Genomic DNA, 235,699 nt, shown 5'->3' with positions numbered 1-235,699 from the left:
ACCTCTGCTCTGAACTATGCACCCATGTCTGCATAGTCCGCTTGACAACTCAACGTGAATATCTAACAGGCATCTCAAACTTGCTATGGCCAAAACCAACTTCTTGATATTCTGCCCTGGCCTAGCTTCTCCAGCAGGAGACCCCATCTTAATTCATAACAGCTCCATTCTTCAATTTTCCTGGGCTATACACATTGGTGTTATCTTCATCTCCTTGTATTTTTTCACACCCCATCTCCTAACAGCAGATCCTGTGAGTGCTATCTTCAGAATATTCTGGAACCATTGCCCACCCGTTCTTCTTCCCCAACCTCTCTAGGCCATCATTATCTCTCCCCTAGACTTCAGTTTTTGGCCACGCTTACAAGCATGAGGGATCATAGTTCCTCAACTAGGGATTGAACCCCACACCCCCTGCAATGAAAGCAAGGAGTCTTAACCACCAGAGAAGTTCCTCCCCTAAGCTAAGGCAATCCCCATCTAAGTGGTTTTGTCACTCCTCTATTAAAACTCTCCCATGGGGATTTCCCTAGTGGCTCAGTGGTAAAGAATCCACCTGCCAATCCAAGGGACACAGGTTTGACTCCTGATCTGGGAAGACCCACATACCTTGGAGCAACTAAGTTCGTGTACCACAACTATTGAGCCTGTGCTCTAGAACCTGGGAGCCGCAACTACCGAAGCTCGTGCACCCCAGAGCCTGTGCTCCGAAACAAGAGAAGCTACAGCAGCTAGACAGCAGCTCCTGCTCACCACAATGAGTAAAGCCTGAGCAGCAATGAAGACCCAGCGCAGCCAAAAATACATAAATAAAATTATTAAACAACTCTCCTGTGGTTTTCCATATCAGTTGTTATACTAAGTTGCTTCAGTTGTGTCCGACTCTGCAACCCTATCGACTGTAGCCCACCAGGCTCCTCTGTCCATGGGATTCTCCAAGGCAAGAAAACTGGAGTGGGTTGCCATTTCCTTCTCCAGGGGATCTTCCCGACCTAGGGATTGAATCTGCATCTCTTATGTCTCCTGCATTGGCAGGCAGTTTCTTTACCCCTAGTGCCACCTGGGAAGCCCTCCCATATAAAAGTGACAACCAAAGTCCATACCACCACTCACAGGTTGGCTCCTTCTACCTCTCTGACTTCAGCTCCTATGCTTCTCTGCTTCTCACTCCACTGCAGTCACCTTGGCCTTTCCCGCATTGGCCAAATAGTCAGGCCCACTTCCACTTCCCAGCCCTCACACCTGCTGCTCCCTCTGCCTAGAACGCTCTTGTCCCGAACTGATCACTCCATTGCCTCTGTCCATTCTTTACTTAAAACTTCCTTTTGCAGCAAAGACTTCGCCAGACCCCTTGATGACCGTTTCATGCTTCCCATCACACTCAACATTTCGTATCTGCTTTCCCAGCTTTGTTTTCTCCGCTTAGCATTTATCACTATCTTACATGCCATAAGTTTTTATACGTTTTATCTTGTTTATCAGCTGTCCCTGCCAGCGGATCATACATAATTGCCATGAGGACATCGATTTTAAAAAAACAAAAAAAAACATTTTGTATTGGAGTATACTCAATTAAGGGGTTCCTTGGGGTCTCAGACAGTAAAGGATCTGCCTGCAGTGCAGGAGACCCGGTTCAAACCCTCGGTCGAGAAGATCCCCTGGAGAAGGGAATGGCAACCCACTGCAGTATTCTTACCTGGAGAATTCTGCGGACAGAGGAGTCTGGCGGGCTACAGTCCATGGGGTCGTAAAGAGTCAGAAATGACTGTGTGACTAACACACAAAAACATAGTGAACTAACAAACAACATTGTGATAGTTTCAGGTAAACAGTGAAGGGCCTCAGCCATACATATACATGTATCCATTCTCCCCAGACCCCCTCGCATCCAGGCTGCCGTGTAATATTGATCAGAGTTCCATGTGCTATACAGTAGGTCCTTGTTGGTTATTTTAAATACAGCAGTATATACAAAGACAGTGCTTTTTATGTTTTGTTTACCTCCATAGTCTGGCATCTAGAATAAGTCTTGGGTCACAGTAGGTAGGGGCTTCCCTGGTGGCTCAGTGGTTCAGAATCCGCCTGCCAATGCAGGAGACGTGGGTTCAATCCCTGTGTTGGGAAAATCCCCTGGAGAAGGAAATGACAATCCACTCCAGTATTCTCGCCTGGGAAATCCCATGGACAGAGAAGCCTGGCAGGCTACAGTCCACGGAGCCTCAAAAGAATCAGACCAGACTTGGCAACTAAACAACAATCAACAGCATAGTAGGTGCTCAATAAAGATTTTTTGTTGGAGGGAATGAAAGTGAAAGTTGATTAGTCGTGTGTGATTCTTTGCCACCCCATGAACTATACAGTTCATGGAATTCTCCAGGCCTGAATACTGGAGTGGGTAGCTGTTCCCTTCTCCACAGGATCTTCCCAACCCAGGAATCGAACCCAGCTCTCCTGCATTGTGGGTGGATTCTTTACCAGCTGAGCCACCAGGGAAGCCCAAGAATACTGGAGTAGATAGCCTATCCCTTCTACAGGTGATCTTCCCAACCCAGGAATTGAACCAGGGTCTCTGGTATTGCAGGCAGATTCTTTACCAGCTGAGCTACCACGGAAACCCCAGTCGGAGGGAATGGATGGATGGAAATGATCCTTGCCCCAGGTCCTTTCTTGACTACCATGTGCCTGCGAGGCTGATAACAAACCAGAGGTGGTTCTAAGCATCTCCATTGAGTTGGAGTCACCTATAGAAACACGTTCCTTCTCTATCTACTCTCCCTTCCTGGCGTGCAGGGACCTGGGAAAAGCGGAGATGCTGATCGATATCTCTGACTGGGAAGGAAGATGGGATTAGGTACTAGAAATCAGAGGAAGGATGTCTCCGCCCGTCTGCTCCCAGCAGCAGAGGCTGCGATCTGCCTGGCAAGTCGCCTGCTCTCAGAAACAGGATGTGTCCAGAGAGGAAGTGACTGCAGACGTGGTTGGGGTGGGGGGAGGGAAATGCCCTGTGCCTGAGACACAACACTTGAGGCTAGTCATTCTGGAGCCTTCCAAGGGTCCATTCCTGGGGGGTGAGTAAATTCCGCTCCATGGTCCTGCGGTGACTCACTCTGTGTCTTGGGGAATGCGCAGCCCATCCCTAAGAAGGGAGAACAGGTGTTTCCTTCTTCAGGGTTCTCAGCTTGAGTGACTGGTGGCTGAAGGGGGATCAGGATGCTGATGCCAAGCCCCCAGCCAGCTCCAGTGGGCTGTGCGGTGAACCCGCTTCTGTGCCAGTGTCTTCCTGGGGACGATATGAGTGAGGAAGTGAGCACTTGATGAGGCAGCAAGTCTTGGTACTGTGTTTGCCGCCTGGAGGGAGGAATAACTCAGTGGCAGAGAGAGGAGAGGATGTCTGGGTTAAGGCTCTGTAGGAACTGTCGAAAGGAGTAGCTTTTTTTTTTTAAACACACCACATGGCATGCAGGATCTTAGTTCCCTGACCAGGGATTGAACCCATGCCCCCTGCAGTGGAAGTATGGAGTCTTAACTACTGGACTGCCAGGGAAGTCCCAAGAGTAGCTTTCTAGCAAGTGGTTTTACTAATCTTGGTTTGAGGTAGGAGATAAGACCATCTAGAAGCCCACCGCCCGAGGATCTCTAGGAAACCTGCTTTCTGTACCTCCCCCCGGAGTGGTCAAGGAAGCTGACTTGGCCTGAATGAGTCCTGGGCCCTCATGCTCAGGCGCCCCAGCAGAGGAGTCTCCCAGCTTTACGGAGGTGTTCCAGCCTCAAGACCATGGAAGCTGTGGCCTGATGTCTTGTTTGGCAGCCAGAAGAGAGAGAAACAGTTCCTGCAGACTCCTCACCTCAGTTCTGCCCTGGTGGGCTCCAAAATTTGGACTCTGCATTTTGGCCAAAGGGCATTAATGTCATAAAACCCGTACCAGGAAACTTCTGATGAAAACCAGCTTGGCTGTTTAAGAATCACAAACAAAGTGCTCAGCATAGGAAAGGGCAAATGCATCAATTTAAGTTTCCAGAAGAACAGAAAAAGCAAGAAAACTTGGCGTGACCACAGATATCTCCAGACAAGCTCTGGGACTTGTGTTTATGGTGAAATGCAGTGAGCAGCTCAAAGCTTGGAATGTTATTATGAGCATTATGATTATTATAATAAAAGCTGCGATATTTTTTTTCTTCTACTCTGAATATCAAAGCAAGCATCTTTAAGCTTGTCTTTGATATGAGGTTAAAGACAGCAGGAGGTATCATCCTGGCAGGCTGCTTCTAATGCATTTATTTATAGCAAAGAGCTCATATGGTGCAAAACATTCTGCAACCTGCTTTTTTACTTAAGCAATTTGTCATGAGCATCTTTTCACGTCAATATATATACATCCACATTTTTCTAGGTGCTTCCTGTAAACTGAGAAAGAAAGGGGTCCTCCTTGATGGAAGACATGGAGTCATCTTGGGAGTAGCCTAGAGGTGGGCCCCAAAGTGGGGCCTTCCCAGGTGGTGTCATGTTAAAGAAACTGCCTGCCAGTATAGAAGCAAGAGACGCGGATTTGATCCCTGGGTCAGGAAGATCCCCTGGAGGAAGGCATGGCAACCCACTCCAGTATTCTTGCCTGGAGAATCCCGTGGGCAGAGGAGCCTGGCATGCTATAGTCTATAGGGTCACGAAGAGTTGAACAAGACTGAATCGACTTAGCACGCATGCATGGGCCCCAAAGCAGGCATCCATTCTGCTAAATTCTCTGCTAAACGTTCACATAGGAGCGCACCATCCCAGCTTTCAGTCACATGTAGTAGAAACTGGTCCATCTTTTGTCTGAGCTCTGTGTGACAGCCAGAAAGGTGGGAAAACACCTTGAGTCTGTCTTGAGTTTTCCCTTCCTGTAATTTCCCCTCACCTTATTCCAACCTCACTTTTTCCTTTCTAGAAGCTGGAGAGGGAAAGCAAAGTAACGATCTTCCTGGTAGAGTGAACAGCCCCACTGGTTTGAGAATGAGGGTTTTTCCCAGGACATGAGACTTTGAATTTTAAAGCCAGAAGAGTCCCAAGAAAACCAGGGAGGGTTAGTCACCCTATTCCCAGAATCAGGAGGGGTGCGGGGAGACATGGTCCAGTTTGACCGAGTTGCTAGAGATCCCCTTTTCACAGTTCCACAAAGGTCAGTTTGGAAGTTTCTGGAAGGCACATTCTCCGAGTTTCGACCAGGCCTCCTTAGGTCCCATGTCCACCCTGCAAACAATCTCCAGGACAGGAGATCGATGCCTTGGAGGCAGAGGAGAACTAGCCACCCGGAAGGCGACCCTCTGAGGACACTGACTGTTCCCTGCTCTGCAGAGGCGTCATAAATCTGAAGCCAGCCGCGACCTCTCCCCAGACTCTCCGATTTGTCCTCTCATGAAATGGCTTCATCTCGCTGAGCCTCAGTTTCCCCATCTGAAAGTGGGAAGAGGATTAGAAAGCAGTGACCTATGTCAGGTCCTTAGCAATTAGCTAGGCTGGAGACATCCCTGGTGACATCTGGAGGGAGCTCCGAGGTGCAGAGCAGAGGGCAGGGGACAGTGTCGCAGACAGTCATGGTGTCACCCCACCCCCCCAACCCCCTGCCAGTCAGTTGCCCTCATCCCCCCAGAGCCAGCTTACCATTCGCTCATCCACCCATGAAAGGCAGCAAGGTCAAGGGCCTTCCAGACCCTCTGGGTCAGTTTGGTTAGGGGGTGGCTTGCACAAAGCTTTGCTTGTTAACTTGAGGGCCCAGAAGTCACACTTTGTAGAAACACAATGTTCATGCCAGTGTCTCTGACCACAAACCCCAAGAGTCTAAATGTTGAGACACTCAGGAAGTCGAAAGGGTCCTCTCGTCTTCAGAGGCCCGGCCCAGCTCACAGGAATGGCATGCATCAAAAGGCAGGAAGTCCCTGCAAGTCTGTCCCGTCAAGCCACCAGACACTGGTCACCTTTATGTGGCTGCGCAAAAGTCAAGTTCTCAGGGAGAGGAGAGGTGATCTGGGACCTCCAGAGGGCTGGGGTGGAACCTGTGCCTGAGAATCGAGGCCACCACAGGAAGCCGGGCTCCCCTCTGTCAATAGAGGGACTCAGAGCTGAGCCTTGGCTCCCTCATGGGATAAGTGACATTTTGGTCCCTGTTCCCTTTTCTCTCTGTTCTTTCTTTTTCTCTTTCTTTTTTTAAAAAAGAAACTTATTTATTTATTTGGTTGCACTGGGCCTTAGTTGTGGCATGTGGGATCTGGTTCCCTGACCAGGGATCGAACCCGAGGCCCCTGCATTGGGAGCAAGGAATTCTAGCCACTGGACCACAGGGGATTCTGTCCTCCCTTATTTATTTCCTTTTTGGCATACATTCTCCAAGGAAGTATCAAACATGTACTGCAACTCCCAGGAACAAGCCCCCCAGAGAAACACAGAGAAGACTGGGTGGCCTTCCTTCAAAATCTGATGTATTGAAGGTCTAAGACAGCCCTGGCGCATCAGGCTCCCCTTCCACGTGTGCTCTACTGACTGACTTGGTGGCCCAGGTTGCCAGTTCCCTGTCCTGGGCTTCCTCAGGGGACAGAGGGAAGAGAAAGTAAGAGAAAGGGGCTGGCTACACCGAAGGGATGGCCTGGCAGGTCACAGAGTCAGGCTTGGTCACGGTCGCCCACAGGGATTTCTCTGCAGCGCATGATCCTGTGAAGAGAGCAAGAGAGAGAATCTCTTAGTGAGCTGAAGCAGTATCATTGCAGAAGAAGGGAGAATAAATAGCAGGTTGGCCAGGAAGAATTCCTGGCCTTCTGAAGGCAATAGTAGGTAAAACACGCCAGCTGGTCATAGGAATCCTGCTTCAGGCAGAAGCAACCCAGAAAGTGAAAGTAAGCAACGCACAGGAGGGATCTTTTCCTGGTGGTCCTGGTGGCTAAGACTCCATGCAAGGGGCCTGGGTTCGATCCCTGCTCTGGGAACTAGATGCCATGTGCCGCAACTAAGAGTTCAAATGCCACAACTGAATATCCCACCTGCCACAACTAAGACCTGGCATGACCAAATAAATAAGTAAAAGCAAGTACAGGAGAGTGAGAACAGCATGGGAGGAAGGAAAAGCAAAGAGCAAGGCAAATTCCTAGGGACAGAGGCCAGAGGCAAGCAGCTCCTGTTTGCTAAAGCCCTGTTCTAGGCCACTGAATACTGCCAGAAGACTTAGTTATCACAGCATTTTACAGATAAGAAGACCGAGGGAATTCCCTGGTGGCCCAGTGGTTAGGACTCCTTGCTTTTATTGCCAGGCTCCAGGTTCAATCCCTGGTCAGGGAACTGAGACCCTGCAAGCCATGCAGTATGGCCAAAAAAAGAAAAAAAAAGAACAAAACCCAGAAAACAAAACACACAAATGCAGAAACAGCACCGAGACCCATGAAGTTAAAGTCTTCACCCCAGGACCACAGGCAGGAATTAGCTAAATCTGAATTTGAACCCAGGGCTGTCTTGACTCTAGTGTCCAGGCTTTTAATACAGCTCTACATTTCATCAGTCACTGCCTGGGAGCGGTCTGCTTTGACCGCTTGACCCATGGCTGCTTCTTGTTGCTTATAACTGTTAAAAATAATCACCATGTGAAATAAAACTTTAAATCATAAGATTAAGTCAATATATACTGAATGGTATATTAAATAGGAAATGAATGTGGCTGCTGTGACGGAGAACCAAAAGAACAGTGATTTAAAGAAGCTAGCAGAGAAATTTCTGTTAGCAGCCCTTAGCTGTCAGGAATTCACACTCTTTCTGTCTTTGTTACTCCGCCCAGTGCCCCACCAGGATGCCAAATCAAAACCATCAAAAACCTGAAAGATGCAAGGACAGCCCCTGTAACGTACTCGTTTGAATAGTGGAAAACCCCAAGTGGTCATGGAGAATGTCAGGAGATTGACCCAGATATAATCAGGTACCAGCTATGGCACAATTCTAGACACTTTAATACATAGGCTTCCCAGGCGGTGCTAGTGGTAAAAAATCTGCCTGACAATGCAGGAGATGCAGGAGACGTGGGTTTGATCTCTGGGCAGGAAGATCCCCTTTAGGAGGAAATGGCAACCCACTCCAGTATTCTTGCCTGGAGAATCCCATGAACAGAAGAGCCTGCTGGGCTGCAGTCCATGGGGTTGCAAAGAGTCAGATACAACTTAAGCAACTTAGCACGTACACAGACAATACATAGCTGCTCAACAGAAAAACACTTTTCCCCTATCCCCAAAAGGAAAGAAAATTGGAGGCAGGGGCCAGTAGAGATGATCTTGACTGTTCTGCCTTAGGGTTCCCTTAGCTCTCCTTTCTCTCATCATAATCTAGTCCAGAAAGCTGTGATAATCTTGATAACCTAAAAAACATCACATTGGTTCATGACGTGGATGAGTTACAAGTACTAATCATCTTAGATACCTAAGTAAACCAACGCGTTGCAGAGGGTGGACGATAAACACCATGGCCTTTCAAAACCTACCATATTGTGAAATTCTCACAGTCTAGGGTATGTGAGAAGATCCCTTCTAAAGTAAGAGATGCACTTTGCGTTGCCCACCATGAAGAAAAAGATGCAACCCTGGTGGACCTCTGAATTTCAGAGATGGCATGTATCACATGTGGGCATGCTGCTCTGGGTGACCTGAAGTCTGCCTGCTTTGGTGGGGCTTAGAATAAGAAAGCTCTCCCACAGTCCAGGCCACACTGTAGATTGCTCTGCCTTTGGGTCTTATGACTCAGCACACCTAATGGGATCAGAAATGCCTCTGGCCCACAGAGATATTCTCTGGGGCACCAACAAGCCCCAACAGGAGAAGGGGCAGACTGGAGAAAAGTCTTGCCTTCTTCTGCCAGTCACTATTCTCCATTTGAAAAGCAGCCTCTGGTTTGCTTCTGGGCCAGGTTGAGAGTCAACACCTGAACACAGGCCACCGAGTCACACGCACGGCCGCACTCCAATATTCCATCAGCAGTGGTGCCGGTGTACCTGGATCCAGGTCCGAGGATCTGGAAAGCACGTGACTGTACGAGCAGGTGACAAGGAGCTCCTGCTGTTTCACCATCTTTCCCTCAACCCTACACCTATGGGCTTGCAGCAATTTCCTTATGACAAGTTAGCAGAGGAGGAGGAAGAACCAGTAGATCAACTGGTTTCTGGCTGAGTTCATACTGCAGGCAGGCATTATGTGAGGTCAATGACAACCGCATCCCACTCAGGCATGGCCCTGAATGACAGTGGTGAAGGAAAACCTTCCCAACGGGCCGAACTTCAGACCAAACAACTGGTTTGTCCACTTTGTGTGGAATGAAAGGTGACCTGTGATATGGATCCACACTGACTCATGGGCAGTGGCTAATGGGTTGGCTGACTGGTCAGGGGCTTAGTAAGTACAAGACTGGAAAACTGGTGACCAGAGGTTTGTGGGGGAATAAACCCACATACCTATGGTCAATTAACCTATGACAAAGAAGGCAAGAATATACAGTGGAGAAAAGACAGTTTCTTCAGCAAGTGGTGTTGAGCAAGTTGGACAGCTGCATGTAAACCAATGAAGTTAGAACACTCCCTCACATTGTACACAAATTTAGACTCAAAATGGCTTAAAGACTTATGACATGACACCATAAAACTCCTAGAAGAGAACATAAGCAAAACATTCTCTGACACAAGTCGTACCAATGTTTTTCTAAGTCAGTCTCCCAAGGCAATAGAAATAATAGGAAAAATAAACAAATGGGACCTAATCAAACTTATAAGCTTTTGCACAACAGAAAAAAACCATAAATGAAATCAAAAGACAACCTACAGAATTGGAGAAAATATTTATAAGTGATGCAACTGACCAGGGCTTAATTTCCAAAATATACGAATAGCTCATACAACTCAGTAACAAAACAACAAAGAACTATGTCCAATCTCCTGGGATAAGCCATAATGGAAAAGAATATAAAAGAAAGAATATATATATATATATATATATATATATATATATACAGACACACACACACACACACATACAGTAGAGATGGATACAAGATTATAAATCAACTACACTTCAATAAAAAAAGTTTAAAAGACCAAAAAAAAGTGCAGCCCAATCAAAAAATGGGCAGAAGACCTATTAGACGTTTCTACAAACACGACATACAGATGACCAATAGACACGTGAAAAGTCGCTGAACGTTACTAATTATTAGAGAAATGCAAATCAAAACTACAATGAGATATCACCTCACACTGGTCAGGATGGCCATCATTAAAAAGCCTACAACTATCAAATGCTGGAGAGGGTGTGGAGAAAAAGGAACCCTCCTACCCTGTTGATGGGAATGTAAATTGGTGTGGCCACTATGAAGAACGGTATGTGTGTGCTTAGTCACTCAGGCGTATCCAACTCCTAGTGACCCCATGGACTGTAGCCCACCAGGCTCCTCTGTGCATGGGATTCTCCAGACAAGAATACTGGAGTCGGTTGCCATGCCCTCCTCCAGGGGATCTTCCCAACCCAAGAATCAAACCCAGGTCTTCCGAAATGCAGGCAGATTCTTTACTGTCTGAGCCACCAGGGAAGCCCTGGAGAACAGTATGGAGGTTCCTTAAAAAACTAAAACTTTGTTGGTAATCCAGTGGTTAAGACTCCACACTGCCACCAGAGGGGCACAGGTTTCATCCCTGGTTGGGAAACTGAGATCCTACATGCCGTGCAGCCACTACCAAAAAGAAAAAACCATCAAGAGTTGGAGAGAAAGGGATAAACTGGAAGATTCGGATTGACATATACACACTGCTATATATAAAATAGATAACTAATAAGGACATGAATTTGAGCAACCTCTGGGAGATAGTGAAGGACAAGGGAGCCTGGCATGCTGCAGTCCATTGGATCACAAAGAGTCAGACACAATTTAGCAACCGAACAACAACAACAACAAATAAGAACCTACTTTATAGCACAGGGAACTCCACTCAATGCTCTGTGATGACCTATATGGGAAAAGAATCTAAAGATGAGTGGATATATGTATATGTAAAACAGAATCACTATGCTGTACTCCTGAAATTAATAGAACATTATAAACCAACTCAGATCAGTTCAGTTCAGTTCAGTCTCTCAGTCGTGTCCGACTCTTTGCGACCCCATGAATCATACTCATGTCCATCCAGTCGGGGATGCCATCCAGCCATCTCATCCTCTGTCATCCCCCTCTCCTCCTGCCCCCAATCTCTCCAGCATCAGGGTCTTTTCCAATGAATCAACCCTTCGCATGAGGTGGCCAAATTATTGGAGTTTCAGCTTCAGCATCAGCCCTTCCAATGAACTCCCAGGACTGATCTCCTTTAGGATGGACTGGTTGGATCTCCTTGCAGTCCAAGGGACTCTCAAGAGTCTTCTCCAACACCACAGTTCAAAAGCATCAATTCTTCGGCACTCAGCTTTCTTCACAGTCCAACTCTCACATCCATACATGACCACTGGAAAAACCATAGCCTTGACTAGACGGACCTTTGTTGGCAAAGTAATGTCTCTGCTTTTGAGTATGCTATCTAGGTTGGTCATAACTTTCCTTCGGAGGAGTAAGCATCTTTTAATTTCATGGCTGCAATCACCATCTGCAGTGATTTTGGAGCCCCCAAAAATAAAGTCTGACACTGTTTCCACTGTTTCCCCATCTATTTCCCATGATGGGACCAAATGCCATGATCTTAGTTTTCTGAATGCTGAGCTTTAAGCCAACTTTTTCACTCTCCTCTTTCACTTTCATCAAGAGGCTTTTTAGTTCCTCTTCATTTTCTGCCATAAGGGTGGTGTCATCTGCATATCTGAGGTTATTGATATTTCTCCCGGCAATCTGGATTCCAGCTTGTGCTTCTTCCAGCCCAGCGTTTCTCATGATGTACTCTGCATAGAAGTTAAATAAGCACGGTGACAATATACAGCCTTGACATACTCCTTTTCCTATTTGGAACCAGTCTGTTGTTCCATGTCCAGTTCTAACTGTTGCTTCCTGACCTGCATATAGGTTTCTCAAGAGGCAGGTCAGGTGGTCTGGTATTCCCATCTCTTGAAGAATTTTCCAGTTTATTGTGATCCACACAGTCAAAGGCTTTGGCATAGTCAGTAAAACAGAAGTAGATATTTTTCTGGAACTCTCTTGCTTTTTTGATGATCCAGCGGATGTTGGCAATTTGATCTCTGGTTCCTCTGCCTTTTCTAAAACCAGCTTGAACATCTGGAAGTTCGCAGTTCACATATTGCTGAAGCCTGGCTTGGAGAATTTTGAGCATTACTTTACTAGCGTGTGAGATGAGTGCAATTGTGCGGTAGTTTGAGCATTCTTTGGCATTGCCTTTCTTTGGGATTGGAATGAAAACTGACCTTTTCCAGTCCTGTGGTCACTGCAGAGTTTTCCAAATTTGCTGGCATATTGAGTGCAGCACTTTCACAGCATCATCTTTCAGGACTTGAAAGAGCTCAACTGGAATTCCATGACCTCCACTAGCTTTGTTTGTAGTGATGCTTTCTAAGGCCCACTTGACTTCACATTCCAGGATGTCTGGCTCAAGGTCAGTGATCACACCATCGTGATTATCTTGGTCATGAAGATCTTTTTTGTACAGTTCCTCTGTGTATTCTTGCCACATCTTCTTAATATCTTCTGCTTCTGTTAGGTCCATACCATTTCTGTCCTTTATCAAGCCCATCTTTGCATGAAATGTTCCCTTGGTATCTCTAATTTTCTTGAAGAGATCTCTAGTCTTTCCCATTCTTTTGTTTTCCTCTTTTTCCTCGCATTGATCGCTGAGGAAGGCTTTCTTATCTCTCTTTGCTATTCTTTAGAACTCTGCATTCAGATGCTTATATCTTTTCTTTTCTCCTTTGCTTTTCACTTCTCTTCTTTTCACAGCTATTTGTAAGGCCTCCTCAGACAGCCATTTTGCTTTTTTGCATTTCTTTTCCATGGGGATGGTCTTGATCCCTGTCTCCTTTACAATGTCACGAACCTCAGTCCATAGTTCATCAGGCACTCTGTCTATCAGATCTAGTCCCTTAAATCTATTTCTCACTTCCACTGTATAATCATAAGGGATTTGATTTAGGTCATACCTGAATGGTCTAGTGGTTTTCCCTACTTTCTTCAATTTAAGTCTGAATTTGGCAATAAGGAGTTCATGATCTGAGCCACAGTCAGCTCCCGGTCTTGTTTTTGCTGACTGTATAGAGCTTCTCCATCTTTGGCTGCAAAGAATATAATCAATCTGATTTCGGTGTTGACCATCTGGTGATGTCCATGTGTAGAGTCTTCTCTTGTGTTGTTGGAAGAGGATGTTTGCTATGACCAGTGCGTTCTCTTGGCAAAACTCTATTAGTCTTTGCCCTGCTTCATTCCGTATTCCAAGGCCAAATTTGCCTGTTACTCCAGGTATTTCTTGACTTCCTACTTTTGCATTCCAGTCCCCTATAATGAAAAGGACATCTTTTTTGGGTGTTAGTTCTAGAAGGTCTTGTAGGTCTTCATTGAACCATTCATCTTCAGCTTCTTCAGCATTGCTGGTTGGGGCATAGGCTTGGATTACCATGATATTGAATGGTTTGCCTTGGAAATGAACAGAGATCATTCTGTCATTTTTGAGATTGCATCCAAGTACTGCATTTTGGACTCTTTTATTGACCATATTAGCTACTCCATTTCTTCTAAGAGATTCCTGACCACAGTAGTAGATATAACGGTCATCTGAGTCAAATTCACCCATTAAAACTTTTTAAAAAAAGAGTGGTATCCAGACAAAGAAAAACAAAGAGACCAATGGAACAGAGCAGAGAGGCCAGAAATGAACCAAAATCACATGAAAACAATATTTGGCAAAAGGAACATTACAAATCAGTGAAAAGGAGATGGCTGGATTACTTAAATGTGGTGCTGGTTAATTGGCTATACCCCAGTACAAAATGAAAAGTTGAAAGTTGAAAAAAAGTAGTGTATCTGGAAGAATTAGTTTTATAAATGGGAGGAAAATAGTTAGATCCTTACTTCACAGAATATGCAAAAATAAACTCAAGATGCATTAGAGACCTAAATGCAAAACTTTAATACTTTCAGAAAAAAAAATACAGAATTATCTTATAGTACTAGGTAGAAAAAGACTTCTCAAATAAGACACAACTAGGATAAAGTTAGGAAAAAAACCCAGTTCAATTCAGTTCAGTTCAGTCACTCAGTCATGTCCGACTCTCTGCGACGCCATGAATCGCAGCACGCCAGGCCTCCCTGTCCATCACCAACTCCCGGAGTTCACTCAGACTCACGTCCATCAAGTCAGTGATGCCATCCAGCCATCTCATCCTCTGTCGTCCCCTTCTCCTTCTGCCCCCAATCCCTCCCAGCATCAGAGTCTTTTCCAATGAGTCAACTCTTCACATGAGGTGGCCAAAGTACTGGAGTTTCAGCTTTAGCATCATTACTTCCAAAGAAATCCCAGGGCTGATCTCCTTCAGAATGGACAGGTTGGATCTCCTTGCAGTCTAAGGGACTCTCAAGAGTCTTCTCCAACACCACAGTTCAAAAGCATCAGTTCTTCGGCGCTCAGCCTTCTTCACAGTCCAACTCTCACATCCATACAACCAACTGCTGTACAAAAGGAAGAAAACAAGAGATAAAGGAGAGCTTCCCTGGTGGCTCAGTGGTAAAGAATCCACTTGCCAGTGCAGGGAACATGGATTGGTTCCCTGATCCAGGAATATCTCACAGGCCATGGGACAGCTAAGCCCGTGTGCCGAAACCACCGAGCCCACACACTGCAACTACAGAAGCCTGCGCCATACACCTAGAGCTCGTGCTCCGAAACAAGAGAAAGCACCGCAGCGGGAAGCCTGCCCTCCGCAACTAGAGAGTAGCCCCCGCTTACCACAGCCATGAATAAAAAAGTATTTTTAAAAAAGAGAGATAAAGGAAAATAAAAGGTTATAATCACAGTGAAAATAAAGCCACAGACTTTCAGATTTTTTTTCAGAATATTTAAAGAATTCCTAATAAAGCAAGAGGAAAATGACTAACAACCCAAAGGAAACAGAAAATAGTCAAGGGTGTGAGGAAAGAGTTCCTAAACTCATCAACAGGAAAAAGCAAATTAAAATCACCCTGAAAGACCACTGTACATCCTTCAGATTGGCAAGAATTTAAAAGACTGTCAACGGTGGGCAAAGATGTGCACAAATAAGAACTCACTTGCACTATTGGTGAGAGTGTAAACTGAATAAAACGTTGGCCGCAGCTAGTAAATCCAATGGTGAACAAATTCTCTCTGGGTACACACCATAAGCATTCTCTCACTCACCCAAAATGGTAGAAACAGCAATGTCCATTGCAACTCCATAACTGCAAAACAATAAAAACAAAAACAACTAAATTAATTATGTATCAATAAAATATTGGATAAATAAATTGCAGTAGAATTATACAATGAAATACCATGCAGAAACTTAAAAAAGAACAACAGCTTCCCATATCATCATGAATAAATTTCAAAAACACAAGTTTGAGAGCAGCTGAAGTATAACAGATACCTAATGTAATTTAACTAAAGTTAATAAATAGCTCAAACAACAATTTTATATTTGCAGATGCTATATATGTTGTAGAAATATGAAGACCATTATAGAAATTCAGAAGAGTAGTTACCTCTGGAGAAGGGAGGCAAGGTAACAAGATTGGTGAGAGATACAATGCAGGAGTAATAGTAGCAGACTGATGCCTCATTGCCTTAAAAATAAATAAAAATTTGAAAGCAAATTTAGCAAAATGTTAAAAGTCACTTAGATAGCAGGTGCAGAGAATACTATAATAAATTCTGAACTTTGCTTGAAATGTTTAACAATTTTTTTAAAATGGAGCCCTTTTTTGCAGAAATTGACAAGCTGTCTGGAAGATTCATAGAGAAATAGAAGGGACACAGAGTAGCCAAAATAATCCTAAAAAAAGAACAAAGACCTCCCAGTTCCGAAACTTACTACAAAGCTACAGTAATCAAGGCAGTGTCCTACTGGCATAAGGATAGACATACAGATCAACGGAACAGAATCGAGAGTCCAGAAATAAGCCTTACACTTATAGTCAATTGACTTTCAACAAGAGTGCCCAGACAGGGACTTCCCAGGGGGTCCAGCTGTTAAGACTCCAGGCTTCCACTGCAGGGGGCACAGGTTCATCCTGAGTAGGGGAACTAAGATCCCACATGCTGTGTGCTGTGGCCAAAAAAAAAAAAAGAGTGTCCATGAAGGAAAGATTAATCTTTTCTATAAATGGATATCCACATGTGAAAAAATGAAACTGAATCTCCTCATTTCAGTTCAGTTGAGTCCCTCAGTGGTGTCTGACTCTTTTCAACCCCATGGACTGCAGCACACCAGGCTTCCCTGTCCATCACCAACTCACAGAGCTTGCTCAAACTCCTGTCCATTGAGTCAGTGAGGCCATCAACCATCTCATCCTCTGTCGTCCCCTTCTCCTCCTGCCTTCAATCTTTCCCAGCATCAGGGTCTTTTCCAATGAATCTCCTACCACACATCATATATAAAATTTTTTTAAATGGATCAAAGAGTTGACTGTAAGAGCTAAAGCTATAACACTCCTAGACATAGACATAAATCTTTTTGACTTTGGATTAGACAGTGATTTCTGAGATATGACATCAAAAGCATAGCAATAATGTTAAAAATAGGTAAACTGGACTTTTTTTAATTTAAAATTTTTGTCCTTCTAAGGATATTGTCAAGAAAGTGAAAAGAAAACCCACAGAATGAGAGAAAATATTTGCAAATTATGTATCAGATAAGGGCCTGGAATGCAAAATACACAAAGAACTCTTACAATTCAACAATAAAATGACAAAAAAATATCTAACTAGAATGTGTGTGAAGGACCTGAACGGACATTTCTCCAAAGAAGAGATACCAGTGGCCAATAAGCACACGAAAAAATACACTCAGCATCAATAGTCATTAGGAAAATGCAGATCAAAACCACAATGAGATACCACGTCACACCCGCTAGATGGCTACAGTCAAATAGAGGGATAATAAGAGGTGTTGGTGAGGATATGGAAAGGCTGGAACGCTCACACATTGCTAGGGAGGATGTAAAATAGTGCAGCCACTTCGGAAAACATTTCAGAGTTCTTCAAGTTTTAATTAATCTACTTTCAAATTTTTATTATTTTTAAAGTTTTAAATCAAATTTTATTGGAGTAGAGTTGCTTTACAATGCTGTATTAGTTTCTGCTGTATGGCAAAGTGGATCTGCTATAGACACACACACACACACGCACGCACACACACATGTACATATCCCCTCTTTTTTGGCTTTTCTTCTCATTTAAGCTACCACAAAGCGCTGAGTAGAGCTCCCTGTCCTGAGATAATAAAAGAAAGTTCTGGAAATGGATAAGTGGTAATGGTTGTACATGTTGTGAATGCAGTTAATGCCAATGAATTGAACACTTAAAAGTGGTGAAGATGGTCTAAGTGTCATGTTATGCACATTCTACTGCAATTTAAAAAATCTGGGGCTCCCTGGTGGCTCAGTGGTAAAGAATCTGCCTGCCAGTGCAGGAGACATGGGTTTAATCCCTAATCCAGGAAGATCCCACAGGCCACAGAGTAATTGAGCCCATGAACAGCTATTAAGCCCTGTGCTCTCAGAGCCCGGGAGCCACAACTACTGAGCCCAGGGGTGCAAGTATGGAAGCCTGCACTCCCTAGAGCCCGTGCTCCTCAATGGAAGAAGCCGGTGTACTACAGCTAGAGAGCAGCCCTCGCTCTCCACCATGAGAGAAAAGCCTACACAGCAGCAAAGATCCTGCACAGCCAAAAATAAATACATTTTAAAAATACAAAATCTGAACCCAAAGAAAGAGGATAACCATTCAGGAGCGGTTTGGAGACAAACCCCCTTCCCCCCACATTTATCAAAGACGAGTGACCTTCAAGACGGTGAGGAAAAATCTTCATAAATGCTGTCCAGAAAGCAGACACTGGGGATGAATACGCTTTTACAAGATAATGACATCATATGTCTAAAACTCTCCTCTATTAAGAAAAAATGCCTGTGATGTGGTCTAGAGCAGCACTGTCCAGTAGAAGTACAATGTGAGACATGTGTAATCTTACATTTCTAACAATCATGTTAAAAAAAAAAAACTGGGGGGAGGACTTATTTTTTACAAAATATCTGTGTAACCCAGCATATACAAAATACCATCTCAGCTTGTAAATAATATAAAAAATCAGTAATTACATATTGTACTTTCATTACTTTTTCACACTAAGTCAAGAGCTGATGTGTATTTTGCTCTTGCCACGCATCTCAGTGAGAACAAGCCACATTTCAAGGTTCAAGGGCCATGTGTAGAGCTCCAGGCTTCAGTGTGAGGGGCACAATTCTGAACCAGCCCTGAGTCCCTGGTTTCTTGCTCCACCACTAACAATGGGACTTATGGAAAGAGCCTTGTGTGCTAAGTTGCTTCAGTCGTGTATGACTCTTTTCGACCCCATGGACTGTAGCCCGCCAGGCTCCTCTGTCCACAGAATTCTCCAGGCAAGAATACTGGAGTGGGTTGCCATACCCTGCTCCAGGGGATCTTCCTGACCCAGGGACTGAACTTGCATCTCTTATGTCTCCTGCATTGGCAGGTAGGTTCTTTATCACTAGCGCTACCTAGAAACCCCAAGTGCCTGAATAGCTGTGAATCTCAGTCCTGAAAAGTGGAAAGTGTCAGTCGCTCAGTTGTGTCCATCTTTTTTCAACCCCATGAACTTGTAGCCCTCCTGGTTCCTCTGTCCATGGAATTTTCCTGGCTAGAATACTGGAATGGGTTGCCATGCCTTCCTCTAGGGGATCTTCCTGACCCAGGGATGGAACCCCAGGTCTCCTGCACTGGGAACAGATTCTTTACCATCTGAACCACCAGGGAAGCCAGAATCGCAGTCCTAGTCTTGAGAAATTCCTAATAAAATGGAGTTGAGTTGACCTGTCTAGGCCATATGGTTATTGGAAGCCTCCATCAAGACAATACATGACTATAAAGGTTCATACAGCTGTGATGTCTGATTGAATGTATCAATACCAAAATGCAATATCTTAAAATTATAGCCTAAGACTATCATAAGCACATGCAAGAGAAATACCTCTGGACAAAAATTCCCTGATGGTCCAGTGGTTGGGACTCTGCTTCCACTGCAGGGGGCACAGGTTCAATTCCTGGTCAGGGAACTAGGATCCCACATGCTGCAGGGTGCAGCCAAAAATAAATAAATAAAATAAAATACTTCTGGACAAATGAACTCAGGGGGAGGCATGCAGGGAGGGTAGCAGGGAGAAGTTCATGGTACCAAGCGTCCGTAGACAACTCCAGACTAGTCTTCTCCAGGAAAAGAAGCCCCAAAGCCACAGTCACTGATTTGTGAATGTATGGAGCCTGAGAGACACATGGTCATAGCTGTTCTGCAAGTGGATTTTCTTCCCGGCTATAAGATGCTATTTCTCAAAGGAAGGAGCTCAGCGCTTCCTTGTTTATGAATTTATTTTTCAGGGGTGGAGTGATTTAAAGAGCTGGGGCTGTTTCCTGACAGTGTACACTGAGCCGGCCTGGAAGCCTCAGGCCCCAGCCAGGCTGACCACGAGCCAGACCCAGAGTAAGCTTCGTCCCACGCTTCCTGTCGGGTCCGGCAGCCTGAGTTTCCTGGTGACCCTTTCCTGCACCCAGCTGATTCAAAGGCCTGGCAAGACCTGGTGCCAGCCAAGAAAATCTGAGGCAGCCAGGTTTGTTATTTCAAATCTCTAACCCAGCAGACCTCTGTGCTTGGCTAGTAAACAGAAAGTTTAAAACAAGGATGCATGTGATAGCTGCGATGTATAAGACAAGTGGGCAAAAATCCTTGCGTGGCCAGCCTTCAAAATGTCAGCCCATTTCAAACTGAACGAATTTAACTAGTGTCATAAAATAATAAAAATGATGAACAGGGGGAAGGTAAAAATGGCAAGGCCATTCTAGGAAATGCTTTGGCAGTTTCTTATAAAGTTAAATATACACTTACCATGAGATTCGGCAATAGCACTCCTGGGAATTTATCCCCGAGAAAGGAAAATGTGTGCTCATACAAAGTCCTCTATACCAATGTTTACAGCAGTTTTATTTGTAATAGTCCTGTATTAGTCAGAATTCTTCAGAGAACCAGAACCAGTAGAGAGAGAGGTTGAGAGAGAGGTTAAGGGAGAGGGAGATTTCTCATAAGGAATTGGCTCACATGATCATGGAGGCTGACAAGGTCAAAGTTTCGGAGTCGGCGACCTGGAGATGGAAGAAAACCAATGATGTAGTTCCTCTGAGTCCGAAGGCCTGAAACCCAGAAAGAGCCTATGTTTCAATTTGAGTGTAAAGGGAAGAAAAACCGATATCTCAGCTCAAGGCAGTCAGGCAGGAGGATTCCCTTTATTTGGGGGAAAATCAGTCTTTTTGTTCTGTTCAGGCCTTCAGCTGATTGAATGAGGACCACCCACACTAAGAAGAGCAATCTGCTTCATTGAGTCTACCAATTTAATTGTTAAACTCATCTAAAACACCCTCCCGAAACAATCAGAATCAAATTTGACCAAATAGCTGAGCACCATGTGATCCAGTCAAGTTGATACATAAAATTAACCATCACATACACACACAAAATTAACCATCACAAATCAAAAACTGGATACAAGCAAATGTCCTTCAACAGGTGAATGGATAAACAAGTTGTGGGCCAGTTATACGATGGAATACTGCTCAGCAATCAAAAGGAATGAGCTACTGATACATGAAACCACTTGAGGGCATCTTAGGGCTTTGTGCTGACTGAAAAACAGCCCATCTCCAAAGTGTACATACTGGAGATGTACAATGCTAGAGATGGCCGTTACGGTTGTCTTGATTGCAGTACTCATCTCATAGCGCCTACATATATCACATCATCACAGGCACACCTTAAATACACACAATTGTAATTTGTCGATAATACTTCAATAAAGTTGGAAAAAGAAAAAAGATTAAGCCCTGCCCTTAAGGCTGGCTTTGCTCCTTTTTGCCTATTATAGATTTATATTCTAAAATAGCTCTTTTCAGGAATTCCCTGGCGGTCCAGTGGTCAGGACTCCACACTTCCACTCCAGGAAGGCACAGGTTTGATCCCTGGTTGGGGAACTAAGATCCTGCGAGCCGTGCAGCATGGCCCCCCACCCCAAAAAAAAAAAAAGTAAGATTGCTGTTTTTAAAGTGTTCATTTCAAAAAAGTTACATATTCTTTGATTCTTGAAGTGGCAAAATTATCGTGACAGGGAGTAAATAGATCAGTGGTTGCCAGGGGTTAGGGCTGGGGGGAGGTGTGACTACTAAGGAATAACATGAAAAAGTTTCTTATTAGTGATGGAATAGCTCTGTATTCAGATCTTGATGATAGTTACTTGAATCTGCACAGAAAATGTCATAGAATTATACACTCTCCAAAAAAGGAACCTATTTTTTTTCTAAAGATGATGAGTACCCATTCAGCATCATATTCACAGCACTGCTCTTGCAACTTTACATACACTCTGTGCGTGTATGCCTGCGTGTGCGTGCTCAGTCATGCACAGCTCTTTGAGACCCTATAGACTGTAGCCCACCAGGATCCATTGTCCATGAGATTTCCCAGGCAAGAATACTGGAGTGGGTTGCCATTTCCTTCTCCAGAGGATCTTCCCAACCCAGAGTTCGAAGTCACGTCTCCTGTATTGGCAGGAGGATTCTTTACCGCTGAGCAACTTGGGAATCCCTTCCATACATTGAAATGATATTGACAGTAACTTTATGAATAAACACTATTGGTCCATTTTAGACAGGAAGAAACAGATGCTCAGAGAGTGTCAGTAACCACACATAATCACACAGTAGGGAAGTGGCAAAACCAGGGCTTAAACCAAATCTGTCTGACTCCAAGACTTTTGCCCTTTTCCCTGCCTGCCTCAAGTAACCTCCTAATCCATAAAAAACTCCAAAGAAAAGAGCCTCTGTCATTCACACAATAGATCATCCCAGCTCTGATGTCATCTCACACCACAGCTGAGCATTCTACACGTCCTTCTCACGTGCTCGGAACCCCGCTGAGCTGCAGCCGGGTTCCTAAGGTAAATGCAGAAAATCCTACTCTATAAAGAGGTGATGAGATTGGGAATTCCCTGGTGGTCCAGTGATTAGGATGTGGTACTCTCACTGCTGGGGCCCAGGTTCAATCCCTGGTTGGGGTACTAAGAGCTCACAAGCCATGGGGTGTGACCAAAAAAGAGAGAAAGAACTAGCAGAGAGATGAAGCCATTGAAGAGTAAGCTACATGACAAGTCCAGATAGGCAGGTGGCTCAGACTAGCTTCAGGGGTCCCAGAGTAAAAGGGGCAGCTTTCCTCCATAAACCTCACTTAGAAAGTGACTGGCTCTTTAAAGGTATGTGTGTCTCCTGCAGTATGCCTCATCAGTTCCCTCCGGGCTGAGTAGGAGCCCCCGCTTCAAAGCTCTCATCAGCAGGGTTTATTGGGGAAGACTAACCATAGCGTTCCAGAATCATTAGTGTGTGTGCTGACGATCCGGGAGCCTCCAACAGAACTTGGCCTGAGTAGGAGTAGGAGCTCAGGGAGTATTTGTTGAGTGAATAATTGAACTGTAAGGGGTTGTGGGCTCAAATGTCTTCAGAAGTCAGGCAGGATGGACCTAGAGATTGTCGTACTGAGTGAAGTAAGTCAGACAGAGAAAGACAAATATAGTATGATGTCGCTTATATGTGGAATTTTAAAAAACGATACATGGGTTTCCCTAGTGCTCCAGTGGTCTGCTTCCATGGCAGGGGGCACAGGTGTGATCCCCGGTTGGGGATGTTCACATGTCAGGAGGTACAACCAAAATAAAAGTATAAAAACAGTACAAATGAACCTATTTACAAATCAGAAATAGTCACAGATGTAGAAGACAAACTTATGGTTGCCAAGGGGAAACCAGGGTAGGAGAATAAACTGGGAGACTGGTATTGACATATACGTGAAAGTGAAAGCCGATCAGTTGTGTCTGACTCTTTGTGATACCATCGACTATACAGCCTATGGAATTCTCCAGACCAGAATACTGGAGTGGGTAGCCTTTCCCTTCTCCAGGGGATCTTCCCAACCCAGGGATCAAACCAGGGTCTCCTGCATTGCAGGTGGATTCTTTACCAACTGAGCTATTATATATATAACAGGTAATTAATAAGGACCTACTGTATTTCACAAGGAACTCTATTCAACACTCTGCAATGACCTATATGGGAACAGAAGCTAAAACACATATATGTATATGTATAAGTGATTCACGTTGCTGTAGAGTAGAAACTAGAGCAACAGTGTAAACCAACTATAAAATCCAGGCAAATACAAGTACTGAGGTTGAGGGTTGTGAGCAGCAGGGAGTGGTGAGGAGTAGAGTGAAATGGAGTGCGTGCACCACGCTCAGCTCCAGCCACTTGCTGCCAGGGAAGAATGTAGACCGTTTATTGCCTCATCTGATTTTTCAGGAGAAGCCAAAATCCAGACTTTTATGATGAACTCCTGATTTTTTTCATGTTGTGAACTAATTTTAAACTTCTTAAATTAAGTGAGGACCAAACAAAACACATATGCTGGTTGACCACTGCCCAGCAGACATGTTTAGAGCTTCTACTCTGAAACTTCAGATGTTCTGGAGTTTCTGATGCAGTGATAGTGACTTTGGTGATAACTGATAGGCAAAGAGGTCAAGAGTGGGCAAAGGAGAGCCTCCTCTGTAGGCATCCCACAGGGAAAGGCCCAGAGTGCAGGCAGGAAATTTGAAGGGGAACAGAGAGCCTTGTGACTATTAGCTGGTTCGGTTATAGGATTCTTGCATCACTTGAATCCTCGTGGAAAATGCATCTTTCTTGAATTATCAGATTATCTGTGCTTCTAGTGCCAGGATGAAAAGACCAGACAGCCTCATTTAATGGGCATGCGACGATCTTGCCATATCTATTTAAAGAGGAGCCCTCATTGCCTCTTGCACCGGACACAGGAAATTTAAGACAAGACTGGACAGGGCTGTGAGGCAGAGACCATGGGTGGTGAATCACCCTGGCTGACGGACCTAATATGGACATGAGGTCTCCCCACATCCCACCCTTCACTTCAACGCTAGAGGCCTCTTTTTATCTCTCTCACTGGCCAGTTCTTCCTCCCCAACAAAGGAAGTGGCACAAAGTTCAGAATGGCTCAGTTTCAAATCCTCCCTCCACCATTTGTTGGCTGTGTGACTTTAGGCAAGAGACAGCTTTGGAATCTCCATCTTTAAAATGATAACTAAAGGGACTTCCCTGGCAGTCCAGTGGTTAAGACCGCTTTCCAATGCAGGGGGTGTGGGTTCAATCTCTGATTGGCAAGCTAAGATCCTATGCCTTGTGGCCAAAGAGCCAAAACATAAAACTGAAGCAATATCGTAACAAATTCAATAAAGACTTAAAAAATAGTCCATATTAAAAAAAAAAAAAACTTCAAAAAAATGTAACTAGTACAGGTGGATATCACACATCCCAGGATAAGCTATAATCAGAAGGGCACACCACCTCGTAGGTGTTCTTTCCCAAAATCTACATCGCCAATCTTAATCATGAGAAAACATCTAATGAGCCCAAATTGAAGGCAGGAGGATATGGGGATGACAGAGGATGAGATGGCATCACCGACTCGATGGACATGAGTCTGAGCCAGCTCCAGGAGTTGGTGATGGACAGGGAAGCCTGGCATGCTGCAGTCCATGGAGCTTCAAAGAGTCAGACACAACTGAGTGACTGAACTGAACTGATACAAAATGTCTGAGTGGACTCTTTGAAAGTGTCGAAGACAAAGGAAAAGGATAAACTGAGAAACCATCACAAATTGGAGGAGACCAAAATCACGGCAGATGGTGATTGCAGCCATGAAATTAAAAGACGCTTACTCCTTGGAAGGAAAGTTATGACCAACCTAGATAGCATATTCAAAAGCAGAGACATTGCTTTGCCAACAAAGGTCCGCCTAGTCAAGGCTATGGTTTTTCCAATGGTCATGTATGGATGTGAGAGTTGGACTGTGAAGAAAGCTGAGCACCGAAGAATTGATGCTTTTGAACTGTGGTGTTGGAGAAGACTCTTGAGAGTCCCTTGGACTGCAAGGAGATCCAACCAGTCCATCCTAAAGGAGATGAGTCCTGGGTGTTCTTTGGAAGGAATGATGCTAAAGCTGAAACTCCAGTACTTTGGCCACCTCATGCAAAGAGTTGACTCTTTGGAAAAGACTCTGATGCTGGGAGGGATTGGGGGCAGGAGGAGAAGGGGACGACAGAGGATGAGATGGCTGGATGGCATCACTGACTCGATGGACGTGAGTCTGGGTGAACTCCGGGAGTTGGTGATGGACAGGGAGGCCTGGCGTGCTGTGATTCATGGGGTCGCAAAGAGTCAGACATGACTGAGCGACTGAACTGACCTGAACGAAAGGAGACTTGACAACTCAGGGCAACGTGGTACCTGGTTAGATGCTGGGATGAAAAAAGGCTGTGAGTAGAACTCACAAGACCTGAATAAAGTCTGTAGGTTTGTTTTTAAATCATGGGACTAATAATTCTTCCTCTTCAAATCCCTTTTTCCTTCCTCTTCCTTTCCCAAACAATTCAGTTCTAAAACTTAGTTGGGACAGAGCAAGGTGGGCATCCACCCTGGAAAGAGGTAGGGAGTCATGGTGACTCAGAGTGCATGCCCACATAGGAGGGAATGTGACATATGGAATCAGAGCCCAAGCAGGGTGGGAAGAGTGTCCACCCCAAGTGGCCTGGAATGAGGGGTCAGAGGTCAACAGTGAGAGGAAAGTATGGCTGTTGAAGACAGCGACAACATGGAAGGGAGAAGGCTAGGATGAACTCTGTGATGGTGAATGAGAATCAGACACATCAGGGTGAGCTCATGGCTTTTAGTATATACAGACAGATACACAAATCATTATAGAGATGAGTATTTAATAGGTCGAGTTTCAGTTTTGCAAGATGTGGATGTACGATGGTGATGGTTGGACAACAATGTGAACATACTTTCTTGTTGGTGTTCAGTCACTACGTCGTGTCCAGCTCTTTTGCGACCCCATGGGCTGTAGTCTGCCAGGCTCCTCTGTCCATGAGATTTCCTGGGCAAGAATACTAGAGTGGGTTGCCATTTCCTTCTCCAAGGGCTCTTTCCCACCCAGAGGTCAAACCCAACTCTCCTGCTTGGCAGGCAAATTCTTTACCACTGAGCCACCTGGAAATCCCATGAACGTACTTAAGGCTGCCAAACGGCACCCTTAAAAATGGCTAAGATGGGGACTTCCCTGATGGCCCAGTGTTAGGAGTTCACCCTCCATTGCAGGATAGGATTCAATCCCTGGCTGGGAAACTAAGATCCCACTGCCTCATGGCCAAAAAACCAACGCATAAAACAGAAACTATTCTAACAAACTCAATAAAGACTTTTAAAAAAATAAAATTTATGGAAAAATGGGTAAGATGATAAATGTTATGTTACACGGACTTTACCGGTTTTTTAAAATAATAAATAAATAAAGATACAAATGATTCTCTGTGTATCACATTGTATGTGTGTTCGTACCTACATTCCCTCCCTCTCTCTGCTGAGAGGGACTGGGAGGTCTTGCCCTGGTAGCAGTGAGCACACTCGGCATCCAGATCTTGACTTCTAAATACCATTTCCACTAAAATCAACCACCTTCCTTGGAGAAATAGCTGATTCCAGTGTTGAGACAGGAAAATACAAGATGAGCCTAGTACATCTTGTGCTAGAAAGCTCAAATAACAGGTCATGGCCAAAAGGACATGGTGACTAGCTTGAAAGGGCTCCCACCAGTCAAATCAGGAATGACTTGATTGTCAAAATAATTAATGAGAGTCACAAACTGTAACACACTGAATCCACAAGTCCATGTAGACATAAATAAATTACTTTCCCAAGACCATGAGCCGGTAAGGAAGCTCTCAGGCTAGAAGGACACTCAGTTTCTTTTCCTGTTTCATTTTTCCTATTAAAAAAAAAAAATAGCTTTGAGTGGAAAGGATATGACACATAGAGCAAACTAGAGGCCCAGAAAATTCCTAGAGAGACGGTCCAGGACATATGGACTTCTGAGATCTGTCCAATGTCATTTCCTGTTGGTGGGGAGGGAAGATGCAGGGGGTGCCAGGGTAAGGCCTGGGATGTGTGAGTGAGGGGAGCTGGGGAGAGGGGCCGGGGCTGGGTGGCCAGCTGCTCCTTCTGATATGCCCCCTCCCCAGGTGCTGAGGGGTCCCTGGAGTGGCTTCTGCCCTTCAGTGTGAGGAACTCCACATCTGGTTCACATTGAAGGGGAAAAGCAAATGGGTTTCTGAGCTGGAGGAAGCCCAGCGGACTTGGCCGAACCTGGAGCTTGGACACGAGGGCACAGCATCACCTCTTCCACGGGGCACCGGGCCTGGCCAGCTCCCCAGGGCCTGCTGAGGGGCCGTGGTTGGAATGAGGCTGTCTTCTTCACTTAGAACCCCATTATCCAGGTCCAGCTTTGCCTAATGTACAAAACAGCCTCGTTGTGTGTCCAGAGGGGCTGGTTCTATGACTTGCCGATGACTCATTTCGGGCCCGGAGTGAGGCTGGAGCTGCGCACACACCAAATGTAATCACCTCCACCCACAGGGCTTGTCTCTGCTTCCCAAGGTGCCTCCCTTGGCTGGGAAGGCACAACTGCTTGCCCTGGAATCTTGAGCCCCAGTTAACCTCTCTGAGCCCCAGTTTCCCCATCTGGAAAATGGGAACAATTTTCCTCCTCACCAGGTCACAGTAAGCCTACTAGAGTCTCTGGTTATAAGGCACAGTCAGCCCCAGGAAGCTCTGCATCAGTGTCTACCATTCCTATTGGTCATCTGGTTACCAGTCTTCTCTATTGGATAATAAAATTCTTAGTGGTGGGTGGGGGAGTGGGGAAAGGACTTTCTGTCTCTGGCTTCGTACCCCAGCAATCAGTACCATTCCTGAGAGTATGAGGAGTAGGAAATGGCAACCCGCTCCAGTATTCTTGCCTGGAAAACTCTATGGACAGAGGAGCCTGGCAGGCTACAGTCCATGGGGTCGTAAAGAGTTGGACACGACTGAGCACATGTACACGCACACACCATACGGGACAGAGGACAAAGGACACTTCACTTTCCAGTTTTACTATTCGTTAGCTGCGTGACTCTATGAAGCTTCCCTAACCTTTCTGAGCTTCAGTTTCTTCCTCTGTAAAGGGGGAATCCTTGTCCCTGTGACCCACGTGGTTGCGAGAATTGAGAGAGACCACGCCTGTCAGGGTATAGGTGCTATTTTCCCTCCTAGACTTCTGTTAAAGACTCAAAGAATAGCTGTTGAGCTGAAGAAACGCACATCAGGAGAACATCTCTTAAAACATCCAGTTTTGGCCCTTTCTCTGCCCAGCATTAGTTCTTTCCTCTTCAAAAATTGGCAGCTGCCAGAAGAGAGCTGATTCATTCTGAGGCCCGCATCCCGGCCAGTGCTCTGCGGAGGTCTCAGCTTCCGAGCCTGGTCTCGCCTCCCACGCTGTTGACCTCAGACATATAGAAAGGACATCACCTCTTTTCTGGATGCAATCAGCTTCTCTGGTTGCCCTCCTGGGTGTTCCCTGGGAGCCACTTAGCCTCGATGGGACCCTCATCTGTGGCTAAGAGCTCCGGCCAGGAACCAGGTCTGCAGAGCAAAAGGGTTTCAGTTCTGGGATACCACCTTCCTTGGTCCTCTGGAGAAGAAGGTGAAGCCAGAGAAGCTGCTTACACCTTCACAAACAATTTGCCCACCTTGTGCCTCAGTTCTCGTTCTTGTTGAAAGGGCTCATAGACACTCCCCACCTTACAGAGTGCGGTGAGGCTCCCCGAGAGGTTCCAGCATGTAAAGGGTGTACTTAGTATAGTACCTGGCCCATGGTTGAAGTGCTCACTCAGTGCTTTGATGAGTGTTAGCGCTCATGGAAACCTCTCCAGCCCTAAATAATTCCTCCTGCAGCTCAGAAATTGCAGGGTTCAAGCTCAGCTCTGCTTTACCAAGGAGACTAGGGGAGAGAGAGGCAGTCACTCACTTGGTTTCTCTCTCCCTTTCACAGGTGAGGAATACAGGGGATTCCCTGGTGCTCCAGCGGTTAGGACTCTATGTTTCCACTTCAGGGGGCACAGGTTCAATCCTTGGTTGGGGAACTAAGACCCCATATGCTGAGAGGCATGGCCAACCCCCCTGCCCCGTCCCCCACATACACAGGCACAGAAACGAAACAAACAAGTGAGGAATCTGATATTCCATCAGCAACTAATCCACTCCTATATATAATCCACTCCAGCCAGACAATCTACAGATGAAACCATAATTCAATCAGGTGATTAAATCTAAATTCAATATACCCACTTAACCCCTCTCCTTCAAAAACTGTACAAGTCTCTCAAACCATCACCCACTTAACGACCAGCCATGATTTAATCACTCCCCTGAAACTTGGACACAGCTCAGTGTCATTAACACACAACATTGAAATCTTTTCCTTTGAGCACTTTCTTCGAAACCTTGAAACAAGAAAAAGAGCAGAAGAAAGCAGCCTTCCCCCTCTCTGTGAAACCCTAAATTTTAAAAAAAGTTAATAATAAAAACCAAAGATACATTTTACACATAATTTCTAAATATAATAATATACTCCATTCCATAATACAATTGTTATATACTAAGAAAGTAATTCTAGAATATGTATCATTTCGGTGTGTGTGTGTATACACTCAACCAAAGGCTAAGGGAAAGCCTGTCACACTCAAAAGTGAAATGGAACCAATTACACAGCCTCTGCATGATAAGAAAGAGCTAGAAGAATAACACTTGGAGGGCCAAGGTTTCTTTGAAGAAGCTGTTGAAATTTGCCTCATGATTAAAACGGGATGTTATTGTAGGTGAGGATGGGACTAGGCCTTTGAGAAACTGTTTAGATGATTCTGGGGGGGGGGGTTTCCTTGGTGGCTCAGATGATAATGAATCCACCTGCAATGCAGGAGACCTGGGTTCAATCCCTAGGTTGGAAAGATTCCCCTGGAGAAGGGAATGGCTACCCACCCCAATATTCTTGCGGGGAGAATTCCATGGACAGAGGAGCCTGGTGGGCTACAGTCCATGGGGTCACAAAGAGTCAGACAGACTGAGTGACTAACACTTTCATTTTAGACCATTTTGCACAGCCTTAAATATATTGTGCTCTCAAAAAAAAAAAAAAAAAAAAAAAACCTACCTATTCATTTATCTATTTGAAGCTTGCCTCCCTCAACTCCTGTATTTTTAAACAGTAATCAAGAGCTTACTTATTGAGCTGTTTGTCTATTCACTCTTAAAACATCCCTAGGAGTTTGATAGTAGCTTCACCCCCGTTTGGCTGAGTTGGACAGTGAGGCACAGAGCAGGTGAGGAACTCTCTGGAGGTCACACAGCTGCGGCGTCTGCCTGACTTCCGGAGCCCACACTCTTAACCACCAGGCTCTACTGCCTCCCTGTGGTGGCTTCTCCAGTTGGGAGGAAACGACCAGCTTCCATCCCTACCTGGTAACACACAGGACTCAGTGTCTCCCGTGTTGCTTTTCAAAACAAACCCCACACCTTGTGTTTACATTTTCAACATGCATAAAATATTAATCCACCAGGAGAAAAAAATACGTTGGTTTGAGGGATTTTTTTTAACCAATAACTTCCACTCTCTCTGACTCTAGACCATCATAAGGAAAGCATTTTTTTCTCACCTTCCTACATCAAACCAAAAGAATCTGTCAGCTCTAGATCTGGGGTAGGTTCCACCTCCAGAGTTTTAGGAACGTTTTGTTCTTCACATCGGTGATTCAGATACCTTTGCCTGGTGGAGAGGCAGGTTTATTTTCTTCCTGTTAAAACTTTAAAAATTTACAGTAAAAGTTGTCAGCCACAGAGGCTGGTTTCGTGCTGCCATGGGTGAGGCATGGGGTGACTGGGGAGGAGGGTCCTGGTGGGTGGGGCAGTTTTGATGTATCTGGTGGGATAAGCAGCCCCTTTAATTAGAAGATTAGAACAGAACTGATGGGGTCTGGGTGGGATGGATTGAATTAAAGCTTGACTAGGCATTTGATTCCTTGTTGTTGTTCAGTTGCCAAGTCGTGTCTGACTCTGCGACTCAATGGACCGCAGCCCACTAGGCCTCCTGTCCCTCACCATCTTCCAGAGTTTGCCCAAGTTCTTGTCCATTGAATTGGCAATGCTGTTTGGTTCCTTACTATTTACCAGGTATGTGGAGGGTGACAAAAAAGGAACCCAAGGGCAAATATTAGCCCTGGGGGTCCAGTGGCTAAGACTCCGTGCTCCCAATGCAGGGGGCTCAGATTCAGTCCCTGGTTGGGTAGCTAGATCCCTTATTTCACAACTAAAAAATGATCCTGCATGCCAAAACAAGGATCGAAGACCCTGTAGCACCAGAACTAAGACCCAGCACAAACAAATAGGTCAAATTTTTTTTTTTTTAAGAACAGGGCAAAGAAACGACCCACTGTGGGAGAAATGATCCACTGATGGTCTGATGTGTGAGGCCAAGGGGACGTGAACTTGCAAATAAGTGAAATAAAATATTTAAAAGAATGGAGGTGCTGTGTTTCCTTTGTCTTTTCCAAACCTTCCTGCCTCAGTTAAAGCTCTCAGTGTGAAGTTGGCTGAGAACACGTGGCTGCCCTGGATGGCCAAGGCCACGTCCACTGATGATCACAGCTGAGTCTACTGAGCCCTTAACAATGTGTCACCCCAGTCACTTTACCTGCATTAGGCGATTTAACCTTCACAACAACCCCAAAAGGTGGGGACTATTTTCCACATTAATAGATAAGGAGGGTGAGTTACAAAGAGGTTAAGTAATTTACTCAAGATCACAGTAAGGGACTTCCCTGGTGGTCCAGTGGCTAAGACTCTGTTCTCTCAATGCAGGGGGCTGGGGTGCCATCCCTGGTCAGGGAATTAGATCCCACATGCTGCTAAGAGTTCTCATGCCACAGTGAAGATGCAAGATCCTGCATGCCACAAGTAAGACCCAGCACAGACAGATAAGTAAAAATAAACATTAGGCTCCAAAATCACTGCAGATGGTGACTGCAGCCATGAAATTAAAAGACGCTTACTCCCTGGAAGGAAAGTTATGACCAACCTAGATAGCATATTCAAAAGCAGAGACATTGCTTTGCCAACAAAGGTCCGTCTAGTCAAGGCTATGGTTTTTCCAGTGGTCATGTATGGATGTGAGAGTTGGACTGTGAAGAAGGCTGAGCGCCGAAGAATTGATGCTTTTGAACTGTGGTGTTGGAGAAGACTCTTGAGAGTCCCTTGGACTGCAAGGAGATCCAACCAGTCCATTCTGAAGGAGATCAGCCCTGGGATTTCTTTGGAAGTAATGATGCTAAAGCTGAAACTCCAGTACTTTAGCCACCTCATGTGAAGAGCTGACTCATTGGAAAAGACTCTGATGCTGGGAGGGATTGGGGGCAGGAGAAGGGGACGACACAGGATGAGATGGCTGGATGGCATCACCGACTCGATGGACGTGAGTTTGAGTGAACTCCAGGAGATGGTGATGGACAGGGAGGCCCAGCGTGCTGCGATTCATGGGGTCGCAAAGAGTCAGACACGACTGAGCAACTGGACTGAACTGAACTGAAACACTAAAAAAAAAAAGTAAAAGGATAGTGATTCAGGAAATGGGTGATGTCAGGAAGGCTTTAGGAAGAGGTACCATCTGAGGCAAAACCTAAGATTCCATGCTCCCAATGCAGGGGGCTCAGATTCAATCCCTGGTTGGATAGCTATATATGTGGGGAGATTACCACAGAAAGAGGGAACAGCACCAGCAAAGGTCCTGCGGCAGCTACAGGGTTAGAGTCTGAGGACTAGAGGGAAGGCCAGGCTAGCTGGCACACAGTGAGCTCAGGAAAGCATAAGAGGCAGACACCGGGGGACCCAGTTCACAGGCCTTGCAGGCTATAGTGAGTTTCATTCTAAGTGTGACGTGAAGCCACTGGAGACCATGAAGCAGAGGACTGATAGACTGTGATTTGTGTTTTCAAAAGACCCCTCTGTGGTCGAAGTCACACTAGTGGTTGTCTCTGGCAGCTGGGGAGTGGGGATGGCAGCTAAGGTTGCAGAGCAGGTGGAGGCGGGGGGGAGATTAGTAGGTGATTGACTAGAGAGGGACCTTAAGGAAACTTCTGGGGTCCTGGAAATGTCCCATACCTTGATCCAGCAATCTTGTGTCCATAGGTAAAAATGCATTGAGTAATATGCTTAAGATTAGAGCATTTACACACATCACTGTGGGTATACTTACCTCAATAAAATCAAATAGGGACAAATGAAGCAACATAAGTGTCCATCGACAGATGAATGGATAAAGAAGATATAGTATGTATATATATACATACTATATACTAGTGTATATATATATATACACAATGGAATACTACATGGCCATAAAAAAAGAATGAAATAATGCTATTTGCAGCAACATCAACCCTGAATATTCATTGAAAGGACTGATGAAGCTGAAGCTCCAATACTTTGAGTACCTGATGCAAAGAGCCGACTCATTGGAAAAGACCCTGATGCTGGGAAAGATTGAAGGCAGGAAGAGAAGGGACGAGATGGTTGGATGGCATCACCGACTCAGTGGACATGAGTCTGAGCCAGCTCCAGGAGATGGTGAAGGACAGGGAAGCCTAGCGTGCTGCAGTCCACGGGGTCACAAAGAGTCGGACACGACTGAGTGACTCAACAACAAGCAGCAACATGGATGAACCCAGAGATTGTTGGACTAAGTGAACGAGGTCAGACAAAGACAAATATGATATCACTTATATGTGGAATCTAAAAAAATGATACAAGGACTTCCCTGGCAGTCCCCAGTGGTTAAGACTTCACACTTCAACTGCAAAGGGTACAAATTTAATCTCTGGTCAGAAAGCTAAAATCCCACATGCCACATGTACAGCCAAAAAAAAAAAATCTTTTAAAATTATACAAATGAACTTATTTATAAAACAGAATCACAGACTCAAGGACAAACTTGCAGTTACCAAAGGGAAAAGTCAGTGAGGGGAGGGATAAATTAAGATGTTGGGATTAACATACACACTACCACATATAAAACAGATAATCAACAAGGACCTACTGTATAGGGAACTCTACTCAATATTCTATAATCACCTACATGAAAGGAGAATCTGAGAAAGAATGGATGTGCGTGTAACTGTGCATCTGAAACTAATGCACCATCTCAAATCAACTACACTCCAATATGAAATAGAAGTCAAAGTTAAAAAAGACAAACGAAAAGGAGCAATCTTGGGGAAACCGTTTTAAGAAGGAGCAAGGTTCACCAAAAAATAAACCCCTCTGGCTTCGGCATAGACTGGAGGGGGACTTGCTGCCCTAGTGTTACTCTCTGTTAGGGGGACGGCGGAGAAGGCGATGGCACCCCACTCCAGTACTCTTGCCTGGAGAATCCCATGGACGGGGGATCCTGGTGGGCTGCAGTCCATGGGGTCGCAAAGAGTCGGACACGACTGAAGCGACTTAGCAGCAGCAGCAGGGGGACGGGGAAAAGAAAGGGAGGCATGTTCTTTTTATTGGCACCGGCTTGAGTTTTATCCTTTAAAGACAAATTGGTTTCATGTTTTTCTGTTTCCCAGATTCATCCTCTACTTTCTGCATCCTGGTCCATTGCCTCCCGGCACTACCACCGCCTGCCTCTGTCTAGCAACACAGCATCATCCAACCAGGAGGCCAGATTCAAATGTTTCCAATGGCCTCAATAATCCCTTTAATGTAAATTTCCCCCAGTTAAGGATCCAATCCCAGATGAGGGACAGCATTTAGTTTTGTTATGGGTTGACTTATTTCACACCCCCCAAAAAATGATGTGTTGAAGTTCTAACCCCCAGGACCTCAAAATGTGATTTTATTTGGAAATATGGTCTTATACATAATGCTTCATGGACCATGGCTTTGTCGTGGCAAAGGGGCTTACATAACTCAATGAAGCTATGAGCCAAGTCATGCAGGGCCACCCAAGACGGATGGGTCATAGTCAAGAGTTCTAACAAAACATGGTTCACTGGAGGAGGGAATGGCAAGCCACTCAAGTATGCTTGCCACGAGAACCACATGAAGAGTATAAAAAGGCAAAAAGATATGACACCGGAAGATGAGCCCCGCAGGACAGAAGGTGTCCAGTATGCTACTGGGAAAGAGTGGAGGGCAATTACTAATAGCTCCAGAAAGAATGAAGAGGCAGGGACATAGTGGAAATGATGTTCAGTTGTGAATGTGTCTGATGGTGAAAGTAAAGTCCAATACTGTAAAGAACAATATTGCACAGGAACCTGGAATGTTAGGTCATGAATCAAGGTAACCTGGACATGGTCAAACAGGAGATGGCAAGAGTAAACATCGACATCTCAGAATTAGTGAACTAAAATGGGCAGGAATGGGTGAATTTAATTCAGATGACCATCACATCTACTACTGTGGGCAAGAATCCCTTAGAAGAAATGGAGTAGCCCTTTTAGTCAATAAAAGAATCCGAAATGCAGTACTTGGGTGCAATCTCAAACACAACAATGATCTCAGTTTGTTTCCAAGGCAAACCATTCAATATCACAGTAATCCAAGTCTATGCCTCAACCACTAATGCTAAAAGAAGCTGAAGTTGACCAGTTTTATGAAGACCTACAAGATCTTCTAGAACAAACACCAAGAAAGGATATCCTTTTGATCATAGGGAATTGAAATGCAAAAGTAGGAAGTCAAGAGACACCTGGAGAGACAGGCAAGTTTGGCCTTGGAGTACAAAATGAAGCAGGGCAAAGGCTAACAGAGTTTTGTCAAGAGAACACACTGGTCATAGCAAACACCCTCTTCCAACAACACAAGAGAAGACTCTAACATGTGAATATCAACAGATGGTCAATATACAAAATCAGATTGATTGTATTCTTTGCAGTCAAAATGAAGAAACACAATACAGTCAGCAAAAACAAGACCTGGGGCTGACTGTGGTTCAGATTATGAGCTCCTTATTGCAAAATTCAGGCATAAATGAAAGAAAACAGGAAAACCACTAGGCCATTCAGGTATAACCTAAATCAAATCCTTTATACTTACACAGTAGAGATGATGAATAGATTCAAGAGATTAGATATGGTAGACAGGGTGCCTGAAGAACTATGGATGGACATTCACAGTATTATACAGGATGCAGTTACCAAAATCATCCCAAACAAAAAGAAATGGAAGAAGGCAAAGTGGTTGTCTGAGGAGGCTTTACAAATAGCTGAGAAAAGAAGAGAAGCAAAAGGCAAGGTAGAAATAGAAAGATATACCAACTAACCGCAAAGTTCCAGAGGATAACAAGGAGAGATAAAACCTTCTTAAGTGAACAATGCAGAGAAATAGAGGAAAGCAATAGAATAGGAAAGACTAGAAATCTCTTCAAGAAAATTGGAGATATCAAGGGAATATTTCATGCAAGGATGGGCACGATAAAGGACAAAAATGGCCAGAGACCTAACAGAAGCAGAAGAGATTAAAAAGAGATGGCAAGAATACACAGAAAAACTATACAAGAAAGGTCTCAATGACCTGGATAACCACAATAGTGTGGTCACTCACCTGGAGCCAGACATCCTGGAGGGTGAAGCCAAGTATGCGTTAGGAAGCATTACTACAAACAAAGCTAATGGTGATGATGGAATTCCAGCTGAACTATTTCAAATCCCAAAAGATGATGCTGTGAAAGTGCTGCACTCAATATGCCAGCAAATTTGGAAAACTCAGCAGTGGCCACAGGACTGGAAAAGGTGTTTTCATTCCAATCCCAAAGAAGGGCAATGCCAAAGAATGTTCAAACTACCACACAGTTGCACTCAGTTCACATGGTAGCAAGTTTATACTCAAAATCTTTCAAGCTAGGCTTCAGCAGTACACTAACCGAGAACTTCCAGATGTAAAAGCTGGATTTAGAAAAGGCAGAGGAACCAAAGATTAAATTTTCAACATTCGTTGGATCATAGAGAAAGCAAAGGAATTCCAGAGAAGCATCTACTTCTGCTTCATTGGCTATGTTAATGCCTTTGACTGTGTGGATAACAACAAACTGGAAAATTCTTAAAGAGATGGGAATACTAGAGCATCTTATCTGTCTCCTGAGAAACCTGTATGTAAGCGAAGAAGTAAAAATTAGAACCAGACATGGAACAATGAACTGGTTGAATTGGGAGAGGAGTATGACAAGGCTGTATACTGTTACCCTACTTATTTAACTTATATGCAAAGTACATCAAGGGAAATGTTGGGCTGGATAAATCACAAGCTGGAATGAAGATTGCTGGGAGAAATATCAACAACCTCAGATATGCAGATGATACTACTCTAATGGCAGAATGTAAAGAGGAAAGAAAAAGCTTCTTGATGAGGGTAAAAGAGGAGAGTGAAAAAGCTGACTTAAAACTCAACATTCAAAAAACTAAGATCGTGGCATCCAGTCCCATCATAACATGGCGAATAGAAGGGGAACAAGTGGAAACAGTGACAGATTTTATTTCCTTGGGCTCCAAAATCACTGTGGATGGTGACTGCAGCCATGAAATTAAAAGACACCTTGGAAGGAAAGCAATGACAAAACTAGACAGCGTATTGAAAAGCCGAGATATCGCTTTGCCAACAAAGATCTGTATGTGCTGTGTGCTAAGTCACCTCAGTCGTGTCCAACTCTTGCGACCCTATGGACTATAGCCCTCAAGGCTCCTCTGTTCATCGGATTCTCCATGCAAGAATACTGGAGGGGTTGCCAGGCCCTCCTCTAGGGGATCTTCCCAACCCAGGGATTGAACCCATGTCTCATTATGTCTCCTGCATTGGCAGGTGGGTTCTTTCCACTAGCGCCACCTGGGAAGCCTGATGATTTTTCCAGTAGTCATATTTGGATATGAGAGTTGGACCATAAAGAAGGCTGAGCACAGAAAATTGGTGCTTTTGAATTGTGGTGCTGGAGAAGACTCTTGAGAGTTCTTTGGACTACAGGGAGATCAAACCAGTCAGTTCTAAAGGAAATCTATCTTAAATATTCATTGGAAGGACTGATGCTGAAACTGAAGCTCCTTGGCCACCTGATGCAAAGAGCCTACTCATTGGAAAAGACCCTGATACTGGGAAAGATTGAAGGCAAAAGGAGAAAAGGATGGCAGAGGATGAGATGGTTGGATGGCATCACAACTCAATGGACATGAATCTGAGCAAACTCTGGGAGATGGTGAAGGACAGGGAAGCCTGGCATTCTGCAGTCCATGGGGCCACAAAGATTCAGACACAACTTAGCAACTGGAACAACAACAACAATGGTCTTTACAGAGATAATCAGGTTAAACTGAGGTCATTAAAGTGGGAACTAATCCAATATGAATAGAGTCCTTTTGTTTTTATTGTTATTGTTTATTTATTTTGATCGTACCACGAAGCTTGTGGGACCTTAGTTCCCTAGCCAGGAATTGAACCCAGGCCCTTAGCAGTGAAAGCACAGAAACCTAACCACAGGACTACTGGGGGATTCCTGAATGGAGTCCTTTAAAATGGGAAAGTTTGGACCCAGAGACAGACATGCATGGAGGGATGATGACGTGAAGTGACGCAGGCAGAAGATGACCATCCATCTATAGTCGAAGGACAGAGGTTTGGTACAGCTCCTTCCCTCACAGTCCTCAGAAGTAACCAACCCACTGACACCTTGACCTCAGACTTGTGGCCATCAGAACTTAAGACAATAAATCTCTGTTCTTTAAGTCCCCCAGTTTGTGGTATTTCTTAACCACAGTCCTAGGAAACAGGAAATTAAGACAATTATCAGGTCAGTTCAGTCAGTTCAGTTGCTCAGTCATATCTGACTATTTGCGACCCCATGGACTGCAGCACGCCAGGCCTCCCTGTCCATCACCAACACTTGGAGTTTACTCAAACTCATGTCCATTGAGTCAGTGATGCCATCCAAACATCTCATCCTCTGTCATCCCCTTCTCTTCCCACCTTCAGTCTTTCCCAGCATCAGGGTCTTTCCCAATAAGTCAGTTCTTCCAATCAGGTGGCCAAAGTATTGGAGTTTCAGCTTCAGCATCAGTCCTTCCAATGAATATTCAAGACTAATTTCCTTTAGGATGGACTGGTTGGATCTCCTTGCAGTCCAAGCGACTCTCAAGAGTCTTCCACACCACCACAGTTCAAAAGCATCAATTCTTTGGTGCTCAGCTTTCTATATAGTCCAACCCTCACATCCATACATGACTACTGGAAAAACCATAGCTTTGACTAGATGGACCTTTGTTGACAAAGTAATGTCTCTGCTTTTTAATATGCTGTCTAGGTTGGTCATAACTTTTCTTCCAAGGAGCAAGCGTCTTTTAATTTCACAGCTGCAGTCACCATCTGCAGTGATTTTGGAGCCCCCCAGAATTAAGTCTGTCACTGTTTCCATTGTTTCCCCATCTATTTTCTATGAAGTGAATGGCAATGGGTGAATTTACCTCAGATGACCATCATTTCTACTGCTGTGGGCAAGAATCCCTTAGAAGAAATCGAGTAGCCATCATAGTCATCAAAAGAGTCCAAAATGCAGTACTTGGATGCAATCTCAAAAATGACAGAATGATCTCTGTTTGTTTCCAAGGCAAACCATTCAATATCATGGAAATGCAAGTCTATGCCCCGACCAGTAATGCTGAAGAAGCTGAACGGTTCTATGAAGACCTACAAGACCTTCTAGACACCCAAAAAAGATGTCCTTTTCATTATAGAGGACTGGAAGGCAAAAGTAGGAAGTCAAGAAATACTGGAGTAACAGGCAAATTTGGCCTTGGAGTATAGAATGAAGCAGGGCAAAGGCTAATAGAGTTTTGCCAAGATAACACATTGGTCATAGCAAACACCCTCCTCCAACAACACAAGAGAAGACTCTACATGGACATCACCAGATGGTCAATATCAAAATCAAATTGATTATATTCTTGGCAGCCAAAGATGGAGAAGCTTTATACAGTCAGCAAAAACAAGACTGGGAGCTGACTGTGGCTCAGATCATGAACTCCTTATTGCCAAATTCAGACTTAAATTGAAGAAAGTAGAGAAAACCACTAGACCATTCAGGTTATCAGGTCAGGTCACTTTTAAAAGCCCTTCTGACCCACCTGACAAAGAGCAGGGCTCACCACGGCCCCTGAAGCCATAGGCTGCCTGGCTTTTGGAGCAAGTGTTCGGACATCCATAGCATCTGATGCTGGGAAAGATCCAAGGCAGGAGGAGAAGGTGGTGACAGAGGATGAAAAGGCTGTATGGCATCACCCACTCAATGGATGTGAGTTTGGGCAAACTTTGGGAGACAGTGGAGGACAGGGAACCCTGGCGTGCTGCAGCCCATGGGGTCAAAAAGACTCGGATGTGACAGCCTCTGAACAACAACATAGCCCCTATTGTGAGATCTGAGCTGAATCATTAAATGTCTACCTGGAGCTTGGGTGGGCCAGTGTCCAGGACTGGGCCCTAGGGGAACCCAGGGGGCACCACAACTTGGATGCTGCCCTTGGGCTGCCCATGGTAGCAGGATGGAGGACATCTATTCCCCAAGCAATGAGGGAGACACAGCTTGGTGAAGGTATCATCAGGAGGAGGCCAAAGGGGGTGGCAGAGAGGAGGAAGGGATCCCGTGGGGATGTCTAGGGGGGCTCCCTGGGTGAGAGGAACATTTCCAAGGTTTTCTCCATGAAGGAGAGTTTTTAAGTTCTTATTATTGTTTTTAGTTGCCTGACCAGGAATCGAACCCATGCCCTCAGCAGTGAAAATGCAGAGTCCTTACCACTGGACTGCCAGGGAATTCCCAGTTCTTAAGTTTGCAAAAAGAAAGACTGAGGTAAAATTCCCCTTGTCTCTGGCTATTGGCCGAACTTCCCTGTGGTTGTCTCTTGCAGGCCAGACAAACAGCGACAGCCTGGGGCTCCCTGGCAGCTGGGCCTTGAGGAAAGAGAAAAGAAATAGCTGCTTGCTGAATAGGCCCTGTCGGAGAAACAGAATGGCTTATTCACTGCAAGAAAAACAGGACCTCGAAGCCCTGGGGCCCAATCAGAAGTGCAAAAAAAAAAAAAAAAGGGGGGGTCCCTTTTCCACAAGGATCGCTTACAAGATTCACAAGGTACCTGATTCCCAGGGTGTGTCTTCAACACCCTATGTTTGGGAGATTGTCATCACTGGCAGGACCAGCCCAGGAATCCAGGATGCTCCCAGAAGCTTAGATCCTAGATCTGAATGGGCTGAAAGGTCCCCACCGTTAAGATGTGGGACTTAACAGAGGACACAAGCCAACACTGAGTCACTTTGAACCTTTAGACTAGGCTTTTAAAACCTCAGCACTACTGACATTTTGGGCAAGATCATTCTTTATTGTGGGAGTCTATTCTGTGAGTTACATACAGTATGTTCAGTCGGATCCTAGACCTCTACCTACTTAGTTGCCCATAGCATCCCTCTCCCCAAGAAGTGACACCCCAAATGTTCCCTTGGGGTTTGCAAAATCACCTTCGATCCAGCACCATTGCTTTAGATAAAAATTCAACTGGTTAAAAAAATTTTTTTCTCAGTTACCTGAAATCACATTCAAAAGTCTAAATGACACAATTTCAACACCAATACCTGAACCCCACTGAATGCAGCAGAAAGCAAATCAAAGCGGCAATTCATTATGTGTTGCCTCACTCGCTGCTTCCTTGCAGTTTCAGTTGCGTTAGGCGGTTGGCTTTCCGCCCTCTCCACTGTTTGAATTGTTGCTGTGCAGGGCAAACACAGCGGCAGCTCCACCTCAGACAGAGCTGGCCGCATTTCAACAACGGCTGGGAGGACTCTCGTGGGGGCTTTCCAAGCTTAATTAGTTCATATTTGTCAAGTTCCTTAGGAAGCACAGGCCAGGATGCTATGGGAAGTCCAAGTTACTAGGATTCTCGCCACACTCTTTTAAAAAAGAACATTCCCGCATAAAAAGACCAGGGAAGCCAGAAAAGAGCTCCTAGGAGCATGTGTGTGTGAATAGTGAAGGAGTCCCTGGGAAGTGCCTTTGTGACCGTAAAGAAAGAGAGTAATACTTTCCAACTTTCTGGCTCTCCTCCTAGTCTCTAGAGCAGGAAATTATTTAAAGTATTTCCTGAACAGCTGAAGTATGTTAGAAACCTGCTAGCATTCTCTGCGTTATCTCCAGGAAATAGACGCCGAAGAATTTTTCTTCGCCACCAGAAACTATTTGGGCTCTGTTGCTCATTTCCACCTGAATGGGATGAATACTCTCATTCTGGGAATTGGAAATGACAATCTTGTTAGATCATTTTGATGTCATACGAAGTGTCCGAAAGAACGTGCCCTCAAAGAGAACTCTCTTAGCGTGTGTGTGTGTGTGTGTGTGTGTATGTGGAGAGAGAGACAGAGAGAACAACTTTCTTTGCCAGGTAATTTAGCATTGTCAGTAATAACTTGCTAGTTATCTAGTTCTCCCCACTTAATCTTCGGGTGGGATAAGAATGAGGTCAGCCTCTTCTGTGTTGGGCAGAATTCTAGAACACGCAACAAAAGGCAACTGAGTGGCCCCAGCCCACCTCTAGAGATTTGCTCCCTCCAAGGCCTGAGCCCATAAATCTCTCAGGGTGGGGGTCCGCAGGCATCCTGCCCCGCTCGCTGAGTTTAAGCCTCCTGAGCAAATCAATGTTGGGATGTTCATGGGGTCATGGGATGGAGAGCCATCTGGGAGCCAGCTGTCTGACTTTGGCTAGCAAATTGCCCCAACCTCCTAGGAGAAGGGCAGGCATGATGACCACAGCAGAAATACCAGGGGGAAATGGCAGTTGTTAGCTCCAAAGCAAAGCACAAGGCCTAGAAACAATGCCAATTTCTAAAGAGAATGACAGTTCTGATGAAGCTGGTGAAGGCCAGGCGAATTCCCTGCTTCCTTGAAAACAGTTAGGAGCCATCCCTGGCGGTCGAGCCCGGGGATCCAACACTGGGAAGTGTCTGATTTGCCTCTCAGAGACCTGGCTGTCAGCAAGAGGATGGGGAGCCAAACAGTACTTTGTTACCGCCCACCCTCTGGGGCCTGCAGAGAAGCCGAACTTGGGGCCAAAGAGAGAAATGCAAACCCCTGCCATCTTGTCTTTCAGGGGACAAAGGCACCACATTCTTCCTGTGCTTCATCACACTTTTGGAATGAATGTCCTCCAAATGCCATCTTTCAGGGACAGCAGTTAAAACTCCCATTCAACTTGAGTTCTTTAGTCAAATTACAGCTGAATTCTTGGCCTGAGGTCTTAAACAACTGCGAGAAGCTGGCTCCAATGACATTAAAAAAATAAAGTGCACCTCAGCTGTGTAGAAAATAAATTGGAGAGAACTACACCTGAAGTGTGTAATGTTTTGAGGGTGGCTACGCCTTTAAGAACCCAGTTTTCATCAACAGATGAGCCCCTTTCTCAGAAAAGCTCATATTCCTGTATTTAACAGTAAATTTTGCATACAATTTCAGGGGTTCATGGGCCTCTAAAGGCCTATCCTGTATCTCAGGTTATTCCGATTAAAACTTTCTATCTCTACAAAGTATTAATACTATGTATAAAATAAAGAAGTAACAAGATTATGTTGTACAGTACAGGGAATATAGCCAATATTTTATAATAACTATAAATGGAGTATAATCTATAAAAATCTTCAATCACTACTGTACCATTAGTTGTAGAGCTGAAACTAATTTCATAAATCAAAAAAAAATCCAAACTGTTCCTGTGTTTAATCATGCACATGTTACTACTAAGTAAACATCTTGTGGTCATATTTTTCCATATATTCTTTTCTAATAAAATTAAAACTAACTTGAAAAAGAATTCCTATCTATGAAAAAATATACAATCTAATGGTGAGATTTTAGGCTATTTTAATCTTTGTGGTGGTGGGTTTTTAAAATTTTCCAAAATTAGGATTACCTCTGTAATAAGAAAAGGTTATTTTACAAAGTTACCAAGAAGAAACAAGTTTCACATTCACTAAGTTAATGTTTCCTCGATGTGACAGAGAAACTGTTTGAAAAGATGTACAAAAATTGAGAGTGGGGATAGTCACTGGTCATCTAAAAATTTGATTTAAGCCAGTTTTTTATTTTTTTTTTAATTTTATTTTTAAACTTTACAAATTGTATTAGTTTTGCCAAATACCAAAATGACTCCGCCACAGGTATACATACACGTGTTCCCCATCCTGAACCCTCCTCCCCCTCCCTCCCTAAGCCAGTTTTTAAAGGTCTTCTCATTTCTATGTTTTTCCACATTTCTCCTGTAATCCAACAGTTTTGCTAAAAAATCATGTCTTTCATAACTACAGTTGGAACAGCCTACTAATATTTATGTATTTATATTATCCTTTTTCATTCATTTTGAATGAATTCAAAGTTTTCTGAGTCATCCAATTCTTTCTCAAATTCCTTTGTTTTTATGACTAAGCTTCCAATATCTCTCCCTGAGGGCTTCCCTGGTGACTCAGATGGTAAAGAATCTGCCTGCAATGCAAAAGACCTGGGTTCAATCCCTGGGTTGGGAAGATCCCCTGCAGAAGGGAATGGCAACCTACTCCAGTACTCTTGCCTGGAGAATTCCATGGACAGAGGAGCCCGATGGGCTATAGTCCACCGGGTTGCAAGAGTCGGACATGACTGGGAAACTCACACACATACATCCCTACCTGAATCTGTTCAACTTCTAAACATTCAACCTCATTCAGAGTAGAAAACACAGCTTTGTTTGATTGTTTCTTGGTAAAATGTTTGCTCACTTAAGCAGCTTCATATCACAAGTAAAGGCCTATATGTTGTCAGATTTTATTTTCTTGGGCTCCAAAATCACTGCAGATGGTGACTGAAGCCATGAAATTAAAAGACGCTTGCTCCTTGGAAGAAAAGCTACAACCAACCTAGACAGCATATTAAAAAGCTGAGATACCACTTTGTCAGCAAAGGTCCATACAGTTAAAGTCATGGATTTTCCAGTAGTCATGTACAGATGTGAGTTGGACCATAAAGAAGGCTGAATGCCAAAGAACTGATGCTTTTCATCTACTGTGCTGAAGAAGACTCTTGAGAGTCCCTGGACGGCAAGGAAATCAACCCTTAAAATTCATTAGACGGATTGATGCTGAAGCTGAAGCTCCACTGGTTGGCCACTTGATATGAAGAGCCAACTCACTAGCAAAGACCCTTGATGCTTGGAAAGACTGAAGGCAGGAGAAGGGGATGACAGAGGATGAGATGGTAGGATGACATCACCAACTCAGTGGACATGAGTTTGAGCAAACTCTGGGAGACAGTGAAGCCTAGTGTGCTGCTGTCCATGGGGTTGCAAACAGTCAGACACAACTTAGCAACTGAACAACAGTGGGTTGGCTATACTGACAAGCTTCCAAGCAAACCATCACCAGGTTGGCTTGGGTGGGGCTGTTCTCAGGGCCAGTGAGACGTTAGATGAGAAAGGTGCCCTAAGTAAACTTTCCAATAGAATGAAGAGAAAGGAGAATAAGGGCAGGGTACAGGAACTCGAAGCCCTAACAGGTTTAACTGCAAAGGCCATCCCTGGAAAAACTGGTGGTCCTTGGGCCAGTTTCACTGTTTGGAAAGCTCTGGTAAGCCTGTAACAGGCCTAAAGACCAAGAGAACATCCAACTTTGGAATAGAATCCTACCACTGAGAACAGAAACAAGCCATGTGATATCTTATGATGATGTATAATGGAGACTGATAAGAAAAAAAAAAGTGAGAGTAATAATAAACTTAGCTAGGAGGCGGAAAGTGAAGAGGAACTAAAAAGCCTTTTGATGAAAGTGAAAGAGGAGAGTGAAAAAATTGGCTTAAAGCTCAACATTCAGAAAACTAAGATCATGGCATCTGGTCCCATCACTTCATGGCAAATAGATGGGGAAATAGTGGACTTGGGCTCCAAAATCACTGCAGATGGTGACTGCAGCCATGAAATTAAAAGACGCTTACTCCTTGGAAGCAAAGTTATGACCAACCTAGAAAGCATATTCAAAAGCAGAGACATTACTTTGCCAACAAAGGTCCATCTAGTCAAGGCTATGGTTTTTCCAGTGGTCATGTATGGATGTGAAAGTTGGACTGTGAAGAAAGCTGAGTGCCAAAGAATTGATGCTTTTGAACTGTGGTGTTGGAGAAGACTCTTGAGAGTCCCTTGGACTGCAAGGAGATCCAATCAGTCCATTCTGAAGGAGATGAGTCCTGGGTGTTCTTTGGAAGGAATGATGCTAAAGCTGAAACTCCAGTACTTTGGCCACCTCATGTGAAGAGCTGACTCATTGGAAAAGACCCTGATGCTGGGATGGATTGGGGGCAGGAGGAGAAGGGGACGACAGAGGATGAGATGGCTGGATGGCATCACCGACTTGATGGACATGAGTCTGAGTGAACTCCGGTAGTTGGTGAAGGACAGGGAGGCCTGGCGTGCTGCGATTCATGGGGTTGCAAAGAGTCAGACACGACTGAGACTGAACTGAACTGAGGAGGTAAATATCAAAATAGAGGTCTGTGGAAGAACAGCAAAGAAACCTTTGTTGTTAAAGGTTAGGAATAGGGACTTCGCTGGTAATCCAGTGGTTAAGACTCCATGCTTCTAATGCAGGCGGTGTGGGTTCCATCCCTGGTGAAGGAACCAAGAACCCACACGCTGTGTGGTGCAGCCAAAACAGAAAATTATTACATAAAAAAAAAAGTGGGGAATAGCTGTTCTATGACTACAATATTTACCTAGCATACTGATATTATATGGTAATCAGATATTATATGGTAACCTATTGCAGGGTACAGCCCACCAGGGATTGTGGGCTACACAGACAACCCAAAGGACACTCACTAAAATACAGTAGAGACAGATTTTAACTTAGGCTGATCTGGCTCCTAATTAATAGTCCATTCCATTGCACCACTCTAGGAACTAGGATAGGGAAAGACATTTTTTATTGTGAAAAGCCTGAGAGGAATGCACAAACTGATCAATTTAAGAGGGTTTGCTGTGTGCAACTCCTACACAGTGTTATGAAACTGTCCCAAATATTTAGGAGGAACTGGGCGTTTATAGACACCAGAATTCTGCTTTCAAACGATGCCAACAACATGCCATTTAACATACAAATGCTCAAAATTAAATTGCTCTTCTGTCCTCAAAAAATCCTACTTGATAGCTGGAGTGTTTTCTATCATCTTTATTAGCTGAGGTTATTTAAATCGGTGATGTTGCTAAACACTTTTCACGAACACTTTCCCTGCGGGGAGGGGAGCACGGCGTGATTTGGCCAGGTTTTGTTCATCACAAATTAGGTCAACAGCCCAATCTCAAAAGCAAGCACCATTAATGACATATTTCAAGGGCTTTGCAAAATCAGCCAGCTGGGTCTTGGCAAGCTTCAGCAAGGGTGGAGGGAGGGAAGGAGCAGCCAGCTACACTTCCCTCAATGGCCTTCTGAACTTGGGGTCCTGTGGCTCACAAGGTTCCCAACTGCCCATACTAACAAAAACTGCTAGTTAGAATGGAAAGGAACATGCCACTTTGATGAGCACAATTTTGGTTTTAATTGACTTGGTTCTGCAAAGTGCAAAATAAGTAAGAGCTACTGAAGACGCCTAATGCCGAAGCAAAAATCCTATTTAACAAGGATGTACTGTAACAAGAAATTATCCAGAATTTCTTTTCAGGGATGAGGCAGTCACAGAAAGGTTGAGGATGAGGAGAAGAAAAAAACAGCCTTGAGAAAACAAATGTTTATTTCCTCAGTTCAGTTGCTCAGTTGTGTCCAACTGTTTGCAACTCCATGGACTGGGGCACGCCAGGCCTCCCTGTCAATCACGAACCCCCCGAGTTTACGCAAACTCACGTGCATTGAGTTGATGATGTCATCCAACCATCTCATCCTCTGTCATCCCCTTCTCCTCCTGCCTTCAATCTTTCCCAGCATCAGGGTTTTTACAAATGAGTCAGCTCTTTGCATCAGGTGGCCAAAGTTTGTTTCAGCTTCAACATCAGTCCTTCCAGTGAATACTCAGGACTGATTTCCTTTAGGATGGACTGGCTGGATCTCCTTGCAGTCCAAGGGACTCTCAAGAGTCTTCTCCAACACCACAGTTCAAAAGCATCAATTCTTTGTACTCAGCTTTCTTTATAGTCCAAGTCTCACATCCATACGTGACTACTGAAAAAACCATAGCTTTGACTAGACGGACCTTTGTCGGCAAAGTAATGTCTCTGTTTTTTAATATGCTGTCTAGGTTGGTTGTAGCTTTTCTTCCAAGGAGCAAGCGTCTTCTAATTTCATGGCTCCAGTCACCATCTGCGGTGATTCTGGAGCCCCTAAAGTCCATCAGTTTCCACTGTTTCCCCATCTATTTGCCATGAAGTGATAGGACCAGATGCCATGATCTTCGTTTTCTGAATGTTGAATTTTAAGCCAACTTTTTTACTCTCCTCTTTCACTTTCATTAAGAGGCTCTTTAGTTCTTCTTTGCTTTCAGCCGTAAGGATGGTGTCATGTGCATATCTGAGGTTATTGATATTCCTCCCTGCAATCTTGATTCCAGTTTGTGCTTCATCCAGCCTAGTGTTTCTTATTATGTACTCTGCATATAAGATAAATAAGCAGGGTCACAATATACAGCCTTGATGTACTCCTTTCCCTATTTGGAACCAGTCTGTTGTTCCATGTCCAGTTCTAACTGTTGCTTCCTGACCTGCATACAGATTTCTTAGGAGGCAGGTCAGGTGGTCTAGTATTTTCCACAGTTTGTGGTGATCCACACAATCAAAGGCTTTGGCATAGCCAATAAAGCAGAAATCACATGTTTTTCTGGAACTCTTGCTTTTTCGATGATCCAGAGGATGTTGGCAATTTGATCTCTGGTTCCTCTGCCTTTTCTAAAACCAGCTTGAACATCTGGAAGTTCACGGTTCACGTATTGTTGAAGCCTGGCTTGGAGAATTCTGAGCATTATTTTACTCGCGTGTGAGATAAGAGCAATTTTGTGGTAGTTGAGCATTCTTTGGCATTGCCTTTCTTTGGGATTGGAATGAAAACTGACCTTTTCCAGTCCTGTGGCCACTGTTCAGTTTTCCAAATTTGCTGGCATATTGAGCGCAGCACTTTCACAGCATCATCTCTTAGGATTTGAAATAGCTCAACTGCAGTTCCACCACCTCCACTAGCTTTGCTCGTAGTTTATTTCCTAACTTATTCTAAAAATAGTCAAGTTGCTTGATAGGATTTTAAAGCCAAGATACATTGGCAATTTAAAGAATCAATACCCCAGGAAGTATAGCAGAAACGAACACAACATTGTAAAGCAGCTATACTACAATAAAAAACTAATTTAAAAAACACTCAGGAAATACTTAGCACCGATGTTCAATCTTTTCCTCATGTTAACTTTTTAAAGATTTTCCAACAAGCAAAGTAAGTATCAGCAGTTTACTTTGATATTTGAAATTTTGCTTTCCCATCTTCCTTATGACAATACAAAAATGAAGTCATCATAGGCAGTGATGGTTTATTAAAATCTTAGATGAGATTTAAAACTGCTAGCAGCTTAAAAATGCAGTGTATTAATGCAATTTATACATGCATGCTCACTCAGGTGTGTCCAACCCTGCGACCCCATGGACTGTAGTCCATCAAACACGTCTGCCCATACAGTTTCCCAGGCAAGAATACTGGAGTTGGTTGCCATTTCCCACTCCAGGGTATCTTCCTGACCCAGGGATTGAATGGAGTCTCCTTCATTGGCAGGTGGATTCTTTACCACGGAGCCACCTGGGAAGCCCATAATTTAGAAATTATCATTTAATGCAGGAGGGAAAATTTGGGGGCTGTTTTGTCACTTCTTAAAATCAAGCTGAATATAAAAACTCAAAAGGCGTTCGATTTTATTTAGTTAAGTTCAATAAAAACATACAAATGCCTCTCTGGATTTTCAAGGAAACTAGTATGTTAGGAATTTTATCTAAAACATGAAAATGTATTTTTGGAAAGCAGCTGTCTCCTGTCCAGTACTTCACCAAGTCATGCCTTCACGCTAACAAATCCGGGCCTTAGGCTCCTATCCAAGGGTGTTACACTAGCGCCTTTAAAACCGTAAAGCTCCACCTACCTTCCAGTGAAAGCCTTGGCTGTGCAGGCTCACTTCCACATTTTCTCAGGCTAAAGACTTTCGGATGCAGCAACTAAGAAGGGATTCACGTTGGGGGAAGGGGAGGGAAAAGGGGAGTGGAGCAAGACTTAGGCAGGGAAGGGAGGACAGAGCTCCAGTCTGGTTACTTCTGTCCTCCTGCCTGGAAGACTGCACAGAGAAAGCTGAGAAAACACCAGGGCTCCAAACAAGGTGCCCTGCACTTAAGAGGAACACCTGTAACAGGTTTCATGTTCCATGTTAAGAATTCGGCTGTTGGAGGTGCTTTAAATACACATCAGCAGAAGCATTTCTGCTCCCCAACAAGATGACCACCTTTGAGAAGAGAACTTTAAAAAACCCTGTTATCTACAAAAGGCAAAACGTATTAATGTGTATGTCGAACAGGGGAAGGGCTTGGACCCACTGAGAAGTAAATGGCAATTCCTTGCATTATACGACCGACTCGAAGAACTATCTTGTCTTACTGAATACGGTAGCCCTTACTGAACACAGTAGGTCATAAATTGTGCTCAACTTGAGTCTTCCGCTCCATGCCCGCCATCATAGCTTTTATCTTCATGAAGCATTTGCTCATTGTTCCAATAATCCAAAAAGTGGAAACTGACAGTAGTATATTAAAGATGCCTTTTGTTTTCCTAAGACTTCTGGGATATTATAGTTAAAACTCTACCGGACCCCTTCCTTTTCTGCTAACGTAGTGGCTTTCACAACCCAGACTGCACCTGGGAATTAAAAGGACAAGACTCAATACGTGGACCCCACCCCTTACCAATCAAATTTTCCCAGGTGCAGCCTTGAAATCACTTTCAGCCTTGAATGTTGGGAGGAATGAATTCCACTTGTGACTCCGGGAGAAATTTAAGATTAAATTTAAGATTTTTATCCCAGTGGCCAGTATGACTTAAGAAGACACTGGCTGAGGGATTCTGGGAAATTTTATTTGTTCTTTGGTGAAAAACTTGTCCAGTGAAAAATGTCCCGTGACATTCCAAGAGCCATTTCTCACCAACCAAGTGGGGAAGCAGCCTAGAGCAAAGCCAGAATTCAGAAGCAGACAGGAAGCTATCAATTCTGTATCCTTGATGACATGACAGACCTTACATCAAGTGCTGCCTGTCACCAGATACACCCCAGTGCAGTCACATGGGTTCAGTTCAACTCCCTTTCGTTCGCAGCCTGTGAGAAAGTAACACATTGGCATGGTGAAGTAAAGAAAAGGGTGGAATTTAATCTTTATTTACAGGACACTGCAAGATATGAAATTCCACATAGAAACAAGAAACCCATTGAGAGGAGAAGCTTCATACAGTATGTACAGTTTGGAACTGTTCAAGTATAGTTTTGTTGTAAAAAGTGCTACAATAACAAACCACATTTAAAAAGAGTTCTTAGTAGAGAAACAGTGAGACAAACTTATACCAAACATAGTGCACAACGAACAGTGTTAACCTCGGATGCGCATCTAAAAGCTGAAGGTCCCAGCAGAGCCGTCCTGCACTTGGAATGTGTAGCCTTCAGAGGTAGTTTCTGGCACAACGTTTTGATCTTCCTCTTCCTGCAAGTATTTAAAAACAAAACAATATAATCCCATAAATTTGGCACATTTCTAAGAGGTAGCTGCCTAACAATCTATATTTACACTTTACTCTTTTATCTCAATGTATTTAAGCTGAAAACAAAAACAAAAAAACAGTTTACTCATTTCTCCCACCCTCAACCTCTGGCAACCACCCATCTGTTCTATGAGCTGACGTGTTGTTTTCCCCCCCTCAAACATCCCACATACAGGAGAAATCTTATGGTATGTGTCTTACTCTGTCTGACTCATTTCACTTAGCACAACACCTGTAAGAATTCACTCTTAAGGTCTTCATTTGCATACTTCACTTTTAATCTTGAACCATATTTTAATAACTCAAATAGTGGAGGGAGGCCTACTGAAGTTTGCCTGAGAGGGGAAGGTTCTGATTCGGTTAAGAAATGCTACTGTAACAGGGATGCAACTCGAGGTTATCAAACTAAGTGAAAGAAGTCAGAGCGACATATCACTTATATGTGGAATCTAAAATATAACACAATTGAACCTATCTACCAAACAGAAACATAGTCATGGACATAGAAAACAGACGGGTGGTTGCCAAGTGGGAGGAGATTGGGGGAAGAGATGGCGTAGCAGCTCGAGGTTAGCAATTGTAAATTTTTATATATAGAATGGATTAACAACAAGGTCCTACTGTATAGCAGAGAATTATATTCAATATCCTATGATAAACCATAATGGAAAAGAATATATGTATGTGTAACTGAATCACTTCACTGTATAGCAGTAATTAAACACATTATAAATCAACTATCTTCAATAAAAAATTATGGGACTTCCCTGGTGGTCCAGTGGTTAAGAATCTGCCTGCTAATGCAAGGGACATGGGTTCGATCCCTGGTCGGAGAAGACCCCACGTGCTGTGGGGCAACTAAGCCCATGAGCCACAACTACTGAAGCCCTCAAGGCCTGGAGCCTGTGCTCCGCAACAGGAGGCCACCGCAATGAGAAGCCCGCACACCGCAACTAGAGAGTAGCTTCCTCTCGCTACAACTAGAGAAAGCTCTTGCATAGCAACAAAGACCCATCACAGACAAAAATAAGTTACTTTTTTAAATGCTACTACAATAACAGAAAAAGAGATTTCCTTAACCTGTCACTTTTCAGTAGTCAAGAGGAAAACAGCCTATTATTAGGCCAGAGGATGGCTGTGGGTTTGGCCCACTTCTCCAACTCCTACACAAACTGACTCTCAAGATATTCTAAGATTCGTGAGGCTATTCATTCCAAAGTAAACTGGTGACTTTTTAATATTTCAAGTTAAAAGATGGTATTATTATCAAGCAAAACATTAGAGGAACAAATATGTATGTTATATGCAATAGCATACTTATGCTGATATTTTACTATGTTTATCAAGACTCATTAAGAAAGTATGAGGAAAAAATATCTTAGAGGCTTAACCTTCCCAGCTATTAATATCACCAGTTTACTCACCTCTACAGAGAAATACTTCTCAATCAAGTTTAATGACGCTTTGTACACAGACTCGTTTTCATGGTTTTGCAGAGCTTCGATTTTGTCCAAACCTCCACATTCTTCAATCATTATACCAAGTTTCTCAGTCTCACCTAGTTTCTCAGCAGCCTGAAAAAAAGTCCATGTTTAGAAGACTCAACTTTGAATGAACTCTTTTAATGAAGAAAACAATGTCTATGTTTGACTATCAATATGTATCAGACAGAAATAAACACTTAGCAGTTCCTTCACAACCCTATGAGATAAAACTCAACTTCACATTTTTTAACAATTCAAAGGAATCAGATCTGTACTCGCTCTTCGCAGCTACTTCTGTAGCTTTCAGCCATGAAGATATTACTATAGTTCTCAACCTTTCCTGTGTATCAAAATCACTCGGGTAACTTAAAAAATAACACTATATCCAGGCCCTCTGGTCTGTGATGGGAATAGAAAATTACTGGTATAAAAGCACCCCAGATAATCCCAAGGTGTATGGAAATCAAGCAAGAGAACCACTGTTCAAGGGTAATAACCTAAGGTATATAAAAAGAAATTCCCCTAACTGGATTATTTGTTGATATCAAGAATCTATTAGGTAGATACACCAATGATTATCATGGCTAGCTATGTTTTAAAGTCCTCAGCTTTCAGGAGAGACATAAATATTTAAAAATGAAATAACTGACTTGCTTCAAAATAAAATAAAAGGGTGAGGAGAAAGAGAGGCCAAATGTTGACAAATTATTTAAGCTAGGTGATATATACATTAGGGATCATTACTATAAACTCAACTTTGATATGTAAAAATTTCCATACTCAGAAGTTTAAAGTTGTTCAGCGGGACCTACCAACCATTAAACATTACGTTCAAGTGCCATGTGCTATCACACTTTGATAACTGGGAATGGAACCAAAAGAAAAATATAATTAACCAGGTCATTCAAATTTAATTTCACCAAAGTTTAGTATGAAATTAGGGGAATTAATGCTTGACAAAATAAATGTGTATGAACAGCGTTCATCTATGTACCTGGCCTCAATTCAGGTCACATCATGCATCTGTCATCTCCTTTCTCTCATAATCCTTTGCCACATCTTTTATCAAGAGTGTGGCCTAAATAAACAGGTTTTCTGATTCTGTGGTGAACTGAGTTCACTCCACTCCATCATCTAAATGGTAAACCAATTATCGAGTCCAAATTCAAACAAATGCCGTCTCGTTAAGCCTTACCCGAAAGATATTTGAAACGGCATCCAGAATAACCAGAACAATTTTGGTATCTTTTGCAGTGAGGAGGTTCATCAACGGCTCTATTATGCCGCAATGAACAAGGTACACGATCTGCTCAACAGTTCCGCCACTTGTATAGTTGTTCACAGCCCATGCGGCTTCCTTTTGTGTCTTAAAGTCTGCCTAATTAACATAAAGAAACAGGTTTATTTCAGAATGGCCATAAAAATAAGATTCCAAAACCACTGTTTTTGAAGAAAGTGATTAAGACTTCCAATTGGTTCTATCCACGCTAAAGTAAAAAGATTACTATTATCTAGCAAAGGACTGTTAAATAGAACCTAGCATTAGTACATTAAGAATCTTAAGAAGTACCACTCTACCAAGTGCCTGCCCATTAAGTCCTAAGGCTATAGTACCTTTGAGAGAAGGCCAACAAGGAATGGGACTAATCCATGATTCACAACTTGTTGTATCTGGTCCTGGCGGCCAGCTGTGATGTTTGACATTGTCCACGTAGCTTCCTTCTGAATATTAGTTTTGGAGTTTGTCAGCAGGCTGGGAAACACGGCAAGCGCTCCTGCATCTATTACAACCTGTGTTTGTTCATCTGTCCCAGTGACAATATTTCCTATGGCTCTGAGCGCAGGAGTCTGAAAGGAAAAAAAAGTTGACGCTGGCAGTTATCTTTTATCTATTCCAGCATTACTCAACATCTCTACACCCTAAAAGTTTTGACAGGTAAGAGGCTCATTATGGCCTAAAATATACAATATGTCAATATTGATATCAACTGATTGTGCTCCTTATACTTTATATTCTCATTTGAAAATCAACTTACCACAATTGGCAATTCAGTAGCTCCTAACAGCTTCACAAGTTGGGGTACAACACCAGTTTTCACAACCATTTCAATCCGTTCATTTGGACCATCAGTAAGGTAGGAAATAGCCCAGCAGGTATCAGCTAATACTTCTGGATCATCGTGATGCAGGAGACGAACTAAAGTAGGAAGAATCTGCTCAATAGCCTCTAAGGGGGGTGCAGGATTCTTGTTGCGACAAAGATTTGAAAGCGTCCAGGTAAGATTACGTAAGTAACCACACTGGGGGGAAAGAAAAACGCAATGAAGTGCTGTTTTTTAAGGGGGGTAGAAAAATGAGAATCAATGAGAAACGCTGACTTATGGTAAGTAACTTACTGCTAGAGATGACATATCAGGGACAGCCAGAAGTGCCAGTAGCGGATCAACTGCACCATACTTGATAACCAAGTCTCGGAAAACTGAACCATCACCTTAAAAAAAAAAGAAGCCGGCTAAGTTAACCATGACTACCTGTCTAGCGCCATTAATTTCAGTTACTGAGTATACCAGTGTCTTGACGCAACAAATACACTAAGACACTTCTGCCAACCCCAGTATGATTGGAGACATTCAGTCAATTTCAAATCCAAGTACCTGCAATGTTTCCTAGAGCCCATACAGCTTGTTCACTGATGTGAGCATGGGGAGATGCCAACAGAGAAATGAATGCTGGGATAGCGCCTCCGTCTACCACAGCCTTGGTCTGTTCTGACGTCCCAGAAGCAATGTTAGTGAGGGCCCAAGCAGATTCGAACTGAATGGGACTACAATCAGTTCTTCCCAAGAAGGACACAAATTTTGGAATCAAACCAGCCCGGATTATGTTGTCAATAGGGGGCTGCTTTTCCCTAGAAAGCAGTTTCCTATGGGTAAGCAAAAAGAGAAACAAAAGTTGAAGGTGATTAACCAAACAAGTTCATATGGGGGAAAAAAAAAAACAAACACAACAATTTAAAATGCCAACTCGAGACCAAACAAGTTCATATAAAAAACACAATTTAAAATGCATCTTAATCCAAGAGCTTAGAACTTTAAGTAACCTTTTACAGTGAAGACTAAATGCTGAGATATCCTGGAATTTAAGAGAAACCGAGCAGGCTGTTTGCACGGTGCTACCATAGGTAGTGTCTTAAACTACTTTTTCCAAAACTGAAATATTACCAATGATGCAGAACCCTTCTCTCTGCAGAAATCTATTTTAGATCTTGCCACTTCTTAAACACTTGGCCAGTACGACAGCATCACAGTCCATTAACCTGCATTACTCTGGCCAGCAGTGGGGACACACGTTTCCCTCATCTTCTGCCAATGGGACCTGCTTCTCCCCGCTGTGAGGCTGCAGAGATCATCAACCCTTATATTATGGATGTCACAGATAGTTATGTATGGCGGGTGGGAAGAGTCTAATAAATAGAAGATATTTATTTCCTAAATGGATGAACCATTCTAAATGAGTGTGCTAATCCCACTTTCCTGACACTGACTTGAAATGCCAGTGACAAAAAAACATTTCTTAAGTACGTCAAAAAGTTATCACTGGAGGTCGATGTAATTTTAGGCAACTACAGAAAATTTTAGATTAGGAAAGATTATAATGAAAACTGGCCTGCTGCTGCTGCTAAGTCGCTTCAGTCATGTCCGACTCTGTGTGACCCCATAGACGGCAGCCCACCAGGCTCCCCCGTCTCTGGGATTCTCCAGGCAAGAACACTGGAGTGGGTTGCCATTTCCTTCTCCGATGCATGAAAGTGAAAAGTGAAAGTGAAGTCGCTCCATCCTGTCCGACTCTTTGCGACCCCATGGACTGCAGCCTACAAGGCTCCTCCATCCATGGGACTTTCCAGGCAAAAGTATTGGAGGGGGGTGCCATTGCCTTCTCCGGAAAATTCGCCTAGGCCTGACTTAACCTTTACTCTATGCACCACCTGCCATTGCTTTCCCATCAAAAAATGTAAAAAGGCTGATTTCTTAGTTTACTCGTGCTACAGAAGACAAGACTTACCTAGCAGCTTGAGTAGCTTGGAGCTGGCTTTCCAAATTGTTGCTATTTATGCCTTTGACAATATCATCAACAGACCAATTTACAGTGCCCTACAAGAACAGGGAAATTAATTTTCAAATTATCATTTTTAAGATTAAATACAATGCAATCCAAACATGAAGACATTTCTATGTTTATAATCAGTTACTAAAAGTTTAGTCCCACATTTAAATTCGACTGTTAAATATTCATTATTTAATATATAGAACAATCCTCAAATTTGGTGTCATGACTAAATGATGTCTTAAGCGATAAAGTATCCCAGCATCTAGTCACTAAAAAAAGTAGCTGTGAATAGGTTAAAAAAAATGGACTAGAGCACTGTGAAGGTTATTCCTACATTAGTCTCAATCACTTGTATTCAGGTATGCTTTTAGGGGAAAAGGGATCGAGTCAGAGGCAATGTGCGGGGAATCTGCGGAGCTAAGGCTGTTATCCGTGCATCTCCCCGGTGGTGTAGCACACATAAACATAACAGGCAGTGACTACAGGTTGGAGGTAACTGTCGCGTTTGTCTGAGAACCAAGCTACAGTTAACTCAAAAAGACAGTATCACATTCTCCCTAAAACCTTACAACAAGGAAAATGTAAAATCTAAACAACCATAGAACAAATGATTATATATATAAAACACTGTATACAGCATTATACAGAATTTACTCTCCATTTGTGGTGCAGAACGGGGTGCTACAGGAATTCTGGGAAGGGAGCATTTTTCCTGTTAGGATGACCTAGAAGTGCTATAAAGACAAGATGGAATTTGAGTATAAAACTTGAAAAACAGAACACAGGTGGAATTCAGTGAGGGGAAAAAAAGAACACTGATAAAATGAGGAGAACTGAAGGAAAACATAATGTGGGGGAAAAAAAGCAGGAAATTGCCCAATATTTTTAAAAGATGAAAGATAAATTTAAACATCTAGGATGGGGTTTCCCTGGTGGCTCAGCTGGTAAAGAATCCACCTGCAACGTGGGAGACCTGGGTTCAAACCCTGGGTTGGGAAGATCCCGGGAGAAGAGCATGACTACCGACTTGAGTATTCTGGCTTCCATGGACTGTATAGTCCATGGGGTCGCAAAGAGTTGGACGCGACTGAGTGACTTTCACTCAATCATTCACTCTGATAAAATCATGAAGTCTCCATGAGTAGAACTCTAGGATGGGTCTAATTTCCAAAAAAACCTTTAAAAAAGGATTTAAAATCATAAAGTTTCTAAGATGTTTTAAGCAGTATTTTAAGAAAACTTTTAGGTAAACAGTATGTAGCACAGAAAGAAAATCAAGAGGCAGCTGAGGAAAAAGACCTGAAAAAGGCTGATGACAAGTACAAAAAGAGAGGGAGGGAGGAAGGGAAAGGGAGAAAAAAAAGACAGGGAAAAAAAAAAAGTTGGTTCTGGACATACTAACTTTCACTGAACACTTGAATGGCCAACTCAAAGTAAAAGCTGGCAACTGGAAAAGCAGGGACACTTGAAGGGTAGATCAGAGCTAAAGACAACCTTGGAATCAGCTTCCATAGATTACAGAGGATGGCGGGGGAAAGATAACCCATCAGAATTACTGACCAGGAGCACACAAAAACAGATCTTCACATTTGACACTTAAAACCCACAAAGCTAAGACATGTTATTTACATATCTCAGAAAGGCCTCATTTTGATTTTCTGGGTTTACCATAATTTATAAGCTAAAATTTCCTCACCTGGTTGTTGCGGTTTTCCTGCAGTGGAGAAGTAGCATCATCAGGAAAAGAGCTGACATTTCTCCTTTTCAGCATCTGGTCATCCTTCTTAGCTTTCCTTAGCTCCACATTAACTTCTATTCGGCGCCGCCTCATTTCCTTGAGAAAAGATCACGTATCATCTCACCTATTACATCAGTGTTAAGTTGCCAAGCGAAGACAATTTTTCAAATTCACTCAAAGTTTTGACGCCCTTCCCATTTAAAAAATACTAGGAAAACAACAGAAGTTACTCACTGTACTGTCTTTCCCCTTGTTCTTGAATCTGTTAAGGCGGGGAGCTGGTGAATTAGCATTCTCATTGGTGGACATGATTATGAGACAAAGGGAGAAAGCTGCAAGATGAGGGAGAGAAAAAAATTTCCTTGTTATCACTTTGTTTGGCAATAACATAAGCATTAAGGGAATTACCAAATACACGTTCAACTCGTATTTCCATACTCGAGGAGGAGCTTCCTTTTTCAGCACTATGGAAAAGGAGTTTTGGCCAAACTATATTTGGCCCCTCCCCTCTGAAGGGCTGAGGCTTCCAGGAGCAGTACTGTCCACCAGAAATATAATGCAAACTGTATAAATTTAAGCTTCCTAGTAGCCACGATTGTTAAAAGCAAAAAGGAACAAATGAAATTAACTTCAATAATATATTTTATTTACTCCAATATCTATTTCTCATTTCAACACATTACATCAAAAAATTACTGAACTATTTTGCATTCTTTTTTCATACTAATTCTTTGAGATCTTGCAGGTACTTTAAGCTTACAGCATTAACTCAGTTTAGACCAGCCACATGCGTTTGGTGACTACCACACTGCACAGCGTGGCTCTAGACTCTATATAGGTTCCATGAATAGTTAACTGAAGACAACGTAGGGGAAATAAGGTTACAGTTAAAATCTATGTCGTACGGGCCACAAATTCAGATCTTCTGGAGCCTCTGCTGCTGCTGCTGCTAATCACTTCAGTGGTGTCCTACTCTATGCGACACCACAGACGGCAGCCCACCAGGCTCCCCCGATCCCTGGGATTCTCCAGGCAAGAACACTGGAGTGGGTTGCCATTTCCTTTTTCAATGCATAAAAGTGAAAGTGAAGTCGCCCAGTCCTGTCCGACTCTTAGCGACCCCATGGACTGCAGCCCACCAGGCTCCTCGGTCCATGGGATTTTCCAGGCAGGAGTACTGGAGTGGGGTGCCATTGCCTTCTCCGAGGCTCTACTGGCTTTAAATGGCCAAAACAGATACATTCTGCACGTTTGAAAATTTTTAAAAATCTGATTCGTCGTTAACATTGTATAAACTTACATAAAATTTCCTGCCCACCCTGAACACCTGCGATGCAGTTCAGCATCTCGCACATTTTCATTTCCAGAAATTCTGAGTGAATGCACTAAATTAGGCTGTATCAGCTGCGTTCCACTCAAACTCACCTACTTAAGAGCAATCTCCCAAAATATCACAAAAGTCCTCCTTCAAAGTGGCTATCTTTAATTCCATTCTGTTCTTTTACGAAATTGTGACACAGCCAACCCAGGGCTTACAAATTAAGAGACTGCACTTCCAACTGCCACCTCCATCTCCAGTCCCCTCCCCTACCCCATTCCCCACCCCCATTTCGGGGAAGCAGCAGCGGGAACCCGCGGAGGAGGAGCCAGAGGCGCCAGGCCCCCTACCGAGGCTTTCGTCCTCGGGCCTGACTCTAATTCTTTCTCAAAGGCGATTGCAGCGGTTCGCAAGGCCTCGGGCACTGAAGCCCATGCACTCGCATCCACAGTGAAACACCCGTTTTGTCAACGAACTACGCCTCCGAAGCCTCATCGACCAGAGAGGCCAAAGCGTGGCCGGGCGTCTACCCCGAGACTCCCCTCCCGCCTCCAGCAATCCGAGAGCGGCCTACAGACAAGCCTTTGCAGCTCCAGCTGCACTGCGACCTCAGTTCGTACCTACACAGCAGGCTCAAGCGTCCACCGGAGGCGGTGCGCGGCGCACAAGCTGCGGGATCTGCTGCCTCTAAACGTCCACCACGGTCAGCCCGAGGACGGTGTGGCTCGTGCAGCCGGCCGGCGCGATTTAAATTTCCCGGTGGCTCCGCATTCCGATTGGCTGGTTCGAGCTTACGCTATACGCCCATTGGTGGATTTGAAAAACACGTTAGCTGGGGAGGGGGTCAGAGGACCCAGAAGAAGATAGGATAGCATCGCGAGATAAGGGAGCGGCCGCGCGATCCCCGAGAGCCTTGCAGTGCGGAGAAGAAAAACTCCAGATCCCGGCATGCAGCGCGCAGGGCCGGTTCCCTGTCCATCTTGGTCGGAGGGTTAGCTCTTTGCATGGGTTTACCGCTGTGTGGTGGCTGGTCGTTTTCCTGAGTGTTTGCCTTAACTGAGTACCACAAATGATTCCCAAAATAATTTTCTTCAAAAATCTTAATAAAGAAATATATTGCTATGCATTTTTCCCGATAGGACTCAGAACTTGGCCGGGGTCTCTGGCCATCATGGAGGGGAGGGGTAAGGCAGATATGTGTTGCATTTTTTAGTTGTTACTGTTATTAACTTGTGTCATAAAAGACTGCATAGAAGGCAGAACTATGTTAACAAAAGATTAATGCCTGCTTCTCCAGTCTTATTTTTAATCATTTCAAATACAAAAGAACTGCAAATCTTTATCCATATTTGTTAAATGTTAATTTATTATTTTGATGTGTATACACATATATGTATATGTATACACACGCGCGCGTGTACCTCTATTTATATATACATGGCTTTTACATATTACTTTTTGAACCATTTGAGAGTAAGTTTGAGAAATCATGTCCGTTTACCCCTAAATATTTCAGCTTGTATTTTAAGAATAAGGACATTCTGTTATATTACCACACCATAATCATCAAATTCAAGACAATTGAGCTTATATGCGATTATTTATTTATAGTCTGTGTTCAAATCATCAATTGTTATAGTTATGATGTATGCTATATTTTATATATTTCAAATAAAATGTTTGCATTTTCTTGTAATTTAAAAAAAGCATCAGTGATAGTTATCAGAACCTCAGGATTATGGTACTTTCTTTTAGCAGCTTTTCTGTATTCTGAGAAGGGTATTTTTAAGAAAAGCTGTATTGGCTTTTTCTTTTTTACTATGAATTCAAACAATGAACTTTGTCCCTCCTGCAGGCATTTTTGCCAGCCTCACTCATTGTGTAGCAGTAATGGCAGTCATGGAGGTTCATTCTACGCCCACATAACCAATCAGCATAATCTTACCCCACTAAATGCACAAGGTGGTAGGATTTCACCTCTAAACCAGTCTCTACAGGGCATTCTCTGGGCTACTGTGAATGGCTCAGGGGCAGTCATGTGACCTAAATTCATCCAGTTGGGAAGCCTATGCCTTTTGTTTAATGATGAGAGGTAGGAAAGCAGGCTCTGTTCTCAACTGAGAGATGCGAATCCTAGAAATCCAGTAAGGCAATTGGAGAGAAATCATGAAAACTTTGATCAATACCCTGCCTTACCGCAAAAGGCTGCAATTATATGACTTTGCAAATACATCATCCAGTACACTTCCTTTGTTGTTTAAGCTAGTTATAGTGGGTCTTCTTTTGCTTACAAATAAATATTGGGTACCATGTGCCCAGAAGTGTTCTAAGTTTTTTATCTTTATGACTACATTTAATCTTCACAACTCTGTGAGGTAGCATTAGTATCTGTTCCATTTCACAGAAGAGAAGAGTGGGTGGTTAAGTAACTTGTCCACATTCACACAGGAAGAAATGGCAGAGACAGGACTCAAACTCAGGCCCTGTCCTTCCAGGATCCATGCTCTCTGACCACTATTCTGTACTTGAACTTGAAAACAACCTGAAAGAGAAGTAAAATGTCAAGTTGCCTTTGACAGATACCTTGCCCTGGGAAAGCATAGACCCCACCCCCTCAAATCTTCCTATTGTAGTTGGGATGGAGATTCAGGAGAGGGCCTAGTGTGGCCTAAACCAATCCCATTCCATCCCCCAGACACAGGAATTGGTTTGCTGATGAAGATGTAACAGAATACAGTAAAATATTTACTGAGACTTTTGTGAGATATCCCCTCTCTTCCAATGGACTGTGTGCTATAATGATGTGAGCCTGAGAATGACGCTGAACCAGAGAAGCAAACTCAAGTGTGGCCAAGTCTGAATAATCATAGTCCGTCAGTCATTCTTTCAAGTAAGAACTGTGTTCCATCGAAAAGGCAACTAGTTTAGCCCGCAACTCAAACACCGCACAAAACGTTTCCTCAAGAGACACTCACTGAATTTTGGTTATCTGGTAGAAGAGATTTATGCATAATTCTCATTTTGTCACATAAAATATTAAAAACATGTATTCAAGGGTTGGGATTTAAATTAATAATTCTTATAGTGTCACCTCTTCCAACAACACAAGAGAAGACTCTACACATGGACATCACCAGATGGTCAACACCAAAATCAGACTGATTATATTCTTTGCAGACAAAGATGGAGAAGCTCTATACAGTCAGCAAAAACAAGACCAGGAGCTGACTGTGGCTCAGATCATGAACTCCTTATTGCCAACTGCTACTACTAAGTCACTTCAGTCATGTCTGACTTTGCGCAACCCTATAGACAGAAGCCCACCAGGCTCCCCCGTCCCTGGGATTCTCCAGGCAAGAACACTGGAGTGGGTTGCCATTTCCTTCTCCAATGCATGAAAGTGAAAAGTGAAAGGGAAGTCGTTCAGTCGTGTCCGACTCTTAGTGACCCCATGGACTACAGCCCACCAGGCTCCTCCGTCCATGGGATTTTCCAGGCAAGAGTACTGGAGTGGGGTGCCATTGCCTTCTCCGCCTTATTGCCAAATTCAGACTTAAATTGAAGAAAGTAGGGAAAACCACTAGACCATTCAGGTATGACCTAAATCAAATCCCTTACAATTGTACAGTGGAAGTGAGAAATAGATTCAGGGGATTAGATCTGATAGGGGATTAAATTAGATCTTCAGAGATTAGCCTGAAGAACTATGGACGAAGGTTCGTGACATTGTACAGAAGGCAGGGATAAAGACCATCCCTAAGAAAAAGAAATGCAAAAAGGCAAAATGGTTGTTTGAGGAGGCCTTACAAATAGCTGTGAAAAGAAGAGAAGCTAAAGGCAAAGGAGAAAAGGAGAGATATACCCATTCGAATACAGAGTTCCAAAGAATAGCAAGGAGAGATAAGAAAGCCTTCCTCAATGATCAGTGTAAAGAAATAGAGGAAAACAATAGAATGGGAAAGACTAGAGATCTGTTCAAGAAAATCAGAGATACCAAGGGAACATTACATGCAAAGATGGGCACAATAAAGGACAGAAATAGTATGGACCTAACAGAAGCAGAAGATATTAAGAAGAGGTGGCAAGAATACACAGAAGAACTATACAAAAAAGATCTTCATGACCCAGATAACCACAATGGTGTGATCACTCACCTAAAGCCAGATACCCTGGAATGTGAAGTCAAGTGGGCCTTAGGAAGCATCACTACGAACAAAGCTAGTGGAGGTGGTGGAACTCCAGTTGAGCTATTTCAAATCCTGAAAGATGATGCTGTGAAAGTGCTGCAAATTTGGAAAACTCAGCAGTGACCACAGGACTGGAAAAGGTCAGTTTTCATTCCAATACAAAAGAATGATCAAATTACCACACAACTGTACTCATCTCACATGCTAGTAAAGTAATGCTCAGAATTCTCCAAGCCAGGCTTCAACAGTACGTGAACCGTGAACTTCCAGATGTTCAAGCTGGATTTAGAAAAGGCAGAGGAACCAGAGATTAAATTGCCAACATCCGTTGGATCATCACAAAAGCAAGAGTTCCAGAAAAACATCTACTTCTGTTTTACTGACTATGCCAAAGCCTTTGACTGTGTGGATCACCACAAATTGTGGAAAATTCTTAAAGAGATGGCAATACCAGACCACCTGACCTGCCTCTTGAGAAATCTGTATGCAGGTCAGGAAGCAACAGTTAGAACTGGACATGGAACAACAGACTGGTACAAAATAGGGAAAGGAGTACAACAAGGCTGTATATTGTCACCATGCTTATTTAACTTACATGCAGAGTACATCATGAGAAACACTGGGCTGGATGAAGCACAAGCTGGAATCAACATTGGTGGGAGAAATATCAAAAACCTCAGGTATCAGATGACACCACTCTTAAGGCAGAAAGCAAGGAAGAACTAAAGAGTCTCTTGATGAAAGTGAAAGAGGAGAGTGAAAAAGTTGGTTTAAAACTCAACATTCAGAAAACTAAGATCATGGCATCTGGTCCCATCACTTCATGGCTGATAGATGGGGAAACAGTAGAAACAGTGACAGACTTTATTTTCTTGGACTTCAAATCACCGCAGATGGTGACTGCAGCCATGAAACTAAAAGACCCTTGCTCCTTGCAAGAAAAGTTATAACCAACCTAGACAACATATTAAAAAGCAGAGACATTACTTTGCCAACAAAGGTCTGTCTAGTCAAAGCTGTTTTTTTCAGTGGTCATGTATGGGTGTGAGAGTTGTGGACTATAAAGAAAGCTGAGCGCAGAAGAATTGATTGTTTTGAACTGTGGTGTTGGAGAAGACTCTTGAGAGTCCCTTGGACTGCAAGGAGATCCAACCAGTCCATTCTAAAGGAAATCAGTCCTGAATGTTCATTGGAAGTACTGATGTTGAAGCTGAAACTCCAATACTTTGGCCACCTGATGAGAAGAACTGACTCATTATAAAAGACCCTGATGCTGGGAAAGATTGAAGGCAGGAGAGGGGGACAACAGAGGAGGAGAAGGTTGGATGGCATCACCGACTCAATGGACATGAGTTTGAGTGATGGACAGGGAGGCTTGGCATTTTGCAGTCCATGGGGTCGCAAAAAGTCGCACATGATTGAGCGACTGAACTAAACTGAACTGTCGAGGATGTTCTTAAGTGAAGCTGGCCAACAACCACGCCCCCTCCACTGCACAAAGGTGAAGCATAACTTTATTACTAGCTTAGTCTGACTGCCTGGACTCAATAATGTGGCAGTTCTACTTAGCATCGCGTCTGCACCATCGTTGCTGTGTGATTAGTTATTATTCACAGATAATGTCCTAGTGTCTGTGAAAAGTATTTCCTGGAAGACTCAGGATCCACAGGTAGTAAAACTGACATGATACACAGACACATAAAATTGGAAAAAAACACACCAAAATGTTAACAGTGGTTGACTCTGAACACTAGAATTATAGTCAGTTTAAATTTTCTTTGTTTGGCTCACCCCTATTTAAACAATTTTACAGTGAACAGGTATTATGTATCTAAAAAGAAAAAAGTGTATAAAAAAAAGAAAAGCACATTTACGTGCAACAAGCAAAAAGGTATTATGCATGGAACCATAAAATCTCTAAATCTTTATCCAAGATCTAGTTTTAAGATAAAAACAAAATTCGCATTATTTTGTATGTAAGAACCTTGTTGTTTATTTCCTCTTTAATCTGGAGGGATAGAAGAGATGGGGAGAAATATGGATGTAGGTGAGTAGGGGAGCGGGGCAGATTTAAAGAAAAGCCTGTTCACCTTGGAAACCCCCGACAGTTCCCAGCACATAAAAAGTTATCCAATTAACATATATAGAATAAACGCGGCAAAGGAGAAGGGGGAGACTGTTAGGGACGGGAAGGCTGTGGGGACCTCACGCTAGAGGAAGGCAGCAGACATGCCGAAATGCAGAGGCCTGGGCCTGCCCGGGTAAACAGTTAGAACGGGGGTGTGGGAGGCCATGCATTGGAATTTTCTTTAAAGTTCCCCCCAAGGGCGTCTAGTATGCAGTCAAGACTGAGACCCTTCCCGAAAAGAACCTAACGAAAAGTACGCCCCTCCCACAGATACCCAGACCCGCCTGCGTGCCTGCCGAGCAGTACCAGGACAGCGCGGCGAGCCGAGGTAGCTCACGCGCATGCGCCTAGAGGCTAGGGCGGCGGGCCAGGCAGAAGGCGCAGGCGCGTGCTGCAGCCACTGGCGGCTATTCCCAAATCGCATGCAGCCTGACGTGAGGCCACAAAGCGCGGGGGCGGGGCACGATGATGGCATCACGTAAGAGGACGGTGTGAGAACCCGGATCCTGTGGTGACCCAGTGGCCTAATGGATAAGGCATCAGCCTCCGGAGCTGGGGATTGTGGGTTCGAGTCCCATCTGGGTCGCACCAAGATTAGTTTTGGTGGAGAGAAAAGCAATGATGGGCACAAAAGTAGATTTTGAAACGTCGTGATTTCGCTTTCTCTGCCGCGATCTCCACGGCTGTTGTATTTACAAATCGGAAATGCATTCTCCGCTGTAGTGCAATTGAGACCTTGCAAGAGAAAACTAAGATGTGACCCAAAAGAGAAGCATTTACTCTTGCCTAGTTTATATTTATCTTTTAAAGAAAAAAGCCTTAGGAAACACCAAATGCTAGCTGGATAGATGGCATCATCTCTTTTTCTGTCTTTTAAAAATGCATTTCATCATGGGCAGGCACACATGGAAAACTGCCTCCCCATCCTTATCCCAAGGGGTGTGTGAGCAGATCCAATTGTGCTGGCTGCAAACATTTCTAGAACTAAGGAGAATTTATCAGAAATTGTTAAAACATACAAATATAATAAATATAATTTATGGTTTTTGTCCTTAAAGTACAATGAACAGCAACCTGTGGTTGAAACGTAAGGTTTGTGTGTATGTGTATTTGATTTGCAAATTAGTGTAATAAAAGAAATGCAATCAGAGTTTAAGCTTTCCAGACTGGTTCAGCTGACGAACTTGAAAAGTTCAAACTCTTCTTGTAAAACTTGTACAAGAGAAATAGCACAGAGTTAAGTCCTACTTTTGAAAAAACAAATACTAAATGCTATGTGGGGATCCTGGGTTTGAGCCTGAGACAGATAAAGGACGGTAGGGGGAAAACCAGTGGAATCTGAGTACATTCTGCAATTTAGCTACACACAATTATCAGTTCAGTTCAGTCATGTCTGACTCTTTTCGACCCCATGGACTGCAGCACACCAGGCTTCCCTGTCCATCACCAACTCCTGGAGTTTGCTCAAACTCATGTCCATTGAGACAGTAATGCCATCCAACCATCTCATCTTCTGTCGTCCCCTTTTCCTCCTGCCTTCTGTCTTGCCCAGCATCAGGGTCTTTTCTAATGAGTCAGTTCTTCTCATCAGGTGGCCAAAGTATTGGCGCTCCAGCCTCAGCATCAGTCCTTCCAATGAATATTCAGAGTTGATTTCCTTTAGGATGGACTGGTTTGATCTCCTTGCAGTCTAAGGGACTCTCAAGAGTCTTCTCCAACACCACAGTTCAAAAGCATCAATTCTTCAGTGCTCAGCTTTCTTTATAGTCCAACTCTCACATCCATATGTGACTACTGAAAAACCATAGCTTTGACTAGATGGACCTTTGTTTGCAAAGTAATGTCTCTGCTTTTTAATGTGCTGTCTAGGTTTGTCATAGCTTTTCTTCCAAGGAGCAAGTGTCTTAATTTCATGGCTGTAGTCACCATCTGCAGTGATTTATACCAATGTTGATTTCTTAATTGTGACAAAGGTACATGGTAATATAAAATGGTAGCATTAGGGGAAACTGACTGAAGGGTATATGGGAGCCCTCTTTGCAAGCTTTATGAAATTATTAACATTAAATCTGAAATTATTCCAAAATTAAACATTTATTCAAGAAAAAAAGCTAAACAATCAATGGGAAAATTTAGCTGATACCTTTACCACCACCACCCCCCCACCCCCTTTTAAGATTAGCAAGATGGTGCTAAATTTAAAAGCCAGAACAGACTAACAAATGAATAAGCCCGGGGCATGATTTCCAGCTCCATTCCTGGTGCCTCAGAGTTGGTGGCCACATTAGGTCCTTGCTACAGTAGGTGCTTAAAAAATTAGAATTGCCTTGTCTCCACTTTCCACTTGTGGGCAGCATCTGGGGACAACGGACAGCGACATTGTCTCCCTGGTCCCAAGGCAAGATTGCTCTGATACACAACCCTCAGCCTGAGGGCTGGGCAAGACTAACTCCTCACAGGCTCTCCATGCTTTGGGCTTCTGACTGGCCTGCTCAGGCCTCCAGCGAGCTCACCCGACTCCCCCACCTCCTCCAACCTCTCGTCTCAGCCCCGGGCCTTCTCTCTGGCAGGTGTTTTTGTGACTCACTCATCATAGTTCATCCCAGCTAAAGTCAATGCCTACTGAACACCCCGGATTCAAGTCATTCAATGCAAGTTCCACATTTTTGCCTTCCCTCACCTCCACCATCTACCCCATTTCTTCCCTTTTTTGTCTCACATGGAGAGTATGTTCCTCCTCCAGTCCCAAGCCATTCCTTCCCTCTGATTTTGCTTTGAACCCCTCTCTCCTCAGGAAACTTGTCTGATACTAGAGTGAAAAAAACAAAGCGTGAGTGGGGTCCAAGTCTTTGCGACCCCCATGGACTGTATAGCCCGCCAGGCTCCTCTGTCCACGGAATTCTCCAGGCAAGAGTATTGGTGATGTGAAAATGAAAGTCGCTCAGTTGTGTCCGACTCTTTGCAACCCCATGGACTATACAGTCCATGGAATTCTCCAGGCCAGAGTACTGGAGTGGGTAGCCGTTCCCTTCTCCAGGGGATCTTCCCAACCCAGGTTCAATCCCTGGGTCCCCTGCATGACAAGCAGATTCTTTACCGTCTGAACCACCACACTTAGTAAACATTTAAAAGGTGTAAGCCCATTAAGTTCCACCACCCCCCACCTTGTCTATAACTTTAGTTTCCTTCTTCTGGCTTTCCTTTGAGCCCCCGAACATTCTACAGTTTCTCTATTCCTTAAAAGCTCACCCTTGGTCCTGGGCACCTGGCAGACAGGTGGCACCATGGCACCTCCCTCCACGCAGCCAAGCTGCCTCAGGGCAGCTCCTGCACACCCAGGGTTTCCTTCCTTCCACCTGGCAGGTACTCCTTGCTCCCCTGTCGCTGGACACACTCCTCCCAGATACTGACCTCCGAATTGGCAAGTTTAAGAGATACCTTTCACTCCTTCTCTTGCTTGACTTTGCCCTGAGGTTTGAAACTCTTGGCCAGTTCCTTCCTGAAACAAACCGTTTTTTCACAGGCTTCCAGAAAAATCTTTTCCTCAGTTGTCCAATCAGCTTCTCAGTCTCCTTTGCTAATTCCCTCTTGTTTCTAACAATGAAAACAAACCAGCCCAACGTGAGCAAAGCAAAAGAGAACTCATTGGAAAGCCATGGGGAAGGGGGGTGCTTACTAAACGGGGGTGGGAAAAACTGGAGGACCAGTTGTGGGGGCCAGCAAGAATCAAAGGACACACCAAAGGCCCCCCAAAAGAAGAAGCTGGAAGCACAGTGACTCCCAGGGCCAGCCACCTGCCAAGAGGCCACCACTGCTGCCATCTTGCCACTTGCCATGCAGCTAGACTTGCAAAAGGTGCCTCTGATGGCTTTCATCATCCCAGGGTCACTTGCTCCAGAATCAAGCTTCCCGGGAAAAGCTTACAAGTGGCCCAACTTTCTCCTGTTGATTCATGGGGCCACAGAGGAATCACCCTCCCACCAATTCTTCCCATTAAGGGGAAGAGGTAATTTCTTAAAAAGAGGCTTGCATACCAACTAGCCACACAAAACATCGGCACCTTTCCTCAGCACAAACAATGTACATTTTATTTTGAGTTTTCCATAGTCCATGGTCACTGTTGATTTTAGGTGATGAAGACTGTTGGTGGTTGTTTTTTTTTTTTTTTTTTCCTCTCATTGAATTTGGTTTTAATGAGTCTCAAAATTCTCTGACAGATTTTTGGTCCAGTTGTTGCCATTTAAAAGATTTTAAGAACTAATAACTTAAAACTGCCACACACAGATACCCAAAAACAAATGGTCCACAAAACACTCTCCTTTCTACCTGAAAGTTTTACGATGCATTGCTTATCATCAACCAGTCTCATTCTATCAAACATAAATGGCCAATTGAGACAGTTCTGAGATGGTTTTTCCATCACTGACTAAGACTGGGGTGGCAGGTATTAGAGCTAATACTCACCTAGCCTTCTGAGGTTCCTTGGCAGACATGGTGACCTTGCCATCTTACAGCACACAGGACAGCCCCATAACAAAGAATGAGCTGGCTCCTCATCTAGGAATTGCCTTAGAGGCTTGACAAAGAGGGACGGTATGACTATATTATTGATATACCTCATGAAAAACATATTAGGGCCTTTGTAATTGTCCCCATTTTAATCATTTTTTTCTTTGTCCCCAAGCAATCTCAGGGGCAAGGGCTTCCCAGGTGGCTCAATGGTAAAGAATCCACCTGTCAATGCAGTAGACACAAGAGATGCAGGTTTGATCCCTGGGTAGGGAAGATTCCCTGGAGTAGGAAATGGCAACCCACTCCGGTAGTCTTGCCTGGAAAACTCTATGGACAGAGGAGCCTGGCGGGCTGCAGTCCATGGGGTCCCAAAGAGTTGGACACAGCTGAGCATTCATGCACACAATTTCAGGCAAAGTGAGGAGTGGGTCAAGCGGTAAATATTAGTATTATATCCAGCCAAATTTTCCAAACTCATATAAGAATGTCAGAAGGTACACCAGGATTAATATTAAAATACAATCCAATAATATTAACATTCGGAATTGTCATATTTTAAAATTTTACCAGATTACAGTGCGGTTGCCACTTTTCTCCACTTCTCTCAGAAATCCTACAAAAGCACAAGGGGGATGAGAAACGGAACCACAAACACCTCCATCAGTGAAACCAGGAAGCATCTCAACTCCTCAAATAAAAGGAGAAAGGTTCCTCAAATAAAAGCGTAAGGAACCAAGACTGATAGATGCCAATTACAAGAGGATGCCCGTGGCCGCAGATCTTAGGAAAGACCAGCAGAGGGCGCTTCTTCAAGGGGAGGGTCGCATCCTGAGAGGCAAAACAATAATCTCTTGTTTGCAGTGAGTCTGGGATGTGCGGACAGCAGCCGGTCCTCACAGGGACAGACACGTGTTCTGGGTCTGGATTTGCCTTCCTTGCCTGCAGGGCTTCTGCTAGCACCACCATTCCTGGACTTAGACATTGCCAGAATGCGCCGGTCCAGGAACTAAGGAGAGGAGGTAGGGGTGGCTTCTCCCACTATGACCGCTAATGATTCACTGGAAGATTTATTTCATTTTTTTTTGCTTTCCTTGCCAGAGGCTCAGTGGGTCCAGAGGTCCTAGTGACCAGTGGAGAGACGTTTAGGCCAGGAGACACTATTATGGCTCCATTCAACTGGAGATGAGGCTGCCCCTTGACCATCTGGGACCCCCAGGCTGCTGAATCAACAGGCGGAGAAGGGGAGGGGGTGTCACTTTTATGAACTGAATATTTATGTTACCCCCAAATCAACTGGTGAAAGTCACAGTGTTACCCTATGGGGAGGTGAGGCTTTCAGATGAGGTCATGAGGGTGGAGCCCCGTGATGGATTAGTGTCCTTATGAGAAGGAGAAGTGTCTGGCGCCCTTTCTACGTCTCTGTTGCGCGCTCTGTCTCGTGTGAGAATACAGCAAGAAGGCAGCCATCTGTGAGCCAGGAAGAGAGCTCTCACCAGAATCCAGCCACACTGACACCCTGATCTCAGAGTTCCAGCCCCAGGACTGTGAGAAACAAATGTTTGTTGTGTAAGCCACTCGGGCTGTGGTACTTGGTTACAGCAGCCCCAGCTTTGACAGTCCCGTGAATGATGTGATTACCAAGGGGCAAATGGCTCTGCTACTTAGTGGAGGAAAGACGAATCCAAGGACTCACGGGAGGTACATCTTAGTGTGCTCTTGTCCCAAAGACTCAGTTAATGGAAAAGTACAGCAATCCAATAATGACAGGACTGCCGAGAACGCAAGTCTTACAGGAATAAAGTTTTGAGTCTCCCTACCAAGCACTGAGCCCTGCCCAACAGAGGGTAGAAGAAGCAGAGAATAAATGATGGAAGAAGGCAGTTATGATGATCCACTTAGACCTCATGGTCATTTGCAGAGGAGGCCTCTAACAGCTGCGTTTATGTTAATTGTATCTTTCCCCTTCTTTTTAATTTCTATGGACTGATAGTAGCTAATGGTTTTGGTATCCATTGATTATTAGCTGTATAACCCCGGGCAGGGTACTTAACTTTTCTCTTATCCCTAATCTGGGATAATAAAAGTAAAAGCTCATATGTTTGTACAAAGACTTATAAAAAATATTTTATACAAAGATTTAATATTTGGAACAGTGTTCAGTAGGTGCAAGCTATTATTAACAATAGATTTTCTTTTACTTTTCATTATAACATTAGACTAGGCAATTCCCACATTAAAAAAGGAAAAGTTCCCCAACTTTATTATCATTCATTTCAGAGATCATTTATTGAACTGCTGCTGCTGCTGCTAAGTCGCTTCAGTCATGTCCAACTCTGTGCGATCCCATAGATGGCAGCCCACCAGGCTCCCCCATCCCTGGGATTCTCCAGGCAAGAACACTGGAGTAGGTTGCCATTTTCTTCTCCAATGCATGAAAGTGAAAAAATAAAGTAAAGTCATTCAGTCGTGTCCGACTCCTAGCGAGTTCATGGACTGCAGCCCACCAGGCTCCTCCATCCATGGGATTTTCCAGGCAAGAGTACTGGAGTGGGTTGCCATTGCCTTCTCCGTTATTGAACTATAAGTGCGTATTTTATGGAATGTAGCAAAACTTAGAATTATAATTTTTTAAACTCCTCAACATTAATTGATGATATCTTTTTACAGTGGCAGCTAACACAGTCATAATAGGAAAAACATTCAGGAGAATGGTAGACACCCCCAGTTCAGCATAAAGATTATCTCTGGAAAGGAAAAGAAATTGGATTAGGGAGGAGCCTAAGGGGCCTTCAACCCTGTATTAGTTACCTACTACTGCAAAATGAATTACCCCAGAATTTAGCAGCTTAAAACAATTAACACTTATTACTCATACTTCCTCTGCCCCAGGAATCTGGGACTGGTTTACCAGATGGTTCAGGTCCCTCAGGAGGAGACCAGTCAAGCTCTGGGCTGGGGCTGCAGTCTTATCTGGAGGCTCAACTGGGAGAGGATCTGACTTCATGTTCACTTACCAGCTGTTGGCAGACCTCAGCTTCTCACTGGCTGTTGGCTGAGGACTTCAGTGGCTTCCTGGCCACGGGCCTCTTTGGACTGTCTGATGACATTACAGCAGCTGGCTTCCCTCAGGGGAAATGATCTAAAAGAAGGGATGAGATTTTGAGAGCGAAGAAGGAGGGGCATGCTAAGAAGAAATAAAATTATGTAATGAAAACAGAAAGAGGTGAGAGTTCAGTCTTTTTGTAACCTAGACTTGGAAGTGTTTATTATCACTTCTTCCATATGCTATGGGCCACTCAGACCAGTCCCAGTACATCTACAGGGGACGTGCAGTGCAGGGGGACTACACAAGGTGTGAACACAGAGAAGCAGGGATCACTAGAGGCCAGTCATCCAGGACACTGGCCACCACCAACGATATCTGTAATTTTTAAGCATTGAAAAAGAAGCAAATATGGAAAAATTATTAAGGTTTGATAAAACTGGGCCATGCTTATGCAGGTATTCATTATATTATTCTCAATAGCTTTCTTTTGGACTTCCCTGGTGGCACAGAGGATGGGAATCTGCTTGCCAATGCAGGGAACACCGCTTCTATCGATGGTCCAAAAGGATTCCACGTGCCGCCTGTGGAGCAACTAACCCTCAGCACTACAACCACAGAGCCCCTACCCTAGAGTCCACAAGCCGCAACTACTGAAGCCCACCTGCCTACAGCCCGTGCGCCCCAGTAAGCGAGGCTTCTGCAATGAGAAGCCTGCACACTGTCATCGAGTAGCACCCGCTTGTCACAACTAGAGAAAGGCTATGTAAAGCAATGAAGACCCAGTGTAGCCAAGAACAAATAAATATATTAAAATTATATATATATAAAAAGAATGGAATGCATTTATTTTTAAAAAATAGCTTTCTTTTTTCTTTCTTTTTTTGGCTGTGCTGCATGGCTTGCAGGATCCTAGTTCCTTAATCAGGGATTAAACCTGGGTCCTGGCAGTGAAAGTGCTGGAATCTGTGGACCAGCAGGGAACTAACTCCTTCTATTAAATTCCCCCTTAAAAATGCTCAGAGGAAGATATACCTCAAATAATGATGACAAAGAATCCCAAAGACAATTTCAAGGAACAGATATTTTTCAAAAAAGTACAAGAAGCAATTGTTCTTGTGAATCAGGAAATTACAAGCAGGGAGTAGACTGGGCTGAAAGAACAACAGGGTGAACAACAGAAAAAGAACCAACTAGGGGACTTCCCTGGCAGTCCAGTATGTAAGACTCTGTGCTTCCACAGCAGGGGGCATGGGTTCGATCCCTAGTCAGAGAACTAAGAAATCATACATTCGAGGCACAGCCAAACATATAGTTGATGTTACTGAAAATGAAATCAGAATGAAAAGGAAAAAGATAAAGAGATAAGGTAAAGTACGTGGAAGACACAATCAGATCAGTAGTATTAAGACAGCAATAAAAGAAGAGGGGTGTCTGTCAGATTTCCAAGCTGAAATGGTGTGGACATCCCTGAACTAACATGAAATTTTATTCATTCGAAAGTGAAATACTTGAGGTGTTCCCTGAAAATGAGAACTACTTATAATGCAAAGATGATGACTATGATTGAGATTATTTAATAGCTTGTGAAGTTCTCATCACTGGTCCCATCACTTCATGGGAAATAGATGGGGAAACAGTGGAAACAGTGTCAGACTTTATTTTTCTGGGCTCCAAAATCACTGCAGATGGTGACTGCAGCCATGAAAATAAAAGATGCTTACTCCTTGGAAGGAAAGTTATGACCAACCTAGAGAGCATGTTCAAAAGCAGAGACATTACTTTGCCAACTAAGGTCCATCTAGTCGAGGCTATGGTTTTTCCAGTGGTCATGTATGGATGTGAGAGTTGGACTGTGAAGAAGGCTGAGCGCCGAAGAATTGGTGCTTTTGAACTGTGGTGCTGGAGAAGACTCTTGAGAGTCCCTTGGACTGCAAGGAGATCCAACCAGTCCATTCTGAAGGAGATCAGCCCTGGGATTTCTTTGGAAGGAATGATGTTAAAGCTGAAACTCCAGTACTTTGGCCACCTCATGCGAAGAGTTGACTCATTGGAAAAGACTCTGATGCTGGGAGGGATTGGGAGCAGGAGGAGAAGGGGACGATAGAGGATGAGATGGCTGGATGGCATCACTGACTCAATGGACATGAGTCTGAGTGAACTCCGGGAGTTGGTGATGGACAGGGAGGCCTGGCATGCTGCGATTCATGGGGTCGCAAAGAGTCAGACATGACTGAGCGACTGAACTGAACTGAACTGAAGTTCTCATCAATGCAATATTAAAGTTTTACAAATATTTGTGAGGAAGAGGCAAAATACCACTACTTCAAAATTTTACAGTTTTCTCCTGAGAAAACCCAAGGGAATCTATGGCAAACAGTTTGAAATATTTTTGTATATATACAAATTGGGACATATGCAATAAATATCAATATATATCAATATATATCAATATATATATATGATCAGGTATAATCAGTACCCTTTCTATACACCTACCAAAACCAAATTAGAAAATATAAAAAAATATAAAAAACCAAGTTAGAAAATATAAAAGAAAAAAGATCTTTTTATATTACCCAGGAGATGGTTAGCGCTTAGGTGAAGAAAATGATAATATTCTAACAGAGGGAAGAGGTTAAAAAATGAGGAGATATTCGATTTTCATGGCTACAAAGATAATACATAACAGTTGCCAATTCCTTTACAAATCTATGTATTTAGTGGAATTTTAATTTAATGCAAATTGTGTTGGTTATTTTTTTTTTTTGGCCACACTGTGAGTCATGTAGAATCTTAGTTCCCAGATTAGGGATCAAACCTGTGACCTCTGCAGTAGAAACATGGGGTCTTAACTGTTGGATTGCCAGAGAAATCCCAGGGTCATTTTTTTTTTTTCAATTTAGCAGAATAACCTTGAAGTTCACTTGGGAAAAAGAAAAACTATAATAGTCAAAACAATTTTTGAAAATAGAGCTATATTATAAGATCATTATAATAATGTCCCATTGTAGGCACCAAAATAAACAGATGAAATAACAGAGAAGAAAGTCCAGAAAGAGACCTACATTGATTAGAAGGTAATGATCTTTATATGCTGCACTCAATATACCAGCAAATTTGGAAAACTCAGCAGTGACCACAGGACTGGAAAAGGTCAGTTTTCATTCCAACCCCAAAGAAAGGCAAGGCCAAAGAATGTTCAAACCACCACACAATTGCACTCATTTCACACTCTAACAAAGTAATACTCGAAATTCTCCAAGCCAGGCTTCGACAGTATGTGAACCGTGAACTTCCAGATGTTCAAGCTGGTTTTAGAAAAGGCAGAGGAACCAGAAGTCAAATGCCAACATCCATTGGATCATCAAAAAAGCAAGAGAGTTCCAGAAAAACTTTTTCTTTATTGACTATGTCAAAGCCTTTGACTGTGTGGGTCACAACAAGCTGTTAAAAAATTCTTAAAGAGATGGGAATACCAGAGCACCTTACCTGCCTCTTGAGAAATCTATATTCAGGTCAAGAAGCAATGGTTAGAACCTCAATGGACTGGTTTCAAGTCGGGAAAGGAGTACGTCAAAGCTGTATATTGTCACTCTGTTTATTTAACTTTTATGCAGAGTATATCATGCGAAATGCCGGGCTGGATGAAGCACAAGCTGGAATCAAGATTGCCGGGAGAAATATCAATAACCTCAGATATGCAGATGACACCACCCTTATGGCATAAAGCAAAGAACTAAAGAGCCTCTTGGTGAAAGTGAAAGAGAGTGAAAAAGTTGGCTTAAAGTTCAACATTCAGAAAACAAAGATCATGGCATCCAGTCCTATCATTTCATGGCAAATAGATGGGGAAACAATGGAAACAGTGACAGGCTTTATTTTCTTAGGCTCCAAAAATCACTGCAGATGGGGACTGCAGCCATGAAATTAAAAGACACTTGCTCCTTGGAAGAAAAGCTATGACCAACCTAGACCTTATATTAAAAAGCAGAGACATTACTTTGCCGACAAAGGTCCATCTAGAAAAGATCTTCATGACCCAAATACTCACAATGGTGTGATCACTCACCTAGAACCAGACATCCTGGAATGCGAAGTCAAGTCGGCCTTAGGAAGCATCATGATGAACAAAGCTAGTGGACGTGATGGAGTTCCAGTTGAGTTATTTCAAATCCTAAAAGACAATGCTGTGAAAGTGCTGCACTCAATATGCCAGCAAATTTGGAAAACTCAGCAGTGACCATGGGACTGGAAAAGGTCAGTTTTCATTCCAACCCCAAAGAAAGGCAATGCCAAATAATGCTCAAACTACCACACAATCGCACTCATCTCACACACTAGCAAAGTAATGCTCAAAATTCTCCAAGCCAGGCTTCAACAATACGTGAACTGTGAACTTCCAGATGCTCAAGCTGGTTTTAGAAAAGGCAGAGGAACCAGAGATCAAATTGCCAACATCTGCTGGATCACTGGAAAAGCAAGAGAGTTACAGAAAAACATCTACTTTTTCTTTATTGACTATGTCAAAGCCTTTGACTGTGTGGATCACAACAGACTGTGGAAAATTCCTCAAGAGATGGGAATACCAGACCACCTGACCTGCCTCCTGAGAAATCTGTTTGCAGGTCAAGAAGCAACAGTTAGAACTGGACATGGAAAGACAGACTGGTACAAAATAGGGAAAGGAGTATGTCAAGACTGTATACTGTCACCGTGCTTATTTAACTTATATGCAGAGTACATCATGAGAAACGCTGCGCTGGTTGAAGCACAAGCTGGAATCAAGATTGCTGGGAGTAATATCAATAACCTCAGATATGCAGATGACACTTTCAGCCTTATGGCAGAAAGTGAAGAAGAACTAAAGAGTCTCTTGATGAAAGTGAAAGAGAGTGAAGTTGGCTTGAAACTCAACATGCACAAAAGGAAGATCATGGCATCTGGTCCCAATCACTTCATGGCAAATAGATGGGGAAACAGTGGAAACAGTGACAGACTTTATATTTTGGGGCTCCAAAATCACTGCAGATGGTGACTGCAGCCATGAAAGTAAAAGACGCTTACTCCTTGGAAGGAAAGTTGTAACCAACCTAGACAGCATATTAAAAAGCAGAGATATTACTTTGCCGACAAAGTTCCATCTAGTCAAAGCTATGGTTTTTCCAGTAGTCAGGTATGGATGTGAGAGTTGGACTATAAAGAAAGCTGAGTGCCGAAGAATTGATAGTTTTGAACTGTGGTGTTGGAGAAGACTCTTGAGAGCCCCTTGGACTGCAAGGAGATCCAACCAGTCCATCCTAAAGGAAATCAGTCCTATTGGAAGGACTGATGTTGAAGCTGAAACTCCAATACTTTGACCACGTGATGCGAAGAGCTGACTCATTTGTAAAAACCCTGATGCTGGGAAAGATTGAAGGCAGGAGGAGAAGGGGATGACAAAGGATGAGATGGTTGGATGGCATCACTGACTCAATGAACATCAGTTTGAGTAAACTCCAGGGGTTAGTGATCGACACGGAAGCCTGGTGTGCTGCAGTCCATGGGGTCGCAAAGCGTTGGACACGGCTGAGTGACTGAACTGAACTGAACTGAACTAAAATATATATATAATTTTGATTTAAAGAAAGCCTTTCTGAGCAAGATCCAAAAAGACACCAGGGAAATTTAAACAAAAGATTGATGGATTTTACTACAGAAAATTTAAAAGTTCTATGGTAAAAAAAATCAGTGAAAAGCTTAAAATCAAACAAAATTGTGTGAGGAGATATTTACAATATATATAATGAACAAAGGGTTAAAATTCTGAAGCTATGAACAGTTCTTTAAATCATAAATAAAAGTCTGATCATTCCAATACATAGACAAAGAATATGAACAGGTCATTAACAAAAGAAATCCAAATAGCGAATAAATCTATGAAAAAAAATATGCAATATCACTAACAAAAAAAATTGTAAACTTTTTTAAAAAGAGAAATCTTAACAAACTGTTCAGAACAGCAAAGATATCAAATAATGATGATTTGGTAAAAAATAATGATAACTGGATATCTCCAATGTGGAGAAATATTATTACAGAGCTACACTGTGGATGGTGAGTGTAAACTGATACATATCTGGGGAATAATTCAGCAATATGTAGCAAAAATATTGAAATTATCATAATTTTTGACTCAGCAATATAATAGTCTAGGAATTCAGTCATTAAAAATGATCATGGAGGGACAGCTCAGGTCATCCAATAAATAAGACCCTGAGCTTCCAATTTAGGAGGTTCGGGTTTGATCCTTGATTGGGGAACAAGATCCCACATGCCTTGGGGCATGGCTAAGGAAAAATAAAATAAATGATTATGGAATCTTATATTTATTGAAATGAAAAGACCTTACCATATCATTAAAAAATTTTAAATCATGTCATAAAATATATACATACCATGACCCCATTTTTATAGAAAGAAATCTTTACATGTGCACATATATGTAGGAAAAACATCTGGAAATTGACCCATAAAAATATTTAAAAGAAAAAATATATATATTTAGAGTAGTTTTTTCTAGGCAACAGGACTATAGTTGATTTTTTCTCTTTTTATCTGTTATAGCTATTCTGCTATGAATATGTACTAATCATATACAATAACCTCAGACATGCAGATGACATAATCCTTATGGCAGAAAGCGAAGAGGAACTAAAGAGCTTCTTGATGAAAGTGAAAGAGGAGAGTGAAAAAGCTGGCTTAAAACTCAACATGCACAAAACGAAGATCATGGCATCTGGTCCCATCACTTCATGGCAAATAGATGGGGAAACAATAGAAACAGTGATAGGCTTTATTTTCTTGGGCTCCAAAATCACTAGAGATGATGACAGCAGCCATGAAACTAAAAGACGCTTGCTCCTTGGAAGAAAAGCTATGACCTACCTAGACAGCATATTTAAAGCAGAGACATTACTTAGCCAACAAATGTCCGTCTAGTCAAGGCTATGGTTTTTCCAGTAGTCATGTATGGATGTGATAGCTGGACTATAAAGAAAGCTGAGTGCCTGAGTGCCGAAGAATTGATGCTTTTGAACTGTGGTGCTGGAGAAGACTCTTGAGAGTCCCTTGGACTGCAAGGAGATCCAACCAGTCCATCCTAAAGGAAATCAGTCCCGAATATTCATTGGAAGGACTGATGCTGAAGCTGAACCCCCAATACTTTGGCCACGTGATGCAAAAAGCCAACTCATTGGAAAAGACCCTGATTTCTGGGAAACATTGAAGGCAGGAGGAGAAGGGAATGACAGAGGATAAGAAGGTTGGATGGCATCACCAACTCGATAGACATGAGTCTGAGCAAGCTCTGGGAGATGGTGAAGGACAGGGAAGCCTGACATGCTGCAGTCCATGGGATCGCAAAGAGTTGGACACGACTGAGTGACTGAACAGCAATAATATAGATTTTAAAGACTTTTATAAAGGGATGGAAGGCATAACAAAAAAATAACCAATAGATTCTACTATACAAACAGTAATATTTGTCATTTAAGATATGAGAAATTAATAGATAAAACTTCAACACCAAAGAATTCATCCCCTCACCCACTCAGATATTCTTTCTAGTCATTACCTATCCCCAGGATAAGCACAGCCTGACTTTTAACACCATAAATGAACTTTGTCTATTTGTGAGTGTAGAGAAATTAAATGAAATTACACCATAAAGAGGTTTTTTTTTGGCCATGCATCTTGGCATGTAGCATCTCAGTTCCCCAATCAGAGATGAAACCCAAGCCCCCTGCACTGGAAGCATAGAGTCTCCACCACTGGGCCACCAGGGAAGTCCTTAGCATATAGCCTTTTGTGTCAGACTCCTTTTATATGATACCACGTTTATGAGATTCATCTATATTTTGCTTTTGTAGTTGTAGCTCATTTATTTTCATTGCTGTCTAGCACTGAATATGGTTTACAATTCTGTCTCCAAGAGACATCTGGCAATGTCTGGAGACAGTTTAGGTTGTCACAACTGGAGGTTGGGGGGCACTATTGATATTCAGTAGATAAAGCCAGAGATATTGGCGAAGAATGTACAACAAAGAATTATCTTGCTCAATATGTCAAAAGTGGCAGGTGGAGAAATGCTGCTCTACAGTATTTCAGTGGAGAAGGCAATGGCACCCCACTCCAGTACTTTTGCCTAGAAAATCCCATGGACGGAGGAGCCTGGTGGGCTGCTGTCTATGGGGTCCCACAGAGTCGGACATGCCTGAAGTGACTTAGCAGCAGCAGTAGCAGCAGCAGTATTTCAGTATGTCTCAATACATTCATTCCTTTGTTAATGGGGCATGGAACGTTTTACAACAGCAAAAATTAAAAACAGTCTAAAATGTACAAGTGATGATTTGCCTAAGTGAGAACATATTATGCATTGAGGAGATTTCAAATCTACAAAGAGTGTGTAATATATTTTAATTTGTAAAAAAAACATATCTGGTTATGCTGTGCATGTGAGATCTTAGTACCCCAACCTGGGATCAAACTTACAGCCTCCGTCTTGGAAGGGCCAGTCTTAACCACTGGACCACCAGGGAAGTTCCAATAATATTTTAATTTTCATCAGATAAAAGCTAAATACAAAGTTGTATACACAACAGGTGAAATAGGAACGTGCCCTTGTCATGGTGTCATGTGAACAACATAGGATCCAAAATAGTGTTCGTCCACTGAAGGCATCTGTGTGAAAACGGTATCTGAGAAAGAGCCTGGAAGGAAAACATGGGATTATTGCAATGGTTGTTGAGGGTGATGGTAGTAATTCTTGTGTCTACTCTTTATTTTCCAAATTTTTCATTACAATAATGGACAGTGATAGGAAAACAAAATAAAGATTTAAAAGCAGCTATTTAGGGAATTCCCTGGCGGTCCAGTGGATAGGACTGGGTGCTTTCACTGCCATAGCCCAGGTTCGATCCCTGGTCAGGGAACTAAGATCCCACGTGCACAGCAGCAGCCAAAAACTAAAATTAAATACATAAAGCAGCTAGTTACCATTGTCTGAGGAATGTTCATCTATAGTCATCAAGATTCTCAACAACGTCCCCCATCAGGGCTCCCTCCTAAGAAGCTGCCATGCTTTGGGGCCTGGGTAGACTCACATGCCGGAGAAGGTAATGGCAACCCACTCCAGTACTCTTGCCTGGAAAATCCCATGGGCAGAGGAGCCTGGTAGGCTGCAGTCCATGGGCTCGCTAAGAGTTGGACACGACTGAGTGACTTCACTTTCACTTTTCACTTTCATGCATTGGAGAAGGAAATGGCAGCCCACTCCAGTGTTCTTGCCTGGAGAATCCCAGGGACGGCAGAGCCTGGTGGGCTGCCGTCTATGGGGTCACACAGAGTCGGACACGACTGAAGTGACTTAGCAGCAGCAGCAGCAGACTCACATGCTCTCTTGTACCCCCATGCCTTTACTTGTGCTGTGGTTTCAGCCTGCAATGCCTGCCCTCCTGGATCTATCTGGTGAAAAGTGTTAGGTGCTCATTATGTCTCTTTTTGACCACATGGCTCCTTTGTCCATGAGGATTCTCCAGGAAGGAATACTGGAGTGGGTTGCCATTCCCTTCTCCAGGGGATCTTCCCAACCCAGGGATCAAATCCAGGTCACCGGCATTGCAGGCAGATTCTGAGCCACCAGGGAAGCCCTTACCAAATGGGAACCAAAGCAATAGTACTATATTCTTTTTGAAAAATGATGATGGTGGTGGGTATTTCTGGCTTCTAAAACGCCTGGAACATAGTGGGTTTTTTTTTCTTGGCCGTGCCATAAGGCTTGGGGGTTCTCAGCTCCCCAACCAGGGATTGAACCTGGCTCCCAGCAGTGAAAGCACCAAATCCTAACCAATGGATGGCCAGGGAATTCCCGTGGCACACGGTGTTTGAAAACCAAGTGGTGGGCTGCCATTCAGGTCTGACAGAAACCATCCAGAGTTAGTGCAGACCTCATTAGTTAAAGGGCAGATGATCCAGAACAAAACTGCCCTTATTTCAGACAGATGGGTACAAACCTAGGGGGTTCCCATGATTCCTCTCAGATTTGATAATTCTCTATAATAACTCAGGAAAGTGCTATAACTTATGATCAGTTTCATTAGAGAGAATACAGAGCAGTACCAATCAAATGAAGAGACACATAGGGCAAGATCTAGGAGGGTCCCAAATGCATAGCTTTGGGGTTGCCTCTCCATGGTGCAGACTGTGCCGCTCCCTAGCACGTCAGCGTGGTCATTGACCAAGAAGCCCCACTGAGTTGTCACTGCATTCAGCAGGCATGATGGATTAAAACACTGACCATCCGATTGAACCCAATCTCCAGCCTCTGCTCCCTGGAGGTCAGGCTGGCTTAAAGTCCCAACCCTCTAATTGCATGGTTGGTGTTTCTGATGGCCAGATTCCAGCCCTAAGTTATCAAGGGGCCCTTCAAGAGTCCACTCATTAGCATAAACTCAGGTGTGATCCAGGAAGCTCATGGATAAAGACGTTTCCTTCACTTGGGAAATTCCAAGAGTTAGAAGTCCCATACCAGGAACCTGGCACAAATTCTTTATTATTCAACACACAGTAGATGCTCAACAAATATTTGCAAAGTGGAAAGATACACTCAAAATGCCAGAGATTGGCAGGGGAGAGGAAGGCAATTAGGGTTTTAGATTCTTTCATCTGACACATGGAAGATGGGCATGGAGAGATGGACATTATACACTGTGAGAAACCAATACCTTTAAACATTCCAATCATATAACGAAATCCTTGTACCCTGGTTTATATTACCAACCACCCTGATGATAATTGGGCTTCCCAGGTGACTTGTTTATAGAAAGAGAATGCTAGCCAGGCTGACACGAGACTGCAGGTCTGCCTGAGTCATCTTAATAAAGTGGCATTCTGGCTTACATAGTTCGGTCTCTTGGAGCTCTTTGCGCTTTCCACCATGAATATGGCTTCTGTGCCTGCAAGTGGTATGCTGCCCAAGACCCAGCTTTGGACCCTGGCAAGTTCTTCCAGGCTGGTGCCACCCCAGGAGCCTCCAGGAGACTTCTGGTCAGCTCTCTGCCTCTACATTTCAGGGTGTGGGCTTCAGGGCATTCATTCACAACATTCCTGAAACAGAAGAGTTTCGGGAACACCCCAAATTGGATCTGGGTGACTTGAACATAATCTCAGGCAACTATGTCTGAGATGTGGTTGTAACTGAGAAAGCTTAAGCCTAATTAATTTTATTCCACTTAACTTAAAGAAAGAGTGTGTGGAAGAAAGAAATCTAATGACATCTATAAATTATAACCCCCAGGAACTTCTCTGGTGGTCCAGTGGCTAAGACTCCAAGCTCCAAATTCAGGGGACTCGGGTTCAATCCCTGATTGGGAACTAGAGCCCAGATGCTGCAACTAGATATCACACATGCAACTAAAAGATTCCAGATGCCACAATGAAGATGGGAGATTCCGCACGCTACAACTAAGACCTGGGGCACCTGCCCCCTCCCCACCCCCAAAATTGCAAACCCAAAGCACAAAGTTCACAGTGTTTTTTTGATCTTGGCCAGAATCTGGAGACACTGACTCTGATGTACATAAGACTTGTAGTAATTGAAGAGATATACTCTTTTGGAGGAAACAGAGAATTTGCTCCTCTAAAAACTTGAATGAGGAAAGATGAGCCCATCTTCAACTGCAGTTTGATTTAGTTCTCAACAGGGAAACTTCTGATTAATAATTAGACCTCTGACTCACCTTTGCTATATCCTCCCTATTACAAAACAATAAGCGATATTCTGGTTTATACATCTGCTTTTTATGAGTTTGGTTAACATGAGTTGGTTCCACAAATCTGATCTGTTGACAAAAGTGAGTTTCAAACTGAGGAAATTTGAGGACCAGTCTTCAGATACAGTGACCCCCTCCAACACATTGTCAGCCTGTGACCAGACAGGCAACTCCTCCCTAGAGCTCATTTATCTACTCTACCCCTCAATCCACAACACACCTAATCTAGGAACCTGTTCTACAGTATCCCTGAATCATGTTCTCTTTGGACATCCCCAGTGGCCAGGACCTCATTGTTAAAACCCTTGAAAGCAGCCCTTTATTGGAGATCTCAGTTGTTAGAATATTCTTTCTTAAACTGAAATTAAACCTGTCACTTCATAACTTCTACCTACTAGTTCTTTCCCCAAATATAAAAAGCGTTTTTGTTTGCCTACCCCGCCTATCCTCAGTTCTTCCCAAAGAACTTGACCATGATGGAGTCCAGCCCTCTTAGCACCCTACTGTTTCCCTTGTAGCTGTCCATGTCTTTCTTGAAAACATGATATCCACCCCACCCTGCACCAGTGAATCTGACATTCATTAGCACTATTATTTTTGAGACATAAGATATTAATGCAGCAAAACTTTTTAAGCAGCTGCATCTCACTGTTGGCTCACGTGCTTAAGATAAAAATGCCTTCATCTCAACATACTTCCCCTTCCTCTTGGATGTGAAGCTGTTGAAATGAGATACACATCGGGAAAGTTGTGGGTTTACTACAGTGAGCTTACTTCCCTCTTTAGTGAATGCTGTTTCAGTTCAATCTGAGGGATAGGGTTCTTAGCTCAGGATGAATTTACAGAGCCATTCAAGAATTCAGACCCAATGGGACTTCCCTGGTGGTCCAGTAGCTAGGAGTCTGAGCTCCCAATACAGGGGGCCCAGGTTCCATTCCTGGTCGGGAAACTAGATCCCACATGCCTCAACTCAAAGAGAACCCGCATGTCACAACGAAGATCAAAAGATCCTGTATGCTGCAACTAGATTCAGTGTAGCTAAATAAATATTAAAAAAAAAAAAAAAAAAGAATTCAGACCAAGTAGTGAGTGAGTTTTTCTTAGAAAGAAAAAAGCACAAAACCCACCTTTCTTGAGGAGGTGAGCCATCATCAGAGAGCTGGGGAGGATTTTTCACTGTCCCTGGTGGCTGAGAGGTAAAGACTCCACCTGCAATGCAGGAGACATGGATTTGAGATGCGGGTTCCATCCCTGGGTTGGGAACACCCCCTGAAGAAGGAAATGGCAACCCACTCCAACCCACTCCAGTATTCTTGCCTGGGAAATCCCATGGACACAGGAGCCTGGTGGGCTATATAGTCCATGGGGTTGCAAGAGTCAGGCACGACTTAGTGACTAAACCACTACCAACACCATCCTCTAGCACCTGGTGGCTAAAAGACTCGATGAATCTAGCCAACTAGATACCAATTTCAATTAGGGGAAGGAGGAGAGAGAGAGAAGAAAAGCTATTAATATTTTATGAGGACGTTTGGGCCTTTCTGATTCTAGAATATAAATATTACATATATAATGTAATCAAACCCAGGATGTAGTGACTTAGTTCATCTCAGAATCCATGACACATTCTGGGATGAATTTTCTGTCACCTGGAATCTCCTCCCTTCCACAAGTCCAAACTGTCTTAGGCTCCAATTTGCCTATTTGTTGTTGGCTTAATCTAGAAAAATCTCCTTATCACTCATTCTCCCACACCCAGTCCCTCAGCCCCTCAACACCCTTTTTTGGTGTTGCCGCCCTACACGCTCCTCCACCCAGCCCCAGCCCGCAAGCCCACACGGGTTTAAAGTGTCGGATTTGATGTTCTCATTGCCCGCAGATCGCAGGACAGACGTTCCCAGGGACAACTTTGAGAGGCCACGTGCTCTTCCCCCTTAGGAGGTGGGAGAAATCCTTGCAGCTCGGTTTTGTTCCAATGGTCTGTTCAGTGAGTGATTCCCGTTTCCCCAAAGGCTGCCCCTCATTAGCATGAACGGGGGTGGGGGTGTGGAGAAGGGGTGGGGGGAGAGAAAGAGCAAAAGCCCAGGCTCAGTTTTAGAGCCTGGGAACCGTGTCTACAAACATGACAGCTAGAGCTTTCTGGCTCCTCTGTTTGATCGTTGGATCTTCTCCCGAAGCCCCAGTGGCGGAGAGAAAAGGTAAGATCGATGAAACGCTGAGCCCTGGGAGAGGGGCTGGAATCCGGGGGCGAGGTGCGGAGAGCGCGCGACGAAGGGAGGGACGAGAAAGGGGTCAGGGCTGACCAGAGACTCCAGGTCCGTGTTCGTGTTTGAAAGGAGCAAAATGTGTCCCCAAGATTGTGTGTGTCTTGGCAGCCTTTTCGGAATGAAGCCAGTTGTTCAGCTACTGAAATGATCTCGAGCGAGCCTGGCAGGCTGGAGAAAACTTTGCATGTTAAGTAGTTGCTCCATCACAGAGGAGAGAAAGTGTCAAAAGGGGTCGTGGCGCGCCTTTCGGAAGCCTTGCGGGCCGGGCTCGCGGGACGCGGCGGGCGGCGGGCGCCCCAGGAGCTCGGGGTCCGCCCTGCGCCCGGGTCCGCGTCCTGCCGGCGATCGCAGGCGCTGGGTGCGCCCCGCCGCGGCTGGGGGCGGAGGGAGCCGAAATCGGACCTCTCTTCCCTCTCCTTGCAGCCCCAACCAATTGCCTTGGGACACCTGAGTCTTTAAAACACACAAAACATATACACACAGTTTCATGCATGAGATGGAAAATACTGAGAATGAAGAAACAAGAGGTTCTCTGCGGAGAGGTGTTTTTGTTTGGCTTTTATTTAGATGTTCTGTTCCATTCACTATCTCCGGGAAAAATAGCTTCCGCACCTCGCAGGGCAATTTACTTTGGGTTATTTTTCCACATGGAAATTGAATTACTTCAGTGGCATTTAACCCAAATATCAGACAATCTTTCCCATGACAACAGATGGTGATATCAATGGGGAAGCAGTTGTGAGGTCAACAGTTGACAGTCAGGAATTGGATATCCACCAGAACTTTATTCAGCTGTGTATGGGCAACGTTGAACATAATGAGTCAGAATCAACCTCTCTGCAAAAACATGAACTGTAACCGGCGATTATTGCTGGCTGAAAGCTGATTTTAAGGGAGATTGTCAATTTGGCAAGATAAATCACTTGAAATGAAGATTGTCAATTTGGCAAGATAAATCACTTTAAATCAAGTGTTGCAAGAACTGCAAAGGGGGCAGGCCAAGCATTTCGATGCCAGAGGAGAGAAATACTGAAAACCAGCCGTTAAAACAATAGAAAAAATAAAGACAGGCTCTTGTGCCCGCTTGGAGGGCACTGGGACCCAGGCAAAAGGGGGAGGTGATATTGTGTAACTGGGCATGGAAAGTTGCCCAGCTTCTAAGCTGGCTGAAGTTTGCTCACCAACCTGCCTGCAGAGCTGGGGAAAAATCACTAATAATTTCAAAAATTTGTTTTCATGCCATGCCATTTAGGAGCTTTTTCTCTACCACGAAAATGATGCGGGGCGGGGGGAGGGGGGCATGTAAGGGATGTGTGTCACACTTAACCGGGGGCTTCTGCCTCCCAGCCACGCTTTAAACGTCTTTCTAAGCTGTGGTTTACTAATAAGTGGTGTCCAAGAAGCCAGATAAAAATCCACTCACAAATGCTCGATTCTGCGGAGACCAAGATGACAGTGTAAACACGGATGGGAAAACCAAATAGTTCTGTTGTCAGGGGCGCTTAAACAATTAGGAGAACCTGTAATATGAGACCTTTCCCCCTGGGGTTTGCTCTCGGTACTTTCTCAACAAACTGTACATAGCAGAAAGGCGGATGTTTATATATATATTAAAGAAAGGGCAAAAAGAGTTTGTTATTTAACCAGAGTTGTCAGTTGTGTTTAGTCCTAGAACAAATAGGTTGTTGTAATTTTAAAAGCTATTGATTTAGACAGGGTCCTTAACAAAATGAAATTTTCCCATGTGGTGAAAAAAATGTTCTTAGTTGTCCTCGTTCTCACAGGGCGAGACCCTCATCTGGGTCTTCCTGTGAGGCCTAGGAAACCCGTGCTCATCAGAAGCTGGGGCGTCTTTCCTCTCCTAATTGGGGGCGCCTTCCTCTCCCCCTCCGGTTCTCTTCGCTTCATTTCCAGGTCCCCGCTCGCAGGTGTATGGCTCTGTTAACACTGTCCATCTCCTCCCTCCCCCGCCCCACGTCAGCCTCTCCTCCGCAGCCTCATCTCCTTCCTCAGTCTCCCCGGCCTCACCTCGCTTCCCCTCCTCTCGGCCTCTCTCCCTTCTTCTCGGCCTCTCCCCTTCCCTCCTCCCCTTCCCTCCTCTCACAGTCTCCTCTTTGCCCCCCTCCTCTCGACCAGCCCCCTCCACTGCCCTCTCCTCTCAGCCTCCCCGGCCTCTCCTCCCTAATGGCCTCCCCGGCCTCTCCTCTTCTCTCCCTACAGCCTCGCCGCCACACAGCCGGAAGCCCGACCCCGGCGGAGGCCCGAGTGCGGAGATGCCTGGGCCCCGGGCGCTGCCAGTCCCCGAGGCCCCGCGGCGGCCGCGCACGGCCGAAGCCGCTCCCCGTGCCTGGTCAGACCTGAGGCGCCGGAAGCCCCCGCCGCCCGCGGAGAACCGGGCGGGCTTCCGGGAAGCCGCGCGCGCACCCGCCGGCCCGCCGAGCCCGCGCCTGGCGCAAGCGGAGAACCGCGCGTCACCGCGCCGCCAGCCGGCACTGGGGGATTCCCCGCGGCGCGCGCGCGCCCGGGCCCCGCGCCTCCCGGCAGTGCGGCCTTCCGCGCGCGCCGCCGAGATCCCCGCCGGCCCCGCCCACCCCAACCGGCCGCGCGCCGCCGCGCCGCCCCCGGAACCCGCGCCCGCGCCGCCGCCGCACCTCGGCGCGCTGCAGGGGGAGGACGCCGAGCCCGGCGCCGAGCCCTGTGCGCGCGCCTGCAGGGCGGACTTGGACGAGCGCGAGTCCTACTGCGCCAGCGAGTTCGGTGAGTCCCGCTCGCAGCTCCTCCCGGGCCCGGGCGACCGAGCTCAGGCCACGGGGCGAGCCTTTCCGAGCCGAGAGCGCCGGGCTGTGGCCCGGGGCCCCTAAACCAAACCCTAGAGAAACCCACCCACTCGGTCTTTCAAGACCCAGAGATTTGTAAGAAACGCACTGGGGGGAGAGAAGAGGATGTGAGCGCTATGCATTTCTCCAAACTCTTTGTTTTTTGAAAGCAGCATTGAACGGAATCGTGCATGATGTAGACGTCCTCGGCACAGGGATCCGGCTGGTGACTCTCCTGGTGGACCGAGACGGGCTGTACAAGATGAACCGCCTGTACATCACTCCGGACGGGTTTTTCTTCCGAGTCCACATACTAGCCCTAGACTCCTCTAGTTGCAATAAGCCATGTCCAGAGTTTAAGCCAGGTATTGAAACTGACCGAAGGGACCATTTTGAATATGCACTTTATGCCACTTTGTAACTTGTATATGCCACAGTTCGGTCCCTATCGGTCATCTCAGTACCATTTTTTTTGGGGGGGGGGGGAAGGGTATTCTAAAATGAATAGAATTTAGACAAGTATCACTTCGGCCACTCTGTGATTTAAATTCCATCAGCGAACACCCCCTCCCGGCTCCTCTGGTTAAGGATGGGAACTGCGCGCGTTGGCACAAAGCAAGTCACTATTTGTTGACAAGTGGAGTGAATGATCGAACACAGTTGCCAGAAGGCATGCCTAAGGGGCTGTTTAAACTGTTTATAGTCGTCTTTGCGGGGGCGGGGGGCGAGTAATGCCTACTCCTACGTCTTTCTAGAAACGTGCTCTGTAAAATCTTGCTGGTACTGTTGTGATTAGAACCTTTGTTCCTAGTGTTGGCTACTAACAGCCTGAGAATCTGATTGTAAAGGTCACTCAGCTGTTTCCACCTGTTGTCTGAGATCTGAATGTCTGAGATTCAGCAAGTGCAGCAAGATCGTAGATTCAAGCTATAGGCATGTCTTAAAGGTGTTACGTTTTCTTATTGTTACATGGCACTTGAAAGATAACTATACCTTTATATTTTGGCTTTTTTTTTTTTTTTTTCCCTTCAGGCAGCAGATATATTGTGATGGGCCACATCTACCATAAGAGAAGGCAGCTTCCTACAGCTCTGCTTCAGATCCTGAGAGGGCGCCTTCGCCCAGGAGATGGACTACTCAGGAGCAGCAGCAGCTACGTGAAAAGATTTAACCGAAAAAGGGATGGGCAAGTGCAAGGGGCAATTCACGCCCAGTGCATCTGAAACACACCAGCTGGGCATTTCTGGATCTGAAATTTAAATTCTGCAACAAGACAGGAAAGGCCTTATCATCATATAATGGGATTTTCCTTTAGAAAGGGCACATAGTCCCTTTAGGAACTATTTGAAAGTCCCAACTCTCATCTTGAAGTCACTGTCTTATTTACAAAAGGCTTCTTAAATGGTTATGCTTCTGAGCTCCATGGCGGGGTTATTCAACGGGTGTGCCAGTTCTTCACACAAGCTCAGCTCACTGACCTGTCCAGTTAACAGATCACTGCTTCATGTTGTTTATTTTTAATTATTTTAATTTAAATACATTCTTCAGTAGAAATAGTTCACAAAAACATTTGCTTGATCTTAAATATACAATTCCAAGTAGTTTATATCATGTATCAAACCAGATTTTATACTAAAACCGTCACATTTTAAATTCTGTACATAACAGTAAGTGCACTAGTCAGACGTATGAAATGTCATTTAGATCACATTTAGATCAAACACTAAAGTTGGAGCCCAAGACAAGTATTGAAGTTTTCCACTTAAGAGTACCGAAGGTCTTATGTCAAGCAAACAGGTGTTCCTGATGTACCAAAATACAAGATACAGTTTATTTTCACGCCTCCCAGGTTCTAAAATCCTGTGTTTTGTGCCATACTGGCAGCTATCCCAATGCCAAACATATTCTGGGTGTATCTGATGTCATTTTTCTATTAAGACCAAGTATCATGTTTGTGTTTGTAAAGCAGTAAATCTTGCTGTGAAATCAGATCTTGGATGCACCTGGTTTTTTTAGCCTCACTGAGCCCCAGAAGGTTTGGGAAAAAAGCATTTCTCAAACTCACTCTTACTCCCCAAACCCTGGAACCAGTATTTAATGATGGCTTGCAAGCATGTGAATCTTAAACGTTTTCCAGCTAGCTTGAAAAATAATCACGAACTGAATTTATTATTGATTTTATATCTGAGCCCACAAAGACATTAACTGTTTGTTTTTTCCCCCAGAAGACCAAGCTGTGCTTTAGTTAATCTGAAATTGTGAACAGAGACACTGATAATCCTTGAAGGTGACTGCCTAAAGAAAAGTAACTGCACTGAAGAGAAAAACAGCACATTTGGTTTCCAAGGAGATGCACTGGAGTTCAAGCTCTGTCAGTTTGTAATGGCCTCAAAGCAGCATCATGTACACACAGGATGTCAGGACAGCACAGTGACTATACAGCCTAAAACATCTCTGCCTGTGATAAGATACTGTTACCTTATTTGTCCCAAATGAGGCAAAAAGTCAAGAGGCTCTGACTATTCTGTGGTAAAGCATTAACTAAAGGATTTTTAGAGAGTTTGCTGAGAATGAGTTTTGCCCAAGCTTATTAAAAATTATCCTAGAATTGCCTCTTGGGAATCCACTGCATTATTACATGAACCATTGACAGATTATAGTATGCAGTGAATGAAGAGCTTCTGGATTAGTTTTCTTTAGGACAGAAATTAAGACAGAAGTAGCACCAGTCACAAAAACCAAAGCTAAACTTGTAAATGTCAAATGGCTAAGTGGTGATCCCAAGTAACATGGTGGGGAAGATTACAATGTGACCAAATAAATGATTAGTTGGATGGTCAGATGTTAGAGTATAAAGGGAAGTATTATAAATAGCTCTGGTTTAAAAGAGAGGTGGAAAAAATCACTTTTATGTAAGACTGAGGGTTAGGGTTTGATTAGATTGTTAATAGTTTGAGACGTTTTGAAATCACACACCAGTCACTTAGAGGTCACATGGTTAATGTGGCAAACACAAGCATGTCAACTTTTTAGAAACTGCCTTGTTAAAACTAAGGCAATCATTCAAGACCAAGTTTGCAGTGAAAGACAAGTGAGGCTCAGGTGAGGTCAAAAAGTGGTCTGTGTGGGGATATGAACGGGAGGCAGTGAAGAACAGACTGGTAATTCCAGGTTAGGCAAAAAAGTTTACAAAGAATCTCAATATGTCAGTACTTTGGACACAATCTTTGAATTTTATGGAAAATTTTAACTTGCAAATTTACTGTAGTTCTGAACCCTTCTGTCCTGTTGATAAGATTTTTCTTAGTATATTGGTTTGTGCTCCAGAGACTAAAGGATCTTGGGCACCATACTCTGTTGCCTTCAAGAGGAACTCAAAACATTCCTCCTTCAATTAAACTGTTGGAGCTCAAGCAGAAAAAAAGTGTTTTGATAGCGAAAGGTTCATAAAACATAACACACTTTAGTACTAGCTTTTAACTCTTAAAGACATCACTTGGTACTATTTATGTTTTTCTCAAAATAATTTTTAAGGTTCATCAAACACAGGTATTTGCAAACACCTAAAAACTGACCTGGCCCTTCCCAGGTGGCTCAGTGGTAAAGAATCCACCTGCCAAGCAGACGTGGGTTCAATCCCTGGGTTGGGAAGATTCCCTGGAGAAGGAAATGACAACCCCTCCTAGGATTCTTGCCTAAGATATCCCATGGACAGGGGAGCATGGGCAGGCACGGGTTCCATGGGGTTGCAAAGTGGTGGACAACCACCACTACCAAAACCTGACTCACTGCCTACAATGGTAACTTCAATTTCAGGTGGACTTTATCATTTTAAAACTATAGCCCTTATTTCTTTAGTTGAATCTGGTCCAAATCGGATCAAGAGGGGTGTGATCTAAGAAATGTCTTGTGGTCTCTTATTCCAAGTATCCAAAAGTACTTTGTGTTCATTTCACTAAAAACCTTTCCCCAAGTACTTGTAAGACGTTACTTTGTTCCTGAGAGGCCACCATTTTCATTTTAAGGATGAAATCTGACCCTCATGGGTAATGGCCTCAGTCATGAGGCTAAGTGTGTAGATTTAAGAGGTCATCACACTGGCTCTGTAGTATCAGAAACACAAAGATGTAGGGAGTTTGCCTAACAAATGAACAGAAACAGGGAAAGAACTTTTTATTTGCAGATTCCAGGAAGGTAGATTACAAACAGCAGCAAATTTCAGCATCTCTTTAATAACACTCTAGGCCACTTGAAATATAAAAAATTGTTTTACTTTAGAAAATATCTCTGCAAGTTCACTTTTTAACTACCACAGGACATTAACTAAAATACAAATCCTGCAGAGTTTGGGTAGGAGAAAAAAAAACCTTACCAATATTATGAAAATACTTTTTATGAAATGGTTTCAAGGATTGTGAACTTGGCAGATGAAATATAACAAGCATTGAAAATACTTCTAGCCAAGGAAATTGTTGATGCAAAGTAAACATATGTCTATATGTATATACACACACAAGTCCAAAGGCTGGGTAGAAAAACCCTAACAGTATAACAAATGTGCATTCTAGCACTTGGATTATTGAAAGCAAAACAGTTGTATTATGTATACTTTATTGAGTAGCAGAAGCTTATCAAATACTCATAGAAAAGCAGCTTTTGAAACTCATTTATGTGTATATAAGAAGGCGTGTTTTCCCAAAAATTACTTTTCAAAGACTAAAGCTCTGTAGTTGATAAAACTATAAAATGTCTATGTATTTATATGGTGATAGAAATCACAAGAGGCTTTATACTATTAAATACACTTATGAAATTAACATCTTCCTGGTCCAAGGATTCCCACAAAATTTACCATTTTTGTACAATTTGGCAATGTCAACATCTACAGAAAATATATTAACCAACCAACCAACCACTGTTTCATTAGGAACTGCACCAAATCCAACGTCAAAAACATTACTTTATTTTTCTAGGATGAAATGTCCTATTACGTACAAAAAGAATTGCCGTTTAAATTTGCCACAATCTGTTAAAAACATAGCAATCTATTGCCTACAGATAGGAAAGTTCTTGCCGCAACGTTTTAAGTGATTAAGCCCATATATATCTATATATATATGAATAAATAGTACAGAAATACTGTGACGTGATGAGATGCAAAATAATTTCATAATTCATTAAAATGTAGGATTCTTCCATCAGCACAGTGCATCCAATATGTAACATTTTTTTGAAAAGCAAAAGGACAAAATAACCTATGTTTGACTACTTCCATGTTAATATTTTAAGCAAAAACTTTGTTTCCATGTTTTCAATGTTGAACAATTAGTCTCTTTAGTTTGTAAGTAAAAGTGACATTTTTATGTACAAAAAGGAATGGGCTTCATTAGATAACATTAACCCAGAATAACTTGTACACCTGAGCCTGTAATAAGAAATAATTGGGAACTGTAGTAACGTCTTTCTTTTAAGAAACTAAGGTCTGGGAAGGTTTTGCATAGCAGGGTGATATTAAACAGAGGAAACTTAAAAAACAACAATTAGATAAAATTCCAGAACCTGGTAGGACAAAGCTAATATGAATTAGTGCAAAATCTAGTAAAATTTTTGCAAAGCTGCATAAACCAACTATGGCAGATCTCACAGAAGCGATTTTGACAATGTAGAAATACGACATGTAAGATTAAAACACAAAGGAAAAACATGCAAACTACACCTTCCTCTGAGGTTTCCCTTTTCCCCCTACTGCTTACACTACTTTTTCTTACGTGGGAAAAAACCCCAAACAACTCAACCAACCAACAAATACAGAGAGGATGAAGTCATTAAAAAAAAAAATGCCCTTCATAAAGTATCAGTAGCAGTCTGTAAAGGGTAATCTGCCTGGTATCGTAAAACGTACAGACGAAGGCAACATGTATTTTGTCACATTATCTTTTTTTTTTAATCAGTCTGATCAATTGATGCAACAGGATTAGCACCGTTGAATATTTTTCTTTGACATGATGACAGTGGGCTGGGAATTGTAAAATTTAGGAGCACTACTGCCCTGGAGAAATCCAGGTACAATCAGATCCTTCGGCCTTTTTATTTTTCTACCTTGTAGCCCTCCCTTTCCCCTCAAAAGGCTTACGGAGAATCATTAGCGCACATTCAAAGACACCATCTGTGGGAGAAAAATGATCTCCATTTATTTTGTTTCATATACATCCATAGTTGAATTTTAATACAAAAAGAAAAAAAATTAGAATCTGACAAATGTTTACAAACAAGATACCTTCAAATAGATTTTACTCATTTTAGCCTGGTGCAGAGTAAATGACAAATTGTTCTGTTATATTCAAGGCAACAGAGTCTGTAGTCCAGGACCACTTAGCCCAACCTTTATGCAAGCTTAATTTTTATCTACTATGAACAATAAACTCATTGTTGATTCCCAGTTGTGTGTGTGTGTGTGTGTGCACATGTGTACATAGCAGCTCCTTTCATAGAAAGAAAAGACATCTAGAGGTCGTCTTGTACTTTTACCTACAGGAATCATGATAAGATACAGAATGGATTACATGTAACCGGGGCTGGATTTTATAAGAAAAAATAATTAGCTGACAAATGAGGGCAGCAATAAAAAAGCGTCTTTTTTGCAACAATAAATAAATACAGTTGAAAGTTTTCTGCGAGACTCTAAACCAGCTTCTTCACTGAAGAGCAGACGTGGCATTTCCATGGAGTTACACTTGACCCCATATTATCTTTTTTTTTTTCTTGCTTTCTTTTTTTTCAATAAACAAAGTTTTCCCGCTTCTGCCACAATAGTAAAACCATTTGATCTTGACAAGATAATGGTGTCGTTGACTTTGCTTTTCCCTTGTCCGTTGGACAAAATTGGCCAAGAATATAATTGGACTGTTATGACCAATAAAAACGAAGTTTAGGTCAAGTCTTGTCAGGATAACCTGACTAAAAACATCTGGCTCCTTAATTTTAAAATAGTTCAGACAACCAGATTCTTGCTGTGTTTTATGTTAGGTTAACACGCTGAACTTTAAGAAGCTGTAGACTGCAGTTTGTTGTTATGAGACCTACAGAATACAGAAAAAAGGGAACAATTAAGCACCCTTCATTTTTTAAAACAATGATGCTTTATGTGGATGCCAAGGTCAGTCTGTCTGGGGAAAGCAGCCATGTTCTTTCATTCACCCTTGGCAAGCAAATATATGAAAACAAGTAAGAAATTAAACAAGTAACCTATAATATTAAAATTTTTCATGGTACACTAAACATGATAATTCACTGGAAAAAGCCAATATTTTTGAAAAAGGAATATATATATAATATATGTATATATTTGTCCAATACAACATTTTTAGCCAAAGGGACAAATAGAAACATTTACAAAAGCATTACCATTGTGGTAAAAGATGTGGATACCTATGTGTGTGTGTGCTTATTTACATTGAGTTGGGAAGTATGAAGGAAAATAATACTAAAAGGAGAGAAATAACAGTATTAAAATCACAGGTTTTTCTATTAAAGTTCAGAAAGTCTCCTTTCTAGTTTCACAGTTTTATTAACAACTTCTGTTAGTAAACCAAATTACTGCACAGTTATCAAGTATGTACTACTGCGATAGTGTATATAAATACAGTCTTCCAGGAGTTTACAATTCTTAAATACATTGTTCAACATGGCTGCTAGAATAAAGTGTTTACTACTATACATCTTTTTTTTTTTTAAACATTAAAAAATTATATTAACTAATCTGAACTCTGGGGGGCAATTTTGAATTAGGTAATCACGTGGTACAATAAAAGAAAGAGTGACCCCAACATCCAGTTCTGATTCCAGTTAAAAATTCAGACTAAAGATATCACAATCTGTAAGAAAAGAAAGAACACGGATGATAAAAATGATGAATTGTAACAGAGAACAGTTACGAAAATAATGCTGGAGATTGCAAATTAAAAATGGGGAAAATATGGCAAAGGAAACACTGGAAATCCATAAATATATAAAATTTCAAAGATTGGCTACATATATGTTTCATTCTGCCCTAAACTCAACAAAAGTTCCCTAATATCACTTCACATTTTTTTTTTTAACATAAGCAAGACTTGGGCAGAGTCCTCAGTTGACTTCTGTGTTCTTCAATAAAGATCATATAAGCTAGAATATAATTAAATAGCTATAGAAAGTACTCGGGGGCAAGCTCTCCTGAGTGGTCCCTTCACTGTGAAGACCCAGCCTTTATGTCTCCTTTCCTTCCCCCAATTCTCTACTTTTGTAGCAGGCCCACCTCATCAGCAGCTGCTGCCACCCCTACTCGGCTGGGATTCAAATCCCCCAGCTTCCACCAAAGGGTAAACTAAAGCCTTTTCAATTAAAAAAAAAAAAAGCAGTTTCAGAAATTCAGCTGGAGTATAAACTACATAACGTAGGAAGCACAAAGCACAGAGGGCTTATAGTAAGTTTCAACCTAAAGTCTGGGCTGCCTGAGAATTCCTTGGAACTTTCAGTTCTTGGGTAGGGAGATTTCTTACACTGCTATTTCTTACTTTATCAACTTTGCATTGTTTAAATTGTTATGGCAAATGGGAACTGGGCTTATGTAACCATTTTCCCTTCTCCCTTCTTGAGTACAAGTTTTATTTCTCAGTAATTTAAATCTTTCCACGCTTTGTCTGCAGACTGATTATAAAAGTTGAAAATCAATGTGCCATTTACATTATTGTGACTATATAAATATTTTTCTCTGTAGCACCTACTCTTTCCCTAAGAGGGCATTCTTAGTAACCTATACAACTTTTTTCCTTTCATGGAGTTTCTGATTGCCTTTCATCACCCCCCCCCCCCACTTACATTCTTAAGTTATCTAATGTATGAATCATTTTTTCCCTCCAGACACATCCCTCCTTGGGAGTGCTCCATTCTCCTGCTTCAATTTGCAGTGCCAGCTGCATGGGCCTGCTGTACAAATGCCACTCTGGGTCAGAGTCATTCTCTTAGCTTTCCTGAAATCCAAGGTCTTTCGTTTTTTTGATTTGCTTCTTCTTTTTTTGTTAATGCACATCTTAAAATAACTTGCTAAGAAAGGATGCAAGGGAAAGAAGCTCTTTCTGAGTCCTTATATGACCTGAAAACATACTTATTCCGCCTCCACGTGTGACTGTTTGGCTGGACACAGGTTTCATTTTCCCTCAAACTTTTTGATTATATTCTTCCATTCCTCTCTAGAGTTCTGTGTTGTTAGAGAAAAGTCTGATACCAGTCTAATTGCTATTACTTTACAGGAATTTTAACCTCTTTAGAAGCTTTCAGATAGAGCTTCTTCTATCCCTGGCGTCTGGAGATTTCAGTTATGGGTATGTGTGGAATGGACTAGTTACGGAAACGTGGAATGGACCTTTCCCCACTTGTCTGGCTGGCTTACACGTTTACCAGCCATTCTCATCCCTCCACAGCTCCCACCCAGCTGCACCTCCCTGCCCCACAGAACAGGAGCTCCATGGCAAGCCGCCATATTCAACATCTGATGCACAGCAGTGGCTCAACAGCCACTCGCTGAACGAACGGTTCTGCTTACATACAAAGCTGTCTGCATCTCACCAGCTCAGGGAATTTTTCTTAGTAGTCCTCTGGTAATTTCCTCTCCTCTGTCTTCTCTGTTATTTCTGAAATTTCCATTAAGTGAATACTGGATATTCCATAACACTTTTTTCTTCATATTTTTCACCTCCTTGTCTTTTTGTTCTTTACATTGAGAGTGTCTTGATTCAATGTGTGCAGTAAGTTTGTAAAATTTCTAGTTACTGTTTTTTCTTTCAGATTATTCTTTATTTCTAATATCCTGTTCACCATTTTACAGATGCAGTATCTTCTAAAATTTCGCTTGGGACATGATTTAGAGGCTTGCTTTGTTTTTTAAGGTTCTCCTTTGACTTCTCTGGAATCTTTTTTTTTTGTTGTTACACCCTAACCTTTCACCTTGGCACTGCAGGCTTTCCTCACATATCTGGCTATCCGTAACTGTCTGTTCCCGCTTAAGAGTAAGTTCACAAACTTGATGGGTGCCTGGAGAACCCTGTGCATATGTATGCAGCTTACTAACTGGCGGGCTTTGCTTTAGATCAGAGTTTTCAATCTCAACACCACTGACATTCTGGAGCTGGGTAATTCTTTGCTGTAAAGGCTGCAATGTCCGGTCCAAGTGTGGGATGTTCAGCAGCATCTCCAGCCTCTACCTATTAGATGTCAGCACCACTTACCACCTCCAAGTGTGACAAACAGCAGTGTCTCCAGGTATTGCTAACTATCCCTTGTAGGCTGAGGGTGAGCAAATTACCCTGTTGAGAGCCCCAGTGTTAGAATAAGGGGAGCCAATCCTTCAGGGATCAGGGGATTTTACTCTGGGTCCCATTCTCTTCTGTCTACTCTAGCTCTCTGCCGATGGTTTATTCTGTTTCTTTGGAGAAAAATCCAGTGTTCTTCCAGTTTTTCAGGCCTCCTACAAGGTCTGCACACAGGGGTCAATGAGGGTGACTAGCCTGGATACATTGGAGAAGGAAATGGCAACCCGCTCCAGTGTTCTTGCCTGGAGAATCCCAGGGACAGGGGAGCCTGGTGGGCTGCCGTCTATGGGGTCACACAGGGTCAGACATGACTGAAGTGACTTAGCAACAGCAGCAGCAGCCTGGATACAGATCTTCAGCTAACGCTTCTCTCTTCCTACTCTCTCGCCTTCGATCCTGTTTCAGACTCTGTGTGTTGAAGGCTGCTGGGGTCCTACCAGTCAGCAGGCTGTCGCGTCTGCCGAGGAGCCTGCTGCAGGAGTCTGGCTGTGGCCTGCTTGCCTCCATCAGTCAGTGGCCTTCTGTCTGCTGTATTTCATGATTTGCTGAAATCTCATCAGCTGACTGACTTCTCCCATACTCTTTTCACCACTCTGAATTTATCTCTTTTTCTTCCTTTATTATTATTTTCCTGGGGACTCTGTCATATTCAGTAAGTCCTCTTCCACTTAAGTTTTCCAGCTAATGGGTTCACAGGCAACAGTAAAAGCGGGAAGGTTTTAGAGATTCTGTAACTCTCTTGGTTCATGGTCCACAAAGCCTCCCTACTGCTTTCCATCCTGCCTTGCCTAAAGTTTGTGAGTCTTTTGTTGAGAAGGTGACTGGGTTGTGCCTATCCTTAACTTTAAATAGATTGACTAAAGTACAGGTCTCAATCTACCTTGTTACAGGAGAAGGAGAGAAACAAAACACCCAGAAGATTCTCCTAAGAGAAAAATGACTAGAGATTCTTACACTTGGGTATGCAGAGTCCCTTGGAGTTCACTAGATAATACAGGTGCCCAGGCCCAGCCTAGCCAAGAGTTACCCAGGGAAGGTAGATTCTCTGACTACTTAGGAAGGATCAAACTAGTGGGCTGGTGGATGGGAGACAGTGAACAATGAATCCCAGGACTAGACTGGTGGCCGCTCTCAAAGAAAAGGAAAATGGGCCTCTGTTGGGAAGAAGAAAGTCACGGGCTTGGAAGGAGCAGGTACTGAAGGTCAGAAACAGAAGGCATGAGGTCAAAGCACCTGAATACCATACGAAGCTGTTCAATGCTTTTTATATGTTACTATAGATTCAAAGGGGCTTTCCTGGTGGCTCGGCTGGTAAAGAATGACCTGCAGTGTGGGAGACCTGGATTCGATCTCTGGGTTGGGAAGACCCCCTGGAGAAGGGAACAGCTACCCACTCCAGTATTCTGGTCTGGAGAATTCCATGGACTGTATAATCCATGGGGTTGCAAAGCGTCGTTGGACATGACTGAGCGACTTTCACAGGTTCGAAGAAAAAGTCTGTGGAATTAAAGTCTAGTTTTGCCCAAGGAAAAAAAATCCAGAAAAATAAAATTATTCATGATTTCAAAGACATCACAAACATAAATTAAGGAGAATGTGCTAAGATCCCCTCTTTATGGTCTTCCTCTTACTCTATCCTACAGAACAGTTATTTTTATACTTCTGTAAACTTAGTGAGAGCAAGAACTCTTACTGCTATCTTTGTATGTGGCCCGTGGCATTTAAGACATCTTACATTCTTTAAGCATTTGAAAAATGTTTTTTGAATTTTAGAAAGTGGCTCTAATTTTAAGTAGATCATACACAAATCTAGCCATTTCTCATTAGGAGTTGAATTGATTCAAAGCACTGAACACCCCTGCTTACCTGCTAGCCTTGAATCCTTTCAATTTCTGTACAAAGAATGATTCAAGAACTTCTGCACACTGGTAAAAAGGAGAGTCACTTGGATTGTAGTAACGACAATTATCAAAAATTTTGGTCATATCTGCTACAAATTCCGTCAGCTTTTCATAATATCTTCTTTGTACTCTTTCTTCCATGGTGGCAAGGTCTTAAAAACACAAAATGTAAAAGATTTTCAAAACCTTAAGGTCATTCCAATGTGAATACTGCCTGCAGTTCTGACAGACAAGAATAGGACTGACAGATAAACACAATTTCAAAACTAAATCTCAATAATTATTTCAGAATTGAGAAAATAATTTTGAAGTTCATTCAAAAAATAAAAGCTCAAGAGTATCTAAGAAATATTTGAACAATAAAAGTAATGGGAGAAGACAATCTATGAGAATTTAAAAAATCATAAAACTGTGATAATGAAAAGTGTGGCACTGTCCAAGATGATACAAACATTAATGGAACTGAATTTGAAACAGGAACAGACCTGACTGTATTCAGCATATGAATTTTACATATGCTGAGGATGTCATTTCAAGTAAGCAGAGAAAGGAAGAATTCATTAATAAATTGGGTTGGAGCAACTGCCTACCTATATTTGAAGAAAAATTCTATCTCATACTATATGCCAAAGTAACCTAGGTGGATTAAAATTTAAGGACAAAAATGAATGTAGTCAATCACTGAACCATGCATATAAAAGTAGTTAAAATGGCAAGTTTACGTTATACATATATTTTAATACACACACATACACATCTTTGATAGTTTAGGCGTATGCAGGTAGGGGAAAAAGTATAAACAGGAACAACTGTAAAAAAGGAGCCAGTCTGATAAAATTCCAAACAAAATTTGGGCACATCATTTTGTGCAGGTTATGTAAGCTAAACAGGAAGAGTGAATGCTTAACACAGCCCCCAGGACAGCGCCACAGTCAGAGTGCTTTAGAGTTCCAGGCAATCACTGATTGAGCAGCTGTAACAAAGTATGTGAGTAGGGTTTGGACATTTTATGATTTCATTTAATTTGATATTCCTTTAAAAAAGTATTGGGATAATATATAGGTAAGTCTTTACATATCTGGGGTAGGGGAAAAGGCTGAAAATACAACTCTAAAAGTAGAATTCATAATGATTAATAGATTTGAATTAAAAAATGTTAAAAACTATCTATGACCAAAAATTACCATAAAACTTTAAATATCCTTAGAATATAACTACCCCTTAAATAACACTGACAAGAGTATGAATATCTCCAGAACAAAATGGCAAAATATATAAATAGGAAGCTCACAGAGAAAAAGTTCAAACAGTAAGAACATCACTAGTTACTGAAGACAGGCAAAAACAGAGAGTCCTTCTTTCGTCCAAATTAGCAGAAACTAAAAGTCATAATATCAGACTATTAACACAGGCTACGTTTAAAGGAGGATGAGAGTGGTGGTAATTTACATTTCACTCCCTACATTTCTGTAACATCTGCGTTTGCACCTCAAACCTATCATTTTGAAATAAATATATGCAAAGAAAAAACGTTCTCAAGAGTGATAATGCTCAGTGTCTTCAGGGGTGCAGAGAAAAGGATACAGATATATGCCATCAGTGGAAAATGGTTCAACCTGCTGAGGCATAATTTGAACACACTTATCAGAAGCCTAAAAAGTATACATACCCTCTGACAGAGAAATTCTGATTCTAGAAATTTTTACCAAGAAAGCAAACAAGAACAGCGCAGATGCACAAAGATGTTTTACAGAAGTGTCATTTATAATAGCAAAAATTGCATACAACCAAAAAAAAATCCATTTTGGGGGAGGTGATTAAATAAATTATCTTAACTTCATACAATTAAAAACAATCTGGGGTCTATACCACAGCTGATGTGACAAAGCTACTGACTGACAAGTTTATAAAGTATGTTATAAAACATGATGATCCATATATATAACTCCATTTAAGAAAATAAAAGCTGCTGACCTTGTTGGCTCCTTCATACCCCTAGAAGAAACTATTTTCAAATTAGTCAATGTTTGTCCAGACATTTTCTATGCACCTTTAAATACATGTACATATCCTGAGAAAACACACTTGCTTACGGCTTAAAACCTAGCAATTACTCTGTAACTTTCATTTTTCTTTCAACAGTATATTTGGGAGACCTGTATATTATCTTTATGTACGTACCTACATAAAATGCTATTTATCTGGCTGGCATGAAAAAAAAGGAAAACGTTCTAGCTCTTCAAGAAAAGAACTGTGGTTAAATAAGTTAAGGCATAATCAATTTACAGACTATATAAAGCCATTAAAATTGTTACTGAAGATTAATGAAGATATATGAAGATTAATGACAGGAAGATGAATGCCAGACACATTTACTACATGATCTCAATTTTTTCCTTTTAAATATATATGATTTCAATTTACACACACACACACACAAAGAACATACCAAAATGTGAGAAAAAAGTGCATGCATCGAAAAGGCTTAGCTGCTATTGGAATATTTTCATCAGCTAGAATGAATCTTTTGGCAGTTCTGGAAGCTTTTATGTATGTTCTAACTTCTATAACTTCTTTTGCAGATAAACTATTTTTAATATAATCATCACCTGTAGCTGTTCATCTTAATACAGTCACTTGCAGCTGTTCCTTATTACTATTTTCATTTTCTGGGCAATGAAGCCATATTTTCTTGGATTTCTATCTTTGTTCTCCTTCAGGAAAAGATGAGGAAGAGGAGACAAGAAAGATGAGAGGTTCAAAAAGACCTCTATCTATTCAAGGATTTCACTCCTTATACAGCTACAGAGTATTCTGCTCATCCTTTAATTTGGCTACTCCTCTCCTGATGGTCATTTATTTCATTTTCAGTACTTTTGCAATTATAAACACTGCTGGGATGAACAACATGTGTGCATATATAAATCCTAAGGGATGAAACTGCTGGGTCCAAAGCTATATAGCCTTGAACTATAACATGTACTCCCCATTTATCCTACTACTGACTATACCAGTTTAGACTCCCACCAGTCCTGCTCAACACAGCCTCATGATGTATCGGTTGCATGGATGAAAAATGAAATAGCTGCTCAGACTTCTGAAAAAACTTCAAGTTCAACTCAAGCACTTACCCATAGGTTCCTTAATAACACCGTAATAATCTGGTGCGTCGTTAGGATCCACTGGTTCAAGGAAAGGCCAGGCCATCTTATGGGCCTATATTGATGAGAAAAAAGGCATCATTACTGTCAGGTAGAAATAAAAATCTCACCTAAGCTTCCCATCTGAGTTACTGTATCAGTCAGCCTTTAAACTTGGAGAGTCAGTTTTAAACTTGATGGATGAAATTACTTATACTTGGGACGACTTTTGCTCCAGTTACAAATGATCTCAGATGAACATGCTCTGTAATAATGGTGCTCAGAGGCCTGGGACCTTGCCCTGAGGGGGGCTGGTGGAGCACCAGCTTAGAAGTCAAGGAATCTGCCCTCTGGTCCCTACCTGATGACCTGCCCACTCAGCGATGCTGCCACTGCAATCACATCTGTTAAGTGGAGTGGGAGGGGTTCTAAGTGGGGAATGGTTACCTCTGCGGGCGAAGGATGTGGCAGAGGGATGAAGTTAAATAAGACGCAACCACATGATGAGACTACTGTTGCTTCAGTTCTTTCAATGTTTCTGATTATAACGACACAGGAGACAGTGTTGATCTAGCACTATGTCTGGAATACATCTCTAACACTTGCCAATCGTATAAGGCACCCCCACCTCCTTTTTATTTTTAATAAGAGAGGGCAGGCTTTGCCTCAAAGCTTTAGATAAGCATTTATATCTCACTAGAATTTAATCAAACTGCTTTTCAATCGATGGTATTAACAGTAAGGTAGTTTTCTTTAAAAATAAAATTTAGGCTAAAAAAAAAAATCAGTCATTTTAAACATGAGCATTAGCTAAACAACAGCTGAGCTAGCCTGTGGATCTGGTAAACCTCATGACAATGGCATGTGGAGGACTGAGTTCTGTGGAGCACTTCAGTGGGGATTGGTACATAATTAGGTCCTTGAAGATTGGAAAGGTCAAACCCCAGAAGTGTTTCCTAGGTCATGCTGGTTGACTTCATCTTTAAATGCTGCACAGAGAGTGGCTTCTCACCTGCAAAGAACGCAGCACCCTCTTCAGGCCCTCATAATCTTTCTCTGTGAGCGGCGTGAGCACCGTCATGGCATCCTCCGTTGACTGGCACTGTGGACAGACGTACTCGTCAATGAGCTCTGCCTCACTCTGCAAGATGCCAACGCAGCGCCCATGGTACCAATTCTGACACCGGTCACAGCCGATATAAAATCTGCAAGATCCGAAATGGAAATGTGAGTTCAAAACAGATGGGATGACATGACTTATAATTTACTTAAAAAAAATAATAATAAAACATGCATCTGAAAATATTCTAACCCTGGGATATAAAATAGTTTCAGTATTATAATTATTTTAATACTTTTGAAGATTGACATTCCAATGTGTTAATTTAGTATTTCCAATGTTAAGAACAAGCATTAAAGGTTTAAGAACACTGTCAAAATTGGAGAACCAATATGATAAAAAAAAAAAAAAAAAAAGTAGAACATTTAATTGACTTTAAAGCTCAAAACAAAATAAAGACAAAAATCTTTCAACTAATACCGTATCAAATGGGAAGCTGGTACTGGCCACCCAACTGGGAGTTCAAAATCCTAAAAGCTAATAACAGAGTCTCAGAGCTTATTCCCAAATTAGTGTTTTACTAACCTGCAATAAAGCACCATTTCAAAACACTGATAAAAGTCCAAACAAGTCAGGCCATTTTAATCTCATTAATTTCTGCGTTACATATTGAAGAATCAAGTCTACCGTTAAACCACATTTTCCCCAATGCATCTCAAACATTCACTATGAAGCAGCATAAAGTTTGAAGGGGAGGTAAAGAGGGAAGAAGAGAAAAAAAAAATTGGAAAGGAATTTGTAATGTAAGTGTATCATATATGCAGAAAAGTATCTTGCTTTTTATTTTAAAATAAAATAAGTAACCAGTCAGAGCAGTTTGGCTTCCTAAATTATTAAATATGATGCTCTTATCAGAACTCACTGTGACTCATCATAAGGTGTTCTGCAGATACAGTACAATTCCTCACTGTTGCCCTCTTGTGCCCGTTTACAATCATTACAGATGTACACATCCATTTTCTTAGCCTCCTTTTCTGTGATGCCAACACATTCTCCATGATACCAGTTAGTACAAAGATCACAGCCAATATAGAACCTAAAAGCATTCACAATGAAAATGACAATGTAGTTGTCATTTTGAGCTGCATGGTACGTAAATCTGTCTTCCCTGTCCTGATTCACGTTCTTACAGGGTAACTTTCTGCAATGAGTCAGCTAAACATCCTGAATCCAGCCATTCTAACCCTGACAAACTGCAGCATTTGACGCTGTATCAAGTGTGGAAACATAAAAGTCGCTCACATCCATTTCAACAAATACACTGTTGAGTGAAATGCGGGTCTTTAAAAAAAACACACTGGGATTTGAAAAAATAAACAACACACCGATGGTGATGTCTCCCTCTTAATGAACGTGTGTAAAACCGTCACAGGCACAAAAACCAAAGCCAAAGAATCAAAGACTTACATCTGTCAAACCTATGCCACAGAAGCCATTTCAAAGTCAGGGCTATTTCTTAGATAGGTTTGAAAATGTATCTCACGATTTAAATTTGAAAACAAAGCAAAGCGCAAACACCGAGGAGAAGGTACACTACAAGGAACATGCAGGAGTTCAGCCAGGGGCAGAAGATAAAATGGTCAAAATGTGATATGAAGAAGAAAATTAAAAAAAGGTACATGTAGGAAGTCTACCAAGTTTTCTAAATAAATATTGGAATTTATCTGTAGTAAGATTATGACATGGGCCAGTTTTTCAGTTAGTAGAATGTGTGTGACAATGTGGAGAGCAGCCAGGTTAATTAGCTGGTGAGAAACTACTTCAGTTCAAAACCAGGGATACGCTGTGTGGAGAGTGATATACGGACTGTTAATCTAAAAACAAAAGGGTCTACAAGATGGGGCCATATGAGTGTGTCACCGTGGGTAACCACAGTTAGTCAACCTCGAGGCCTTTGTCGTGTAAGATCCCAAACAGCATAGTGGAGACTATCTCTATGACAAACACAGTGTATCTTCAGTGCTGACGGGTGCTCTGGAGGAATGCCTGGTCAGAGTCACGGCAAGGATGAGTGTGAACTGCAGGGAATGAGACTGGCCTTGCTGATACCCCTGGTTCTACCCAATGTATTTCTTGGCAGATTCACCTAGAGGAATCGAAATAGTCCTCAAGCTTCCAACGAACCTGCTTTAGAACATCAGGGAGTAATAGACAGTTGTGTGGTGGCTCCTATTACCACCACCTTTTTCCTTCTGAATTACAACCCTCGCATGATTTTCACTGCCGCAGGTGGAGGCCCTGGGGTGCTTCTGTATGCTGCCTTCACCAGGCGGTGTGCTGCGTGTTCTGGAAGTAAGCTCAGGACTTGAATTTCAGGTTTTAGTCTTTCTCACTAGATTCCCAAACCAGTCTAGTTTGGTATAAGAGCTCACAGAATACTCCTTAAAAAACTCTCCCCAGCTAGAACAGGGAATGAATGAACCTGGTATGCTGAAATGTTAATAATGAAAGAAAGTAAAAAATATGAAATATCCACAAAATAACGATTTCAATACAATGAACATATGTACGTGTGCCACATTTTATGCAGTTTAAAAGTTGTGTGTGAAATGAATTTCTATGATCTGATTATTTCAAATAGGCCAAAGTGTCTTGTTATTTAAGGAAAATCCATAAGCAGAGCTTTTTGTAAAGAAACTAAATCATGTTGTTTTGTTCTATAAATCATTTAGTATAATTTGCCTAAAGGGAGGCACAACGTGTATTGAACCATGGGGAAAATCAGTTAATAGGGTTCTACTTTTTATATCACATCTAATTTCTCATAAAGTAAGACAATGAAAAGTGAAGATGCCTATACTGATTTGCGTTTAATTCAACACACAGCTAAAGTTACCAACAAAAAGTTTTGATTTAGCACTTCCAAACAGATTATAATTTAAACAGCATCACTAAAATAGTTCCACTGTTACAACTTAAACATCACTAAAGAGACAATTTTATTTTATAAATGGATTAGGCACCTACTTACTGTAGACATTAAGCATTCCTAATTCTAAATGATCACACTTTTTAGCATAATCAAACTTTTGGGTGTTATAAAATTAATACTGCTGTTAATTTTGGTTTTAAAACGTTGGCCTGCATATGAATGTTGAAAATGGAAGCTAAATACCTAGTTGAGTGATAAAAATGATAGAAAAAAAAAGTGTAACCACATTTATGAATTAATGTCTCTAAAATCTTGTATATATAACCAAATACAAGTCACAACTATCAAAAACAGCTTCCAGTTGCCGTGCTTATCAAATTTTTGAGTGTCATACTTGAGGAATGAGTGAAAGAACTCCTTTTTGTATTTTTCTGACTTCTGTCCCCAGTAAGAAAGTGGGAACTTGGACAAAAATATTAGGTTACAGTATTCTATTGCAAAAAGATAGAATTACTTGCAATTAAATGATAAAAATCCCAAACCATTCCAACTCAAAGCCCTTTCCACCATTTGAATCTAGGTTGTCTCTAGGGTTGGATGTAATCATGGGGTTGTGAAGATTCCAGAAAGGATGATGTCAACTTTGGGCGGTGATAGTAACACACTCTTTCTTCAGACAGCATTACTGACTGATCTGGAATTGATCCAGAGAGAAAAGGAGACAGCAAAGGAGCAACAGAAAGCTTATTTTTGACAGAAAAGAATATGATGAAGGACAAACATGAATCATGAACACGTGGGGGAAAAAAAAACCATAAAATTTTATTCTAGTGTCAAGGTTAAGAATATCAGATGCAAGACCACAAATGAAGTATCATTACCCTTATGTTTAACTATTTTCATTTACACTGCTACTGATATCCTCATTTTCTTCAAAACTGGACACTTAGCTACACTTTTAAGAGAATAAACTAGAGCTCAGAAAGATCTACTCACTTAGATTCATCGTAAGGCGTTTTACAGATACAGTAAAGCTTTGTGTCCTTCTTAGTTTCCTTTGAGGTAGTAGAGATCATTTTCTTCTTCTTGGACTTGGAGTTGGAGTCTCTCTCCTCTTCCCGCTTCCTTTTCTGGGAAGCCACAGGCAGCGTGGTCGTGGCCGTGGCCAGAGGGCCCGGGTGCTGTGGGGGAGGCGGAGGTGGAGGCGAAGGCGGAGGGGCTGGAGGTGCGGGCGGTGCTGCAGGGCAGGTGGCAGCTACTGCTGTGGCCTGCACCATGTCTTTTTCCTTCTTAATTTTCAGGTCCCTCTTGAGCTCTTCCTGTCGTCAATTAAAGAAAATACCAGACCATCAACCGATTTACATAACGCCCTGGCCAGAGGACCTTACTTCCCCTCCCTTGTCCGAGGAGTTCCCTAGTTCAGTCTAAGGCGAGGGAGTCTTGCTAACTCCAGACAAGAGGGTTCTTACTTTACCTTAAACCCAAAAGACAGCTAGAAACAGAAAATGATAATTACACAACAATTAGAAAGCTGCGAGTTATCTTCAAAGGAGGTTGGACAGAAAGATGAGCATGTGTATAAAAGAACGGTCCTTGTGACACGCCAGGGTCCTGCCCTGGTCGCTGCAGTCGTTGCTCAGGACGCGGTTTCAAGTGTCCATACACGCTGGCTGCTTTCTCGGCTGGTCTCCTTCCGTCCCCTTAGAGTGAGACCGGACATACTGGACATGAACGGGATGTGACCCTCCAGACGTGGCCTGACCAGCAGAGTATGAGACACATGCGCCTTATGTACTGTGCTTCTATGTCTAGAATTTAAGACTTGAAGGAGAGCTATTTTCTCAAAAGAAATTTTGCATAAATTACAATCTTCACTTTTTCCCATGTGAAATATTTTATAGACACACCTGTGGTATACTAAGCACTACAACTTCTTAGAAATGATGATTAAAAAAGTTTCATTTTCCTAAATAATATGACGTGTTTATAACATAACGTTTATAAACATAATTTTAGGAAAATTAAGATTGTCAAGACAGTATAAAGGGTACTCACTTTGACCACCCCTTCAAGAACATTCCTATGACAGCATTAACATATGAGAAGTGTCTGCTTTCTGCATAGTTTCTATGTAAATTTAAAACTGTTCTTAAAAATGAAGTCTATTTGTTTCAAAGAAGGCAATCATAAATGATATAAGAACAGGTAGATATAAAGGACCAACTGCATATCTTCACAATAAGAATAACAGCCTAAAAATAATTTTTAAAATATACTAGTACACATAAATTTGAAAGCTGTTCTTCAAAGGAAATCATCCTAGCAATAAATTCTGTTAGTTAAAATAATGCTGAATATTTTAAGTACAATTTTTCTCCCTCATTAGATTAGCAATACACTGTCAGAAACAACACCATAACTGTACCCTAGGGTATGTGCAGTAGAAACAGCATTTTTAAATGGCGGCATAGTATGGAGAACGCAGGAAAATGTTCAGTATATGCTGTTTACAGTGTGATTCTGATTAAAATGGGTTTTATGTAAACACCTATATTACAAATAATATATATAAGATATATCCTAAAATTATTTTAAAATGGTAATCTTTGAGGGGGGATCACCACAGATTGTTGGCTCTTTTACTCTTGTTTCCTCTGACAATGGTTGTGACACCTGAATATTCATCCAGTAGTGACTGCCTTACTGAACTCGCTCTTCAATTCTAATAATTCTTCTTTGGGGTTTCAATATAATCATACCATACACAATAACAAATTTTATCTTCTGTTTTGCCTTTTTTTTTTTTTTGCTTAACATGTTAGCTAGAATTTCCAGAGGTGCTGAGTAATGATGGTGATTCTGGGAATTACCACCAGTTTCTGACTCAGTGCAAAGATCTCTAATGTCTCAGAGTTACATGCAATGCTCATTAGTAGGATGACCTACTAATTTAATACATTTAATATTTCTCACTTTTCAAAATGTACAAGACATTTTTAGAGATGCTTTAGATAGCCTACTTCTCTTTTAAAAAACTGTTTAAATATGTATGAGTAATCTTTCATTTTTCAACAAATTCTCTAAGTATACAGAGGACTAGCCATGCCTGCAGGATCAGTTACAAGTCAAGGAAGAAATCTGGCCTTATTTAATGAACACACTTAATTTTTCCTCTAACATTATTTCACCGTTTCTCTGTCTACTCTTCTCATGAAACCTGGCAACTTTTGGCAAGACTATGTTGCAGACAATAAGAACTACAGCCAAGAGGATCCTCAAATGTTTTTATCAAAAGTCTAATCAAACCTCTCCAAGTGTCTAGTTTAGAGATTACAATATACATGTATACATAAACATCTATCTTATTTTAAAAGACATATGTTCCACTGATTACTACTTATTCTAGGAACAAAAATGTAAATTCTAGAAAACAAACTCAGATTTTAAGTTTAATCACAATTTCAAAGGGAAAAAAAGAGTAAAATCTGATGCTGAACACTGGACACAGGAGGATAGAAAATACTTTCTTACCTGCACTTCAATTTGTAGATCTTTGTCGAGCAGTGCTCTCTTTTTCAGTATTTCAGCTTTGAGTTGCTCTTTGTGCTTGAAGAGCAGTGCAGAGAGCTTGCTGGCATTCTGTTTGCTACGTTTCTGTTCCACACTCTCTTCTCGCTTCCGTTTTTTTGCTGCTTGTTTTTCTTCTTTATCTATCTTATCCAAAATATACTTCATCACCTGGTTACAGACAATCATTCTAGAGAGAAATACACAACCTATGTAATCCTGGGCATTTTATTCTGAAAGGCTTAAGACATAATTTTTCTATGTCTCTATAGTTGATACTAACTTTCTGGGACTGGAGAGCTTCAAAGAGTGCTTCAAACCAGTCACAAGAATCTATTAGTACTGAGTGTTCTGATTTAATAAACTCCAATCAGGATAAAACACAAACTCAGAACTCCCGTGCATGTGTGTGTGTGTGTGTGTGTGTGTGTGTGTGTTCGTTCATGAGCACACTTTGAGAGAAGAGACTGATGTACAGTGAGAGCCCGTGTAATGGGTTATAAACATTTCTCCCTACCTTTGATTCTCTTCTCTTTCTGCTGGAGTCATGGTCTTTTTCTGTTTTAAATGTTCTATTACAGCATTATGCTTCATCACCACCTTCAGGACAGAATAAAATCCAAAAATGCGTATTTTATAATGACTACAAGTTAGCTACTACAAGGGGTAACAACAGTAGAAATCTGAGCGTGTATATGTGTTTCCCAAAGAAACTAAGAATTTTATATCATAGTCCAAATAAAATTAGAGCTACAGTATGCCCCAGGTGCTTACCATGTACTGGCACTGCACTGAGAGCAGCACTTGCCATTACCTCGTTCATTCACTGTAACAATGCCGAATGGTAGGGACATTTTTATAAATGAGATACTGAGATACAAAGAATTTACTAACTTGTCTGAGAGTAAAGAATGAATACAGTTGTAATTTTAACCCAGCTATCATCCTCCAATGATCATGTTTTGAATGTTATGTTCTCCTTCCCAGGCATTAAAGATCACCCCATTCCAGCCCATCCCCACCTTATACAGAAGTTAGCGTAAAGAGAGACATTATAATTCTCAGTTCATGGCCCATATACTACTGAAAGCTGGAAAATAATGCACTTTAAAATACTGCAGATGACATTAATTTTATAAGAATATTACCATACATCTTCAAAATCCCTCTGCTGTTTAACGAGAGCTTCTAACAACAGTATTACAATCATCAAAGTTGCTAAGAGACTAGATCTTAAATTATTCCAATCACCAAAAAGAAATGAAATTATGACATGACAGAGGAGTTAATTATTGCCATGATGACAATCATAAGATACAATCTGTGTCAAATAAGTGACACACCTTAAATTTATACAATGCTACATGTCAAATATATTTTAATAAAAAATAAAAAGTGCTTCTACATACATGACCTAGTTTAATCATTACAATAGCCTTGCATGGCTGGAAAGGGAGTTTTAAGGAGGATAAAGCTCAGGGAAGGTGAGTGAGCTTCATGGACTGTAAATGGGAGACCCAGGAACTGGGTTCTCATGAGTTGGGAACATTTGAAATCCACACAAACTCCTGAAAAGTGCAGAGTACTGCAAGCTGTAGATGCAAAGAAAGCTTTCTCCAGTAATGTCGGATATTATTTATTATACATGAAACTTCATTTCAAGTAGAATAACTCTAATTCATCTAAATTGCCTTACTTCACTACGAGGCTACTGCACAAGGTTGCTTTTTATTTCTGCTATGGAGTAATGGGACTTAACACTTCTTTTTTTAAAACAAAGGTATGACTGGAAATACAAATGAGTTTAATCTGTCTGTAAAATCTGCTTAGTCTACACACAAACTAAGGAAGGACAACTGCGAATACCTTCAAACAAATCGCCATGATGCCTCAAGTGGCTTCAAAACTTAGTCAAACCTTCAAGTTTCAAAGATACTTAAACTTCCTATGTCCATTCTTCCCATCTTAGTTCTCCCAAAATACAGGTAGTTTTCACCGGTAAGTACTGGCTGTTTATACACAACAGAGTTCCAAACCGTAAGTCATGTGATACGTTTTGGTCAACGCAGCGCTGCTTCTAACTTGAAGCGACAATGACTTCGGTCTCGTTTACAGAAAGCTAACACAACCAAACACTACGTCTAATGCACAGCACAATCATTCAAGCTACTGAACATGCTGCTTTTACTTAGTAACTTTACCTGTTTCTGAATGATTTCACTTTGATTAGAAGCTTGGAGGGTGTGTTCCCGCTTAATTTCTATCTGTTGCTGCTTCTTCTTTTGCTGCTGATCCCTGAGTTGCTGAACCCTCTGCAACTGCTCTTGCACACTGGCTGCCTGCACTGCAACCACATTCTGAATGTGGTGAGTCTGCACAGGGCTGCTCTGCTGAATCTGAACGGGTAACTGGAGTTTGATCTGCTGGGGCACACCACCTTGCTGAGCCTGTATCTGAGCCACAACCTGCGGCTGGATCTGGGAGAGAACCTGGACTTGTGGTGGCAGCTGCGGCACAGCCAGGACTTGGGGCTGAGGCTGCGGTACTTGGAGCGGAGGACGGGGCGGGGATGAAACAGTAACTTGACTTAACGTTTGTCCTGGTGAAAGAGTTTGAGTTGAAGACTGTACCTGGGGTTGTGACTGTGGCTGGCCCTGGGAAGGTGTCGGAAGAGATGTATGTGGCTGGATTGGAATCGGTTGGGAGGCTGGAGTCTGACCCTGGGCCTGCTGTCCGGGAGACACTTGGGATGGCGTCGATGGACGTACTCGAGTCTGTGGTGGGCTCTGGACGCGAGCAGGAGACTGTCCTTGGACATTACTCTGAGGCGGACACTGTCCTGCAACCTGGGGTTTGGAGGACTGTGCTTGGGTGGGCTGTGCTTCAGGAGGGACATGGGAGGCCACGGTTGTTTGGGTCTGAACTTCAGGCTGAGTCTGAGTTTCAGGCTGAGCTGGGGATGGGGGCTGGGTTTGGGGCTGGGGCTGAGCTGAAGGCTGAGCAGAAGGCTGAGCGGGCTGCGCAGGCTGAGGCTGGGCTTCTGGAGGACTCACGCTCGACGGCGGAGCTGGAGGCAGGCTTTTGGCTGGCTGCACCTGTGTCGGGGATGATAATTTACTCTGTCTTTGTTCACTTGTACCTGTGAAAAGGCAAGAGCAAATACTTATGACTCTAGAACGTAAGACTGTGGTTTAAGAAGAATTTGAAGGGGATTTTCTAAAGGTGAGAATTCTGTATTTCAGGATGGAGGACTGAGGCTTAGAAATGCTCCATCCAGAAATACTTTGGTCAGGACTCGCCTAAATCAGGGAACCCTCCCCATGTTCACGGCTGCCCACCACACATTTTGCGAAGTCTCCAGAGGGCTGGCTTCCAAAGCAAAGCGCAGTCTCTGGACATCAGTCCGGTCTTGTGGCCCAGACTAAGCTACCCATATCCCTCTTCTATGGCATGGGGTCAGTGAATGACAGCAGCTTGCAGGGGAGGCTCACAGAGTGCTCCGGTTTTGGAGCTCTCAGTCCTAGCTTATGAGCTGGACAGACCATCTGCCTGGCGAGCACGTCCGTGATTCACTCAGCAACTACAGGTCTGGGGCAGAGCAGGAGGGGGAACAGTCACCACGGCACGTTACTACTGTGCGCCACCCCCTGCTTTCCTCATTTCCTAAAGGGGTGGAGGGGTGGCGACAGGGAGTCTGTCCGGGCAAGAGATCAGGTCGAGCTCTTGTGAGGCTGACCAGTCGGCTGTGGACGCTCATCGGCTTGGGGCACATCCTCCCAAGGTAAAGCCCCCGTCCTCTTGCCTCCTTTGTCACCCGGCAACTTGTGACACCAACGAGCAGCCCTCCTGACAACTCCCAGGTTCTACCTGCTGCTGTAGTAGAGACGGTGGTGGTGGTGCTGCTGGTGGTGGCAGCTGTGGTTGCCAGTGGGGTGAAGAGGAATCGCTGAACGGTACCATTTGGCATTGCAGCTTGCATCAGCTGCTGTCCTGGGCCTGGAAGTACAGTCACCCCTTGAGGAATCAACTGCAGCTGCCCAGTAGTCTGGCCTTGTCCTTGAATCACCACTGTCAAACCCTGATTGCCGCCCTGCAGAGAAAACACCTAACATGTAAAGAGCGTTCACAAAGCGTCAATCTGGAAGTATGCTGTTTTTATGTTGAAAAGATCCTTTAAAATAATGAAATTATGTATTTGAATGTCTATGGAACAGTACCAAGATAAATACAGGTAAGCTAAAAGAACAGTATTTATTTTAAAAGACTGGTGGTGATTAGTGGAAAAAACATGAATTAACAGTCCAGAGTTCCAGTCCGAGTTCTACACATGGACAGCCAGGAATTTGTCTATGAGTAACACCACTTACCTGGATCTAAGTCTCCCAGTCTCTAAAATATGAGCATTGAAGTGACTAAGGTCTCCACAAAATTCTGAGTTTAAATAACCTTATTTATATTCATATTATTTTATAACGTTCAAAGCATCTTCATACATACTTTAGACATGCCTCACTTGATTCTCACAATAGACTTGTGACTTTGTGGAGTAAGGAGAGAAAATATTACTACACCCTTCCTACCAATTAGGAAACTCAAGTTAGTAAGTTCAAGTCCCTTGCCTACAATTAGAGAGCAAGTCCAAGGTGAGACACAGTGAGAAGCCCAGGTCTCCTAGTTTCAGTTTTTACACTATGTACCAAACGATCTATGGAGTGTGTGTGTGCTGAAGCACAGAGAGCTTAGGGTTCTACACATGGGATGCAAACACCACGTGAGGAAGGTCACTAATGTCCGAGTTATCACCAAAATGGGGACCAGGAACTAAAAACTCCATGTGTACTGCCACTTCTGTCCAGGACTTAGTAATCCTCAACCACCAGGAGCATAAAGGAGAATTAGAAAGCAAACGTGTTGACCAATCCACCCCAAATCTCCCAGTCAAAACTGACACTACAAAGTTCACTTATTAAGCTCCATGCACTTTTACTCAGGAGCCCCGTACTCACTCTTGCTTTTCTAAAATACTTTTTGTGTGCACAGTCAAAACTACATAAAACACAAAGCATAAACATAAAGCATAGTTTAAAGAATTATGAAGTGAAGATCTATAAACCCAGCATTCAGGTCATCATCGCCAGAACCCAAGAAGCTCTGCATGGGACCTGCTTTGATCTTAATCTCCTTCCTTTTGCCCTAGAGGGAAGCACTGACTTCACGGATACATTATCTGCATTTCATCGTGTTGTGACCACTGAGGTGTAGACAGATACGGGGGCCACAGGCTCATGACTTCAGGAGCACCATTATTTACAAAGAATATGAAGGGTGCCCTTTGGTGCCCCTCCAGGAAGGCAATGCAGCAGCCCCCTAACTCTGCACAATGTAGCTAGTTTTGCCTGTTTCTGAATCTTAGGCAAGTAGATCATAATGTATGTTTGTTTGTTACTTGCTTCTTTATTTAGCTCAACAATGTAGTTCTACATTGCCATAGTTTGTTCATTTCAGCTGCTGTAGGAAGGCATCACCACTTTACTGATCTAATCGATGGCTGCTGTGTATATTCATGTCCATTATTCTGGAGCTCAGATGAACAAGAACTTTTCGAGAGAACATACCTAGGAGGGCACCTACTGTGACCTGGGGCATGCTGAGTCTTCAACTTTGCGAGAAAGTATTAAGGAGTTTTCCAAGGTGGCCAAACCAATTTACATTATTATCAGTTGTATAATGAGAGTTCATTCTACTCCATGTTTTTGCTTTTCTTGATTTTGTCTGACATTTTACTTTATACCAATCTCTTAATACATGGTTTTAATACACATTTCCCTCATTACTAACAAAGTTCAGCAGTTTTTTGGATTTGTGGACTTTTAAGAGTTCCTCTATTCTCATCAAGTGTGTCTATTCTTATTTTTTACCAAGTTATCTGGATCTTTTCCCATCTTAATCTGTAGTAGTAACTCTTCATTTCTGGAGAACAATCCTTGGCTGGCTATATGTATACCTTCCCCTCACTCTTTTCACTCTTTCATGTTTGATGGACTAAAGTTCTTACTTCTAATGTTGTTGAATTTATAAATCTTTTCCTTTATGGTGAGTATTTTCTGTCTTTAAGAAAGCCTTTCCTACCTTCTGACAAGTACTAGAGTCTTATCTTTCACAGCTAAGACTTTAATCTTCCTGCGGCTGAGTTTATGAGTGAGGTTGTGGTCCAAGCCAGGACCTTTTATTGAAAAGTCTGTCCTTTTAATGATTCACACTGCCATCCAGGTCATATATCAAGTGTCCACATATACATTTGGGTCCTCTTCCACTGTTCTGTACCAACTGATCTACCTATCCTTGTGTCTGAACCTTACTGTATTAATTAGTGAAGGACTATAATTTAAAGTCTTTATATCAGGTTACTACATAGGGCAAATCCTCCTTTTCTTCAAAAGTATTAGAGTTATTCTGGATCCTTTGAACTTCCATATAAATTTTTTAAAAATCAGCTTGTCAAACTTTAAAACCTCTCTCTTAGGATTTTGATGGCAACCACATTCACTCTATGGATCACTACTGGAAGAACTGATAGTAACACTAGGTGTTGCAAGAAAATGGCTTAATGTACTCAAATTTTATTTTTCCCAAGCAAATTAGTTAACTAATAAATTTTGGTGGTTCAATGTGTTATCCACCTTGCTATTATAGCACACAATCTCAGCATTCTGGACAGTTGAGGGGTATCACATCCTGCCTTTAAGAAGTTCTTTTCTTTGACTTTAGGAAGCAGCCTTTTCTTAAAACAAGTACATTTTTAAACCTCTGAAAATAAGTCCATGTTTTAAAACCTACAGCAGATGTAAATAACATCACTTCTAAAGTGAAAAGGAAAGTCATATTACTTACGTGGCCCTGTGTTAACTGAGTGAGCTGAGCCATGGTAAGTTTCACCTGTCCTTGCTGGGGACGAGGGGGCTGTGAGGTTGAAGGCTGCAGATTCGCAGTGGATGTTCCTGAAGGCAACCCTTTCTGTGCAGGTGTGGAGGAAACGGTACTAGGGGCAGAGATCGCAGTGGAGACCGGCTGCCCTCTGATGATCTGTGTCACCACCTGCTGAGGAGCACCTATGTAAACAGGGAAACATTAGAGTGCTTTTGTGCCCGGAGTGGTCCTCTGAGATGAGATTTATCTTTCAACACTTCGTATGAATGTATTTTCTCAATTTTCAAAAAGACTTATGGGATGCCGACAGACAGATGCCTTTAGTCATATACCCATACCCGAAGGACCCACCCAGTTGTCAATGAGTCTGTTTTCACTCAGCTCACTGACAACCTCTCTCCCATTCCTGCTCTCCATAGAAGAGTTCAAAAAACAAACAAGCAAACAAACAATGCTCTTCCTGTGACTCTAAAGCCAAAATGATAATAGGGAAGATGGAGGAGAATATGTAAAAAATGCCATTAGGCAGTCTTTCCTTAGGAATACAAATTAAAAATAACAACACATAACTAATGTAATTTTTAAATAAAACACATATAATCTGGAATATTCTGGGCCAGTTATATTTATAAATGAGCTTTTCTTACATCTATCTGCCAGTTTGGGAGAACCAAGAGGGCAAGGACCCCTATATCCTCAATATTAGAGCAATGTGCTTAACTCATGCTTTCATATTTACTGTTCAATAACTATCTATAGAATGAATGGAGTTTAACTGAAATAGCTCTATCATCTTCTTTAAAAACTGTTTCTCGTTTAACCTGATAAAACTGGGGAAAAAAATCAGATGGTAATTATTTGGTAGCTAGTTTTATACTTACAAAGTCTGAATTCATTATTCATTAGTAAATAACATCATATTTCTGAAGTTTTATGTTCGCATCCTGTTTGTCCTTTTGTGTCTACATATATATTTCTGTGTATACTTCTTTTAATGACTTGTGGTTAATATTACTGCATTATATATAAAATTAAATCTATTTTGACCCTTAGAACACTTTCCCCTTTTCTTTTTTTAAATAACACCATGGTGAAATCCCTGCTTATACATTTTTTTGTGTTTCTAATTATTTCCTTAGAATGAACTCCTCCCAAAGATTCTGTGTTCACAGTATGCACACAATACTAAATTGAATTTTAGAAAGGTTATACTCACTCATACTCCCCCCACCACTGGGTACTCATTTCACTGAACCATTGCCAGCCCCGTCACTACAGTGACATATTCCAGCCATCAGAAACAGTATGACAGCATCGCAGTGCCTGCGATTCTTCAGCTGGGCTAGTTTTCTCTGGTAGCATGCTCCTGAATTCTGGTGGCTTGTAAATATGCTTTAAAAATTGGCAGGATAAGTTTTCTTTCTTTTCTCTTTCTTCTAAACTGTTCTTGGTTACTGTCATCCATTTATTCATAAAGATGAACTGAAAAATAGTATAGTGTATGTAGACAAGTGCCTGAATTTACGAACTTCTGGACCCCAACACTATGTTCTTGTACTGAAGTTCAAGGAACAGTTCATGGAAAGTTACTTCATCATCTTGTATTGGTACAATGTCGTCATAATCACAGATGAATAAAAGGGTTCGGACTGACTGGTTATATGATGTAATTCAGATGATCCCCAATATGTACATGCTAATTTATTTTTAGATTATCATCGAAATGCAAATTCAAAAATTAAAACACTTTTTATTCCATCTTGGGAATGTACGACTTTGGGAAAGGCTAGCGAGCGTGGTGGTAGAATAGGGATACGCTGACCAGTACACAGTCAGACACAGACACACACACACTGCACACATCCACTCTCCCTCCATCTCCCTGACCACAGGGATATGCCGACCTGCACATACTCAGACACACACACACAGCACACATCCACTCTCCTTCCATCTCTCTGACCACAACTCCAAAGAGTCTTCACTGGGCCCCCAGGCCCACTAGCCACCTTGCTTTTCAAACAACACACCAGACACACTCATATATATTCACATATGCAAGTCTATTATCACTTATCATCTATAAACTTTTCTTCTTCTTTACATATGAGTTTTATGATCCCTTTAAGTTAACTGCCTGACAGCTATTTTTAAACACAAATAGATATTAAATTTCATCAATTGTCATTGTAGTATTAACTGAAATAACAAACCATACTTTCTTCTCTGGGATAAATTTTGCTTAAGCATTAGGGGATTGCTGTTTCAAAAAAATACCAAGCCATGTTTTATACTACAATTATGCTAAATCTGTAAAATGAATGGGGAAAAAAAACAATCAATCCCACCCCCTGCTCTTATGCCCTGACACTATGTCTTATAAGAAAGACATTCTTTTCCAACCATTTCAGAGCATTTTACCTATAAACCCATGAGGTCTAGAATTCTTTTTTGTAGGTAATAGTATGGCAACTTTCTAAATTTCTTTCCTTGATATGAGTCATTAAGACTTGAAATTTAGGGGACTTCCCTGGTGGTCCAGTGGCTTCCAATGCTTCCACTGCAGGAAGGCGTGGGTTTGATCCCTGGTCAGGAGACTAAGATCCCACATACCATGTGGCATGGCCAAAACAATTTTTTAAAAAAGACTAGGAATTTATAAACATAGTATATAACTATGCCTTGTTATTCAAAAAGATTTAGTTCACCCTATTGTTACGGCACTTTCTCATTCCTACTTTTAGTAAACGAGCATTTTGTTTCCTTTTGTCAAGATCAGACTTGCAAAGGAAAAGAGTTTAATATTTGCCTCTTTGCCTTATAATCATTATTACTTGTATTTATTTTACTTCCTATTTTCCTTTTAGACTTGTTTAATATCTTTTTCTAACTTCTGATTAAGATTTAATATGGGTTTTTGAGTCTGTTTTGTTCACCAACATGTTTCAACTGCCTAGAGTAGGTGCTCAAATATTTGTTGAATGAATGAATTTGCAGCCTGGCTTAATTGCTATTTGATAATCTGTTTGTTGGAGAAGGCAATGGCACCCAACTCCAGTACTCTTGCCTGGAAAATCCCATGGACGGAGGAGCCTGGTGGGCTGCAGTCCATGGGGTCGCTAGGAGTCGGACACGACTGAGCGACTTCACGTTCACTTTTCACTTTCATGCATTGGAGAAGGAAATGGCTAACCCACTCCAGTATTCTTGCCTGGAGAATCCCAGGGACGGGGGAGCCTGGTGGGCTGCCATCTATGGGGTCGCACAGAGTCGGACACGACTGAAGCGACTTAGCAGCAGTAGCAGCAGCAATCTGTTTGTAATGACACATTTTCTTTAACATAAAAGTTACTTTTGAAAACATATGTTTTTAAATTCCAAGTAAATAAAAGTTATTAGTATAATACCTTAGTATTAATTTCTAGATTCACTACAAAAAATGTAGCCTATACATATTCTACTTTTCATCAAGGTTTTACCTATGGCTCATTTTAAGACCATTTTCATAGGAACAGCTCATAAATATTTGCAACTAATGAGTATTCCTAAAGGTACAAAATTGATATAGTCTGGTTCTGGTCTACTATGCTTCTGCTAATCCTTCCTTGATTTCAAATAGCTTTTGCTTTATATACTTCAATGACATCTTATTTAAAGATACAAGATTACATCTTCACTGCAATCTTTAGCTTTAAGCCAAAATAAAGAAAATAGCCCTCTGTGTCCTGGTTGTTTTTTTTTTTTTTGAATTTTGAATTTGACTTTGTTCAGTATTAATAGGATTATCGATGTCTTCTCTCTACCCCTTGTTTTTTTTTTTTTTTTTTTTTGTCCTTTATTTCATGTATCCTTAACCATCTTTTTTTTTTTTTAAACCTTTTGTGGTAATCTGCTTTTAGGTACATTCTCATAAAGGTTTTTCCACTAAGTCTTTATTGGCTTCAACTTTTAATATGGGAGCTTTAACATTTACATTAAAAACAGCAGGGATTGCCTTTGTAATTTTGTCTCATGCTTTCCATTTAAATGCTTCTTAGCCACTTCCTTGATTTTATCTATCCTTTACCACACAGACTGATTTCTTTGCTCATTCTCTTTACGCCAGTGATTTCAATGTATATATCCAATTAACTAGAGGTCTGAAGAACATTTTAACCAAGCAATACTTGAATCTGCTTTTCTCTTATTGACAATGCCAGAAATGAAATAAAATCGATGGGGACATCCCATGATAAATCAGAAATTTAGTATGCTTTGAAATCTTAATTCATATTGGTATTTTCTAATATGTGGAATGCCAAATACAGAACATTATAGATTTCCTACACTGGCTATTTAGATGCAAATGATAATGCTGGGGTGGATGAATACCTGGCTGTACCATCACAGGTGCTCGAATAATTGCCTTTCCTAGTGTTGACTGCTGGAGTGGAGTTCTAATCACCGTCATACCAGGGCGGATCTGAGGCCCTGTGATGACCTACAAATGACACAAAGGACAAGGAATTAAATGTTTTTAAAAGACTAGAGCATGACGGACTCAGGAACAGAGATCTTTAAACGTTCTATATTGATAAACATGTCTATAGAAATGACAGAGACTCTTGGACATTACATACTAAATTCTATGAAGCATCAGAATACAGACAGACTTTTGAGGGGAGAAAATAGAATTCAAATCAGATCATACAACACTCCTCATCCCTGATACCAAGAACAGCCTACAGACTAAAAGAAAAGAACAAGACCCAGGAAAGCTTGCTCTATAACCACCACAGTTGGTCATAGGAAAATTAGGAGTCCTATTTTTCCTGAGCTCCAATCTTTATCTGTAACCCAGAGAACACAGGAGCAAGATCGGAAGCCAAAAGCTCTTTCATACGGAGCATATTACTTTCAGTGTTAGGTTTAGAACATTCTCAAGTCTGCAAAACATTAAGCCTTTTTCATAATACTAGTGCCAAAGAAATGATGTATCTAATATGTATGTGTCTCAGCTGATAGACTAGTTTCAGGGCTGTGGAGTATCTTTTTCACTCTACTTCTTAGTTGTACTGAACATTCTCCTTGGGTGATCCAGTGTTCCCCACTGTTTTCAATTAAGAAATATTTTTGTAAAATCCTGGAAAAGCAATCTTTATGATTCATAAACTGTTCTAATGTGGTATTAACAAAATGTTAAAAATGAACAATTCACTAGAAATATAACTAACAGATTTTTTAAAAAACCAATACTTTGTCACAGATAAAGTAAAAGGCAAAGAACAATTAGGAGCTGGATTAATCCCAGAGGAGGCCATTCTAAACTCCAACCAATGTGGTTATTAACAGCAAATCAACCTGTAAAGGACTCTTACCTGGGAAGTGGTTGTGCTTCCTCCAGAGCCTGAGGTATTGGGCCTAATGGTGACTGTCGCTGTCCTGGGCTGGAATGATGTAAAGGTTTGCTGACTTGTACCTGTACTCGATGGAATGATACCCAGGACTTTCTGCTGTACTTGAACAACGCCTTGAAAAAAAAGATGAAGAAGTCATTAACAACTGCTTCTTTAGTAACACCTCAGGTACTGCTTGGTTTTTGAGGAGAAACTAGGTGTGGCGGGGGGTTTTAGTGGGCTACATAAAATGTGAGAGCCGAAGACTGAAATCAGTGAAAAGGAAATGAAAAATAATGGCAACAGTATGATCTGGCAAATGTGAATTAAAACTCTCCACATTTCCCTTACCTCCTTGTGTTGCTGGCACATTTACAGCGACAATCTTGCTGTTTGCAGGAAGTGGAAGTTTGGTAATTACTTTTCCTGCCATAGTGACTGGATTGCCTGTAATTTGGAACGTCTGACCTGTGCTGGCAATGGTTGTAGCAGATGTGGCAGCTGTGCTGGTGGCTAATGGGGCATAAGACATTCGATAAGCTTCAGATTTAAAATAACCAGCAACGCAGCGACTTCTAGGAAGGCACCAATGCATGAGATGTGGCTCATTTTTGTATTTTTAAGAAAAGCATTCCACTCCACTCAAAGTAAGTGAACCATGTAAATGTTGAAAGTGAAATAATGTAAGAGAGGAGTTTCGCTAATGTAATATTAGGAACATTATCTGTAACAAACCTACTATTACAGTTGGTTTGCTCAACCGGCTGCAGAAGAAAAAGAATTTTCTAAAGAAAAGTTTCATTTCAGTAGGTAACGGACTGAAATTTCTTTTTCTTGAATGAAACCAATCTTTTATTTAATCACAGGTGTGTACCTGAATTTGACTGGCCTTGCTTAACCCAGGTGGCAAAGGTTTGATGAAAGTTCTTGTTCTGCTGGAATGTTACTGTAGCGGGAGACCCGACTTTAGTAGTTAGTACCATTTTGGTTCCAGTTGTAACCGGGCCACTGATGGGGGCCACCATGACTTTCTGTGCTGGAGAGATGGTACTAGTCGTGCTGTTTGTCGGGGAAGTAGTAGAAGCTGCAATCACTGTAGGCTTCTGTTGTTCCAATCGTTTCTAGAAAAGTCAGGGAGAGAAATCATGAACAAAAGTCATTTCAAATAAAAACGCCATTCTGTAAAAAGTCCAGTCACAATTCCTTCTAATCTAAGAAACTGCACCAAACTTCTAAAAATATTCTACTTCTAAAAATGGGCTCATATAAACTCACACCTGAATTTAATTTGTTGAGGAAGGCAATACTTTTATGACTCTAAATTACATATACTTTATTAAAAGTAGCTTTTCACAACAAAAATTTGAAATGATCATGTTTTCCCAGTCTGTGCAAAGGTCCAAGCTTTCAGACTGAAAACACAAGAGACATGAGTGATCTTACTAGACACAAGGATATGGTGCGACTCAGTGGTGGAGTTTAGAATAGACAGCAAATGATGGGCCTGTAAAAGGATTTAATTTCATCATGATGATCATTTATCCAATAATAAAGAATGAGTCAATTTTTTTTGGGGGGTGGGGGGGCTTTTCCATGTGACATGCAGAATCTTAATTCCCTGACCAGGGATCAAACCCAAGTCCCCTGCAGTGGAAGAGTGGAGTCTTAAACACTGAACCATTAGGGAAGTCCCCAAGAACAGGTCAATATTTAAATATCACTATTCAAGTTGGCAAACCTGTAATCAAGCAAGCTGAAAATTATAAACGATTTTTCTAGACTTATAATCTTCAGTTCAAGTATTTTTACATAAAAATCCTTAAGGGTATTTTATACAGAATGGTATAATCTGATCTTTCAGACTATAGGGTTATCAAAGACAATGTTTCTTTCCCCATAGATTGCTGCCTTTTCCTGACAGCATACTGACACGACAGCTTATGTTTACACATGTGAAAACTACAGATAGCATGGACTACAAACCTGGTGGGAGACCCTTTACCTTCATTACCCTATTTAATGCCTGGATCTTTAAATTATGATTTAAAGATGAGGAAACTGAGACTCAGTTCGTAAAACTAGTCTAAGGTCACAGAGCTAGTACATGGTGGAGCTCACTTGCATGCAAAGATCAAATTTCAATGAAGTATTTCCTGCCATCAAAAACAGCTCAGCAAAGATAGCGCACCCAGTCTTTTTACTGTTACTTTTGCACATGTCCTGTATGCCTGAAAATAAAGGGAGGTATTTTATATAATTTCTCATTTCTCAGAAGAAAAGGAGTTTAGTTTTGGATTCCGGGAAATCTCATCTGACTAAATTAGTTTTTTGTTTTTTTTTTAAAAAGGAGACCAAACACCTCCCCCTAAACACATAGCTATTTTCTGGGTCTATGCCTTTAAATATTGGAAATGTACACTCTGGGAAATATAGCCAATATTTCGTAATAACTGTAAATGAAGTATAACCTTTTAAAATTACATAAAAAATTACAAGGGTAAAAGAAATCATAGATTTGATATGTCCACAGAATCTGCTGGGTTTGTACACATATTCAAAAAGGCAAGTCTGTCATTAAATTCTAGTTGTCATTATTGCCTAATTTTTGCATGAAAGAAAAAAAGTTAAGATCATCTTCACTGCTAAATTTGAAAAGCATATTAAAATGAGGACTGGCCTGTTTCAAGAAAGATTCTGAATAAGGATTTTGAAGTAGTGTATAAATTAATTATATCCTGCTCTGTTCAACTAAGCTATATCCAGGATGTATGTCCATCACCTCAGAAGCTGACACACATGGGAAAAACAGAGACAACAATGTTCCTGGGGGACTTACAGGGGAAATAAATCAAGTTCAGGTTTTGACTTTCAATTGCCAGAGAAAAGTTCATTATCAAATGATAGAAATTGACTCCCTGCCCACCCCCACCACCAAAGCAAAACCTCAGGTTACATTGTAGAGATGACAAAAGACATCCATAAAAGGGAAAACAAAACAGTTAGCCTGTCTTTCCATAAGTGGACAGACAGACATGACAAGATCCATGTGTTGTTATCTCAAACTGTGATCTAAGTAAAGATGACCCATAGTAAGCCACAGTAAAAGATATATAAGAACTTGAAAAATGTTATATAAAATATGAAGGACAAGGTAAAATGTAAGGAAATGAAGAATCTGATTTTGTATGTAATTTTTAACTTAGTTTTGTGTCACTAAGTTAATGGTATGTATTTTATCTATATCTTGAAAATTTATATATTCAAGTTTGGCTAAAAGCTTTATTTATAGTATCTTCTTAACAATAATTCAGAGAAGGTAGTGGCACTCCACTCCGGTACTCTTGCCTGGAAAATCCCATGGACGGAGGAGCCTGGTGGGCTGCAGTCCATGGTGTCGCTAAGAGTCGGACACGACTGAGTGACTTCACTTTCACTTTTCACTTTCATGCATTGGAGAAGGAAATGACAACCCACTCCACTATTCTTGCCTGGAGAATCCCAGAGATGGCGGAGCCTGGTGGGCTGCCGTCTATGGGGTCACACAGAGTCGGACACGACTGAAGTGACTTAGCAGTAGCAGTAGTAACAATAATTATCAACAATAATTAACAACAATCTTCCTAACAGTAATTATCTTTTACACGGGTCCCTAAGTTGTCAGGCACAATTTGCTTTTTCATAGGCTACAGAGATTTTATAGATCAAAATTTTGCAGGGAAAAATTGTCCTTAGAAGCTACTCATCAGGACTTTTCTAATGGTCCAGTGGTTAAGGCTCTGTGCTTCCACATGGAACTCTGCTCAATGTTATGTGGCAGCCTGGATGGGAGAGGGATTTGGGGGAGAATGGAAACCTGTATATGTACAGCTGAGTCCCTTCGATGTTCACCTGAAACTACCACAAAATTGTTTGTCAATCGGGCATACCCCAATACAAAATAAAAAGTTAAAAAAAAAAAAAAAAGACTCTGCTTCCACTGAAAGAGGTGAGGGTTCAACCCCTGGTTGGAAAACTAAGATCCTGTCACATGACACGACACAGCTAGGAAAAAAAAAAAGAAACTACTCATTGAAATATAACAAAGAAGAGCTTAGACTTCAGTGTTCTTCAAATATGTACACTTTTTGCAAAAGCACAGCTTGGTATATCCACAGAATTACTTTCAAGTACTGAAATTAAGATACATGTGTGAGATACACGTAAAAACAAAACCACACAAACATATAATTACTGTGCTTTTAGCGTGCATGAATTTGGCTAAAAATGTCAATTCGTTGCCAGGTGGGACAGTACCAACTCCCCCACCTGCTGGGCAGCCAATCGCTGCTGTTTGAGGTGAGCCTCCATTTGGGCCTTGAAGTCCTCTGCCTTCTTCTGTTCACTAACCTTAGCCTGTTGCTCAACTGCTTGTGCCTTTTCTTTCTCCACTCTGCAGGGAAAGAAAGGAGGAATTTGTCAGAAACTACAGGCATACCTCAGAGATATTGTGGGTTTGGTTCCAGACCACCGCAATTACATAAATATAGCAGTAAAGTGAGTCACATGAATTTTTTTGATTTCCCAGTGCATATAAGTGATACTTACACTATTACTGTAGCCTCTTAAGTGTGCAAAAGCATTATGTCTAAAAAAATGTACATACCTTAATTTAAAAAATACTTTGTTGTTAAAAAATACTAATAATCACCTGAGCCTTCGTTGAGTACAGTGGTAACATCCAAGATCACTGATGGGGAGTGGGGACGGGGGTGGGAGTCAGGCTCAGGAGAGGGGAAATGTATGTATGCTTATGGCTGATTCGTGCTGTGGTAGGGCAGAAACCAACACAACGCTGTAAAGCAATTATCCTTCAATTAAAAATAAAGATCACCGATCACAGATTATTATAAGAAATCATATAATAGTAAAAAATTTCGAAATATTGTTAAGAATTACCAAAATGTGACACAGAGACACAAAGTAAACAAATGGTGTCAGGGAAATGGTGCCAACAGACCTGCTCAAGGGAGGGTGGCTACAAACCTTCAGTATGTAAAAATAAAAAACAAACAAAAAAAGCAGTTATCTGCAAAGTGCAAGAAAATGAGCAAGCCTGTATCCTATCAGGCATCTGGAATCTAATATTAGGTGAAACCTGGCTAAATGTCATAAAAGTATAAAATTATCTCAATTTAAAAATAAAACATTAAATCAAGGTAATTTGCAACTGACAAGTGGATGGTAACTCATAAAAACCAGGAAGAGGCCCTTAATAAACTACACACAGCTAGAGAATCAAAATGTGGATCAAAATTAGGACATACTGAATAAACTATTTAAGAAGTAATTCTTGAATTCTGAAGTGACAGAAATCTTCAATATCTGATCACATGTAAGCCATTTCCTTACCTTTCAGCAAATGCTCTGATCTCCCATAATTCCAACTCTTCCTCTGCCACCCAGGTTTCGATAATAACAGGGCCAGTTTGCTTGGGCGTTTCTGGTCTCTTTGGCCGCAGCGCACTTGATCGAAGGCCTTTCCTCTGAGGTGTAGGTGTTTCTTTGGAAAAGAAACCAGAGTATTCTAAGCAATATAGCTTCTAAAATTATAGTACTTCTGGCATCTTCTCTTATATGAAAAGCAAGGATTGGCAAAGTTTTCTTAAAGGGACAGATGGTAAATACTTTAGACTATGCAGGCCAGATGGTCTCTGTTACAACTTCTCAATACTGCCTTTGTATCATAAAAAGAGCCAAAAACAACATACATGTAAGTGAGTAAGTGTGGCTGTGTTCCAATCAAACTTTACTAACAAAAGCAGATGGTGGGTCAAAGCTTATGGGCCGTCGTTTGCTGGCCGCTGATATAAAAGTCCTATGAGCCTTTACCCAGCCTGTTCCCTCTGCCTGGACACTATTCCTAGCTCCCTTTATCCTCCTTTGACTGCTGCTTAATCATCCTTCAGACCACAGCATGGATACCAACTTCCTTCAAGAAGCATGGCATTCTCCTCCCAGGTGGGCTGTGGGGGTCTCTGACATGTGCAGCCCTGGCAATCTGTATTTCCCTATCACGGCACCGAGAAGAGGGACTGGAGAGTTGCTAATGGAAAGGAGGGATTGGAAACTATTAAGAATAGATATAATTTCCAATGATAAAGATTTTAAAAATAAAAAGTAAGGACAGACAAGCACTGAACTGTCCCATATGTTCAGGAAAAAGAGAAGCAGCAGAATCACAGGCAAGCAACAGAAGGAAACTGAAACAGCAGCAGGAGCTGGGCTGTAGGAAGTGATAAAGAAGAGTGATCTCAGAAGACTGGCAGTGGTTTGCGTGGACGGCTGAGGTCGAGACTGGCCAGGAGCACGTTCTTCCATCTGTGTGCCTCTGCCCATCAGTGCTCCAGGACAGCCCTGCTTTAATTCTACTAGTATTCCATCATCTTCTAGGACAGGAACCCTTCTTGTTGGTACTCTTTTCAAAAAAGTCATTCCTATTTATTCCCTAAGATGAGCTTTTGAGTTAATTCAATCAAGCTTCAAAAAATTAAATTTATACATTTGGGGACAATTAACTTCTATAAAATAGTAAGCTTCTATCTACAGACAGCATTTTCTTTTTACACATTTCTTAACAGATTTTTCCCTAAGCACTTTTACTATATATATAAAATAAAATTATTGACTTTTGTCTAATTATAGATCTTGAATCTGGACACCTTACTGCACTCTTTTTAGTATTAATAGTTTTGATTTTCAAGTATAGTACTATCATACCTTTTGCTTCCTTGAGAATAGGGCTGGATCCCATTCTTCTATATAATTGCCACCTAGTACCTATCATGTAGCTGTCCGTGTTTCTTTAGTAACTCTTTACGCCTGTTAGGTTATTTCTATACTGAGCACTTACGTATGACACAAGAGCTTGAACCCTTGAGTCAACACATCTTCACTGATCACTTACATGTCAGATCCTGCAGCAGGCTTCAGGACTACAACCAGACAGACTCGAAGGCCTGAGTCTTGGAGCTGATGGTCTGGTGTCAACCACTGCCCCACATCTTAATTGTTAAGAGCTATTTGTACCTTCCTCTGCTGGGCACTGTTGATTGTGGGCATCACAATGCCCAGGGGAATCTTGCTATGTTTATTACTTAAACATCTTTTTAAAAATGAAACTGTCCGTGATGAAAAAGTATTGCTTTCAAAAGTTGAATGAAGAGTTAAACCAACACTGCAGGGCAGAAACGGAGACTCTGACATAGAGAACAGAATTATGGACACAGTTGGGGACGGAGAGGGTGGGATGAACTGAGAGAGTTGCACTGAAATATTTACACTATCATGTGTAAAACAGACAGCTAATGGCAAGTTGCTGTGTAGCACAGGGAGCTCAGCCTGATGCTTTGTGATAACCTAGAGGGGTGAGATGGAGTGGGAAGGAGGGTCAAGAGGGAGGGGATGTGTGTATACCTATGTCTGATTCATGCTGACATACAGCAGAAACCAACACAACACTGTAAAGCAATCATTCTCCAACTAAAAATAAATTTTTGTTAAAAAGGCATTTTAAGGTGCCTCCCACAAGTACCTACGGACGATGAACTATTAAACAGTTAAAGAAATAATTATAATCAAATTTCAATTCATAAAAGGTAAGGATAACAGGTGAATAATAATAGAATTCTTTCTACTCCTTACCTTTTGGTGCTTCTGGAACTCCAATGGGGCAAATGATTTTCCTGATACAATATTCAGATCGAATGCCATAAGGACCAACATCTCGCCTCTTAATTATTTCTGTCGTTGTGATTTCAGTTTCTGATGTTTCTATGGCAATTTGATTCACACAGTATTAATAACCACCCAAAATATTCAAAGAATAAAAAAGTACAACATCTGGTGCTTTAAAAAAGACACACATGGACTAAACCTCTGGAAACATTTGCTTAATGAAGAGCTGCAGCGCCATCACCAGAGTGTCCTCCTCAATGAAAATTTCTAAACTGAGCAAAATGCTGTTTGGGGACAGCTTCGTTCCTGGAGGTAAAATTCAGCCAAGATAATAAAAACCCTAGGAAAGCAGCAGCAAGCACAGGGTTCCAGGTGTCCCGTGTATGGTATAAGAAATAACTTCTAAAACTTCACAATGGTTCACACATTAGTGATTCATCTTATAATCCAAACCCTTCCCCTACCACCAAGATTTTATAGCATATGCTGCCAAACTTTACCAAAGCTGTGTTTTTAAAATGGGCTTCCCAGGTGGCTCAGGGGTAAAGTGCTGGCCAATGCAAGAGATGCAGGCTTGATCCCTGGGTTGGGAATATACCCTGGAGAAGGAAATGGCAACCCACTCCAGTATTCTTGCCTGGGAAATCCCATGGAGAGGGGAGCCTTGTGGGCTATCGTCCATGGGGTCACAAAGAGCTGGACACTGAGCAAACTGAGCACATTTTTAAAATACTAGCACTATCTTTTAATAAATAACAGATACGCTTACAAGGAACTATCAAGCGATTTTCTCTTTTAAACTAGATTTTCTCTTTTAAACTTAAGTTAGAAAATAAAAAAACCCTTACCTGTCCGTGTGGTCCCTCCTCCTGGAGGAGCCTTAGCTGCCATGTCATCCCATCTCAGACTTGCCCACAGTAACCGCAACATAAGACTCACTCCAGCTAAGGACTTCACAGTCTGAAGTCTATACCTGAAAGAAAAACCCAGAAAAACCATGTATGTATATAAACACACACACACATACACACACTGTATTAAACTGAAGGACTGCTTTTTGTCCTCATTGTGACTTCAATATTTATAATATGGCTTTGTAAATGCTTTGGTTATTATGTGTCCCTTAAGAAAAGAACTTTTTTATTCCCAGGCATAGCACGTATCTAACAATTTAAAAAGGGGCTGCAGTCACCTTAGATGCCATATAAATTTGTAAAACAAGAACATTTCATTGTAAGATTGATATGGAAATAATTTATACAGATTTTATAAATTTAGCCTAGTTCTAAAATACGTGTTAGAAAAATTATGAGAGAAAATAAATATGAAGAAATAAATAATGTCAGCAGTGTGATAAGTGATCTGAAGGATAAAATCTTAACTGACTGATTTTTGCTGAAACAAATATGAAAATGTTTAATTTTCTCAAAAAGCAAAACAAAAACAAAAAAGACATCATAAATTCAACAAGAGCTTTCCAGATGGACCAAAATTTTGTATTCAAATGGTGGTTCTTCAAAACATGGAACTACTGAATGGTAAATACTGCTAAAACTAATATCACTTTAGCAACACTGGTATAGTTTTGGAATTCTTTGATACAATGAATAATAAAAAAAAGGACATTACTGTATTAATTACTAGTCAGGAGACAAGGGAATCTCTGTGTTCAGGTTTCTCCTAAGCACTATATACAAAGTTATCAAACATTTTAGATATTATTTTAAAAATAATATTAAAAATGCATTCCAGAATGAATTCACAACTGCAATGAGTATCATGTCTTAAAAATAGTACATTTTAAAGCAGCTCTAGGCTGTCAATTCCCTATTAGCGGTTTTGTATCATTAAGTATTTAACTGACATTTCCATATACTGAAATGAATACACTGATTGTACTGTAGAGAAGAACTATGACACGAAATTAATTTCCTCCTCTAATGGAGGTACAGGTAAATCTTAAAACAATTTGTATTTGAAAAGCAATGCTTTCCATTCTTAATGTTAAGTTAGAAAAATGAACAATGTGAGGAAAAAAAGCTCTAGCCAAAGAGTTGCTGCCACTTCTTAACTTCCCTTTTCCACCTATACTACTATTATTTTCTTCCCTGTACTACCAGCGTGTGAACCCTCTGACTTGTACAGACAGTTCTTAAATTAGAGGGCAAATGTTAAGTTGCACAGGGTAGGCGAGGGGGAGTGTGTCACTTTCAGACCACACCCCCTACAGAGATGCCTAGGGAACTTCGGACTCATGGGAGCAATCAAATATTTATTTGGAGGTTTTTCTCTTTCTCTCTCTTCTTCCTCCGCTCACTCGCAACAAACAACTTGAAAGTATCTCTGGTTTTACAATGGCAACACTACCAGGTGGGGAACACATCCATGCATTAGAGCCTGTTCATTCATTTATTCATCCAAACAGCACTTGAGTGTCATCTATGTGTTCAACTAAGTAAAAGGAGCTGGGGACACAGATGAATTTTAATCTCTTCCTACATCCTCAGGAGCTGTTAACAGAGGAAAGCACAAGGAAGCGGTTATCGGATTTGGTTCAGGGATGGGGATGAGAGCTTTGCTAGAGTCTCAAAGACAAGGGTGTGGGGGCAGCTGACCAAAGGCAAGGGGGCACACACGTGCTTAGGAGGAAGGTGCATGAGGGCTCACACTTCTTCCTAGAAACCACATCTGGTGTGCTAGGACTGGAGGGAAGGGGTGTGGAGGTGTAGCAAGAGATGGAGCTGGCATGAGAGAAGGAGGAAGCCAGAATGTGCTACACCAAACAGAAGAATTAAAGGACATCAGAGACCATCTATAAGGAGATCTCTAAAACGTACACAGCTCTGCACAGGTGGTAAAAGGGCGTACAGGTGACACACACTCTCCCCTCCCAGCCCTGCAGTAGTTAACACGTCCTCTTGATTTTTATTTTAAAAGCTTTATGGCCGCACTGTGCAGCATGTGGGATCTTAGTTCCCTGACCAGGGATGGAACCGGTGTCCCCTGCACTGCAAATGAGGAGTCTTAACCACTGACCCACCAGGAAGTCACAATACACCTGCCTGCTCAGCTTAGTCAGAATAATCACAGGATAGATCTGTATTTTAGAAGGATCCTTCTAATAGCACTATGAGTTCAAAGTGATCATGATACACAGAATCAGGGCTTGGGGAAAAGAGAGTACGGGAATGGACAGTGTAGAGGGAAAAAAAAAAGGCCCTTATGAGTCAATGAGACAAGTTTCACTTTTTCAATATTGCTCAGCCTTAACATTAAATTTAATAAAGACCAAACATGTGTGCCTTTGGCATTCTTAGCTCCTACTCTAAGCATCAGACATATTTTTATTCAAGTGTGAGTAGAAAAATGCGTTTCACATACATGGTTTTTATAGCAATATATATATTTTTTTAAATGCATTCTGAAGTCAAAAATAATTACATTTTTACCCATGCCTCTGTTAGGTAGAAGGGATTATGGTTCTCTCAACCTCAGCAAATTAAGACATTAGCATATATCTGAAGGCAATACCTGTTTCAAATGTATAGGAAGGTATTTCCATCTCATTTCTCATTGAAAAATGAGAAATGAACTAAACAGATACAAACTGTGCCCCCAGTGCATATTAAAACATAACAGTACAAGGCTTCTGACACCCAGCCGTGCCCAGAGAAGGGCCCTGGGCAACATGGGAGCAGAACTGGCTCAGAGAACAGTGCTTCCCAGTCAAGCCTACCTTCCATTTCAGAATAGAAAGGAGCAGAAAGGTCGGCCTCCACAAGTGCCAGGTCACTTTAATTAAAGTATTTTACACAGTAACTTTTCCAGTGGGAAAGAAGTTACCTGCAGGACAGTCAAGGATACATTTGGGGACCGCTCTCAATGAAGAAAGCAGAAAAGTGCAGAGTAATCCTACAAATCCATGAACTGTAATGAAGAGTTCCTTGATTCCCTGCAGGATTCTGCAAATCCTTCATTGCAGGCCCTGCAGAGAAATTGTACTTTTCAGCTGTCTCTATTGAATGTGTAATGGAGTGATATTTAATTCAAATCAAAAGATGAGTTATTAAAAAACTTGGTCAAACCAACTATGGTCATATTAATTCCTTCATACTGAGTATTCATTACAGTCTTTTTTTTTTAATGCTAACTGTAATATAAAGAAAACCGAAAAAGTATGATTTCAACTTAAAGAAACCATATTAAAGACACAAAGACATGAAGCCTAAAGTGAAATGGCGTCTGCTCAGGAACTTGCTGACGTCATGAACTTCAGGATCTCAGGCGAAAACTAACTGCAAATAAGGCCGTTCCTGGCTTCTGCGCCTGTCCCACAGAACTCCTTGTTTTTAATGTTCATGTTCCATCCTTTTCAGATGTACAGGTGAAGAGATAAAAAGACGAGGCCATGGAAAAGGACAAAGCAAGGGGCAAATATGTGAAATGCGATACAGCAGATAAAGGACTGGACTGAGATTCAGGAAAACCAGGCACTGCTCCTAACTTCCCCTGTGGCCAGAGGCAAGTTACTATGCGCTGAAAAAAGATAACGAATTTCTAAGCTCCTTCCCCAATTTAAAACTACATGATTTTACAACTGCCAACTCTTTGTACTTATGACTCATCCCCAAAGCTTAATGCCCAGAAAATTTTAAATTAAGACTATTTCTGGGTTTAAAGAAACTCTCTAAGGAATCTCAGATTACCTTTCCTCACAAAAATAACAGAGAACTCCAAAACAAATGTTTACATTGCAAATAAGTTACATTCAGGAAGATTTCTACATTATGATGAACCTTGTGTGAGTCATAGGCATGTCTCCTATGTCTTCTGTTTTTATGAATTATCTAATAGAAATATTCAATAAAATACAAACATTCCAGAAGGTTGATGAGTATCTAATTCTGTGATTACTTCATTCCCAAAGCAAACACATGGCAATATCTGGAAGGTCAGACCACAAAAACAACTATGTTTGACACATTTCTTGTGTCTTATGACAAGTGAAGTTGAGTTTCATGTTAAAAGATTCCCTTACATTTTCAGTCTTTCAACATTTTTTTTTCCCTAAGCAAGCTTTAGTACCTACCAGCTGGCCGAGTTAAAAACTCTGTATCTTATTTCCATTACTAACATGCCTATTAAATATATATTTCCCTGTTTTGTTTCTATTATCTCATAAATGAGATATTCTTATTAGACAATTTTTCAAAAACTTTCTCCCTCCCTCAAATGCATTTGAAAGTACATACCTCCAAGTGATACCAAAGGTTGGTCTAGGAGAAGGATATGGCCATATATCCAAGGCAGGTTTTGCATTGTAATTAAAATAAGGGACTTCTCGGATTCCTCCTTTTCTGGCCAATTTTTTTAGGTCATCATTGGGCAAAACAAATATGCTCTTCTTGCTGCTCTTGGTGATAAACTTTCTGTACGATGGCAGAGCTGTACCTGAACGAGTCTTTTTGGGTCTTGAAAACTTCATGAGTTTCACTTTGTCTCTTGTGGAATATTCTTTGCTCACGGTCATAGATGTTACCAGAGTGCCTCCTGCGGTGGTCAGCGAGTCTGTCACTGTCGTGGTGACCACGGTTTTGCTCTGCTCCTTCACAGAGATGATGTCCACGTCACTGCCTGCAGAGGGCGTGGAAAGCTTGGTTACTGTTGTAGTGGTGGTTGTGACAGTGGACTTGGCACAATTTTCCGTGGAAGAGACCACGGTCTGCTTATCGCCCTTTGCTACCTTAATTACGGTTTTTGATTCTGTGGCCACTGTGGATGTCATAGTGGTGACTTCTGTGATGACTGTTTTTCTTTTAGGTTCTCCATTGACATTTTCATCTTTGTTGGTGGGCAGGCCATTTTCATCAATAAAATCATTACTGAGGTTAGATTCCTCTCCAGAAGTAACAGGGGACGAAGTAACTTTCTTAACTTTGGAGGTGTCAACTTCCATATCTTCTACCTGATCGGATGAACTGCCTTCTGGACAAGACGGCAGAGGCATGGCGGCCTGGGCACTCTCAGACTCTTTGGTTGATGGCAGTGTCTCCAGGCTATCATGGTAGTCACCTTCAGCATCTGAAGACCTCAGTAAACATGATTTTGTTTCCAAGCTGTTTTTTTCATTAAAATCTTCCATGATGACATCACCATTCATGAATGGCTTTACAGTAGATTCTTTAACAGTCAAAGGCTTGATATCATTTTCAGGAATAATTTTATTTATATTATTAACCTTTGGTTCAATGTCACCACTTCCTATTTTACTCTCAGAGATGTCTCTCAAGCATTCACCTTTCAAATATACTTTAGCTTTATTATCTTTTCCATTTATTTGAAAGGTACTTGCTTTCTGTCCTTTCTTTTCAGACTCTCGGTTTTCATTATTCTTTTTATCGGTGACACTTTTCAGACTGTTTTGATCGATACATTTATTAAGTGGTCTCTCCTCTAGTTTCTGATCTTGACTTGGCTTTCTACCATTTGCATCATTTACCTTACCCTGCAGCCTGTCATCACAGCTTCCAGTAGTCTTATCTGAAACAAATGCACGTTTCAGCGGTTCAAAGCCTTCACTACCTTGTTCTTGAGTTATTAACTGTTCAGAAATACTTTCATTGCTATTTTGAACAATCATATCTTCTTCACTGCTGTCCTGAACAGACATAGTATCAGAACTATTTTCCAAAGTGCTATTGTATTCAGAGTCACATCCCAGTTTTCCTTCAAAGTCTATTGCTTTTGACAGAGACGGGATATCTCTATCATCAGTACTTTTAGGTACTGACGGAAGCAAAGGGCTCTGGGAGGGACACACAGAGGTGTCATTATCTTCCTGTATGAATGGTTTTCTGTTCTTATAGATCAAAGTGCCAATTTCATCTGCGCTGGCTAGTTTAGGGTCATCAATGAGAAAATCAGCTCCTTTTGTTTTCATCTTACTGGGCTCCTGGCCTTCACCGGCAGGGTCAGAGAGACCCTCGTCCATGTCATTTCGAACAGAATTTCGTTTTTGACAGTGTGTCTCTGCACTCTGAATGGAGACATCCTCTAACATTTGATCTTTTGAATAAAGTTTGTTTGCTGTATGATCAGGGTCAGTGATTCCAAGAATTGAGGAATCACTCTGTGAACATCCCCGAGTTGAATCTTCGGATTTATCGTTACTTGTGTTAGAGCTCTGTTCTTGTGTAAGCAAGTCACTCTGACATCCTTCTTTTACTTTCGTTATGACTGGTGACTCAGACAGACTTTTCACAGAACTTGTAGGGGTCTTTCCCGAACCTTTAATCCCACCCTCCAACTTCATTTTTTCGTGGCGTTGTTTTTCTTCCAGTGTAAACTGTTTAATTCTCCTTTCCAGAAGTCCATCTAGTTTGGATGATTTGATTTTCTTTTTATAACTAGTCCTTAGATGAAAACCCTCACTGACATTGACCACATCTACTTGAGAGCTTTCCTGACAATTTACATGGGACTCTGTTTTCACATCATCATCTATTTCCATCGGTTCTTCTTTAAAGGATTTATCATTGTCAGAATCTAAAACTTCTTTTACATCTGTGAAACAAAGACATTGATATAAATGTAGCTTTTAGTTTGAAATGTGGAATTCATGATAATATTTTTATTTTAAAAAAATACCAGTTTTTCTTACTTTTATTCAAAATCTTTAACTATAAATAGCTATATATTTAAAAGTTCCTGATATGATTAAAATAGGTCAATGGACAGGGCTAAACTTTATAAAAGGTTAAAAACCACATACATACCAAATATTTAAATATTCTGATTCTCAGTATCTAAAAATGATGGAATGTCACAATAAAAAATTAGTACATGATATCTATTGCATACACCAGTACCTTCACGTAAGATTTCATTTATTTTAGGCTTATAAAACATCTTAAGGCTTATGCATTATCTAACTCATTTAGTTTTTAAAAAACAATTGTTCACAAAAGACAAGTTCCTCAAAAGGCTGAACACAGAGTTATCTTTGATTCAGCATTCCATCCCTACATATTTACCCAAGAGAAATGAAAACATTTGTCCACATAAGAACTTCTATACAAATGTTCTTATTACCATTATTCTTAACAGCCAAAAAGAAACAACCCAGATGTTCATCAACTGATGAATGGATAAACAAAACATGATGTATTCATACAATAGAATATTAGGTGTAAATAAAAAGGAACGAACTACTGATATTAATATATGCCACAACATGGAAGAACTCTGAAAATATGCAAAGTGAAAGAAGCCAGACACAAAGGACCACATGCTACCTGATTCCATTTATACGGAATGTCCAAAACAGGCAAATCCATAAAGACAGAAAGTAGATTGGGATTTAGGGGAAGATAGAGGACCAACTGCTAGTGGATATGAGGTTTTTGTTTGGGGTGATGAGAACGCTCTAAATTGAGCGTGGTGACTGCCGAAAAATTCTGTGAACTGTACACTCTAAGCGGATGAATTATATGGCATATGAATCATGTTTCAATAATGCTGTTATCAAAAAGAGACAAAGCAGTACCTTTCCTGCTGTGCCAACTAGATCCAGTGCTTTCTTATCACCCCCAGGTGCCCTCCACACTTGACTCTCCTTACCTTGATCCTTCTTCTCAGTAACCTTTGAAATGTCCATTTCACTTTGGTCTGCTCCTTTTGCAGCATCAGAGTCTTTTACCTCGCCTTTCTCAGAATCAGGCTCTGTTTTTATCTTTTTTGGGCTTCGTGGACTTTTCCTTCTATCCGATTCATCCATATTTTCATCCATGTTATTTTTAACTAAAAAGAACCAAGTACATAGTAATTACAAGTATGTCAAATATTAGCAATTTACTTTAATGCACCTAGTTTAGTGGAAATTATGAAGTATAGTCCAGCAATTTATACCTTATTTTTAATTGACAAAATGAAAATTGAATATACTACATACTTTCTTATATGCTCAGCTGACTTAAACCATAGAAGTAAAGACTACACTTTAGATGCACTTCAGGAATCTTCACACAGGACACTATTTCACCCTCTTCACTGACCCCAGAAAGTCTGCATCAGTGGTTTCTAACATAGTTTGTATTACAGAACCATATTAGAACTGGATAAAGCTATGATTCCCTATCTAGGAAAAAAGTACATACAGAAGCTTTTGTTAATAAATTTCAATGGATTCTTAGATAGAATTGAAGTTTATCTATGGACTCCCAGGTTAAGAATATTTAAGTCTGTGTCACTGAAAAGAGAAAAAACCAAATGCAAAGTGTGGCCTTGTTTGGATCTGATTTACTACAAGTTTTTTCCCCTGCTGACAACTGATTAGGGAGGAAAAGACTCAAAAGATGCTCCAAGACCAATGTGGCACCTGCCGGATAAAGGCCCACCATTAAGACAATAGAAAACCCCATGCTAAGGAAATTGGATACAAAATAAATTTGCAAAAGCCTAAATTTTTTGTATATCAATAATCTGGATTTTATTACATAGGACAAGGCAGGTCAGACACAATTAAAAGCTCTCCATAATTCTAAGTGCTACACAGTAACTAGAGCAATGAAATGATAATAAAAAATCTTTTGGAATTTATTATAATGGACATTTAACGTGAATATAATCAGATAAGTAAGTGAATACTTAATATTTCTATTTAGCAAATAGTTATTGAGCATCTACTAAAGGTAGTTCAATGACAACTTTAATAGTTTCAAAAATCTACCAGTCTAGGTTTCACAAGAACCATTCACAAATAAGCCGAATCAGTCAGCTAAGTGTGTACTTATTTGGCCTACAACACAGGTTTCCCAACAAAGACCATACCACACCATAAATCAGCAAATTGTACTTCAGAGTGAACAGACTGCTTTTGAAAATCACTTAGGTAACAAAGGAGACTTGACAAGGTAGAGTGCAGAAAGGGGAACGGAAGCCAGGAGACACAGGTTTTAGCCAGGATTCGATTACTCTTCATCTGTGTGAGCGTCAGTACGTCCCTTAACATCTTCATGAAATAATTTGTTCATGTAACATGAGTTTCAAAATACATGGTCTCCTGAAAGGACAGTTTACCTCTAGAGTTCTGTGATTCTAAATTCTGAAGTCATCAGCCAGTGGCATAAACTGAATTAATATCTCCTTTACGTGACAGTGTTATGGAAGCCTCTACTGCTTTCTTTCTGGTTTGGTTCTATGTTACAATGCTGAAGTCACCAGATATTTGATTCCTCAAGAAGTTAAGTAGTATTGAATTTAAGATTTTAGAAAGACAATTAAGTAGCTGAGGTCTTCTTTCTTTCAACAAGTTCTATTCTCTCACCTTTTTAAGCTAGAATCCTAAGTATCAAAATCCTGTGAATAAAGGTAATTTTAAAAATGAGAGCTTGTTAAACTACATTAGTAATTTTACACATTCTAGAAAGAATTTCAGAAAAATTTTTATCCAAAATATTGTCAATATACTACCAATCTGTAAGAATATGGATCAGAAACAATTATGCAGGAAAACAGCTTCAGTTACTTACCTCCTTCTACTGACTTTCTGTAATGCACATTGGTATTGCCTGGCAATTTAGGAACAAACCTATAAACATGAGTTTTACTAATCCAGCTCCAACCACCGTATCCTGTTACTCGGTATTCCTCTCCTTTTTGTTTCCAAACCTGGTGTAAATAAAAACATGCTGATTAAACAAGAATGAAAATGTTTTATAAAGCACATGTGGTTTTACATATTTTTACCAAATAAAATCAACAGTCAGGCAAATTAATTTGCCATTTTATTTTCACCCAGAATCAAAGATTTCTGAAGAAACTTAAATATTCCTGTCTGATACAAAAAAATGTAAAAAACAATTTTACATTTTATAACAATTTCTACAAATTGGTCTGATGACTCACATATATTTTACTAAGAAAAACCTATGCTTATGAAATTGCTAGAAAGATTTACTTCATTCAAACTATGTTAGAGTGTATCAAAAGTAAAATAAAATTACTAAGTATTCAAAGTTGCAGAATCAAAGTCTCAGAAATGGCTAACACTTTTAAATAAGATCATACTAAAAATTACCTGATGTTTAACTGGAAATGTGTATTTTACCCATGTAGCTTGTTGCATTGTTTCTTCCTCTTCTTGTTTTTTCTCCTTTTTTTTGACTTTCTCCTTTTCTTCTCTTTCAATTGATGTCATTCTATGTAACCTAAGAATATATGAATAGAAAGATAAAATTACATTTAAAAAGTAAAAAGATAAAAATACAGTACTGAAGATTAGGAAGGTAAAAGCAAAGAATGATTAACTATAATTCCACAACCCAGAAAACTGAAAAGTCACAAAAATAAGCAGATATACAATTATGTAATAGTAGAAAATCAAACAGTACAAAAAGGCAAAAATAAAACTTACTGTCCTTCCCATATGCCTCTCCATAAGAAATAACTCATTTATGACTTATTTCATGCATATACCAACATTATAATCACACAAAGGATGTTATATCACAAATACAATTACACAGTTTTTAATCAATGGAAAACTGCACTAGATCTTTCCAAACCCTAAGATACATTATCTTCTTGCCTCCCCCCAAAAAGATCAACAAGCCCCAAAACTTTTATCAACCAACATTTCTATTTAGCATTTGGGGCTGTAGCGCCTTCACAGAGTCCACTAACATAGAATTTAGGCTTCCTACTAGCAGAGAGACAGTGACCCTGCTTTTGGGTGACTGGAAGGGTTGGGCAGGAAGGACCACATTAATCAGGCAATAATCATTAGGCATACAGCATAGACCAAGCTCTTTTTTTCAGGCAGGAAATCAGATACCACTGCACCTATCTGTAAGGAGATGGATGAGTCTGTGGTGAGGTTTTAAGTTGATTACACTAGATTTCTGTGAATGGGAGTATTTCCCATAAAAAAGAACATTAACCAAAATCTACAAAGGAGCTCCTGTCTCTAAAAGCCCTAGTGGTAGAAGAATTGCTTTTATCATACCCTACCCAGAAGTAGATAATTTCAAATGCACAACTATATGGAAAGAAGAAAGAGCTCTTTTGTTAACTGGGGGAGCAGTAGGTGCTACAAAGATGTGAGAGGGGATTTAATTCTTTTTTATTTCTCCATCCTTCCACCAAAACCCTTCTATCTCCACTTTGAAACAAGTTTCATGTCCCTATAACTACAGGACCCTAGAATCTGTTAACTGCACACAACTAGTATATCAAAGGTTCTTCATTCTCTCACAAATGACAGGAGAAAAGGAAAGGGAGGAAATTCTCACCATGGACTAACTTAGTCTCAAATACCATAGATTTGCAGCCACTCCTGGAACCAGGGAGTGGGGCAAGCTCTGTAGGCACAGCTTGGTGGAAAACCAGACAGCCTCAGCTCTCCAGACTACAGGAGTGACTGAGCCACAAGCAAGCAGCATTTCTCAACTGGGATTTTGTGGGCTCAGCTTTAAACTCCTGTGAAAGACCAGGTCTGGCACAGCAACTGAGCCATCTTCACGGATGGCGGCCAAAGAGGAAGCACTGTGTGGGAGAACACCGGCGCACTACCACTCTGGGAGCACGCAGCTAAGCCCGGCACTCAGCCTGTGGTCTTGGTGTTCATGCGAGGAACAGGTCCATCTTCATCACCAAACACAAACGCTTTTCTTTGCTGGGGATGCCAGGCCCGTGAGGTAGTGTTGTAGCTAACCTCCTATTTCCCTCTACCAGAGCAGATTCTATTGTTCTCAACACCTCTGAGACAATCCTTATGGGAAAAAGCAGCAAGAAAGGTGAGCTATGAAGGGTTTCACTTCCGCGTGGCTGGGCAGAAATCCTGGCTACCTGCTGGCAGCCTGGTGGCCCCAGGAATCAAACTCCTGGAGGCTGGTAGTCTGAGCCTCCACAGGCTGCTCCACACTGGAGGGCACAATGGGGACAGGGGCTTCCTCCATACGTCCTCGGTTCAGAGAGACCCCGGCCCACCAAGTGCAGAATGAGCCTCCACTCTATTCCCCGTGTCCATGGGGCTTTGCTGTGTCTGTCTTCCTATTTCTTAGTAAACACGTTTCCCACTGGTAGGGTGGCTGAGTCCAAAGAGCATTGTATTTAAAATGCTGACAGTGACCAATTGCTCTGCAGAATTACACACTTCACATCGCCATCAACTCTAGTCACCCTGCTTTCCCATACCTTCACTCAAGTCAGCACCAAATTTCTAAATTATTAGCCCAATGGAGAGAGAAGAAATCCTGTCCCATTGTTTTTTATTTACATTTAATTATGAGAGAAGTAACTGCTTTTTTTTAAAATGTTTACTGGCCTTTCATATTTATTTTGCTGCCAAATGCCTGTTCAAATCCTATGTCTTGTCGGTAATGGATATTTCATTTATAAAAAAGGTCTTTTTCATTTTAAAGGAAAGTTTCCATTTGTGGTGCAAATATTTTTCCTCAGTGTCTCAGCTGTCTTTTGAGTTTGATTATATTATTTTTCCACTGAGAATTTTAAATACATATATCCACTTTTCTCATCTATGGCATCTGGGTTTTATATCTGTTTGAAAAGAAAGTATCACAACAAAAATACAAATTAATCCATGCTCTCTTTTTAAGCTTTCTGTTACTGTTTTTAACAGTATGTTGTTTTTCTTTTTAATCCTCATTTGTCTGATGAATGTTTTTGCTGAAGCAGGAATTTGGATGATATTTTCCCCACACACGCCCTCCTTCCTTGTCTGACAGGAAAAGTTATCACAGTAGATTTCCATGTGTGTTTCGGTTTATTTTTGGATTCTGTTTGATTCCATTGCTCTACTTTTTCTCTAGGACAAAGTATTTTGACTATTGTAGCTTCAAAACACATTCTAAATATCTAATCCCTTTTCTGTAACACCTGTTTTCCTTTTCTTACACATTAAGTTTTCTAGAGGAAATACTAGTATCATTTTGGTCAAGTCTCCCTCACCCTTCAAAAGGAAAACTATTCACATTGCAAATGAAAATTAATTTTGATAGATTAAATTGGCATAATTAGCATACTGCATGGAAGCATATGATGTTTCTTTCCATTTACTCAAATTATATCCTTTATATCTTTTCTTTCTGGCAGGGGAGGCGCTGAGGGGAGGGGGTGCTGCCGCTGTGTGGCATGTGGATCCCAGTTCCCAACCAGGGACTGAACCCACCATGGAAGTGTGAAGTCCTAACTGCTGGACTGCTGAGGAAGTCCCAAGGTAGCCTATATATATATATATATATATAAATGATTTCTTCACATGCCCTGAATTAAATTTATTCCTGGTTTGAGGTATTGTGTTATTGCTGGATATTTTCTTCATTATAATCTTTAAAAACACGGAAACTGTAACCAGGTTAAGAAACATACCCTTGTCAACAACAACTACATCCAAAGCTAGAATGTCCTACCCCAGGCAGGCATTATGCTGACTTCTGTGCTGTGCTATCATTTCCTTGTTTTTCTTCATAGTTTCACAAGTACCTACATGTGTATCCTGAAAACCCAGTAGCAAGAATAAAACCAGCTGCATGAGCAAGAGCAATATTGTCACTATTTAAAAAAGCACCCCAGGAAAAAATAATCTTGTCTCTGGGTCACACTTCACAAGTTAAGAGCTTCTTGTGGTGCAATCACAGGGTGGGGCCATCAGCAAGGGCTAGAAGACTCTCCACACTCAGGGAACCCGGCAGGACCGGGTATAAACAGCTGCACTGCCCAGAAAGAATCCCAAGCAGATTGCTCTGCACTTGCTGCTTCCGTGCCTTTCAAGGGTTCTGTGGTGTGACTGGTGAAAATTCTCAGTTCTCCCCCACTGACTTGGGATCTGCCTTTCTTGGTTAGGGTACCCCTTGTTCACCTGCAATATTGCTTCCACAGCTACACGGCACTGCATTCTCTGTGGTTTCCCTTGTCCCTACTGATTTATGCTTTGAAAAAAAATCCCTTTGCCATAGCTATGGTGGAGTTCAGTAGGCAACAAAACTAAATGTACTTTTTAATTTGTTATTTTAACTCAGAACTCCCACTGTATTTTTCTCATGGTTACTATTCGTATATATAAATCCTATTGTAGAGTATAGGGGCCACCTTATTTAATTTTCATATTGTTTTACAGTTTTTCAGTCAATTAGGTATATAATTAAACCAACTTAAATAACTATCCCTACATTTACCTATATATGTTTTACTTCTCTTGGCAAACTGCATTAACTAATACTTTTAGGAAAAGTTAACAGTAACAGTGGGGATTCTCTTGTTTTGTTCCATCTAAATATTAATGGGAAAACTTCAAGAGTTCCATAAAAAAACATGATGGTTTGGTTTGAAATGTATCTTTACAACAAAGCAGGGTGGGTGGGGGTAATTACTCATCTATTTCTATTTACTTGAGTATTTTTTAATACTTAACACAAGAATTAATAATGAACACATATCTTCTTAATAAACAAGTACCCTCCTGACATCTAAAGAGAAAATAAAAGTTTTCTCTGACTTCTTAAGATAGCATGGTATTAATAATCTCCTAAAAACAGACAAACATTCCATGCCTACAGGAAGTCAATTTTGTCATGATTTATTATTCTTTTAATTTACTCCTGAGTATATTTCCTAATGCTTTAAGATTTCCTGCATATACTTCTATTTGCTATTAATTATTAATCAATGGTAAATATTAATAAATGAGACAGGATCTTACTTTTCCATTTAACTATTTGCCTATTTATCAAGTTATAATACTGACAGAACTAATGCACAAGATTTCCTTTTTTCCATATGGAACAATTTAAATAGAATTACCTGTTTTCTTAAAATCTGAAAAACTTTCTTATGAAATCATCTGGTCCTGCCCAAATCCTTACTCTGATAGGCACAGTGATATCCCTCAAACTGAACCAGAAATTCTTTTCGTGCCTAAAAGCATGGCCTCTGCCCTACGTCCAATGGCTGAGACCTGTGGGACTCCTCCTTTCCAACCCTTTTCCCACCCAAAACAAGGCGTTCAACAGGATGCTTTCTCTACAGGTGTAGGAAGCCTGAGTGCTATGTCAGTGGACTCTGAAGGTTTGAAATCACCAGTATCAGCGACAGAGAATCAGAAATATTCTTGATATTGGTTATTTGTCCTTTGACCTCTCCCTTTTTTTTTTATTCCTGATAATCTCATAGAGATTAGTAAACTGTAATAGTATCTAAGTTATTTTTAATCCTAGGAAGAATTTAAGTCCATTCCATTTGTGTAAGCTTACATCAGGAGCAGCAATTACTTTCAAAATAGGAGGGAGAAAGGAGAGAGGGAAAAAAGTATCCGTAAGATTATAGGTTGGCGGGGGAGGAGTGGGGAAGACTACAGAAAACTTACAGCAACCTTTGACAGATAAAAAATATTTAGCAGGCATACTTACTTTTCTTTAAAATTTTTCATTATAAGGGAAAACACAGCTGTAAAAAGCAACACAAAATATATTTTTTTTAAAGTATAGCATTATACCTTTGGAGTGGGCCCAAAGGGGCAGGGAAGGCAGGAGGAGTCTTTAGTTCAGTCAGTGGTGTCTCTCTGTGACCCCATGGACTGGAGCATGCCAGGCTTCCCTGTCCATTACCAACTCCCAGAGATTGCTCAAACTCATGTCCATCGAGTCGGTGATGCCATCCAACCAACTCATCCTCTCTCATCCCCTTCTCCTCCCGCCTTCAATCTTTCCCAGCATCAGGGTCTTTTCCAATGAGTCAGTTCTTCGCATCAAGTGGCCAAAGTATTGGAGCTCCAGCTCCAGCATCAGTCCATCAGTGAATATTCAGGACTGATTGCCTTTAGGATGGACGGGTTGGATTGCCTCGCAGTCCAGGAGACTCTTCAAGAGTCTTCTCCAACACCACAGCTGAAAAGTATCAATTCTTCGTACTCAGCTTTCTTTATAGTTCAACTCTCACATCCATACATGACTACTGGAAAAATCACACCTTTGACTAGATGGACCTTTGTTGGCAAAGTAATGTCTCTGCTTTTTAATATGCTGTCTAGGTTGGTTATAACTTTTCCTCTAAGGATCAAGCGTCTTTTAATTTCATGGCTGCAGTCACCATCTGCAGTGATTTTGGAGCCAAGAAAATAAAATCTGTCACTGTTTCCCCATCTATTTGCCATGAAGTGATGGGACCAGAGGCCATGATCTTAGTTTTCTGAATGTTGAGTTTTAAACCAACTTTTTAACTGTCCTCTCTTACTTTCATTAAGAGGCTCTTTAATTCTTCCTCGCTTTCTGCTATAAGGGTGGTGTCATCTGCATATCTGAGGTTATTGATATCTCTTCCAGCAATCTTGATTCCAGCTTGTGCTTCATCCAGTCTGGCATTTCTCATGATGTACTCTGTATATAAGTTAAATAAGCAGGGTGACAATATAGCCTTGACGTACTCCTTTCTCAATTTGGAACCAGTCTGTTCTTCCATGTCTAGTTCTAACTGTTGCTTCCTGACTTGCATACAGATTTCTCAGGAGCCAGGTAAGGTGGTCTGGTATTCCCATCTCTTGAGGAATTTTCCACAGTTTATTGTGATCCACACAGTCAAAGGCTTTGACATAGTCAACAAAGCAGAAATAGATGTTTTTCTGGAACTCTCTTGCTTTTTCCATGATCCAGCGGATGTTGGCAATTTGATCTCTGGTTCCTCTGCCTTTTCTAAAACCAGCTTGAACATACGGAAGTTCACGGTTCACGTATTGCTGAAGCCTGGCTTGGAGAATTTTAAGCATTACTTTGCTAGCGTGTGAGATGAGTGCAATTGTGCGGTAGTTTGAGCATTCTTTGGCATTGCCTTTCTTTGGGATTGGAATGAAAACTGACCTTTTCCAGTCCTGTGGCCACTGCTGAGTTCTCCAGATTTGCTAGCATACTGAGTGCAGCACTTTCACAGCATCATCTTTCAGGATTTGAAATAGCTCAACTGGAATTTCATCACCTCCATTAGCTTTGTTCGTAGTGATGCTTCCTAAGGCCCACGTGACTTCACATTCCAGGATGTCTGGCTTTAGGTGAGTGATCACACCATCATGGTTATCTGAGTCATTAAGATCTCTTTTGTATAGTTCTTCTGTGTATTCTTGCCATCTCTTCTTAATATCTTCTGCTTCTGTTAAATCCATACCATTTCTGTACTTTATTGTGTCCATCTGGGCATGAAATGTTCCCTTGGTATCCCTAATTTTCTTGAAGAGATCTCTAGTCTTTCCCATTCTATTGTTTTACTCTATTTCTTTGCACTGATCCATGAGGAAGGCTTTCTTATCTCTCCTTGCTATTCTTTGGAACTCTGCATTCAAATGGGTTTATCTTTCCTTTTCTCCTTTGCCTTTCAATTCTCTTCTTCTCACAGCTATTTGTAAAGCCTCCTCAGACAACCATTTTGCCCTTTTGCATTTCTTTTTCTTTGGGATGGTCTTGATTAGTGACTCCTGTACAATGTCACGAACCTCTATCCATAGTTCTTCAGAAGGAGTCTTACTTATCACATTAAATAATAATTTATGGTTTTCACTGTAAGCTTATATTATTTTTATAAGAACTTTAAAAAATTAAAGTTATAAAATAAATCCATTCGAGCTAAAAAGTAGAGTCACGTCACAATAGTTATCCTTTTTGTTAACCAGGTGCTAAAGTCACGTAACTCTTGGACTACTTAGGAGCTACATCATGTTGGGCCAGATACTCGTTTCTAAATATATCAGGTCTCCAGCACATTCCAGAATAAATATTCAAAAAACATAAGCACTCTTCCTATTCAATAAAAATGCTTTCACTTGATGTTGCTTTTTTAGTTTCTTTTTTGTTTTGGCCGTGCCTTACAGTATGCAGGATCTTAATTCCCTGCAGGGGAAGCACAGTCTTAAACCACTGGCCCACCAGGAAAGTCCCTAAAGATTTTTTTTTTACTTTAGAAAATATTTTTCATTTGTATATACCTGATCTCTTCTGATCTTCATTACAATCCTATATCATAAATAAGAACTAATATTCATTCAGGGTTATACCTTAGAGAAGAGGAAAATGAGGTCAAGGTTGTTCAGTCACTCAGTTGTGTTCGACTCTTTGCGGTCAAGATTAGTTAAATCTTTCATATGGCTTTTTAAAGACATTAACTTTCATTATTAATAGACTAATACTCCAAAAGGGGGTCTAACACATTATTCATAAGGCTCAGGATTCACTTACCTGGTATGTCCTAAAGATTCCCGCCATATTGGCAGCATCACAACTGGCTTAACTGCACACTCCAAAATAGCTAAAGCCAATGCAAATTCTCTGGGTTTGCTACACATCTGAACAGCCTTGATCCAATTTGCCCTATATTTCAGAAGTGGGGTAAAAAAAGGAAAAAACAAAATTTCATCTTGTTGATCTTAAATTAAAAGCACCAGAGCTGTAATTTATGACAACTTTATCTTATAAGGCATGTCAAAGTGTTAGTCGCTCAGTCATGTCCAAGTCTTTGTGACTCCATGGACTGTAGCCTTCCAGGCTCCTTTGTCCATGGGCTTATCCAGGGGAGCCCCTGGTGGCTCAGCCAGTAAACAATCTGCCTGCAATGCAGGAGACTTGGGTTCAATGCCTGGTTGGGAAGATCCTCTGGAGAAGGGAGTGACTAACCCTCCAGTATTTTCACCTGGGAAATCCCATGGACAGAGAAGACTGGCAGACTACAGTCCATGGGGCCGCAGAGAGTCAGACATGACTGAGTGACTAAGCACATATATGAGGCGTATGTCTCTAGGCTAATCAAGTACAAAACACACTGCTATCGGAGTTTCTACCTCACAGAATCACAGATTTTGAACACTGGAGGAATCTCAGAGGCCAATTAGTCCTCTGAATCCTTATACCTTCTATGATGTCCCAACTTTGTTGGGACTCCATTTGGTTCCAGGAATAAAGACTGCTTTCCAGAAATCCTCCAAATGTCAGTGTTGGTTCATTAACTTTATATTTTAAATTAATCAATCAATTAATCAATTTATTGGTCATACCGCACAGCATGCAGGATAGATCCCTGACCAGGGACTGAACCCATGCCCTTAGAAGCATGGAGTCTTAACCAGTGGACTGCCAGGGAAGTCTCGGTTCAGTAACTATAGAAGTACACTCATATTCCTAACATCCTCAGTGTTTTGCTGACTAAACTGATGTCATTCAATTCACTAATACTGACAGTTTAGGGATTTCCCTAGTGGTCCAGCAGCCAAGACTCTATGCTCGCAATCCAAGGGGCCTGAGTTCCATCCCTGGTCAGGGAACTAGACCCTACATGCCACGACTAAAGATGCTGCATGCCGCAGTAAAGACCTGGAGCAGCCAAATTTTTTAATATTTATTTTAAATTTTAATATAAACATATTTTAAAATGACAGTTTAAAGTGTGCAACTGCAATAATCATTTTATAAATACTTACTATATTCACAGCAATAAACAAACCTTAGTTTCCTTTACCTGTGCGAAGCCCAATTGGGATGAAGAAAGGAGGAAGGGATATTGTTTTCCAACTGGGTGATAGTCAGTCTCAGAGTAGATATAGTAAGAACTTTGGACCCATGGACAGAACCATTCCATTTGAACTCTCCAGCTGGAGTCAGGCAGAATTTATGTGCAAGATGTCTTCTCTTATCATGGTCTTCTCTGTGCTGATGCTTATTCAAAGCAAATGAATTGGTGGAGTACTGATTGTGGTAGACGCGATACTTCCCCTCTTGACCCAACTTAAAATAATTGTTGATGTTTCCCTTCATGACCACTTCCTTTTTGGTGCTCAACCGTGAAATTTCTCCTTGAGAGTTAACTACCAGTACCTGGCCAAGAAAATAAAAAAAGACTCCATTATTTGTGTCTAATGTATAATAAATCTGATCAATTGTCTTTCAACAGTTTTTAATTTATCATTCAAAGTAAGTTAAAATACATCTTATGACTGCACTTTTGAAGTTCAAAGCTCAGTTATAAGCTAAAGCTAATTATTTATCATTAAACAACCAAGATGTGCCTGCAAAAAGAAAAAAAATTAAGCTTTATTAAAGTGCCTGTTATATGTTGGACATTAGTAAGTGCTTTTATTTATTTATTTATTTTCCCCTCTGAGGCATTTTATTTGTATGTATTACATCCCTAGAGAAAGAATCCAAGGATTTTCGCTCCCATATGTTTTCGTCTTGCTTCTTCATGGTCCATGATGCCAGCTGAGGTTGTCAGTACAATGAAACCAAACTGACGGGATGGGAGCAGGTTATTCTGCCATTTTTCTAGATCTTTGAGTTGAACATCAAATCTAGGGCTGATCACTCCACACTTATTTAGCCTGCCTGTGAGGTTCACATCAATTTTCCCAGCCCTGTGATCATCAATGATTTCAAATTCGCCAATGTAACCATGCTTCATCATCACTGTTAGAAACCTGACGATGACTTTGGAGCACGGCCTAATAAGGACCTGGCGTCTGCCTCTCTTTTCGGCATTGTTGATACTCTTGAGAGCATCAGCCAGGACATTCATGCGCACCATTCTGGCGGCACTGAAAGATGGCGGAAAGAGTAAGTGCTTTTATATATCTCAAATATACACCTGAAACCCAATGTGTGATATAGAAATCATTCAACAGTCATTATCTCAAGCTTACAATATACAGGGGTTAGGCTTAAGCATGAGGGCATTACATGTACTATTCCCCTCCAAAATACACTCCTAAAAATGTATTTTATTCTGTTCCTTTTATCATTCCAGCTTTAGATAAGAGCCCATAGATATATGAAAACAGTGTTTCAAATAGTTGATTCCAATCCTTTAGTGGCCTGTGAAATCAATAGTGGGCCTTATCCAGCTTTAAAAAAAATGAACTATAATACAATAGACTAGAAAAGAAAATACTAGAGCGCTTCCCACACAGTAAGGTAAAATACTATTTCAGGAAACTTTTAAATATATGTACTGGGTTGCTAAGGGCTTCCCCAGTGGCTCAGCGGTAAAGAACCTACCTGCAATGCAGGAGACACAGGTTCAATCCCTAAAGGAGGAGGAAATGGCAACCCACTCTAGTATTCTTCCCAGAACAAACCCACTGATAGAGGGGCCTGGTGGGCTACAGTCCATGGTGTCGTAAAGAGCTGGACACAACTGAGCATGTACGTGCACACTGGGCTATGAAAAATGTCCTACTGAGGGTCAGAGTGAAAAAGTAGCCTGAAAACCTCTGCTTTAAAGCCTTCTCTATGATGTTAAAAACACTGCATATTCTTGCAAATATCTACCCTGCAAATAATTCTCAAATCTGAAAGACACAACTGTGACCCTTATTCAATCACCATGGCTGGCTGGGGGACAGAAATACTGAGTCTTAGCTCCAATTTTTTTATTCAAAATCAGGGTTAAGATGATGTTCTACACACTACTGTCTGCTGTCAAGAGGTTAAGTCCCATCCTTTAGTGGCAGGTTCACCTAAAGTGACTCCAGTCAGATCTGAGCATCAGACCTTTAATAAAGCCCACACAAGAGCCTACCTGTTCCCACATGTGAAAAAGAAGCCTCTATCTCTTTAGAATTGCACACAATAAAACTAACCATATATAAGAAAGTATACTATCCATGTCCAGCATTTTTAGGCATGGATTGAAACTGTGGTGTACATTTATCATAATATAAACCTAACACTTTTAATCTTCCTACACACTACACTCTCAAAGTGAGGAAAATACAGTTCAAAAATATATGTCTACAAACATCCTGCTTCTATTTTAATAATTATTTCACATTTCAGAGATGTTTGTTTTAAGCAGAAAGAACACACCTCTTTCCCCTCCTTAAATAATTTATTTGCTTCATGGGCTGCAGCGGCCACCTGTTGGCTCTTCAGCTGACTCAGTTTGCTGTCTGGGTTCCGTAACCTGGTGATAATCCGAGTTGAACCAGATGCTCCTCTTCCTCCTCCAGGAGACTCACTTATTTCCCCATTAGACTTCTCTGATTTGAAATCACCTGTTATCAAACAAAAAGCCCAAAGTAATTGCTAATAGTAAGTAGACTATATGTAACAAGTAATAATACTTTACTAATCCAAATATTCTATCTGGTAGACAACTAAGATCCAGAAAACAAACAGAAAAAGTCCTTGAATACCCAAAGCAAATGGATTAGTTCTTCAAAGTTTTACTCCAAAGAAAGTATGTCAGAACTTCACTGTGAGTCATTATTTTACAGAAAATTCAAATATGCCAGGTCATCTGTTGTAAAGGTCATCTACCAGAAAAGGGGAAGGGCTGCTACAGGTTAACAAGGAACAAACATAACTCGAAATGCAAACTGATAAAATATTGCCTTATATATTCAACGTGGATTTCTGTATTAAAAGGATATAACTAATTTTAGAAAGATTTCCACTGAAAGTCTGTTCAAATACCTAACCGTTTAAAGCTTATAAACATAAAGTGCATGTTCTCCTAAGGAATCTAGGTAATTATCTGTGTTTGCAGACAATGTACATGTGAAAATCAACTGCATTAATTTTTTTTTAATATAGTAAAGGCCTCTCATATTTTCATAACATCAATTTTTTAAAGTAATGGATTTAACTGCCAAGGAGCAACTTCTGCTTTTCCATGAATCTCACTTCAGCTGAAAATTCCTATATATTCTAAAACTATTGCATCACTATCCAATTTCCATTGGCCAGACAGTTAAACAAGACCTCATTTTCCTTTTTCAGTTTTTAAAAACGAAGTGTGGCAATTGCAAATGAAAAACCAAGCAGACAATAATGCCACTGACTAAATCAAGACGCGGTCATGTTGAGCTCTAGAGGCTACTTCTTGGGACCATCACTGAAGTTCTCCAATAAAGACATTTTAAACTTCACTTAATCAAGCCCAGACTTCCTAAAAGCAGAAAGGGAACAGCGTGGCACTTTTTAAACTGAAGCCACTCAATTTACATCCAAGGATCCAATAGGCAAGAGTCCATTTGTTGCCACTTGCTAAATTTAGTGCAAATAAGGGCAAGGAGGCAGAAAATTCACCCCTGGGGGAAACACTTGAAGGAACAGAGAAAGGGAACAAGGCTAAGAGTGGAGGTCATTATCTACTACGCCCTGCAAAAAGGTGTATTCTCCCTGTTACAAAGGAGGGAATCACAGTGATGCAGCCTGCAGGCAGAGTCCAGAGCTGCTGGACCCTAGTCTCCCTAACTCCTTGTTTAATGATGTCAAGAGGCAGGAGCTATACAGACTTTGCTCACCTGAGGGCTAGGGCAGACAAACTGGGTAAGTAGAGGGGGTTCACCTTCAGGTACCCCGAGCCAAGTTTCTGGGCGTTAGGCACGAGCTGGGGGTCCAAGCAATCTACAAGGGGTACAACTGCCAGAAAAAACTCCAAACCTGTCAAACAGGATGTATAATTATTCAAACCTACAGCAATTTCCAGCAGGCCATCCCTGACAGGTGGACCTAGGCTGGTAAAGCAGGATGGCCTCCAGCAGGGGGATCTTGCCATGTTCTTCTCACATCTTGTCCATATCCATCCTCCCGGAGAATGTCCCAGAAAATGCCAGCCAGGTTTATCGGAGAATACCGTTCACCATCAGGATAATGAGTGTTACAGGTAGTTAAAACTCATAACCTGGCTCATGGATTGTAAGATCAAGGTAAGCCACGTCCAGATGTAATCAAAATAGTACACACAATACACAGAAATCCTAGATACAACGTTATCAGATGTAATTTGGGGAGAGAAGTTTTTGAAACAATTTTCAGTTGTGGGTGAGACGTTTGCATTATGTTAGGCAGAAGCGCTTCTGAGTTTGGATACACACGCTTGTCCTGAGCTAGGGTGGAACTGTGGATATTTACTGTTTCCTGACTTCACATCTCTCTTTATTTGGAAAACCATTCCTACCCCACTCCAATCATATACTTTTGCTGGAGCCATCAATCATAATACCTTGCCTGCCCTGGCCACAGGGGTGGGAACAATATGTCCAATAGGCCACTCAAATTCCTTCCTCAAGCACTTTTGATTTGGAGCAGAAGTAGGGGCCTTGCCTTTGGGTCACAGACCATGGAAACTTATGAATACAAACCGCTGAGGCCATCTTCCCTGCCACTTGGGAAAAGCCTGTCTGTATTAGGAGAGAACGAGGTTAACACACAAACATATGCAGATCCAAAAAGTTGAGACAGAAAGAGGAAAAGGGAAAGAGTTTTGATACCTGGGGGTCCAGTTATGCCTGATGATGGCTTGGACTTCCCAATTACATGAGCTAATTAAATTCCCTTTTCACTTAAGCTAGTTTAAGCTGGTTTGGTCACTTGCAATTGAAAAGGTTTTAATTAAAATAGATTTCCATCTCATACACAAAATTACACACCAGCAGGATTAAAGACAAAGTTATAAAGTATTAGGCGAAATTACTGTAAAATATATGTATGTTCCTGGGATAGAGATGGTCTTCCTTACTTAGCAAGACACAAAATCCAGAGAAATCCTAAAGAAAAAGATAGATTTAAATGCATAAAAAAACGTAAAAACTTTCTGTACAAAACAAGCAATGCCTATTTAAGTATAGAGGTAAAATAAAAAATTAATACCCAAAATACATAAAGCGTTCCTAAAACTCATTGGGGAATATCAAAAGTCAAGAGGAAAAACTGAGCAAAAGACATGAATAAGCAATTCACAGAAAGTTCAGCAAACACATGAAAAGAAATTCAACCACATTAGTAAGCAGAGATATGCAAATTTTTTCATGAAATACCACTGGCCAAAATGTAAAAGGTGAAAATGTGAAGAAATACATATATATGTAAATTATTAGTATACATTTCTTTTAATGTACAATTAAGCAACAGCCATCACTATTTTAAAAATGTACCTACCATATGATCCAGCAATTCCACTTACTGTATCTACACTGTCAGAAATACTTACATAAGTAGACAAAGATACATGTTGAGGATGTTAAAAAGCACCACTAGTTGTAATAAGGAGAAAACTGTTAACAGCCTAGATGTCCATTAATAGAGAAACAGTAAATGAATTATGGTTCATCTGTACTGTGGCATATCATGCAGCAGTTAAAAAGAATAAATTCAATTTATTACATGAAAAGAACCCCTACATGTATTACTGAGTGAAAAAAGCAAGATGCAGACAATACGTGCAGAATGATTCCGCTTATCTATTAAAAAAAAGTGTTTTTTCTAAGCATACATACATAAATGTAACTACATGGAGAAAGATACAATTCCAATTAATGGTGGTTACCTTTGGGGAGGGGGTGTGAAATAGATGAATTTTTTTCCCTATATGTTTGTTTTTTAAAAACAAAAGCACTGAGTCCAAGTGTTACTTATGCTTTAAAAAAAAAAAAAAAGAAAGAAAATCCAAATCTTCCCACCCCCATCAAACTTGTATTTTAAAAAATTAAAAATTAAAAAAAAAAAAGTTCCTTTCGCTGTATGAAGTGTATCCTTACCTATCTCTTCCTGAATAGAGACAGGTGTATGGGACTCTCTCTCTCCATTTTCAGGGTCATCGGCTGCCTTGGCAGGCTCGCTCTGGGAAGAGCTGAGCTCACTGCTGCTGTGACTGTGCTCCAGGTTAGGCTGGATGGAGGCAGTGGTGGCACTAGGGTTACTGCTGTCACATGTCTTGTTAGGTTCTTCTAGAAAAATAGAATATCTGATTTTTAAATTGGAAATCACATCAAAAATAACTAATTGTCAGAAAAGACATTTAATTGTTTTAGAGTTGCATTACAAAGCCAGATTTTAAAAAGAAAAAGCTGCTCATGTATGAATAATGCAATGTATGAAAAGAAATTTGTAAATAACACCCTGTGAACTGTCTTTTAAGTCTCTCAGCATTAACTCAATACACAGTACAAAGACCATCTGTCAGAGTCAAGTGATATAACTATCTCACAGAATTTATGTTATGATGTGCCAGATACTGCAGAAGTAATTTAGTGGAGAAAATCCCTCAAAATCAGAAATTTATATTCTTACTTTTCAAAAAGCCTTCAAACAGTATTCTAAATGGAATTAAACAGGATTACTTATCTCTAAGGTTTTCCTGCCTGAATTCTATACCCCCAAATTTAACTACAAGGTGATACTTAAGTGATTGTTAATTTTAAGAATCTAACAGTATCAGTAAGAGTATAGTTGCTGAAAGACCAAAATGAACACTACCATGAACTGAAAGCCTTGAACTCAAATGTCGTTTTCCCTGGTAGTTCAAAAATCTAGAGCCTCCTTGTGTATTTCATTTTGCCACTATTAAGGTAGCTTTTATATCAATCACCTAAATTAAAAGTGATTGACAGCGTATCACAAAGACTATCTGTAATATATTATGAATTCCTAAACTTTGTCTTGAAGGAAAAAACCAACAACCTAATAGAAAAATGGGAAAACTATATGAACAGTGACAAAAGAAATGAAAACGGCCTTTAAACATGGAAATAGGCTCATTTAATTAAAACTAAAAGAAATGCAAAATAAAACTGTATGGAGAAACTACCTCCCAGCTACCAGATGGGCCAAAAATCCAAGTTTCATGCTATTCTCAGGTAGAGAGGCAGGAGCTTAAGAGGTACTGCCACACACTGCTGTGGGAGTGGCAAAAGGGTGCCAAGTGGATAGAAGGGAACTGACGATACCCAGAAAAATTATAGTTGCAACTACTCTTAACTTAGCAATCCCACGTCTATAAATCTATCCCAAAATTCACGGGCAGAAATACTACACTGCTTATTTGCAGAGGTATTTACTGTAGCACTATAATAGCCAAAGACCAGAAAAAGAAAATGCCCATCAAAACGGTACTGGCTGAATAAAAGATGGAACATACAGTAAAATACCATGTACCATAACAAGAACTGAGGGGATCATTATATCCACATACAAACTGATCTCAAGATTAAATGTATAAAGAAATATGCAGAAGAGCACTTAGAGTATGTCAACATTATGTAAGAAAAGGAGAAAAATATGAATTTATGGATATATTATTCCTTTCTATACCAAAAAAAAAATCACTAACGAAAAATTAATAAAAATGGCTACCTATAAGGGAAAGGAAGGACATGGTTACCTACAGAGCGAAGGGATGAAAGTGAAAATTCTCTGAACAGATATAGTTACACACAGCTGGACTTTGGAATCGCGTAAATGTTTTGTATTTAGTTAGAAATGCACCCCCTAAAAAGTGAAAACCAATGGGAACAAAAAAAAGTCTAACTGCGCATCAAGTTGTTGGCATAACTGCACAGAGAAAAAAATTATTTCAAGTGACTTTGGAACACAGAATTTTGACTATACAGTCTTACTGGAAATATGGTACAAAGATGAAAAGCTGAAAAAACCTTAAATGCCATTAGGACATCTTACTGTGAGCAGTAACATTGGTATTATAAAATTCTATGCTGTTTAAAACATTTCTTTGTATTACTGTTATAAATGCATATCAGTATATTGATAATTATAATGTAATAATAATATATAATTATTAATTAACATCTGAATCAGGATAAAGCAAATATATAATTAAGCTACTGTTGTTAGGAACTAAGCCATTCAGTATAAAGAAAAAGATACAAATGTTAAAAAAAAAAAAAAAACTATGCAATCGTCAATCTGAATTTGAAATGTCAACATGAATTGGTCTTTTTCTTTTCTGAAATATGTGTTTCCTAACACTACCCACCAAAAAATCCTACAGAGAGTGTACATCATAAAAGAATAGGCAATCAATCCTATCCCCAGATATTTTGATCCTGAAAAGACTGAGCTCAGAATTTATCTGTTTAAACTTTCAAGGTGCTAATGAGCTGAGGATTCCTGTAACTCATAACACACAGCATTTTTGTTAACTTGTCCCAAGTTAATTTGCCTTAGGCTCTCCTCCATTTCAGTTTAGAATTCTGACTTTGTTTTTCAATTGTTCTAGAACTCTTGACCACTTTACTTCATTAGGCTATAAGATTAAAGAAATCTCAAGCATTTGCTTTAAAACACCACAAAGAAGGTTTATTACCCACCAATTGTCCTCTCAGTTCAACCACACTAGAAACTAAAACCAAACATAAAAAAAAAAAAAAAAGAAACAAAAGAGTAACATTTTGCTGCAGAACCTCCAAAAGCTATTATTAATCAACTCAAGGAGTAAACCCGTAATACATAAGTTCAGCATCCAGTATCAGCAGCCTCTTCTATCCACTAATTTCCTGATAATAAAATGAAAACCTAAAGCAAAGTACTATCTTTATCCCAAAAGTTAAGAAACAGATTAAATAAAATGTTATTATTATTCAACTTTATAGTTGGTAGGTTTCCAATATGTCTATGGAAACATTTTCAAAGCAGCTTAAATAGTTATGGATATAAAGCCAGTTTTATCTATTGCTACTATCTTTTTAGTCCCAGGCATTAAATCTAGAGGCATAACTTAAATAAAAACAAATGCTGTCTGCATTATAGGTTTGAATACAAATTCTCTGTAGTACATTTGAGGTTAAGATACTAGAAAGACATGCCCCCCTCTTCTCTTATAAACTGAAAAAATTGACACTCTGGTATAAAAAGTTTCTAATCTAAAATCCAGAACAAAAGTATAACTCTGAAATTGAGCTTTTTGTTAACTACAAAGGAGTTATGCTGAATAATAAACAGTATACTTGCTATAAGGCATCATTTTTGGCAACATAACCATTTTCATGAGCTGAAGTGAAGTGTCTGGAGTAGAGATGCAGGGCGGAGGGTGGGGGCAGGGCGGTGGTGGGAGGATCTGAGGAATAGATATTCAGAGACTAACTTTTTAAAGTGATGTCTACAAACCTCTCTCAAAATACAGCCCAAACCTCAGATTAAACTTCAGTCTCAGCTACATAAAATCTTTCTAATCACTGATCATACCCAACTTGAAATCATGAAATCTGTCCATTTTTCTTATGTTTTCATTCCTTTAGAATTTTAGATCACAGATTTGTAATTCTTCCTTTGCATAATGTCATCCAGCGTAAGACAATGACAGTGCTGTCTGACAAGACTTGGCAAAATACAGCTTGAAATAAATAAATATACATACGCATATATGTATATGTTTATGTGTATGTATATATTTCTAAAAAATTCTAAAGTAGACGTATTTAAAAAGAGTTTCTCAGGTTATTTTTAAGTATCTTTCTATTCTAGAAAAGATATCCAATACAAATGCTAATCAAAAGAAAGCTACTGTATTTAGTAACATTATTAACAATAAAGGGTATTTCACAAAGATAAAGTTAATTCAACAATAAAAATTATGTGCACCTAATAACACAGGCTCAAACTATATAATGCAAAACTAAAAACATTTGAAAGATAAAAAGGCAACACATTAAAAAAAGTAACTTACAAGTATCTTGCAGAGAGGGAGGGAAATAGCAAAAACATAGACATGAACAACACAATTGAAAACCCTGACCTAACTGTTCTGTACAGTACCCCAAAACTAAAAATATATGTCTCAAGTGCATATTGGAGGAGGAAATGGCAACCCGCTCCAGCATTCTTGCCTGGAGAACCGTGGACAGAGGAGCCTGGCGGGCTACAGTCCAGGGTGTTGCAAAGAGCCTGAGTGACACGACCGCGTGTCTAACACCTGACTAAGTGATTAACACTTTCTTTCAAGTGTATATGAGATAGTTTATCAATATTAACCAAATGTCGGGAGACAAAACAAGCCTCAGCAAATCTTAAATCATGCACAGAATGTTCTCTGACGCCGGTTTGTCAAACCAGACATCAATGACAAAAATATACCTAGCAAATCTCTAAATGTTTGGGTGCTAAACAACAGATTTCTAAATAAGCAATGGATTAAAAATATATATATAACAGAAATCAGAAAGTATTTTAAACTGAATAATAAAGACAAAATAACATATTAAAGTTAGTGAAGTGAAGCTACAGCAGTATACAGAGGAAAATGTATAGCCTTGATGACAGCAAGTTATGAAAGCATCCATTAAGTGAGAAGAAGAAATTTTAATAGAGTGTATGAGAAACTTTTGGAGGTGACAGATGTTTATGCCACAGGTTACAGTGATGGTTTCACAGGTACATCTTTATCTCCAAACTCATCAAGTTGTATATGTTAAATATGTACAGCTTTTTGTGTATCAATTATAACTCAATAGAGTGGTTAAGGGGGAAAAGAGGCAGGGAGGAATAACTCACAAGAATGAAAAGAAATTAAAAGGAATCCCAAAGTTATTTTTTTAAAAGACTCATAAAAATTAATAGTCTCATGAAATGATTTAACCAATGTCTGGATTGAAAAAAGGGAACATCACTACAGATGCTATAGACACTTAAAAACAGTTATCATGTCAGTAAAATTTAAAATTTAAATGAAATGGTATATTCTTAGAAAAATAAAACTTAAGAAAATTGACACAAGAAATCAACAGAAAACATGAATACTTCACTATCTGCCAAAGAAATGAAATCTACAATAACTTTCCCACAATGAAAACTCCAGGACCAAAAGACTTTAGCAAACATTTAAGGAATAAACAACACCCACCCACAGAAACTCTTGCAGACAAAAGGAAAAGTGGGAAATTGTAAAATAAAAACTCATTTTATAAGCCCAACGTAATCTAGGCATCAAATCCTGACACAGACATTATCAGAAAAGGAGAAAGTGAAAGTGAAAGAGAAGTCGCTCAGTCGTGTCTGACTCTTAGCGACCCCATGGACTGCAGCCTACCAGGCTCCTCCATCCATGGGATTTTCCAGGCAAGAGTACTGGAGTGGGGTGCCATTGCCTTCAGTTCAGAGAAGGAGAACTACATGTCAATTTCATTCATGAAAGCTGATGCAAAAATTCTAAAATAGTAAAAATGGAATGCAACAATATTTAAGAACAAAAATATGTCACAACAAAGTTGTATTTATTCCAGGAATATGAGATTGGGTTAACATTATTTAAAAAATCAATGCAGAAACTTTTGCTTCCAGTCAGGATAGAGAAGAGGGACTGAACCTAGCCCAGTCTATGCAATAACCAGACAAAAAAAGAAATCACGTAATAGAAAATGAACAAAAGAACTGACAGGCACTTCAAAACAGAAGGTATCCAAATGACACACACACACAGAAGCACGTGTGCACACAGTCGCATGTACATGCACACACACACTAAAGGTGTTCAACATCCTTAGTCACCAGGGAACTGCAAGTTCAAATCACAATAAGCTATCCCTACATTTCTACCAGAAGGACTAAAAAAGAACTCTTTCAGGGTTTCCATCACAGTATTAACTACAATTACTGACCTTCCATAGGATCACCAGTATTTTCTTATTTTGCTTATCTAATTTTCTAATTTGCCTTCTTAAAAAAATACATTAAAAAAAATACATCAAGCTCCTATGATAAAATTTTTTCTTTTTTAAAAAAGGCAAAAGGAAAGGCATAACAACATTCTTGATGTGATATAACTTACTCTGAGTATTAATTTTAATAAGCTTAAAGTATTACTGGTTAACTCACATTTTCATATCAAAATGCATGACAATGGTTTTCTATTACAGTATTATGGTTTGAAATGTTGTTAAAAAGAAACTTACATGACCACATGCAAACATAAAATTAATCTGTTAGTACGTACAGAACTGGAACGGTCAAATCATTCAACACTGAGCCATTAGCACGTGAGTACTTAAAACCAAAATATCTGCCACTATGGTCTGGTGATAAAATATACAAATAAGTCTATTAAACAAAAACAGCTAAATGAACTTTAAAAAAGCATGAAGATTATGATGAGTTTCAAGCACTAAATGCAGGAACATCTGTCAAACTCCCAATGTTAGGTGACAATTTAGCGGTCAGGGATGGCACTGATGTAAGCAAGCAGCATGATGAACACATACTTTAAGGTTTTAGGTGACATTCAGCTCTCACTACTCAAGGGAAGGACTTCCCCCCATTACAGAGGCATTGATACACTGCCCTCTGTACCTGGCACGTCCTGGGGGAGCTCAGATGCCACCTTCTTCTCTGCCATGTTGCTGCTATCGTGGGTTTCTGAGACACACCCCATGGGACTCCTCCCTTCAGAGGGAACAGTCTCTTCGGAAGAAGCATTTGTTGTGTTGTCGCCAAGATTTGCTGACACAGAGTTACCTTTATCCCCAACTTCTGTTGGCTCTACAGTAAAATGCACAACAAAACTTTAACGATACCCTTTAAAATTGCTAGAGGACAAATGGCCACATTCAGTCATCTACTGAAAATGAATGAGCACCAAAAAACCTGGCTTCTATTCAATGGCCATACTGAAGCAATTAGATTCTGGGATATTTTTGCAGCAGGTAATCCAAAGAGTATTTAAGAATATTTGGTATTATTAAGAATGTTTAAGTAGTCAACATAAGAAGGAACATTTTTTATCACCCAAAAGTGTATATTCTGATAGAAAAACAGTGATTTTTCACCAACAAATCTCATAGGGAAATCGTACCTTATTAAGAAGTATAGAGATATGGATATAAAATCATAGCAAATCCACCAATATATAAAACTCATTACAATGGTTATACATAAGGAGGAAGGATACACTAATCTCTTTAGAAATGTAAAATTAAATAGTTGTTTGTAATAAAAAAAAAAAAAACCTCATTTTCATTTTGCAAGTAAAATTGGAGATTTCCTAAATAACACTGATGAAATATTTCTTTTTAACCAAGTAATGTCTTTACCCTCAGATCTTCCTTGCTCGGGATCGACGTCATCTGGTGTTTTGTCTTCACTGTCTTTTTCAACAATCTGGTCTTCAAACTCCTCTCTGCTTTTCTCAGCATCTTTGGAGTTACTAGTCTCAGTCTCATTCTTGTCCTTGTCTATTTCTTCTGGGCTTTTAACAATATCAATGTCTCCCTTTTTGGCTCTTATGGATTCCAAAATTTCTTCTATAATAAAACAAATAAAAAATTGTGTTTCCATATTACCAAGTATAAGGTACTACAAGTGTTACCTAAGAGTTTCAATACAAGCTATTAAAAGATAAATTTGTTAAACGCATTAAGAACTCTGAAACAAGGATCAAGATTACCAGTAACAGTTTGATACCTAAGAGAACTTGACCAATTTGGTTATCTTCACAGCTAGAAAACAGTCTTTTAAAATTGAGATTGCTACAGATAACTGTAATATCCTCTGCCATATAAGAAAAACTGTAAGCTGACACAGACCCACAGTCTGCGCAGTGTGGTACAGTGACAAAAACCTAGAGACCCATGACCTAGTACAGATCTGCCTTAACTGTGTGAGCTGGGCAGGCTACTTAACCTTTGGTCCTCCACCGTAAAATAAGAAAACGAAAGCCCATTAAACATTTCTATCTGAAATCCCATAGCTTTCTGAAAGTCACTAACGCCTAATGGCTCTAATTTCCTCTCAACCTCGGTGCAGTGAGACCATAACATGGGTGCAGACCACAAGGTACAGCAACACAGATCCCTGGATACTGACGTTCTTTACATCATAATACAATACTATCGTGTTTTACTTTGTTGCTCAAACTGGTCCAGCTTTTGGCCACTGGGAGCTTTTCCAGGGGAGTCCTGTATCCTTTAAACACACTTCCCCTCCCTCCTTCCTTACTTTCCAACACTACAAGATGCTCCAGGCTCACCTTGGGTGTTCTCTGCCCCAGCCCTAGAATATACCATCTCTCAAGGAATCTTAACTTTTTTTTTTAATTGGAGAAAGAGATTTAGAAGTCGTGATCTAGGCATTATGTGTTCTTCTTACTAGTGGGGTGTCACTGCTTCTCTCATCACCACAGACCCAGGGAATGTATATACGTATATTAACCTACGTATCTATACATCTTTATTATTTCTGTATCTATCTGTGTTTGTGTAGCGGGGAGTAGGTGTGTGGTTCATTCAAGCATGGCTCTGTTGTTTTTTTGTAAGTTCACTGTCTGACAGAAGTCGCTTTCATTACAATGTATCTATTTATTTGGTTAACCCTATTATTCACAGTAAACCAGTTTCAGAATTGCTAAACTGTACTCCCATGAGAAAGTGTTTGTGAACAAGAAGAAACATTAACGCCAAAGCTGGGCACCCGTGGTACCTCTTTTGGGATTTTTTAATTTCTTTGTTTACATTTCCTTTCTTTAAATGTTCTCTACCCTCATTTTCATCAGTGTTTCCTAAATTGTAGGTTTCCTAGGATTAGAAAAACCTTGTCAAGTCATCAGTGAAAAACACTGACCTCTCTGCTTAAAAGATTATCTTTGAGATGGCTGGAGTTAATTCCTTACTTTCTTTCTCTCACCTTAGCTGCTCCTAAATCCTATAAGAATTCTAAGTCAGTGATTATAGAAACATCTAAGTCAGCTATAGGACAATTTCAAACAGAAGGAATTCTAATACATATATTTTCTGTCTTCACCATCACCCCAGGATCCTTTTTTTACATCATTTCCTTATATCCTTTTACCTATCTATACATCTACACTGCTTTCAGTTCCTATTAACCCTAATGCATTTACTCTTGCTATATACACTAAATCAATGGAAGTATCTCAATTACTGTGAAAAGAATTTTTTATTTGGAAAAAGAAAATTTATTCACCAATTACCTGCTTTTCTTAGAGCCATATTATTTCTTACTTTAAAATATAGCTCCATCCTGATCAAAGTGTTACACATTCAACCAACTTCCACCCTGCCACATAATGAGGATAGAGTTAAAAAAAAAACAACTATAAATCAGATCACCTAAATTAGGTAGAAAGCACAGGTAGGATGACCAAAGGTCTCTGATTTTCTATAAAGGTTCTAATTTTAATAGTCTATCCTGTTATCCACTCTATCAAGTATACAAAAATTATCAGTGTATATGTCTGTATTTTCAGCTCAAGACCTACAGTACTCACAGCCTTAAGAGAAACACACCAAAAAAGTGGGAGGGGAAAAAAAAAACATTAAGGGGGTGACAGAAGAAATAATTGGTCTAGGTTGTATCTGATCTGTAATAAATATGCATCCTCTATAAACATGTATAGTAGTCTATACTTTGCAGGAATATTTCAAAATTAAATAGAATTAACCTACCAAATATTAAAAATCATCTCCTCTCAGAAAAAAAATTTATTCCAAAAATAAACTTCTTTCAAACAAGCAGAATAAAGCATTACAAAACACAATCACCAAAAGGGTATATGATAAAAAAAACTATTTACAGTTACAAATATATAATAAATTTTAGAATCTAGATGGTAGGCTTATGTACTGGGTAATTCTTTTAACTTTCTGTATATTTGACAATTTCAAAAATATTAGGGGAAAAAAACAGAAAAAATATTCAGAAAAAAAAAAAAAAAACCCACCAAAAAAATGAATTAAACTCTCCTGAAGTGGACATATATGTATATAACAACCAGAGAGCTGAAAATGTGAAAGTATTTATGCTATTTGTGAGGTTAAAAAAGAAAAGTCATAAGGATAAGCTGGGATTCTGAGATCATTAATAAGATACTGTAAATTATTCTTGGCTATTTCAGGAGCCCAGTAGTCTGTTTTTTTTAATCTCATAAAACCCCCAATTAAAGAACACCACTAGATATTATTTTAGGTATTTACCTGGACTGGATGCTCCTAAACTATTATAGCCAAGATTTTGGTTCCCAGAGAGAGCAAATAAAGATAATGGTGGCAGACCGCTGTTTTAATAGGAAATTCTTCTATCTGAATGTTTAATTCATTGCCAATACATTCCTTAGAAAGTTGCTGAGAGGATTAAAGGCTTGTGTAACATCTAGATGAACACCTGGCCCACAGTAGGTACTCAAAAATGTTAGTTTCCCCTTCTCTTCCCCATCAATTTTCAATTCTTGTGAATCCCTCCACCTTTAGTACCAGGTTGGTTGTACCTTAGCAAAAAAAAGGGGAAGGGGGGAGAAAAAAGAGAAGAAAAATGTCACTTGTTGTCTAGATCTCACCAATAAATTCAAGGTACACTTTACCTTATTTAAATTAACTTCAGTTGTACTAAGAGGGTAGCTGTCCACAGGCTGTGGCCACATATCTCTAAGAATATATTGCGCCCTAATGCTCAAAGCTCTATTTCTGATTATTACAAAAGGTTTAACTAATTTTTAAAAGTACATCACAGGCTGAATTACATGAAATATAACATGCTTATTGTAGGAAATTTGAAAAATATAAAACAGAAAGTAACTATAATCCTACTATGCTAATTAGTTATTTTTTAGTGATAAAAACTGATTATTCACCCAGTTGATTATTCAGAGGAAGAGAATTTAAGTACCTCAATAACCCAGGTACTGTTTTGGCATGGTACCTCATGCATTCTCCAATGTGTAGTGCTCCATCACACGGTAATTCAAATGAAATTAACCAGTGCCTCCACAAATTCATTTTCAGTTTGACATTCCCCCCAGTCAGACCACTAAACATTTTAATTATCCATTTCTATACTGGCTTTGTTCTTTACTTAAGATGATGAAGTGTTACTCGCTCAGTCGTGTCCGACTCTTTGCGACCCTGTGGACTGCAGCTGCCAGGCTCCTCTGTCCATGGAATTCTCCAGGCAAGAATACTGGAGTGGGTAGCTATTCCCTTCTCCAGGGGATTCTTCCTGACCCAGGGATTGAACCTGGGTCTCCTGCACTGCAGGAGTATTCTTCACCGACTGAGCCACCAGGGAAGCCCATGATTAAGATGATACTACTATATATATAATTTTGTACACAGATGAGTTCACTCTAGAAAATATTTCTAATTCAACACCTGATAAAAACACATTCTACATTGCTTTTTAGGGGACAGCATGGCTCATTATTACTATACTAAAAGCTGAGACTGCAAGAGAGTAAAAAGGGATTTGTCAATTGCAATGCTGGGATCCATAAAAGGAAATTAAGAGGGGAAGTAATCCTCTTAATTATATTAGTACAATTATCAACCTCCCCAAAGAATTCTGATGAGTAAAACTTATCTGATGGAAAAAAATACACATTAAAAAAACCCAGATCTAATGATAAAAGATACTTTCAACTACCAGATATGAATAAATATAACTCTTGTTAACTAAATCTACTAGTTTTTGAAGAAGTACAGGGAAGTCCGTTTACTATTTACTTTTTTAAAATGTCATATAATTCATTATTTGTTACAAAGCAGGGAATAAAAATAAAAACACTAAGCAGCAAAATAAATAAGGTAGTAATCAAAATAGGAGAAGGCAATGGCATCCCACTCCAGTACTCTTGCCTGGAAATCCCATGGATGGAGGAGCCTGGTAGGCTGCAGTCCATGGGGTTGCAAAGAGTCGGACACGACTGAGTGACTTCACCTTCACTTTTCACTTTCATGCATTGGAGAAGGAAAAGGCAACCCACTCCAGTGTTCTTGCCTGGAGAATCCCAGGGACGAGGGAGCCTGGTGGGCTGCCGTCTCTGGGGTCGCACAGAGTCAGAAATGACTGAAGCGACTTAGCAGCAGCAGCAGCAGTAATCAAAATATAACGCAAAGTGTAAAATATATTTCCATGAGTCCTGATATACATGACTGAATAAATAAATAAGAATACACAAATCTGTGCAGGAATCCAAATAACGTATGTAGATCAATGCTCCCTCAAGGAGGTGGACTGTGACTCCCGATGGCCTAAGCGGGCTATGCACAGTGACTCTCTCCCCCAAACCATAGTATGGGTGGGAGGAGTAATTTTACAATAGACAAACCAGACAAATACTGCCTCAATCAGATGACCCAAGTTAACATCACTGGTGATAAATCATGCTGATGGCAGGTACTCTGGATAAGATGACGAGGAGGGCACTTCATCTTTGTGGTCTTCCTCCCCAAAATCCACAACACAAGGCTAACTCGAAGAAGAACACGAGACAAATCCATGTTGAGGGCGTTCTTTTAAGTCCCTGGCCAGCAATCCTCAAAACCTGTCCAGGTCATCAATAATAAGGAAAATCTGAAAACCTGTGACATCCTAGAGAGACAGGATGACTAAATAGAGTGTGGTGTCCCGGAAGGGATCATGAGACAGAAAAAGGACATTAGATAAGAACTGAGGAAATCTGAATGAAGTATAGATATAAGTTATTAAATATATCAAGACTGGTTCATTAGTGATGACAAACACACCACACTAATGTGAAAGTCGCTCAGTCGTGTCTGACTCTTTGCGATCCCGTGACCTATATATATAGTCCATGGAATTTCCCAGGCCAGAATACTGGAGTGGGTAGCCTTTCCCTTCTCCAGGGGATCTTCCCAACCCAGGGATCAAACCCAGGTCTCCTGCATCGCAGGCAGATTCTTTACCAGCTGAGCCAGGATGTAAGACGCTGATAATAAGGGAAGTCTACTGCAGGGTATGCAAAAAACCCTCCATGCTATCTTAGCAACTTTTCTGTAACTCTAAAATTATTCTAAAATAGAAAGTAAAAAAAAAAAAAAAGAAGGCAAAGAGTAAATTTTAAAGGAACACCATTTCTCATAATTAAAAACAGGACTCCCTAAAAGGTTTATTAATAAAATTTGTGAATTAAAAAACAAATATAATTTGTGGAATATCAGTAACGAGTAAGACAAGGTACCAAACACTAAAATGTATAGGGTCCCTAATTTAAATTAGGATGAACAAGGTTCTATTGGGAAAATATTATAAAGAATTAAAGTAAAATAGTCATACTTGAAAATTTTAATACATTTTTAAATTTTGTAGTTATTTCACACCTACAGTTTATCTCAAAAAGTAAAATCTAAGAAAAAGTAAAATGAGAAGAATTTCCCACTCACCATTAGCTGCCGCCAGAAAGGATTTGTTACTGCCCCGAGCTTTATTGGTCAGGTCTTCAGTTATGTCCATGTGCCGGTGGATTTCTTCACGCATTTCTTCTAGAATTTTGCAGAGTTCTGCCTCCCAGTAATCTTTGTCTAGACAGTCAATTAATTCTGCAAGTTGGACCTTTGTGCTGTAGTACCAAATTTTCTTTTCATTTTCATTTTCTGTATCTTCTTCTCTGTTTAAGAAAAAGCACAAAAACACTTTATATGTTAGACACAATGGCACTTATCTGACAATTTTATCTATCCAGTGAAAGTTAAAATACATAACACAAAGACTGCACACTAAAGTTCAATTTATTAACACTTATTCACAAGAGATCGTCAAGTTTCATTCAAATTCAAGGTACTCATTTTACTTGAACTTCTATTTTGATTTCCTAGCCCAACATAGACAGCATATTAAAAAGCAGAGACACTCCTTTGCCAACAAAGGTCCATTTAGTCAAAGGTATGGTTTTTTCAGTGGTCATGTATGGATGTGACAGTTGGACTATAAAGAAAGCCAAGCACCGAAGAATTGATGCTTTTGAACTGTGGTGTTGGAGAACTCTTTTGAGAGTCCCCTGGACTGCAAGGAGATCCAATCAGCCCATCCTAAAGGAAATCAGTCCTGAATATTCATTGGAAGGACTGATGCTGAAGCTGAAGCTCCAATACTTTGGCCACCTGATGTGAAGAACTGACTCACTGGAAAAGACCCTGATGCTGGGAGGGATTGGGGGCAGGAGGAGAAGGGGACGACAAAGGATGAGACGGCTGGATGGCATCACCGACTCAATGGACATGAGTTTGAGTAAATTCCGGGAGCTGGTGATGGACAGGGAGGTCCATGGGGTCACAAAGAGTTGGACACGATTGACCAACTGAACTGAACTGAACCGAACCTAGCCCACAACAGCTTAGGATAAAATATAGTAAATGTAGATAAATGTAGCTTGTCATAGTGGGAAGAGAAGAACAGAGCAACAAAGAAAGATTTCTAAAAACATGACACTCAGAAATAGGACCTTAAAACTCGGAGTGTGTGAGTACTTGGTGGAGGATGGTCTTGGTGACACTTCAGTCAACATTAAGACCACCACTGTAACAACAGCATGCACAGAACTTTAGCCAGAAATATTTAAACTCTGTTCAGTACCTGACAGGTACAGAGCAGGGTCATGTTATACTACAGTTTAGAAACATTTCCACCAAAATGGTGGAAATGCTTTGTTAAATTTTGGTCCTTGAAGGAATCATCTTAATTGAGTGACAATATCTCATCGTTTTCCTTGCCTGTGGACAATCCAAGCCCAAACTGGAAAAGAGCAGAGCAGCTTCCTGTCCTGCTTACATCTTTCTAAAGATGCCATTCACTTGCAATGGAGGCAGACACTTGCACATGAATAGTCACTGATTAAAACCACAAGGCAAATTAATGTCTAGCGCCAGACTTTAAGAAACACATGTGATGGTAGTTCTTCTCTCATTCAAAAGAATTCAGGATTCCATAGGCATGCATTAATATACAATACTTGTCTTTCTCTTTCTGACTTATTTACTCTGTATAATAGGCTCTAGGTTCATCCACCTCATTAGGACTGACTCAAATGTGCTCCTTTTTTATAGCTGAGCAATATTCCATTGTATATACGTACCACAATTTCTGTATAAGTTCATGGAGGGTGGGACGAATTGAGAGAATAGCATGGAAACACGTAATTACCATATGCAAAACAGACAGCAAGTGGGAATCTGCTGTGTCACACAGGGAGCTCAACTCAGTGCTGTGACAGCCTACAGGGGTGGGATGGAGAGGGAGATGGGAGCGGGGTTCAGGAGGGAGGGGACATGTACACTCGTGGCTGATTCACGTTGATGTACGCAGAAACCAACACAATACTGTAAAGCAATCATGCTTCAATTAAAAAAAATTTTTTTTTAATCAGGAATATGTATGAAGTAGCTGACAAGAACAAGTCTAACTTTCCTACTTGCTCAAAGGCAAACTGATGGAGCTGAAAGAAGAGGACTTGAAGAAAGATCTGGCTTTAAATGGGCTCAGTCGCTTATGATATGTGAACGTGGACAAGACACAACCTCTCTGAGTGTCTGAGCTGTTTTATTCACCTCACTGGCACATGGGGATAACAGGACCTGTCTTGAGGGTCACTGTGAGATATTATAAAGCAAATAAAGGTATTCTGATAAGGCATCTTATTAGAGTTAAGTGTTATAGTGCCTGGAACATCATTGACAAGTGCAAAGTGTTAGTGGCTCAGTCGTGTCCGACTCTTTGCAACCCCATGGACTGTACACCGCCAGGCTCCTCCATCCATGGGATTTTCCAGGCAAGAATACTTGAGTAGATTGCCATTTCCTACTTCAGGGGATCTTCCCGACCCAGGAATCAAATCCAAGTCTCTTGTGTCTTCTGCACTGCAGACAGATTCTTTATTGTCTGAGCCATAATGACCAATAAATAGAAAATATTATTGTTACTAGTAAGGTAGTAAATAAATTAAAATGTAGAACTCCAGGAATGAGACATTCAATAATTTTGAAGAAAGGATATATTAAATCATGGATAAATAAAAGGATATCAAACTTAACAAAAATTTTTAAGAAAAAAGGTTTAATAAAGGGTCCCCATCATCTAGCTTTGCTTTTTCAAATAGGCATCTCCCGACATAGGATCTATATCTCTGATAGAGGCTTTTCACAAAAATTTCTGAAAATCATTTTTTTAAGCTACTCTGGATTTTACTTTACAATAGGTATTTTTACTGACTTCTTATGGCTGAATGACAACAATGGTCTACAGCAATTTAAAATGCTAAAGATGTCAGAATCCTCTAATGAAAAGATTAACAGGGAATGCCCTGGCGGTCCAGTCACTAGGACCCTCTGCTTCCACTGCTGAGGACCCAGGCTGAATCCCTGGCTGGGGAACTAAGTGCACACAAGCCATGGGACGTAGCCAAAAATAAATAAATAAAAAGCTTTCCAAAGGCAATACCATAACAAAAACATTCTCAGGGGGCTCAGTGGTAAGAATTCACCTGCCAAAGCAGGAGACACAGGAGATGCAGGAGACACAGGTGATGCAGGTTCAATCCCTGGGTCAGGAAGAGCCTGTGGAGTAGGAAATGGTTACCTCCTGCTCCAGTATTTTTGCCTGGGAAATCCCATGGACAGAGGAGCCTAGTGGCTTACAGTCCATGGGGTTGCAGAGAGTCAGACTTGAATGAGTGACTTAGCACGCACACACATCAAATCAGGAAGGACACAGTGAGCTCTGACCAAGCACAAGCGTGACAGGACAACCTAATCATTTTCTAAGATACCTACCGATCTTAAGGAGTTTTCCTCTGTTATAAATTTTATTTCTCTGTTATCAAATTTTTTTCTTACCTGTTTGCTTTTTTCTCGATACAGAAATATCTACAAATTTCAATGGAACAAGAAAAATAGTCTACATAAAAACATTTTGGGGGTAGAAATACAATTTACGAGCATAAGAATGAGACGTTAAGAGAGCAAACTTAAGCAACTCACAAGCTACTCAAAGGGTCCCTATCAGATGACTAAATTAGCCCATGCCGGCATTTGCAGAATTTCCATCTTAACAGAGAAGACTTAATTTTCATCTTAAGAGAAAATTCACAACTTCATAACAGTGGCAGTCCATTCTAGATTGAAACTGCTCTATTAGTTTTTACCCTTTTAAGAGAAGATACACATACCTAGTATTTCCATCAATCCATCCTGCTAGAATTCTCTGAAATGAATCTAACACCTCCTCCACACAGTCCTTCAACTCTTTCACATCTATAATTTTACCACTTTTTTCTTTTCTTTGTATCTTAAATGATAAAATACTTTAATCATTTCTCACACAGCACGTTTTCCAGTTTTCACTACACTGATATTCTTCCCCTAAATGTACAGTTTGTCAATGTCCTGCTAAAAATAGCCCTATTTTTTATTCTGCTCATCAAAGATAATACTCAACACTATTTTTTTTCTTCTTGAGGCTGTAGGGAGGATAAATTCATCAAAAGCATCAAGTAGTAAAACTGAGTGAACAATAATGGCAAATGCTTTCAAAGAAAAGTTGTTTTAATACTGATGTACTTGGGCACATTTACACAATTTAAATAACCAAGATTATTTCTTCTAATTGTAAAGGTGACAACAGCTTTCCTGTAGGAATATACATCAATTTGTAGGTGTATCTGTTTATGGGGTTATAATCTGTTTTCTACAGAAGCTCTGTCTCTGCAGTGCTCCTTCTGCACCCCTAAACTGGCCCAGCTTCCGTGAAGTCACTGATCAGCTCAAGGAGCTCACAGGCTGGCGGGGAAGGACAGGCTGGAATGAAAATATTTGCCAAAAACGCAATTAAGCGCAAGTTTCCAGATTCTATGCCTATGTTTTAAAGTCTGTTTGGCTTCTACTTAGGCAAGATAAGAAGTTAATGACTAACAGTTAAATTTTGAGTTTCATTTCTAAACAAACCCACAGAAACTAAGAGTAAGGAACGCTAGCGTGGTGGGTTGACTAGTACCCCACAGAAATGCATGTCCACCTGAGACCACAGAACGTGACCTTATTTGGAAATACAGTCTTTGCACCTGTAATTATCTAGAGATCTTGAGATGAAATCATTCTGGATTTGGGTGAGCCCTAAATCAAATGACTGCTATCCTTGTAAGAGGAGAAGATTCGAAGAGACACATGGAGAAGGTGATGTGAAGACAGAGGCAGAAATCTGAGTGATGTGCCAGTCTGTAAGCTGGGAAATGCCAAGGGCAGCCAGCAACCACCCAGAAGCTAGGAGAGAGGCGAAAGAAACAATCCTGCTGATGTGGATTTCAAACTCTCAGCCCCAGAATCATGACAGAATAAATTCCTGTTGCTTTAAACAACTGAACTTATGTCAATAGGTTACGGTAGCCCTAGGGAACCAAAACAGATCTGGATACTGGGAAATCAAAGTCCTGCTGTAACAAATACCTAAAAATGTGGAAGCAGCTTAGGAACTGGGTAATGGGAAAAGGCTGGAAGAATCTTGGGCCACTTGACAGAAAAAGCCTATCTTAAAAACGCAGAGGTTGGCAGAAACTGGAATTGTGCTACCATAAGCCAAGAAACACCTCAGGTACCAGAAGATGGAAAAGGCAAACAAAGGATTCCTTCCTAGCGCCTCTGGAGGGAGCACAGCCCCACAGACACCTTGATTTTAGGCTTCTAGCCTCCACAACGATTAGAATGTGGATTTCTCACTATACTTTGTTACAGCAGTCCGAGCAAACTAATGCAGCTCAAGATTCAGAGACCAAAGGCGGCCCAAGCAGGTGAAGAGCACACATTCTGGGTTAGAATGCCTGGGACTGAATTCTGATTCTGCCACTTGCTAGAAGTATCATACCGGATAAATTTTAATTTTAATTAAATTTTAATTTAATAAATCATAATAATCAAATCAAATAATCAATATAATATCAATAAATAAATCAATAAAAATCAATAAATAAATCAATAAAAATCAATAATAAATCAAAAATAATAATCATTTTAATACTGATGTACTTGGGCACATTTACACAATTTAAATAACCAAGATTATTTCTTCTAATTGTAAAGGTGACAACAGCTTTCCTGTAGGAATATACATCAATTTGTAGGTGTATCTGTTTATGGGGTTATAATCTGTTTTCTACAGAAGCTCTGTCTCTGCAATGCTCCTTCTGCACCCCTAAACTGGCCCAGCTTCCGTGAAGTCACTGACCTTGCGATGCCTCAACTTCTCCATCTGTAAAATGGGAGTGATAGTATTTATATATCAAAATGCTGCTGTGAGGATTAAACAAATTAAAAATGTAAAGTGCTTCAAACACTGACAGCATATAGGAGGCGCAGTATGCAGGGTTGCTACTATTTTGCTCATCTTATCAAGTATATGATACTACCTTAAAATAAATAATCAAAGTGGAGTGTGGGTTTTTTTGTTGGTTTTTTTTTTTAAGTTGTCTCAGGGTGGAAGTGGGAGAGAATTTCAGGGGGAAAGCTCTAGGAAATGGCATATATAGGCTGACCTGAAAGATAAGTTAGTAGAAAGGCTTTGAGTTTTTTTTGTTTCCCTAGGTGCTTTTATTTATTTTGTTTTGGGTGGTGGGAAGCAAGAGAATAGGGCTTCCCTGGTGGCTCACTGGTAAAGAATCTGCAATGTAGGAGGTGCAGGTTCAATCCCTGGGTCAGAAGATTCCCTACAGAAGGAAATGGGAACCCACTCCAGTATTCTTGCCTGGAGAATTCCATGAACAGAGGAGCCTGGCGGGAAGCAGCCCATGGGGTCGCAAGAGAGTCAGACAGGACTTAGTGACTGAACAAAAAGAAAGTTAGAGAATACACAAAAGTAGAGATCTACAAACTTTTTGTTAAGGGCAAATGAAAGCATGTAATTGAAAAGTTTTTCAACTTGGGGGTAAAGGAGACCTGACCAGAGGGGCTGTTTTAAAAACAGTCCAACTATGGAACACAAAACGCAACTGGGAAATGGGGAGTCACACATGGACCGGTTTGGAGACAACTCAACTAATGTAATTGAGATGATGTTGACAGTGAGAATGCAGAGAAAGAGATCCAATATTGAAGAGATAATTACAAGGTATAAAAAAACAACACAAGACAGGAAACCATTTCCAGGTTTCTAGCTTGAGCAGCAGGCAGGATGGTGATCCATCACTAAGACTGTAACACTGAGTGAAAGGCAGCTAATGCGGGCAAGTGATGCATCAGCTTCAGACATGGTGCATCTGAGGCGTCTGCTATGTGGACTTTTCCAGGAGGCTGCTGGATACGCAGAACTGGACATGGGCAGAAGGGTTACACGTGTTAGGTCTGATGGCAACTGAGTCAGCCGGTAAATAGGCAGCTTATGGCTGGAATGGGGAGGTACAGGTAGAAAGCTGTACAGGTTAAAAAGGATAAATTAGTTCTGGAAAGTGAAAAAATGCAGAGCTTTAAAATGCTATGTTCAAGGTAATTTTATCCAGAACAGACAGTGAGAGGAAAAGGTGCTAATCTAATCTGGTACTTCCTGCTTTATTAAAAGCCTCAATTTCAGAGCAAAGGATTGGTAGAATGAAAACAATATTTAAGAAAGATTGGCCCTCTTAAATATCAGACTGGAACTGATCTCTAAATTGTTTGCTCAATATCTTGGTTCTTCAAGTAGACTATAAACTCATGTGTAAGAACTTTTATTCACTAACCTATCCAAAGAACATTTTAAATGACTATTAAATAAAAGCAATAATAGGAAAACTTAATGCCTATAAAATACTAGCATTACAATAAAAAAGTGTTCACTGGGACTTCCTTGGTGGTCCAGAGGTTAAGACTGTGCTTCCACTGCAGGGGGCAAGGGTTCACTTCAGGGTGGGGAAACTGAGATCCCGCAAGCCTCAGCCAAAAAAAAAAACAAAAAAGTGATTACTGCCCCAGACTTTGTTTCAGACATAACCCCTTGGACAACAGGTTCACTGATTCATCATTTTAAGCTTCTGGACTTTCCCAGAAAGCATACACCAAATCTCTACATAACCTGAGCAATTTACATTGTTTCAAAACTTTTCATCAGGAGTCCACATATAATCTACCACAAGGGGGCGCTTAAATGGAAATTGTTTTGATCTAATTTTGAAAAAGATGTAAAATCTTTCACATTTACTCAAATTATTGACAAAGAATGACTCTCATTAACAATGATATTGAGATCTTTGTATCAGACTTTACAAAGAAAATAGTCAAAATGTCATAACACATGAAAAAAGATACTATCCTAATTCATCTGAAATCGTCCATTAAATTTTGTGTACTTTATTATCATTAAGAAAGGAAATTTGAGAGACTATGATTAAAGCTTTTAAAACAAATAAATGTAAGTGAATAGTTTCAATGCCAAATATGTAATTATTAATTTATTATTATTACATATTACACTGGGACTTCCCTGGTGGTCAGGTAGTTAATAATCTGCCTTCCAATGCAGGGTACGAGGGTTTGATCACTCTTTAGGGAACTAGATCCCACATGCTGCAGGGAAACTAAGTCCATGCACCAAAGCTAGAGAGAAACCCTCAAGCCGCACAATAAAGAGCCTGCAGCTAAGACCCAATGCAGCCAAACATACATATGGAAGAATTTTACTGTCCAATTTAGAAAAGCAGGTTATTTCATCTCATTGACATATCACAAATCCACCCACAGGAACCTTCTTGAGTCCTTTGACTCCTGTAATTTCAAAGGTTTGCAATTTAACCACATTCAATGAGTCTTCTCTTCTCCTTGTCTGAGTGTTGCTGGTGGCTCAGAGAATAGAGAGAGCAATGTAGGAGACCCGGGTTCGATCTCTGGGTTGGGAAGATCCCCTGGAAAAGGAAATGGCAACCCACTCCAGTATTCTCGTCTGGAGAATCCCATAGACAGAGGAGCCTGGCGGGCTACAGTCCAAGGGGCCGCAAAGAGTTGGACACGACTGAGCAACTTCACTTCACTTCACTTTACATATAGATGCTGATTTATCAAGAAACAACTTTTTTGGAACACCACTTAGCTTATGTTATATTTTCTAAAAATGCTTTTGTTTCAAATTTATAAGATCTCAGAAAAATCCAGTCTCAACAGAGCCAAAACCATTACACAATTTTTCTTTAAGCACCGCTTTTAACAACTAAAACAATGCAAGTTGCAGACTTCTCAAGATGAGGGCTTAGAAACTAGACTGCAGTATAAAGTTAGTTATTGAAAATATTCTTGGGAGTTCCCTGGCGGTCCAGTGGTTAGGATTCTCACTGCCATAGCCCGGATTCAATCCCTGGTCAGGGAATTAAGATCCTGCAAACCACATGGTATGGCCAAAAAAAAAAAAAAAAAAAGAAACAAGAAAAAAGACGATTCTTAAAAATAGGTCCTGGAAAAAAAAAAATTTTTTTTTAAGGTCCTACTTCCTAATAGCCACAGAGTCTTGGGCAAGTCCAAGAGCAACTTACTTCACTTCTCTTGAGTTTTAGTTTTTCATCTATGAAATGCAGACAAGAACAGTACCTACATTATTGGATTGTTGTGAGGATTAATTTTAAAAATGTATTTGTAAAATGCTTATTAGAAAACTGAACGCACACATTCTTCTAAGTGGAAGAACTGAGAAGAAAAACATCATTATATATTTTTTATATGAAATGTTCAGAAAAGGCGAATTTATACAAACAGCAGAGGAGTGATTTTCTTAAGGCTGAGGATGGGCGTGAGATTAACTGTAGACAGATACAAGAAAACTTTCATTCAAGATGACTGAAATGTAGAGTGACCAACCACGTGGATTTGTCTCAGAAGGAAATGTTTCCTGGGATGTGTGGCTTTCAGTGTTAACTAACTAAAATTATTGAATTGTACAGCTATACCAACAGAATTTTATAATATATAAATTAATAACCAGCCCAGGGAATCCCCTGCTGGTCCAATGGTTAGGATTCCGAGCTTCTGCTGTAAGGCGCAAGGGTTCCCCCTGGGTCAGAAAACTAAAATCCCACATGCCACGTGGAGTGACGGAAACAAACAACAAGGGCAGGATGGGCAAGACAACAGAGGAACGGGAGAAGACGAGCACAGGAGAAGCACCCCTTACTTCCTTCCTGACTTGCTCACAGCACTCCTGAGGACCCTGAGCCCTATGGGAAGGCACAGGAGACTGGGGGAATGGGGCCCGTTAACTGCTGTGCTGCCTGCTGTCTAGAGGGTACAAGCACCAGGCTCCCTGAAAGGCACTCACTGACTCTCCATTTAGAGCGAAAGACCGCATTAAACCTCACACCAGAATGTGATTACAGTTACCTCTCCATGTGTAATGACCTCGCCGACACAAGCTTCCATGCTACCATTTCCATAGCATAATGTGAGAAAGATGGAACAATAAACACCACAACCAGATACGTGGGAGGTACGGGGGCAAAAAAATAAAATTATGTAAAAATTTAATATAACTGATAGAACCCAAAAAACACAAAATAACATTTAAAAACATAATACACTGTGTCTCACATCAGTGTCTGGATTAAGGGACAGACTGAATCCGCAGGTCTCATCCTCTGTGCCTTGAAACCCTCTTGCTGTGTGCTGTGCTGAGCCGCTCGGTCGTGTCTCTTTGTGACCCCATGGACTGTAGTCCACCAGGCGCCTTGGTCCAAGGGATTCTCCAGGCAAGAACACTGGAGGGGGTTGCCATGCTGAGCTCCAGGGGATCTTCCCAACCCAGGGATTGAACCCAGGTCTCCTGCGTTGCAGGCAGATTCTTACCATCTGAGCCACCAGGGAAGGCCCTTGAAACCCTCTTAAAACTGCTAAAGAAATATTTTTAAAGACGTACACTTAGAGTACTTCCCTGGTGGCTCAGTGTAAAGAACTGGCTTGCTAGTGTAGGAGACACAGGTTCGATCCTTGGTCCAGGAGGATCTTACATGCCTCAAAGTAACTAAATGCATGGGCCACAATGATTGAGCCTGTGATCTAGAGCCTGGGAACAGCAGCTACTGAAGCCCATGCACTCACAACAAAAGAAGCCACCGCAATGAGAAGCCCGCACACGGCAACTAGAGAGTAACCCCTGCTTGCTGCACCTAGAGAAAAGCCCATACCACCAACGAAGACCCAGCACAGCCAAATAAATAAATAAAATTATAAAGTATGTCTGCATTTTTTAAAAAAGACCTAAACATAAAAGAATAAAGAAACTAGATAATCATAATTCAAAAAGATACATGCACCCTCGTGTTCACCGCAGCACTAAACTGCCAGGACAAAAGAAGTAATCTAGATGCCCATTCACAGAAGAATGGATACAGAAGATGTGGTACATACATACAGTGGAATATTACTCAGCCATTAAAAAAAAAAAAATGAAGTAAGGACTTCCCTGGTGGTCCAGTGGTTAAGAATCTCTCTTGCAATGCAGAGGATGTGGGTTCAATCCCTGGTCAGGGAACTAAAATCCCACATGCCTCAGAGCTACTGAGCCTATGGGCCACAACAAAAGACCCCACGTGATGTAATGAAGATCCCAACTGCTGCAACTAAGACCTGACACAACCAAATAAATAAATATTTTTCTAAAAAGAACGAAATATGCCATTTTGCAGCAACATGGATGCAACTAGAGACTCTTAAACTAAGTGAAGTAAGTCAGAGAACAACATACACCATGATATCGCTTACATATGGAATCTAAATAAAGGGTACAAATGAACTGGTCTATGAAACAGAAACAGCATTACAGATGGAGAAAACAAATGCATGGCTACCAGAGGGTAACAGTGAGGAGGGACAAACTGGGAGACTGGGACTGACATATATACACTACTATACACAGCAGATAACGAAGAAGGACCCACGGTATAGCAAAGGGAACTCAACTCAATACTCTGTAATGGCATATATGGGAAATGAATTTTTAAAAAAGTAGGTATCTGTATGCGTGTAACTGATTCACTTTGTGGTACACCTGAAACTAACATAAAATTGTTAATCAACTATACTCCAAAAAAAATTTTTAAAACAAAAGATTAGAGAAAATAAAAATAACAACAACAAAAACTGGAAGCAGGAAAGCAAATGGACAAGTGATAACTGCCTTTAACAGAGCCAAGAAAGTGCAACCTGAAATATAAAGGGTGGAGCTGAGACCCAGCAATCATAATCCTCAGAAGACACTGAAATGTGGAGTATCGACAGCAGAGAAGGGCTTGACAGTTGCTTCAGGAGCAGATCTAGAGACCACTTACCTACCCACTTTAAGCCACTAAAGGTTTAATTACTACAGGAGGTAAAAGTTAGGTTCTCCGGACCGGGGGACACCGGGAACAAAGATACCGTACAGAAAACCAAGGAACCAAGTGGCTGTGCACACAGTATGGAGAAGTCCCTTGGGAGTCCCTTGAGAGTCCCTTGGGCTGCAAGGAGATCCAACCAGTCAATCCTAAAGGAAATCAACCTGGAATATTCATTGGAAGGACTGATGCTAAAGCTCCAATACTTTGGCCACCTGATGCAAAGAGCCAACTCACTGGAAAAAGACCCTGATGCTGGGAATGATTGAGGGCAGGAGGAAAAGGGGGCAACAGAGGATGATGGTTGGATGGCATCATCAACTTAATGGACATGAGTCTGAGCAAACTCCAGGAGACAGTGAAGGACAGGGACGCCTGGCATGCTGCAGTCCACGGGGTCGCAAAGAATCAGACACAGCTGAGCGGCTGAACAAAAAGCAAAGCACACAGTAAAAGTGCCGTGCGTGGTAAATGCAGCCCATGTCTCCACCCGCCAGCCAGACCCTCACGCTCCACTCCACGCAGGACACACGCAAAGGCCCCTCTGGGCCACCTGACAAGCTGTGCCGTGCATGGTAAATGCAGCCCACGTCTCCACCCAGCCAGCCAGACCCTCACGCTCCACTCCACGCAGGACACATGCAAAGGCCCCTCTGGGCCACCTGACAAGCTGTGCAGTGTGTGGTAAATGCAGCCCATGTCTCCACCCGCCAGCCAGACCCTCACGCTCCACTCCACGCAGGACACACGCAAAGGCCCCTCTGGGCCACCTGACAAGCTGTGCCGTGCATGGTAAATGCAGCCCACGTCTCCACCCAGCCAGCCAGACCCTCACGCTCCACTCCACGCAGGATACGCGAAAAGGCCCCTCTGGGCCACCTGACAAGCTCAAGAGGAGGGCTAAAGATAGTGAGTGACACTGGGGATCACCAAGAACAAAGATTAAGAAAAATCACCTAAAGGTTAAGCTCAAAATTGACATAGCCTACCCACTTGCTCAGAACTTCTAATCAGCTGTAGAATCCCACAATGTTAATCAATCAAGAGCAAAAAACTAAAGATTAACAGACATCTAAGGATAGAAGAAACAAACAAACAAACAGCAGGGAGAAGCAGACTAGAAGAAACAGAGACCACACACAGAGTGGAAAAATATATGAAGAACGACCAAAAATATCTTCAAAAGTAAAAGAAATTTTTATTTCCAGAAAATAAAAGACCAGGATTTTATGTTATTTTAAAAAACGAGGATGATTTTAAGAACAAAAGAGCTCTTAAGAAATAAAAATGATAGGAAAGGAAAAATAAATACTAGGGCTTGAAGACCAATCTTCAGAAAAATCTTCCAGAAAAACTGAGCAACACATACGCACACCGAGCAACACGCATGCGTACACACACACACACACACACACACACACACACACACACACACTGCAAAGAAGACAAAGAGGAAAACTGGAGAGAAAAGATAAAATCAGAAGACCAAAACAGGAAGTCCAACATTCAATAAAACAACAGTTCAAGAAAAATGAAACAGGGAATAGGAGAGGAGGAAGTCCTCAAGGGAAGCTCTCTGAACTGACTCCACCGTCAGCCTGAAAGTGCCCACCACACACAATGGACAAAAACAGACCCACATGAGGCCGCGTCACTCTGCAACTGCAGGAGACACCAAGGCAAAGAGAAGGGTCATTAAGCTTCCAGGTAAGTCCAAACTGGTTAGATACAAAGAATCAATGAATGGGTTCAGATTTCTCAGCAGCAACACCGCAAGACAACAACGGCACAGAACTCTGAAATTCGCTCTTTACTCTGCACCGCTTTTAAAAACTAAGGGTGGGCCTGGCTAAGCTCCTCCTTTCTACCTGGCCCGGTCTGGCCGTATGCTGATGAAGTTTCCTCTCTCCTCTCCTCTCTTTCATTTCATCCCACGACAAATTTTCTGCTTTGACCTAGTTCTGAGAGCTTGAAGAAGGCTCTGAAAACTTTAGAAGCTGAAACTACAAAGCAGCCCACTCTCCCTGACCATACCTCTACAGGCTGTCCAAAACCAAGTCCACACTGCAACCCTGTCCATCACCCTCACTGAGCTCAACCCTCTGCTTCCCCAGACTTTCTCCCACTCTTCCCCCCGCCCTGCCTGGAAGCAATCTCTTGAAAACCCTCGGGAAAGCACAAGCCAAGACTATGAGCATGAGTTTGCTGGGTTTATCTTCTGGGAGGTTGCAATCAGTGTGTCAGCACCGATCTTTCCTGAGACAGCCGGTTTGTTCTTGCTGCTCCATTTCATGTACAGATACAGCAAAACTAAAAAGAGAAGCAAGAAAATCCTAACACCAAAGTGAGGATGGAGCCTATCCCGGGGGGCGGTGCAGGGAATCCCCCACTGTGGGGGAAGGGCCCACAGTGGCATGTGGCCTTCCACCTAGTAATTAATGTCTTTAAGTAATTTTAAGTAACTAATTTTTCCATCCTAGGTATTGAATACAATGGTGTACACTTTGCTTTTTCTCATCTACCCTTCTGTCCTTACAATTGTAAAAACTTGTTTTAATGCACATATTGCTTCAAGTTAGTAGTTATTAAACTATACAACTCACTGGGCTTCCCAGATGGTGCTAGTGGTAAAGAATCAACCTGCCAATACAGGAGACGCAGGACACACAGGTTTGATCCCTGGGTGGAGAAGATCCCCTGGAGAAGGACATGGCAATCCACTCCAGTATTCTTGCCTGGAGAATCCCATGGACAGAGGATCCTGGCAGGCTACAGTCCACTGGGTTGCAAAAATAGGACAACACTGAAGCGACTTAGCACACACGCATACAACTCCTTATTAAATCACAAAACTCTGTATCACGTCGGCAGCACAGCTCTGCTACATCAATCATGAAGGAAGCTGGCTTAATTTTAAATACACACACAAAAAAATCTAAGACCAGATTTACTCACATTATGAGTCTCCGGTTTAAGAACCAGTATTTCCTCCGACTTCTGTCATATCCGATAGGTTCATGTCGAATATAGGGTTTGTTTTTTTGGATTTCAGCAACGCAGTCAGTCACACCAGGCACCTTATGTGCTACACAGACTTCACACTGCCACTCATCCTCCGGCACCTCCTCGAGCGGCGGCTTCACGCATTCCAAATGGTACACCGCCGAGCAGGTCTCGCAGCAAAGCAAATCCCCGAGTTTGTGACAGACCCGACAGTGGTCGTCGTACTGGATCACCCCTTCAGACATCAACTCCTCACGGGCGATGTTTGTGGTGAGAAACTGATCGACTAAGAACTGCAGAACTTTGATTTTGTTCTCTACTGGTCCGTAAGGGTAGTCCTCTGCTTCTTGGTAAGGAAGAACGTGATGGTACTCCTTGTCACTCTCACAGTACACCCGCAGCACCTCTGGCCACGTCATGCCATCAATGAAATATAGCGTGGAATTCACGCTGTCTTTCAGATCGGCGGGTCCAAAGGTAGTATTGGAAGTGTCTTCTTCACGCAAGACTGCTTTCAAAAGCACGACGTGCATCTCTGCCATAAGCGTGCACTGCTCTTGACTCACCAGAGCCGCACAGAAGTCCTCGAAGCGAAACGGAGACAACCTCAGAACCGTGCCAAAGTTCCGCAGTACCTCATAAATGGCGATAACATTCATTATATGCTCGTTAGGCACCATTAAATCCTCAGAGGACTTGGGAAATTCAAGGGGCGGGATGTCTTTTTCTTCCAATATTGGAGAACGAGGCCGATGTACTCTTGGTTTTCGCCTACCTGTAAAGAAAGAAATGGTATAGTTACAAATCAATACCTCAACCTCTACCAACTACGGGTTTTCCCGTTTTTCCTGTTTGGATGTACATCCCCGAAAAGAGATATGTCATACTTCTATTTTTCTAATAACTGCCAAGTTCAAAGAACACCAAGATGCAATGATTTAGCTCTGATCTTTAAGTCTGTGGAATTTCTAAATGCAAAGTTTTCCCATTATATCCCAAACTAGAAGTACAAAAATATATTGCAATTATATTCAGTTCTCAATTACCTAGAGGGGTTAACTGGTTTACAAGCAACCATGATAAAAAAAAGTTAACAGTGTATTTGTGAAAGACCTGACGAGAATATAAGTGAAAAAAAGATATCTCCAAGAGAACAGGCGCAACACGGTGCCCCACTGCACTAAGAAACGGCTCTCAGCAACCAGACAGGAAGTCCACTGGTGCCGCAGCCCTTTCCTTGGCCAGAAGTTCTTTCTGAGTGCCACAGTGATGCTCAAGGTTAGGGCTGAGACAGAAAGAAGAAGGAAGAGAGAAGACAAGCAAGGTTCCAATACTGGGAGAAAATGAGGTCGGGGGTTCTCCTAAGAAACAGACAACAGACTCTAATTTTTCAGCATAAATTCATCAACAGCAGGTGCCTGTTTGCCAACTGATGAGCTGCAAGGTCCAGCCTAGGAATACTCATGGATGTAAATAAATATACCGATATATATCATTTGGGAGCTTAGTTTATAACAAGCATGCATATTTATTCAATCCTCTGAAAAAGTCTATGAAGTATTTTAATAAGAAAATTTGTGGGAAGAAACAAGTTTCTCTTAAAATGCTATGCCTGCATTACTATTATTACACTTTCCAATGATGTTTACAGAACAAGAAATGTATTTTTAAATACAAGGATTAATTTTATCAAGATCAGTTAACACTGAATTCATTTTTCACAATTAAGCTTTATGGTAACCATGGCTTTGGGTTGCTGGTCACCTCTTGATTGCCTCTTCTGTCCCCCATTTCTAAGCTCTCCTCAGGTCCAGCTAACTCTCATTAGGTACAAACTAAAAGGGCACAGGACACCAGGAGAAGAAAGTACACTAAAGGATATAAAAGGTCAAGAGCTTTTATACAAAGCACTACTCCCCATATTCATTCACTGGAAAGATTTTCCAAATAAGACTATATCCATTACTTTCTGTAGAAAAAGGTTCAAGGGATCATCACCCTAGGCCAGACTTCACAGGTGAGCCTACATAGTAAGGGGTTTCCCTGGTGGCTCAGTGGTAAAGAATCCACCTGCAAAGTAGAAGATGCAGGTTCGATCCCTGGGTCGGGAAGATCCCCTGGAGGAGGAAATGGCAACCCACTCCAGTATTCTTGCCTGGGAAATCCCATGGACAGAGGAGCCTGACAGGCTACAGTTCATGGGGTCGCAAAGAGTTAGACACAACTTTTAGTGACTGAGCACCCACCCTACGTAGTAAGGAAAGAAACCTCCTTCATCTCAGCAAATTTTCATCTACTACAAAGATGCAATTTTCACAGATTCAACTAAATCACAGAATCATCATATTAGTGATAAGCATCATGATGGTAATCCAGTCCATTTCACTGTCTTCTGGAAATTATTTGGTTCTCAGCTGCATAAGTATAAATAAGAGAAAGCCGAAAGGGATTAAAGCGAAGACTGAGCCTAGAGGAATCCCTCAAATCCAAGAGAAGAAACACAAGTCAAACCTGCTTACAGAGATAGTGCCTGTGTTCCTCTCAGCTGTTTATGCAAAATGCTGTCAAACAGAGTCCAAGCAAAGGATTGCAGAAGCAAAGGTTGGAAAAGTAGTTCAAGGACCAGAACACAGGGATCCTTAAATGTTAGGTGTAGGCATTTGCACAGCACTTTATTCGGGCAGTAATGAAGGTTGTTACAGGCTTTCTGAGCAGGTCAGGGACATGAGAAGAGTGTTCTAGAAAGTCTTCTCTGGCTTCAGTGTGTACAATGAAAAGGACAAGGGGAACAGATCAGAGACAGGGCATCTGCAACTACCGAGAAAATAAAGACTTGGATTCAGAGTCTGGCTGTGAGAACAAAGAAAAAGATGGATAAAAGTGACCTTATGAAGCAAGAAATCAAGTGGTGTGGAATATAACATGGCAACCGTAACATTTGACTCTGGTACCATTTCCTGCAAAAGACTAATTCCCCCAAACTCTTCTGAATTCTTGTCGCCTTCTCTGAGCCGTTTGTTACCTTATAATTTACCTGTTCATGGTATCTATTCCACCTCTGCAGCTGAACACCCACCTCTTAGACCTAAGAAAGATTTGGCATGCTTCTTTTACTGGCAGCATTTGCCAGCATCACTCTCTTTAGAGAATTACCTCCCCCTACACCACCTGATTCTGATGGGGTCCCCACACACAGTATTCCATCTCCCGGTTGTTGGCACTGTGGGCCAGCTCGAGTCCTGCCTGAAGTTTTATATTCAGATGCTGAGTGAGAAGTGCTCTGAAGCTCATTCTTTCCAAGATGGTGGCCAGAGGTGGTCTGGGGCCAACCCACCTTTACCTCCCTTGTGGAAGAAGGGAATAAAGACAAGAAAACAGAAGAAACAGGAGTGGGAGAAAAGTACCGGCAGAAGCTGTCATTCAAATTTCCCAGTCACACAAACTAAGTGTGACTTGAAGCAAGTCGCTTGCTTAAAGTGAACATGTTGGTTTTCTGTCACTTGCAAAAAAAAGGCAACTGATTAAAACAGTATTTAACACAGTATATCAATCTTTTATAATGAGAAACTCAGAAAATTGCTATTTAAAGACTATCAATGAGAGCAGTTAATGTTTTTTCCTAAAAAAGACTGTTGATAGTACTCTTCTGTAGTAAATTAGACAGTAACAGCAACACTGTCCAACATCTAATTTTGAGGGATCAGCTTTCACAGATTCTACAAGATTTTGGATAACCACTGTATTCTGATTTAACAGTTCATTTAGCTTTATCTTAAGCTAAAGTATGTCTGCTTTCTATTAGGTTTAGAGGTAAGAGGAAGAAAGGCAAAAAAAGGCTCACAAATTCTACACTCCAGTATCTAGCTAGAAACCACAAAATAGGGTCTATTCAAACTACGACTATATACATACTGAACAATGTGAGCACTTTTCAAAGTTAACATTAAATACTGGTCAGTTCATTCTGAAGTATTATTGGGACAGTTTAAATAAGTTCAATTGTTAAGAAGGCAATTTGGCAAAAATCTATCTGAAGGCATAGCCCTTTGACCCAGCAATTCTACCTCCTACAAGTTATTCTACAGATAAACAGACACATGCACTTAAGTAATTACAAAATACTTAACGCAACAGTTTGTGTGTATTTTGTGGGTTTTTTCGTTTAACCTAAATATACATCAATAGTTAAATCATAAATTACAATGCATGTAGATAATAGCATCCAATATAGCAGTTGAAAAGAATAAGGTAATATTCATATGGGTTGAAATAAAAAATCTTGAAGATATGTTATTAAGTAGAAGAAAAAGCCAGCTACAAAATAATGAGAGAATGTCATTTGAGAAAAGAAATTAGAAACAAACAAAAAAAGGGAGGGAAGAGCAATATAGTATATCCATCCAAGAGGTCATATAAGGCTCTTTTTCATAGTTGCTCCTGGGGAGGAGAAATGGAGAAAAGGAAGGAAGAAAGGCCAGTTTTTTTTATCCTTTTATAGTCTTCAACATCACATGCATATATTTTTACTATAATATTTTAAGAAAAATACTGGACAGGTATCTATGCAACTATATAAAAATATTAATATTCAAATCAATAAAACGATGCTAATAATAATGGCTACTGATGGTCTTGTATGAATACAAATATAAGGTCATTATGCCAAATTCAAAGATTCAGGTTTAAGCATAGAATATAGTGTATTAAGAGAAAACTCGTAAAATTAAACCACTTACGCACCTCAACTGTCAATCACTAGTTTTAGCAAGTCAAGTCATTTCCACTCTTCAGGGAAATGTATTTATAATATACCACTGAAGATTATCCTCATTACCATTGCAACACTGATATAATATCTAGCAGATAAATTATATTAATTTTCCGGTATTAAAGAAAAAAGTGATTAACGTCAACCTCACTAGCTATCTGGAAAAGGCAGAGTAAAACCACAATGGGATACTGTTTCATACTTATCAACAGACAAAAATTTTAAAGTCCATCCAAACAAACTTTTGAGAAGAACAGGCAACAACAGAAACACTGATATATCATCTTCAGGACCCTAAAGTGGCACCACCACTTTGGGGAGCAAGTCAGTACCAGTCAGGTTAAGGTTATACACATAACCTTGAGAGGGCAGTCTGCAAACTTTTTGTCCATGACCCAAAGTAAGAATACATTTTATATCTCAATCTAGTATATAGCCCAAAAGTAAAGTCTTTTAAGCACTACTCTTAGCTTTCCTCAAAGCTCAGATGGTAAAGGATCCACCTGCAATGCAGGAGACCCTGGTTTGATTCCTGGGTCAGGAAGATCCACTGGAGAAGGGATAGGCTACCCACTCCAGTATTCTTGGGCTTCCCTTGTGGCTCAACTGGTAAAGAATCCACTTGAAATGTGGGAGACCTGGGTTCAATATCTGGGTTGGGAAGATCCCCTGGAGAAGGGAACAGCTACCCACTCCAACATTCTGGCCTGGAGAATTCCATGGACTGTACAGTCCATGGGGTCACAAAGAGTTGGACATGACTGAGTGACTTTCACTTTCTTTCACTTTCTCTTAGACTAATATCTTCTCTTCCATCCCATTTTAATACCTTCTATTCCATTCTTTTCTGCTTTTAAAACATGCTGCATGCAGCCCACAATCTGAAAAACACTTCTCAGGAATTTCCTGGCATCCAGTGGTTAGGACTCTGCACTTCCACGGAGTGGGGCACTGGTTCCATCCCTAGTTGGATCCTGCCAGCCTCACAGGGGCTTCCCTGGTGGCTCAGTGGTAAAGAATCCACCTGCCAAGACAGGAGACGCAGGAGATGTGGATTCAATCCCTAGGTCAGGAAGATCTCCTGGAGGAGGAAATGGCAACCAACTCCAGTATTCTTGCCTGAGAAATCCCATGGATAGAGGACCTGGCAGCCTACAGTCCCCAGCCACAAAGACTCTGACACAACTGAGCACAGCACAGCATGCTGTCCAGAGTGGCCAAAATATAAAGTTTGAGATGCTGCCTTGAAACTATCCATCCTAAAACTAGAAGTGCAGCAAAATCACATGGTACACTGTTAAAGAAAGCACAGGAGAACTGTACAAAAAAGATCTTAAAGACCCAGATAACCATGACAGTGTGATCACTCACCTAGAGCCAGACATCCTGGAGTGCGAAATCAAGTGGGCCTTAGGAAGCATGACTTTGAATGAAACTAGAAGAGGTGATGGAATTCCAGTTGAGCTGTTTCAAATTCTAAAAGATGATGCTGCGAAAGTGCTGCACTCAATATGCCAGCAAATTCGGAAAACTCAGCAGTGGTCACAGGACTGGAAAAGGTCAGTTTTCATTCCAATCCCAAAGAAAGGCAATGCCAAAGAATATTCAAACTATTGCACAATTGCACTCATCTCACACGCTAGCAAAGTAATGCTCAAAATTCTCCAAGCTAGGTTTCAATAGTACTGAGTGAACTGAGCGAGAACTTCCAGATATTCAAGCTAGATTTAGAAAAGGCAGACGAACCAGAGATCAAATTGCCAACATCCGCTGGATCATCAAAAAAGCAAGCGAGTTCCAGAAAAACATCTACTTCTGCTTCATTGACTATGCCAAAGCCTTTGACTGTGTGGACCACAACAAACTGTGGAAAATTCTGAAAGAGATGGGAATACCAGACCACCTTACCTGGCTCCTGAGAAATCTGTATGCAAGTCAGGAAGCAACAGTTAGAATCAGACATGGAACAACGGACTGGTTCCAAACTGGGATAAGAGTACGTCAAGGCTGTATATTGTCACCTTGCTTACTTAACTTCTATGCAGAGTACATCATGCAAAATGCTAGGCTGGATGAAGCACAAGCTGGAATCAAGATTGCTGGGAGAAATACCAACAACCTCAGATATGCAGATGACCCCATCCTTGTGGCAGAAAGCGAAGAGGAACTAAAGAGCCTCTTGATGAAAGTGAAAGAAGAGGGTGAAAAAGCTGGCTTAAAACTAAACATTCAAAAAACTAAGATCATGGCATCCAGTCCCATCACTTCATGGCAAATAGATGGGGAAACAATGGAAACAGTGACAGACTTTATTTTGGGGGACTCCAAAATCACTGCAGAGGGTGCTGCAGCCACAAAATTAAAAGACACTTGCTCCTTGGAAGAAAAGCTATGACAAACCTAGGCAGCATATTTAAAAGCGGAGATATTACTTTAACAACAAAGTCCTTATAGTCAAAGCTATGGTTTTTCCAGTGAGGTGAAGGTGAAGGTGAAGTCGCTCAGTCGTGTCCGACTCTTTGCGAAGGTGACTCTTATGGTTTTTCCAGTAGTCATGTACAGATGTGAGTGTTGGACCATATAGAAAGCTGAGTGCCGAAGAATTGATGCTTTTGAACTGCGGTGTTGGAGAAGACTCTTGAGAGTCCGTTGGACTGCAAGGAGATCAAACCAGTCAATCCTAAAGGAAATCAGTCCTGAATATTCATCGGAAGGACTGATACTTAAAGTTCCAATACTCTGGCCCCCTGAAGAGAAGAACTGACTCATTGGAAAAGACCCTGATGCTGGGAAAGACTGAAGGCAGGAGAAGGGAATGACAGAGGATGAGAAGGTTGGATGGCCTCACCGAATTGACGGACAAGAGTTTGAGCAAACTCTGGGAGTTGGTGATGGGCAGGGAAGCCTGGTGTGCTGCCAGCCATGGGGTCGCAAAGAGTTGCACACAACTGAGTGAATGAACGGAACTGAACCGAAACTGTTAAAAGTAGAGTATCAAAATGCAACTCAAATTTACAGAACCCCAGGTGAAGCTCAGTAATCTGTAGTTTTAATCTTTCTCCCCAGATAATTCCCATGTGCAGTAAAGTTGGAAAATTAGGGCTTTACTGAAATTGGATATTCCCCCTACCAAACAAAAAGTAGAGCTTTGGTGGAAACTCAAGGTAAGAAAGCTAAGAGGCCGCCTCAAGGCACGATTAGAAGAGGACTGGTGTGAAAGGAAACTGAAGCCTAATCAAAGACATTAATAAGACCACAAAGAGAATATGCTAAGGATGGAAAGTGGTCTGCATGGGGAGTCGGGGTGGAGTGGGGAGGGGAACCAAAGACCAGAAATTTGCCAATGTATTTCCAACACAGACTGGCTTAAGGGAGAGTTTCTTGACTGAACAACAAGGATTCTGGCCCATGTGACAGATTATTACCTTAACAGAAGAATTATGTTTTTATGTACACTATTTAAATAACCTGGCAGTTGCTGAGGCAACACTTTCCACTCCTCTGAATTCCATAATAGAAGTTTACTTAATAGGGTCTATGGGGACACCTCTTCTCTGAGCTCTCTGGAAGAACTGGTCAATAACACTAAGTGTTAACTGTTGCTTGGGGTCCTTTTCTACACGCCTGGGTTTTTTAAATATACACTTTTGGCACAATCTGTATTTGTTAATTTCCTATTGTTTTCATTTAAAAACTTGTCTATACATTTTAAGTAGATATTGCCTTCATTTGCTGAAGCTGCGAGAAATCCTAGACCTTTTTCAAGGCCCTGATAAGATGTTACCTTTCCGTCTTCTTCTGGGCCTCTGGGCCCGGTGCTTCTCTGACACTTTGTACAGCTCTCTGTTATAGCGTGAGCACGTTTATACTACAGGCAATTACTCATGGGTCCTCAGCTCATCTGTTAACTTCTTGAGAGCACAGACCATGTTTTACTGTAATAACTAAAATTAAAAAAGTGTTCAACAAATGATACCCAGAAGCAAAACTACCTACAAAGGGCAGAGATCCAGGGGTGCAGTCAGGCCAAGATTAAAATCCAGATGCCACTGCAGATGTTTCAGTTTGGCTTACACATTTTTACTGTTTTAATACTAAGAAGGATATTTACAGTATTTTCAGACTTTTCGACCCTATAACTCTATATATATGTGTTTCTATGGAAAAAAATGTTAATATTGTCTCCCTATTTCTAACTGCTATCTGAGGGAAGAAAGTATTGGTGTACAGGGTGAGTGAAGTTTGTTTCCAACAGAAGTTAATATTCAGTATCTAATCAAGTCTCATTCTTTAATCTAATGTTACACATAAACCATGAATGGCATAACAAAATAAATCATCTGTAATATGTTTACTGGGCTTCCCAGGTGGCTCAGTGGTAAATAAGTCACCAGCCAATACAGGAGACTGGGGTTCAGTCCCTGGGTCAGGAAAATTCCCTGGAGAAGGAAACTGCAACTCACTCCAGTATTCTTGCCTGGGAAATCCCATGGACAGAGGAGCCTGGTGGGCTATATATAGCCCATGAGGTCGCAAAGAGTCAGACACGACTTAGCAACTGAACAACAATCTATTTACTAGTCATCTTCTTAAAATTGGGCTCCCGTGGTGGCTCAGGCAGTAAAGAATCTTGCCTGCAATGCAGGAGACCCAGGTTCAATCTCTGGGTCGGTAAGATCCCCTGGAGAAGGTAATGGCTAATCACTCCAGTATTTGTGCCTGGAGAACTCCATCAACAGAGGAGCTTGGCAGGTTACTGTCCATGGGGTTGCGAAGAGTTAGATGCCACTGAGCAACTAACACACACTGTTTTTTAAATTATGAAACTAATTTGTCCAAAGTAACAAGGATATCTCCCTTTGATCTGGAAGAGTGTCCCAATCTAGCTTTAAGGTTATTACTCACAAGTTTGTGCTCTTCCGGTGAATCTCCTTTGTCTCCATTCCCTATCCTCCCATTTTAGTAATAACAGGAAAAATAGTAGCAGCTAGCTTTCACAAGGGCTTCCTATACGCCAGAGAGAGGAACTGTGCTAATAAACACATTTAAATGCATTATCTCCACATCAACTCCATGAACTAGGTATTATTATTATCATCTCCTTTTAAAGATGCATGTAGAAAGGCTGAATGACTGGTCCAAGGTAACAGTCAGTGCCACTAAGAGTTACAGTAAAGGAGAAGTCCACCTGTCTCGTAAGCTTATGCTCTTTACTGCATTAGACTTTCTCCCCTATTGTTAAAAAACCACTGGAGTCAACCTCTCAGGTAAAAGGGATTTGAGAAATAAGAAGAGTCCTTTGTGCAGGTGGCAGAAATAGCAGCTAAAGGAGATCAATGACACAGTTAGAAAGTTTGGACATCTAAAGCAAAAATTTTAACGAGGCATCATTTCAAGTGCTTAATGGCCATGTATGGTTAGTGGCTTACCAGACTGGACAGTACATATACAGAACATTTCCATCACCACAGAAAGTTCTTTGGAGAACCCTGGTCTAGAAATGTATCTAGGGACTACTCCACAACCCTAGCCCCCTGGGTTAACAACACAAGGCTAAAATGCATTTCAGTAGTCTCTCCCTTTAAAACAACTGCAAAATACAAAAAGCATTCTCTGTGAAATTCCAGCAAAATAAGGAGTCTATCAAAACTGAAATAAAGATGTAAGCCTCAGATAAAGAAACCCATATAAATATATACACCTACATACAGATTTAAGAATTGATAAGAGTACACAATACGCGCTCTAAAGAAGCACCCCCAAAATTGGAAATAACCTAAATGTTTATCAGGAGGAAATGGATAAATATAATGGAATACTACATAGTATTTAAAAACAAATGAACTAGGTGTATCAACACGAACAATGAATACTTTTTAAAAAGTGAAACAAGCAAGTTAATTAAACACCCAAAGACCATCTACGTAAAAATTTTAAACATAAAACAATAATGGCATACAAACATATGTAAGTGAAAGTGAAAGTTGCTCAGTCGTGTCCGACTGTTCGCAACCCCATGGACTGTAAACTGCCAGGCTCCCCTGTCCATGGAATTCTCCAGGCAAGAATACTGGAGTTCCTTCTCCAGGGGATCTTCCCAACCCAGGGATCAAACCCAGGTCTCCCGCATTGAAGGCAGACTCTTTACCGTCTGAGCCACCAGGGAAGTCCATAAACATATATAGGACAAGTATAAAACACACCAACTTCAGGAGAATAAATACCTCTGGAGGAGCAAGGAAGGGAAAAGGAGAGAGAATGTTAACCTCTAATATTCTCTTAAAATAGACAGAACTGGAACAAATACGGAGAAAATGTCAGTATTTACTAAATCTAGCTAGGGTGTTAAAGAGTGTACATTATCTTATTTTTCAAACTTTTTTGAATGCCTGAAATATTTTCTAGTTATTTTCAGAGGAAAGTTTCTTTCTTTTTTTTTTTTAAATACAAAGTTTTTCTTTTATTTTGAACAATCATATGCATTTTTATGAAATTAAGAGGGAAAACTAGCCTTATGTTTATTTAACATCATTACCATTTCCAGTCTTCTCCATTTTATGCATTTTCATACCTGTTACATTTCCCTTCATCCTGCTGCTGCTAAGTCGCTTCAGTCGTGTCCGACTCTGTGCGACCCCATAGACGGCAGCTCACCAGGCTCCCCCGTCCCTGGGATTCTCAAGGCAAGAATACTGGAGTGGGTTGCCATTTCCTTCTCCAATGCATGAAAGTGAAAAGTGAAAGTGAAGTCGCTCAGTCGTGTCCGACTCTTAGCAACCCCATGGACTGCAGCCTACCAGGCTCCTCCATCCATGGGATTTTCCAGGCAAGAGTACTGGAGTGGGGTGCCACTGCCTTCTCCCGAAAGTTTCTTATATTTGACAAGTTTACTTCCATAGTACGCTTAATTGTTGTGTCCAGCTCTTTGTGACTCCATGGATAGTAGCCCACCAGGCTCCTCTGTCCATGGGATTCTCCAGACAAGAATATTGGAGTGGGCAGCCATTCTCTTCTCCAGGGGATCTCACCCACCCAGGGATCTAACCCAGGTCTCTGCATTGCAGGCGGATTCTGTACCATCTGAGCCACCAAGGAAGCCCCTGAAAATTAGCACCACTATGAGCTCAGTTGGGTCCAACTCTGCAACCCCATGGACTGTAGCCCACCAGGCTCCTCTGCCCATGGATACTGGAGTGGGACTTACCACTGAACTCAATGGTTCTTCAACCATTTCTGAATATGCTACTTTCTGTATAGTCAAGAAATTTCACTATAGTAGAAAAGGTGAAATTCTGGCTTCAACAAAAGTTGAAGAATTCATTTACTAATTTCTTTTAGCCTTTGAAAAATAAAAATTTTACATAGTATTATACCTCTTTAGTTTCTTCTCCAAATAAAACGTTTCTAGAACAGTTCAGAAACATTGTAAGTAACATTACCAAAGAATCTTGCTTCTTAAATATCTGGCACAAAAACTATTACGACATAAAAATCTCTTAAGTTTTCACAATGAATTAAAAAAGAATCTATCAGTCCACAGTAACACTCAAAAGGAAGGAAGGGAGAGCTCTTCAAATGCTAATATATGAAAGAATGAAAAATCAGAAAAAAATCATTATGCAATCACGAGTGTAATAACCGATTCAGGCAAGGCCTGAATGAATGCTAAAACCACTGGGTGAGAGCCTGATGGGCAATGGGATATTCTCACCATAATATCACCTCATAAATTACCTATTCCTAAAAGGCAGACTCAACCTTTACAAAGTGATCAAACTTATTGTCAATAATGGGACAAACTGATGCCATGCCTTCTGCTGAGATGCGCAAAGGAAGACACAACATCTCTTACACAGAATTCCCACCAAAAACATCTAAACTGAGTCTATAAAGAGCAATCAGATAAACCCAAACAGTGAGACGCTCTGAAGACAACTGGCCTAGACAATTAAGAAATGTCATTGTTGGGGATTCCCCAGTGACCCAGTGGTTAGGACTCCATGCTTCCACTGCTGAGCGGCTGGGTTTGATTCCTGGTCAGGGAACTAAGATCCTACAAGCTGAACGATGTGGCCAAAAAAAACAAAAAGTCATTGTCACAAAAGAACCTTTCCCTCTCCAAAAGTGACAGGACAGCTCTAGATTAAAGGAACAAAAGAGATGTCAGCTAAAAGCAACACATGACCCTTGAATGAATCCTGGATAAACAAAAAGACAAAACAGCAGTAAAGAGCAATTAGGAAAATTTGAAATGGAATATTATATTATATCTGTGTTAAATTAAATGTCTTGAGTATGCTGCAGAATCTAGAAGTGAAATGTCATGATGCCTGCAATTTACTGTCAAACAGTTCAGCAAAAAGAAAAATTTAAAAGACTGAGAAAGTAAATATAGCGAAAATGTTTTTTAAAAAATTGGTGAATTCAAGAGAAAGGTATACTGGGTGTTCACTGTACTATTCTTTCAGCTTTTCTGCATATTTGAAATTATGTAGTGTTTAGAAAATATGTTCTACAGTTTCTTACTTTTAACTGCTTCAATGATTTGTTTTAATTTTTTCAATATATAAGCTAACAGGAAGTATCATGTTATAGTCTAAATATAGACTAAGATTAAATAAGATTATTAAATTAACTGCAAACTCAACATCAACTGATAGGTGAGACAGAAAGTGCTACAACGTTATCACCTGTTTTATCCAGCCTGTCTCTGAAAACATCTGACATATTTGGCCACAACACCCTTCTAAACTTCCTTCTGCCAAACGACTCATTCTCCCTGACTGGTGTTCCTCTGCCATACATCTCTCTTAATTCCCCAAAGTTTAGTCCTAAACAGATTCTCCTGCTTTCCCTTAATTATCAGTGGACTCGATTACCACCCAAATATCAATGACTTCTAAATGCATTTCTCTACCCAGACCTCTCTTCATAACCCCAGAGACATTATTTCCAACCAACCCCCACTAGCTATTTTCAACAGGATGCCCCAGGTAGGAAATGAAAACAAAAAGGGTTCATAAAAGTTTCAGGTCAGTTCAGTCGCTCAGTCGTGTCCGACTCTTCGAGACCCCATGAATCACAGCACGCCAGGCCTCCCTGTCCATCACCAACTCCCGGAGTTCACCTAGACTCACGTCCATCGAGTCAGTGACGCCATCCAGCCACCTCATCCTCTGTCGTCCCCTTCTCCTCCTGCCCCCAATCCCTCCCAGCATCAGCCGTTTCCAATGAGTCAACTCTTTGCATGAGGTAGCCAAAGTACTGGAGTTTCAGCTTTAGCATCATTCCTTCCAAAGAACACCCAGGACTGATCTCCTTTAGAATGGACTAGCTGGATCTCCTTGCAGTCCAAGGGACTCTCAAGAGTCTTCTCCAACACCACAGTTCAAAAGCATCAATTCTTTGGCACTCAGCTTTCTTCACAGTCCAACTCTCACATCCATACGTGACTACTGGAAAAACCATAGCCTTGACTAGACAGACCTTTGTTGGCAAAGTCTCTGCTTTTGAATATGCTATCTAGGTTGGTCATAACTTTCCTTCCAAGGAGTAAGCGTCTTTTAATTTCATGGCTGCAATCACCATCTGCAGTGATTTTGGAGCCCAAAAATATAAAGTCTGACACTGTTTCCACTCTTTCCCCATCTATTTCCCATGAAGTGATGGGACCAGATGCCATGATCTTTGTTTTCTGAATGTTGAGCTTTTGGCCAACTTTTCCACTCTCCTCTTTCACTTTCATCAAGAGGCTTTTGAGTTCCTCTTCACTTTCTGCCATAAGGGTGGTGTCATCTGCATATCTGAGGTTATTGATACTTCTCCCAGCAATCTTGATTCCAGCTTGTGCTTCTTCCAGTCCAGCCTTTCTCATGATGTACTCTGCATAGAAGTTAAATAAGCAGAGTGACAATATACAGCCTTGGCGTACTCCTTTTCCTATTTGGAACCAGTCTGTTGTCCCATGTCCAGCTCTAACTGTTGCTTCCTGACCTGCATATAGGTTTCTCAAGAGGCAGGTCAGGTGGTCTGGTATTCCCATCTCTTTCAGAATTTTCCACAGTTTATTGTGATCCACACAATCAAAGGCTTTGGCATAGTCAATAAAGCAGAAATAGATGTTCTTTTGTAACTCTCTTGCTTTTTCCATGATCCAGCGGATGTTTACAATTTGATCTCTGGTTCCTCTGCCTTTTCTAAAACCTGCTTGAACATCTGGAAGTTCACGGTTCACGTATTGCTGAAACATGGTTTGGAGAATTTTGAGCATTACTTTACAAGCGTGTGAGATGAGGGCAATTGTGGGATAGTTTGAGCATTCTTTGGCATTGCCTTTCTTTGGGATTGGAATGAAAACTGACCTTTTCCAGTCCTGTGGCCACTGCTGAGTTTTCCAAATTTGCTGGCAAATTGAGCGCAGCACTTTTATAGCATCATCTTTCAGGATTTGAAATAGCTCAACTGGAATTCCATCACCTCCACTAGCTTTGTTCATAGTAAGCAAATTTTTAAATCCCTAAATTAAACAAACATTTTGTAATGATAAAGAATGCAGTCTACAATGAAGATACAGAAGTTATGAACAACTTAATAAAAAGCAAATATGACTGGACTGTGTCAGTCCTCAACTTTCAGCCTTTCAGTGGTCCCCACCGTACTTGGATTACAATCCAAACTCCTTCCTGAGACCCACAAGGACCCCCGTGAGGTGGGCCCTGCCGACTGCTCCAACCTCAGCCACCCTCCCTTCCTTTCTGCTTCAGTAACACTGGACTCCTGGACCTCGCAAAGCTTTCTGCCTCCCCACAGCTGTTCTCTCTGTCTAGGATACTCCCTCCCACTCCTTCAAGCAGCCAGTTCCTCATTCATTCAAATCTTTTCGCTCATAGTATTTTATCACATTTTCAACTCTTAAGAGTTTCATTCAATTAACATATGCCTCCACTAGACTGAAACCTCCACAATGGCCAGGACAATTTTTGTTGGACTTGTCAGGCCTAGTACTTATGACAGTGCTTGGCCCATGGTAGATTCCTGAATTAGCTGCTGCATGAATTAATAAACAAATAAACTGGCATCACACAATCAAACAACATAAAGCACAACTATAAAAACTTCAAGGAGAACCGGACAGAAACAGAGTAGTAGCAAGAGCCTTTAAGACACTTCTTTTTTGAACCTTAACGGATGTAGGAGACTGAAAGGTGAACGCAGGTCATAAATTCAAGTGTCCATAAAGAGGAAGTGGAACAGTGAAGTGAACAGTCAGAGGCAATCTACAGGGCCCAACCAGAACTAACCTCATCAAAAAACGGTGGGAACTATGACCCAGCAATCCCACTACTGGGCATATACCTGAGAAAACCATAACTGGAAAAGACACGTGCGCCAGTGTTCACAGCAGCACGCTTCCAACAGCAGGACATGGAGGCAACCTGGATGCGCATCAACAGGTGAACGGACAGGGAAGATATGCTACATACGTACAGGGGAACACTGCTCGGTCATAACAAAGAACGAACAATCTGAGTCAGTTCTAGTGAGGCGGATGAATTTAGAGCCTCTTATACAGAGTGAAGTAAGTCAGAAAGAGAAAAATAAACACAGTATACTAACACATATACATGGAACCTAGAAAAGTGGTATTGATGAGCCTAAATGCAGGGAAGGAACGGAGATGCAGATAGAGCGAATGGACTTCTGGACACAGTGAGGGAAGAAAAGAGCGGGACGAAAGAAGAAGGTAGCATAAATACACCACCCTGTGTAAAACAGATGGCTGGTGAGACGGTATGGGACTACGCAGGGAGCCCAGCCTGGTGCTCTGTGATGACAACCTAGAGTCGTGGGGTGGGAGGAAGGGAGGGAGGGGATGTATGTATAATCATGGCCGATCTGTGTCATTGTACGGCAGAAACCAACACATTTAAAGCAATTTTCTTCCCATTAAAAAAATTTTTTAAAGGTGGGACTGATTACAATAAATAAAATTGGTGATGATATATGAGAACCACCACAGGTACAGAAGCTATTAAAATAATGCTAATGAAGTCTAAACCCTGAGTGCAAGGACAACTGTCAAAGAATTACTGAACACCAAAACTAAATGAAAAATAGGGAAAAAAAAATAAACAAAACAAAACAGAAAACAAACCAATAATGATAGGAGAAACTGAGGAAGATGTCAGTGGGCTCTTATCCGTAGAACAGCTCAGATGGTTTTCAATATATTTCAGAGGGCAGAAAAGGAAAATATTTTAAAAGTCCTTTTTAAAAAAGCCAGGATAACAGTGTCACCAAAACCTAACAAAGAGAAGCACCTTCCCTTCCACAAAAGAAATGATGGGCCAATCATAGTTATTAAACTAAAATTTAAAATACATTTTAAAAATGGCAAATAAGGTCTTCCCTGATGGTCCAGTGGTTAAGAATCCACCTTACAATGCAGGGGACACTGGTTCAATCCCTGGTCCAGGAAGATCCCACATTCCGTGGAGCAACTAAGCCCCCTGGGCCACAACTCCTGAGCCCACACGTCGCAACTACTGAAGACCCCACACCTACAGCCTGTGCTCTGCAACAACAGAGGCCACCACTATGAGACACCCACACGCTGCAATGAAGAGAAGCCCCCCACGCACTGCAACAAAGAGAAGCCCCCCACTCACTGCAACTAGAGAAAGCTCATGAGCATCAGCAAAGACCCAGTGCAGCTAAAAATGAAAATAAATATATCCTTTTTTAAAATGGCAAATAAAATCCAGAAGCATACTATGTTTAAGTACCTATGAAAAATTACAGAATAATACATACTTTTGGGGGGGGGGGGTGGAAGAAAAAAAAAAAAAAAAAAATACATACTTTTTAATCCAGCAATTCCCTTTCTAAGAATTCACCATATAACATATGCACATATACATTCATTTTGGTACTGTTTGCAACAGCCAGAAGCTGTAAATAATTTAAACATCCACCAATAAGGAACTGACTAAAATAAAAAGACTATTATATTGTACTTCCGCACAAGGGAAAACCATGCAGCTCCTAAGAAGAATGTGGCCCAAAGCCAAGTCAAGATGGCGTACGCTCACTCGAGCCAAGGGCTCCACCAAGCTGCAACTAAAACCTCTGGACAGAGTACAGAAGAAGCAACCAGCAAAGCACTGGGGGGCTGGGGGTGGGGTGGGGGGTGGCAAAAGCACAAGGACTGGCTAGGAGAGTCGAAACTTAGAGGAAGCAACAACCAACAACAAGCAGAGGCTTGTTTCCCTATTTTTTCTCCTGGAATAGAAGAAGCTCACAGTGGATCTATGGCAAGAAACATGAACAGAAAAAAACGCAGAGAAACCCTGTCTTTCAGGCAGAAGACTGACGAAAGGGTCCCCTGGAGCTGAAGAGTACGAGGGAAATACCAGGTTTGTGATTTTACTCCCTCCACCCTTTCTGGCCCCTGCCTCAAGGGAGGCTCCAATTACAGAAACCACAAGGAAATCACATCTTTCTGGACAGTAGATAAAGCAAAGGGGGCCCCTGCAAGCCAGAGTATGGAAGGATCCCAGAACATACAGCTGAGGGAAAACCTACAAACAGCAATAGAAAACAACAATACTCACGAGAGAACAATAATTCAAATAACTGCAAAGGGTGGAATAGCCTTAAAGTGCTTACAGAAGTATCAACCCAGAATTCTATAACCTTCAAAAATACCCTTCAACAATTCAGGAAAAATTAAAACATTTCAGATGAAGAAAAACTACAAGAATTTGATGCCTGAAATCCTGCTTTAAAACAAACGGTAAAAATAGTAAAATAAACAGAAATAATACCAGAGTGAAAACTGGACTTTCAGGAACAAAGGAAGAGCAACAAATTAAAGAACAAACAAAAAAAGGCAGCTTCAACTCTTAAGCAATTTGAAATACGTATAATGGTTGAGAGCGAAAAATTGTCACAACGTCCAATGGGGCTTTCAGTGTAAATAGAGGTTGATACAGAAGGCCAACTGTACTGCGCCACTTTATCAGGGGACTTGACATCTGGAGATGCTGATTACCTGCAGGGGTCCTGGGAATCAGTCCCCCATAAATAAAAAGGGACAACTATAGACATATATGTGACAGCATTGGGGAGGGGACTAGGATAAGTGAACCTTTATGGTTCTGACACTTTAAAATTTTACCTAAAGAAATAAAAAACTAAGTAGGTAAGTATTTTGCAATTCCTAGAGGAACCACTAAAAAAGTAGCACAGATATAACCAAAAAGCTAATAAATTAAAATAGGACAATATTCAACTAATGCAAAAAGCAGGCAGGAAAGAGAGGAAACAGAGGAACCAAAAGAAAAAGAAAAAAGATGGGAATTCCCTGGAGGGCCACAGTCCAATGGTTAGGACTACAGCCCTTTCACTGCCGAGGGCCAGTGTTCAATTCCTGGTTGGGGAACTAAGATCCCATAAGCCTTGCAGTGCAGCCAAAAAGAAAAAAATAAATACATTTAATGTAAATAACCTAAATTCACTGTCATAAGACTGGATTAAAAAACAAACAAGGAACCCCTTTAAAATATGACATAGTAAGTAGACTTAAAAGTACAAGGGTGGAAAAAGGTATACCATGCTAATTCTCTACTCAAAAAGAGAGAAACTGAATTTGTTATATTAATATCAAACAGTAGATTTTAAGCAAAGACTATTACCGGAGTAAAGAAGGTCATTTCATAATGATAAAGAGGTCAAATAATCAAGAAGGCAAACCACCATAAATGTTTATGAATCTAATAACAGAATCACAAAATACATGAAGTATAAACATACAAAACTGAAAGGAGACAGAGAACAAATCTGTGACAATGCTTGTAAATTTCAACACTCCTCTCTTAGTAATCAACAGAACAAGTAGATGGAAAATCCACAAGGATATAGAAGACTTTAACAACAGTATCAACACACTTGACCTAACTGACATTTAAGGAACACTCTACCCAACAGCAGCAGAATCTTCCTTCCTTGTACATATGGAACAGTCACCTAAACAGACAATATTCTGAGTCATAAAACAAATCTCAAATGATTTCATTTTTTAAACATTTAGTCATACTCTGACATATGAAGTTAAATAGAAGCCAATTTTTATAGTAGCAAAGACTTAAGCAACTTAAACGGCCACCAAGAGATGAATGGATAAAGATGTGGTAATATATACACAACAGAGTATTCTTACTCAGCCATTAAAAAAAAAGAAAAGAAACAATGCCATTTGAAGCAACATAGATGAACCTAGAGATTTATCAGACTAAGTGAAATAAGTCAGACAAAGACAAATATTATAAAACACCACTTCTATGTGGAATCTAAAAAAATAATACAAATTAACTTGTTTACCAAACAGAAACAGACTAACAGACATACAAAACAAACGTAAGCTGACCAAAGGGGAAAGGGGGCAGAGATAAATGGGAGAATGGGATTAACAGATACACACCATCATACAGAAAATAAACAAGGAAAAGGGGAAAGGGGGCAGAGACAAATGGGAGTATGGGATTAACAGATACACACCATCATACAGAAAATAAACAAGGATTTACTGTATAGCAGAGGGAACTGCATTCAATATCTTGTAATAAACTATAATGGAAAAGAATAAAAAAGAAAAGAAATAGATATACTGAATATACTGATATACTGAATCACTTTGCTACACACCTGAAACTAACACAATATTGTACATCAATTATACTTCAATTAAAAAAAAGAAAATCCAGCTTGGAAAAGGAGACATAAAACCATCTCTATTTGCCAGACAACATGATTACCTATGTAGAAAATCCCAAGAAAACCGCCACCCCGGCAAAAATCTACCAGACTAGCAATTGAGTTTAACAAGGTCACAAAGATCAATACACAAAAATCAATTATATTTTTATTATAACAATTAATAACTGGAAATTCAAATTCTTTTTCTTCTGGTCATACCATGAGGCATGTGGCATCTTAGTTTTCCAATCAGGGATCAAATCCTGCCCTCTGCATTGGACTGGACGCACAGAGTCCTAACTACTGAACCACCAGGGAAGTCCCCAAGTTCAAATTAAAAAAAAATAAGTACCAGATATAATAGCACCAAAAATCATGAAAGATTTAGGTACAACGTAATAATATGAACAGGACCAGTATGATTAAAACAACAACAACAACAAAAAACAGTGATGAAAGAGAACAAAGACTTGAATTAATGGAGAGACAAAATGTGCTCATGGATTAGACAGTTAAAAGAAAGAAACACCAGCCACAGACCAGAAGAAACTGCAAGCACATTACACAAGCAACAATGCACTTAAATTCAAAACCAAAATGAAATATCCCTATATGCTTACTAGGACAGCAAAAGACAAAAAAGTCATAGCACAACAATTAGTGAAATATTAGCATCAGTCTCATTGAATTTAGAAAGAACACGAAGATGCTTCTCATTTCAACTAGTATTTAACATCGCTTTGGAGATGGTAGGTAATGCAATTTGAAAAGAAAAAAAAAAAGGAGAAATAAACATAAGAAGAGCAGATGTATGCACATGATTCACGTTTGAAAATGATGCCACTTTATTCCTGGAAAATCCAACCCAACAAATAAGCTATTAGAAACAATCAGAAAAGAGAAGAGGTGGCTAAATACAAAACTGATCTTTAAAATCCATGACTCCATGAGAGCAGACATTTTCATAGACACATTATTTAAAGACATACTAAGATCTCATGGGATAAGGGAAAAGATTTACAAAACTAATTATGCATTATCTAATTTTTTTAAAAAAAAAGGTACATTTCTATGCACAAATAAGTATTCCTCATATAAATACACACACATCCACACAAAGCTGGTTATGTAAGGAGTGACCAAACTATTAATGCTATCTTCTGAGTTTTCTAAGTTTTCTGTAGTTCTTTCCTGATAAAGAGAAAAGTGAAAGTGAAAGTGAAGTCGCTCAGTAGTGTCCGACTCTTTGCGACCCCATGGACTGTAGCCTATCAGGCTCTTCCGTCCATGGGATTTTCCAGGCAAGAGTGCTAGAGTGAATTGCCATTTCCTGCTCCAGGGGATCTTCCCAACCCAGGAATCGAAGCCGGGTCTCCCGCATTGCAGGCAGACGCTTTACCGTCTGAGCCACCAGGGAAGCCCCATAATATAAAGAGAAAAAGTAAAAATTAAAAACTGAAGTTCTTACTAGACTTTTAAGTGGTATTTTAAAAATTCAAAGGTCTTTTCCTAACCTAGTTATCCAAATCACAGATGAATGAAGCTCAAGAGCTCAGAAAGGGGTTGGCAAACTGGCCAGCCAAAGGCTGTTTTTATAAATAAAGTTTTATTCAAACACAGCCATGCTCGTCTTTACCTGTTGTCTCCAGTTGGTATCATGCTACAATGGCAGAGTTGAGTAGTTACAGCAGAGACAGTCTAGCCCACAAAGACCACAATATTTACTATCCAGCACTTTATAAGAGAAAGTTTGCCAATTCCTTGCCCACTAGGATCATCTAGTCACAGAGGAATGGTCTCTACAAGGTCAAATTCAAGCTAAGGAGCAATAAAGAATTTCATTCCCACTTGGTCAGATAACCGTCAGAGACATAGTTCAGGAGCTAAACCTCAGGCTTTCATATTACAAGTAAGTATATTTACCAATAAATTGATGAGGAAAGGACTTTGGGCCTAGTCTATATCCAAGAACACCTGCTAAAGATCTGAGTAAACGTCTGTAAGTTCCAGAAAAAATCCATTTAAAAGCCACATAAACACAGATTGGGGAAGGTCTAAAAACAAATAGGTAATAAGAGTATAACCTGGTTCAGCCTATTAAATGCAGCCCAACAATCTTATCTTAGGAATCTACCTTATAGAAACACCAGTCTGGGTGACTAAAGATACATCTCTAGCACATTTAGAACAGCACTGTCTGTAAAAGCAAAAAGGGACTAAAATTCCAATAGGGCTAGCTTTTCAAGGCAAATAAACTTTAACACCAATTGTAAATTGGTGTTAAATTGCAATTATGTACTATTAGTAAAGGGGAAAAAAAGGCCACCTCACATCTTTAATTCACTTGGACTCTGCAGTATTCAAGTTTGTGACCCCTGCCATACACAATCTCCCATGGTTAGGTTTCTCCTAAAACGCAGGGAGGATTTATAACTCAAGTTATTTATAATTAAGGACAATAATATATCTGGATAAAGGCAATCTTCCAAGTTTACAGAGAATCAGAAATCTGAGGAATTTCACCCAGATAATTCAAACTAAAAAGCTCAAATATGTATCTGAAATTACAGTAAAATCATTTTTTAATTTTTTTATTATTTGAATAATACTTTGAAAGCAGATTATGGTCTTAAGTTGGAGAAAAGGGTAATTTATTAAGACTTCAAGGAGTGTGTGAAAGAATTCTGATGTCTAGAAGAACAGGGAAAACTGCACTGATAGGAAAGTTTAACATTTTATTAGCTATTTTAAATGCTAGACTATTTCCTCCGACAAGTCTTGATATAGCTATGTAAGGATTAGAAGGCAAAAGGACAAGATGAGAAATTCCTCACAGATTAATGTGTGCATTTCTGAAATGCTTTTTAAGTTCCATAAATAGGATATACTATAAACAGACCTCAAAGGGGGCAATGTTAGCATACTGAAATCAAGGAGGAAGCCATGACAGTAAAATGTAGAAAGTGCACCTACTGAACACAGTCATTCAGCATGAATCACTCGGCCAGGCAGTCTCCCAAGTGAATGAAATCTAGAACACATCCATGAGGAGAGAAGAGTCTAAGCATCAGGTTTCTTGGCAAATGTGCTGAGGCTCCATATTGCAATTTAACATCACTTTAATAACAAAAGAATCCCACCCCAAAAGTGATGTCTTTTCCTTGAAAACTATTAAAGTAGTTAAGTCATTTGTCCAGAGACTCCTGAGAAAGAGGTTTTATACAGAATTCAGACAACTGAAGGCAATGGCACCCTACTCCAGCACTCTTGCCTGGAAAATCCCATGGACGGAGCCTGGTGGCCTGCAGTCCATGGGGTCGCTAAGAGTCGGACATGACTGAAGCGACTTAGCAGCAGCAGCAGACAACTGAGATGACCTATCGGTACCTATCGGTACTCATTTCACAAACCAACTTTCAGACTTTTACAATACGGAATTCTCTTAGTTGTCAAACTAAATGTCTCATCTAAAAATCTCTGAAGAATTTTAATTCTTTTTTCCCTTCTGTCTTACATCTATGACTTCACTTAATTTTCTCAGGACCATGACAGATTTTTTTTAAAACTAAAGGTTAGCTGACTGCCTCTCCTCTTTCCCTACCAGAAAGAACAACAAATGATGCCATCTTCCCAAAGATGAGTCCAAATCTCACTCCAGAAATTCAACACCATCACATCGACAAATAATGCTTTGCTGACAGGCTTAACAGAGAAGAACCACAGTCAGAGTGCGGGGGCTAATGCAGGATTCAGAGCAAATACAAAGCCAGAGGAAAAGGGATAAACTCCCACAGTCTAGCAGAAGCAGACCGACTACAACAAACCACTCGGCCCAAGGGAACTTTCTGTGATGATAAGAAATGACCCAAATGTTCTACACCCCGTGCTCCTGGGCACGGGAAATGTAGCTAGTGCCAATGAAGAACTGAAGTCTGAATTTTACTTAATTTAAATAGCCCCACATGGCTAGTGGCTGCCATACTGGACAGGGCAAAACTAAGAGTGAAAAGAATCTAGGTTTGTTTTTTTTTTTAACACGCAATTCAACAATTACTGGTGCTGCCTACTGCATACTAGAGATAGAGGCGGCGCTAAGAGGCGAGAGATGAATGAGAACCTCCCTGCTCTAAGGCAGGTTCTAACCAAGGAGACAGCCACATAATTACAGTCCATTTCAGCAGAATGTCTTAACAAATATAGATAAAATGATGGGGACTTCCCTGGTCATCCAGTGGCTAAGCTCTGTGCTCCTAATGCAGGGGGCCTGGGTTCAATCCCTGTCAGGAAACTGGATCCCACATGTCCCAACTAAGAGTTGTCATGCTGCAACTAAGACCTCGTGTAGCCAAATAAATAAATACTTAAAAAAAAAGAAGATATACTGATGAAGGGATTGAATAATCCTCCCTAAATGTTTATGGACTTAATAACAGAACCTCAAACTATTAATACGTGAAAACTTAACAGAATTCCAGAGAGAAATAGGCAAATCTGTGACAGTAATTGTAGACTTCAACATTCCTCTCTTGATTATCAACAGAACAGACCGGTGGAAAACTAGCAAGGATGCAGAAGACCTTTACACTGCAACCAACCTAACCTGACTCTTCAGGAACACTCTACCAACCAGCAGAAGAATGCACCTTCTTTCTAAGTACACTTGGAACATTCACCTAGACAAACAACATTTGGGGGCACAAAACAAACCTTTAAAGATGCTTTACAAAATTACAGACATATGAACACAATGAAATTAAGTTAGAAATAAGTAACAGAAAGACATCTTTGAAAACCCTCAAATATTTGGAAACTGAACAATATATAAATGCATACAGTCCTGGGGGGCTAGGGGAGAGATAAAAGAACTTAGTTTCGCCTAAGGACAAGGGAATGGTGACCAGAGAAGGCAAGCTGGACAGGATACGGATGGCTGACTAGGAGTGAATCATCACAGCAGTGAGTAACTGGAAGGTGTGTGAGGGGAGGGCTTCCTGGGTGGTGCAATGGTAAAGAATCGGCCTGCTAATGCAGAAGACACAAGAGATGAGAGTTCAATTCCCAGGTCAGGAAGATCCCCTGGAGTAGGAAATGGCAATCCACTCCAGTATTCTTGCCTGGAAAATTCCACAGACTGAGGAGCCTGGTGGGCTACAGTCCACAGGGTCACAAAGAGTCAGACATCCTGAGCAACTGAGCACAGCACAGAAGCACAGCGTGAGGGGAACTTTTACAGAGAAATTCAGTACTGCTTGACAGTCAAATTTAAGGTGAAGAGAAATAAGTTGTGAACAAAAAAACAAAGGAGATTTAGAAGTCAAGTCAACTTTGACCATACCCCACGTCTATCACTGAGATGTGTCATTCTAAGTCCTAAATTACCAGGTTGGCCAAAAAGTTCATCTGGGTCTTTCTGTACGATGTTATGAAAAAAACCAAATGAACTTTTTGGCCAACCGAGTATTTTTTTAATATTTCTCTTCAAGGTACAAAATCTATCACCTGCTTTATTTCAGCTGCCTAATTTCCTTGATTAATTCTTACCCCACTCCAATTCATCCTCTAGCCTATAGCCAGAGGTGGGGAAAAAAAACAACACTCATCTGATCACATCACTCTGATCCTTCATGGTTTTCCCTCCAGTCTATTTCATGCAATGATCGTATGGCCTAGAATCCTCTTTCCCTTCCCCTACCCCAGCTGCTTCAATTCTGAACTCAACTGTCACCTCTTTAAGGAGGCTTTTTGTGACAGCCCCCCATACACACACACCACAAAGTCACTGTTACTCGCCCCCTCTGGAAGCACTTCTCTCACTGATACACTGGCTACCTTCCCCTGTGGATTCAGGGCAGGGGCCACATCTGCTTTGTTTGCGGCTTTATCTCACAGAATGCTTGGAACACAGCAGGTTCTCAACAGGTATTTTTTAAATAAATGAACAATTCAGCAAAGCAACAGAACATGAGGCCGGCAGAGGAAGCAAAAGTCAAGTCAGAACTATCCACATACACTAACACACATACTCATTTTCCCACAGAAGATTTATAAGAAAGGGGATAACATGGTCAGCTTTGTCTCAGAGCAGAGCAGTATGTACATGGAAGATGGAAACAAGAGATGAATGGAAAAAAGGAGACCAGGCAGGCAGGCTGGTTCCTCGAGAGACCAAGTACAGGATAAAGAAGGCCTGATTCAGGTTACCATTAGCATGGATGGACAAGAGAACTGAAAGATATTTAAAAGAGACATAAGATGTAAACTGAACAAGACCTGGTGACAAGCCTGCAAATGGAGGGTGAGGCACAGGGAGGAATCTGTCACTTCCTCACTTCTGACTTGGGCAATTCAGTGGGCAGTGCCATTATTAACTGAGAAGGAAATGGGAGGTCGGGAGCGGTCATTAAAGCATGAACTCTATTTGGAACACGTGGAATTAGATGTGCCTATAGGACTTCCAAGAGGGGTTCAAGAAGGAGTCACTCATCCATGAGTTAAAACACAGGAAGGAAACCATGACTTCAGAGATGTGGGTGTTAGAGGCCACGGAGGTATTAGATTTTATGAGTAATCTAAAAAAAAAAAAAATGCAAATGAGAGCTTTTAACCCACTGAATGCAAAGCTGGTTTATAAATAACCAGTGCTGGTGAAATAGACACTTTCATACACTGCCAGTGAAAATGCATTTTTTTATTATAAAGTATCTATATATGTTATATATAAATGAGGCTTCCCAGGTGGCTTAGTGGTAAAGAACCTGCCTGAATAATGCAGGAGACGCGGAATCAATCCCCGGGTCGGAAAGATCCCTTGGAGTAGGAAATGGCAACCCACTCCAGTACTTCTGCCTGGAAAATTCCATGATCAGAGGAGCCTGGTGGGCTACAGTCCATGGGACTGCAAAGAATCGGACATGACTGAGCGACTGAGCACGCACGCATGTTATATAATATTTATAATACATCAGGAATACATAGTAAAGCCTTAAAAAAAAAATCAGGAATGTGAACTAAGATTAGTCTAAAGGTTTAGTCACTACAAGTAATCACAGCAAACACACTCAACCCTCCATATCCAGGAGTTCGGCATCGGAGGACTGGAGTCTTGGGCACCAGCAGACTTCAGTATCATGGTGAGGGGTCAGTCCTAGAGCCGACCACCCACAGATACTAAGGAATGACTGTACAGTAGAGCTTAACTATTTGGTAAAGCCTTAGGACAGAACCTTATTTTATATCAGCCCCCTCCTGTTCCCCAAAAATTTTATACACCAAAGCCAGATTACTTTTTCAAAAAGCTCAGCTTTATCATGACACATTCCAGCTTTAAAACATTCAATGACTCCCCACTGCCTACTAAGTACAATTTCCTCAAACTGGCATTTATTGAAGTTGGACCAAAATATAAACTCCACTTATCTGCAGTCTTGTCTGAATGTGCACGTTCCTCTCATCTGGTACCTTTCAGCTCCCTTTTCTCTTCCTGTTCCATCTCCACCTGGAGAAATCCTACCCAACTTTCGAGACACATCTCAAATTTAACCTTGCTCTTGAACCCATTTCTGACCTCCCAAATAGAATATGACTTCTCTCCCTAATTTGTTTTTCTTACAGCATTTACCATGGCCTGCCCTATGTTATTTTATATTTATGTACTGTGTTATTATTCACTCTTGAGAACTCCTGGGAATAGGGACCGATTTATCCATCACTGGATGTCATGAAGGTTTTTAACACACTACCTTGCACTCTGAGTAAGTATTAGGTTAAGCTATTTTTAAACTTTTTTGTAGAGAAATACTTAATGTGACTTCACTTTACACACAATTAATATGTAACATGAACTAATATCCTTTTCTTCTCAACACTTGGTAAATTGACAACAAAGAAGTACAAAAGATAAAAACATACCAGAACAAAGAGAAAAGAACCACAGTGAGACATCACCTCACACCTGTCGTTATGGCTATTATCAAAAAGATAAGAAGTAACAAGTGTTGGTAAGGATGTGGTAAAAAGGAAACCCTTGTCCACTGCTGGTGGGAATATAACTTGGTGAGGCCACTATGGAAAACAGTATGAAAGTTCCTCAAAAAATTAAAAGTAAAATTACCATATGATCCAGCAGTTCCACTTCTGAATATACATCCCAAGAAAAAGAAATCACTGTCTCAAAAAGATATCTACACCTCCATGTCCACTGCAACACTATTCATTAGCTATAAGTAAATGTTTACAGCAGTTTTATTTATAATCAAGACATGAAATAGCTTTTATGTCCATTGATGGATGGACACAGAAAATGTGGTGTACACACACACAATATGGAATATTATTCAGGCATAAAAAAGAAGGAAATCCTGCCATTTGTGACAACATGGACAGACCCTGAAGACATTATGCTAAGTGAAATGAGTGAGACAGAAAAAGACAAATACAGTATGATCTCACTTATATGTGGAAACTAAAAAACAAGCCAACAAACAAGCTCATAGATACAGAGAACAGACTGATGGTTACCAGAGGCAGGGGATAGTGGGTGGGCAAAATGGGTGAAGATGAGTCAAAAGACACAAGCTTGCAGTTACAAATAAGTCACAGACGTGTATGGTACAACGTGGTAACTATGCTTAAGAAAGCATATGTATCATATGTATTGTATATTTAAAAGCTGCTAACAGAGTAGATAGGAGAAGGCAATGGCACCCCACTCCAGTACTCTTGCCTGGAAAATCCCATGGGTGGAGGAGCCTAGTAGGCTGCAGTCCATGGGGTCGCTAAGAGTCGGACTCGACTGAGCGACTTCACTTTCACTTTTCACTTTCATGCATTGCAGAAGGAAATGGCAACCCACTCCAGTGTTCTTGCCTGGAGAATCCCAGGGACGGGGGAGCCTGGTGGGCTGCCGTCTATGGGGTCGCACAGAGTTGGACACGACTGAAGTGACTTAGCAGCAGCAGCAACAGAGTAGATCTCAAAATTTCTCATCGCAAGAGAAAAACATGTTTTGTAACTATGTATTGATATGTTGACAGATGTTAACTAGACTTACTGTGGCGATCATTTGGCAATATATAGAAATACCAAATCATTACATTGTATACCTGCAACTAAAATTAAGTTATATATCAATTATGGGCATGTGTATGCTCAGTCCACCAGGCTCCTCTGCCCATGGAATGTTTCAGGCAACTGGAGTGGGTTGCCACTTCCTACTCCAGGGGATCTTCCTGACCTAGGGACCCAACCTGCATCTCCTGCATTGGCAGGCAGATTCTTTACCACTGTACCACTTGGGAAGCCCTTATATCAATTATATCACAATTTAAACAAAAGATTGCTCAGGTTTTTAACAGGGAAATTTAGTGAAGGGTGCCTACTCTAACCGTGAACTCTAGCCACCTGACCCCCAGCTTCGCAGGGTACTTGGCACTCACCCTCGGACCCCTACTTCCAGATCCCAGTAAAACATGGAAGAAACCTTCCCTTAAGAAACCAAATAGAGGACTTTGCTTGCAATCCAGTCGTTAAAACTCGTCGCTTCCAATGCAGGGGGCACAGGCTCGATCCCTGTTCAGGGAACTAGGATCATACATGCTTCGTAACACAGGCAAAAAAGGAAAAAAAAGAAAAAAAAAAACCAAACAGATTCATATGAGAATAACAGAAGTGTGAAAGAGAAAACAAATACACAAAAACAAAAACATTGATATCTGGGATCCCAGCGCCCCATTACTTCACAGTGAAACCCACCAACTGTCAAGCCATGGGCACCCACCAAGTGTGTACCCAGCGCTTCACTCCTAAATGTGAACAGCTGAGGGTCAAGAGGCTTTTGAAAAGAAGCCTCCAATGTCAAAGAGGAAAAAACTAAAACATAAGAACGGAGTCTGATGAAACAAAAGAAACAAAGTGGAAAAAAAAAATCCTATAATAGAGAATTCCCTGGTAGTCCAGGGGTTAAGACTTGGCACTTTCACTGCCACAGGCCCAGGTTCGATTCCTGGTTGGGAAACTAATACCCTACAACTCACGAAGTGCAGTTGACCTCCACCCAACACAAAAAAAAACTATAATAAATGTCCTTAGTTGCATCCACGAAGAAAATGCTCTGAAAAAAGGAACAGAGCTTTTGCCACAGGCCCAGGTTCGATTCCTGGTTGGGAAACTAATACCCTACAACTCACGAAGTGCAGTTGACCTCCACCCAACACAAAAAAAAACTATAATAAATGTCCTTAGTTGCATCCACGAAGAAAATGCTCTGAAAAAAGGAACAGAGCTTCGGGAAACTATATAGCATAAATAATTATTATGTTAGCTGAACTTTCAAAATTTAGTAACAAGAAAACCACTTAGTGAAAAACGGCAAAATATTTCAGCAGACACTTCACCAATGATTTTCTTCACAGCAAAGAAGCACATGAAAAGATGCTCAGCATTACCATTAGGGAAATGCAAATTAAAACCATAATGAAATATAACTCTGTGACCCCATGGACTGTAGCCCATCAGGCTCCTCTGTCCATGGGGATTTTCCAGGCAAGAATACTGAAGTGGGTTGCCATGCCCTCCTCCAGCGGATCTTCACAACCAAGGGATTGAACTCAGGTCTCCCGCACTGCAGGCGGATTCTTTACCGTCTGAGCCACCAGGGAAGCCCTGAAACATACCACTATACACCTATTAGAATGGCTAGAACCCTCATCCATTGCTGGTGAGGATGCAAAATGTTTAACTGGAAATGCTTAACTAGAAAAGAGTTTGGGGCTTCCCTGGTAGCTAAGTGGTCAAGAGTCTGCCTGCCATTGCTGGGGACATGGGTTCAATTCCTGACCTGGGAGGATCCCACATGCCACAGGGCAGCTAGGTCTACGCACCACAACTTCCTGAGCCTGCGCTCTAGACTTCAAGAGCTGCAGCTACTGAGCCCGAGTGCCGCAACGACTGAAGTCTGAGCTAGAGCCTATGCTCCAGCCCGCTCACCGTGACTGGAGGAAAAGCTAGAGCAGTAACGAAGGCCCAGCACTGTCAAAAATAAATAAATAAAAATTATTTTTAAAAAAAGAAAACAGTTTGGCAGTTTCTTAGGAAGTTAAAATATGCTTAGCATACAACCCTGTGTTTCCACTCCTCTTTACCTGTGAAAAAGGAAACCTTAACGTTTACACAAAAACCTCTAAGTGAATGTTTAGAGCAGTTTTATTTATAATCTCCAAAACCTAAAAACAACTCAGTTCAGTTCAGTCGCTCAGTCGTGTCCGACTCTCTGCGACCCCATGAATCGCAGCACGCCAGGCCTCCCTGTCCATCACCATCTCCCAGAGTTTACTCAGACTCACATCCATCGAGTCGGTGATGCCATCCAGCCATCTCATCCTCTGTCGTCCCCTTCTCCTCCTGCCCCCAATCCCTCCCAGCATCAGAGTCTTTTCCAATGAGTCAACTCTTCACATGAGGTGGCCAAAGTACTGGAGTTTCAGCTTTAGCATCAGTCCTTCCAAAGAACACCCAGGGCTGATCTCCTTTAACAACTCAAATGTTCTTAAATGGGTGAATGGATAAACCAACTGTGGTATATTCATATAATGAAATACCTAGTTGGCAACAAAAAGGAATGACCAAGACACAAGCCGTATCTTGGATAAATCTCAAATGCATTATACTCGGTAAAAGAAGCCAAACTCAGAAAGCTACATAGGTTGTAATCCCATTTATATGATATTCAGGGAAAGGCAAAACTGCAGGGACAGAAAATAGATCAGTGTGGCCTGGGGTGAGGGAGAGGAGTTGACTACTGGAGCATAGTTTAGGTGAGGTGATGGAACTGTTCTGTACTTCATGGTAGTGGTGGTTACATGACTGTATGTATTTGCTAAAACCTAAAGAGTCAAAACTGTACACTAAAAACGGTGAATTTACCATATATAAGTTGCACTTTAGTATTTTTTTTAAATTATCAATAATGAGAAACAAAAGACACTGTGTAAACAAACAGGATGCAAAGGAACACAGAACACAGTTTTTAGAAATTAAACATCTGACAGCTGAAATAAAAACTGATTTAATAGAAAGCTCGGAAGAGAAAATCTCCCAGAAAGCAGACCAAATTGACAACCAGATAAAAAGAATTGAAAAAGATAAGAAATTTTACATGAACAGTCTAAAATTCCTAACATCTAACTAAAGAGAAGTTCAACAAAAGAACAGATCAAATTTTGGGGAAAATTAGCAAATAATAAAGACATTTTCTCAGAACTAAAGAGTATGAGTCTGCAGATTAAAAGGGCCCACCAAGTACCCGGGCAGAATGAGTGAAAAAGAGCCACATCAAGGTATATGCAGTCCCTTTAAAACTTCAGAGTACTGGGGACCATGAAAAGAGCCTAAAAGCTTTGTTGCTGTTCGGTCACTTAAGTTTTGTCTGACTCTTTGCAACCCCACAGACTGCAGCACGCCAGGCTTCCCTGTCCTTCACTATCTCCTGGAGTTTGCTCAAACTCGTATCTATTGAGTTGGTGATGCCATCCAACCATCTCATCCTGTCGCCCCCTTCTCCTCCTGCCTTCAATCTTTCCCAGCATCAGGGTCTTTTCAAATGAGTCAGCTTACCGCATCAGGTGGCCAAAGTATTGGAGCTTCAGCTCCAGCATCAGTACTTCCAATGAGTATTCAGGGTCGATTTCCTTTAGGATTGACTGGTTTGATCTCCTTGCTGTCCAAGGGACTCTCAAGAGTCTTCTCCAGCACCACAATTCAAAAGTATTAATTCTTCAGTGCTCAGCCTTCTTTATGGTCCAACTCTTATATCCGTACATAAACTACTGAAAAAATCATAGCTTTGACTATACAGAACTCGGTCGGCAAAGTGATGTCTCTGCTTTTTAATACACTGTCTACGTCTGTCATAACTTTTCTTCCAAGGAGCAAGCGTCTTTTAATTTTGTGGCTCCAGTCACCGTCCACAGTGATTTTGGAGGGATAAAAACAGGTCAGACATGAGGTAATCAGGATGGCCCTTCACCTCACAACAGCAATCCTCGATGCTGGAGCACACCAAAGCAAACCTTTCAGTGAAAGTGCTTTTTTAAATTTAGAACCCTACCCCCTGCCAAATTCTCTACCAAGGATCAGAACTGAAAAGGGCATTTTCAAATACATAATGATTAAAAAAAAAAAAAACAAGTTTATTTATCATGCACCCACTCCTAGGAAGCAACTAGAGATTGTGCTGAAACAGACAAGTAAACCAAGGGGGCGGTAGGACCCAAGAAACAGAATCAACAGAGAAAGCAGCACAAAGAAGTTTCAGGAAACTCCCCGGCAGTGCAGCAGGCTAGTGTTCACTGCTGGGACCAGGTCCATTCCCTAGTCAGGGACTATGATCCCACAGACTGACTGTGTGGCATGGCTAAAAAGAAAAAAAGAAACCAAGATATGGGAAAAGTCTGCTGTATATCAAGGGAAAACAATCAGTTTATTTCATCTTAGTCATAACTTCTAAAAAATATTACTAAGAACATGTTGCAGTAAATGGAATTAAACATGCACACACACACGTCCAATGGGTATCTTTGGTGGTGGGATTATAGATAATTTTCATTTTCATCTTTATATTATGTTTTTTTCCCAAAGGAGTAAAACTGCACTGTTTTTCAATTTTTCACTGCAATTTTTAAAAACAACTTGAGAACAGATGAGATCTCAGGGGAAGGAGGGACATAGTGAGAGGGCCAGGGGCTGGTTTGAAAACCTAGAAAACTGGGGTTTAAGGAAAAGGCAGAGGAAGATGTCTTGGAGAAGGAACTACCAGAGAGCTGATATTATCAAGAGCACTTTTTCTATTTTAACGGTAAATAACAGAAGCCAATGTATTTTTTATTATAGTTCTAGAATAAATCAGATGTTAGGTAAACTAAATGTTCTGAATGGGGAAGTTAAACATTTAATAACCTTTTTAAAGGAGGGGGGGAATAAAGCTCTAGTTTAATGTGCACTTTTACTTAAATGTGGTCTTCAAAATATTTTCCTAAAAAAAAAAAAAAAAATTTTCTACCCTGTGAGTCAACTGACAGTTTTCCTACAGAATAAAATACTACCTTGCTACATTGTAGGTAAGGTTCCTATATTTTCACAGAATCTCAGCTTACAGTTCAGGAACAAATCAACAGACAAGAATAGCTACTATTTATTGAATCTTTACCCAGTACCAGGCACCGTTCTAGGCGTTTCACACACATTAAGCCATTCGGCCCTCACAACACACTGAGTCCAGTACTACAATATTTTACAAAAGAGGAAAGTGAGGTACAAAGACTTGAGCAAAATGCCCATCATCACAGAGCCCGGATTCCTAGATTCATTCATTCATCCATGAGGACGGGTTCCAGGTCCTTCATGCTTTAATCTCTATGCTACATGCTACCCCTCTAGATCCTTGACATTCATAAAAGATTTACCTAGAATCCTGAGATTCTCATGTATCATGATAGCCTAAGACTTCGTAGTGAGTTTATTTACACACGTGGGTGCCTCCAGAGCCTGCCACACGTGCTCACACTGACTGTGTGAAAATATGACTCCATTTACACTGCTCCTTCTCTGACAAACCTGGAATAAATTCTCCAAGCTGACCAAAAGCAATGCAAAAATCATAGATATTTTGGAAGACTTGCAAACTAGCTCTCATTCATCCTAAGAGAACTGTTTCAAAACAATTCCAAACAAAAAAAGTAAGTCTGGTTAAAGTGATTCTATTAAAATTGTATTTGTATTAAAAAAAAGTATTTGTAATTAATCCAGCTATAACATTCCTAGGATATACCCAAGAGAAATGAACACATCTTGTCCAGACAAAAACCTATACATGAACATTAGCAGCAGTGTTACTCACTATAGCCAAAAAGTGGAAACAATTCAGATGCCCATGGAGTGATGAATGGATGAACAAAAAGTGGTATATCCATATAAAGGCATATTATTTAAATATAGTACTGTTACATGCGCCAAGATCCATGCACCTTGAAACCATTAATCTAAATGAAAGAAGTTATATATTGTATGATTTTTTTTTTCATAAGAAATTTCCATGAGAGACAAACCAACAGAAAATGAAAGTAGTGGCTGCCAGGAGATGGAGCAGGGGAGGCAGAGAACAAGGACTGACTGCTGTGACTGTCACTGTTTCTTGCTGGGGTGATAAAAATATTCTGGAATTAGGTAGGGGTGATACATTCACAACTCCGTGAACACATTAAAAACCACTGAATAATACCTTTTTTTTAAAGGGTGAATTTTATGCTATGTATTCTGTATCTCAATACAACTGCTATTTTAAAAATGCAACTTTTAGGGATTCCCCTGGTGGTCCAGTGGTTAAGAGTCTGCCTTGGAATGCAGGAGAGAGAGGTTCAATCCCTGATCAGGGGTCCAAGATCAAACATGCCTTGGAGCGACTAAGCCACAGCCACAGAAGTCTATATGCTGCAGCTAAGACTCGTGGCAGCCAAATGAAGAAAATCAAAATTAAAAAAATAAAAGTGCAACTTTTAAAATGTTTTTGTATTTTTAAATGCAACCTTTATTCAATATGACTTGAAAATAATTCAGCAATTCAGATGTCCAATAAATGTTAGCTCTTACTGTTACTATTTTTAAAAACCATTCAGCAATCAAAAAATATTTGAGTAATGTAACTTAGTATCTAGAAAAATACATGAAAGAATTTGACATATACCAGTAGACAAAACAATTAAAACATTATATTTAGCTATATGCACTTTAATTCCATCTGTATGATTTTACTTTCAATCTTTTCAAGTGCATTCTGTAAGTTTTTTCCTTTTAAGAAATGTTCTAAAAAAAAAAAAAAGAAAAAAAATGTTCTACCTCCTGAGGGTTATCATTTTAAAAGACTGAAAGCATGGAAAAAAAAAATAGAAAAATAAGGGTCAGTGCTAAGCTAGTGCTAAATTATGAAGATGAGGCTCTAAGTGCCACAAGCAGGCATTCAAAGAGGAGAGAGATCAAGGTGATCATCAGTACTCTGGCAGGACTTCTAGGAAGAGATCCTCAGAGTGCGCTAAGGAGCAGGGAACGAGGGATCTACCCAGTGCAAAGACGGTATCTGCTAGGATCTGCTCCTGTCTTTGTCACCCAGACTACTGGTCTCCCATCACCCCCACCACCTTCTCATCCCCCTACATCCCCACTCCAAGAATCTGCAGTCACACGGAGGACGCAGTGTGCTGAAGAGGAAGAAAAGGTGGACCTGAGGAAAGAAACCAGAGCTCCTGGCCTTAGTATCCCCAGTCCTGTTGCACACACACATTTCAATACCCAGCTGCACTTCCACTCATACCCCAGCAGAGTTCTGGGCCTGGGTGGTACACAAGACCATCTATCCCTGCATACCTTGGACATACCTCTCTACCACTCACAGATCACGTCGTCCAACTTTGTAATAACTCTCTGGGGCCCTCATTTTCTTTAATTCTCATGTTTAACCTCTTCAAGTACTGATACCTGAAAACAGATCTTATTAATTCCTCTTATAATCCTGAATACCTGTTGCTATTGAAAACGCTGCCATTCTTACAGAGGCCTATCTGACGAAGTCCTCTGTCTACACTTCTGATGCTGTCCAGGATTGGAGAATTCTGAAGTACCTCCTGGACTGATGTTTCCATCCAGGGCTATAAAACCCATCCACATCCCCACCAGTTATCTGTCTTCTTTCAATCAGAACGGAAGCAACGCTAAATTTCCTGACGTCCCACTGAAATCATATCCACTTGTTTCCAGATCTTCTGACTGATCCCCAATACCCACAAGTGAAATAGATCTGAAATAGACTGGAGAGAAAAGAAAGGGCTTCAGATGTCACCTCTCCATTAATTTTCTCAATTTGCAGAGGGGGAAGAGCTGGCTAAATCAGCGATTTAATAGTATCCGTGATTTAATGTGCTTTTGTTTCACGCTCCTTGCATAGTGCTGATAGGAATATAGCACATCCCTCGGGTAGTCCAGAAATGAAAAACGACTGAGGACCACTGATCTAGCCCAATCCTTACCCAACAGATGAGGGAGAGAGGAAAAATGCTGTAGCCTGGTTCTCTAACTACCGCCCAACAGTTTCCTATTCATATACTCAGGTTCTTGCTAGAGGAGGTTACTTAAGACTGCCCACACTTGAAAGTCAGTGCCCTGGTTTATGCTACTCCCTCCCTGCCTCTGTCCATCCTCACTAGCTACATGTCCATCCACGCTGGCCACATCCCCATCCTCACTAGCCACATGCCCATCCCGGAAGCAGACATCCGTACCAGCTCCCCCATATAGCTTATGAGCCCGCCCTCCTTTAACTCTTCACAGTACTTTGTATCTATCTCACTTGTAGCAATCAGGAATCCCAAGCATACTGAAAAGATATTTGCTTGAAACTGGTGGGAATAAATGTTGTCAAACGAGTAACAAATTCTTCAGATAAATCGACAGTGCATTCATGGCACCTGTGCCACCCATCTCAACTGTCACAATCTTAGAGGACATAAATCACTAATTCTCCCAGGACAACACCAGGGCTTCTATTTTCTGAAGTCACCAGAAGTTCCGAATTTCAAAATAACAGCTAAGTATTCTCATAAGTCCCGCACAAGTTAAATGCAAGAATGGCTCTGTTTTAAAGTCTGACTTAACTTTTTTGAATTAGCAAACACTTGATTTCAAGGTGCTGTCAGAATTTTACCAAATGCCTATGCAAAACATTTTCTATACAATTCTTCTCAATGTACCTCAAAAGTATGTCATAAAACCTACTGTCTGAAATAATTCTAACTTTTAACAATAAAAATACTAAAAGCCTTATGCAACCAAATGCTTTGAACTTAAGCAAAACTAGATGATTTCAAATTTTTATTAACAAGTTGCCATCCCTATAGTAATATCTGTCATGTGAGGACCTTACATACCCATTTAAATTTTTTCTTCATTAAGAAGAAAACATCTCACCACCACTGAAAACTTTTTTAAATCTATGGTTTTAGAAAACTAATCTAGCAACATCAACCAATGTCCTTGCATCAACAGGTATATTACCTACGAAGTACTCAATATACGAACAGATGAATGAGTAATTTCTTATACTAAGTATATATCAAGTATAATTTCTTATTCTTATGTTAGTACTTAAGCCAACATTCTAGTTTACAAGACTTAATCAACTTATTCTAAATTACCAGGGAAGTATATTCCTCTTCTGAGTCTTGACAACATAGGTGGATTCGAATCCACCAAATGTATTTATTTATGAACTTCTGGGATATCTTAAACCAGTTCTAGACCATTTTTCCTTCCAAAGCATATACACATATATACACATTTATCTGGAAGTACACCCAACAAAACAAATGAAACAAGGGCTTAGCCTAAACAACTCACAACCATGAATTGTTATTCCAGGCAAGTGGACATATTCTGAAAGTTCAGGATGTAAAATGTATCATCTCTTTCACCATAGTCTTGAGAAATAATGTTTCAAAAGTTAAACATCTAACAAGTTAACACCACATCTAATAAAGAAAGGAAAATGCCTGGCAAGCAATATGAAACAGCGGCTCAAAACACACTAACTCTGCTACTATAAACTGGTCAAACTATCAAAATCTAATTAGGCCAATTTTTTAGCTTCCCACATCCAAAATATTTAGGAATTATGGTACCCACTGGAGAATCAGCACAACTTCATCTATTACAAGTTCTCACCTGCTAACAATCATTTGTCCAACCAACCTTCGATGAGCACCTGTAGTGTGCTCGAGGCACTGCACTAGGGACTACAGGGGCTGTAAGATTAGTATAAGGATATATAACCCTTAATTTCACACCAAGGTGAAGCATACACAAGGTAGACTATGAATGTCATTGGAAAAAACAAAATATCATGGAAGTACTTAAAGATATAAGGATCTTTTTAAAAAAGGAAACCTAACCACAAAATTGTAATTTAGCAGCATTTACACCGCTCTCAACCCTAAATATTACTTGCTAAGCCTTCAAAGAGGAGTTAAAGTTAGCTGAACCACCCTGCCAAAACGCCTTAGCTCTGTCTAATCTGAGAAAACTTCCTCCAATAGTATAATTTACTCTCCGCAAGTCTTTCAGTTCTGGGCTCCTGGTAGAAAAGACCACATGTGATTTTGTAAGGTAGAAATCATTACTATAAAAGATGCACTAAAAGTAAGTTGGCAAGAATGGTGTGTAGTCCTTTCCACATACAAGACATACACACTTGACATTTGATTCATTCTCTTCATTCTCCTGCCAGCTCTCCCTCACTCCACCCCAAAGACAGGCAGATATTACTGTCAGGCAAAAGAAATTACCTTTTTCCTTTGCTGGGAGGACAAGCTAAATGGGCTTACATCTGACTTAATACTCATACTCCTCCAATGAGTATTTAAGCATTTATTAAAAAAAAAAAAAAAAAGGTACATTTACATTTAACCACTTCTCCTATTCCAGTCTCTCTCTCTCTTTTTTTTTTTTTTTTTTGTCTTCATTGTAGAAGTTTTTATTTGAGGGGGCTGGTCCAGTCTCTTTTAAAAACAAGTGACACATCTTAATCACTGTAAGGCTCTATTCCTTCATGAACTTTAATTCGGAAATGCTCTGAAAACTGGATTCTAATTTAGTTCAGATTAAAAAAAATACAAAGGAAAAGATCTTGTAGGTTACTGCTATAAATTATGATTTTTTTTTCACAATTCAGTAAACTGCAACTACGAATTTAAAACACAGCAGCCATTGTGTTTATGTGTGTTTTTTAAATAAACAAAATGTATCTCAGCACCAGCCTAGAGAAGCTCTCTGAGAAAACAGGAGTCACCATGGAGAAGTTCATTGTAGATCAGGCAGGACTTATTACCCTCAGAAACAGAATGAAAAGAAAAAGTCATTTTGCATTAAATTTCCCTATACTTCTGTTGTGTGACTTGGAAGTTGGTCCAAAAGTTCATCTTCAGCAATTACGTCTGCATGATCAACCATACGTCTCTGCAACAGGTGACAGGAAACTGCATTTCTCAGGCAAAGGGATCATATTAGTTAAGACGCAAGTTCCTGCGGTCTCTTATTTTGCATTTTACCAAAATGATATTGGAATCAGATAAAATAGCAAATTTGTTTTGGTTTTCTTAGGTTTTTCTTCTTTGCTTTTTAATCAGACATTCACCAGCAACTGTTGCACGAGCCCATCAGCACTCAAGAATAAAAACACACACACAGGACCAGATAAGGCTCCCCTACTAACCCAACTGATCCATTTCCTTAAGACAGTTTTAAAACCACACAGCTCGGGGTGTGAAGAGAAGCATGTTGTGTGTGTGTGTGTTTGTATGGCACAATCTGTCTGAATCCTCCATTCCCTTTTTTTAGGAACCGATTATAGACGAAAAACCTAAAAGAAACCACATTAGAAATGCAAAGAGGTTTGCAAAACAAGAAGCTTCTTTCATTCCAAAAAACCAAACCAAAACAAGGGGAGAAAAATGAATGCAATGGATATGTGTGTGCCAAAGTTTCAACTATGCCCGGTGGAGACACTGCACTGGCACACATTTTTAAGAGGAAAAAGAGGGGGTTGAGGGGAGAGAGCGAGCAAGCGAGCGAGCGAGCGTGTGGCCTGAGAACTGCAACAATGCAATCTCCATTTTGAACAATGCGCCTCTTTCCTCTTGTAAATCTAGTTTTTTGCCACTTGATGGGCCGTCGCATTTCCCCTCCGTTTGGGGGCTGGGGGGAGGTGGGGGTGGGGGGAGACCAGAGAGGGAGTGAGCCACGGAGGAGGGAGGGGGGAGGAGGTGGGGAAGAAGTCTGCAGCAACCGGGCTGGGTGGGTACCTGGAGTGCTGCTATAGGTGCTATGGCTCCTGAAGCTGCTTTCCGTGCAGTAACTGGCGTCGTCGTCGTCGTCGTCTTCCATCTCCTCCGGATAGTCGGAGTCATCGTCGTCCTCCTCCATCTCATCCTCCTCCTCGTCCTCGGAATCCTGGGTCTCCTCGGCGTCGCCGTCCTCCTCCTCCTCCTCCTCCTCCTCCGAGACCATGTCCTCCTCCTCCTCCTCCTCTTCGCTCTCGTGGTCATCGTACACCACTTTGTTGACGGCCCTCCGGGCCGGGGTGGTCCGGGCCAGGTGGCCGCCGCCGCCCCCGCCCCCTGTCCTGCCGCCCCCGCCTCCTCGCCCCCCCCGGCCCGGGGCGCTGGTGCTGGGGGGGGCCGGCGGCGGCGGCGGCGGCGGCGGCGGCTTCCTCCGGCTACTGCTGCCCCCCCTGGGCGAGCTCAGCCGCGTCTTGGGCGCCACCTCAGCCTGGGCGGCGGCCCACCTGCCCCGGCTGCTGCCGCGGTGCCGCGAGCGGAGCCCCCCGATGGGTCCGGACGTGGGCGGCGGCGGCGGCGGCGGCGGCGGGGCCGGGGCGCAGCGCTCCGCAGCGGGAGCCGCGGGCTGCTTGGGCGGCCTGCCCCGCCGGCCCCTCATGTCGGAGCTGAGGCGGGGGGGAGAAGGGAAAGCGGAGGGGGGAGGGGCGGGCGGAGGGGTGGCGGTGGGGTGCGCCGGGGCCGGGTGGGGAGGCCCGCGGGGCCGGGCGGGAGGGGCCCGGCCGGCGGAAGCGGGTGGAGGGAGAAGGCTCAATCCGAATTGCTGGGGCCCCACTCCGGATCGCCTTCAGCCGCCATCTTGTTTCTTCCCTCTCGCTCGGTGACTGGGGGAACCGACAGCGGCCGCAGGCCCGGAGCGCGGTCACGTGAGCTGCGCCGCCGACGAGCCTGGGACGGAGCGAGGCCGCGCGGCGGCCGCTAGGGGGAGTGCGGGAGCGCTGGGTCGGGGGCGGAGAGCCCGGGGCGCCTCCGCGCGGCTTGGCTAGACCGCGGCCGCCGGCGGCTGTGAGGAGAGGGGCGCTCCGTGGCGAAGTGCCCCGTGTCGAAGGCCCCGGGAGTCTAAACTCACGGGGCCTCCTTCCCGTGTGTCCTCTTTCCCGGCTAGGAGACGAGGGCAGGGAAGCCCCCAAATTTGTCCCCGTCTTGTCCCCTTGGGGAAAATGATGCTAAGAGAGCCGGAGGGTATCGCGCCGCGGCGGGGCGGGGCGAGGGGCTGTGCAACTCCAGCGACAGAAGGGACAAGGTGAGCGCCAGCAACGGAGGGAAGTTACCTGGGGACTGTGAGACGAGCCCCCAGAACTGTGAAACCCCGAACGCTTGGCTTGTGAGGGTCCAGGAATTGATTCCAATGACAGCTGCTGAGATTGGGAGGGGTTGGAGGGGGCGCTGTGCTAGAAGCCCCGCCCTAAGCTGCCAGACCCTGAGGGAGGGTAGCTCTGAGACTCGGGATAAAATCCCCTCCCAAAAAGCCTTCGATAAACTTCAGAAAGCAACTATATTCCAGCCTCCTCCATCTTTGCCAGTGTCCCAGCTAGAAACTCGACCACCTCAGAAAGAGCTTTCTAATTTCTTCCTTGCTGTAGAAAGGATAACTTCTGTCCTTATACCTACTTTAAAATGTTGGATGTTTGAGTTATAGGGAGATAATTTTAATCTCTACCTGACAAGTAACAAAGTCTCGGCTAAACCCAGGGGACGAATCATGAGGATGAAATTTTAGGCATCCCGGGACCAAGCTGGGCTTCTCTCGTAGCTCAGTTGGTAAAGACGGCCCACAATGCAGGAGACCCGGGTTTGATCCCTGTGTCGGGAAGACTCCCCTGGAGAAGGAAATGGCAACCCACTCCAGTATTCTTGCCTGGAGAAACCCATGGACAGAGGAGCCGGGCAGGCTACAGGCCATGGGCTCACAAAGAGCCTGACACGACTTAGCGACTAAAACCACCAACCACCAGGGACCAAAACAGGGAGACAACTCGCAGTGGTCTGGGGCTAAGACCCAGACTGTATTTTATAATGTATTAATATTTATTGAAACATGTGACCACAAAGAAGTGATTTGTGTTAACAGGATTTGTGTTAACAGTTAACAGGATTTTGTCCACCAAGTGAATTATTAAAGTGGAGTTAGAAGGATAGAATGCATACGTGAAATGAAAATGAACATACAAGCATTAATGGCCAAATTCACTTATTCAATATATTAATAGTTCCATTGAGCGACAAGGGTGGCAAACTTATATGCCTTCAGGAACCAGGTAATTAATGAAAGTAAATCAAGTAAGCAAGGTGTGGACTTTTCACAGATGGAAGTGCCTTTGTTTGAAGAGGGCAGCTTTGGGAATGTGGCCTGAAATGGTCAGATCTTCAGATTTTTTTAAGAGAAGCTACACATGTGCATTGCACGTGAATCTTTTGGTTTTTAAATGTTGGCAACTGTCAATGAAAAAAATATACTTCAGATTAATCAAAATGAATGCAGTTCATCTATAGCCCAGAACCTACAAGTCTGCAACCTGTATCCTGCACTATTTAAAGTACAGTGCTAGGACTAGAGAAACCCCACAGGAAAGCAAGGAAGATTCAGCACAATCAAAAATAAAGACTACATTTGTAAAATAAATAAGTACAGTGCTAGGGACTTTCCCGGTGGTACAGTGGATAAGAATCCCCCTGCTAATGCAGAGGACATGGGTTCAATCCCTGGTCTAGGAAGATTCTAGAAGCCACGGTACAGCTAAGCCCATGCACCAAAACTGCTGAGCCCACATGCTGCAATTAATGAAGCCCCTCTGCCTAGCTCCACAAGAGAAGCCACTGTAATGAGAAGCCTGTGAGCTGAAATGAAGAGTAGCCCCCACTTACCGCAACTAGAGAATGCCAAAATAAATTATTCAAAAAAAAATGCAGGGGACACAGGTCTATGGCTGGTCCAGGAAGATATGCCTTGGGGCTCCTAAGCCCGTGCACCACAACTACTGAAGGCCGGGCACCCTAGGGCCCGTGCTCTGCAACAAGAGAAGTCACCACGATGAGAAGCCCACACACCACAACTAGAGAGAAGCCCCCGCTCTCACAGCAACCAAGACCCAGCACAGCCAAAAATAAATATTTTTTTAAGTACAATGCTAGGTACTTAAATACAAAGATATTTAAAATGGTGACAGCCTTCAGAGTCTACAATGTAATTGCAGAGGAAACCTATTTTAAAATAGATTCTCATTATTATAAGTGATCTAGAGATGATGTAAAGTATATGGGAGAAGGTGTGTCAGTTATATGAAATACTGTGCCATTTTATATAAAGACTTGAGCATGCTTGGATTTTGTTATTTGGGGGTGGGAGGGTGTGGGAAGAGCTGTCATAGAACCAATTCCCTGAGGATACCCAGGGACTATTGTAAATAGAATCCTAGCTCTCAGACTTTTAGCTTCCAGCTGGTTCAGTAGGCATGCATTCTCTGTCATTCCACTGTTTCCTAAAGTCAGATGCTTCTGGTTGTTGGGGTTCATAGTGGGGTCAGTGAATCTGATCAGACAGCCAGTTTCTTACTTCACTGTAAAGTTAGTTCCTTAGTCAGATGCTGTTATGGACTAAATGTCTGTGTCTCCACAAAATTCGCAAGGTGAAATCCTCCCCGCGAGTGTGATATATTAGGATATGGTGTCTTTGAGAGGTAATTGGGATTAGGCGAGACTGTGAGGGTGGAGCCTTCATGAATGGGAATATTGCCCTCATAAGATTATGAGAGAGCCTGCTTCCCATCTCTGCTCTGTGTGTGAGCAGAGCATCTCACACACCATCTCTGCGTGTGAGGATATAATGAGAAACAGGTAGTCTGCAGATTGGAAGGGGGCTCTCGCTAGAACCCAAACACACTGGCATCCTGATCCCAGACTTCCTGCTTCCAGATAGTGAGAAATAGATTTCTGTGGTTAATAAGCCACCCAGCCTATGGTAATTTGTGATAACAGTCTGAACTAAGACAGATGCCATAATGTATAAGATACCATGGTGGTGAATAAGGTATTCAGTAAACCCATTTAAGACGAGGATGGTAAAAGCATAGCTGGTAGGGGGGAAAAAAAGAAATTCAGTGTAGACCCCTTTCCGATGAGGTTGATTCACTGTACCTACCATGATAGAATTAATACATGATAGTGATTCCTTCTATTAATAAAACGGGCATTCTGCAGTGGCAACGGTCAGATACTCCTTGTCGAGGAGAAGCATGTGATGAGCTCGTGACTCCAATAAGCAGGCTAGGGTTGACTAGGAAAGAGCTTCATCCACCTGATCAGTCATCTTGTTCACTAATTTATTAAGGCTTCTTTAGCAGTGGAGACATTTTGATAAATATTCATATAGGATGCAATTACTCTCACTTCCTAAGTCTATTTTGAAAGGTTCATCTATGTCTATATCCTCTCTCCCAGACTGCCTTGTCACCAGCCTAAGTCCCAACCAACCAGGCCCATGAATTGGTGTAGTCTTTCTCAAGGGAAAGAGAACCCAAGAGTACAGCTCACAGCTTATGCCACTTCCAGTACCATTTTCAAGACCACCTCCAACTGCAGCTAGAACACTTTAGCAGTCCACTCCAAGCTGATACCATCTGTTACACCAAGTTCAAATGTCTTGCTTAGTCACCTAGTCACGGGAGTTTCCATAAAGCCATGGATGTGACTTGAGAGAGGAGCCATGGTAAAATGGGAATAAACAGACAGGAATATCTCATTTTATCATGCTTCGCTTTACCATGCTTTGCAGTATAGATACTGTTTTTACAAATTGAAGGCCAATGTGGCAAGTAGCTGGTATGTCAGCTCCCACAAAGTTGAGGGCTGATTCGATCTGAGAGGGACTGTAGGTTGCGTGAGATACGACACAGAGAGAGAAGTGAACGTGCTTTAACTTGGACTTGGGTAACTTGGAGAATGATGTATTACAGACCTGCAGTTAAGACTCAGAA

The 235,699-nt window shown here is 41.2% G+C and overlaps 4 protein-coding genes, 1 long non-coding RNA gene and 2 other non-coding genes across 11 annotated transcripts; 3 read left to right on the top strand and 4 right to left on the bottom strand.

The window, feature by feature from the left end:
- Nucleotides 1–51,672: 51,672 nt before the first annotated feature.
- Nucleotides 51,673–61,504, bottom strand: KPNA2 (karyopherin subunit alpha 2). Its single transcript, XM_055575496.1, has 11 exons — nucleotides 61,350–61,504; nucleotides 59,646–59,743; nucleotides 59,370–59,507; nucleotides 57,629–57,717; nucleotides 56,221–56,489; nucleotides 55,963–56,057; nucleotides 55,603–55,866; nucleotides 55,181–55,414; nucleotides 54,762–54,944; nucleotides 53,507–53,656; nucleotides 51,673–52,024 (listed from the first exon to the last, which is right to left on the bottom strand). The coding sequence occupies exons 2-11, from the start codon at nucleotides 59,718–59,720 to the stop codon at nucleotides 51,932–51,934; spliced, it is 1,590 nt and encodes a 529-aa protein (XP_055431471.1). The 5' UTR covers nucleotides 59,721–59,743; nucleotides 61,350–61,504; the 3' UTR covers nucleotides 51,673–51,931.
- Nucleotides 61,505–67,557: 6,053 nt separating this feature from the next.
- TRNAR-CCG (transfer RNA arginine (anticodon CCG)) lies at nucleotides 67,558–67,630 on the top strand. The gene has a single exon. It is a non-coding gene; the product is annotated as a tRNA-Arg (tRNA).
- A 6,051-nt stretch (nucleotides 67,631–73,681) lies between these two features.
- LOC129648822 (uncharacterized) lies at nucleotides 73,682–88,121 on the bottom strand. Of its 3 annotated transcripts, none has more exons than XR_008712881.1 (5): nucleotides 88,059–88,121; nucleotides 87,537–87,618; nucleotides 78,672–78,776; nucleotides 74,571–74,695; nucleotides 73,682–73,978 (listed from the first exon to the last, which is right to left on the bottom strand). It is a non-coding gene; the product is annotated as an uncharacterized LOC129648822 (long non-coding RNA). The 3 variants fall into 3 exon arrangements; XR_008712880.1 differs by having other exon boundaries at nucleotides 73,683–73,978; nucleotides 87,994–88,102; XR_008712882.1 differs by having other exon boundaries at nucleotides 73,683–73,975; nucleotides 87,994–88,102.
- A 410-nt stretch (nucleotides 88,122–88,531) lies between these two features.
- On the top strand, nucleotides 88,532–93,483 carry C4H17orf58 (chromosome 4 C17orf58 homolog). The gene is made up of 4 exons (XM_055575494.1): nucleotides 88,532–88,607; nucleotides 90,897–91,433; nucleotides 91,666–91,857; nucleotides 92,525–93,483. The coding sequence occupies exons 1-4, from the start codon at nucleotides 88,532–88,534 to the stop codon at nucleotides 92,713–92,715; spliced, it is 996 nt and encodes a 331-aa protein (XP_055431469.1). The 3' UTR covers nucleotides 92,716–93,483.
- A 2,168-nt stretch (nucleotides 93,484–95,651) lies between these two features.
- On the bottom strand, nucleotides 95,652–231,479 carry BPTF (bromodomain PHD finger transcription factor). 3 transcript variants are annotated; one of them, XM_055575490.1, is made up of 30 exons: nucleotides 230,694–231,477; nucleotides 189,228–190,050; nucleotides 174,355–174,578; nucleotides 168,256–168,465; nucleotides 167,516–167,704; nucleotides 160,978–161,166; nucleotides 157,301–157,488; nucleotides 154,959–155,314; nucleotides 153,686–153,817; nucleotides 145,531–145,660; nucleotides 144,983–145,121; nucleotides 143,073–143,252; nucleotides 139,706–142,016; nucleotides 135,302–135,426; nucleotides 134,421–134,549; nucleotides 132,129–132,279; nucleotides 131,127–131,169; nucleotides 127,615–127,861; nucleotides 126,723–126,874; nucleotides 125,737–125,845; nucleotides 121,330–121,547; nucleotides 118,306–118,528; nucleotides 116,640–117,577; nucleotides 114,956–115,038; nucleotides 114,403–114,628; nucleotides 111,868–112,190; nucleotides 107,892–108,084; nucleotides 106,871–106,955; nucleotides 103,705–103,891; nucleotides 95,652–98,571 (listed from the first exon to the last, which is right to left on the bottom strand). In XM_055575490.1, exons 1-30 carry the CDS (start codon nucleotides 231,325–231,327, stop codon nucleotides 98,535–98,537), a joined length of 9,174 nt encoding a protein of 3,057 aa, XP_055431465.1. In that variant the 5' UTR covers nucleotides 231,328–231,477; the 3' UTR covers nucleotides 95,652–98,534. The 3 variants fall into 3 exon arrangements, with proteins under 3 accessions (XP_055431465.1, XP_055431468.1, XP_055431466.1); XM_055575493.1 differs by having other exon boundaries at nucleotides 117,069–117,577; nucleotides 230,694–231,473; XM_055575491.1 differs by lacking the exons at nucleotides 160,978–161,166; nucleotides 167,516–167,704 and having other exon boundaries at nucleotides 230,694–231,479.
- Nucleotides 155,577–156,375, bottom strand: LOC129648820 (40S ribosomal protein S15a-like). The gene has a single exon (XM_055575495.1). The coding sequence runs from the start codon at nucleotides 156,018–156,020 to the stop codon at nucleotides 155,628–155,630; it is 393 nt and encodes a 130-aa protein (XP_055431470.1). The 5' UTR covers nucleotides 156,021–156,375; the 3' UTR covers nucleotides 155,577–155,627.
- On the top strand, nucleotides 219,739–219,811 carry TRNAE-UUC (transfer RNA glutamic acid (anticodon UUC)). The gene has a single exon. It is a non-coding gene; the product is annotated as a tRNA-Glu (tRNA).
- Nucleotides 231,480–235,699: the final 4,220 nt, after the last annotated feature.

The sequence above is a fragment of the Bubalus kerabau genome, chromosome 4 (assembly GCF_029407905.1).
Source record: "Bubalus kerabau isolate K-KA32 ecotype Philippines breed swamp buffalo chromosome 4, PCC_UOA_SB_1v2, whole genome shotgun sequence".
In the NCBI taxonomy this organism is placed as follows: Eukaryota; Metazoa; Chordata; class Mammalia; order Artiodactyla; family Bovidae; genus Bubalus; species Bubalus kerabau.
This window is presented reverse-complemented; position numbering and strand designations above follow the sequence as displayed.

Coding starts and splice junctions, on each gene's coding strand:
- KPNA2 (XM_055575496.1), bottom strand. CDS start 59,720: ATGTCCACCAATGAGAATGCTAATTCACCAGCTCCCCGCCTTAACAGA. Junction 59,508..59,645: donor ACAAGGGGAAAGACAGTACA/GTGAGTAACTTC, acceptor TCTTTTCTCAAG/GAAATGAGGCGGCGCCGAAT. Junction 55,867..55,962: donor CTGATATGTCATCTCTAGCA/GTAAGTTACTTA, acceptor CTTTCCCCCCAG/TGTGGTTACTTACGTAATCT.
- C4H17orf58 (XM_055575494.1), top strand. CDS start 88,532: ATGACAGCTAGAGCTTTCTGGCTCCTCTGTTTGATCGTTGGATCTTCT. Junction 88,608..90,896: donor CCCAGTGGCGGAGAGAAAAG/GTAAGATCGATG, acceptor CTCTCCCTACAG/CCTCGCCGCCACACAGCCGG. Junction 91,858..92,524: donor ATGTCCAGAGTTTAAGCCAG/GTATTGAAACTG, acceptor TTTTCCCTTCAG/GCAGCAGATATATTGTGATG.
- LOC129648820 (XM_055575495.1), bottom strand. CDS start 156,020: ATGGTGCGCATGAATGTCCTGGCTGATGCTCTCAAGAGTATCAACAAT.
- BPTF (XM_055575490.1), bottom strand. CDS start 231,327: ATGAGGGGCCGGCGGGGCAGGCCGCCCAAGCAGCCCGCGGCTCCCGCT. Junction 153,818..154,958: donor CCCAATTGGGCTTCGCACAG/GTAAAGGAAACT, acceptor TCTGAAATATAG/GGCAAATTGGATCAAGGCTG. Junction 98,572..103,704: donor AAAGGATTCAAGGCTAGCAG/GTAAGCAGGGGT, acceptor TGTATTCTGTAG/GTCTCATAACAACAAACTGC.